The sequence below is a fragment of the Schistocerca cancellata genome, chromosome 1, assembly GCF_023864275.1.
Source record: "Schistocerca cancellata isolate TAMUIC-IGC-003103 chromosome 1, iqSchCanc2.1, whole genome shotgun sequence".
Taxonomy (NCBI): domain Eukaryota; kingdom Metazoa; phylum Arthropoda; class Insecta; order Orthoptera; family Acrididae; genus Schistocerca; species Schistocerca cancellata.
The window spans coordinates 1070128577-1070416934 of record NC_064626.1 but is presented as its reverse complement, the minus strand read 5'-3'; the positions used below and the strand labels follow the sequence as shown (position 1 = coordinate 1070416934).

At 43.1% G+C, this 288358-nt stretch overlaps 1 protein-coding gene across 1 annotated transcript; it reads left to right on the top strand.

The window, feature by feature from the left end:
* Positions 1-55579: 55579 nt before the first annotated feature.
* LOC126162954 (translation initiation factor IF-2-like) lies at positions 55580-279999 on the top strand. Its single transcript, XM_049919792.1, has 6 exons — positions 55580-55677; positions 199319-199466; positions 237654-238060; positions 251250-251472; positions 274464-274633; positions 279595-279999. The coding sequence occupies exons 2-6, from the start codon at positions 199464-199466 to the stop codon at positions 279989-279991; spliced, it is 1200 nt and encodes a 399-aa protein (XP_049775749.1). The 5' UTR covers positions 55580-55677; positions 199319-199463; the 3' UTR covers positions 279992-279999.
* Positions 280000-288358: the final 8359 nt, after the last annotated feature.

The window sequence follows — 288358 nt, the reverse complement described above, 5'->3', positions numbered from 1 at the left end:
GCGCTCAAATTATTCTCGGTACCGAGAGCTGGCTGAAACCGGAAGTGGAAAGCTCGGAGATATTTAACGGATCATGGAATTTATATCGGAAAGATAGATAAGAGGCCACTGTGAGGGAGGGGTGTTCGCTGCAGTTGACAAAATATTGTCTCTATTGAGGTCGAAGTTGAGTGTGACAGCGAAATTGTCTGGTTCCATGTAACAGGTCTAGGTGAAACCAAGCAAATTTTTGGATGTTTTTACTGGCCACCCGATTCTACTGTCACTGTTCTACAGTCATTCAAAGAATGTCTATGGTCAGTAGCGCATGAATACCCAGATTATGCATCAGTAGTTGGTGACGACTTTAACCTGCAGAGTACAGACTGGGATGTCCATGAATCAGTTGCAGGGTGTACAGACAGAAGTGCTTTTGAACACGTTTTCTGAAAACTGGCTAGAGTAGCCAGATCAGCAGCTCACACGCAATGGAATTGTCTTAGACCTTGTTGCTACTAATAGGTTGGACCTTATCGACAGCGTCAGTATAGAAACGGAGATTAGCGATCGTAATGTCATTATAGCAAATCAGTTAAGAAGGCTAGGAGAGTGTTTCTGCTAGAAAGAGCAGATAACCTGTTATTAGCATTTCACTTAGACAGTGAATCGACATCAATTAGTTCCATTACGATGGACATAGAGGAATTACGGGTAAAGTTTAAACAGATTGTATGTCGTGGTCTGGAGAATTATGAGCCTGATATGCTGATTAAGGACGGAAAAGACGCATTGCAGGAAGTACCATTGCAAGCAAATATGTCTAGTAAACATGGGCCCTACAGAGTGTGATACTTTGAGAGCTACGGACATTTCTTCCCAGGGCCATACAGAATAGCGTGTATCGCGTAACATTTTTATTTGGCAACAGTGAGATTGGTTCACATGGCTCGCTTACGTTCAACAATGGAGTTCTCGCTGGTACTTCGGTACTGTATTGTAGGATCCCATCGTCCGACGAGGGGGTCCTGAAGCTAATAAGCTATTTTTTTTAGAAAAAGATTAGTTTAGAGACGCCTATCGAAACACCTTTGAGGACTATTTATACGACATACACCCCTTAATTACGTCTCTGTGCAAATCGAAGTTATTGGAACTTTTTTTCCAAGTACACTGACGGAAAGAAATAGCAACACCAACGAGGAGTTGTGGGACATAAACGAAAGTTGGTAGGCCTCTTTCTACATATGAAACAATATGTCGCATAAGAGGGGCATTAGTGGCGCCACTGGGAGGATGCAAATCGGGTTTGTTTAAATACATGCTCTAACGGTCGTGAGCGCTAGTTAGCTTTGAGACTGGACATGGTGAGTTGATGTTAGTCAAAAATGCCTTTAAAGCGACAGAGACGACATTATCAACACCTCACTAAGTGTAACAGGGCAACGAAAAGCTGGATGTTCCTTCTTCGATATGGTGGAAAGACTAGGTATGACTGCTGGCAGCAGTGGACACGAGAATGTACAGTCGAAAGAAGACTGTGGCTCGAAGAATTCTTAAGTAATAGAACCCAGTACGTTGTCCTCGATGGTGAGTGTTCATCGGAGGTGAGGATATCACCTGGAGTGCCCCAGGGAAGTGTGGTAGGTCCGCTGTTGTTTTCTATCTACATAAATGATCTTTTGGGTGGGGTGGATAGCAGTGTGCGGCTGTTTGTTGATGGTGCGGCGGTGTGCGGGAAGGTGTCGTCGTTGAGTGACTGTGGGAGGATACAAGATGACTTGGACAGTATTTGTGATTGGTGTAAAGAATGGCAGCTAACTCTAAATATAGATAAATGTAAATTAATGCAGGTGAATAGGAAAAAGAGTCCTGTAATGTTTGAATACTCCATTAGTAGCGTAGCGCTTGACACAGTCTCGTCTATTAAATATTTGGGCGTTGCAGAGCGATAGGAAATGGGACAAGCATGTAATGGCAATTGTGGGGAAGGCGGATAGTAGTCTTCGGTTCATTGGTAGAATTTTGGGAAGATGTGGTTCATCTGTAAAGGAGACCGCTTATAAAACACTAATACGACCTATTCTTGAGTACTGCTCGAACGTTTGGGATCCCTATCAAGTCGGATCGAGGGAGGACATAGAAGCAATTCAGAGGCGGGCTGCTAGATTTGTTACTGGTAGGTTTGATCATCACGCGAGTGTTACGGAAATGCTTCAGGAACTCGGGTGGGAGTCTCTAGAGGAAAGGTGGCGTTCTTTTCGTGAATTGCTACTAAGGAAATTTAGAAAACCACCTTTTGAGGCTGACTGCAGTACAATTTTACTGCCGCCAACTTACATTTCGCGGAAAGACCACAAAGATAAGATAAGAGAGATTAGGGCTCGTACAGAGGTATATAGGCAGTCATTTTTTCCCTCGTTCTGTTTGGGAGTGGTACAGGGAGAGAAGATGCTAGTTGTGGTACGAGGTACCCTCCGCCACGCACCGTATGGTGGATTGCGGAGTATGTATGTAGATGTAGATGTAGATGTAGGAGACCGGGGTCCGGACTGTCAGGTGGCACTCCCGTGAGGGAAGATCATCGTGTGCGGCATATGGCTCTGCACATCGTAAAGCGTCTGCAGCAGCAATTTGAGCAGCAGTTGACACGAAAGTGATACAACGAACGGTTACAAAGCGGTTACTTCAAGGAGAGCTCCGAACCAGACGCCTTGTAGCGTGCGTTTGACTGACCGCAAACCACCGCCGTTTGCGGCTTGAGTGGTGCCAAGCGAGAGCTCATTGGAGGGCATGGTGGAGGTCTGTTATGTTTTCTGATGAAAGCTGGTTCTGCGTCTGTGCCAGTGATGGCCGTGTGTTGATTAGATGGAGGCCAGCTGAGGGCCTGAAACCAACCTCTCTGAGTACTAGACGCTATGGACCTACACCTGGAGTTATAGCCCGGTAATTTCCAAGAATGATTGCCTATCGAAGTCGCGGGGTCCAAACGACACATATCGAACGTGCGATTGTAAATCGATCATGTGAGTCTCGTGGCTGGCGTTATGAGTATATTTATGGTGATCACTACATCAACGACAAAACAAGAGCGTTAGAAAAAAATACCTGTACTTACTCGTCGTTCGCCCCGATAGCTGAGTGTTCAGCGTGACGGATTGGCGTCCTACGGGCCCGGGTTCGATTTACGGTTGCGTCGGAGATTTTCTCCGCTCAGGGACTGGGTGTTGTGTTGTCTTCATCATCATTCCATCCCCATCATGCGCGCAGGTCGCCCAATGTGGCGTCGAATGTAATACGACCTGCACCAAGGCGGCCGGACCTGCCCCGAAAGGGGCCTCCCGGCCAATGACGCCAAACGCTCATTTCCATACCTTACTCGTCGTCAGTGTTGTTGTCAAGCGAAAGTCCATGTAATGTGTGCGCTACAGGGACAATTCCCTTTTTGCCATAGCCTGGGTAAACTGTGCCAATATCACGCAAGAATAACTTTTCCCTGCAAACGCAAGTTATGGAAATAGAGGTACTGAAACATGTACAGTTCGTCTCTTTGTCCTGGACGCCCTTCTCTTTTAATGGAAGACTTAACAGATTTCTATAGCCGCTCGGTATTCTGCGTGTGGACACTGGGGTCATCCGAAGATACAAACTCCACAGAGTGTTTCACGAACTCGTGGTCGAATCCTTCAGCTTTCAGAGTCTTGTAGGACTGAGACCTGTCTTTAATGACTTTAGTACCAGGCAATATGAAATGCTTTATCAGACCCACTAAAGTGACATTGTCTCAGGACAATACTCTCACAACGAAACCCTTCCGGGACTCTCTTTCTATTCCACCGAATACCCAAATACGATCGATTTCACTCTTTGAAGGTCGTCCTCTCTGGTTCTTCCGTCTAGCTACATGAGACTCGTCCACTTTCACAACTTTACTCGCTCCACCAATTGGTACACTGTCGTTTGTCACTACCGCATAACAGACTTCTCTGCAAAACCCGAAATAGTCAGTCACACATGGTATTAGCAGACAACTCTGTTTCCGATGCTGTTGCTTGCAACATGTAGTCTCGAATATATCAAGATAGAAGGATTACGCTGTCTGGATTGATAATTTCCAAGAGTCGAACCTCATATTCTTCCTGATAATCGTTCGTTTTTCGCACTGTCCGCAATGAAACTGAAACGGTATTTCAGCATCGAAACTTCTCTTACGAAGTTTTACACACTTCGCAGCACCACAGTCTACACAGTCCCTCCTACCGTCGTCCGGTAGTACTTCATATTTGCGGCAAAAAGTCGAACAACTTTCTACGCTGTATAAACATGAAATTTGATTTTTCCATGTGAGAGAACCTCCGAAGAAACGTCAGGAACACCAGACATCACACTCACTATCGACAGATCGTCTGCGTTTCCCAAGAAATTTACAAATAATTCCCGGAGGAACGTAATTCAGAGCAACTAAAGGAACGACGGAAAACAGCTAAAAATGACGATCACAAATAATTGATCATAACGCCCGCCACGAGACTCGCATGATCGATTTACATTCGCACGTTCGATATGTGTCGTTTGGACCCCGCGACTTCGATAGGCAATCATTCTTGGAAATTACCTATAGCCCAGTCACCGAAGACCAAAAAAGTGCGAATAGGCGAAAAAAATTCATGTAGTCGCTAATTTTTGTAAGTGGTAGGGGGAGTGTCATGAACAACATACTAAAAATCCCCACCTGTGGGGTGTGAACATTGGAGGGGAGGGTGGGGGGGTGCGAGGGGACGTCTAAAGGTCCCCTTTTTCCATGTTTCTTGATTAACTCGAAAACTGCAGCGTCTAGTGAAAATGTTTCCCAGGACAAAATTAAACCACAGTAAATTTCCTACAAAAAAATCCCTATTCATTTTTTCTCTAGAATTAATAGTTCATGTGCTGCAGTGTATATAAAAACCGCAAATTCTTAATAGAAATGTTGTAATGGTATAAAATTAATGTTTATTGTTAAATTAAGTGGTTTAAGACCAACTATTAAATGACTGTATCATCTAAGTACAGTAGAGCCATATTGAGTGATAAATTGTGTTCAGGGGATGTGACTTGTAATGAGAGGGAGCGGAGATGGAGGATAGCAATGTGACGGAAGGCAGGTCGCCAGAATGAGGTCACTTACTTCCGTCACTTGTGCGTCTGCAAAACAAAGAGCGAACAAGTGGATTCCCACTCTCTCTACACCATGGGTTCCCAACAAAATTTTTTCGAGGACCCCTTCATCGAGCATGATTGGTACCTTGTCATATCACAGTATCAAGTATATAAAAAAGCCAAATTAAGAGTCTTTTTATACGTTTTCTATTTTTGGTACTTAGAAAAAAACATTGACATATTCATTATTGAAAAAATATTGAACTTATAACTTTTTCAATTTAGCCATCATTGTTATGGTTAACTTTTTAATTATTGCTCAAAATTTTTGTCTTCAAATCTGGGTGTTTAGTATAACAAACTCCTTAAAAAAATAAAAATTGAGTATGAACTGAAAAAGACAGGAAAAAATAAAAACTGAGTTTATTGGTCTTTCAAGTCTACTACACTTGAGATTGCACTGAGTAGACATGTGTGAAAAATAATAAAACATTTCATAAAAGGTATTATTTATTTGAAAAAATACAATTACAACAGAGTACTCCATCAGTATACAGATAGTTTTAATTTTCAGTTCTTAATGAGATGAGTTCAATCTGACCTTTGAGTCCATTATTTCTGAAACATTAGGTAACAAACTTGAAACTTTCACGGTCTGTGAAAGCACTGGCAATTGTCGTCTGAAATGCGAGTTTCTTTGTAAAGTGACTGTCTGTTGTCAGCTGCAAAGAGGCAGCGCGCGCAATCTAACGGCATACAGCAGAACTATTTGCCTCTCACTAATTCTAGTTTTGTTCTAGAGTGTGCTAGCGTCAGTTGGCTCTAGGAAGACGCTAGACGCAGAAGTTAGCGTTCGCTAAAGCTCTGCTCATGCAGGAAGCGACCAAAACAAAAAATTCTGTTATCGTACGAAATATTTTTAATATATTTTTTATTCTAATAGCATCTTGCGGAACCCTCTGGCATAGCTCACGGACCGCTGGTGGTCCGCGGACCACCTGTTGGGAACCACTGCTCTACACCACTACGTAGCAGGAAACAACTACACGCTGTTTTACAATCGTGCTGATCCTTCCGCAGCATGCCTTGTAAATAACTGTTGACACAGTGCGCAGACACAGCTGGAAAGTATTATTTTCCACGATTTGTGTTGTGCATAGATACGTCTAGGAAATATTTATTTTCCACAAAAATGCGTTAAGACTAAGTGGAATACAGATATTAGTTACTAACAAAACGACATACACTAAAAGAATCTACGCAAATATCCATATACGGTCATGCACTTATTTGATAGAGAAATTGATTGTTAGTCTCTTGTACGACTCTTGCGACTTTCTTCTGGAAAAGGTCAGTTCCCCCACCCTGAGAACTGCTCGCTCTTCAGTTTACGCACAGAATATTCGAGTACACTCCCCACCATTTCCTGGCCAGTTCTCTTATGTGATTAAACAAGGTAACTTCACCGTGCTTAAGTTTAAATAATAGAGTGACTTTGTTTATTAAGTGAGTATTTATTTGTCGTAGTTAAGAGAGTTTTTATGTAAAATATGTTTCGACAAACAATGGCTACGAAGTGTTTAATCTGTGTGAATGATGTCAGTGACCTAGGCTGTGTTGGTGAGAAAGGAACTCATGGATTGGTTAATGCCAGTTATTTGAGAAAAGATGGGAAAACTGATAGTTTTAGGAACAAAAATCATGGTGATGTTCATGCATCTTGCAGAAAACAGTACACCAGAGATAGCCGGCCGGAGTGGACGCGCGGTTAAAGGCGCTACAGTCTGGACCCGCGCGACCGCTACGGTCGCAGGTTCGAATCCTGCCTCGGGCATGGCTGTGTGTGATGTCCTTAGGTTAGTTAGGTTTAAGTAGTTCTAAGTTCTAGGGGACTTATGACCACAGCAGTTGAGTCCCATAGTGCTCAGAGCCATTTGAACCATTTTTTTTACACCAGAGATAAGTCAATTAAAAGAGTTCTACGAGAGGCCGTTTCAGAAGAACAGCCGTCAACGACAGCTGGAGTCAAACGTTTGCGTTCAGCTGAAGCGAAATCTGATTTTAAAAGTAGCTGTCTGATTTATGCGGAAGCTATTGACGATGAAGTTTTTAGTAAACAGAAGAAGAAAAACGGCGGCGAAAGGTTGACATTGCTCGATCCTACAATTACGACACTGTAATTAGAGTTCGTGCAGAAGAGAATGGGGAGACACCACCCGAAGACGTATTTGCTCAGTTGGGGATCTACAAGCTGATGGTGCAAGGTATCACGAGACTGCTGTAGAAAATTCTTTACAGGCTCAGCACCTAAATATTGAAAAAGTGGTTGCGCTGAGGCTGAAGGAATTAATGCGTCAATGGAGGAAATATTGTGTTGCGTAGAGGGAAATGACGACTGCCGGTTCACCTTGGATGAGTTGTTTAAGCAAGATTTGGGAATATTACCTCGCACAAAGACAGCCAAAGACAGATTGAGAGAAAAAGTATGGGTACCACATTGCTATTAGCACAGTCTGTCCCAGAAGAACTGTTGTGTGCTTCCCTTATTTCAGATGAAAACATTCTGAATGATGCATGGTATTCTTCGAAGAGTAAAGACGAACAAGCAGAACGAGAAAGAACTGTAACAGCAGTAGACACTATAATCTTAGAAGATACTGAGTCAGAGGCATTTGATAGTTCTGTTTTTCCAAATTACGACAAATTCTTGAAGGGAGGCCGAGGAAATTGTACCTTGTACATTCCGTGTCTTCATCGACTGTATTTCATCGAAGAAAATTGCGAAAAAGAAAACTGAAAGGAAGCTGAAAATGTTCAAATGTGTGTGAAATCTTCTGGGACTTAACTGCTAAGGTCATCAGTCCTAAGCTTACACACTACTTAACCTAAATCATCCTAAGGACAAACACACACACCCATGCCCGAAGGAGGACTCGAACCCTCGCCGGGATCAAAGGAAGCTGACATCTGTATCGGACGCCCTCATTGCTGCTACTCGCCCTTGATCATTCATATTACCTATACTACAAGCTTTCGAGTTACTGAAGAAAAACGTAAAAGCGTGACTTTTAAACGAACCCCCCACACCAACGCCCACGCTTCACAGGTGGGAAATTTTTGTATGTCGTTCATGATACTTTACCCTACCACAGTACAAAACTTTGCGACTACACAAATTTTTTCCGCTGATTTTCCTTCGTTGACTGGACTATTGTGGTCTGGGGTGCGCTTTCTTATGATAGCAGAAGCACTCTCGTGCTTGTCTCACAGACCCTGACTGACAAAAAAAAAAAAAAAAAAAAAAAAAAAAAAAAAAATATGGTTCAAATGGCTCTGAGCACTATGGGACTTAACTTCTGAGGTCATCAGTCCCCTAGATTTAGAACTACTTAAACCTAACTAACCTCAGGACATCACACACATCCATTCCCGAGGCAGGATTCGAACCTGAGACCGTAGCAGCAGTGCGGTTCCGGACTGAAGCGCCTAGAACCTTCGGCCACAACGGCCGGCTTTCTGCTTCTTCATCTTCGATATTGTTAAACATATATTTTCGCTGCAAGTTCCTAGCTTTCCATATTTTGGCAGGAGATGCATAGCTTAAGAGGTACTGTGAAACGCATCTCTTCTACTGAACAAGAGCTCCTAGCTGTTAAGATGTACATTTTAGAGTCTATGAAACATTTTGTAGTATTTTTTGACCCGTACTACCACCTCTAAAAATATGGAAAGCAAAGATCTTGAAGTAGAAGAGATTACTTTCACAGTATCGAAGATGAAAAAGTTGCTGATAGCTCTTAAGATATGCGTTTTAGAGTCATGTGTACTAGACAATTTTTTTCTCGTTTTGGTCCATTCTACCGCCTCCCAAAATATGGAAAGCTAAGAGCTTACAGTAAAAGAGAAATGGTTCACAGTATAAAGATGAAGCATTTCTCATAGCTCTGAAGGTATGCAGTTATGAGTCTATGTTTACTAGGCATTTTTTGCTTCGAATGATCGTTCCTGTCGTATCCCTCAATATTGACCAGTCCTGGTGCACCCTGTATTCGTACTTATTTATCGCGTTGTGTATTTTCCTTCAGGTAACGTCACGACAACGTTTATCGATCGCAGTTCTGTTATTGGTCCCGCTGTCTTACGTCATCAGTTAACATCGTTAGTTGCCAATTGTTATCCTTCACTGCATTTTTAAAATAAATATTAGGGTACGGTATGGCAAGTTTTGTGAATTGTAGTAGTAAATATACTTCTTGTCTACATTTCAGTGTCACATAAGGCACCGACAATACTTCGAAAATTGTTGAGTGTTGTGATGCAAGAGACATATGGGGTCCGGTTGCTCGTTACAGAGTAATAATGTAATTACGATTTATTCGGCTTATTACCTCAATTATTTTTATTTCTGTAAAAATATCTTAACAATAGTGAAAAAGACTGTAATGTGTAGTTATCAAAACCTACAACGGAAAACTGAAGAGTTATGCAACAACTCTCAGATGAAAGAGTATTTTGGTATGGTTTATCATTGCTGTGGGTTCGAGTCAAATAGTTTGTTTCTTTATTTCGTTGGATACAGTGAATTCATGGACGAGTTGCGCATTAGCCGACTCTTCGTCAGTAAACCTATTCATTCTGCTGTATATCATTGTTAATGTACAGCTAACAGTGCTGGCCAGAAAAAAAACCTGAGACAGAACCGAATTCTACTCTACGTAGTAAACTTGAGGGAAAATATTAGTGTGCGCTGCAGCTGTCACGGACATAAGATGCACACCGAAACCCATCGACATATGCGCTATTGTGCAGATATTTTCACTGGAAACAATATAAAGATAAACGGTTACAAGGAATTAAGCGAAATGCAACTACTCTGTAACGAGTTACTGGAGACTAGGGTCTCTTATGCTAAAATACTTTAAAAAAAATATTTCTGAATCATGTCTGAAATATTGGGTGGTTATAATTAAAAGTGAAGCTACTTACGGGGGCCCATTGCGGGCTGTAATTATCGTATTGCAACGAAACTTGGTAGATATGGTAAAGCGTCAATGCGAAACCGATTTACACTGGAAAAAAATTAGTTCCAGTTTTGGCCATCAGGTGAAAGTCTGGCTCTATACAGCACTGCGTCGACGTCTGCGGTGCTCATATTGAACACATTTTGTAAGTGGAGGTTAATAATAAAATCAACATTTTAAGATTATGCCTTCCTCACTTCTTGACTTTTTCTGCCCACATCCCATTCCTAATCCATTACACACAGAAAAATTTCTATACATCTTTTTGCATTGACAGTGCCAGATTTTTATTATTTATTTTTGCTGTGTAAATCGATTCCGCATTAACGCAGTAACTATCAACTAGCGCTGCAGTACGGTAATTGTAGCCCATACTGGACCTCTGTAAGTAGCTGCACTTCATTCATAACCACCCGGTATTAACGGTGGCATTCGGATTCACCCTGTATACGTATGTAACATACTCTAATGAGCCCAAACTTTGTAACCACCTGCTTAATAGCGTATACACCCACCCCTGAACCGCAGTAAAGCACCGATTCTGCATTGCATGGATTCAACAAGTACTTCCGGAGTACACAGGTCACGCATTTCCCAGAAATTACAGGCCGGTGGTTTCTCTGACGCCCAGATGTGTTCAATTGTGCTCGCATCGGACATATTTTTTTGCCGAGACATCAGCGTCAGTCACTATCATGCTCCTAAAAACCACTACAGCACTATTCTGGCTTTATGAAAGGGCATTTAGCCTACTGGAAGATGCCATTGCCGTTGAGGAAGTCATCAAAAATAAAAGGATGTATGTGATACGCAATAATGTTCATGTAGTTTGCTCGAGTATCATGTCGTTTTTGGAAACCCATAATCTACTCTGTAGGAATCAACATGGATTCCGGAAACAGCGATCGTGTGAGACCCAACTCTCTTTATTTGTTCATGAGACCCAGAAAATATTAGATACAGGCTCCCAGGTAGATGCTATTTTCCTTGACTTCCGGAAGGTGTTTGATACAGTTCCGCACTGTCGCCTGATAAACAAAGTAAGAGCCTACGGAATATCAGACCAGCTGTGTGGCTGGATTGAAGAGTTTTTAGCCAACAGAACACAGCATGTTGTTATCAATGGAAAGACGTCTACAGACGTTAAAGTAACCTCTGGCGTTCCACAGGGGAGTGTTATGGGACCATTGCTTTTCACAATATATATAAATGACCTAGTAGATAGTGTCGGAAGTTCCATGCGGCTTTTCGCGGATGATGCTGTAGTATACAGAGAGGTTGCAGCATTAGAAAATTGTAGCGAAATGCAGGAAGATCTGCAGCGGATAGGCACTTGGTGCAGGGAGTGGCAACTGACCCTTAACATAGACAAATGTAATGTATTGCGAATACATAGAAAGAAGCATCCTTTATTGTATGATTATATGATAGTGGAACAAACACTGGTAGCAGTTACTTCTGTAAAATATCTGGGAGTATGCGTGCGGAACAATTTGAAGTGGAATGATCATATAAAATTAATTGTTGGTAAGGCGGGTACCAGGTTGAGATTCATTGGGAGAGTCCTTAGAAAATGTAGTCCATCAACAAAGGAGGTGGCTTACAAAACACTCGTTCGACCTATACTTGAGTATTGCTCATCAGTGTGGGATCCGTACCAGATCGGGTTGACGGAGGAGATAGAGAAGATCCAAAGAAGAGCGGCGCGTTTCGTCACAGGGTTATTTGGTAACCGTGATAGCGTTACGGAGATGTTTAGCAAACTCAAGTGGCAGACTGTGCAAGAGAGGCGCTCTGCATCGCGGTGTAGCTTGCTGTCGAGGTTTCGAGAGGGTGCGTTTCTGGATGAGGTATCGAATATATTGCTTCCCCCTACTTATACCTCCCGAGGAGATCACGAATGTAAAATTAGAGAGATTCGAGCGCGCACGGAGGCTTTCCGGCAGTCGTTCTTCCCGCGAACCATACGCGACTGGAACAGAAAAGGGAGGTAATGACAGTGGCACGTAAAGTGCCCTCCGCCACACACCGTTGGGTGGCTTGCGGAGTATAAATGAAGATGTAGATGTAGTCTACAGCTGACACGGTACCTTCGATTACTACGGCAGGTAGCATGGAAGCCCAGGTGAAGGCTGCCAGCAGAATACTATCCCCACCGGCCAATGTTCGTGGCGTGGGACATGTTTCGAACAGCTGTCCGCCTGGATGATGATGTACCCGGGCACGATCATCATTGGTCTGATAAGGGACGTGTTTCATCCGAGCAGTCAACACGTTTCCATTGATCCACAGCCCAATCTTGATGATACTGTCCCCATTGCAATCAAAATTGAGGATGTCGGTGGGTCAGCATGAGAACACGGCTTCCTCTGCAGCAGAGCCCATGTTCAGTAGAGAGCACTATCCGCCCCTGGTAGCGGAGTGGTCAGCGCGACAGAATGTCAGTCCTAAGGGCCCGGGTTCGACTCCTGGCTGGGTTAGAGATTTACTCCGCTGAGGGACTGGGTGTTGCGTTGTTCTAGTCATTATCATTTCATCCCCATCGACGCGCAAGTCGCCGAAGTGGCGTCTAATCGAAAGACTTGCACCCGGCGAACCGTCTACCCGACAGGAGGCCCTGGTTCAAATGGCTCTGAGCACTATGGGACTTAACATCTGAGGCCATCAGTCCCCTACACTTAGAACTACTTAAACCTAAGGACATCACACTCATCCATGCCCGAGGCAGGATTCGAACCTGCGACCGTAGCAGTCGCGCAGTTCCGGACTGAAGCGCCTAGAACCGCTCGGCCACATCGGCTGGCGAGGCCCTAGTCACACGACATTTATTTTAGTAGTGTGGACTGAACAGTGCATTCCGAAACACATGTTCGTGCATCAGTATTGTACTCTGTCGTCATCTCTGCCACAGAGCACCACCTACCGTGTTGTACATAGCAGGCAAACCTCCGACCTCCACATTCTGTGTTGAGTCGTAGGCGTCCACTACTTTGCCCCCTACCCATGGTTTCACTGTCCTTCAACCACTTCGTATAGATGATCACGAGAGCAGCACGCGAACAGCCGATCAGCTTCACTGTTTCCGAGGCGCTCGTTCCCACCCACTACTCCATAACAATCTGCTCTTTGTCGAAGTGGCTTTCAAACGAGTTCCCCATTTGTGGCCCGTATCGTCGCTGGATCTACACTCCTGGAAATTGAAATAAGAACACCGTGAATTCATTGTCCCAGGACGGGGAAACTTTATTGACACATTCCTGGGGTCAGATACATCACATGATCACACTGACAGAACCACAGGCACGTAGACACAGGCAACAGAGCATGCACAATGTCGGCACTAGTACAGTGTATATCCACCTTTCGCAGCAATGCAGGCTGCTATTCTCCCATGGAGACGATCGTAGAGATGCTGGATGTAGTCCTGTGGAACGGCTTGCCATGCCATTCCCACCTGGCGCCTCAGTTGGACCAGCGTTCGTGCTGGACGTGCAGACCGCGTTAGACGACGCTTCATCCAGTCCCAAACATGCTCAATGGGGGACAGATCCGGAGATCTTGCTGGCCAGGGTAGTTGACTTACACCTTCTAGAGCACGTTGGGTGGCACGGGATACATGCGGACGTGCATTGTCCTGTTGGAACAGCAAGTTCCCTTGCCGGTCTAGGAATGGTAGAACGATGGGTTCGATGACGGTTTGGATGTACCGTGCACTATTCAGTGTCCCCTCGACGATCACCAGTGGTGTACGGCCAGTGTAGGAGATCGCTCCCCACACCATGATGCCGTGTGTTGGCCCTGTGTGCCTCGGTCGTATGAAGTCCTGATTGTGGCGCTCACCTGCACGGCGCCAAACACGCATACGACCATCATTGGCACCAAGGCAGAAGCGACTCTCATCGCTGAAGACGACACGTCTCCATTCGTCCATCCATTCACGCCTGTCGCGACACCACTGGAGGCGGGCTGCACGATGTTGGGGCGTGAGCGGAAGACGGCCTAACGGTGTGCGGGACCGTAGCCCAGCTTCATGGAGACGGTTGCGAATGGTCCTCGCCGATACCCCAGGAGCAACAGTGTCCCTAATTTGCTGGGATGTGGCGGTGCGGTCCCCTACGGCACTGCGTAGGATCCTACGGTCTTGGCGTGCATCCGTGCGTCGCTGCGGTCCGGTCCCAGGTCGACGGGCACGTGCACCTTCCGCCGACCACTGGCGACAACATCGATGTACTGTGGAGACCTCACGCCCCACGTGTTGAGCAATTCGGCGGTACGTCCACCCGGCCTCCCGCATGCCCACTATACGCCCTCGCTCAAAGTCCGTCAACTGCACATACGGTTCACGTCCACGCTGTCGCGGCATGCTACCAGTGTTAAAGACTGCGATGGAGCTCCGTATGCCACGGCAAACTGGCTGACACTGACGGCGGCGGTGCACAAATGCTGCGCAGCTAGCGCCATTCGACGGCCAACACCGCGGTTCCTGGTGTGTCCGCTGTGCCGTGCGTGTGACCATTGCTTGTACAGCCCTCTCGCAGTGTCCGGAGCAAGTATGGTGGGTCTGACACACCGGTGTCAATGTGTTCTTTTTTCCATTTCCAGGAGTGTATTTCCCATTGTCTTTGCTATATTTATATAGCCTTCTTTCCTTACCGCGTCACTTGCTCGCAGTGCCATCAGGCAGCATTCGATCTCGCACTAGGTAGTGGTCATAATGTTTTAGGTTATCAGTGCATGTCCATGCCTCATAAAAGGTTTCGGACGCCTGCTGGAGTTTTATCTACCGGGTGGTTATAATTAAAGAGCAGCTACTCGCAGAGGTCCAGTGTGGACAGTAGTTACCGTATGGCAGCTAAACTTGGTAGATATTCTAAAGCGTTAATGCGGAACCGATTTACGCTGGAAAAAATTAGTTTCAGTTTTGGTCACCAGGTGCAAATCTGGCGGTGAAAGACGTATAGAAATGTTTCCAAATGTAATGTATTAGGAACGGAACATGAGCAGAAAAGTTAATTAAGAAAGGCATAACGATGAATTTATTGTTAGCGGCCGCTTATACAGTTTGTTCAATATGAGCATCGGAGACGCCAACGGGATGCTTAAGCGCCAGATTTGCGCCTGGTGGCCAAAATTAGAACAAAGTTTTTTCCAGCGTAAATCGGTTCTGCATTAACGCATCAGCATATATAGAAGTTTTCGCTGCCATATGATAATTATTGCCCACACTGGATTTCCATGACTAGCTGCACTTTAATTACAACCACTCACTACAAAGTCGGCTCTGACTCATGTCCTAATTGACGTGGTCGTAGCGCCGTAATATTTTCTGTAGAATTCGACGTTCAGAAATACTGTGTTGCGTGCGTGACGGAGGCTACTTACTATACGTAATCATCCGCCTTGCTCCCTTTTCATTGCATTGGCGAAAGGAGCACACGTTTGGTGGCTGTCTATAATGTAAGTCAAAGACCAAGCAAGAGAGCTTAAAGAATGATGTTTATTATTTATTTTATTTAGCGTATGACTGAACTACAGAAAAATGTGAAACATCATCATCATCATCATCATTTAAGACTGATTATGCCTTTCAGCGTTCAGTCTGGAGCATAGTCCCCCTTATAAAATTCCTCCATGATCCCCTATTCAGTGCTCTTCTGATGTTAAGACTATTACTTCAAAATCATTCTTAACCGAATCCAGGTATCTTCTCCTTGGTCTACCCCGACTGCTCCTACCCTCTACTGCTGAACCCATAAGTCTGTTGGGTAACCTTGCTTCTCCCAAACGTGTAACATGACCCCACCATCTAAGCCTGTTCGCCCTGACTGCTACATCTATAGAGCTCATTCCCAGTTTTTCTTTGATTTCCTCATTGTGGACACCCTCCTGCCACTGTTCCCATCTACTAGTACCTGCAATAATCCTAGCTACTTTCATATCCGTAACCTCAACCTTATTGAAAAGGTAACCTGAATCCATCCAGCTTTCGCTCCCACACAATAAAGTTGGTCGAAAGATTGAACGGTGCACAGATAACTTAGTCTTGGTACTGACTTCCTTCTTGCAGAAGAGAGTAGATCGTAGCTGAGCGCTCACTGCATTAGCTTTGCTACACCTCGCTTCCAGTTCTTTCACTACGTTGCCACCCTGTGAGAATATGCATCCTAAGTACCTGAAACCGTCCACCTGTTCTAACTTTGTTCCTCCTATTTGGCACTCAATACGTTTATATCTCTTTCCCACTGACATTACTTTCGTTTTGGAGATGCTAATCTTCATACCATAGTCCTTACATTTCTGATCTAGCTCTGAAATATTACTTTGCAAACTTTCAATCGAATCTGCCATCACAACTAAGTCATCCGCATATGCGAGACTGCTTATTTTCTGTTCACATATCTTAATCTCACCCAGCCAGTATATTGTTTTCAACATATGATCCACAAATAATATGAACAACAGTGGAGACAGGTTGCAGCCTTGTCTTACCCCTCAAACTACTCTGAACCATGAACTCAATTTACCGTCAACTCTAACTGCTGCCTGACTATCTATGTAGACACAATTCCCTGTTCCACACGTAATACTTCTCCATTATTTGCCGTAAGCTAAAAAGATCTGGCCCTGAAAACCTCTAAGAGGCCTAAACCCACCCTTATTTTCATCCAGTTTGTCCTTAACTAATACTCGCACTTTCCTTTCAATAATACCTGAGAAGATTTTACCCACAACGCTGATTAAAGAGATACCTCCGTAGTTGTTACAATCTTTTCTGTTTCCATGTTTAAAGATTGGCGTGATTACTGCTTTCGTCCAGTCTGATGGACTCTGTCCCGACTCCCACGCCATTTCAATTATCCTGTGTAGCCATTTAAGACCTGACATTCCATTGTATTTGATGAGTTCCGACTAAATTTCATCCACCCCAGCCGCTTTATTGCACTGCAATCTATTGACCATTTTCTCCACTTCCTCAAATGTGATCCTATTTCCATCATCATTCCTATCCCATTGTACATCGCAGTCTGAAACATTACTGATCGTATTTTCACCTACATTGAGCAACTCTTCAAAATATTCCCTCCATTTGCCCAAGGAATCAACAGGATTCACATTTAAGTGACCAATGAGAACTGCGGCAGACGATGGTTTTTGTAGCCCTGAATTTAAACCCGTGTTCTAACCTAATCACAATTCGTGATGTGCAATGTATTTGAGAAATTGGCGATCAACAGCCTGCAGCAGAATTAAAATAATGGTCGCCTTTTGTTCACGGAATTTAAAATCTTTACGAGGAGACTAAAAAAAAGTCATGTGACTAGGGCCTCACGTCGGGTAGAACGTTCGCCGCGTGCAAGTCTCTCGATTTGACGCCATTTAGGCGACTTGCGCGTCGATGGGGATAAAATGTGATGATTATAACAACGCGACACCCAGTCCCTGAGCGGAGAAAATCTCTGACGCAGCCGGGAATCGAACCCGGGCCCTTAGAATTGACATTCTGTCGCGCTGACCACTTTTTTTATGGTTCTTTGCATTTGCTCGTAGCGGACGTCACATGACAATCGTTGAAGTTTTTTGTTGATCCTATTACTCAATTTTTTTTTATTAGAGAGAGCAGCTAGCTCTCTGACCGAACACGCTGAGCTACCGTGCAGGCTGAAATAGCATTCTGCTCCGCATTATTCGTTGAATTTGTTCGGATGACACCGGTTCAGGTTGTTCGTTGATCCGTTCACTCAGTTTTTATTACAGAAGGTGGCTAACCCTCTGACCGAACACGCTGAGCTACCGTGCCACACCGGGGCCGGACAACTAAATGGTTCAAATGGCTCTGAGCACTATGGGACTTATCTTCTGAGTCCCCTAGAACTTAGAACTATTTAAACCTAACTAACCTAAGGACATCGCACACATCCATGCCCGAGGCAGGATTCGAACCTACGACCGTAGCGGACGTGCGATTCCAGACTGTAGCGCCTAGGACAACTAAAAAGCAGAAAAATTTCATAATATATTTGTCTGCTTAGCCATCCTCCGCAGCAGTATTTCGGTTTTAGTGGTAAAAGTGAACTGTAATTTTTCGCTATCTTTGGTTACCAGAAACTACCCTCACATTGGTTGCACGAGATGCCACGTTACCAACCGATGAGCAGTCCTGGGTGGCACTTGAACGCAGATTGTCGGCGACACAAGCAGATACCAAACGAAAAAAGGATGGCAGGAAGAAAAATAACAGCAAACCAAAATTCAATACAATGATGAAAATGAAGGGCGAAGTATTAGAAATAAAAGAATACATTTAATCCAATTAATTAAATAAAACTGACAATCAGCGTCTTGGATTAGATTTAGCAAACTAAAAAAAATCCCCCCCCCCCCGCATTTCTCGAGATTCAACAAATTACGCTAATCAGAACGATACGCTATCACACGGTAAAAAAATGCGGTTGTATTTATAACTCTCATGCACAAGCCGCAGCCTTCAAAAACTAGGCTTCAGGCAATGTGCGAAGCTTATCTGATACAAGCCGATGTCTGTGATTATAATAACTGTATAACTGACGCTGAGTCGCGTCTTGTGCTGAAGTATCCAGTAATATTCGGTTAGTGCTTGTACGAAACATGTGTATATGGTAGCATCGTTTTGTGTGTGTGTGTGTGTGTGTGTGTGTGTGTGTGTGTGTGTGTGTGCGTGCGTGTGTGTGTGCAAGCTCTTAGGCCTTGTTATAATGTAAGATGAAACACGAAATAAAAAGGCCAGACGCACGATTTGGGAGTCAAACACATCAGGAAAGAAAACTGGACAAGAAACTGGAAGTGAACTAATTGTTGCGAAAGTTTGGCAACGACGAACGGTTCGGGTGTGACGTTGAGCGCTCTGATTGGAGGACACCAGCTACAACGCATGAAGTGTCAACTATCAAGTAAATGGAAATGATCGTATGGCGTCAGTGGCCGGGAGTTCCCACATGGAAAGTTCGGCCGCCAAGTGCAAGTCTTATTGAGTGCGACGCCACTTTGGGCGACTTGTGCGTCGACCATGGGGATGAAATGATGATGAGGACAGCACAACACCCTGTCCCTGATGGGAGACAATCTCCCACGCCAGTAGGGAATCGAACACGGGCCCCCGTGCGTGGCATTCCAACGCGCTGACCGTTCAGCTATTGGGGCGGACAACTGTCAAGTACTTTTACTCAGACTATAAGCTGGATTTTTGCAGTGGGGTTATATCAAATAGGCTAGAATTCAGGCTGCAAGCATTTTGTGTTTTTTTACGTCCAAACGAGGCCACGAATATGCTGTATTTATATATGAAATGGCTAAATTGAAGACACTGGCGGTGACATCTGCGCTGTCACCGCGATGACGGCGACGGCGGGTAGCTGCCGTCTCTGTATGTTGATAGGGTGCAGTGCGACGTTCGTAACGGTAGCGGCGTCCTTGCACCTCTGGTGTTTATCAGCAAGCGCGCCCCTTTCTCTTTCACAGAAGCTTGAACCCTGGGCGGCGGCCTTCTTTCACGGAAGCCTGGACCCTGGGTGGTGGCCTAGTTGTCGATCAAGATCTCTGATTGCTGCTTCTCTGACGATTTACTGTCCCGTAACTTCTCTCTCCCTGTGCCTTGCGCTTGCCTGCCTGTCTGTGGATTAAATTCTTCAGATGGAACGTCTTTGTGTGTGACGCTGGGCTGGAGTTTCTTAAGAACGGGACCTATTGTTAAAATAGTTCAGTGTGCAGTAATGTAATTTACACAGCTGCTCATCTGACACCATACATTTTTTATATGTCTCGTCGCTGCTCTATTGTTAATCAAACAACGTGACACTTACTATACTTCTGGTTACGTCCTACTAGCGGTTTCAGGAGATCAGCAAACAGAGGCGGAATCGTCCAGCAGTAGCTACAATGTGTATGGCTAAAGCTAGGATTTTTAATGTGATAGGGACTCGGTTTGAAACTTAGGAGATTGTGAAAGCGCCTCGAGAGAAGAACCTGGTTAGGTCTGACAAGTTTAATATACTAAAAAAATGGTACACTGAGGTTCAATTAGTAGACGCGCCGACTGAGAACTTGGACGGACATTATTCAGTTCAAAATGGCTCTAAGCACTATGGGACTTAACATTTGAGGTCATCAGTCCCCTAGACTTAAACTACTTAAACCTAACTAACCTAAGGACATCACACACATCCATGCCCGAGGCAGGATTCGAACCTGCGACCGTAGCAGCAGCGCGGTTCCGGACTGAAGCGCTTAGAACCGCTCGGCCACAACGGCCGGCGGACATTATTCAGGCTCAGGCAGCTAAGACAGGCCACCCATATGTATCAAGAATGAGTAAATAGGCTTCAATGTATTTACTCAGAGTAAATGTACTGAAGCAGCAAAGAAACTGATATAGTCATGCGTATTCAAATGCAGAGATATGTAAACAGGCCGAAAACGCCGCTGCGGTCGGCAACGCCTATATAAGACAACAAGCTTGAACGTGGTGTTATAGATGGCGCACGAGCGATGGGACACAGCATCTCCGAGGTAGCAATGAAGTGGGGATTTTCCCCTACGACCATTTCACGAGTGTACCGTGAATATCAGGAATCCGGTAAAACATCAAATTTCCGACATCACTGCGGCCGGAAAAAGATCCTGCACGAACGCGACCAATGACGACTGAACAGAATCGTTCAACGTGACAGAAGCGCTACCCTTCCGCAAATTGCTGCCGATTCCAATGCTGGGCCATCAACAAGTGTCAGCGTGCGAACCATTCAACGAAACATCTTCGATATGGGCTTTCGGAACTGAAGGCTCACTCATGTACCCTTAATGACTGCACAGCACAAAGTTTTATGCCTCGCCTTGATCTGTCAACACCGGCACTGGACTGTTGATGACTGGAAACATGCTGCCTGGTCGGACGAGTCTCGTTTCAAACTGCATCGAGCCGATGGACGTGTACGGGTAGGAAGACAACCTCATGAATTTATGGCACTGTTCAAGCTGGTGCAGTCACTGTAATGGTATGGCGAGTGTGCAGTTGGAATGATGTGGACCCCTGATGGGTGTAGATATGACTCTGACAGGTGACACATAAGTACGCATCCTGCCTGATCACATGCATCCATTCATGTCCCTTGCTCATTCCGACGGACTTGGGCAATTCCAGCAGGACAATGCGACACCCCACACGTCCAAAATTGCTACACAGTGGCTCCAGGAACACTCTTCTGAGTTTAAACGCTTCCGCTGGCCACCACACTTCCCAGACATGAACATTATTTGAGCATATCCGGGATGCCTTGCAATGTGCTGTTCGGAAGAGATCTCCACCCCCTCGTACTCTTACGGATTTATGGACAGCCCTGCAGGATTCATGGTGTCATTTCCCTCCAGCACTACTTCAGACATTAGTCGAGTCCATGTCACGTCGTGTTGAGACACTTCTTCGTGCTCGCGGGGACTCTACACGATATTAGGCAGGTGTACCAGTTTGTTTGGCTCTTCGGTGTATATCGATGAGCGGTTTTCGTCAATTCATAGCCTACAATATAGCGAATTTCCTGACGTTCACAAGTACTTTTTTATCTTTTACAGTCGCCGAATTACGACATCGACTACGTTTTTCTCCTAATAGAACTATATATTGTTTTCTGTGGCATTTCAAAGAAGCTCTTAAGATAACTTCAATGACATACCATGTATAGAACTTTGTGGGCCGGCGGGTTGGTTATCATAATAATGTTAATAATCATATTAAGTCATAGGAGGAAACTGGAATTGCCGGCCGGTGTGGCCGAGCGGTTCTAGGCGCTTCAGTCTGGAACCGCGCTACCGCTGCGGTCGCAGGTTCGAATCCTGCCTCGGGCATGGATGTGTGTGATGTCCTTTGGTTAGTTACGTTTATGTAGTTCTAAGTTCTAGGGGACTGATGACCTCAGATGTTAATTCCCATAGTGCTCAGAGCCGCTTGAACCATTTTTTTGAAATTGGAATTGATGTAAATATTGTTCGCCGTCTTTTACGAGAGCCTGGAAACTATTTCTGTGGTCAGCCAGAAAGCGATGGAGAACATACTGACTATAGTTACCAGTCTCCAAGTCTACATTCTTGTCCAGCCCACTAAAAGAAACGTTTCTATTATCTATTTTCTGTGTGGGATAAGGACTATAATCATAAATGAAGATTTTGAGCTCTAATTGATACATATATTTGGTAAAGTTTCACATGCACAACATCGTAATATTCATATGTTCATACTGACTGTAAATCTCTCTGCCCTCTAAACAGCACTATGAGCAGTTCAGAGGCGACCTCTACGATAAGCTCCTACTAAATTGTCTTTCCTCCCTGTCTACTGCTAACCAAAATAAATGCTCGCCACGAAAGAGAAAATAATTGTCACCACTTGCCACGCGGATTTGTTAACATTACGGGCGGCACACTAACAGTTACTTTTGCGAAATCTAAGCGATCCAGGACGGTGAAAAGTCCTCGCGAGTTCACTTTCTATTATTACTGAAAATAAGCGTTTTGTGACAGCCTCCCTCTGACGTCATCCGAGGCATTGCACACTCCGGCGTTTGACTGACTACGGTGGCTGGTTGGGAAGTGAAGCCTAGTCTTGCCTCTCGGGCTGTATTTATCTACGTGGCGCAGCGGACGGCCAAGAAAACACCTGCTGTCATCCGCCCTATGCGCATGCACACGGTAGCAGTCTCTAAACGACCGCTTTCTCGGACACACAATATTTAATAACAATGTCATGAATCAATTTAGAAACCTCGTAATTTGTGCATGCATGTAGGTAAGTTGGTTAAAATCACAGAAAAAGTTTTAGCCCGCCTGCATTAAAACTTTGCCTTCTAGAATTTTCAGAACGGAACTGACCATAGAACATGACCTCTGAACTACAGCTTTCAGAGACCTTGCATCGGTTGTTATTAACATCAAGGTCCTAAAACTTGTTATAGCTGTATTATTTAATAGGTTTCATCACGTGCACTAACCAAAAATTTCTAGCATTAATATAACAGACAATTAATCTACTACAATCAAGGACATTTTTGTTCCAAATTTAGTTTTCATTAAATTACTCGAAAACTATTAGAGGTAGCTTAATGGCGTCACATAGTTATTATTTGTATGTTGAACTGAAGTGTCATACAAATTTTCACGTTTCTAAGTCTAGTATTTAGCGCCTTCAATTTTTCTTAAAACCATGGATTCTGACCAAAATATTTCTTTAATCGCATTGAGACTTGTACCCGTTAATTTTGACACACATCTGCACATTATGACCAATTTCTGGCTTCCTAGCTTTATTATTTAGCGCCACTTTTTTTTCTTAAAACGATGTATTTAGGTGAAAATATTGACCTAATCAATCTGAGACTTGACAGTTTAAACATTGTTACACTAAAGAATATTTTGACAGAGTTTGAAAACACAACTTTAACTTTCAATTTCATTCTTAATTCTGGTGCAATACTTGTGTGCTACGCACAGACGCGTTACAGTGACGTGATGCTTGTTGTTGTTGTTGCGGCCTTCAGTCCCGAGACTGGTTTGATGCAGCTCTCCATGCTACTCTATCCTGTGCAAGCATCTTCATCTCCCAGTACCTACTGCAACCTACATCCTTCTGAATCTGCTTAGTGTATTCATCTCTTGGTCTCCCTCTACGATTTCTACCCTCCACGCTGCCCTCCAATACCAAATTGGTGATCCCTTGATGCCTCAGAATATGTCCTACCAACCGATCCCTTCTTCTGGTAAGTTGTACCACAAACTTCTCCCCAATCCTATTCAATACTTCCTCATTAGTTATGTGATCTACCCATCTAATCTTCAGCATTCTTCTGTAGCACCACATTTCGAAAGCTTCTATTCTCTTCTTGTCCACACTATTTATCGTCCATGTTTCACTTCCATACATGGCTACACTCCATACAAATACTTTCAGAAATGACTTCCTGACACTTAAATCTATACTCGGTGTTAACAAATTTCTCTTCTTCAGAAACGCTTTCCTTCCCATTGCCAGTCTACATTTTATATCCTCTCTACTTCGACCATCATCAGTTATTTTGCTCCTTTACTACTTTAAGAGTCTCATTTCCTAATCTAATACCCTCAGTATCACCCGACTTAATTCGACTACATTCCATTATCCTCGTTTTGCTTTTGTTGATGTTCATCTTATATCCTCCTTTCAAGACACTATCCACTCCGTTCAACTGCTCTTCCAAGTCCTTTGCTGTCTCTGACAGAATTACAATGTCATCGGCAAACCTCAAAGTTTTTATTTCTTCTCCATGGATTTTAATACCTACTCCAAATTTTTCTTTTGTTTCCTTTACTGCTTGCTCAATATACAGATTGAATAACATCGGGGAGAGGCTACAACCCTGTCTTACTCCCTTCCCAACCATTGCTTCCCTTTCGTGTCCCTCGACTCTTATAACTGCCATCTGGTTTCTGTACAAATTGTAAATAGCCTTTCGCTCCCTGTATTTTACCCCTGCCACCTTTAGAATTTGAAAGAGAGTATTCCAGTCAACATTGTGAAAGGCTTTCTCTAAGTCTACAAATGCTAGAAACATAGGTTTGCCTTTCCTTAATCTTTCTTCTAAGATAAGTCGTAAGGTCAGTATTGCCCACGTGTTCCAGTGTTTCTACGGAATCCAAACTGATCTTCCCCGAGGTCGGCTTCTACTAGTTTTTCCATTCGTCTGTAAAGAATTCGTGTTAGTATTTTGCAGCTGTGGCTTATTAAACTGACTGTTCGGTAATTTTCACATCTGTCAACACCTGCTTTCTTTGGGATTGGAATTATTATATTCTTCTTGAAGTCTGAGGGTATTTCGCCTGTTTCATACATCTTGCTCACCAGATGGTAGAGCTTTGACAGGACTGGCTCTCCCAAGGCCGTCAGTAGTTCCAATGGAATGTTGTCTACTCCGGGGGCCTTATTTCGACTAAGGTCTTTCAGTGCTCTGTCAAACTCTTCACGCAGTATCATATCTCCCATTTCATCTTCATCTACATCCTCTTCCATTTCCAAAATATTGTCCTGAAGTACATCGGCCTTGTATAGACCCTCTATATACTCCTTCCACCTGTCTGCTTTCCCTTCTTTGCTTAGAACTGGGTTTCCATCTGAGCTCTTGATGTTCATACAAGTGGTTCTCTTATCTCCAAAGGTCTTTTTAATTTTCATGTAGGCAGTATCTATCTTACCCCTAGTGAGATAAGCCTCTACATCCTTACATTTGTCCTCTAGCCATCCCTGCTTAGCCATTTTGCACTTCCTGTCGATCTCATTTTTGAGACATTTGTATTCCTTTTTGCCTGCTTCATTTACTGCATTTTTATATTTTCTCCTTTCATCAATTAAATTCAATATTTCTTCTGTTACCCAAGGATTTCTACTAGCCCTCGTCTTTTTACCTACTTGATCCTCTGCTGCTTTCACTACTTCATCCCTCAAAGCTACCCATTCTTCTTCTACTGTATTTCTTTCCCCCATTCCTGTCAATTGTTCCTTTATGCTCTCCCTGAAACTCCGTACAACCTCTGGTTCTTTCAGTTTATCCCAGTAACAGTGAACTGGGGTAAGTCCCGGCACACTCGCTAGTCTCTGTATTACTCATACGATGCAGCGCTTGTTTCGCCACAACTTGATCAAATAGTACCATGATAACAGCACTGCAAGCCACTGTCCCGGCGTCAGCAGAAGTGATTCCACAAACGTCTGCGCTGTTATACCAAATGTAAGCAAACACTTGACTCAGTTACGGTTCGTGTGTTTATTATCACGGCTGTGACACCAAGTGCTCAAAAAGTTGTCCTTGACCATTGCTGAATGCTATAAAGTGATTCTGGAGAAACAACACTGCACTTAGAATTTCATCTGGAGATAATGCTAGGTGACTTCTTCTAATTTTCGCCACAGATAAAAGTTTAGAAGTGTCGAGTTTGGTGAGTTTGCAAACTATTTTGCGGTTCCTGAACAGCCGTGCCAATGCTTCTCAAATGTTCTCTTAATGTGGCCGTGCGGTTCTAGGCGCTTCAGCCTGGAACCGCGTGACCGCTACGGTCGCAGGTTCGAATCCTGCATCGGGCATGGATGTGTGTGATGTCCTTAGGTTAGTTAGGTTTAAGTAGTTCTAAGTTCTAGGGGACTGATGACCATAGATGTTAAGTCCCATAGTGCTCAGAGCCATTTGAACCATTTTTTTGTTCTCTTAAGAGGAACTGTCTTCACATGCGTGGAATGGGACGGACAAATGGTTCAAATGGCTCTAACACTATGGGACTTGACTTCAGAGGTCATCAGTCCCCTAGAACTTAGAACCACTTAAACCTAACTAACCTAAGGACATCACACACACCCATGCCCGAGGCAGAGGAGAGGAGGAGGAGATTAGTGTTTAACGTCCCGTCGACAACGAGGTCATTAGAGACGGAGCGCAAGCTCGGGTGAGGAAAGGATGGGGAAGGAAATCGGCCGTGCCTTTTCACAGGAACCATCCCGGCATTTGCCTGAAGCGATTTAGGGAAATCACGGAAAACCTAAATCAGGATGGCCGGAGACGGGATTGAACCGTCGTCCTCCCGAATGCGAGTCCAGTGTGCTAACCACTGCGCCACCTCGCTCGGTTATGCCCGAGGCAGGATTCGAAATTGCGACCGTAGCGTCCGGCTGGGACGGACATCCGCAATGTTGGTACTACACTGATTACCTTACGTCCAGTTGGATGTCTTCCAATAATTACGGCAGTAACATATCTTAGGAACTGTAGATACTTGAGTCTATTTAGATCTCCATCAATTAAACGGAGACCAACGATGCGCGTCTTGAAAAACACCCACCAAACGCTGATAGACCAAGAGCGTTATTTTACCCACTTCTTTGAATCAGCGTGTATTTTCGACTGATGATTAGTGCATAATGTGAAGATTGACTTGACCATGGCTTGTAAATGGTACTTTTTCCTTAAACGAAATCTTGCACTGATGTGACGCATCACTTTTCACTTTTCGTAGATAACATTTGGAGAACTGTAAAACAATTTTGTTAATCAGTGCCATCAAGTTGCAGATGCAGCGAAATTTCAAGAGGATGAAATGCGATGGAACATACTCTTCGCAGAACACTCATTTTGTAGATCGCTTTCGTACTTCCGAGACGCCTCTCAGCGACATTTGCATTGAGCGTTACTGCCTCTGAAATATTAGTATCATTTCTTTCATTATTTGCTATTCGTTTTCCTTCTGGTATCGTATTCTACAAACTTCCAGTTTATAAAACTTTTTTTAGTATATTTGCAAAGACAGGTCGTGAGCGCTTGCCACGATCTGGATACCCTTACGCGTACAACCTCACTGCTGCTCAAGTCTGCCGACATTTACCATAAGCGGTATTCACTTTTTTGGCTATCGTAAGCATTTTTAATGTCTCAGTAGCTTTGCGAGCAAGTTATCTGATTGCCACAACAGCAGAATACAGACTGATGGGCTTCAAGCACGTAAGTAAACATGAGAACCTTATCTGAGTTACGTGTTTGCTTAAATTTGATATAATGGTACAGACATTTGTGGAACCTCTTCTCCTGACGCCAGGACATTGGTTTGCGAAGCTGTTATCTTGATTCTGTTTGATAAGTTCCCATACATGTTATGTCGTCGAAGTTTTATGAGACGCTTCTTTCAAATGCCACAGAAAACTCTATAGGTCGATTAGAAAAAAACAAGGTCGGTGTCGTTCAAATGGTTCAAATGGCTCTGAGCACTATGGGACTTAACTTCTGAGGTCAACAGTCCCATAGAACTTAGAACTACTTAAACCTAACTAACCTAAGGACATCACACACATCCATGCCCGAGGCAGGATTCGAACCTGCGGCCGTAGCGGTCGCGCGGTTGCAAACTGTAGCGCCTAGAACCGCTCGGCTACTAAGACCGGCGTCGGTGTCGTAATTCGGCGATTATAAACGATAAATGTTCCTTGCGAACGTCAGGAATTCATCATATTGTTCGCTATAACTTGGCGAAAAACGCAACTCGATGTATTTTTCATCCTGGATGTACTTGGAGAAGCCTACCTCACCCTGTATACAAATCACCTATGTAATACTTTGTCTGTCAGCGACTGAAGCTAGGTTAAGCTTGGCGCTAAGCTAAGTTAAGCTTGGGTCTAACTGTTACTTATTCTCAGTAAAGTTGTAGAATATATAGGCAAGATTCAGCGAGCAGCGCAGCTTTAGGGTTTACCTCGGCAGATACACGGCCTTGTGCAGACGGCTTCTCCTTCCAAGCCTCCGGTTGAGCTCTTTCTTTCTACCTACCGTCAGAGCCGCTCTTTCTAGAACATTTCCCATTACCATCTCACGGCTTATAGAGCTTTCTCTGAAAGTTCCTGTTAAAAAGTTCCGTGGGCTTGTTGCTACGTCTTCGACCCATTCGTTAGGGGATGTTAGTCTATGACACCCGGCATGGTTGGCGCTTGCCAACCATGCTTAGCCTTGCCATTACAGTAGTCAGCGGTGCGATTATGTTGCGTGTACGTCGTAGAGGATCTCGGCAGTATGATCCACATTATCTGCATGACGCTGCATCCACTCTGGCGTGGATGCATGCCCTGTCTCGATTGGGAAGCCATTCTATCCTCTCCTGAGAAAGCTGGCCCACAACTGTTGTAACTGGTCCTTCATATCCTGGATACTGCTACTGCGACGGAGTTGACGTCCGTTCTAGCTCCACACGTGTTCAGTTGGGTACAGATTTGGCGATCTTGCTATCTGTGGGAGTACTTCAAGATGGCGTACACAGTTCATAGAGATACGTGCCACGTGTGTACCAGTACTATCTTGTTGCAAAATGGCAGCACGATATTGCCCTGTGAGAAGTAACTCATGAGGACGCAGGCTGTCAGTAACGTACAGTTGTGCCGTCACAGTTCTCTGTCACCACTATCCGTGACTTGAAGTCGTATCCGATGCCTGCGTGTTCCATGCACGTCGCAAATACTGGACGAATGGAAGCTCTCCCCAGGTCGGCCGCCCTACTTGCAGACAATGGTCATCCGGGCTAGTGTAGAACAGCGATTTATCGCTGAACAAAGTGCCATACCATTCATTAATAGTCCTTGCTTTCCGGTCACGGCACTAATCCAAAAGCAGATAACTCACTAGTCTGGCTGCAACTAGTCTCCGACCAATGGTGGTGTAAAATGACACAGAATGTTCCATGGGGTACATTACTTGTTGGATGACAGGCGCAGATGGGAAGGGCCTACATTGTGCTTGGTACACAATACGGCTATCTTCCTATGTGGCAGTCAGATGTGTCGACGGAACCTTGACGACGAGTATGCCTACCGTCGCATTCCCACGCTCTTCAACATCGGGCCACAGTCTCATCCTAACGTCTTACAGATATGAATATTGCACGATCTGACCAGCTGGCCAGATACTCACAATGAGGCCAGCTTCAAACTCTGTCAGCTGCTGATAACGCTGTCTCAGACAAGTACGCGGGATTCTGTGCCCTTCACAGTGATCACTCAACATCTGTCACCCCCTCTGTATACCATACCCGGCCTGGTAACAACACTAAACATGAAAACTGTTGGCCGCTCTAGCTGTCACAGAGAAGTGTAACTCTTAATCATTCACATACCCACTGATGGTGTGTATGTGGGAAGCTACATTGATACCCGACCATGCCTTCTGCATGCTTCACTTTCTTCTAAGGCAGCGTACGTGAAACGAAAATTTTCGATAAAATTGGACTCAAATTTCACCCAAGTCCTTCTGTAACAGGGAATACAATACTACTTAAGCACATTACACGTGACGAAAGAGTTTTTCAAAACTCAAGTTGATAAGGATAAACCTTAAGTGAACACTTTCTTAAAGAACGAATGTGTAGACTGTCAACTTTAGCCATTGAAAGCGATACGTTGAAGTATATACATTCCGATTCTGTCTTGACAGATTTGTAAGCTCAGGGCAAGGAAAATTTCAACGTAATGCAATCATCCAAGGGAAAAAATTTCACTACGTACGCTGGATAACTACAGGAATTAACATGACTTTGTTAATAGAATATCGGTATTTATCTTTCGTGTCCCACACAAATTCGTTTTTTCCTTTTCCGTTGCATACGTAAAAATTTTGTCCTTGTTTATAAATTTTCAACAACGTTCAGGGCAAAATTTCAAATGGTTCAAATGGCTCTGAGCGCTATGGGACTTAACATCTGTGGTCATCAGTCCCCTAGAACTTTGAACTACTTAAACCTAACTAACCTAAGGACATCACACACATCCATGCCCGACGCAGGATTCGAACCTGCGACCGCAGTGGTCACGCGTTCCAGACTGAAGCGCCTAGAACCGCACGGCCACACCGGCCGGCGGCAAAATTTCTAAAATTTAGTCACATACTGGTGAGTTTTCTTCACATGTAGGGCTAACTTACACAATATCATATGTTTAACACATCAGTATACATTACATGGTATTTTTTGTATTTCTCTGCCACTTGTTCCTATGGAAAGTGAAGTAATTTGTAAATTACAGAGTTAAAGAGTTCTGTTTTTAAACTAAAAAATAACAAATTTTATATTTTCATCATTTCCACTCAACTTAATAGATCGCACATATTTAGCAAGTTAAAACAATGTAATAGGTCTAGTTCTTTCTGCTTTCACTAAAGCTTTTAAAGATGTCAGTGTTATCTTAAATGGAAATAGAGAAATGTTCTCGAACCAGTCCTGATCACAGATTAGATTTACTATTAAAATTCCTAGAGCGTACGTTCCTAGAAGCGTCAGGCAACGTATTGCTTCCTCCCACGTACATGGAGTGAAATGAGGATGACGGGAAAGATCGGAGAAATTAGATGTCACAAGACAATCGTACTCTCCGCGCACTCTTTGCGAATGAAAGAGGGGAGAGGGTAAATTATAGTGCTGCGAGAGGTACCCTTCGCCATACTTGTACGATATGGATAGCCGCTCACCCCCCTCAACCGAGCGAGGAGGCGCAATGGTTAGCACACTGGATTCGCATTCGGGAGGACGACGGTTCAATCCCGCGTCCAGCCATCCTGATTTAGGTTTTCCGTGATTTCTCTGAATCGCTCGATTTCCTTCCCCATCCTTCCCTAATCCGATGAGACCGATGACCTCGCTGTTTGGTCTCTTCCCCCAAACAACCCAACCCTCCCACTCACAACGAGTCCCACAACACTTCCCTCCCACTCAGCGTCTCCACAAGGTACATCACGATTCAAACCTCATATTTTAAGGAGAAAAAAGCACACTTGCAAGATATCACGCACAGAAATAGATCACGCGTGACATAATTCTGATAGTACTTTCAGAGAGTACAGCTTTTAAACTACCGCGCACAGCGTATGCTTGCTACACGCTCAGCCCCAGTGCAGCTGTTTAATGCCCGAGCGTGGAATACAATATAGCTGAGGGAGTAAAAGTTTTCTAAATAACTGTTTTCACATTATTAATATGCTTTGTTCATTGTGTCAAAGTACGCGGTTTCTTATCTGTTGTTGGTGCCAGAGATTTCTTTACATTGAACATTTTTATGTTGCGGTTCACAAATGCAGTCTAAATGAATTAAATGAATTAGCGTGTCATTAAAGAAGTAGCGTAATACTACTTAATTATTGGCATCGGTGTTGCGCGTTTTTTTCTTTCGATTTTAAACTTAACGCTGTTAAAGTGAAATGCATTTGCAGGAGATACACTTTTCTTCAACGTGAAGGGTATGATTAAATTGTAAACAGAAAATCATTAACTTCATTTCAAAATAATTCTGCAGTCGCTTAGGTTTATTCGTTTTGATTTTGAGATGTATATATAGCTGCAGAATAGTGTTAAAATAATATTGTGCGGATATGTACGTGAAGTTTGTAACCTCTCCCTTCCTAATCAGCCTACTGAACTGCCATATAATTGACCGTGATAGCGTATGCCTAACGAAATTTTACAATGTGTAAGTTATCGTTACTGAAGGACATTTTATAGTGAGTAAGGTTATCGTTACTGAAGGAAAATAATACCGGTTAGTAGGAGGAGAGTGTACAACAGGCCCTTCTGCGGGAAAAATCTATTGTAAACCTGATCTTTATACTGATGATAATTTTGAAATGGGTGGAAATTTAGTGCAGTCGCTCACGAACCACACAGGAGGGAAAACAAAATACAAAGGAAATACTGATTACCAAAATGAAAGGATAATTAAACGGTCGCCAGCCTACTGGGGCAATGAATATCCAAAATCCTAAGAAAGTTATTGATAAAGAAAATCAAGCAAATAATCAGAAGGTTGCCGCGCTTTTCTACAACACGACAGTTAACGAGAAAATGAATCAATCAGAAAGCATTGAGTTTGCAGTTACTTAATCTGAAATACTAATTTTTGAAAGTAAAAGCTAAATGAATTAAATACGGTAATTGACTGACTACTACTGAAACTTTGTTTTGTAAAAAATGGCCTTCAGTAACCTCAGCATGATGTAATTGAAAATTTGGAAAGAAGGCAAGCGACTTACTTTTAATTATTGAAAGACTGAATTGAATTTACTTTAAGCAAATGAGCAACTGATTTACTTTTAACATAACAATAAGGTACGTACCAATCCAGCTGAAGTCACTCGCTAAGCTAAATACAGACTAAATGAAGTTGCGCACTCTTAATTTGTGCTGTATCTTTAGTTATTAGTTTTTCCAGTGACACTTTAATTTACTTTATGTGAGTGAAGCTGACACTTAAATTTGCAAATCTTAAGCCTCTATTATGCAATACAAAAATGAACAGTTACTGAGGCAGCAAAATTTAGACTGAAACTGGTCGTTAGCAAACAAACAAACCTGGCAGTAAATAGTTAATTTTCAGGTTTTTGCAACACTCGATGACTGCATGGAAAGAAAAGGGTCCCTGCTAGATAATAATCTCTCAGGACAGTGACAACACAGGTGCCCTACAAGTTTTAACTCTGCAGGTTATTATTGACGAAAATTATCAAAGTTTGTGAAAGAAACGCCGCCGAGTGATGCCTGTACAATGTTAGTTAACAGTCTTATACGATGTTGTAACTGTGTGGACGACGAAGAACATAGTCCACGACAATGCTAAGCTGCCGCTGTTGCTGCTGCTGCTGGTTGAGAACCACGAGTAGTCTGCAGAGCCACGGATAATTGTGGGACAGGCGACGGTTAGAATTGCAGCTTCCTCCGTCTGTTCACTCCTACCGTGCTCTCACTCGCGGGTTAACGCATTAGGTGCGCCTACACTCGGCGATCATAGCTGCACACCGCATCTGCGGGAGCGCCCAATAAACGTTTCCGCACTTTTTCGTGACTCAAGCGGTTCTGCTTCCCCTCTGCTCGCAGCTCGACAGAGTGTCTCCATATGCAAAGATGAACAAAGCCACAGCTACTCCCATTTCGTCATTGCTATCGATACATTAAAATAAAGTTCCCTCGGCTATTACCCAGCAATTTACATTATAATTACCATCAATTATATATATTCAGAAATAAATACTCTATTATATCCCTTAGGCATTAAATATAGATTTTTTTTATTAAGGCTTACTGTTCAGAAGCAGAAGTACAGTACAAGTTATCATCGGACATTAAAAGGCGAAAAGCTTTGGATGGTGCAGAACATATTTTATCTGCATTTTCGGTGTTTCAGGTTGACACAATTCATATTACTTGTTGTTGTTGTTGTTGTTGTGGTCTTCAGTCCTGAGACTGGTTTGATGCAGCTCTCCATGCTACTCTATCCTGTGCAAGCTTCTTCATCTCCCAGTACCTACTGCAACCTACATCCTTCTGAATCTGCTTAGTGTATTCATTTCTTGGTCTCCCCCTACGATTTTTAACCTCCACGCTGCTCTCCAATACTAAATTGGTGATCCCTTGATGCCTCAGAATATGTCCTACCAACCGATCCCTTCTTCTGGTCAAGTTGTGCCACAAACTCCTCTTCTCCCCAATCCTATTCAGTACCTCCTCATTAGCTATGTGATCTACCCATCTAATCTTCAGCATTCTTCTGTAGCACCACATTTCGAAAGCGTCTATTTTCTTCTTGTCCAAACTATTTACCGTCCATGTTTCACTTCCATACATAGCTACACTCCATACAAATACTTTCAGAAATGACTTCCTGACACTTAAATCTATACTTGATGTTAACAAATTTCTCTTCTTTAGAAACACTTTCCTTGCCATTGCCAGTCTACATTTTATATCCTCTCTACTTCGACCATCATCAGTTATTTTGCTCCCCAAATAGCAAAACTCCTTTACTACTTTAAGTGTCTCATTTCCTAATCTAATACCCTCAACATCACCCGACTTAATTCGACTACATTCCATTATCCTCGTTTTGCTTTTGTTGATGTTCATCTTATATTCTCCCTTCTAGACACCATCCATTCCGTTCAACTGCTCTTCCAAGTCCTTTGCTGTCTCCGACAGAATTACAATGTCATCGGCGAACCTCAAAGTTTTTATTTCTTCTCCATGGATTTTAATACCTACTCCGAATTTATCTTTTGTTTCCTTTACTGCTTGCTCAATATACAGATTGAATAACATCGGGGAGAGGCTACAACCCTGTCTTACACCCTTCCCAACCACTGCTTCCTTTTCATGTCCCTCGACTCTTATAACTGCCATCTGGTTTCTGTACAAATTGTAAATAGCCTTTCGCTCCCTGTATTTTACCCCTGACACCTTTAGAATTTGAAAGAGAATATTCCAGTCAACATTGTCAAAAGCTTTCTCTAAGTCTACAAATGCTAGAAACGTAGGTTTGCCTTTCCTTAATCTTTCTTCTAAGGTAAGTCGTAAGGTCAGTATTGCACTTCCTGTCGATCTCGTTTTTGAGACGTTTGTATTCCTTTTTGCCTGATTCATTTACTGCATTTTTATATTTTCTCCTTTCATCAATTAAATTCAATATTTCTTCTGTTACCCAAGGATTTCTACTAGCCCTCGTCTTTTTACCTACTTGATCCTCTGCTGCCTTCACTACTTCATCCCTTAAAGCTACCCATTCTTCTTCTACTGTATTTCTTTCCCCCATTCCTGTCAATTGTTCTCTTATGCTGTCCCTGAAACTCTGTACAACCACTGGTTTAGTCAGTTTATCCAGGTCCCATCTCCTTAAATTCCCACCTTTTTGCAGTTTCTTCAGTTTTAATCTACAGGTCATAACCAATAGATTGTGATCAGAGTCCACATCTGCCCCTGGAAATGTCTTACAATTTAAAACCTGGTTCCTAAATCTCTGTCTTACCATTATATAATCTATCTGATACCTTTTAGTATCTCCTGGGTTCTTCCATGTATACAACCTTCTATCATATTACTTAGTAGCTGATAATAACCCGTTTCACTGCGGTTTTAGTTTTCTGTCAGCAGTTTTATGAATGTAATAATGGACAAAAATCAGTAGTTAAAGACTTTCTCGTTTCGTTTCTTTTTATTCGGGCAAATGTCTTACATATAAAGTCTTCGCATTAAATTACACTATGTTTCATTTGGGAATGGTTACAGTGACCCAGTTTTATGATACTCTTGTCCTTAGAATCCAAACACCGACTGAACGAGGTGGCGCATTGGTTAGCCCACTGGACTCTCATTCGGGAGGACGACGGTTCAATCCCGTGTCCGGCCATCGTGATTTAGGTTTCCCGCGATTTTCCAAAATTTCTTCAGGCAAATGCCGGGCTGGTTCCTTGGACACGGCACGGCCGACTTCCTTCCCCATGCTTCCCTAATCCGATGAGGCCGATGATCTCGCTGTTTGGTCTCTTCCCCCAAATCAACCCAACCCCATCCCAAACCAAACATCGGATTAAATCCTTCCTCCTGCGGTATTGTTGTTGCTCCAAATGATGTTATTTGGAAGCATGCGCTGTAGATTTTTTTTTCACAGTCCTTCCATATCAGTGTTTCGCTTTTCATATATCCAAATAATTCAGGTGGAGATAATTTTAGTGCTGGCAAAGTAATTTTACCATTTGAGTAGTATACACTTGGTGTTTCTCCTTTAAATGTTTTTGCCTTACCATATTTACATAGTTTATCCATTCTCCCGATTTCTATACTTGGATGTTCATTATATTTTGTAGTTTGATCGTAATAAAATGCTTCCTTTTTAAGACAGAGGCCTTCTTGTCTCCTTGCGCATCCAACATTTGAGGATATCGTCAAAGATTCTGTCGCGACCTGAATTCCTAAACGAAGATTATTTATTACCTCCGTATTCTGTTCATCATTTTTATTGCTATCCGATCTTTTTCCTGTTTTTCTATGTGACTGCTGTTTTCTTCGATCTGCCTCCCTGAAACAGTATTTTCACTTTGTTCTCCTCTTACATTATTTCTTCTTCGTTGAAAATTTTGTCATAATACTGGTAGACGTGCTTCTCCTTCTTGATCAGTTTCGTTGTTCCGTGCTATCTTTTGTCTTTCGACACACTACGGGGTGGCGAAAAGGTGCTTTTACGTTAGGGCATTTTGCTCCAATACATTTTCACATACTTTGTTATTACACCCAGATACTAATTACTCCTTTAAATATTGATTTGGAACTGAACCATAGTTTTCACGAGCAGTTTTTCCTTTGTATTTTTTTCTGCAATTATTATAAATAATACTGAGACGCGCTAGGTAGAGACCACACCTCGCAATTTGTGTTGGCAGTTTCGAGTCTTAATTACGTTAGTATTACAATTTTTACCACACGCTTCCATGCACCGCGACCAAAACACCATAGTGAACAATGCGAGACTAAGGCTACTCCCATGCATAAACGCCATTGGGCTGCAGTGAAGAGCTTTGACTACAAAGTGAAATTACGGGCGCATTGGTTCCGCATATTGGTGTGTACGTGATAGTCGAGGAAACTATGTCGACATTGTTCTCAAGTTATCGCGAGTAGTTGTTCCTTGATTTTTTCGTGTGATTATCATAAATAGTATTGAGACGCACTAGGCAGAGATTACACCACGCAATTTGTCTTGGCAGCGCCGAGTCTTAATTACGTTAGCATCAAATTTTTGCCACCCATAACCACCCACTTCCACCCGCCGCGACCAAAACACCATAGTGCACAATGAGAGACTTAAGGCTACTCCCTTGCATAAACTCTATTTGTCTGCAATGAATAGTTTTGATTGCAAAGCGAAATATACTGACACACGTCCCATTTTTATATATTGACATATTGATTATTTTTCGCGTAGAATAACGTGTTCTCGAACAAGATTTCAAAACACATTGGGCAGCCGTGTCCTCCTCCCCCTCCTCTCAACATTCCGCGGGTAGGAGGGCTCTTGTTTACGACTGTAATAGTTTTAAAAATGTTGTCGATCCGATATATCGATATATACAGGAGGATTCGCTATCGGCTGCCGTTCTACCGAAGAATGTATCGATGAATCGGTTAGGAAAAATATCGACGTACCGGCCTAAAAACTATCGGCAGCACATTGTAAATATACTGTCGGCTTTAAGCTGTTTATTGAAGGATTGATTGCGCCGGCCGGAGTGGCCGTGCGGTTCTGGGCGCTACAGTCTGGAGCCGAGCGACCGCTACGGTCGCAGGTTCTAATCCTGCCTCGGGCATGGATGTGTGTGATGTCCTTAGATTAGTGAGGTTTAATTAGTTCTAAGTTCTAGGCGACTGATGACCTCAGAAGTTCAGTCGCATAGTGCTCAGAGCCATTTGAACCATTTTTTTGAAGGATTGATTTATTATTAGATATTCTGCATATCAACAAGCTAGCTGCCTGCCTGTGCCCCTTAAAGCAAGACTTGAAAGAGAAACGATGCACGTTCATGCACGGCGATACCCACTTTGCTAACAGTGGTAAATGCATGTAAGCAGCACAATGAAAGGTGTGTGATGGGTCCATCGTTCGGTTTCGTCACATATCGGGTTTGTTCGGAAAACTTTGTTGACACCCTGGTTTCTCATTTCTGCTAACTCCAGCGACCTAGCAGTCGTGGTGTCAAAATTCTGTGGTGAAGCTAAACGTTGCAGGTTCTGTTGGTAGCGCCGAGAGCCGATTACGTCAGCATTTCCCCTCACACGTCTCAGCCCGCCGCAACGACTAATCTTGTCATTTAGATTCTTGTTCATTATTTTCAGCAACTGTTTTTTATGAATGTCAATGTGAAGAAATAGCGCACTGGGTGTGCTTCTTTTTATTCCATCACCCCTCCCCCCTTGCAGTCGAAGTTCCTCTTTTGTGCCAATATAACCGGACGCGATGAAAGCTGAAAAAGTAGTAAGACTCCTTCACACAGTGGAAATAAAATTATATCCTACTACAATTTGAAAAGAACAGCTTCAAATAGTTTCCGAAAAATGTGAAAAAATATAGTATAAAATAAAAATATTGGCACCTGCTATTGCCTTTTGACATCAATATATCGATGGGACAATGTCACTCGTTTATATCGATACATTTTGGAAATAATGTCGATATATCGATATTTTATCAACAGCCCTATGTTCTCGTTTTCACACTGCTGTACAGCACTTCACGTTCCGGCGTTCGGCGGCTGCAGTGAGGCGGAGTGAGTGGCAAACAACCGAAGCGCGCGACAGTTTAAAAGCTTTACTTCCAGGTCATAACTGCTTACTATCAGAATGTTATGAATCAAATTGCCTTGCGGAGTCGGTTTCTGTGGCTGACACCTTGCAAGTGTGTTTTTCTCTCCTTTAAATATGAGGTCGAGTTGGTGATATTCCCTTGTCAGTACCCCGCTGCTTGTTGAAAATTGTGTTCTCTGCTGCGTCTGTTATATTCTGGTAGGACTCGGAACATACGAGGGTGGTCCCATAAGTACCCCACCGAATAAAGCAAACACAAAAATTTTGGAAAAAATGTATTTATTGATAGTCGAAGTAGAGAGGATATAAAATGTAGACTGGCAATGGCAAGAAAAGCGTTTCTGAAGAAGAGAAATTTGTTAACATCGAGTATTGATTTAAGTGTCAGGAGGTCATTTCTGAAAGTGTTTGTATGGAGTGTAGCCATGTATGGAAGTGAAACATGGACGATAAATAGTTTGGACAAGAAGAGAATAGAAGCTTTCGAAATGTGGTGTTACAGAAGAATGCTGAAGATAAGATGGGTAGATCACGTAACTAATGAGGAGGTATTGAATAGGATTGGGGAGAAGAGACGTTTGTGGCACAACTTGACTAGAAGAAGGGATCGATTTGTAGGACATGTTCTGAGGCATTAAGGGATCACCAATTTAGCATTGGAGGGCAGCGTGGAGGGTAAAAATCGTAGAGGGAGACCAATAGATGAATACACTATGCAGATTCAGAAGGATGTAGGTTGTAGTAAGCACTTGGAGATGAAGAAGCTTGCACAGGATAGAGTAGCATGGAGAGCTGCATCAAACCAGTCTCAGGACTGAAGACCACAACAACAACAACAACATTATGTAACGGATATTATTGTTACTTTATTTAGAACGTGAAAGTGGTCAAGCTTTGATGATTTAAATATGTTAAAATCTAAAGTAATGTAGAATAAGCTGTAGCCAGTCAGATGGACGGCTTCAGGAAAGGGAACTGCGCTAGTCAGTGGAGCGAAGATGTTCGGCGCGCGGGAAACGCGGTTGGAGACAGGCAGAGGGCAGTTCCTGGTCTAGACACCAAAGAGTACAGTTCGGCTGGACACGCCAAAGGCACAGTTCGGATTGAGACGCGAAAGCGAACAGTCGGTCTTTAGGCAGTTGGGAAGTGAAAAGACAGAAAATTTCGCGTTGTGTGGTATCACGGGACTTAGTCTCTAGGCGGTGAGCAGCCGCGTGCCTGGAGAAAACTCTTAACTTTTCGTGTAAATATCGAGGTGGAGAATTGTGTTTGGCGATGAGATTGTGAATGATCGATCTGCGTCAAATGGATATGCGCTCGAGGGTAATACGACCATTTTCGCTGTTAGTTTGCTTTGGTTGTTCAAATGGCACTGAGCACCATGGGACTTAACATCTGTGGTCATCAGTCCCCTAGAACTTAGAACTACTTAAACCTAACTAACCTAAGGACATCACACACATCCATGCCCGAGTCAGGATTCGAACCTGCGACCGTAGCAGTCGCGCGTTTCCGGACTGAGCGCTTAGAACCGCTAGACCACCTCGGCCGGCTAGTTTGCTTTCTGAATAAACATTATTCCATCCAAATCGCAACTGGATGGCCTACATCGTTTATGGGTCGTTAATTTAGTTCCCGATACTATTATACGGTTATTACATGTTATATTAACTTTGTATTTCACAAACTTACCATCAGCCAGACAATTTAACCAAAAGGTCACTAATGTCTAATTTAGGGCGTGTAATGCGACACGTGCGGTTCAATCCCTAGACGATTTTGAGCCAAGACATTTCGACGAAGAGGAACATCTATGGGATATTAGCTCGCAATCTGTTCTGCATTTGCATGATATAATCCGAAGAAGCCTCTTGGGAGGCGCGGATTTCAGTGTGGTAATGGGAGCGAAGACATTTTTTGTCAGGTTCCAACGCCACTGCTCTGGACTCAAGTCATTTCCCACCCACTGCTGCTTCTGATGGAAAACTCTAAAGGTGTGTTGTTGAACTGCAGTTACAGTGGGAGATGTAGAGGCAGTGTTTAGTGATGCTTTGTAGGGGTGATGTCACGTACTGCTTGTATTCGGCCTTGTTGTATATTTTGATTGTGTAGTTACCAGCGTAAAGGTCAGTCAGTAATTTCTCACCAGTAACTGTTATTTCCTTGGGAGGGTTTGAAGGATCACTGAATTTAGTCGAGTATGGACCGAATAATGCCTTGGTTGAATAATGCGGACGTGGAGTCGGAACCAATCATTGCATGGAGGAAGAGCATCTGGTTGGCAATTCAATTCTTTATTGCACGTCACGGATGGTAGAGGAACTCAGGACCTTTACCTTTCGGTGGCTTGAAGAGTTATACATGGGGGGGAGGGGGGGGGAGTTTTGAGAGCAAAAAATGGCTCTGAGCACTATGGGACTCAACATCTTAGGTCATAAGTCCCCTAGAACTTAGAACTACTTAAACCTAACTAACCTAAGGATATCACACACACCCATGCCAGAGGCAGGATTCGAACCTGCGACCGTAGCAATTTTGAGACCCATTATTGTGATCAGAAGGTCAACATCTTCTGCTACAATCGCAACACACTTGTGAGCCGAGCCGAACCCAGAGATTCTGCCGTCCACACAATCAGTGTGTGTGCATCATCAGCTGCCTGCTTGGAGGCGATTCCACTTTTATCGTATTTCGACTTTATCATTGTTTTCGCATTAGGTAGAAAATTTACTTGTGAAACTGTTGGTGTCATGGTGCTGCTAAATTGTATCTCCATAGACTGCTTTTTGGTCGACCTCTTCAAGCACTCCATGGACTTGTTAGTCTTCTGTCCGTACGAGTACTCGAACACAGTTATTGCACTTTGATTGTATTTACTTTGCACATAATGGATACATGATATGCAAATTTGTTCGAAGATATGACCACTCGATTCTACAAATCAGTGCAACAAAAACTCCTTGGCAATCACATATACGGTACGACTTGTAACCAGAGCAGTGGGCGTGGAAGTTGACAAAAAAGGGTTAGTTCCCATTACCTCATTGAAACCCTCGGCTCCCAAGAGGCTTCTCCAGCTTATGTCTTGCCAATTCCAGAAAGGTCGGAGTGGGTATAGGCGAGCAGAACTGTTCTGCATGAAACTGTGCCAACAATGTGAAGGATCGTGCTCCAACTTCAATGACAGTTTTGATAGAAAGGACGAAGACAATCTGGACGAGCCCACTGCAATACCATATCTCAAGCAGCTGAAGCGATAGGAGGTAATATTTTGTGGTATTAAGCATCTTTACTAATCAGTTTTCCTCTATCATAAAATTAATTATTAAAAAAAATGGCTCTGAGCACTATGGGACTTAACTGCTGAGGTCATCAGTCCCCTAGAACTTAGAACTACTTAAACCTAACTAACCTAAGGACATCACACACATCCATGCCCGAGGCAGGATTCGAACCTGCGACCGTAGCGGTCCCGCGGTTCCAGACTGGAGCGCCTAGAATCGCACGGCCACTCCAGCCGGCATTAATTATTCAATTACAGTTTTATCACATGAAGAACAGCAGCATCTCACTGTTCAGCCTCGATGTTATACAGCCCCTGAAGCTTTGCCTAGACTCTACATTGCCTAAAACCATTCGCGTGAACCATCTAGTGCCCAAGAAACATTGCCTGGGCCACCAACAGCCAAACGGAGACGAGTATACAGGGCGCTTCAAAAAGACTGACCTGATTCCAAAACTCCATCTTTATTGACAAAAACATGCTACAGAGATGGGATGAATTGCAAAATACTCACAAAATCTTAGTTTTAGTTGTGCTATCATAAATGCTCTATGTGTCCACCGCCAGCAGCACGAACATCTACGCGACAGCTTAATCCGTCATAAACTTTACACAATGTATCTGCTTTTACAGAGGTTATGCCGGGTGTTATTTTGCGTTTCACTTCTTCTATGTCACGAGGTAAAGGGGAGATGAACATTCTCCCTTCACATATCCCCGCATCAAAAACCGCGTGAGGACATGTCAGGCGGTCTTGGAGATCAAGGGCCCCGTGCTCTCTACCAGCGTTGGGGCTGAGTCTCACTGAGAAACTGAAGTACGTTGTTGTGCCAATGTGGTGGTACTCCATCCTGTTGGAAAAAGAAGTCATCGAAGTTCTCATGAAGTTGTGAAAAAGTCAGTTCTGCAGCATTTGAGGATAGCTGATCCCAGTCAATGTGATTTCCTAAAAAAAAAAAAAAAAAAAAAAAAAAAAAAGGGACTGTGTGCTTTTCCACGAGAAATGACACAAAAAACGTTCACTTTAGGTGAGTCTCTTTCGTGCTCAATAATATCAAGAGTGTTCTGGAATCCCCATATGCGCACGTTATGTCGGTTTACTGTACCTATAACTTGAAATGTTTCTTCATCACTGATAGTTAAGCGTGGTAAAAATGTAACGTCTTCCATGTCCTCTAGCAGAGCATACCTAAAGTCAACACGTTTCCTTTTACAACCAACCCAAAGAGCTTGCACTAACCGTATTTTATATGGTTTACAGACCAAATGACGCCTTAACACTCGACAGACAGTTGTATGAGGCACTGCCACTTCTCTCCTTGTATGGCGAGTAGACTTTCGTGGACTTCGCTCAAACGTTTGCCGAATTCTTTCCACCATGTCATTAGACGTGCGCGGTCAACTTGGACTCTTATCCATACTCAGGCATCCTGTCTCTTCAAATTGGCGATACCAACGACGAATGTTTTTCTTTCTTCTGGTTGATTGCAAACTGAGAAGACGCGCTGACTGACATCTGACGGCGATTTTCTGAAATTCTAAGCCACACCCATTCAAACAACACATTTTCTTGCTGAGACGTCCCATGTTTCATAATTATTACCGCTCAAAATCATGTAATTTTTTTAAACACCCTGTACCGTGCACGCGACATCAGTACAGGTATTTCGTGACTAATCGATATTTCAGTATACAACTTACCTGTCTTTTTTGTCCATGTTCTATCACTAAATGCCATCTGTTTTCCAGACAAAGAATCTACTCGAAGTGATGATCCAATGATGGGCTCGCATTCACTCAGTTTCATGACATATGTGTATTACTACATACAGATCTCATATACATCTTTCTGTTCAGTGTCATGTACCTATTATGTTCTAAATATAATTTGTTAATGTTTGGTAAAGATACTTTTCCATCAGTTCATTCAAAACAAACTTTTTTTAAGTGCTATACACCGGAAGTATAACGTCGGTGAGAGATAGACAGGTGGGAGGGGCTATATGTTGCAGAAGACAATTTTTGTAATTTTCGTTTTGCTCGCTCCCCCCTTATGAGAACGCAGAATGTTAAAGACGTCTCTTAAAGGGAATATAATGTACTGTGACGTGGTGCAGGGGTCTTGTTGATTACATACGTATTTTTTGAGCTGTAACGGGTTGGAATGGATGTATTTGGCGTTTCCGCGGAAGGACCAAAACATCGCTGCTTTTCAGCGCTTTCTATCGCCAATACCGCTCGTCTGGAAATAAAACTTAGCTCGTGTTTTTTGTAAGAAATGTTTTCTGCTTTAATTTTGTGTAAAGTAGTGATGATCGAAAGACGCATTGTTTTCGAGGTACAATCGAAAAACTGAAAAAAGCAAACATTTTGACGGTTTTTACGTGTTTCTTTGTGAAGCCGACCTCCCTCAAGGCAGCAAAGCTGAAATTAGGAATCAGAGAGAGAGAAAAAATTTCGCAATTTTGTTACGAAAATGGTTGTTTTGAGTGTCAGTTGACTTGACTATGTGTCATTACGTTGGGTGAGTGAGCAGCAACACAACATGGTGCTCACGATAAAACAGCCCGTGTTCATCACCGAGTGTTTACGTGAAGGACAATTCGTGGAAAACGGAGCTGTTTACACAGGAGTTTACGACCAGAAGTGTTTTGGCAAAATCTCCAGCAGAAGCCGTAATGCAAAATGACGCGTAACGGACTCTGTAGCGAATAAAAACCGTAACTGTTCGAAAAGAGTTCGCACATCAGAAAACATTGCTCGAGTGAAGGAAGAACTGAAACAAAGTTTGACATCTCAAAGCCGTTTTTCTGTGCATATCCAAACTATGAGAACTTTCACGCATTGATTGCTGCCGGCGGTTTCTGAGTGAAGTGGAATCACATCTTTTTGATCCACGGTTTTTCATTTCTGCAGATGAGGGCTGTTGCAACTTGTCAGGGCGTGTGTAACTCACTGAACAACTCACCGAACATGCGCCATTAAACATCAGAAAACCCCCATCAGTACACTGACGAGTTGTTGCATCATCTCAATATTGGTGTTTGGTGTGCAATGTCTGGTTTCCGCATCGTAACACGATTCTCTCACCAAAGTGTTACTGCTAACCATTTTATCCAGAAACCGTTTAATCCGTTTGCGGACCAACGCCCAACGACTGCATGGATATTTTCGGCTAGACGGAGCAACTGCACACACTGGCTTGGCAACGTTGTCACCAGTGCATGACGTGTTCGGTTAGGAAAGGACAATCAGCAGACGCAGTATAATCTCGTGGCAATCTCGATCGCCTGATCCCTCTCCCTGTGATTTTTGCCTATGGGAAACGGAAGGGTCAGAAGGAAGAACTACAGCAGAACTGTGAAAGCGCAAGTGCTGCTGTTCCTCAGGCAGAACTACTACGCGTGTCTCATTGATAAATTGAGCACAGCGCTGCATCGACGTCAACGTTGGCCTTTTCCAGCACCTTCAGTGGTGATCATTAACAAGGGTCAATCCCGGGTCAATCTTATTGTAAGTATTTCCGGTCAAGTTGCATGTTGCTCGCACTGTACAATGAAAGCGGGTCCTGACCCGTCTGATCCATTTGGCATAAGCATTTGGATGAATGAGACCCAAATTTGGACTTGCGTCTAGGCCGTTTCCTGATTTTCATTTTTTTCAATTAAATTTAAATGCACCATACACTATCGACATTTTCACAACAATAACTGCATCCGTCTCCTACGCTGTCTTAAATCATTTCACTGTTCCAACAATTCTCGCCTCTCGGCATATCCGGCTGTCAGCACCATAGTGGCGCAAAAAGCTGCCTTTCGAATTTTGCCTGTATTTAGAGTTTCTATGCAAAAGTCTAGTTCTTGTACCAGTTCTTATTCTTTGTGCTTCAGGAAATTACGTCATGAATTTTCGGCCTCCACTGTTTTACCACCGGCTTGTGAGTCAGCTCAAAGTGTGCTCGCTGAAAGAAAAAAATGTTCGTGTGATAGCTGCTGCGCATTAGTTGTGACAACGTTTGTGGGGAGCGCTACGTTAGTTTGGCGGCATGAACGTGTAATCTATACTACTACATGTATAAAATGTAGTAGGTGAACTTACTGCGTCTTATACAACAAATCTGCTATGGAAAACATTCTTGTTACGATACTGTTGGACGGTCGACAAATAAGGTATTTAGATATAGTATCGCAAGTATACAGAAAGATCAACAACTGTAAATTTCATACTTAATTGGGCTCACGCACTCACACACGTACGTTAAATTTGAAACGTAGAAAATAATTCGGGATTCAACAAGCCAGTAAACTGATTGGGATCCAACTAACCTAGCGAGATACAAGCTCGTAAATGGAAACTCTAAATACGTATGCACTCCGACATACGCAACAGGAAGGATGGTACGGAAGCTGTGGTTTGGTCTGATAGTATTTCCTGGATAAGTCTGGTTTAACGTGTAGACGTATGACATTAGCCAGAGGAAGCAAGATGTGTCAGCGCAGTTTCTTTTGATGGTAATTTACTAGAATTCACTGATCCACTAGAATTCGAGGGTGCCATCACAGAAGCCCTAAAACTTCACCTGATATTTCGGCCGTGTACCTTTCGGCCGTCTCTGAGTGAGGGAAATCTTGATGATGTTTCTCGGCACAGTTTTGTTTTATAATGAAACTTTCCGAATCTGTACGTTCTCCGAGTTATTCTTGGTTTCCAATGATGTGTGAAATCTCAACAGTTCCTAAATGAAATCTGATTCTGGTGTACTTTATCCAAGCAGTAGATGATCATTCGGATCTCAACCATAACATGTGTTGCTTATCTCTGCGTTTGATTTTTAATATTGTCGTCCGAATTTTCTGAACTGAAAAACCGTAACAGATAGTTCCTAAATGTGCTGTCTATGAAATGCAATCGCAAACATTTTAGGGTAGACTTGCGCATTGCTGTTATTGACATCAACCGAATCTACAAGTTTACTGTAAGCAGTCACAATTTATTTATTTTCACTACCCGTTTTGGATGTTTAAACCTCCATCATCAAGTGCATATATGATGTGTATGAGAGAAGTAATGAGACTGAATTTTTACCTACCAAAGTTTTTTTTTTTTTTTCAAACAACAGTATTGTCTCCTTCAAAGTAGTTCCCTTCGGCAGATATACACGTGTGGAATTGTTGTTCCCAGTCTTTGTAGCTGCGCTGAAAGGCTTCGCTGATAGGGACTTTAATATATCGGTCACATTCTTCTGAAGGTTCTCCAGACTCCCAAAACGACGTCCCTTTAAGCCCGTTTTCAATTTCGAGAAAAGAAAAAAGTCACAAGAACTCAGATCAGGTGAATAGGTGGACTGTGAAACAACAGGAATGCCTTTTGAGGTAAAAAATTCCATAATGGAAGTGGCCATGTGACATGCGGTAGCTGGCCGCTGTGACCGAACGGTTCTAGGCACTTTAGTCCGGAACCGCGCTGCTGCTACGGTCGCAGGTTCGAATCCTGCCTCGGGCATGTATGTGTGTGATGTCCTTAGATTGGTTAGGTTTAAGTAGTTCTAAGTCTAGGGGACAGATGACCTCAGATGTTAAGTCCCATAGTGCTTAGAGCCATTTGAACCATTTGACATGCGATTTGTCATGATGCACCATCCACTTGTCTGCAATGTCCGGTCTCACTCGATTCACCCTTTTCCTGATCCTTTCATAGATATCTTTGTAAATCACTTGGTTAACAGTTTGTTCTGGAGGAACAGCAGTGTCTTGATCTGTAATTTACTCATTCGAGCTTTTTTCTGGTAGAGGAGTTTTCTTAGTGTGCCACTCCTTACTTTGCCGCTTTGTCTCAGGATTCGTCATCTGTGACCACATGACTGAATCGTTAGTGGTCATTGGCACTCCTGTCAAGATCAACACATAAGTTTCTTCGACAGTCCTCAGTTGTGAGATTTTTCGGCACCATTTTGGCACAAACCTTTATCATCTGCAAAACTTCGGTCAAAATTAGACGTGTGGTGAAAGTATCATCCATCATCCTTATTGCTAAACGCCGGTCTGATCTATCAAAAGCAAGCATACGTTCGACGTTTTCGTCGGTTTTTTTAAGTTGAAGATCTCTCTGAGCGAGGTTCGTCTTCAGTGTGTTCTCTGCCTTCCAAAAGCTCTTGATAAGGAATGTTTCCCATATGCGTGTTTCAACTTCTCAAAGGTCACATTCGCGGGCTCCCTAGGTTTAACACAAAACGTGATTTCATAACGTTGCTCTAAATTCCGCTGTTCCATTTTCTTAACATACAACAAAACGCAATTTCACTGATGGCGCTCTCGAAAATCATGTAATAGCTGTGCGGAGCTGAAACTCGGAATGAGCAACTGAATGGGATGAACACTCAGGTCTACACAAGTAGAACAACAAAGCGTTGCCAAATCGCTTGCACTGTTGTCATCTCATTACATTTCTCACGCACTTTGTATGTGACGAGAGTTGTACGTGTTGTGTGTATGACTTTGGGGTAACCTGTAGCACTGCCTCCAGTGGCATCAGGATCCCTTTTCTGTGGTATTTACACCACATACGACAGCAAATACAATTTGTAAACACTGATATAAGACTCCCATGAACTCTTACAATATTCTACAGAAGCCAGTTCATAGATTATGGCCACTGATGGGAACGTTTATTGTGGGGTCTTTCCCACTCGTCGCTAATAGGGTGCCTAAGGGATGCTGCGTTGTCGGTATGCTATACAACAATTGGTTCAAATGGCTCTGAGCACTATGGGACTTCACAGCTATGGTCATCAGTCCCCTAGAACTTAAAACTACTTAAACCTAACTAACCTAAGGACAGCACACAACACCCAGTCATCACGAGGCAGAGAAAATCCCAGACCCCGCCGTATACAACAATTCAAACAAATAATATTAGTAGTTTTATTCCTATACATCTATTGATAATACTTAACTTTGAATACAGCAAATGTCGCTAGCGAGAGGCGACATGAAAACAGTAAAGTTCTTCCTATACACATAGTCCAAGTAAGCACTTGATATGTATCACGACAATCTGATAGCGTAGCAATGATGTCCATTGCAGACTGGAATGATCTGAGCGGCCGAGGCTAGCAGGAGCGGCGTTTATATTCACTTCTTTCAGATGACGCTCCTGGCGCGGAGCAGTAGAATTCCGACGCGCATCATTGGCCGACGTTTCCTCACCGTCATCTCTGGTCTTTCGTTCCGCATCTTCGTCCCGGTGCTTGTGGTTACGCCAGAACACGTGTACAATCGGAGTTCACCCCCTCAGCATCAGATAAGGTCAGAAGATGGTATACTGAGTTACCGAAACGGGTTGCTATATACACTACTGGCCATTAAAATTGCTACACCATGAAGATGTGCTACAGACGCGACATTTAACCGACAGGAAGAAGATGCTGTGGTATGCAAGTGATTAGCTTTTCAGAGCATTCACAAAAGGTTGGCGCCGGTGGCGACAACTACAACGTGCTGACATAAGGAAAGTTTCCAACCGATTTCTCATACACAAACAGCTGTTGACCGGCATTGCCTGGTGAAACGGTGTTGTGATGCCTCGTGTAAGGAGGAGAAATGCGTACCATCACGTTTCCGACTTTGATAAAGGTCGGATTGTAGCCTATCGCGATTGCGGTTTATCGTATCGCGACATTGCTGCTCGCGTTGGTCGAGATCCAATGACTGTTGGCAGAATATGGAATCGGTGGGTTCAGGAGGGTAATACGGAACGCCGTTGTTGGATCCCAACGGCCTCGTATCACTAGCAGTCGACATGACAGGCATCTTATCCGCATGGCTGTAACGGATCGTGCAGCCACGTCTCGATCCCTGAGTCAACAGGTGGGGACGTTTGCAAGACAACATCCATCTGCACGAACAGTCGACGTCGTTTGCAGTAGCATGGACTATCAGCTCGGAGACCGTGGCTTCGGTTACCCTTGACGCTGCATGACAGACAGGAGCGCCCGCGATGGTGTACTCAACGACGAACCTGGGTGCACGAATGGCAAAATGTCATTTTTTCTGATGAATCCAGGTTCCATTTACAGCATCATGATGATCGCATCCGTGTTTGGCGACATCGCGGTGAACGCACATTGGAAGCGTGTACTCGTCATCGCCATACTGGCGTATCAACCAGCGTGATGGTATGGTGTGCCACTGGTTACACGTCTCGGTCACCTCTTGTTCGCATTGACGGCACTTTGAACAGTGGACGTTACATTTCAGATGTGTTACGACCCGTGGCTCCACCCTTCATTCGATCCCTGCGAAACCCTACATTTCAGCAAGATAATGCACGACCGCATGTTGCAGGTCCTGTACGAGCCTAGCTGGATACAGAAAATGTTTGACTGCTGCCCTGGCCAGCACATTCTCCAGATCTCACACCAATTGAAAACGTGTGGTCAATGGTGGCCGAGCAACTGGCTCGTCACAATACACCAGTCACTACTCCTGATGAACTGTGGTATCGTTTTTAAGCTGCATGGGCAGCTGTACCTGTTCACGCCATCCAATCTCTGTTTGACTCAATGCCCAGGCGTATCAAGGCCGTTATTACGGCCAGAGGTGGTTGTTCTGGGTACTGATTTCTCAGATCTATGCACCCAAATTGCGTGAAAATGTAATCACATGTCAGTTCTAGTATAGTATATTTGTCCAATGAATACCCGTTTATCATCTACATTTCTTCTTGGTGTAGCAATTTTAATGGCCAGTAGTGTAATGAAATACCCTGTAAACGACTGCTGCATTTTATTACGTGACTGAATGAATGGAGTCTGTGATGGGCATGCATTTTCGGCTGCAGAAAAATACGGGGTAAAGGCAGATGTTTTCACTGTCTATAGCTGCTGACTAGCTCCTGATGTTATACCAGTGATGATCTTTTGCGCATAGTTGTTTCCTGGTTGTTGCCTGGATGGCGGCATATCCACACACGACTATTGACCCGGAGTAAGAAGAAACGTGATTCATCCGACCAGTTGACACCTTTCCGTTGATCCAAGGACCTATGTCGACGATCCCTTGCCGATTTTAATCATAATTGACGATGACGTTGGATCAGCATGGGAACACTGTCTAATGCGGACCATAATGGTCAAGAGTGTGCGCTGGATGGTGTGCTCCGAAACACTGATGCCTGCACCACTATTCTACTCTGTCGTCAGATTTGCCGCAGATCTGACGTTTTATTGGCAGGACATTTAGAAAATGTAACAGACCTACAAAAGAGACTGTCTAAACCACGCTTGTCCGTTCTCTGTTAGAATAATGCTGCACCGTGTAGAATTCCTACCGGATAGGATTGACGGAGTACATCGAGAAAGTTCAAAGGAGGGCAGTACCTTTTCTATTATCGCGAAATAGGGGAGAGAGTGTCACTGAAATGATAGAGGGTTTGGGATGGACATCATTGAAGCAAAGGCGTTTTTCGTTGCGGAAGAATCTTTTCACATAATTTCAATCACCAATTTTCTCCTTAGAATGCGAAAATATTTTGCTGACGCCGACCTACATAGCGAGAAACGATCATCGTAATGAAATATGGGAAATCAGAGTTCGCACGGAAAGATATAGGTGTTCGGTTTTTCCGCGCGCTGTACGAGATTGATAGAGAATTATTGAGAAGGTGGTTCGATGAACCCTCTGCCAGGCAATCAAATGTGATTTGCAGAGTATCCACGTAGATGTAGATCGTCCTCTATTCGCTTAACAAACCGAGCATGCCTCTGACCACGCTCTGTGATGTGTCGTTGACGTCCAACATCTTGTCGCACAATCGTGGTTTCACCGTACTTCAGCCACTTTCGATGCATGCAATAATAGCATGCGAACAACCGATCAGCTTCACCGTTTGCGAGATGCTCTCTCCCAGGCACCAGGATATAACCAACAACCATTTGTCAAAAGCGCTTATGTCAGTGAATTTTCCCAGTTGTGGCCCGTGTTGTCGTTAGAGTGATTTCGCCCATTCTTCTCTGCTTCACTCTTTCCATACCGCTTCACGAGTCGGGAACACTGTCATTCGGCATGCAATTTGTCGCCACCTTCCGCTGCCCTTCAACTGTTTCTCTTCGTGAATGGTTCGTGCGAGTAATGTCTGTCGGTAAGCATCTTCACGTCATGAGAGTTGTCTTCTCATCTTCACTCATTAAAATCACAGTCATAAGACTGTTGTTGTTGTTGTTGTTGTTGTTGTGGTCTTCAGTCCAGAGACTGGTTTCATACAGCTCTCCATGCTACTCTATCCCGTGCAAGCTTCTTCATCTCACAGTACCTACTGCAACCTATATCCTTCTGAATCTGCTTAGTGTATTCATCTCTTGGTCGCCCTCTACAATTTTTACCCTCCACGCTGCCCTCCAATGCTAAATTTGTGATCCCATGATGCCTCAGAACATGTCCTACCAACCGGTCCCTTCTTCTTGTCAAGTTGTGCCACAAACTCCTCTTCTCCCCAATTCTATTCAATACCTCCCCATTAGTGATGTGATCTACCCATCTAATCTTCAGCATTCCTCTGTAGCACCACATTTCGAAAGCTTCTATTCTCTTCTTGTCCAAACTATTTATCGTCCATGTTTCGCTTCCATACTTCGTGACACTTAAATCTATACTCGATGTTAATAAATTTCTCTTCTTCAGAAACGCTTTCCTTGCCATTGCCAGTCTACATTTTACTGTATATCCTCTCTACTTCGACCATAATCAGTTATTTTGCTTCCCAAATAGCAAAACTCCTTTACTACTTTAAGTGTTTCATTTCCTAATCTAATTCCCTCAGCATCACCCGACTTAATTCGACTGCATTCCATTATTGTCGTTTTGCTTTTGTTAATGTTCATCTTATATCCTCCTTTCAAGACACTGTCCATTCCGTTCAGCTGCTCTTCCAAGTCCTTTGCTGTTTCTGAAAGAATTACAATGCCATCGACGAACTTCAAAGTTTTTATTTCTTCTCCATGGATTTTAATTCCTACTCCAAATTTTTCTTTTGTTTCCTTCACTGCTTGCTCAGTATACAGATTGAATAACATCGGGGAGAGGCTACATCCCTGTCTCACTCCCTTCCCAACCACTGCTTCCCTTTCATGCCCCTCGACTCTTGTAACTGCCATCTGGTTTCTGTACAAATTGTAAACAGCCTTTCGCTCCCTGTATTCTACCCCTGCCACCTTTAGAATTTGAAAGAGAGTATTCCAGTCAACATTGTCAAAAGCTTTCTCTAAGTCTACAAATGCTAGAAACGTAGGTTTGCCTTTCCTTAATCTTTGTTCTAAGATAAGTCGTAAGGTCAGTATTGCCTCACGTGTTCCAACATTTCTACGGAATCCAAACTGATCTACCCCGAGGTCGGCTTCTACCAGTTTTTCCATTCGTCTGTAAAGAATTCGTGAAAGTCTTTTGCAGCTGTGACTTATTAAACTGATAGTTCGGTAATTCACACATCTGTCATAAGACTAATTCATCGAATGTTTCCCGGTTGTTTGTAACATTCATTTTCGAGCAACTTATTAATTAGTAAAGCCAACGTCGTAACCAGGCGCCCAAGTACCTATCGGCTATTGTGGTATACCTTCCAATTTCCGCTGTTCTTGGTTGATTCGTTCCACACATGCATTTTTATATACTACTTAACGTTTCTTTGGATATTCGAACTCAACATCACGCGAAAACGATTAAGAGTGTCCTGTGAAACTCAGTAATTGTAGGAGGATGCGATATAAAAAACTACACAAGAACACCGTTATATAATCACTTACGCGAGTGGCTCGAAATGTTTGCAGAGCGTCTGAGGGATTCCTTGACTTGCGAGATAAGACTTACCGACCTTGTGCCCGATGAACAGAAAACTGGCTTATACTTTTCTCCGTCCTCATGCTACCGACCTAATAAAGGATGTCTGCGAAGATGCCCGTGCTTCAGGGTTTGGAAACGCACGGCGTATCATAACTGGACAGTATGGCTGGCTCAGTCATCATCTGCACCATGAAAATAATATGATCCACATATCTGTATTCATTTGTGAAAGCTTTCTACAGTCGTAAACTTTACGTCATTTACTACCTTCACAAATATTTGCTGATAATAATAGCTGAGAGTAATAAAGAAAACTATAGATGAGTCAAAGAAGAACCGAGGAAATGAAGATTTATATAAACCTGAAAAATTACAAACGCAGTACAGAAACTAAAGTTAAAATGCTGACATCTCCTGAGAATAAACTGAAACATGTTGACCAAAAAGATTTTTCAGTACTTCTATCGACTGAAAATAAGTATCAAATGGATGAAGGTCAAGAACGACATAAAAGAGATTTGTGTCACACTGGAGAAAATATATAAGCCGCACTGAAACCATCAAGTAATTCGAGGATTTATTTCTAACTGAAGAACGGCGGAGGATATGAAGTGAAAGAAAGAAAAAGTTCTGGAAAGAGAAGAAAGGATTGGCACGAAAGGTTTAAATTCCACTCGATCCATATTTGGCAAAAGTAAACTGAAGAATAAATTATTATTTCTTTCGTCTTTAGCTTACTACAGTTTAAGAGTAATTTTCATCAAAGGTGTTTTTATTTAAAAAGCATCTCCTGCGGTCATTTTGAAAAATAGTGTACGTGATACGTTTTTACGTTTTGCTAGTTATAAACTAAAATCAGTTTTCTTTACAAATTTGGGATACGTTTTAATTACGGTATTGCACCTCTTTTTTTTACATGTACGTAAATTCTATGCCAAACTTAGAAAGACAGAGTGTTTGTATATCATGACGACGGAAGACACTTTGTAAATAAAAGTGAAACACGCCTGGTGAAAACCATCCTTAAACTTCAAGAAACTTCAGAAAAAAATAACAACTGGTATATACAACCGTGACCACGGAAACAAACGTATCAGTAAGGAAGAATACTTAATTGTTCGAATTCATAAAATACGTAACTATATCATGCGCTGTTATAACCCGAAAGCATGTTTCTTATTTACTGGCAATAGCTTTTACAGTGAACCAAACTTAATCGCTACCCGTGCCGGGAGGGTGCCGTGTTTGTACGTGCGCCAGGTGTCAGCATGTATATGTGAGTCGGTGAGTCGGCGTGCGTATGTCAGCGTATACTCGTATTAGCTCGTGTGCACGAGCGTTCTTGCATGTCAGAGAGTGTACGAGTCCGTACGTGTGTACCTGATTGTATATTTGCGTGCGTGTGCGGAAACACTTGCATTTTGTTTCCCTTCAGTGACTCACGTAAGTTCCACCACTTCCGTTGACACTTTCCGGCCTGACACGCACCGAGGTATTACAAAGCCAGTCTGGTTTTGAAGTTTTTGAATGCTGGGCAAGTGCTGACTGCCGGATGAGCCGTCTGGCGTGTTAGTCACACTTTTCTCGGTGGCAGCTGATTCACGCACGGCGGTTCGCGTCCTTGTGACCCGGCGCAACGGAGAAAGTAGTGGCTATTCGCGAGCTCTGACGGAACGGCCTAGCGATTCGTCTAGCACCGCCAGGCCCCGCATAGAGCGTCGACGTTTTCTACAGCGCCGGTAATACTGTAAGTCATTTCTCAGCAGTGAGGAATTCTGTGCTTAAAATAGCGCCACAAACCTTTCCCCAAAAGCACAAAGTCATTTTTCGCGAAAGAGTCTTGTGATGTAACAGGATATCTCCAGTCTCTGCAGTAACTTGTTGGTTGAATTTCCTTTTACTTCCAAATGCTGTTTCAGTTTTAGTACTAAGGTTATTTGCGAGGTGTCAGTTCTGCCTTGTAGCTATCGATGATATTGTTTTTTGTCCATAGCAGTTTTGGCAGACAATGTTTTTTTCGATATATATATCTCTAGTTAACTCACAGTGAATAATCAAGAAAAGAAAGGAAAGCCTCATAAAAATACTGTACATTCTACATCATGGATAGTGCTTTTTCTCTTATGATTCTTATGTTGAAACGTACAACACAAATTTTTTCTGAATGATTCTGTCCCAGCTGTTTTATGGTTTAGGGAAGCTCACTTTTGTATCTCTCTTAAATATAATGAACCACTATCTGCATTTTATATTTCTGTGCACTTTTCTTCTGCCGCATATGTTAACAAACGATACATATTCGAAAATAAAATTTTTAACATAACATTTTGATTGACAAGTTGCAGAGAAGTACTCTGTGATGAAGTAGCGTGCTTGTTTTGTGACAATAGACGATTTTTATTAGTCATTTTATATAACTCAAGACGTGAAATTTTTAGTGGATATTGTTTTCAGTTTCAGTTAAAAATGATCACACTCTGGATTAACAGCAAATAGATTTTAGCACTAGCCATATCCAAATATCGTAAAGGCATTATCTTAAAGAAAACTGGCCTATGTTGTACTGCATTTGCACAACATTTGGGATTATAAAATAAAGTGAAAGCGATTCCGTACACTGTCAGAAATAATTTCCATTTATCCAGAAAGTTATCGTGAGCACTCGTCTGAGACACTACCTAACATAAAAAAACAGAGCAACGGACTAGCGAATAATCTGTACAACTTTTCTTAGTGTTTTTCTCTTCCTATAAGTTTCTATAAGAAACGAATGTAGCATCCAGGAACTACTTTCCAACATTCGTCATGCAAAAATTTTCTCTTCGTCGTTATGCTTAAGTTCCAAGTAGAAACAACAGTTTATAAAAGGTCAGATCCTTAGAACTTTCCGGTACACTATCACAGAGCATTTTTATGTCGATCCGCTGAACATGTATCATGTTCTTTGTAGCTTGGTAGACAGGTGCAACAAACTGCTAAGAAACAATGTTCAACTGCTCTCTACCATACGATGTATGCTCTGTGATATCTTTAATACCAAAACAGTGTTATAGAAAAAAATAGCCTCACATTTAAGTTAACGCAGTAGTCAGTTTGGTCAATAAATGTACTCAAGATCATGTATATAAAACACATAGAAGTAAGCTTCAGAGATTTCAGATGGTGATCTCATGGATATGGTTTGAAGGAAAGTTGCCATACCTCTTGAAGATGCGAAACTGTCTACGCAGAGCATATGAGAGACTCCACGAAGCGTTCCTGTACAGTGCTTTGTGATGGTGTCGGTTTTCATTGTTAGTAGCTTCCTGAAAGATTCAGAATAGCAATGCTCAAACAAGAATGGCTTTCGTACTGGGGTTCAAACATTATTACGGCAGTTTTTGGTATGTCTGTCCCTAGAATTCAACGATATGCTCCGTAAAGCAGACACATACAGGCCCGATTCTGCTTGGACTGGAGTTAGACGATTCGAAATTCCAAAGGCAGAACACATTTTCTTCACCAGTATATAAGAATCAAATGTATGAGAGATCGAAGCGTACAACTCTGGAGCTCCATCAATTCGTTAATACCGCGAACTAAATGCCACATTTCTACCCATGTCTCATGGAGAGAGACCATTGGGCACTATTAACGGTGATCTGTCCTTCAGACTTGTGTATTAAGCCTGATGGTATCTTATCAATGAGGAGCAGGCTATGCACCGACGTCGTGGTTCTCGATATCTTTTTATGGTGTATACACTGCCATTTATAACAACACGAAAGCAACACTGCACTACACGAGCACCAACCACTGTCATCCACGCAATGCAGTTTCACGTCCGACACATCATCTACAGGCCGGAAAATCGAATAATAAGCCATGTACGCTACGACATCGCAGTAGCGATGAGGGATATCCCACCTTGTCACCACGTGCAGTAATAGCACAAGGGGCAGTTTCGGAGACAGCAAACGTCTTCCACCAATTCAATACAAGAGAGGAATGTATTCTCTCCATGATTAAAGTTATTTATTAATTGGTATGAAACTTTCTTTTTTTGTTTTTGCAATGCTTCTGTTATCTGTAGCGTTACCGTACATTAAAAACGTCAGAAGGTGATGAGAACTGGAACAGTTTTTCTTTGTAATGATATCGTCATTGCTACGGTCGCAGGTTCGAATCCTGCCTCGGGCATGGGTGTGTGTGATGTCCTTAGGTTGGTTAGGTTTAAGTAGTTCTAAGTTCTAGGGGACTTATGACCTAAGATGTTGAGTCTCATAGTGCTCAGAGCCATTTGAACCATTTGATATCGTCATTCACTGCGCAGAGGAAGTAGCAGTGTCAACGACATTCATTCCTTGGACTAGAGTAACAAACAAGTAGGAGCACGCTTCCCTCGTGTAAGAAGGGCTGCAGCCGAATAACTGATGGATACATGTGACGTGGGCATTCGTATCATTTCGTCAACGGATCAGGATATTCAAGCAAGTGATAGCACTCAGAGTTTCAAGTGATATACCGTATGGTTAACAATCGTCACGCATTTTCGCCGAGATATTGAATTGAGACTGTTATGGTTTCCCGATTGGAATGAATTATTTACTTAAGATATTCGGTATTTCTTTAAAAAGAAGAGTACAGGCATAGATCGCTTATTAACTTTCACTTGCTTTTTCACAAAAATGGCAGGGAAATATGCTGATAGCGAAAGCTACTGCTGAGGGCATAGCGCAGTTTCAGCACTATCATCAGATGTTTACGTGGGACTGAGGTCAGACTACTTTGTGTCGACAGCTTTTCTTTCCACTTTTTAAAAAATATAACGGGGCACTTTCGCTGTACTTTCCGCTCCACGCCACCCTGTATCACTGTATTCCCCGATCCAAGAGCTATCATACGCTTTTGTTAAAATGCGCCGTTTAATTTACGTCCACTGTTTTTAAAGGAAGATTTTTATTTAAAAGTTCTGTATCACACGGAATTTACACTGACGAAGGCCGAAATAGAGAGGATACAAAATGTAGACTCGCAGTAACAAGAAAAGAGTTTATGAAGTTTAAGCATAATGAAGGATAGGACCAGCAACTTGGGTTTGAAATATTTTTATTTTTTCCGATATACGTTTCTGTTGCGTTAATATTCATCTCTTTGTGGCGATTAGTTTCGGAGCATCACTGCCATTAAACGTAAATTTAATCATACAGACTATATCCACGCCGGCCGCAGTGGCCGAGCGGTTCTAGGCGCTTCAGTCTGGAACCGCGCGACAGCTACGGTCGCAGGTTCGAATCCTGCCTCGGGCATGGATGTGTGAGATGTCCTTAGGTTAATTAAGTTTAAGTAGTTCTAAGTTCTAGGGGACTGATGACCTGAGATGTTAAGTCCCATAGTGCTCAGAGCCATTTGAACTATATCTACAGTACTGTGCATTTTACAATTAAGTGCCTGGCTGAGGGGTCATCGAACCACCTTCAAGATATTTCTCTACCGTTCCACGTTAAGACTGTAAATGAGCATATAATATGAAGTGTTTAACACGTTTAAGGCTATGGTTTGAAAAAAGGACATGATGGCCCGCAACTAGTCGCCACAAAGAAATGACAGTTATCGCAACTGTGACGGTTATTGGGGGGGAAAAAGAAAAAAAGTTTCTGAAAGAGAAATTTATCAGTATCAGATATGAGTTTAAATGTTAGGAAGTATTTTCTGAAGGCACTTCTCTGGAATGAAACGTGGACGATAAACAGTTCAGACAAGAAGAGAATAGAAACTTTCGAAATTTGGCACTATAGAAATTCAGTACAGCAATGCTCAAACAAGAATGGCTTTCGTACTGGGGTTCAAACATTATTCCGACAGTATTTGGTATGTCTATCCCTAGAATTCAACGATATGCTCCGTAAAGCAGACACATACATAGAAAGGATTACATCGAGTAACTAGTGAGAAGGTACTGAACCATATTATGGAGAATAAAAATTAAAGGCAGAAGTTGACTACAAGAATGAATCGGCTGATAGGACACACATCCTGATTTTAACGAGGAAACACGCATGAAAGGGTGCATCAAATCAGTCTTTGGACTGAAGACCGCACGAACAACAACGCAGGTTACGAACACTAACCACGTAGCAAAACACTCGGTCACTAGCGTAACAACACGTGTCGGAAACCTTGCAAGACATCTTCTCGAAGCGGTTATGAACGGTTAACGGTGCACACTTTGCGATGAGCACCCAGCACGCAAAGCCAGCGCGGCGGGCGGCGTATGCTGTAGCCGTCGGGACTCACCTTTCCTGCGTCGGGCGCGCATGTTGGGGCGGTGAGCGCACGCTCTGGCAGACTGCCAGCTCGGGAGGCGCCGCGTAGGAAATGCAGCGCTCAGCGGAACGGAAAACCGCGCTATCGGCGAGATTCGTGCGTCCCGCTGGAGAAGCGGCAGTCGGGTGACGGCTGTGTGCTGGCGGCGGTGCAGTCTGCAGGCCGTGTGGCCCCTCCCAGACGCCGCAGCTGCCGCGAGGCCGCGGACGCAGTCGCAGACGCAGGAACGGCCCTTGCGTAGCCAGCGCGGCACGCGAGCCGTCGCCAACTACATAGCAGCCGCGCTGCGCCGAGCCGCCAGCGAACGCTTCCCGTCTTACGTAAATTACTTTTTTTTCCCTCCGCGGGACAGACGCCTCTCAGCGTTCTAGAAGGAGTCTCTAAACTCTACCATCCGACATTCGTGTCGTTATCAGTGTTGCTTGCTAAGAGTTTTAACATATACACTATCTGATCATAAGTATCCGGACACCTATTAGTGGACGTTAATATGGGCCGCGACCACCTCTCACCTTTATGGTGGCTTCAGCTCTGCTGGGGACACTTTCAGTTTGATGACTGACTGTCTGTGGAGGAATTAGCCTGTGGAGGAATTATTTATTTAAGCGTGTGGCTAGCCCCCCCCCCCCCCCCCCACCTTCGGGAAGACCGTTCGCCGGATGCCGGTCTTTCAATGTGACGCCACTTCGGCGACTTGCAGTCGATGGAGGATGAAAGGATGATGATGAGGACAGCACAACACCCAGTCCCTCAGTGGAGAAAATTCCCCCACCCAGCCGGGAATCGAACCCGGGCCCCGAGGAGTGACAATCCGTCACGCTGACCATTCAGCTACAGGAGGCGGACTGTGGAGGAATGGCAGTCCATTCTCCCTCAAGAGCCGAAACTAATGAAAGTAATGATGTTGGCCGCCGGAGTCTGGATAGACGTCAACTTTCACATTCGTGCCACATGTGTTCCATTGGGTTCACGAAGAGCTACCGGCCGCTCCAGTTCAGTTCAGGAACATTATTGTTCACAAACCATTGTCTGACAGGGTGCATTGTCCTGCTGAAACAATCAATCATCGTCTCCGAATTGTTCCTCTACTGTACACGGTACATAATATTGCAAAACTTACCCATACCATACCTCAGTTTCCTATGAGCTTCACTGTTGGTGTTACAAATGATGGCAGGTAACGTTCTCCATCATTTGTCTAACCCAAACCCTTCCCTAGGAATGCCACGGGTATAGCGTCATTCATTTTTTTATTGGTTACATACACTACTGGCCATTAAAATTGCTACACCATGAAGAAATGCAGATGATAAACGGGTATTCATTGGACAAATATATTATACTAGAACTGACATGTGATTACATTTTCACGCAATTTGGGTGCATAGATACTGAGAAATCAGTACCCAGAACAACCACCTCTGGCCGTAATAACGGTCTTGATACGCCTGGGCATTGAGTCAAACAGAGATTGGATGGCGTGTGTACAGCTGCCCATGCAGCTTCAATACGATACCACAGTTCATCAAGAGTAGTGACTGGCGTATTGTGACGAGCCACTTGCTCGGCCACCATTGACCAGACGTTCTCAATTGGTGAGATATCTGGAGAATGTGCTGGCCAGGGCAACATCGAACATTTTATGTATCCAGAAAGGTCCGTACCTGCAACATGCGGTCGTGCATTATCCTGCTGAAATGTAGGGTTTCGCAGGGTTCGAAGGAAGGGTAGAGCCACGGGTCGTAACACATCTGAAATGTATCCTCCACTGTTCGAAGTGCCGTCCATGCGAACAAGAGGTGACCGAGACGTGTAACCAATGGCACCCCATACCATCACGCCGTGTCATACGCCAGTATGGCGGTGACGAACACACGCTTCCAATGTGCGTTCACCGCGATGTCGCCAAACACGGATGCGACCATCATGATGCTGTAAACAGAACCTGGATTCATCCGAAAAAATGTCGTTTTGCCATTCGTGCACCCAGGTTCGTCTTTGAGTACACCATCGCAGGCACTCCTGTCTGTGATGCAGCGTCAAGAGTAACTGCAGCCATGGTCTCCGAGCTGATAGTCCATGCTACTGGAAACGTCGTCGAACTGTTCGTGCAGATTTTTGTTGTCTTGCAAACTTCCCCACCTGTTGACTCAGGGATCGAGACGCGGCTGCACGATCCGTTACAGCCATACGGATGAAATGCCTGTCATCTCGACTGCTACTGACACGAGGCCGTGGGGATCCAGCACGGCGTTCCGTATTACCGTCCTGAACCCATCGATTCCATATTCTGCTCACAGTCATTGGATCTCGACCAACGCGAGCAGCAATGTCGCGATACGATAAACCGCAATCGCGATAGGCTACAATCCGACCTTTATCAAAGTCGGAAATGTGATGGTACGCATTTCTTCTCCTTACACGAGGCATCACAACAACGTTTCAACAGGCAACGCCGGTCAACTGCTGTTTGTGTATGAGAAATCGGTTGGATTTCTGTCTGCACGTTGTAGGTGTCGCCACCAGTGCCAACCTTGTGTGAATGCTCTGAAAAGCTAATCATTTGCATATCACAGCATCTTCTTCATGTCGATTAAATTTCGCGTCTGTAGCACGTCATCTTCGTGGTGTAGCAATTTTTTTGGCCAGTAGTGTAGATATTGTATTTTACCCGTTGGTCGCTATAGCTTACACTATTTTTCTCACTATTTCTAACTTCCTGCACCATTTTACATTGTCGAATGCTTTTTCCAGGTCGACAAATCCTATGAAGGGTTCTTGATTTATCTTTAGTGTTGCTTCCATTATTAAAAGCAAAGTCAGAACTGCTTCTCCGGTGGCTTTACCTTTCCTATTCCAAATTGATCGTCATCTAATAGATCCTCAATTTGCTCTTCCATTTTTCTGTATATTGTTCTTGTCAACAATTTGCATGCATGGGTTGTTAAGCTGATTGTGTGATAACTCTCGCACTTGTTGGCTCTTGTAATCTTGTGTGGATGCTGTCTTTCCGAAAGTAATGGTATATCGCCGGTCTCATACATTCTACACACCGACGTGAATAATCATTTTGTCCCCACTTCCCCACATGATTTTAGAAATTCCTAAGGAATCACATGTATCCTTTATTGTCAAGATTCATAACAGTTGCAAAGTATTCACTTCTAAACATTTTTGTTGCAGTCTGTTATCACATTTGTCTTTATAATGACTGCCGCTTTCGTTGTTATTTTGAACGTCTTCAGATCTGTTAAAACGAATAAAAAAATTGTTAAATTTGATCTTACGTAACTAATTTGAAACATACGTGTGATTAATAATATAAACTGGCGATCCGCCCTAGTTTTGCACGGTTTGCACTAAGTAACAACGGCCGCACGACTTGTCTCGCGTAGCAGTTATACATTGTATACACAAACCTTCCTCGTGAATCATTCTGTCTGTCTGTGTTAACTGTATCAAAATTCCTACAACAGTTCGTAAGATTAGCCTTCACATAAAGCAGAAAAGCGTGGCTGGGGCTTGAATTTACCTGGTGATCAAAAAATCAGTATAAATTTGAAAACTGAATAAATCACGGAATAATGTAGATAGGTATAAATTGACACACATGCTTGGAATGACATGGGGTTTTATTAGAACCAAAAAATACAAAAGTTCAAAAAATGTCCGACAGATGACGCTTCATCTGATCAGAATAGCAATAATTAGCATAACAAAGTAACATTCCTCAACAATAGCTGCAGTGGAGGAATAATGTTGTGAACAGCACTGTAAAGCATGTCCGGAGTTATGGTGATGCATTAGCGTCGGATGTTGTCATTCAGCATCTCTAGAGCATCGATCGCGATACACTTGCGACTTCAGGTAACCCCAAAGCCAATAATCGCACGGACTGAGGTCTGGGGACCTGGGAGGTCAAGCATGACGAAAGTGGCGGCTGAGCACACGATCATCACCAAACGACGTGCGCAAGAGATCTTTCACGCGTCTAGCAATATGGGGTGGAGCGCCATCCTGCATAAACATCGTACGTTCCAGCAGGTGTTTATCAGCCAGGCTGGGGATGATGCGATTCTGTAACATATCGGCGTACCTCTCACCCGTCACTTTACCAGTTACCGGTACAAAACCAGAATTACGCATTTCCTCGAAGAAAAAAGGCCTGATGTGGTAAATCCAACCCATACCGTGACTTTCTCGTCGTGCAATGGAGTTTCCACGACAGTTCTAGGATTTTCGGTAGCCCAAATTCTGCAGTTGTTGGCATTGATAGACCCTCTGAGCGTGAAATGAGCTTCGTCGGTCCACAACACGTTACTCAACCAATCGTCATCTTCCGCCATCTTTTGAAACGCCCACACCGCAAATGCCCTCAGCTTCACTAAATCGCTAGGTAACAGCTCATTATGCCGATGGATTTTGTACGGATAGCATCGGAGGGTACGCCTCAGTGCCAACCAAACAGTAGTGTATGGAATGCCAGTGCGGCGTGCGACTGCACGAGCGCTGACTTCCCCGTGCGTAGACGAACCCGCTACAGTCTCCATTTCTTCCTGAACTGTCTCAGCAGCGTTACGCCTTGTGCTCGGTTGGCCACTACGGGGTTTTTCGTCTAAACAACCCGTAACTTCGAACTTCGAATCATTCTCGCCACAGCTGCATTTGTCAACGGACCTTTATCCGTTCAAATCCCCTTCCTATGGCGATAGAATCGTAACGCTGAACTATCACATTCCCCATTCTGATAATACAGCTTCACTAAAAGCGCCTCTTCAGGTAACGTCAACATGCTGCGACTGCTGGCGCATCTGATTCTTTCTCTCATTACAGCTTCTTTTATACACGATTGTCATGCGCAGTCACTGACGTTTTGCTGTCCAGCGCCATCTGTCGGACATTTTGTGAACTTTTTTTTTTGTTCTAATAAAACCCCATGTCATTCCAAGCATGTGTGTCAATTTTGACCTCTCTATCTACATTATTCCGTGGTTTATTAAGTTTTCAAATTCATACTGACTTTTTGATCACCCGGTATATAGGAATGCTTACGATACCCATTGTTGTTACAGAGCCACCCCTCAGTTTGCTTTGTGCGGCGTGCGTAAGACACTAATGTACATTTTTTTCTTTGTTATTATTTCAATTTCCCACGACAGGGCGGACTTTCTGCGGATATATGCCTAACCTATCTCAGTTATTAAACCGAGAAAAGGGAACCTACAGCTTAAACTCGAATCTGAACCACGTGTCGTGCCTGGTGACTCCGCACATCTTTCGTAGGGGAAGGCTAGCTTAAAGGCAGACTAATAAATGCTGTGGCCAGATCGGGATTCGATTCCACAACGTCTCTGTTTCTAGATACACGCTTTACCGCTAGAACACCAGCACCGTCAGTATAAATCTTATCACTATAGTGGTAATAATGCTGTTGTGCTGTTTTACTGATGTTGGTGACGCATGAAAATGTCTATGTTCATTATGGAGGTGGAATGATGAGTATGACTATGGGATCTTGTGGAACCGCAATTAGCGACTGAAGGTCTTGAGTGAGAGGGAAAATTAGCGCTTGGATGGTGTGAGCAGCGGCTTTGTGACTAGGGCTGGAGGGAAGTATGCTTCTTCCTTTTGTTGTGTCTTTGTCCCGCATCGGTGCAGGTCGCTGGTTACCATCCGGGAGGGAATTTGTGTACCCCAGCTGTAGATGTTTAGTGTTACTTGGGTGAAAGTGAGTGAAAGTTTTCTAAATATTTGCGAATCGTGTAACTGAGTCGGGACTTTGTCCTACACGGTGGGATGTGGGCAACCGCCTAAAAACAATATCCAGGCTGTCCGGCCACCTTCCCTCGTCGTTCATCCGTCGGGGTATTCGATCCGGAGCCGGAGCTTTAACACGCAAGGCTATCCGGGAGGGTGCGGGAAAGAAGTTAAGTTTCTGTCTTAACACGAAACAGTTGCGAAGATAATATTGTGATCCGTGTATAATACTGCACTGAAGCGCCAAAGAAACTGGTATAGTCATGCGTATTCAAATACGGAGATATGTAAACAGGCAGAATACGGCGCTGCGGTCAGCAACGCCTATGTAAGTGTCTTGTGCAGTTGTTAGATCGGTTACTGCTGCTGCAAGGGCAGGTTATCAAGATTTAAGTGAGTTTGAGCCTACTGCTATAGTCAGCGCGTGAGCTATGGGACACAGCATCTCCGAGAGATAGCCATGAAGGGAGGATTTTCCTGTAGGCCAGTTTCACGAGTGCACCGTGAATATCAGGAATACGGTAAAACATCAAATCTCCGACATCGCTGCGGCCGAAAAAAGATCCTGTAAGAACGGGACGAACGACGACTGAAGCGGCCGGCCGGAGTGGCCGTGCCGTTCTAGGCGCTACAGTCTGGAGCCGAGCGACCGCTACGGTCGCAGGTTCGAATCCTGTCTCGGGCATGGATGTGTATGATGTCCTTAGGTTAGTTAGGTTTAATTAGTTCTATGTTCTAGGCGACTGATGACCTCAGAAGTTAAGTCGCATAGTGCTCAGAGCCATTTGAACCATTTGAACGACTGAAGGGAATCGTTCAGCGTGACAGAAGTGCAACCCTTCCGCAAACTGCTGCAGATTTCAATGCCGGGCCAACAAGTGTCAGCGTGCGAACTATTCAACGTAACATCATCGAAGTGGGCTTTCAGAGCCGAAGGCCCACTCGTGCACCCTTGATGACTGCACGACACAAAGCTATACGCCTCGACTGAGCCCGTCAACACCGACATTGGACTTTTCAAGACTTGAAACCTGTTGCCTTGTTCGACGAGTCTCGTTTCAAATTATATCGAGCGAATGGACGTGTACGTGTATGGAGACAACCTCATGAATCCATGGGCCCTGCATGTCAGCAGGGGACTGTTCAAGCTGGTCGAGGCTCTGAAATGGTGTGAGACGTGTGCAGTTGGAGTGATATGAGACCCCTGATACGTCTAGGTACAACTCTGACAGGTGACATGTACGTAAGCATCCTGTCTGGTTACATGTACCATTCATGTCCATTATGCATTCCGACGGACTTGAGCAATTCCAGTCGGACAATGCGACACCCCACACGACCAGAATTGCTACAGAGTGGCTCCAGGAACACTCTTCTGAATTCAAACACTTCCGCTGGCCACCAGAGTCCCCAGACATAAACACTATTGAGCATATCAGGGATGTCTTACAACATACTATTCAGAAGTGATCTCCACTCCCTCGTACTTTTACGGATTTATGGGCAAACCTGCAGGATTCATGGCGTCGGTTCCCTCCAGCACTACTTCAGATATGAGTCGAGTCCATGCCACGTCGTGTTGCGGCACTTCCGCGTGCTCGCGGGGGCCCTAAGAATATTGGGCAGGCGCACCAGTTTCTTTGGCTCTTCAGCGTATAACTATAGGGTCCGGCAGCGAGATATTACGGTTTAGCGTCCGCCATAACTAAAGTAGTGGGGTAGCTAGCGCATCCGCAATAATTGATATAGTCCGCAGCTCGTGGTCGTGCGGTAGCGTTCTCGCTTCCCACGCCCGGGTTCCCGGGTTCGATTCCCCGCGGGTTCAGCGATTTTCTCTGCCTCTTGATGACTGGGTGTTGTGTGATGTACTTATGTTATTTAGGTTTAAGTAGTTCTAAGTTCTAGGGGACTGATGATCATAGATGTTAAGTCCCATAGTGCTCAGAGCCATTTTTGAATAATTGATATACATCCTTTATTATTAGCCATTTCTGAAGCCGTGAACAAACTTTGTTGCAACCGGTCACCCGGCAGCCCAGAAGGCAGCGAAGATTTCGCAAGAAATTCAATGTTACTTTTGAATGCATTACGGGAATAGCAGTGATCAATGTCTTATAAATAATTACTATTAAAAACAGTCTTGATCACAATTTATTTAACAAGGTGACCGGTTTCGCAGACCATTGAGTAGCAACCTCTTTCTGTTGGAGAATCACTACTAGAGTAGTGATTCTCCAACAGAAAGAGGTTCCTACTTAATGGTCTGAAGATGACCACAGTAGTGATCGAAACCGGTCACCTTGTTAAATAAATTGTGATCAAGACTGTTTTTAATAGTAATTAAATTCAATGTTGGTCGACACGGTGCTGTCCCATCTCGCCCAGCAATGAGGGAGTGGTACAACAGATTAAGAACGATGATACCTGAAACAGCTCCAGAAGGTGTTCGGTCAGTTAGAACAGCATAAAACATTGAGAAAGGTCTGTAAGTTGTAGCGGCCAGCCCTCGGCGTTCAGCGGTACAACATGAGCGCGGTTTGCGCATTTCAGACAGGTCAGATCGCTGCATTTTGCACTTTGACCTCCACTTTCACATTTTTGCAATCATGGTTGTTGAACAACTGAAGCAACATGACTACGTACGGCGGCATATGTTTGGAGAAAGGATGCTGGAGACTTGAAAAATGACAGCATTCTGATAATGACTTTTGATGCTCATTTTCATTATCGAGTGCTGAGAACAAACAAAATTGCCGGTACTGGTTGGAGAAGAATCCACTGTAAGTCTGCGAGAGGCCCATGCATAGAGAGAAAGCAACTGTGTGATGCGCATTAGCCCGATTTGGCATCACGGGACACTACTTTTTCCGAGAAAATGGATGCACAGTGTCAACTCACAGGGTCACCTCGTCATGTAGCGAAAATGTTTTATGCTAGAACTGAGAAGGCCATCAGATTTACCTCGATAATGTTTGGTTTCAACACGATGGGGCTGTTTCCCATACCTCAAGACCACCCTTGGCTTTTCTAAAGGAACGTTCCAGGTGGCCTAATTTCCTACGCGTGGGGATGTGGAGTGGTCCCCTCGACCTCATATCTTTCTCCGTGCGATTATTTCTTATGGGGCTATCTGAAATGTCGGGTATACGTTGAAAACCACACACACTTGAAACTCTTTCAAAAGTCACTACTCTATAAATTCCCATTGCTATGCTTGAAAGGTGTATGGACCATTTTTCCACTTGTCTACAACAGTGCCTGAACAAGTACGGCCGCCATTTGTATGATGTCATTTTTCGCAACTGAATTGCAATTCATTCTTATTTGTGCGTTTTATCTATTAAATGATGCTGTATATTTAATCTTGGAGAAATATAAAAACTGGAGTATATTAAAAAAAAGTAAACGTCCTAGAATGTTTTGCCGGAACCTGCGCAATGGAAGAGATTCGTGTAATTCACATCTCGAACAGATTTCTTCAGTCTTACACATTACTGAGCTTAGTTTACGAGTTTGTACCAGAGGTCGTTATTTTGCGTGACTGCGGAACACGTACAGCGTGCAGTTGACCACTAATTTATGAAGCACTTACTGGAATTCCACAATTTGCGCTTGCGTGTTAAAAAACTTCCTTGCAAGACTGCCAGTTTTCTTGACGGACATAGCTAGTGTCAAGAAAATTGGCAGTCTCGCAAGGAAGCTTTTTATCACGCGAGCGAAAATTGTGGAAGTCGTGTCTTCTGAAGATCCTTCACAGACATCGAGCGCTTGTCAATATCCTTGAATGTGTCTATCAAAGAGAAGGCTGACCAAGAGACAGAGACGAACTGTACATTTTCAGGACCTGTGCTCGTCATCGATTTCTTAAACCTGGAAGATTCAGCATGTTGTGTTTGCAGCCAGATGGAAATATTTTTGGCCGTAGCTCTCGTAACACTCTCTCTCTACTTGCTTCAAGACGCATAACAACAATTGTCGCTTTAATACTTCAGTTGATGAAATACAATAGTTCTTACATTTTGTTGAGCAAATAACACATTAAGCTTTGATATCGTCTGTCATACTACTTGTATTTTTTCCTTTCTGGTGTCTTTGATTTCCCGAAACTGGCTCTACTTAATCGTTCACTAACGCCTATGTCAACGGTTGCCGTACATTCTTGAGAGGATTCAAAAATATAACGTACGCAAAATTCATTTGGCTTTTGAAATACAATGTATTAGTGTTCGCACTGAATGTATATCTAAGGAATAAACTAGGTGAATCGTACCGACTGTAGCAGTACACAGCAGAGGCCAAACACGAGAATGCAAAATTGCAGTGTCTACATTATAACTCGTTAGAATACCAACATACAGTGGATTCTTCTTGTCATAACGATAATATTACAGCATCAAACGGAGAGATCTCTCCGAAAGCGGTGCCGCCTGTGTAGCATCTGCATAGGCTATGTATCATGGTTTATTACATTACGGCAAAGAACGTCTAAACTAATTCTACGGTCTCACTAGCGCTTTTCAACTACTTTTATTTCCTAATAACTTGCCTGTTCTATAAAATTGCCTCCCAAGAGTCGTGACCATGTTGCCAGTGCTTTAGGTGCTGGACTGTCTTCAAGGTGTACCACAGACCTAGACTCAGACGTGATTTACGAAACACAGCAGAAGAAACTATTCAAAGTGTTAACCATTGCGTATAATTAACACTAGAAGACTTCGTTTCCACTAGCGACGCTTTCTGAATCTCATTTGCTACAATTAAGGGCATTTGCGAGCATGCGTCGTGTGCACGGAAAATTGTTCGTGGTGTTGAGTTCATAGATCATGACTTTGGGTATGATCTCTGGTGCATTTCATTGCAATCTAAACATGTGTGTAGGATTGGACGTTGCCGCCCGCGTTTTATACTGATTTAGAACTTCACAGAAGAACACGAGTTCCTAGTCGAAAGTTTCGTTTATAACCTCATCGAACATAAATATTAAACAGGGTGAGTGGAGGTCGCTGTCCTGTTTTAAACTTCCTCTTAATTTTCTCACTTACTTTTCTTCCGTTTTCCTCCCAGATAAACAGGGTGATTCAAAAGATAGAACAACTTTCAGTGGCTTACTTCAGATAAACTGTGGAAGATAGAAACTCATTGCGCACATCACTGGATACAGGAAGGATCAAAGTTTTATATACCGTACACTCAACATGAGCACTATGCGTTACTCGAGTAACATTAAAATGGAAATCCATTTAATTCCACACACGAATCAGCAGGTCCCTTTTTATTGAATCGACAGCTTCAACAATTCGATTTCTCAGATCATGAAGAGTGGGTGCATAGTCGGGACAAAGACTCTGTCTTTTATGTATACCCACAGAAAAAAGTTGCAAAGTGTGAGTCTGATGGTGTGGGATGGTAACAGCAATGAACAAGATCTTGTTGTCCGCCTCTTCCAATCCAACGTTTGTGGGTGGGGTTGTTACGATAATGCCGCACCTCAAGGGGAAAGTGAGGCGGGGCGCCGTCTTGGATAAAAATGAAATCATTGGAATATTCGTGAAGTTGAGGAAACAACCAACTTTGCAGCATGTCCTAGTATAGCATTTCTGTCACATTTCCTCCGCAAAAAAGTAAGGCCCATGTACTGTTTGAAGAGAACACATTCAGATTTGCTGGCTCTCTTTCACGTTCAACGACTACGCCAGGATCTTGTGGCCCCAAAATTTTCACATTATGGTGGTTTATTTTCTCCGATAGACAAAACGTCGATTCGTCACAAAAGATGAGTCGTCCTTTAGAACTGAAATACGTAATTCGCACGTTCTGTTATGGTCGCAGGGCCGCAGTTGTTGCATTAACTGCAACTTGTAAGGTTTCATATGCTAGCGTCGTTTCAGAACACGACGCACCGTTGTTTCAGGACGTTAAAGTTCCCGCCCGGCCTGTCCGTCAAGTGGATTTCTGAGGGCTCCGTCTGAACGCACCTCGGACACGCTCGGTATTTTCGTTATCGATGCGCGTGGCCAACCAGTGGGGTGGGGGGGAGGGGGGGGTTGTTTGGGGCAAGAGACAAACAGCGAGGTCATCGGTCTCATCGGCTTAGGGAAGAATGGGGAAGGAAGTCGGCCGTGCCCTTTCAAACGAACCATCCCGGCATTTGCCTGGAGCGATTTAGGGAAATCACGGAAGACCTAAATCAGTATGGCCGGACGCGGGATTGAATCGTCGTTCTCCCGAATGTGAGTCCAGTGTGTTAACCACTCTGCCACGTCGCTCGGTTGGCCGACCAGTGCTCCTCCCTTTGCATATATAACCAATTTTCTAGAATTTTGTATGCTAGTCATAAATCAGCTTGTGCAGAGGCGACTTCTTGCTGAATCGATGATGGAAGGCGCGTCCCATCCATTGGATGAGAAATATCACGTCCTTAAATATTTATCTAAAAGAAAAGATTTTCGTGACTGAGAGTAGTCGATAAATGGTAAGCATCCCATTGCTGGCAGGTGTTTTAAATAGTAGGTGCTGATATCAGAGCTAACAATCCAGTGACTGTACGGAAGTGGTTAGCAGTCAGATGATTCAAAATGTTCAAATGTGTGTGAAATCTTATGGGACTTAACTGCTAAGGTCATCAGTCCCTAAGCTTACACACTACTTAACCTAAATTATCCTAAAGATAAACACACACACCCATGCCCTTGGGAGAACTCGAACCTCCGCCGGGACCAGCCGCACAGTCCATGACTGCAGCGCCTAAGACCGCTCGGCGCAGTCAGATGACCCTACTTGCTGAGGTGGATATAGGAGTTCCATGGAGCGGGCGGTACGGAAGAAAGAGCTCCATGAAATCTGAGAACATGAAAGTCAAAGATAATAAATGTATTGTAATTGTTAATTATCAATTTGAATATCAGACCTGGTATGTACATAGTACAGAGATGGAGTATACCAGTTGGTAGCGGTCCTTATTTATCGTGTATTGAGTTGTAATTTTGAAGATAATATAAGAAGGTGAATTAAGTCTCACTTCTTATTTATTTGGTGGAGTGAATGAGAACGAGAAGTTAATGTTCAGCAGCTTTATCTGCAGCCTGTAAGGAGACGAAGTCTGAGCCAATTTGGAGGAAGGAGGCACACGGATTCAGGACACAGACCAGCTAGATCCTGATTAATAATACCTAACGGCGACCGAATGTTCAGTAAGCAGCATTCGTTATATATAAGAGGAGTGTTGAGGTGGCAACTTAATAAAGTGTTTGGTGCATGAGGTGAAGTATAGCTAAACCTCCACGCAGTCCAAGCCGACCTGAAACACTTCAGCTGTGTCCAAACGTAAGAACCTTCCTCTATCCAGTGACATGCGCAATGTGTTTCTGTCTTTCATAGTTTGTTTGTCCAAATATTCTGCCACTCACTGAAGCTTACACAGATATATTCAGTAACACCGTAATCGCTTTTGATGATAACTCCCTTCATTACAGCTGTATAACTGGTTTCATTTACTTTACTGAAACGAAACTTATCTTCTTCTAATGATTATATCTAGCACTTTAGGTGTCTCTGAAGTGTCAGCGGTACAATTTTTCTTACATGAAAATTTAGACTGGTACTTTTGTGATATATACTTTATCATCAGTGGCCTTCGTTTGCTTCGTGTCCCTGATGGCTCTATATGCTCGTCTTGTACGTATCTCCGCCCCTTTCTCCTTTTAAACTGGCACGTCTTTTGGTTTCACATCGTTATTTTGTGGTGCACCTTTCCACCGCAATATTTTCCAAACAATTCTTCCACATACCAAGAAACTTCATTAGATGTTTTAAACGCTGTTGCCATCTCATGTTGAGGACAAACTGTTCGGGTATCCTTCGTTTCTAGATTTTTCGTCTTTATAAATTTCATAAAAGTCTTTTTCTTCGCCGATTTCGTCAAGAGTTTGTAAAGTATTTAAAAGTATTAGCTGCTAAAGACTCACCACGTGTATCAGGGGGCGACAGGAAAAGAGTGCCTGGGAGGTGCAGAAATCAACCTTCTATGGGATGTGTGTATTACGTTTCACAAAACTGATGTTGTCGACATTCAACAAATGTTCAAAACAAACCATGAACTTGCACCATGAACACCGCATGAAAAATGGCGCCCCTTAGTGATCACAGAGGTTCGAATAATCAAGATCGAAGGCGAACTCCTAGGGAATCGCAAACCGCACAGAGTGTTCAGCTAGGTACCCACTCTTAAAGAATGCATCTTCTTCTTCTTCGGTTATCAACCCACAGGTTGGTTGGCAGCAGCACGCCATTCCGTTCTTTTGTCAACTTTCTTCTTCATATCTGCATAGGTCTGGCACCCGATGTCATTTATTACTTGTTGAATGTAGCTTAATCTAGGTCGTCCTCGGCGAGTTCTTCCTTCAATGATTCCTTCTAATATTCTCTTAATGAAATTGTTATGCCGTAAAATGTGACCTATGAAGGTTATTCTTCTTTTCTGTATATTTCGCCAAAGAGATCTGTTTTCTTTCACTCTTCTGAGGACATCTTCGTTTGTAGCCTTGTCTCGCCAGCTGATTTTTTCCATTCTCCGGTAGCACCACATTTCGAATGCCTCTAATCTTCTCTTTTCTTCTTTTCCACAAGTCCAAGTTTCACATCCGTAAAGGGCTGTACTCCACACATAGGTTTTCATGACTCTCTTCCTTACGTCTAAACTAACATTTCTACTCGTCAGTAAGTTTCTTTTTCCATTGAATGCTATTTTGGCAAGTTGTATTCTGTTTTTAATGTCACTTTTGCTCCTTCCATCTGCTGTTATTTTGCTACCTAAGTAGTTAAATTCTGTAACCTGCCCTAGTTTCTCTCCCTTTATTGTTATTCGTATGGGTTCATTGTAGTTCAGGGCGCCACTCACCATCACTTTAGTCTTTTTCTTATTTATTTTCATTCCATACTGTTCTTTTAAGGTGTTTTCCATTTCATTGAGTGCGGCTTCTAAATCTTCTTTCCTTTCTGTAATTATGGCGATATCATCTGCATATCGCAACATATCTATTTTCATTCCGTTAAGTTTTATTCCTACTTCAATATTCTCTCTTATTTTGTCTATTGCTTCTTGGATATATGCGTTGAAAATTACTGGAGATAGTGGGCATCCCTGTCTCACTCCTTTCCTTATTCTTGCTGTTTCTTCTTTGTTTTCCTTCTTAACTAAGGCTGTTTCATTTTGGTATATTTTAAAGATTATCCTTCTATCATTATATTTCAGACCAGCCTTCTTCAGAATTCTAAACATTTCTGGCCATACAACATTGTCAAATGCCTTTTCGAGGTCTACGAAGGCTATAAATACTTGTTTGTTTTTGGAAATTTGTTTCTCAATTATTAGTCTTAAAGATAAGATTGCTTCCCTCGTCCCTACACCGCTTCTAAAACCGAATTGGTCTTCACTTAGAGTGCTATTCAATTGGTTTTCAACTCTTTTCAAAATTATTCTTATTAGAATTTTTGATGCGTGTGAAAGAAGACTGAGTGTTCGATGGTTTTCACAGTCCATAGTAGATGCTTTCTTAGGTATGGGGAATATGATGCATTTCTGATAGTCTTCAGGAACTTCACCTGTTTTGTATATTTTCTGTATGAGTTGCAGTAATGTAGCTTTCATTTTGTCTCCTGATTTCTTAATTAGTTCAGAAGGTATATCATCAACACCTGCCGCTTTCTTATCTGGTAGTTCTTTTAGTGCTTTTTCAAATTCATCTTTCAGAATTGTGTCCCCTAGTTCTTCTTTCTCTACTTCTTCGCTTAATTCTATCATATTATCTGTTAGAGGGTCTCCTTGATATAGCTCTTCAATGTATTCTTGCCATCTCTTCAGCGTGTCATATCCAAATAGTACCTTGCCCTCTTTGTTCTTTATAGTTCCTGAAGATTTTACTTTCCGTTTAGCAAAGTTTTGTTTTATTGTTCTGTAGGCCAAGTCAGTTTTTCCTTTAACCATGTTTTCCTCCACCTCTTTACAAATGCTGTTGAGGTAATTTTCTTTTGCTTTCCTAGATTCTCTGTTTATTTGGTTTCTAAGCTTTCTATATTTGTTTTCGCTTTGCTCGTCAAAGGCATTTTTGTATAGTCTTCTTTCTTCCATTAGACAAATTATTTCAGGTGTTATCCACTCTTTCCTGTTTACAGGTTTGGCTTTCCCAATAAATTCTTCTGCTGCTTTATGTATGCCTTCTTTGATTTGTTTCCACTCCTCGTTAGTACTCCCGGGAATAATGTTTGATGCCATCTCATCAGTTTTCCGTGCATAAGGGATCACTAGTTCTTCAGACTTTAGGTTATCTCTGTTCCATACTTTGTTCGTTTTTCTCTCTAATCGCTTGAGTTTGAGTAAGCATTTCATCATTACAAGGTTGTGATCACTATTAATATCCGCAGACGGGTAGCTTCTGCAGTCCTTGATTTGGTTTTTAAAACGCGATTTTACTAATATATAGTCGATTTGGTGTCTTCTAGTATCTCCTGGGGCTTTCCACGTGTACCTTCTTCTTTTATGGTGGTTGAAAAGGGAGTTCGCTATGACCAACTTGTTTTTGGCACAAAATTCAATTAGCCGGCTTCCTCTTTCGTTTCTATCTCCTAGACCATATTTCCCTACAATTCCGTCAACTTTCTCTTCTCCAACACTAGCATTCCAATCTCCCATTATAATTAAGTTCTCTTCACCTTTAACATAATTTATAACTTTGTTGATGTCTTCATACACTGTTTCTATTACATCGTCTTCTTCTGCCGATGTCGGCATATAGACTTGTACTATTACCGTGTTCTTTGGTTTGGTTCCAATTTTGACTAGTATTATCCTAGAGTTAAATTGCACATATCCTGTGACTAGATTCCCGAGTTTTCCTTTTAGAATTATTCCAACTCCACCGATTCCAGTTGTTCCTTGGTTAGTACCTGTATGAATGATACGATAATTTCCTGATCTGAAGTCTCCTGGTTCAGGCCAACGCATCTCAGATATTCCTATTATGTCTGTTCCCATTCTGTCCATCTCTAGTTTGAGGTTCTCTAATTTCCCGCATTGGAGGAGTGTTCTTACATTCCATGTTGCTATTTTTAGTGTATTCTTCAACTTTGCCTGACCTTCCATTGTCCCCACCCGGAGATCCGATTGGGGGACTATTACTCCGGATTTATGTTTAACAGAAGATTCTGGCATGGTGCGCTACTGATTCTTGGGATATCTTGAGTGATCTTTAATGGAGTGGTTTCCCGTTGCCTTCTCCATCCTATGCCGTTGACTGTGAAGTTCTTCCGCCTTTAGGAGCAATTTCTCACTCCAAGGACAAGAGAGTGCCCTGCCTCTATCCGCTCATCCGCTCTCTTTGAGACCGTTGGCACTTGATAGGGGGCGTTTCCTTATCCCGGGAAACACTCGGTCGTCAGAGCCTCGTTAGCAATAACAGGGTGTACCGTGCAGTAATCCTTAGCTGCAACTCGGGTAGGTGAGGTTGACATTTGTACAGGAGAGGCTGTTAGAGTCGCTTCACTGTACCATATTGATATAACGGGGTGATGTGTGTGTGTTGTCGCGTGACTAGGACCTCCGTCGGGTAGACCATTTCGCTGGGTGCAAGTCTTTCGATTTGACACCACTTCGGCGACTTGCGCGTCGATGGGGATGAAATGATGATGATTAGGACAACACAACACCCAGTCCCTGAGCGGAGAAAATCTCCGACCCAGCCGGGAATCGACCCGGGCTCTGAGGATTGACATTCTGTCATGCTGACCACTCAGCTACAGGGGGTGAACAACGAGGTGATGAGAACTGATGGAATGTGATGAAATGCAACCGAATGTGAAACAATCTGTCATGGAGCTTATCGTGAAACTGACCATCCTTTGAGGCGTAGATGCAGACAGTGTGATCATATGTTGTATAGGCACAAAAAAATGTAGAGGCTATATTTGTCCATATTTGTCCATTGGTTTCAAGTGCAATAAAGTGCAGTGTGACACACTGTTCAGGAGGGGTAGTTTGCTCTGAAGGAGTATGATTTGTATATGCACACCAGGAATCAAGATATTTTGACCAGTTATTGGCCAAAAGCAGCGCTCATACCGTAGCTGTAGTTCCCTTTCATCCATTTTCCCACTGTTGCCTGCCATTACGAGATCATGCTCACGAGACCGGATCGTAGGGGGGCAGACCACTTCAATCTCTCGCAGCACAAAAAAAATCAGCATGATTGCATAATAATCCGTTAAGGCATTGATCCTCCCCCGTGAACCATGGACCTTACCGTTGCTGGGGAGGCTTGCGTGCCTCAGCGATGCAGATAGCTGTACCGTAGGTGCAACCACAAAGGAGGGGTATCTTTTTAGAGGTCAGACAAGCGTGTGGTTTCTGAAGAGGCGGAGCAGCCTCCTCAGTAGTTACAGGGGCAACAGTCTGGATGATTGCCTGATCTGGCCTTGTAACGTTAATCACAACAGCATTGCCGTTCTCGTACAGCGAACGGCTGAAACTAAGGGGAAACTACAGCCGTGATTTTTCTCCAGGGCCTGCAGATTTACTGTATTGTAAAATTATGATGGCGTCCTCTCGGGTAAAATGTTTCGGAGGTAAAATAGTTCCCTATTCGGATCTCCTGGCGGGGACTACTCAGGAGGACGTCGTTATCAGGAGAAACAAAACTGGCATTCTACGGATCGGAGCGTGGAATGACATAGCCCTTAATCGGGAAGGTAGGCTAGAAAATTTTAAAAGAAGAATGGATAGGTTATAGTTACATATAGTGGGAATTATTGAAGTCGGTGGCAAGAGGAACAGGACTTCTGGTCAGGTGAATACAAGGTGGTAAATACAAAATCAAATAGAGCTATGCAGTAGCAGGTTTAATAATGAATAAAAAAAGTAGGAACACAGATAAGCCACTACGAACAGCATAGTGAACGCATAATTGTAGCTAAGATGGACACGAAGCCCATGTCTACCACGGCTGGAAAAGTTTATATGCCAACTAGCTTCGCAGATGATGAAGAGATTGAACAAAAATGTGACGAAATAAAGGAAATTATTCAAATAGTTAAGGGGGACGAAAATTAAATAATCACGCGGGACTGAAATTCGATAGCTGTAAAGGAAGAGAAGGACAAGTAGTAGGTGAATACGGACTGGGGGTAAGGAATGAAAGACGAAGCTGCCTGGTAGAATTTTGCACAGAGTATAACTTAATCATACTTGGTTTAAGAATCACGAAAGAAGGTTGTATACGTGGAAGAGGCCTGGAGACACTGGAAGGTTTCAGATAGATTATATAATGGTAAGACAGAGATTTAGGAACTAGGTTTTAAATTGTAAGACATTTCCAGGGGCAGATGTGGACTCCGACCACAATTCATTGGTTATGAACTGTGGATTAAAACTGAAGAAACTGCAGAAAGGTAGACTTTAAGGAGATGGAACCTGGATAAACTGAAAGAACTAGACGTTGTAGAGAGTTTCAGAGGAAGCATTAGGGAACCATTGACAAGAACAGGGGAAAGAAATATAGTAAAAAAAGAATAGGTAGCTGTGAGAAATGAAATAGTGAAGCCATCGGAGAATCAACTAGGTAAAAAGACGAGGGCTAATAGAAATCCTTGGAGAACACAAAAGATAATGAATTTAATGATGAAAAGAGAAAAGATAAAAATGCAGTAAATGAAGCAGGCAAAAAAGAATACAAACGTCTCAAAAAAGAGATCGACAGGAAGTGCAAAATGGTTAAGCGTGAATGGCTAGAGGACAAATGTAAGGATGTAGAAGCATATATCACTAGGTGTAAGACATATGCTACCCGCAGAAATATTAAAGAGATCTTTCGAAAAAAGAGAATCCCCATCTGTACGATTATCAAGAGCTCAGGTGATAAACCAGTCGTAAGCGAAGAAGGGAAAGCCGAAAGGTGGAAGGCATATACAGAGGGTCTGTACAAGGGCGATGTACTTGAGGGCAATATTATGAAAATGGAAGAGGACGTAGATGAAGATGAGATGGGACATATGATACTTCGTGAAAATGACAGGGCACTGAAAAACCTAAGCAGAAACAAGGCCCCGGGAGTAGACAACATTCCATTAGAGCTACTGATGGCCTTGGGAGAGCCAGCCATGACAAAACTCTTCCATCTGGTGAGGAAGATGTATGTACAGGCTTCAAGAAGAACATAATAATCCCAATTCCAAAGAGTGCACGTGCTGACAGGTGTGAAAATTATTGATCTATCAGTTTAATAAGTCACGACTGCAAAATACTAACACGAATTCTTTACAGACGAATGGAAAAAATAGTAGAAGCCGACCTCGGGAAAGATCAGTTTGGATTCCGTAGGAATGTAGGAACACACGAGGCAATGCTGACCCTACGACTTATCTTAGAAGCTAGGCCAAGGAAAGGCAAACCTACGTTTATAGCATTTGTAGACTTAGAGAAAACCTTTGACAATGTTGACTGGACTTACTCTCTTTCAAATACTGAAGATGGCAGGGATAAAATACAGGGCGCGAAAGGCTATTTACAATTTGTACAGAAACCAGAAGGCAGTTATAAGAGTCGAGGGGCACGAAAGGGAAGCAGTGGTTGAGAAGGGACTGAGATAGGGTTGTAGCCTATCCCCGACATCATTCAATCTGTACATTGAGCAAGCAGAAAACTTTGGAGTAGGAATTAAAATCCAGGGAGAAGAAATAAAAACCTTGAGATTTAGCGATGACATTGTAATTCTGTCAGAGATAGCAAAGAACATGGAAGAGCAGTTGAATGGAATGAACAGTGTTTTGATAGGAGGATATAAGATGAACATCAACAAAAGCAAAACGAGTATAATCGAATGAAGTCGCATTAAATCAGGTGATGCTGAGGGAATTAGATTAGGAAATGAGCCACTTAAAGTAGTAGATGAGTTTTGCTCTTTGGGCAGCAAAATAACTAAGGATGGTCGAAGTAAAGAGGATATAGAATGTAGTCTGATGGTGACAAGGAAACCGTTTCTGAAGAAGAAAATTTTAACATCGAATATAGATTTAAGTGTCAGGAAGTACTTTCTGAAAATATTTGTGTGGAGTGTAGCCATGTATGGATGTGAAACATGGACGACAAACAGTTTCGACAAGAAGAGACAATAAGATTTTGAAATGTGGTGCTACAGAAGAATGCAAGAGTTGAACACACTAATCAGATTCAGAAGGATGTAGGTTGCACTAGTTACTCGGGGTTGAAGAGGCTTGCAAAGGATAGAGTAGCATGGAGAGCTGCATCAAACCAGTCTTTGGACTGAAAACCACAACAACACCAAGGCACTGATGTTAGTTGATCTCTATACAGGTCTCTTGGTAGCTCTGATCCCCAGGTTTCCTTTCATATGCATTTCCTTTTCAAATCTCGATTGGTCAGAGTTGAAAACAAATTCCTTATTGAACGACGGGATAAGTTTTTTTTCTTATCTACAAATTTTCGGGCCGATTCTGCAGTTTGTTCTGCATCCTCAAGTTGATGTTTTGTTTGAAATTTGATTAACTTACGTCTTGCAATTCTGTAGCACTATTAGAAGTTATGCAACCACCAATTGCTTTCCTTGAAGTCCTGTAATCAATGTGGTGCACAATTTAATGTTCATAACGCAGTAGGTTACTATTAAGCACATCCTATAAATCGTATCGAACTTCCTTGAATTGCTCAAACACCACTTTTGTAGCAAGTGCGCCGTGTTCTCTCTTGTTTATCCGTAGTTTTCTTATGCACTGCACAGTGTTATTGATGCGGACCAACGTTTTTACCCCTTCTATGAAAGATGGTTGGTGGTGGTTAGTGTTTAACGTCCCGTCGACAACGAGGTCATTAGAGACGGAGCGCAACTCGGGTTAGGGAGGGATTGGGAAGGAAATCGGCCGTGCCCTTTCAAAGGAACCATCCCGGCATTTGCCTGAAACGATTGAGGGAAATCACGGAAAACCTAAATCAGGATGGCCGGAGACGGGATTGAACCGTCGTCCTCCCGAATGCGAGTCCATTCTATGAAAGAGCTACAAGCAGTCAGATCGAACATCGATAAGGAAATCGCAAAAAAAGCTTTCGGCTCACAGTGCAATGGTGAAAAACTTACAATGCTGCACTACAGGTAACGCCCCTTTCCGCTGCTGACAAGCAAATGTTGTATTTCTAGGAACACATAACTTTATTTACTAATTCGTGCCAATAGAGGAACACTTCATACAGATACTCAGTTACATGGAAACAGACTTTCGTCTTAAGGTTATCATCGGTAGTTTTATTTCATTTTTTATAGTATAGTGCACAATTTTCTTAAGGTTTCTTTTAGTGTTGTTAAAACAATAGTAAATATGAGAGATAAATTAGTCATCAAAGATATATGCGAATTCTCTGATATTATCTACAACAGTCTGACAATGCACGTGCATTTTATTGATTACATGCATGTAGAAAACTTGTTCTGAGTTAAAGCTGTCAAATAAGGTTTGAAGAAGAATAAAATGCCGCTACCATGCGACAGCTAATGTAGAAAATTCTTTTCTGACGTATTTTGGCACGATTCGCTCTCCCCACACATATACAAAAGTTTCGAGATGCATCTGCAGCATGGCCGTCTATTAAACCAATAAAAAAAGGCCCCAGAAGTTAGCCTTTTTCCACATGCAACTATTTTGGGTTGAGAAGTGAAGGGAATTATGTTCAAAGTTCCGTAAGATTGATAACTTCAGCAGAGAGCAGAACTGTGTTTTAAAATATGTAGCAGTTAATGTACCCGTATTCGCGACATCTTATTTACGGTGCACGACGCTTACCATTACCCTACTAGCTGTCATGTAGGTAAAGAACCTCCAGAAGTCAATAAAAAGTCCTCCAGAACGTTCGCATTCAACAGTGCTCTGAGATAATGCATGTGACCGGATATAGACTTCTGAGAGACAACAGTTACAGCTGTTCTTCGACTCTGCACGACGTTTTCAACAAACAGATAGCGCAATAGAGTAGCTCAAGTGGAAAGGAACACTTCCTATTTAATTGTCTGCATCTTACACTGTTAGCAGTTCTGTGTAGGTGGCAGTTATGTGATTTTATTTAGGTTGTTACTAGGTAGAGTCAAATGAATGCACTGGGTAGCTGTGGCTGCTTGTTCATGGCGATTCGGTCAACCAAGTGAATGAATGTACTGAACATGCTGCAAACCACTACAGGGAGCCTGTGTGTCAGAATTCTTATCCATTGGCGCAAGGACGATATGAGAAAAGGATTTCGTGGTTTGTGGGATTAATAATAGATTTATACAAGTATGGTCTGGGTTCGATTCCAACTTCTGCCGATGATTTTTGATAGGGAGAGACAGATTCTATTCTCTTCTGGCTACGCCAAGTGAAAAAGGTGTAATGACATTTTGTTCTGAAATTCGTATTAGTCATGATATTCCTTCTCTATCAAGTAGCGTTAGTTTGAACCACAATAAAGTCAGGAGTGGCGACATGTACATCACCAGTAACCTTTATTATACTAGTTATTTATTTCTAATGACGAAACAAACGCTATGTAGGGTACAGGACGCTTATTCCATCTTTTGATTGAGCTTCTGTACGTCGATAAAATTGCTTCTGAACTGGGAATGCACCTCAGATCGCCCTTAACGCGGAATTTGATCCCTTCGTGACAATACAGCTCGACTACAATTCGTCGTTTGTTCAAAACTGCAGATTCTTCAACATCTCCACAGATTGCACGTGAATGGGTTCGAATCCTGCTCCAGCGTTAAAGTTTTCATTATGTATTATCAAGCCCTAGCATGAGAACATCTATCTGCTGGTGGATATTAATTTTGATTTTTAATGTATTTGCATTTGTTGTCAACACTAACGATATCTGACGTTTTTGACTCCCAGTGAGACACAAAACTATTTGCGAGAGCACTGTAAGTTCAAGGATGCTGGTGGAGAAAAATTCTGTATCTGACGTCCCTTTGTGTGCAGTCAACAACGATATGTGTGGGGTTCGATTCCCAGTCAGCACTGAACTCTTCGTCATATTACTTCTAGTTCAAACATGCTCACATGTCGCTGCTGGTGTCACAAACCCATATTTAACGTTCGTTTTCTCTCGATTATAACAGCGACAGGTGTCGGGTTGGAGTCCTGGGAAGGAAAAAATTCAATGTGTCGTCTCGTCATGTCAGTTAAAACATCAAGTTACTGCCGAGAAAATCTGATATGCACAGTTGATTGTGCTTCGATAATAATCCGATTAGGTTCTGGGTTCGAATCCCTGTCCAACACAAAGCTTTAACTCGAGGCATTTCAAGTAAGTTACTTGTGAAAAAGCAGTATTTAACACCTCTCGTAGTTCGTTAACAGGGACAATAGATGCTAGTTAGGAATTCCTGTCCGTTAAAAATGTTTACGTTAAGTAATTTAAAGTTGATATTTGCTAATTGATACTGTCTAAAATCGAGGTATACCACTCTCTGTATGCATAGTCAGGAATGACTGTTAGTTTCCGTCAGTCACGAAAGATTTTCTTCGTCTGTATGACCTGGGTTTGAATCCATATGCAGAACGAGACGGTTCGTCGTGTCATTTGAATTTCATAGATATTCTCAACTAGCTGCTCGCGAAGAACTTAAATTTTTAATGTCATTTTGTGTTAAATAATAAGTACGATATGTTACTTTGAAGAGGAAATCATGATCAGGTATGTTATTTATTGTACTAAGTGTGAGCTTACAAGCCTTAAGGACAGTCTTATCTGTGATGAGGTGTTCCCTGATATTTCTAGTATCGTGGTATAACTTTACATCTTGAGTTATTGCGATACAGGGCAGTGTTTTCTAGTGGTGACTTGTTGGAACCATTTTCAAAAGTCAAACGACTGTACCGAGGAGCGAGGAGCGATTAGAGGACCTGCTAGACAGCTGCGTTATGGGGGTTGTATGCGAATCAGACGAAATGCAATTCAGGTCGTTCGGATACTTTTGAGTATGACTGTACATTGTCTGCACAGTCGAGTGTGTACGACACCACTTTTTCACTTTGCGATAGTCCTTGGGTACCATTCTTTCGAAATGTCGACTTCGGCAACTGTTGCCGTAGATATAATACAATGTTGGCTTTGTTTATCGTTTTCATTGCTCTGCTTTGTATTAACACCACTAGCACTGTAGCTGCGCTGTGTGTTACTCGTCTACTAAGCGGTTCAACTACGCTCCGTAGTCTCATGCTGTGCTCACTATCGGATACCTCCAGCCCTGCTACCTTTTGCCATTAGCAGCCAATATTGTGGTCGCGTCGTAGACAATATGTGGGGCGTCGAATGCCGCAAAAATCATTGAACTTCTGGAACCTCGCACTCAAGGTGTTCCAATCTGTAAAGTAGTTTGTGCCTTGTTCAGGTGCATTATGCTATGAACATGGCACTTAAGTTTGCAAGACACCACTGGTGCAGGAAAAATTATCTGCACAATGATAAAGTAACAGTTTCCTCGGTTATTTCAGTTTCGCTATTTCAAGGTTAAAGGATTTTTTTTAACAACAGTAAGTCGTAACTTTTGATAATACATATGCGATGATGTTTTCCAGGCGTATTTATAGCTCATGGAGTTCTTGGATAGCTGCCTGGGTCAACGTCGTAAGTTCTTTACGATGTTTACGCAAACGGACTCGTTGTCATCTTCAGGTAATCCTCATGACCGCAGCGTTCGGCGACCTATAGAAATTGATCGTCATGCCTTCCAGAGAGCGTCACAGCAAGATGATTTGTAGTATCTTTTGCTTGGATTTTGAGGATTCATCAGTTGATTAAAAGCAGAAGCACTGCGATACAACTAGACTTGCAAATTTTTATTAATGCTTTTTCGTCAAACCGTGTCTGGGAGCAACTGTTTGAGAGCAAAGAACCCTTCCTAAGAATATTTATACCAGATTGCAATAGAGTATAATTTAAACATCAAACCGAGTGTGTGCCAGAGCAAAATAATAGTCGACGAAAGATCTCAAATACAACCGCTGGCGTGCAGCGCTAGTTGCCATGGGTACACTCCAGTATTGATGGCCCAGCAAGTTACTTCCTACATTGTTGGCATAAATGAATATTCTCTGCTGTTCACGCTGGTTTAACCTATGTATGGCTTTCCGTCTCCCAATATCTTTTGTGACATACGAGGGCGGGCTGAAAAATAATGCCGGCGATTTTTTTGTTGTTGTGAAAACTCTTAAAGCTTTTTTAATAAAACAGACTTTATTAATGTTCTAAATCTTTATTCTTCATGTCTACACATTTATTTCTCAACATAGTCATCCTGATGACGAACACATTTCTCACAACGAGAGACCCTTTATTAATATCATCACCGTAGAATGTTTGCCGTTGTTGGCGGAGACACAACCTCACCTCTGCTTGCATTGCTCCATCGCTATCAGAGTGAAGTCCCCGAAGGCGTTCCTTAAGTTCTGGAAAATCGGGTGGAGCCAAGTCGGGACTGTATGAAGGATGATCGATGACAGTGAATCCAAGGCGTCCAATTGTTGCAGCTGTCGTAGCGCTCGTGTGTGGTCTGCCATTGGCATGCTTTAGGAGAGGATGCTCCATGTGTGAACAAACTCTTCGAATTCGTGCTTTCAGTTTTCTGAGTTTTCAGTTTTCGCACCGACGTAGTTTCGTTACATACCGTCATGTTACACGCTATAATTCGGAGCGCACTTGCCGGCAGAAAGCTGCAACTTGCGTCAGTTGTGGGAGGTCGACCGAGTAATATACATCATTTGTCATGCCTCAACCGATATTGAGAACAGAACAAAAAATTCCGTGGCGTTACTTTTCAGCAAGCCCACGCACTTCCTTCCCATGGTCTCCCTCTGCAACTTTCACACCCCCCTACCCCCCCCCCCCTCTTCCACTCTTGTTTGAACTGCTTGTTGTTCACGTTTCACTTCCGTACAAACCTACACTCCAGACAAATACCTTCAGAGAAGAATTATTGACTCTTAAATTAGTACAGGATATTAAAAAATTCTTTTTTTTTTCAGAGATGTTTCCCTTGTTACAGCCACGCTACATTTTATACAATTTATACTTCAGCCATCATTAGTTATTTTGCTGCTCAAATATCGAAACTCATCTACTACTACGAGGGTAATACCAAAAGTAAGGTCTCCTATTTTTTTTTATAAGTACATAGACCTGTTTATTTCTACAATGGTTTACATCAGTATACAGCTTGAACATTTAGCTATTTTTCGACATAATCACCATTTCTGTCTTTGCATTTTTCTAGACGCTGTGGCAGTTTTTGTATGCCCATGTCATACCAGCTCGTCGCCATGCTGTTCAGAAAGTTATGAACTGGCGTGATTACTGCTTGGTCTCAGGTGTAAAGTGTGCCCAGGTTTCGTCAGCCGTGACAATTGAGTACAGAAAGTTGTCCTGTTCGGCTGCAAGGAGGTGAAGAAATGCGCGGGAAGCATCAATTCGTTGCCGCATGTGGTCCTCAGTCAGCATGCGTGGCACCCATCTTGCTCACACCTTCCGGTAGTTCAATGTTTCTGTTAAAATTTTGTGAGCTGTGCTTCGGGGAACCTCAGGAACCAACGTGCAGAGATCATCCAGGATGATCCTCCGATCTTCACGCATGCTTTGCTCAACCTTCAACACTGTCTCCTCAGAAATTGACGGTCTGCCGCTCCTTTGTTCGTCATGAATTTCGGTCCGACTAGCCGCAAACTCCCAACACCACTTACGAACATTTTTGACATCCATGCACGACTCACCATACACTTCCGTCAATTGGCGATGGATTTCAATCGGCGCAGTGCCCTTTGCGTTCAAAAACCGAATAACTGCGGGCAATTCGCACTTGGCGGTAGCATTCAACGGGAGCTCCATTTTCAATGGCTGCCAAGCCAAGACTGAGCGCCTCAGCGCGGCGTGCGCATGTTTACACACAACGCGTGAATCACTCTTCATAACAGTGTGACCAACTGCCACACAAACAGAGTTGTTGTTGTTGTTGTGGTCTTCAGTCCTGAGACTGGTTTGATGCAGCTCTCCTTGCTACCCTATCCTGTGCAAGTTTCTTCATCTCCCAGTACCTACTGCAACCTACATCCTTCTGAATCTGCTTAGTGTATTCATCTCTTGGTCTCCCTCTACGATTTTTACCCTCCACGCTGCCCTCTAATGCTAAATTTGTGATCCCCTGATGCCTCAGAACATGTCCTACCAACCGGTCCCTCCTTCTTGTCAAGTTGTGCCACAAACTCCTCTTCTCCCCAATTCTATTCAATACCTCCTCATTAGTTATGTGATCTACCCATCTAATCTTCAGCATTCTTCTGTAGCGCCACATTTCGAAAGCTTCTATTCTCTTCTTGTCTAAACTATTTACCGTCCACGTTTCACTTCCATTCATGGCTACACTCCATACAAATACTTTCAGAAACAACTTCCTGACACTTAAATCTATACTCGATGTTAACAAATTTCTCTTCTTCAGAAACGCTTTCCTTGCCATTGCCAGTCTACATTTTATATCCTCTCTACTTGGACCGTCATCAGTTATTTTGCTCCCCAAATAGCAAAACTCCTTTACTACTTTAAGTGTCTCATTTCCTAATGTAGTTCCCTCAGCTTCACCCGACTTAGTTCGACTACATTCCATTATCCTCGTTTTGCTTTTGTTGATGTTCATCTTACATCCTCCTTTCAAGAAACTGTCCATTCCGTTCAACTGCTCTTCCAAGTCCTTTGCTGTCTCTGACAGAATTACAATGTCATCGGCGAACCTCAACGTTTTTATTTCTTCTCCATGGATTTTAATACCTACTCCGAATTTTTCTTTTGTTTCCTTTACTGCTTGCTCAATATACAGATTGAATAACATTGGGGAGAGGCTACCCTGTCTCACCCTGTCTCACTCCCTTCCCAACCACTGCTTCCCTTTTATGCTCGTCGACTCTTAGAACTGCCATCTGGTTTCTGTACAAATTGTAAATAGCCTTTCGCTCCCTGTATTTTACCCTTGCCACCTTTAGAATTTGAAAGAGAGTATTCCAGTCAACATTGTCTAAAGCTTTCGCTAAGTCTACAAACGCTAGAAACGTAGGTTTGCCTTTCCTTAATCTCTCTTCTAAGATAAGTCGTAAGGTCAGTATTGCCTCACGTGTTCCAACATTTCTAGCGAATCCAAACTTATCTTCCCCGAGGTCGGCTTCTACCAGTTTTTCCATTCGTTCTGTACATATAAAAAAATAGAAGACCTTACTTTTGGGATTACCCTCGTATTAATGTCTCATGTCGTAATCTAATTTCCTCAGCATCACATAATTCAGTTTGATTACATTCCATTAGCCTTGTTTTACATTTGTTGATGTTCAACTGAGGACCTCTTTTCAAGAAGCTTTCCGTTCCGTTCTACTGCACTTCCTAGTTATCCGCTGTCTCCGACAGAATGACAGAGTCAATGGCAAACGTCGTTTTTTTTTTATTTCTTCTCCCATATCTTTAATTACTTCTCCAATTTACTTTTATTTTCTTTATTTCTTTCTCAATGTATGGACTGAATAACGCCTGGGGTTGGGGACAACCCTGTCTCATTCCATTCTCAACCACTGCTTCCCTTTCAAGCCCCTCGACTCATATAACTACCGTGTGGTTTCCGTAACAAGTTGTAAATAGCCGCCCCCTGTATTTTACCCTTCCAGCTCCAGAATATCAAGGAGAATATTCCAGTCAACTTTGTCGAAAGCTTCTCTAAGTCTGCTCATCTACAAATGTTATAAGCTTAGGTTTGCCTTTCTTTTAAACCATCTTCTATAAGGAGTGGTGGGTCAGTATTGCCTCGAGTGTTCCTATATTTCTCCCGAATCCAAATTGATCTACCAGTTTTTCTATTCTTTTGTATAGAATTCGTGTTAGTACTTTGCAACTATGGATTATATTCACACTTATCAGACCCGCTTTCTTTGGAATTGTAATAATTACGTTCTTCTTGAAGAAGTTTATTCTTCTTCAATAAGAATGTAACAATTCACCCATCTCATATCTCTTGCACACCTTCCGGAATAGTCATGGCTAACTCTCCCAAGAACCTCAGTAATTCAGAGGGTACGTCGTCTACTAAATTTAGTGATTTACTACATGTTGCGTTATTTTGAGTTTCATACTCTTAACTACAATTAGAAATACCCGCAAGTCGCCGAAGTGGCGACAACTCAAAAGACTTGCACCAGGCGAACGGTCTATCCGACGGGACATTTCATTTCATTTCAATACTTTTTACAATGGTATTACAACATAGGCAAATGAGTTGTATTTTTAGACTTCACTACATCTCACTTAAGCGTTTTGTTCGGTTTGATGCAAAACACCTCAGTCTTTTATATAGTTAGGGAATATCCTAGAAATAATGATTACTGGTGAGAAAGGAAATAAGGAAGTTTATTCGTTTACGTCCCGTTGACGAACAGATTATCGTAGAAGGAGCACAAACTCGCTGTGGGAAAGAGAGGGTAAAGTTATGGCCCATATCCTTTTAAACAACCATTCTGTCATTTCCCTTAAGCAATTTAGAAAAATCTAGATCTGGTTCTCCGGGTGGGAAAGTGAATGCTACTCGTCCAGAATGCGAGTCCAGTGTGTTAATTACTGTTGTGATAAAACTATGAATAAGGACATGTTTGTAATCTCACAGATAAGATCTTTTTGCCCAGAAACCTGAGAATAGTTATTGAATTCCCTACAGCAACTAACGAATCAATGTTGCCGGCCGTTGTGGCCGAGCGGTTTCTAGGCGCTTCAGTCCGGAACCGCGCTGCTGCTACGGTCGCAGGTTCGAATCCTGCCTCGGGCATGAATGTGTGTGCCGTCCTTAGGTTAGTAAGGTTTAAGTAGTTCTAAGTCTAGGGGACTGATGACCTCAGATGCGAAGTCCCATAGTGTTCAGAGCCATTTGAACCATTTTTTGAATCATTGTTCCGACGACGTAATAAATTGATTGATTACATATAGAAACTCAGCGGACAAAACATTACTCATTCCCTTGGAACAGGAAACTGTTAGCTTTGGAGCGCTGTGGATGGAGAAGAACAGGTGCGGGTCTGATTCACGTACTTAAATCGAGCGAGGTGGCTTAGTGGTTAGCATACTGAACTCGCACTCGGGAGGACGACGGTTCAAACCCACGTCCGGTCATCCATACTTTGATTTCTGTGATTTCCCTAAATCGCCCAAGACAAATGCCGGGATGATTCCTTTGAAAGGGCACGGTCGATTTCCTTCGTTGCCCCTGACACAATCCGCGCGTGTGCTCTGTCTCTAATGACCTCGATGCCAACGGGACGTTAAATTCAATCTTCCTTCCTTTCAAGTACTTAATTTCGCGGGCCACCTCTTCACGTGACGCGATAGCAAAGCTCTTAGAGTATGAAATCAAAATTATAGCGTCCCTGACGTTAATGTTTGAGTAGGATCAAGACCGTTACGAATGGCACCCATTTTTCAAACCGCCACACCAGCAAGAAAGTCTAAAAACACACGTTTTTGACAGTGCATTCATTTTATGTTCATCCCATCTTCAGATGTTTACATTCATTTATGCGTCGTGAACATTATTTCTTTACTTACGACGATTTACAATAGGTGCCTTAGAAACATCCGTTGCAAGATTCTGTAGCGCCTCGGCCCCTCTCCCACGAATTTCTTTCGCGGGCCGGATTGAAACCAAAGTCGGGCCGAATCCGGCTCTTGGGCCGCCGGTTGCCTAGCCCTGGTGTATAACTTGGTACCAGGCTGTCATGTGGCCTTCCATCGCTGACTTAAGTCACGGCAGTGTAGTGATGTGTATGTGCTGGCCAGTTGTACGGATCAGTGCAATAAGATGGGACGACGTAGAGACATGACCGAGTGGCAAAAAAAAAAGCTATTTGGTTTGGACGTTACACTGTCCACGCCGTGAATGAAGTTTTCTGATACCTCATTGTAGCAGCTCGGACAGTCAAACGTGTATACAAGGAACGGAGTACTCGTACCACATGCAGCCATATAACACGCTGTAGGAACAGTGGTCGTAAAAAGGTCCTAGCCGACAGACACCAGAGATGGATGTCTCGCATTGTCAGTGCCAATCGGTTCAAAAAACTGCAGCAGTTTCTACTGTCAGTGAATATAGGACAATCTTAACCGGTTTGCGAGCAAAAGTTGCGAAAGGTACTACATGTAATGGACATTTGATGTCGGGTACCTCGCGAAAGAAAAAGAAATGGAAATTTGTGGTAAGGTCTTATGGACCAAACTGCTGAGGTCATCGATCCCTAAGCTTACGCACTACTTAATCTACCTTAAACTAACTTACGCTGAAGACAACACACACACCCCTATGCCCGAGGGAGGACTCGAACCTCCGACGAGAGGAGCCGCACGGGCCGTGACAAGGTGGCTAAGAACGCGCGGCCTTGCGAAAAGTCATTGCTCACAGAAGGACATGGAGGTGCAGATCTTCATTTGGCCAAATAACACTAAAACTGGATAGCAGCTTTCTGGAAGCGTGTAGTGTGGCTTGGATTGTAGAGATTTGACCTCTTTTCTAATTAAATGAAATTATCTGGTTCCAGAGACCATTTCAAGTTTCAAATATCTTTTATATGTACATGCAGAGTGAAGTGCCAAATGAAAATTTGTACCAAGACCGAGATTCGAACCCGGGTCTCCCGTTCATTAGGTACATGTGCTAATCACTATACCACGCTGGCATAGTGGCTTTGCAGAGTGACTTTTGTAATTATGCGAGACGTCGAGTGCGCCACGGTTCAGTGAGGCATTTAATGAGCAGTGTGTGTGGGGGGGTGGGGTGGGGAAGGGGGGTTGGTTCAGACCAGAGATCTGATGGTTTTGGGGTAGTCTGATGGTGTTGGGGTAGTTTTGGAACCATGACTTGGGTCGATTCATTCATATTACCGTGACATGAAGCAGGATGTTTATTTCAACTTTCTCTGTGTCCATATATTCTCCTTTCTTTTACATCTTTATGATGAGTATTCTGTGCACACTCCCATCTTCCAGAATGAAAATAGCCATCTTTACGGTGCATGCGTGCGTTCCTGGTTTGACGTTCACTCACAAACAGCCCTTTAGTACCTCGAGATGAGTGCTGTATTGCACAGTGGTGTTTCTTGGAGGTGTCAAATTTTTTGTCCAACGTGCTTAGTTGCAAATATTGTAGGATGTGGCACGTTCAGTAACATGCGGCGTACACTATGACGGGCAGCGACACAAAACTTGAAAGTTACGTTTGTAGTTGGGAGCTGTATGCTGAAATTGCGTTTAACTGAATTTCTCACCATCAATATGAAAACTGGCTGACTTCTAATTGGTATTAGAGATTCAGATCTAGAATCGATATAGCCACCCTACTTTTGAACATGAACTTGTTTATTCAACTGCTTTTTAGGAATACGTTTTTAATTAATCTGAAATGCATCTGACTGTCTGTTAATTAGATTGCGTTAGAGAATGATTCACGAAAACACTCAGAATGATTAACTGTTACGTTATTTAAATATGTCCTATTACAAAAAGCATGTGTTGAATTTACATTATATTTCACTAACTGAAAACTGTTCCTAATGTTCTGTTAATATGTTCCTTTAGGCCCTACAACAAATTATTACTTTGCATTGGATAACGTGACTCTGATCTGGCCGCACTGCAAATGATGATATGATATAAATCACTGCGCGACGTTTTGCCATTTTATTGTTATCTCTTTTAAATTGATGTTTAGCAAACTAGTTTTTGATTCTCTTTTTCAAATCATTACTTATTGTTCAGGCAAAAGTGCAAGGCACGACAATACAAATTTTACCGAACATATTGTTTTGAGCAGAGGGGATGTACTTTGTGAAATAGTTATTAAAGCAAAAGGAACTATTTTGAAATTCTTTGAATTACACAAAACTGAACTCCAGCTCTCTCTCCGCATTATCATAGTCGATAGTGTCTACTTCTACAAAATATTTCTATTACAAAAATGTGTTTTCTTGACTTCTTAATACACTCTTATTATTTGTCTTATCTAAATACTGCACACATTATTGACAATTCTTCATGATTACCAGCAAGTAGATGTTATTGGACACAATGAAATCCTTGCACAGCAATAATTACTGAACTTGCGCTTGCAGCTAACGAAATCATAATAAGTTGTTACATTTGATCCGAAGTGCTGTCTCTTTATACAATCATCTTAAAAATCGTCGTTTATCTTCGGTTAGATATCAATTGTGGCACCTTCGCTAACCGAGCTGCTCATACCGCCATGGTTCAGCATCCTGTCTCCACGACTCCACAAATCCTATTGCGCAAGGCTGTCACTCGGCCTCACTATTGCCTACTAGCGTGCCCGCGCTTAATAATGCAAACTCAGGAAACCAAAGACTGTGCATCGCTCGTGTGTTCAGCATGCAAAGATGCACTCTTAAGACAAAAAACGACGTAACACGAAGGAATTATCCGAATGGGACGGAATTTGGGAGAAGTGATGTACACGTACAGACGAACAAAGATTACAGTTTCAGAAAGATTGCATGATTTATTCAAGAGAAAGAGCTTCACATATTGAGCAAGTCATTAGCGCGTTGGTCCACCTCTGGCCCTTGTGCAACAGTTACTCAGCTTCGCATTGATTGATAGAGTTGTTGGATTTCCGTGTGAGGTATATCGTACGAAATTCTGGCCAATGGGCACGCTAGATCGTCAAAATCCATAGCCGATTGGAGGACCGTGCTCGAAACGTTATCAATTGGGAGAGATCCGACGACGTCGCTGGCCAAGGTAGGGTTTGGCAAGCACGAGGACACGCAGGTGAAATTCTGCCCGTGTGCGGGAGGGCATTAACATGCTGAAATGTAAGCAGAGGATGGCTTGCCATGAGGGGCTGTGCTGTAAGTGTGACAACCTAAGGGTTCTGCTATGAAAAGGAATGACACACCAGACGATCACTTCTCGTTGTCGGACCATATGGCGGCCCACAGTCAGGTTGGTATCCTTCCGCTGTCCGGTGCGTCTCTAGACGGAGCTCAGTTTGAAGCAGGACTCATCACTGAAGACAATTCTACTCTAGTCAATGAGATTCGATGCAGAAGACGTGTCTGTAAACATGCTGGACATCTTTGGGATACCATCAAGACAGTCGCTCGCCATATAGCCCGGCTACCAGCGGTAATGGTCTGGGGTTCTATCTATTTTCTTTGGTTGCCATCCGCGGCACCCTTAAAACACAATGGTACGTCGACAATATTCTACGCCCCGTTTTGCTGCCCTTCATGTCAAGCCATCTTCTACATCTACATTTATACTCCGCAAGCCACCCAACGGTGTGTGGCGGAGGGCAACTTACGCGCCACTGTCATTACCTCCCTTTCCTGTTCCAGTCGCGTATGGTTCGCGGGAAGAACTACTGCCGGAAAGCCTCCGTGCGCGCTCGAATCTCTCTAATTTTACGTTCGTGATCTCCTCGGGAGGTATAAGTAGGGGGAAGCAATATATTCGATACCTCATCCGGAAACGCACCCTCTCGAAACCTGGACAGCAAGCTACACCGCGATGCAGAGCGCCTCTCTTGCAGAGTCTGCCACTTGAGTTTCCTAAACATCTCCGTAACGCTATCACGCTTACCAAATAACCCTGTGTCGAAACGCGCCGCTCTTCTTTGTGTCTTCTCTATCTCCTCTGTCAACCCGACCTGCTACGGATCCCACACTGATGAGCAATACTCAAGTATAGGTCGAACGAGCGTTTTGTAAGCCACCTCCTTTGTTGATGGACTACATTTTCTAAGGACTCTCCCAATGAATCTCAACATAGCACCCGCATTACCAACGATTAATTTTATATGATCATTCGACTTCAAATCTTGTGAAATATAGTGCCCGCCCACACATGGCAAGGGTTGCTACCACTTGTTTTCGCGCTTCCGAACTCCTACCTTGGCCAGCAAGGTCGACGGATCTCTCCCCAGATGAGAACATTTCGAGCATAATGGGTAGGATCCTCCAACCGTCTTGGGGTTTTGACGATCTAACACGCCAATTGGACAGAATTTGGCACGATAATCCTCAGTAGCACATCCAACAACTGTATCAATGAATGCCAAACCGGATAACTGCTTGCATAAAGCCCAGAGGTGCAGCAACGCATCATCAACTTGGTCAATCTGGGAAGCTCTTTCTCTTGAATAAATCATCCAGTTTTTCTGAACTACTAATCATTTGTTTGTCTGCACATGTACATCACATTTACCTATTTCTATCCCATTCGGATAATTCCTTCGTGATGTGTCGTTTCTTCTTCTTTTGTCTTGAATGTATTTAACACTACTGGCCATTAAAATTGCTACACCGCGAAGATGACGTGCTACAGACGCGAAATTTAACCGACAGGAAGAAGATGCTGTGGTATGCAAATGACTAGCTTTTCAGAGCATTCACACAAGGTTGGCGCCGGTGGCGACACCTACAACGTGCTGACGTGAGGAAAGTTTCCAACCTATTTCTCATACACAAACAGCAGTTGACCGGCGTTGCCTGATGAAACGTTGTTGTGATGCCTCGTGTAAGGAGGACAAAAGCGTACCATCACGTTTCCGACTTTGATAATGGTCGGATTGCAGCCTGCCGGGATTGCGGTTTATCGTATCGCGACATTGCTGCTCGCATTGGTCGAGATCTAATGACTGTTAGCAGAATAGGGAATCGGTGGGTTCAGGAGGGTAATGCGGAACGCCATGCTGGATCCCAACGGCCTCGTATCACTAGCAGTCGAGATGACAGGCATCTTACCCGCGTGGCTGTAACGGATCGTGCAGCCACTTCTCGATCCCAGAGTCAACAGATGGGGACGTTTGCAAGACAACAAACATCTGCACGAATAGTTCGACGACGTTTGCAGCAGCACGGACTATCAGCTCGGAGACAATGGCTGCGGTTACACTTGACGCTGCATCACAGACAGGAGAGCCTGCGATGGTGTACTCAACGTCGAACCTGGGTGCACGAATGGCAAAACGTCACTTTTTTGGATGAATCCAGGTTGTGTTTACAGCATCACGATGGTCGCATCCGTGTTTGGCGACATCGCGGTGAACGCACATTGAAAGCGTGTATTCGTCATCGCCATACTGGCGTATTACCCGGCGTGATGGTATTGGGTGCCATTGATTACACGTCTCGGTCACCTCTTGTTCGCATTGACGGCACTTTCAGCAGTGGACGTTACATTTCAGATGTGTTACGATCCGTGGCTCTACCCTTCTTTCGATCCCTGCGAAACCCTACATTTCAGCAGGATAATGCTCGACCGCATGTTGCGGGTCCTGTACGGGCCTTTCTGGATATAGAAAATGTTCGACTGCTGCCCTGGCCAGCACATTCTCCAGATCTCTCACCAACTGAAAACGTCTGGTCAATGGAGGCTGAGCAACTGGCTCGTCACAATACGCCAGTCACTACTCTTGATGCACTGTGGTATAGTGTTGAAGCTGCATGGGTACCTATACCTGTACACGCCATCCAAGCTCTGTTTGACTCAATGCCCAGGCGTATGAAGGCCGTTATTACGGCCAGAAGTGGTTGTTCTGGGTACTGATTTGTCAGGATCTATGCGCCCAAATTGCGTGAAAATGTAATCACATGTCAGCTCTAGTATAAGATGTTGTGTAATCAAAAAGTCAGTATAAATTTGAAAACTTAATAAACCACGGAATAATGTAGATAGAGGGGTAAAAATTGACACACATGCTTGGAATGACATGGGGTTTTATTATAACAAAAAAAAAAGTTCTCAAAATGTCCGACACATGACGGTGGACAGCAAAATGTCAGTGATTGAGCATGACAATCGTATTTAAAAGGAGCTGTAGTGAGATAAGGAAACATAGTGGGTGAATATGGATTGGGGGAGAGAAATGAAAGAGGAAGCCATCTGGTAGAATTTTGCACAGAGCATAACTTAATCATAGCTAACACTTGGTTCAAGAATCATAAAAGAAAGTTGTATACATGGAAGAATCCTGGAGATACTAGAAGGGATCAGATAGATTATACACTCCTGGAAATTGAAATAAGAACACCGTGAATTCATTGTCCCAGGAAGGGGAAACTTTATTGACACATTCCTGGGGTCAGATACATCACATGATCACACTGACAGAACCACAGGCACATAGACACAGGCAACAGAGCATGCACAATGTCGGCACTAGTACAGTGTATATCCACCTTTCGCAGCAATGCAGGCTGCTATTCCCCCATGGAGACGATCGTAGAGATGCTGGATGTAGTCCTGTGGAACGGCTTGCCATGCCATTTCCACCTGGCGCCTCAGTTGGACCAGCGTTCGTGCTGGACGTGCAGACCGCGTGAGACGATGCTTCATCCAGTCCCAAACATGCTCAATGGGGGACAGGTCCGGAGATCTTGCTGGCCAGGGTAGTTGACTTACACCTTCTAGAGCACGTTGGGTGGCACGGGATACATGCGGACGTGCATTGTCCTGTTGGAACAGCAAGTTCCCTTGCCGGTCTAGGAATGGTAGAACGATGGGTTCGATGACGGTTTGGATGTACCGTGCACTATTCAGTGTCCCCTCGACGATCACCAGTGGTGTACGGCCAGTGTAGGAGATCGCTCCCCACACCATGATGCCGGGTGTTGGCCCTGTGTGCCTCGGTCGTATGCAGTCCTGATTGTGGCGCTCACCTGCACGGCGCCAAACACGCATACGACCATCATTGGCACCAAGGCAGAAGCGACTCTCATCGCTGAAGACGACACGTCTCCATTCGTCCCTCCATTCTCGCCTGTCGCGACACCACTGGAGGCGGGCTGCACGATGTTGGGGCGTGAGCGGAAGACTGCCTAACGGTGTGCGGGACCGTAGCCCAGCTTCATGGAGGCGGTTGCGAATGGTCCTCGCCGATACCCCAGGAGCAACAGTGTCCCTAATTTGCTGGGAAGTGGCGGTGCGGTCCCCTACGGCACTGCGCAGGATCCTACGGTCTTGGCGTGCATCCGTGCGTCGCTGCGATCCGGTCCCAGGTCGACGGGCACGTGCACCTTCCGCCGACCACTGGCGACAACATCGATGTACTGTGGAGACCTCCCGCTCCACGTGTTGAGCAATTCGGCGGTACGTCCACCCGGCCTCCCGCATGCCCACTATGCGCCCTCGCTCAAAGTCCGTCAACTGCACATACGGTTCACGTCCACGCTGTCGCGGCATGCTACCAGTGTTAAAGACTGCGATGGAGCTCCGTATGCCACGGCAAACTGGCTGACACTGACGGCGGCGGTGCAGAAATGCTGCGCAGCTAGCGCCATTCGACGGCCAACACCGCGGTTCCTGGTGTGTCCGCTGTGCCGTGCGTGTGATCATTGCTTGTACAGCCCTCTCGCAGTGTCCGGAGCAAGTATGGTTGGTCTGACACACCGGTGTCAATGTGTTCTTTTTTCCATTTCCAGGAATGTATAATGGTAAGACAGAGATTTAGGAACCAGATTTTAAATTGTAAAACATTTCCAGGGGCAGATGTGGACTCTGACCACAATCTATTGGTTATGAACTGTAGATTAAAACTGAAGAAACTGCAAAAAGGTGGGAATTTAAGGAGATGGGACCTGGATAAACTGACTAAACTAGAGGTTGTACAGAGTTTCAGGGAGAGCATAAGGCAACAATTGACAGGAATGGGGGAAAGAAATACAGTAGAAGAGGAATGGGTAGCTCTGAGGGATGAAGTAGTGAAGGCAGCAGAGGATCAAGTAGGTAAAACGACGAGGGCTAATAGAAATCCTTGGGTAAGAGAAGAAATACTGAATTTAATTGATGAAAGGAGAAAATATAAAAACGCAGTAAATGAAGCAGTCCAAAAGAAAAACAAACGTCTCAAAAATGAGATCGACAGGAAGTGCAAAATGGCTCAGCAGGGATGGCTAGAGGACAAATGTAAGGATGTAGAGGCTTATAAGATAGATACTGCCTACAGGAAAATTAAAGAGACCTTTGGAGAAAAGAGAGCCACTTGTATGAATATCAAGAGCGTTGATGGAAACCCAGTTCTAAGCAAAGAAGGGAAAGCAGAAAGGTGGAAGGAGTATATAGAGGGTCTATACAAGGGCGATGTACATGAGGACAATATTGTGGAAATGGAAGAGGATGTAGATGAAGATGAAATGGGAGATACGATACTGCGTGAAGAGTTTGACAGAGCACTGAAAGACCTGAGTCGAAGCAAGGCCCCGGGAGTAGAAAACATTCCATTGGAACTACTGACGGCCTTGGGAGAGCCAGTCCTGACAAAACTCTACCATCTGGTGAGCAAGATGTATGAGACAGGCGAAATACCCTCGGACTTCAAGAAGAATATAATAATTCCAATCCCAAAGAAAGCAGGTGTTGACAGATGTGAAAATTACCGAACTATCAGTTTAATAAGTCACAGCTGCAAAATACTAACGAGAATTCTTTACAGACGAATGGAAAAACTGGTAGAAGCCAACCTCGGTGAAGATCAGTTTGGATTCCGCAGAAATATTGGAACACGTGAGGCAGTACTGACCCTACGACTAATCTTAGAAAATAGATTAAGGAAAGGCAAATCTACATTTCTAGCATTTGTAGACTTAGAGAAAGCTTTTGACAATGTTGACTGGAATACTCTCTTTCAAATTCTGAAGGTTGCAGGGGTAAAATACAGGGAGCGAAAGGCTATTTACAATTTGTACAGAAACCAGATTGCAGTTATAAGAGTGGAGGGGCATGAAAGGGAAGCAGCGGTTGAGAAGGGAGTGAGACAGGGTTGTAGCCTCTCCGCGATGTTATTCAATCTGTATATTGAGCAAAGAGTGAAGGAAACAAAAGAAAATTCGGAGTAGGTACTTAAGTCCATGGAGAAGAAATAAAAACGTTGAGGTTCGCCGATGACATTGTAATTCTACCAGAGACAGCAAAGGACTTGGAAGAGCAGTTGAACGGAAAGGAGGATGTAAGATGAACATCAACAAAAGCAAAACGAGGCTAATGGAATGTAGTCGAATTAAGTCGGGCGATGCTGAGGGTATTAGATTAGGAAATGAGACACTTAAAGTAGTAAAGGAGTTTTGTTATTTGGGGAGCAAAATAACTGATGATGGTCGAAGTAGAGAGGATATAAAATGTAGACTGGCAATGGCAAGGAAAGCGTTTCTGAAGAAGAGAAATTTGTTAACATCGAGTATAGATTTAAGTGTCAGGAAGTCGTTTCTGAAAGTATTTGTATGGAGTGTAGCCATGTATGGAAGTGAAACATGGACTATAAATAGTTTGGACAAAAAGAGAATAGAAGCTTTCGATATGTGGTGCTACAGAAGAATGCTGAAGATTAGATGGGTAGATCACATATCTAATGAGGAGGTATTGAGCAGAATTGGGGAGGAGTTTGTGGCACAACTTACCAGAAGAAGGGATCGGTTGGTAGGACATGTTCTGAGGCATCAAGGGATCACAAATTTAGCATTGGAGGGCAGCTTGGAGGGTAAAAATCGTAGAGGGAGACCAAGAGATGAATACACTAAACAGATTCAGAAGTATGTAGGGTGTAGTAAGCACTGGGAGATGATGAAGCTTGCACAGGATAGAGTAGCATGGAGAGCTGCATCAAACCAGTCTCAGGACTGAAGACAGGACTGAAGACAACATCAACAAGTGAGTGAGAGTATCAGATGCGCCAGCAGTCGCAGCATGTTGACGTTACCTGGAAAGGCAATTTTAGTGAAGCTGTATTATCGGAATGGGGAATGTGCTAGTTCAGCGTTACGATCCTATCGAACGGGTAAAGGTCCGTTGACAAATGCAGCTGTGGCGAGAATGATTTCGAAGTTCGAAGCCACTTGTTGTTTATACGATAGACCCCGTAGTAGCTGACCGAGCGCAAGGCGTAATGCTTCTGGGACAGTTCAGGAAGAAATGGAGACTGTGACGGGTTCGTCTATGCACACGGGGAAGTCAGCGCTCGTGCAGTCGCACGTCGCACCGCATTCCATACACTACTGTTTGGTTGGCACTTAGGCGTACCCTCCGGTGCTATACGTACAAAATCCATCGGCATCTTGAACTATGACCTGGCGATTTAGTGAAGCGGAGGGCATTTGCGGTGTGGGCGTTTCAAAAGATGGCGGAAGATGACGATTGGTTGACTAACGTGTTGTGGACCGACGAAGCTCATTTCACGCTCCGAGGGTCTGTCAACGCCCACAACTGCAGAATTTGGGCTACCGAAAATCCTAGAACTGTCGTGGAAACACCACTGCACGACGAGAAAGTCACGGTATGGGTTGGATTTACCACATCTACCGTTATCGGGCCTTTTTTGTTAGAGGAAATGCGTGATTCTGGTTTTGTACCGGTAACTGGTACCGTGACGGGTGAGAGGTACGCCGATATGTTACAGAATCTCCAGCCTGGCTGATAGACACCTGCTGGAACGTACGATGTTTATGCAGGATGGCGCTCCACCCCATATTGCTAGACGCGTGAAAGATCTCTTGCGCACGTCGTTTGGTGATGATCGTGTGCTCAGCCGCCACTTTCGTCATGCTTGACCTCCCAGGTCCCCAGACCTCAGTCCGTGCGATTATTGGCTTTGGGGTTACCTGAAGTCGCAAGTGTATCGTGATCGACCGACATCTCTAGGGATGCTGAAAGACAACATCCGACGCCAATGCCTCACCATAACTCCGGACATGCTTTACGGTTCTGTTAGAACATTATTGCTCGACTACAGCTATTGTTGAGGAATGATGGGCGACATATTGAGCATTTCCTGTAAAGAACATCATCTTTGCTTTGTCTTACTTTGTTGTGCTAATTATTGCTATTCTGATCACATGAAGCGCCATCTGTCGAACATTTTTGAACTTTGTTATTTTTTTGGTTCGAATAAAACCACATGTAATTCCAAGTGATGTGTTGGCAGAAGAGCCAACACCGTGTTGCTAGAGGAGGCCGAAATGCACGCGTTAAGCTCACGCAGACTGGCGTGAGGTCTGGAACAGTTAAGGGAATTTATAGTAGCAAATAATAGTACATAGCTTCTGGAATACTTAACTTTAATCCATAATTGGAGGACATCGCTCTTGTTGATACATTAATAACAATCTCAATATTAACTGTTAAAGGCGCCTTGCTAGATCGTAGCAAATGACGTAGCTGAAGGCTATGCTAACTATCGTCTCGGCAAATGAGAGCGTATTTGTCAGTGTAGCATCGCTAGCAAAGTCGGCTGTACAACTGGGGCGAGTGCTAGGAAGTGTCTCTCTAGACCTGTTGTGTGGCAGCGCTCGGTCTGCAATCACTGACAGTGGCGACACGCGGGTCCGACGTATACTAGCGGACCGCGGCCGATTTAAATGCTACCACCTAGCAAGTGTGGTGTCTGGCGGTGACACCACACCAAGCATGTGTGTCAATTTGTACCTCTCTATCTACATTATTCCGTGATTTATTCAGTTTTCAAATGTATACTGACTTTTTGATCACCCGGTATTCGTCCAATGAATACCCGTTTACCATCTGCATTTCTTCTTGGTGTAGCAATTTTAATGGCCAGTAGTGTACAGCTGTCCGAGTACCGACCCCTGTCCCAATCGGACGCCATAGGCGTTCTCATTACTGTGGGGATGACTGTTACAAAATTATGACAGGAGCCACTTGTGAGCTAGTGCTCTTTGACGGGCCTTTGTTCTGGACCGCGGTCGTGATGCAGAGCGCGTCGTGACGTGCGTGGGGGGCGGCGGCAGCGGCAGCGGGTCGCGGGCGTCCTCGCGGTCTCCGTCGCCGCCGCTGGCGCTGCCTCAGCCGCAGGCCGCCCAGCCCCGCGCGTGCTCGCGCTCCTCCTCCGGGTCTCGCTCCAGCGGCGCCAGCAGCCTCACCTCCATCCCGCCGCCCTCCCCCGTGAGGGTCTGCCGGCCCGCGTCTGCGCGACTGCCCACGGCGAGGTACAGCCACCTTTCCGCTGCTCCCTCCACACCCTATTCGCTGCCAGACAACAAAGCTGACGCTGAAAGTAAAAGAAAGATCATACAAAGAAGGCTTTCACGACCGGATGGTGCTGTTGTTGATAATTCTTCCGGGTTATATGGCCGTGGTCCATGGATTTCTTCTATTCCTAACGTTTCGTCCAATAGTACGTTGGACATCTTCAGAGGTATGGCTGGTCCTGCTGAGTCCTGCCGACTGACGAGTCGGGCGTCGGAGAGGTCTAAATACCGAGGAAAGTGGGCGTGGTCTTAGCTTGCACATAGTAGCAGAGAGGAAACTAGACAAAGATAAAATGTAACTATCGATAATAGTCGGTCATAGATAAAAATCACTTATCGATTCTGTAACGCCACTTTCCATATCTCGCTTAATTTCAAGGCCTCTTCTATTAAAATTATCTTGATGTTTAGAAATTTCGATAGCTTAATTTCAAGGCCTCTTCTTTGCTATTAAAATTATCTTGATGTTTATAAATTTCAATGGCCTCCCTATACGTCCACGACTGTATAGGGAGGCTATTGAAATTTATAAACATCAAGATAATTTTAATAGAAAAGAAGAGGCCTTGAAATTAAGCGAGATATGGACAGTGGCGATACAGAATCGATAAGTGATTTTTATCTATGACGGACTATTATCGATAGTTACATTTTATCTTTGACTAGTTTTCTCTCTGCTACTATGTGCAAGCTAGACCACGCCCACTTTCTTCGGTATTTAGACCTCTCCGACGCCCGACTCGTCAGTCGGCAGGACTCAGCAGGACCAGCCATATCTCTGAGGCTGTCCAACGTAGTATTGTACGAAACGTTAGGAATAGAAGAATTCCATGGACCACAGCCATATAACCCGGAAGAATTATCAACAACAGTAAAAGATAGTTGCCGTGAACCCGAAAGTTGATGTGAACATCAAAGTGTTTTAACAGTCGTGGCCCTGCGAGAGGTGCTATATCGTTACTTTCTTCTCAGCTTCCAATTCACTTAGCTAGCATGGACTTACAGTTGAGTGTGGATTCCGAACCACAGTGCAGTTGGCATTTTTCACATTAACGAACATATTTGAACCATCTTCTGTTTTTATTTTGAACCCAAATACCTACCAGTTTCGCTCTTGGACCATCTCCACGGATGAGGGTTAAAATGGTTTTAGCCACCATATTGGAATTTGAGGAGATGGGACCTGGATAAACTGAAAGAACCAGAGGTTGTAGAGAGCTTCAGGGAGAGCATTAGAAACGATTGACAACAATGGGGGAAAGAAAGACAGTAGAAGAAGAATGGGTAGACTTCAGAGATGAAATAATGCAGGTAGCAGAGGATCAAGTAGGTAAAAAGACGAGGGCTAATAGAAATCCCTGGGTAACAGAAGATATTTTGAATTTAATTGATGAAAGGAGAAAATATAAAAACGCAGTAAATGAAGCAGGCAAAAAGAAATACAAATGTCTCAAAAACGAGATCGACAGGAAGTGCAAAATGGCTAAGCAGGGATGGCTAGAGGACAAATGTAATGATGTAGAGGCTTATCTCACTAGGGGTACGATAGATACTGCCTACAGGAAAATTAAAGAGACCTTTGGAGAAAAAAGAGCCACTTGTATGAATATCAAGAGCGTTGAGGAAACCCAGTTCTAAGCAAAGAAGGGAAAGCAGAAAGGTGGAAGGAGTATATAGAGGGTCTATACAAGGGCGATGTACTTGAGGACAATATTGTGGAAATGGAGGAGGATGTAGATGAAGATGAAATGGGAGATACGATACAGCGTGAAGAGTTTGACAGAGCTTTGAAAGACCTGAGTCGAAGCAAGGCCCCGGGAGTAGAAAACATTCCATTGGAACTACTGACGGCCTTGGGAGAGCCAATCCTGACAAAACTCTACCATCTAGTGAGCAAGATGTATGAGACAGGCGAAATACCCTCAGACTTCAGGAAGAATATAATAATTCCAATCCCAAAGAAAGCAGGTGTTGACAGATGTGAAAATTACCGAACTATCAGTTTAATAAGTCACAGCTGCAAAATACTAACGAGAATTCTTTACAGACGAATGGAAAAACTGGTAGAAGCCAACCTCGGTGAAGATCAGTTTGGATTCCGTAGAAATATTGGAACACGTGAGGCAGTACTGACCCTACGACTAATCTTAGAAAATAGATTAAGGAAAGGAAAATCTACATTTCTAGCATTTGTAGACTTAGAGAAAGCTTTTGAAAATGTTGACTGGAATACTCTCTTTCAAATTCTAAAGGTGGCCGGGGTAAAAAACAGGGAGCGAAAGGCTATTTACAATTTGTACAGAAACTAGTTATAAACAGTTATAAGAGTGGAGGGGCATGAAAGGGAAGCAGTGGTTGGGAAGGGAGTGAGGCAGGATTGTAGCTTATTCCCGATGTTATTCAATCTGTATATTGTGCAAGCAGTAAGGGAAACAAAAGAAAAATTCGGAGTAGGAATTAAAATACACGGAGAAAAATAAAAATTTTGAGGTTCGCCGATGACGTTGTAATTCTGTCAGAGACAGCAAAGGATCTGGAAGAGCAGTTGAACGGAATGGACAGTGTCTTGAAAGGAGGATATAAGATGAACATCAACAAGAGCAAAACGAGTATAATGGAATGTAGTCGAATTAAATCAGGTGATGCTGCGGGAATTAGATTAGGAAATGAGACGCTTAAAGTAGCTATTTGTGGGGCAAAATAACTGATGATGGTCGAAGTAGAGAGGATATAAAATGTAGACTGGCAATGGCAAGGAAAGCGTTTCTGAAGAAGAGAAATTTGTTAACATCGAGTATAGATTTAAGTGTCAGGAAGTTGGTTCTGAAAGTATTTGTATGGAGTGTAGCCATGAATGGAAGCGAAACGTGGACGATAAATAGTTTAGACAAGAAGAGAATAGAAGCTTTCGAAATGGTCTACAGAAGAATGCTGAAGATTAGATGGATAGATCACATAACTAATGAGGAGGTATTGAGCAGAATTGGTGAGAAGAGAAATTTGTGGCACAACTTGACTAGAAGAAGGGATCGGTTGGTAGGGCATCACCAATTTAGTGTTGGAGGGCGGCGTGGAGGGTAAAAATTGTAGAGGGAGACCAAGAGATGAATACACTAAACAGATTCGGAAGGATGTAGGTTGCAGTAGGTACTGAGAGATGAAGAACCTTGCACAGGATAGAGTAGCATGGAGAGCTTCATCAAACCAGTCTCAGGACTGAAGACCACAACAACAACAAATGTATAGAGAGCAGTACCTAATTCTAGAAATGACAAAAGTTTCTTCTCATCATATCTGTCCTGTAACTACGTTCCTTCCTTTCGTATGGTCGTCGGTTTCCATTCTTGACGTAATACTATAATTTAAAATTGTGTGTACACATATAATATGAGCTGAATGAGCTTATGAAAAAATCTTATACATGTGACTGGTCCATCTGCCTCTACCGATGTCGTTTTCTGAGACCGGCACTACACCTGTATCGGGAATGGTATCCAGACAGACACATAATCGATGTAAGTTCCACTTAGTCTGTGGGCGACTCTTAGCAAACGGAATCACACTGTAAAACATACAAGTGATGATTGGCCATGAGACACAGTATTTTTGGGCCAGGGTATACATTACTTCTACCGTCTTTATCCAGGTGTCTCCAAACTTTCTTTGTGAAATTGTCTGTGTAGTCGTACAACTTTTGGATGTCTCTGTAAGTTTATTCCATTATAGTAATTAGTCTGTATCGTGCAGGTAGGTTAGAAAATTTGAAAAGGAAAATGGATAGGCTGAAGTTACTTATAGTGGGAATTAATGAAGCTCGGTGACAGGAGGAACAGACTTCTAGTCAGGTGTATACAAGGCTATAAATAGAAAATCGGGTAGAGGTAATTCAGGGGTAGGTTTAATAAGAATAGAAAATAGGAACGCGGGTAAGCTACTACGAACCGCACAGTGAACGCATTATTGTAGCCAAAATAGATACAAAGTCGACACCAACCGCAATATTACAAGTTTATGTGCCAACTAGCGCCGTAGACGATGAAGAGATTGAAGAAATGTATGATGAGATAAAAGAAATTATTCATATAGTTAAGGGAGACGAAAATTTAATAGTTGTTGGGGACTGAAAGGCGACAGTAGGAAAAGGAAGAGAAGGAAAAATAGTGGGTGAATATGGACTTGGAGGCAAGGGATGAAAGAGGAAGGCGCCAGATAGAATTTTGCATAGAAGAAAAGTTAATCACCACTTACACTTGTTTAGGTATCATGAAAGAAGGTTATATACGTGGAAGAGACCTGGAGACACTAGAATGTTTCAGATTGATTAAATAATTTGAAGAGAGAGATTTCGGAACCATATTTCAAATTGTAAGTCATTCCTAGGGGCAGATGTGGACTCTGACCACAATTTATTGGTTGTGAACTGTAAATTAAAACTGAAGAAATTGGAAAAGGTAGGAAATTAAGGAGATATGACCTGGATAATATGAAAGAATCACAGGTTGTTGAGAGTTTCAGAGTGAACATTAGGCAGCAGTTGAGTAGAACTGGGGAAAGGAATACAGTACAAGGCGAATGGGTAGCTTTGAGAGATGAAATAGTGAAGGCAGTAGAGGATCAAATAGGTAAAAAGAAAACACCTAATAGAAATTCTTGGATAACACAGGAGATACTGAATTTAATTGATGAAAGAAGGAAATATAGAAATGCAGCAAATGAAGCAGGTGGAAAGAAATACAATGTCTAAAAATGAGATTGACAGGAAGTGCAAAATAGTTAAGCAGGAATGGCTAGAGGACGAATGTAAGGATTTAGAAGCACATTTCGCTAGGGAAAATCTAGATGCCGCCTACAGAAAAATTAAGGAGGTCTTTGGAGGAAACCGAGTGAGGTGGGGCAATGGCTAGCACACTGGACTCGCATTCGGGAGGACGACGTTTCAATCCCGCGTCCGGCCATCCTGATTTAAGTTTTCCGTGATTTCCCTAAATCGCTCCAGGCAAATGCCGGGATGGTTCCTTTGAAAGGGCACGGCCAACTTCCTTCCCCGTCCTTCGGTAATCCAATGAGACCGATGACCTCGCTGTCTGCTCTCTTCCCCCAACCAACCCAAATCTTTGGAGAAAAGAGAAGTGGCTGTATGGATCTCGAGAGCTCAGATGGAAAACTAGTATTAAGCAGAGAAGGGAAATCTGAAACGTGGAAGGAGTATATAGAGGGTCTCCACAAGGAAGATGAAGTTGAAGGCAATACTACAGAAAAGGAAGACGACGTAGATGCAGATGAGATGGGAAACACGATAGAGCGAGAAGAATTTGATACAGCACTCAAAGACCTAAGTCGAAACAAGGCTCCGGGAGTAGACTACATTCCGCAAGAATTAGAGATAGCGATGGGAGAGCTATGACAACATTCTTCTATCTGGTGTGCAAGATGTATGAGACAGACGAAATACCCTCAGACTCCAAGAAGAGTGTAATAATTCCAATTCCAAAGAAAGCTGTTGCTCGACGACAGGTGTGAAAATTACCGAACTATTAGTTTAATAAGTCATGGTTGCAAAATACTAACGCGAATTATTTACAGACGAATAGAAAAACTGGTAGAAGCCGACCTCGGGGAAGACCAGTCTGGATTCCGGAAAAATGTAGGAACACTGACTCTGTGACTTATTTTAGAAGATAGGTTAAGGAAAGACAAAGCTACGTTTATAGCATTTGTAGATTAGAGAAAGCTTTTGATAATGTTGACTGGAACACTCTGAAATTCTGAATGTAGCAGGCGTAAAATACAAGAAGCAGATGGCTATTTACAACTTCTGCAGAAACCAAATAGCAGTTATAAGAGTCGAAGGGCACGAAAGAGAAGCAGTGGTTGAGAACAGGTAGCCATGTACGGAAGTGAAACATGGGCGATATAAACAGTTTAGACAAGAAGAAAATAGAAGTTTTTGAAAAGAGTGCTACATAAGAATGCTTGAAGATCAGATGGGTAGATCACATTACGAGGAGGATGTACTGAACAGAACTGGGGAGACAAAAAATCTGTGGCACAACTTCACTAAAATAAGACAACGGGTGGCAGAACACATTCTGAGACACCACGGGGCCACCAGTTTAATATTGGAGGGGAGTATGGGAAGTAAAAATCGTTGAAGGAGACCAGGAGATGAATACAGTAAACAGCTTCAGAGGGATGTGGGTTGCAATAATCATTCGGAAATGAAGAGGCTTACACAGGATAGAGTATTGTGGAGAGCTGCATCAAGACCACAACAGTAATAGTATTTAATCTTTCGTAAATGATTCAGAAACATTATCTTTTAAAGTGCATTCACCATTGGAAACAACGAAATTAACAGGAGACATCAAAATGGGAAGCATTGATGTAACTGAATGAAAAGATTAATATACTCAGCGCGTTACTCTCATAAAGTAGTTTCATAAACAAAATTCATGCAATCCATCAAAGATGTCTTCGTATACTTTAACAGTTATTCTGTCATATTTCGAAAATGTGTTTCACATTTCCCGTGCGAATTGGCCAACAGCATAGTTCCATCATTTGAAGTTGCATAAAACGACGTCAGTAGGGGCACCGGAATGACTCTGCATAAAAGGAAGCGAAATGATTCTTCTCGGTTAAAAATGTTTTTGACAGAGTGTCTCTTTTCTATGCGGTTTTACTCATTAAATCAAGTTTAATATCTATCCATATGCGTATTATCTCGTATTCGATGCAGATAAATTTGTGCTCCAGATTACCTGCTAAACTGCCGAATGAACAGTTAATAGTTTTGCATAGTTTGAGTTGCACTTCGCGTTTTCTGCTGTTGTTATAATTGCCGATTCCAAGTTGACGAATTAAGGTTTTCTTCAATATGTTTCCCCACATGCTGTACAGTTTCTGCCGGCATATTTCCGTGTTTTATGGAAGTTTTGTGTTTTACCCGGTCAATTATGCGAGGCATGTCCGGAAAGTAAGCACTGTTGTGTTAAAAACACTCACAAAAACATTTCTTTTTCCAAATCAAATTTTATTTTTACAAGGAAAATCATTTCTTAAAATTTTTTTCTACGTAACTGCCAATATAGTTGAAATTTGAGGAAACTCATCACAAGCCATTCTTATTGTAAGCCGTCTGTTTTCACGAACTTCCTAATTCATTTTCTCAACGAAACCATCATTGATAACTGGAGACCGCCCACTCCGTTCTTCTTTAAGAGCATTGGTTTGTCCATCATTGAACGGTCTCGTCCGTTTTCTACCCATTCCATCACTCATTGCATTTTCACCATAGATCAGTACAAGTTGACAATGAGTTTCAGACTGGTTTAACATTCTTTGCGTTCAGCAACTGTATTACAGAATGCACTTCTTAGTAGGCGGGCTCAGACGTTGTCTTAAACATTTTGAACGGTCAATATCAAACTTAAACACAATCCATCTGTAATGGTATCAGTGAAAGACAGAAATGGAACTTACTTTCAGTACACGCCTCGTATAACTGTATTCGACGTGAAATAGCCTAGTTCAGTCCAGGACATGACTGATATAAGATATATTCGCTGGTGGCTCAAGCATTGTGGTCCCATCTTTTCCAAAATCGCAGTTGTTAGACGATTCGGTAGCCCCTTTTTTCCTTCCGCGATTCATTCTAAAATATTGCATCTTATCGCTCTTTAACGACTCACAGTCCTCATCGCCCTTCACACTGCGGTAAAGATAAAGTTGACATTTTAACCTTGAAGATATTATACCTCCAAATAAACCACGGTGCGAGAGAATCGGGATAGTTAATACGTAGAGAAAATGTACGGAAGAGGTACAAAGGCCGGCTACACCAATGAAGTTGGGTTAATCACCAGGGTATGGAAATGCACAAGTAAAATTATTGAGGTATGTATGGATATCTAAGAAAGTTATTTAATAAATATATTGGTACGGTGAGGAAATTCCAGCAGATTGGAACTTAGTGTATCTAAGCCCCATACATGAAAAAGGAAGCAAGAAAGTGTGTAGTAATTATCATGGCATAAGTGTCACGAGTGTAATTAGCAGGGTTGTACGGGAAGATTTTAAACTCAAGAATGGACAAGATTATAACTGAAATGGAAGTACAAAATGGTTTTTGAAGAGGCAGGTCATGTGTCGATGACATCTATACCATGAGGCAGGCGCATTCGGAAGGACGACGGTTCGATCCCGCGTCCGGCCATCATGATTTAGGTTTCCCGTGATTTCCCTAAATCGCTCCAGGCAAATGCCGGGATGGTTCCTTTCAAAGGGACGGCCGACTTCCTTCCCCGTCCTTCCCTAATCCGGTGAGACCGACTACCTCGCTGTCTGGTCTCCTTCCCCAAACAACCCAACCCAACCCATGAGGCAGGTCATGAAAAAATTATTTGAAAAGAATCTAAGCAGCCATTTGTTCTTCATCGATCTTGAGAAAGCATATGACAGCCCCACGAAGTCTTAGTTCGGAGTGCTGTGGTAAGGGCAATTGCCAAAAAATTATCTAAGACATAAATCTCTACAAGTCGGCTGATTGTGTCATTAAAGTAGGGAAAGAGAGTTCTAGAGAGGCCTTCAGAATAACTAAAGGACTGAAACATGGATAATGTCTCTCATCTACTCAGAATGTGTATGTGCAGAGGACACTGGATCTGAGTTGTAGAAAGTGCATGGGCTGGCGATTGAAGTAGAGAAGCAAAGTATGTACACAGTTTTCCATGGCGATGTGCAGAGCACATGTCTTATATGCTTAGGAAGTTGAATAAAAAATGGAGTTTGAGCATTAGCTATGCGAAGACAGAATATCCATGTTGTGGAAAGGAGGGAAGTAACTTGCACGTAGACTGGAGTGTGTGAAGAGTTTAAGCATCTGAGTAGTATCCTATCACGTGACGGAAGGTGTGACAGAGATGTCTAGCGACAGATCAGGCAGGGAAGGATGGCTATCCAAAAATTAGACCCTGTGCTTTGGTCCTCGAAAATGACTTTAAAGGTTAAAATACGATTATACAAATTCATTGTAGAACGAGTAACATGTTACGGGGTTGAATGTTCGGAATTCACAGAAAGAAATAAGGAGAGACGTGGAGCTGTAGATGTGGACCACTTGACGAGAACGAGTAGAATTTCTAGTCGTGCCTGCGTGGGAAATGAGGAAATAAGAGAAAGGATGGAGGCCCATTATACAGTGCCTGGAAAAAAAGGACACCCTTTTAGAGGTTTCCAATTCACTCGAGATTCATTGTTGCAACCGTGTGTACGAGAACATGAAAAGATTATGTTTACAGATCAATAGTACAAGCGGTTCTGAGTACCATGTGTCGACCCATGCTGAAAAGCCCTTATTATTACGTGGTGTAGCCTGCACAGGCGACAGTGACCTCCACTGCACGTAGACTGAAGTGTGTGAAGAGTTTAAGCATCTGAGTAGTATCCTATCACGTGCTGACTCGAACATACAGTCCATCGTACAGATGGCGAATACTGTCCTGGGATATGTCATTCCACGCCTGCTCGATCGGTTCACGTAGTTCTGTAAGAGTTGTTGGCTGACGAATCGCAAGAGTCACTCCTCGTCCCATCGTATCCCATATGTGCTCGATTAGAGACAAGTTCGGAGATCGTGCTGGCCAGGGAAATTATTGCTCGTATTGCAGAGCACGTTGAGTTTCACGGGTGTATGGGCTAGCATTACCCTGTTGGAACAAAACATCACCTTCCTGTTGCAAGAACGGCAAAAGAACGGGCCTAACAACATTTGGCACGTACTGAGCGCTGGTTAGCGTACACTCCAGAAACACCACATGTGAATGACAGTTGTAGCTTATCGCGCCCCAGAACATAAGACCTGGAGAGGGGACAATTTGTCTTGGACGAATGCACTCTAGGAGACAGCGCTCACCAGGCCTACGTCGTATGCGAAAACGACTATCACTTGGGTGCAAGCCGGATCCGCTTTCATCGCTGAAGACTACGACGCGCCATTCGACCTCCCAAGTGATCCTCTGATGGTCTGATGGCACCAGTCGAGCAGTGCCCGTCGATGCTGTGGGGTGAGTGGAAGACTTGCTAGAGGTGTACATGTCTGTAGTCCCACTGCTGACAACCCATTCGCAACAGTTCGTGTTGACACGTTTGGGCTCACAACCCCTTTTATCTGCACTGTGGTAGCTGTACGATATGCCACTGTTGCCCATACAATATGACGATCCTTGTTCGAATGGCTCTGAGCACAATGGGACTTAACTTCTGAGGTATCAGTCCCCTAGAACTTAGAACTACTTAAAACTAACTAACCTAAGGACGTCACACATATCCATGCCCGAGGCAGGATTCGAACCTGTGACCGTAGCGGTCACAGCGCCTAGAACCTCTCGGCCACCCCGGCCGGCTATGACGATCCTGACGGGCTCTGCGCTGCGTGGACGTCCAGAAACTCTTCTACTGGTGTGAAAATGTCCACGTGACCAAAAGACGGGCATCATTGCACAAGTGACGCAGCACGTCCAACTTGTGTGGCAGTCCTCTGAAAGGACCATCCAGCCGCTAGGGATGGCCACAATTTGACACATTTCAAACTCGCTCAGTTGGCTGTATGAAGCACGGTGGCATCTCCGCGGCATGGTTGGCCGCTTGCTTCAAACGTTTGCACCACATGGAGCCTTCTGGCTGTGAACATTCCCTATTAAACGGTAGACAAACATGGTGTTTGGTAGTTGTGCCACTACCCTATTTGTTGGCGGATGACGTTGAAACAGTTATCAGTACATCTACTATCCCCCAGGTGGCAAATACCGTCATCGGATCAAAATCGACGTCGCCTTTCCAGATGTAATAATTTTTTTTTCGACAGTGTAGTCTTACATATAGAATAGAAGAAAGGCAACTAGGATGGCTAGAGCATGTCAAAAGAATAGAAGAAGGCGAATATTCAAAGAGAGCACTTTCATGGCAGCCCCCTGAAAGAAGAAGAATAGAAACACCACCTCAAAATTGCTTAAGGGGTAGTCAAGAAACGATGGAGAGAAGAGGAACAGAAGGGAATAAGAAGCAATAGTGAGATTGAGGCGTTTGGCGACGGAAGTGCGACATGCGACCACAGCTGTAGGACTTCCGCAACTGTAAGAGAAACAATCCTATTCCAAATTTCATCCTATTTACAATTTATTTAAATACAGGCACTATCTGTGCCAAATATCTTGGTTGAGTCAATATATGATTGTCAACAACCTTTACTTCTTGGAGTAATTAAAGGCCTCTATCAGCATTGGCCTTCAGTTTCCTCGTAACCACTCCTAAAATCTTTCTCTAAATGCTCTGAGCCATTTTTGAGGGACGTTGTACACGTCGATACCCTGTATTTTATGTGCCTCAGTCTCCTGATTCCGCTATAGTTGGTTAAATGGCTCTGAGCACTATGGGGCTTAACTTCTGAGGTCATCAGTCCCCTAGAACTTAGAACTACTTAAACCTAACTAACCTAATGACAGCACACACATCCATGCCCGAGGCAGGATTCGAACCTGCGATCGTAGCGGTCGCGCGGTTCCAGACTGTAGCGCCTAGAACCGCCCGGCCACCCCGGCCGGCTATAGTTGGTTAATCTTATGCCCTTTCCTAACATAAGATTACTGGTCCCGTGAATATTAAATTTAACACCTGATACATCGGTGACATTTTCCACTATTTTTAAAACTTTCGTCAGATTTTCTTCGTCCGTTGCTGCTACTCTGACATCATCTGCATAAGCTTCATCATCATCATCATCATCATTTAAGACTGATTATGCCTTTCAGCGTTCAGTCTGGAGCATAGCCCCCCTTATACAGTTCCTCCATGATCCCCTATTCAGTGCTAACATTGGTGCCTCTTCTGATGTTAAACCTATTACTTCAAAATTATTCTTAACCGAATCCAGGTACCTTCTCCTCGGTCTGACCCGACTGCTCCTACCGTCTACTGCTGAACCCATAAGTCTGTTGGGTAACCTTGCTTCTCCCATGCGTGTAACATGACCCCACCATCTAAGCCTGTTCGCCCTGACTGCTACATCTATAGAGTTCATTTCCAGTTTTTCTTTGATTTCCTCATTGTGGACACCCTCCTGCCATTGTTCCCATCTACTAGTACCTGCAATCATCCTAGCTACCTTCATATCCGTAACCTCAACCTTGTTGATAAGGTAACCTGAATCCACCCAGCTTTCGCTCCCATACAACAAAGTTGGTCGAAAGATTGAACGGTGCACAGATAACTTAGTCTTGGTACTGACTTCCTTCTTGCAGAAGAGAGTAGATCGTAGCTGAGCGCTCACTGCATTAGCTTTGCTACACCTCGCTTCCAGTTCTTTCACTATGTTGCCATCCTGTGAGAATATGCAACCTAAGTACTTGAAACCGTCCACCTGTTCTAACTTTGTTCCTCCTATTTGGCACTCAATCCGTTTATATTTCTTTCCCACTGACATTACTTTCGTTTTGGAGATGCTACTCTTCATACCATAGTCCTTACATTTCTGATCCAGCTCTGAAATATTACTTTGCAAACTTTCAATCGAATCTGCCATCACAACTAGGTCATCCGCATATGCAAGACTGCTTATTTTGTGTTCATATATCTTAATCTCACCCAGCCAGTCTATTGTTTTCAACATATGATCCATAAATAATATGAAGAACAGTGGAGACAGGTTGCAGCCTTGTCTTACCCCTGAAACTACTCTGAACCATGAACTCAATTTACCTTCAACTCTAACTGCTGCCTGGCTATCCATGTAAAGACCTTTAATTGCTTGCAAAAGTTTGCCTCCTATTCCATAATCTTGTAGAACAGACAATAACTTCCTCCTAGGAACCCGGTCATATGCCTTTTCTAGATCTATAAAGCATATATACAATTCCCTGTTCCACTCATAACACTTCTCCATTATTTGCCGTAAGCTAAAGATCTGGTCCTGACAACCTCTAAGAGGCCTAAACCCACACTGATTTTCATCCAATTGGTCCTCAACTAATACTCGCACTTTCCTTTCAACAATACCTGAGAAGATTTTACCCACAACGCTGATTAAAGAGATACCTCTGTAGTTGTTACAATCTTTTCTGTTTCCATGTTTAGAGACTGGTGTGATTACTGCTTTTGTCCAGTCTGATGGAACCTGTCCCGACTCCCAGGCCATTTCAATTATCCTGTGTAGCCATTTAAGACCTGACATTCCACTGTATTTGATGAGTTCCGACTTAATTTCATCCACCCCAGCCGCTTTATTGCACTGCAATCTATTGACCATTTTTTCCACTTCCTCAAAAGTGATCCTATTTCCATCATCAATCCTATCCCATTCTACCTCGAAATCTGAAACATTACTGATCGCATTTTCACCTACATTGAGCAACTCTTCAAAATATTCCCTCCATCTGCCCAGGGCATCCACAGGATTCACCAGCAATTTTCCTGACCTGTCCAAAATACTTGTCATTTCCTTCTTACCTCCCTTTCGAAGACTGCTAATTACACTCCAGAATGGTTTTCCAGCAGCTTTACCCATAGTCTCCAACCTGTTTCCAAAGTCTTCCCACGATTTCTTCTTGGATGCTGCAATTATCTGTTTACCTGTAAAATACACTCCTGGAAATTGAAATAAGAACACCGTGAATTCATTGTCCCAGGAAGGGGAAACTTTATTGACACATTCCTGGGGTCAGATACATCACGTGATCACACTGACAGAACCACAGGCACATAGACACAGGCAACAGAGCATGCACAATGTCGGCACTAGTACAGTGTATATCCACCTTTCGCAGCAATGCAGGCTGCTATTCTCCCATGGAGACGATCGTAGAGATGCTGGATGTAGTCCTGTGGAACGGCTTGCCATGCCAATTCCACCTGGCGCCTCAGTTGGACCAGCGTTCGTGCTGGACGTGCAGACCGCGTGAGACGACGCTTCATCCAGTCCCAAACATGCTCAATGGGGGACAGATCCGGAGATCTTGCTGGCCAGGTTAGTTGACTTACACCTTCTAGAGCACGTTGGGTGGCACGGGATACATGCGGACGTGCATTGTCCTGTTGGAACAGCAAGTTCCCTTGCCGGTCTAGGAATGGTAGAACGATGGGTTCGATGACGGTTTGGATGTACCGTGCACTATTCAGTGTCCCCTCGACGATCACCAGTGGTGTACGGCCAGTGTAGGAGATCGCTCCCCACACCATGATGCCGGGTGTTGGCCCTGTGTGCCTCGGTCGTATGCAGTCCTGATTGTGGCGCTCACCTGCACGGCGCCAAACACGCATACGACCATCATTGGCACCAAGGCAGAAGCGACTCTCATCGCTGAAGACGACACGTCTCCATTCGTCCCTCCATTCACGCCTGTCGCGACACCACTGGAGGCGGGCTGCACGATGTTGGGGCGTGAGCGGAAGACGGCCTAACGGTGTGCGGGACCGTAGCCCAGCTTCATGGAGACGGTTGCGAATGGTCCTCGCCGATTCCCCAGGAGCAACAGTGTCCGTAATTTGCTGGGAAGTGGCGGTGCGGTCCCCTACGGCACTGCGTAGGATCCTACGTTCTTGGCGTGCATCCGTGCGTCGCTGCGGTCCGGTCCCAGGTCGACGGGCACGTGCACCTTCCGCCGACCACTGGCGACAACATCGATGTACTGTGGAGACCTCACGCCCCACATGTTGAGCAATTCGGCGGTACGTCCACCCGGCCTCCCGCATGCCCACTATACGCCCTCGCTCAAAGTCCGTCAACTGCACATACGGTTCACGTCCACGCTGTCGCGGCATGCTACCAGTGTTAAAGACTGCGATGGAGCTCCGTATGCCACGGCAAACTGGCTGACACTGACGGCGGCGGTGCACAAATGCTGCGCAGCTTGCGCCATTCGACGGCCAACACCGCGGTTCCTGGTGTGTCCGCTGTGCCGTGCGTGTGATCATTGCTTGTACAGCCCTCTCGCAGTGTCCGGAGCAAGTATGGTGGGTCTGACACACCGGTGTCAATGTGTTCTTTTTTCCATTTCCAGGAGTGTATATAACAAAGTCATTTAATGGTGAAACCTTGTGTTTACTGCTAACACGAACATCATCAAGTATAAATACACTACTGGCCATTAATATTGCTACACCACGAAGATGACGTGCTACATACGCGAAATTTAACCGACAGGATGAAGATGCTGTGATATGCAAATGATTAGCTTTTCAGAGCATTCACACAAGGTTGGCGTCGGTGGCGACACCTACAACGTGCTGACATGAGGAAAGTTTCCAACCTATTTCTCATACACAAACAGCAGTTGACCGGCGTTGCCTGGTGAAACGTTGTTGTGATGCCTCGTGTAAGGAGGAGAAATGCGTACCATCACGTTTCCGACTTTGATAAAGGTCGGATTGTAGCCCATCGCGATTGCAGTTTATCGTATCGTGACATTGCTGCTCGCGTTGGTAGAGATCCAATGGCTGTTTGCAGAATATGGAATCGGTGGGTTCACGAGGGTAATACGGAACGCCGTGCTGGATCCCAACGGCCTCGTATCACTAGCAGTCGAGATGACAGGCATCTTATATGCATGGCTGTAACGGATCGTGCGGCCACGTCTTGATCCCTGAGTCAACAGATGGGGACGTTTGCAAGACAACAACCATCTGCAGGAACAGTTCAACGACGTTTGCATCAGCAAAGACTATCAGCTCGGAGACCAAGGCTGCGGTTACCCTTGACGCTGCATCACAGGCAGGAGCGCCTGCGATGGTGTACTCAACGACGAACCTGGGTGCACGAATGGCAAAACGTCATTTTTTCGGATGAATCCAGGTTCTGTTTACAGCATCACGATGGTCGCATCCGTGTTTGGCGACATCGCGGTGAACGCACATTGGAAGCGTGTATTCGTCATCGCCATAATGGCGTATCACCCGGCGTGATGGTATGGGGTGCCATTGGTTACACGTCTCGGTTACCTCTTGTTCGCATTGACGGCATTTTGAACAGTGGACGTTACATTTCAGATGTGTTACGACCCGTGGCTCTACGATTTATGCGAACCCTGCGAAACCCTACATTTCAGCAGGATAATGCACGACTGCATGTTGCAGGTCCTGTACGGGCCTTTCTGGATACAGAAAATGTTCGACTGCTGCCCTGGCCAGCACATTCTCCAGATCTCTCACCAATTGAAAAAGTCTGGTCAATGGTGGCCGAGCAAGTGGCTCGTCACAATACGCCAGTCACTACTCTTGATGAACTGTGGTATCGTGTTGAAGCTGCATGGGCAGCTGTACCTGTACAGGCCATCCATGCTCTGTTTGACTCAATGGCCAGGCGGATCAAGGCCGTTATTACGGCCAGAGGTGGTTGTTCTGAGTACTGATTTCGCAGAATCTATGCACCCAAATTGCGTGAAAATGTAATCACATGTCAGTTCTAGTATGATATATTTGTCCATTGAATACATTTTTATCATCTGCATTTCTTCTTGGTGTAGCAATTTTACTGGCCAGTAGTGTACATACTTGTTTTATGAATGGATTTATTTTTATTAAATCCGTCATTTGATGATTTATCGTAATTCTCGAGCTTGACTGGCCGTACATACTTTTAACAACGCTTATGGATTCGCGACTATACCCCTTGCTGACATTAAGCTGTGAAGGTAGTTTTTACTTATTCTGTCAAAGGGTTTCAGGAAGTTAACTGATAATATGTCTGCACTCGCTTAAATTGTTTACGCTGCCCGTATCAAGTTTTTATAATGAGTTACTGCGTCTAGTACAGGTTTGCTGGGAACAGTGCTTGTCCAGTTGTCTGATATGATGTTCTTCGTCACGTGATTCAATTTAATCATCAGTGCTCTACATAACATCTCATTATAAGAGTTCAAAGGGGAGATGGGCTTGAACTGAGATAAATGTTTGTTGTCGTCGTATTGGGATTAGCACAACTTTAGTCCTTCTTTAAAATATCACAGATTGTCGTGGTTTGTCCAGATAAGTTCATGACATGAATGATATGCCGTGTTATCGTCTCCCAAAATTTCGTATAAAATTCGACGGGTATTTCATCTCAGCACTGTGACTTCCCTCCTTATGCTTATTGATTGAAGAATCTTTTCCTCCGTGGAAGGGCTGCTTAGTGACCGATGATGATTAACTGCGTCGAGCTTGCTTGTTGAACGTCTCAAAAGATCAAAAGCGTCCTTATTATCGGTAATATCATCTGCATGTACTTCTTTTAACATACTTTTGCTCTCTGTTACTACCTTTCCTTCCTCTGTCTGTATTTATTTTACTGTCTGTAGATACCTCCTTTTTGTGTCCTAATAGACGGTGCAAGGATATTTGTTCTCGCTCACCTTCGTTTATTACTTTGGCTGTTAGTTAAGACCATCCAGCTGTTGCAATTTCTTACTTGAAAGTTTAGCCTTAACTTTATTAAAACTCTGCCTCTCACATTCTTAGTCTATACACACTATTGGCCATTAAAATTGTTACACCACGAAGATGACGTGCTACAGACGCGAAATTTAACCGACAGGAAGAAGATGCTGTGATATGCAAATGATTAGCTTTTCAGAGCATTCACACAAGGTTGGCGCCGGTGACGACACCTACAACGTGCTGACATGAGGAAAGTTTCCAACCGATTTCTCATACACAAGCAGCAGTTGACCGGCATTGCCTGGTGAAACGGTGTTGTGATGCCTCGTGTAAGGAGGAGAAATGCGTACCATCACGTTTCCGACTTTGATAAAGGTCGGATTGTAGCCTATCGCGATTGCAGTTTATCGTATCGCGACATTGCTGCTCCCGTTGGTCGAGATCCAATGACTGTTAGCAGAATATGGAATCAGTGGGTTCAGGAGGGTAATACGGAACACCGTGCTGGATCCCAACGGCCTCGTATCACTAACAGTCTCGGTCACCTCTTGTTCGCATTGACGGAACTTTGAACAGTGGACGTTACATTTCAGATGTGTTACGACCCATGGCTCTACCCTTCATTCGATCCCTGCGAAACCCTACATTTCAGCAGGATAATGCACGTCCGCATGTTGCAGGTCCTGTACGGGCCTTTCTGGATACAGAAAATGTTCGACTGCTGCCCTGGCCAGCACATTCTCCAGATCTCTCACCAATTGAAAAAGTCTGGTCAATGGCGGCCGAGCAACTGGCCCATCACAATACTTTTGATGAACTATGGTATCGTGTTGAAGCTGCATGGGCAGCTGTACCTGTACACATCATCCAAGCTCTGTTTGACTCAATGTCCAGGCGTATCAAGGCAGTTATTACGGCCAGAGGTGGTTGTTCTGGGTACTGATTTCTCAGGATCTATGCACCCAAATTGCGTGAAAATGTAATCACACGTCAGTTCTAGTATAATACATTTGTCCAATGAATACCCTTTTATCATCTGCATTTCTTCTTGGTGTAGCAATTTTAATGGACAGTAGTGTATCTGCTATATAATTCATCGAGACGAGAATAGTAGAAATTAAGCTGTCTTCTTGTTCCCTTTTTTGTAGCTTGAAAAGCGTATTAAAAACTTCCTAATCCTCGGGTTTGCCAGTTTCGCCCACCATATCAGTGGATTTCGTCACTTTTTTTGTATAGGTCCCCCTTATGTAGTTAAATTCTGTTCAAATTCTCTGATCAATAGTATACTGACATTTAGCTTCCGTGTTCATCTTGCGCATTTGATCTGCTGTAATAGCATCTAGATATGCGAGTCTGCCGTTTGACAGCAGTGCTCAGAGAAGACGAGAGTAGCTACGTTTTGAAGGGCCCTGTTAATAAATTTTAACCAGCCTGCTTGCTGATACATTTGTTACTTAGACGTAAGTCGGTAATTTTGCATTTCTTGGTTTTCACGTGTCATGGCACCCAGTGAGCGTCTTTATGACGGCTCAAGCTTTGAAGTGTGGAAGTGTTAAGTTTGGATATTGATCAGTAATATTTAAAACGCAGCTGAAATTGTGTGCCATGTAGTCCCTCAGGAGTTATCTGAAATCAAAGAGGGGTAACGTCAGTCGACACTACGTTAAATTTATGGGAGCTTATATCTAACCACAATGGAATAAATTGTGTGCCGTGTAGTTCCTCAGGAGTTATCTGAAATCAAAAAGGGGTAACGTCAGTCGACACTACATTAAATTTATGGGAGCTTATTTCTAACCACAATAGAATAACCTTAAATTTAATGATATGTGCTAACTCGAACTTTGAGTTCGATTTTTGGAGGTTTGTTTCACTTTTTATGGTTTTATAAAAAGTTGTTAATATTAACCAATTTTATATATTTTAGATATATTCTCCCAAAAGAGTGTTTACTTTTCGGGGTCAAAGGTAGAAGTTAATACGTTGAATCGTTTTTATTTTATGCTTGCACGCAGATTGCAAAAATCCTTTCTCGGGGAAAACCTGTTTAAAGTTTAGGGAAAACTTTAATTTGTATTATTGGTTCAATTTACATGAACTAGATCTTGTTATATAGTTTTGATGTTGCCGAACACGGATCTGAAGTTACATTTTCAAAATTAAAACTAACTAGTCCCATATAATCTTGGATCCAGTACCCACAATGCCGAACTGTATGCCAGACTCCCACAATCGAGGTGGTATTATATCAGGGCTTTGCAAAGCATCAGAAGAGTGTTGCAATCTACATCCCAGCTGGTGTTACATAGGCAGCGAAGTGTATTAAGGTGCAACCAGCACTTTCGCTTAAGCTGGCGAAGATGAGAAATCCATGTCAACCGAGAATCAAAGAACAGTCCTAAAAAGCGATAAGGCTTCACCACATTGAGTAGTTGGTCGTTGAGGTAAAGTTCTGGTTGTCGGTGAACGGTACGACTTCAACAGAAGTGCATGACGCGAGTCTTGGCGGCGGAAAATAGACAGACATGGGCGAGGGACCATGCCTGTGCCTTTTGTATGGCGTCTTGCAATCGACATTCAGTGACAACCACACTGGAGGAGTAATAATAGATGCAAAAGACGTCACGTGCAAGTAGGGTGATACTGAGGACCTCACAACAGCTGCTAGATCATTGATGACTACTAGAAAGAGAGAGAGACACTCAGGATAGAGCTCTGTGGGATTCGATTCTCTTGGATATGTGGGGTACTATGGGAAGCGCCAACTTGAACCCAGAACATATGGTGCGACATGAAGTTCTGGATGAATATCTGGAGTGGACCCTGGAGATCCCACACAAGTAAGGTGGCAAGGATATGTTGTCGCCATGTGTTGTCATAAGCCTTAGGCAGGTTGAACAAGGCAGCTATGAGGTGTTGACATTGAGCGAAAGCTGTTCACATGGCAGACTCCAGGTAAACCAGATTATCAGTAGTGGAATAGCCTTGGCGAAAATCAACCTGGGCTGGAGACAGAAGACCTCGACATTTGATTGTGGACGCAGTCTGGCCATGGGGCTGTATCAGGGCTGTGGGAGAAAACATTGACGGATTCGCACTCACTGAATGGAGCATTATATGGTTCCAGATGGCGTGTAGCAAAAGATCATTGCTTTTGCTCCAACCACTGTTTTAGGACATGAAAGGCAGTTTGATAATTCTCAGATGCTGACAGTTGAGCGTAGTGTTGGCATCTGGGTCAGTGCAGACAGTGTCATTCAAGGTAATACCAGGTACACCTGCAGGTGTCTGTTATCCATAGAGATATCTTATCCCAAACCTGCGAAGGTGAGGTACATGTCTGGATGGTTGAATCATACTGTTCTGAGCATTCTCGCTTCCACCTTTTTATTAGGTGGCGGACCTGTATACAGAGTGGCTTAAAGGCAGTGAAGTGCTCTGTCGATGGGTGCCACATATCGTGTTAGAGATCCACCTATGATACCGAATGGCTTCTGTAATTTCGAGTACAACCAAGGTACTGTCCTTCATTGGCGGTGACCCCAGGAACAGAGGATTGCTAAATCAGATGCCAAAAACATGGCTGTAGTGGTGTTCTGGACTGCCACATCGATATCTCCATGCAGCAGGAAGCCAAGGGCGACAGCAGAGGCGAAAACATTCAGTCAGCACTTTTTGAGAGCCCATCTGGACAGGCATCCAGGGGAGTGACGTTGAGGTAGGGACTGGAAGATTGGGGAATGGTCACTACCATACAAGTCATCGTGGACCCTCCAGTGGATGGATGGGAGAGATAAGGGCTGCAAATGGAATGCAAGTTGATTCCGTATTTCTAGATTTCCGGAAGCTTTTGACACCGTTCCTCACAAGTGACTTCTAATCAAGCTGCGGGCCTATGGGGTATCGTCTCAATTGTGCGACTGGATTCGTGATTTCCTGTCAGGAAGGTCGCAGTTCGTAGTAATAGACGGAAAATCATCGCGTAAAACTGAAGTGATATCAGGTGTTCTCCAGGGAAGCGTCCTGGGACTTCTGCTGTTCTTGATCTACATAAATGACCTGGGTGTCAATCTGAGCAGCTCTCTTAGGTTGCTCGCAGACGATGCTGTAATTTACCTTCTAGTAAAGTCATCCGAAGACCAGTATCAGTTGCAAAGCTATTTAGAAAAGATTGCTGTATGGTGTGGCAGGTAGCAGTTGACGCTAAATAACGAAAAGTGTGAGGTGATCCACATCAGTTCCAAAATAAATCCGTTAGAATTCGATTACTCGATAAATAGTACAATTCTCAAGGCTGTCAATTCAACTAAGTACCTGGGTGTTAAAATTACGAACAACTTCAGTTGGAAAGACCACTCGTTCGTCCTCTGTTAGAATATTGCTGCGCGGTGTGGGATCCTTACCAGGTGGGATTGACGGAGGACATCTAAAGGGTGCAAAAAAGGGCAGCTCGTTTTGTATTATCACGTAATAGGGGAGAGAGTGTGGCAGATATGATACGCGAGTTGGGATGGAAGTCATTCAAGCAAAGACGTTTTCCGTCGCGGCGAGATCTATTTACGAAATTTCAGTCACCAACTTCCTCTTCCGAATGCGAAAATATTTTGTTGAGCCCAACCTACATAGGTAGAAATGATTATCAAAATAAAATAAGAGAAATCAGAGCTCGAACAGAAAGGTTTAGGTGTTCGTTTTTCCCGCGCGCTGTTCGGGAGTGGAATATTAGAGAGATAGTATCATTGTGGTTCGATGAACCCTCTGCCAAGCACTTAAATGTGAATTGCAGAGTAATCATGTAGATGTAGATGTTGGTCTGTAGCTGAGAAGGTTCTGTGCACCACACTGAAGAGTGTGAGGGTACAAGTATTCAAGAGACAAAGGTCAAGTTGTACCAGTATATTTTCGAGGTCCTTATTGTGGGTCATGTGCGTTAAAATCACCCAAGATTAGGGAAGATGAGGGAAGTTGAGCAACGAATGCAGACAGTATGTTCTGAGACACTTTACTGTCAGGAGGGATGTAAACATTCCAAATGGTAAAATCCTAAATGCCCTTACCCGAACAGCCACAGCCCCCAAGGGTGTATTATTAAGAGGCACAAGTTCACTATATAGCATGTCCAGAACATTTGTGCAAACTCTGCCTGACACCCCGTCATGGGTAGCACAATTCTTATAATATCTCCAGTATCCACCAAGGGCTGAGGTTTGCATTGCTGGAAACATAGTTTCCTGAAGAGCAATGATGAAGGCAGGTGATGTGCTTCAAAGATGTCGGAGCTCAGCCAGATGGTGAAACAAACCGTGTGAGCGTGTGGGGTGCTATTCTGTCATTCTGCGCAACGGATTAATCTGAGATGTACCCTTTACCCTGTGGCTCCTGCAAGATGCAATTTCCAGCCCCACACTACTACAGAAGTCAGACAGACGCTCCTAACGTTCTAAAGAGAAATGCCTGAAAAACTTTCAGCAATAAACATCTTCTGGAGTCGTCCGCTGTAAGGAAATGACACAAAAATTCACAAAATTTCTTACGTAACTAGTGAGATACTTGGGTACTGGAGTAGTGCTAGTTAGTGTAAGAAAAACATGAAACTAACGAAAATTATTATTTATTTTCCTAAAATTCTGAGAAATCACAATGCACTTTTTGTTATGAACTGAATACGTTATTTCCGGGTTCTTTTCGGAATGTGAAGTTACCTCTTAAGGATAGGATTCGCTAATGAAATTTCTACACAAAGTTGAAGATTGTTATTGACTTGGCAGAATGGCTGAGAGCCGCGCCTACACAACTTGAATAATTATCTTTTAGAATGTTGCTAGGTACGGTCGAGGCTGTCGTGTGTGAAATGCAGTGAAGTGTACTGTTGTGGAGGAAATATGGGGTTCGCAAGAGCTGTAGCACACAATACCGTGAGCTGCAATGACTGCTGTCTGCACCGCTCGCTGCTGACAAATAAGATAACTCTCGTTCTATCTGGCTTGACCTTCGCCAATCAAACTCTTCCTACGCCTTGATGAATTCAAGGACTCCTATTCGCCCCTAGTCTAATTATTGGCGTGGTACACTGGTCAGATAGCCAGTCCACTGCGATGCCACTCAAAAATTCGCTCGCAGGCGTTTAAATATAACCCTGTCCATTCACACTGCACAATAAGTGTGGCGGCCAACACAGTGAACAACGCTTAATCGCAAGGACTCAATATTGAGTCGCACTTCGATACGCTCTCGACAGAGGTGCTCTCCCAGTGAAGTACTGAGGAGAGATTTGTTCCTCGCTCTTTGAGTACACGTAGGAGAGCGCACGCTCTCGTTACGTGTTCTTGCTCCAAGAGCGACAACGGAACGGCCCCTCTCCACGCCAGACGTGAAAGGGTATATCTTTCGGTCTCTTCCATTACTCCTTCAGCTCAAGGCGCCAGAAATATCGTCTGCCAATTAGCATTGCTCTTCTAAAACAGGAGAATGACGTTTTGTTTAAGGCGAGCAATCCGGAAATCTCTGCATTGGCGTTTGGCGTTTGATGTCTCCCTGTGAAAATCTCTGAAACTGCGTGCTATATGTAAAGAATGCATAGGCTGGCCACTCCCATACAATGTAGCGGAATTTGCTTTTAAGCCGAACATGGGGTCGTTCCTCCTTTCCCTCAGGCAAACGCTGTCCTCTCCATGGGCTACTGCCGACCGACGTAGATAGCTCCCTGTGAAAACCTCTGAAGGGACTGGCGTCCTGGTGTGCGGTGTTTGCCTCTCCCGAACTAAAAGCTTTTGTGACTGTCGTGTCTTGAATGTGTGTGTGTACTCCAGCCTCGAGTATTTCAACCACGGTGCACTTACTTGTTATTTGCATATCGTTTACATGAATTCATACAACATTGACTTTATCTTATCGAGTTTGGGTTCGAATGAAGCGTCTTGATGTGCGGAATATGATTGTGAGGGCGGAATATGTAAGCAATGAAGGTCAGGAGACCACGACGTCTTACAACCGCTACATTTCCACTTGTGAATAATGTTGTCAATGTACAGTGAGGCCATGAAGGAACCAAGAGGGCAGGTTGTGCCTTAGGGTCACCTGCTGTCACTGTTCAAGGGGTTATGGCGTCAATATACATAGGTCCCAAGTTCTATTGTGTGGTGTGAACAGGTGGCCTTAGGGGCCACCATAATCTCCACCTCGGCCACAGGAGTGGAACAGGCGGGATCTGGTGGCGTGGAGGTGACCAGAATATCCTTCATTTTTTAGGACTTTTCTTGCCATTCCTCTCCTTAAAGAGTATTTCGATGATTGTGAGGACCTCTCTGAATCAGTTTTAGGTAAAGAAGATGATCGTGAAGCCTGCAACTAGCAGCCTATGACTCCTCCAGCCATTGGTTGGTATCCAGTTGTAGACCAGTGGAAACCTTGCAAATTGAGTGTCTCAAGGGGCCACTTGCTAGTGAGACAAGCCGGTGGGAGGTGGGGACCAATGTCCTGGTGAGTGGAAAGCCAGTAATCCCAAAGTAGATGTGGCAGAAGCAGCAAGAGGGGAGCCTCCAACCATCACAGGGGCAATCATGGTTGAGTGGCCCAGAGGGCCGATTGTAGGAAGTGTAATGGGTGGAAGTACCGTCGCCATAGGAGGCAACGTCATTGAAGCTGTAGCATATGACATTATCTGATAAGCTGGGTGGAACCACTCATACTTCTTCTTAGCCTCTTGACCTCTTGGTAACTGAGTTTGTCCAGAGTCTTGTATTCCTGTATTTTCTTTTCTCTCTCGTAAACAGTGCACTCCGGTGAACAGGGAGGATGATGTTTTCCACAGTTGACACAGTTGGGGGAGGTGCACAGGAAGCATTCACATGCAGCGATCATCCACAGTCTCTACAGATAGGGCTAGTGTTGCAGTGCAAAGACATGTGCCCAAATTTCAAGCACCTGAATCAACACATAGAAGGGGGGGGGGGGGGGCAACATACAGTTACACATCACATCTGTATACCATCACCTTGACCTTTTCAGGGTATGAATCGCCCTCAGAGGCTAAGATGAAGGCACCATTAGCAGCCCTATTGCCCTTTAGACCTATATGTACACCACGGAGAAATTGTACACCCTGTCGCTCTTAGTTGGCGCTTAACTCATCATAAGATTGTAAGAACAGTTCTCTATGAAAAATGATGCCCTGAACTAAATTTAGAGTGTTATAGGGAGCGACAGCCACCGGTATGTCACCCACCATGTTACAAGCAAGCAATGCCCCTCCCTGGGCAGGGTGTGCCGTTTTGACGAAAATTGACCCACTTTTCATTTTAGAGATGGCTGCCACTGCCCCAAACTTAAGTCTTTGTAGAAACCAAGTATTGTGGAGAGTATTTCTCTGCTTGCTGCTTAGCCAGGGAAGGGAATATTTTAGGGTCGTATCTTTCTGCATTGAAAGAGGACTGTCTTTTCATAGAGACTGCTGGAGTCTTATGCCCACCAGCGGGAGATAACTTCATTCACTTCATTTGCGGCCAATCCATCATGGTGCCATTAACTCTCAATTGGGGCTCTCCCTGTGGGCGCCACTCAGCCTCAGCAACGGCCACCTAACCAGTAATCCGTTACTCGGATTCCCTGTGTCCTCAGTCACGATGAGCACATACTCCTTGGCGTGTATGGGAAGTTTTCAGATCAGGCACCAACATTGTGATCCCTGTGTGGTCAGGGGCTTCCACCGTGTAGGTACTCGACGACCCTTCACAACAGGATGGCTTCCGTGCTGTGTTTCGGGTGTATTGCTGTATTAAAGGGAAGGGTGTACAGATGGAAAGGCGCGAAGGTGGAGCACACACCACATCGGGCAACCTTCCCTGCACGATCCACACTTCTGGAGAATTCTGAAAAATGGTGGCAGGTGAAATGTAACAATGGGGACTGTGCGTATATTTGATGAAAAGTTGTAGAATACGCCAGAACTGGAAACATGGGCCCAATCATAAACTAGGTCCAACTGGGTTGCCACCAAGAAAACTATCCAAAGGAGACTCAGAGGGAGAGTGGAAGTATAAGCATTCAGCATGGGAAGGAAGTAATGCTGCAAAGGCTGGGGCCCTGTGGTAGCCAAACATATACTCACAAGAGTTAGGACCTCCGTAAAGGGAAACATATTTTCAAACCTTGGTCTCCATCTACAGTTTTTACCCCCCTCCACACTTCTTTCCACTACCAAATTGATAATTCCACGATGCCTCAGATGTGTACTATCAACCAATCCCTTCTTGTAGTCAAGTTGTGACATAAATTTCTTTTTTCCTCAATTTGATTCAGTACCTCCTCATTTGTTATTCGATTTACCTGTCTATCCTTCAGCATTCTTCTATATCACCACATTTCAAAAGCTTTTATTTTCTTCTTGTCTGAACTGCTAGGGAGGGCATTTATTCAGCATTTGATTTCGAATACTGTTGATGATGAAGGTGATTTAGGAGGAAATGTATTATTTGACATTATTTTGTCGCTTGATCCATTTTTCGCTGAAGGGAAGCAGTCAATGAAATCTCTGTCATCGACAAACATAAAGTTTTAGTATCCTACCAACGAGCCGACTCCTGGTAACTGCTTCATACTTCTAACTGTATCCATCTGCTGCACGTACATACTTACTGCTGCTCCCGCATATTTGTATAATGTGGCAGATTGTAGATATGGCTCATTAACCATGTTTTCCAAGGCTTCTATATTTTAAAGTTTCTTGAAGTACATAACTTAATAGCCATCACATTAATACCTAATTGCCTATCTTTGCACCAGGTTGATGCATTATTAATATACAGGGTAATTCCGTGATAATATTACTAACTTCGAGGGATAATGGAGAAGTAAATGTACCATTTTGAAGTAAGTGACACTGGTCCAGAAACGACCGAATCTAAAGTTTTAAGTGAAAATCATCCCGATACCTCTGACAGTGGACCTCCTCTACTGCAAGGTCTTTGCTTTCCATATTTTGGGAGGAGATAGTGTTGACCAAAACACGAAAAAAAATTCTAGTAAACAAGGGCTCTAAAATGCATACCAGTGAGTAATTGTTCAGTAGAAGAGACGTCTTGCACAGTGGCAAAGATGAACACGTGCTCATAGCTCTTTAAGTTAGGCACAACAGAGCCCATGTTTACTGGAAATCTTCATCTTGTTTTCGTCCATAGTACCTACTTACAAAATATCGAATGCAAAGAACTCGTCGTGGAAGAGGTCCACTATCAGAGGTATCAGAACGCTTGCAACTTTCGATCGGTCGTTTCTAGATCAGGGTCACTTACGTTAAATCGATACTTTTACCCCTGTCCATCATCTCTGAAAGTTTGTAATATAGTAACATCATCACGGAATCACCCTATACACTGGACAGTGCTAAAATGTTTACTGAATGCTTCCTCGTAAAGAACAGCTTTGTCTGTGGGAAGTTTGGGTCTGCAACTTACACTATCAGTTGAGTCATTAATGTGTGACTTTGACAGCGACCTCCCACCACAATTTTCAGGGTCATACCCGGAATATTTACGTTTGGTGATGGTTCTCCATGCAAGATAACGTTTATGTGATCGTACAGTGCAGGCTTTAACGACCAGTGTTTGAATTCCTTCATACATTACTGTCTGGAAGTTTTGTCATAGTCTAAGTAGGGGACCTTACGAACTGGCGCTTTTCGATTTTCTTCATTCTTATAGGATTTGAAGGGACGGAGCAATTGTTAAAAAACCTCGAAGAAAAGACGGCCTTGGAGATTAAAATATTTCCGATCACTGTTAAATAAAAAACATAAAGACCTTGTTAACATAATTGCCGGTAGTGGCTCGATGCATAGCGCACGAATCTGGTGATCGTGAAATCGCGTTTTCGAATCTCATCAGTATCAACTTGTTTGCTTTCATTTATATTATATATGGTTCAAATGGCTCTGAGCACTATGGAACTTAACATCTTAGGTCATCAGTCCCCGAGAACTTAGAACTACTTAAACCTAACTAACCTAAGGACATCACACACATCCATGCCCGAGGCAGGATTCGAACCTGCGACCGTAGCAATCCCGCGGTTCCGGACTGCAGCGCCTAGAACCGCACGACCACCGCGGCCGGCTATATTATATATTTATTATCAAAATAGAAAGATTAGTTAATAAATATTGAATCATAATTTTTACTAAAAATATAATCATTTTATTTTTAACTACACGTCATATGAAAATAAAATATGAAACACACTTGACATGCTTTATTGTTAAACGAAAGAAATATATGCATTAATAATACGGTTCCATTTCTAGAAACAGAAAACTGTTCTGTCTTCCATCTGATTTTTCGCTTTTTTGTACCAAATTTTAATTCATCCTTTTTAGTAAATTCATCCTTTTTTTAGTAAATAAAAAGATGTTAGTTTCATCAAAAAATTAGATTAAATATTTGTCAAGTAAGATGTTGATTTGTTGGTAAACTTGGAATTAAAATGAAAGCAAGAATAGTTACTGCTAACGATATTCTAACGGCTGAATGTAGGATTACAAGTATTTTACACTATACTCTCAACTACCACCAGAATCTGTACTTGAAGTCGCTAATGCACGCCTGTACACCGACACTCACCTCGAAACCTCTGTACAGTGTCTCATGAAGTGAGTCACGTAACGTTGTTGTTGTGAATTGTGATCCGTCCGTCGGGTGGTGACGTTAACAACGGTGGCCCCCTTGGTGCTATCCTCTCCTGTCCCTTCAACCTTTACAATACAAACGCAACACTACAGTGAACAAGCGCTCATCACAGTAATCCACACGTCACAGATACACACCTGGCAATTCGTAACAGGTCACGGGAGGCAATGGCAAACTACCTTCGTTAGAAGTCTGCCTAGAACGGCTTTGCAAGTTTATTGCATCATCTTTGCTACGCTCATTTGATGAGTATGGGATTTCTTTGACTTGACTCGTCCACCGATGACTGAGTTAATTATTTGTACGTGATCGGAAATCTTCAAGTATTCACAGGTGATTTTTTCAAGTCGTAATGCATTAGCAAATAAATGTCCGAGCACTGAGTTAAAGCCATTAAATGTGAAGAGAGGCCTGTTGGGTCTTGCCCACTCGCCTCAGTACAGGGTGCCAAGGGATGCTGCGTTCTCAGATTGCGATACAACAGTTTTTTTCCTTTATTGCATTTCTCCCCACCCCCTCCTGAGGGGAGGCGGGCTGGCAGCAGCGTAATAGCCCGCTCTGCAGCCTACAGACAAGTTGAAAAACATGATGAGAATCTAAACAAACAAGAAAAACAGGTGATAAAACGGTGACAGTGTGAAAAACTAAAATGGCGGAAAGTTGTGGAAAATATAAAAACACGGCGTTGACGATGCGGATGAAGACACACAGTAAGTAGACAGGCACAATTAAAAAAAACACGGCGACAGTCTGGTTTCTGTTCGCACAAGATGAAAAACACAACTAGCGACAGTATAGTGGCTGTTCGCAACACTGACAGGGGACACACAACACTGAACATTCACTTCAAACAGCACTATAGAGGCGACACGGCGGCAGATGGGGGTGGGGAGAGGACCCGGACCGATGAGGGGGAAAAAGGGGGGAGGCGAGGAAAAGGGGGGGGAGCCGATGGAGGGAGAGGAGTGGACGTAGAAAAAGGGGGGGGGGCAGGGCGGACGCGAGAAGGAGTGGGGAAGGCAGTGGAGGGGAAAGCAAAACGACTCGGAGGGAGAGAAGGGAGTCAGAGAGAGGTTAGGTGGGGAAAAAACAGGTTGGGAGGGGGGTAGGGAGCCTAGGAAAAGGACAGACGGAGGGAGGGGAATGTGAAGATCACAGTTGATAGGAGGGATATAGGGAGGGAGAAAGGGCATCATCTGGGAGGGGGAGTTGATGGAAGCCACCTTGGGAAAGAAGCTGAAGGATTACAACAGTTCAGGTAAATAACATTAGTAGTTTTATTTCTCTAAAGCAGATTGACAATGCCTAACTTTAATGTACAAAGGTTTCGCAATTGATGGGCGACATGCAACAGTGTTCAAACAAGCAAGTCTGTCACACAGTTTGTGGATCACTACTAACTGTTCTTCTAGCTCTCTCTGCTAGGCCGTGCTATGCTCTGTGAATACGTTCCAGTTATGTCCGGCCCAGGCCGGCAGGAGCGGCGCTTGTGTTCTGTTGTAAGACACATTTACTCGCTAACAATTCCTTTTCTGCGGCGAAGCCGTTGTCAGAGGCTGTAGAGATACTTGATTTGCTTCTACGATCTTACTGTTTCCAAAATCGAGAAGATTTCACTGTGTGAAGCTGCGTTGGAGAATTTATCGAGTTGTCCCCTAAACAAACGTTATACAAGCTAAGTCCACATTCCAGACAAAAACCCATTTGGGTTACCCTTTCGAACATATTTTCTGTGTCAACCATCGTTGCGGTACAGAATCCTAAGCTTTTAGGAAAACAAGAAACATTTAATTCATCTGGTTCTACAATTGAAGGTGGAGAGGGAGAAAGGAAAGCAACTAATGACATAAGCCGTATAGGGACTTTGTGCAGAATCTGCGGCGACGAGTGAAAATGTGTGCTGGACTGGGACTCGAAAATGGGATCTCCTGCTTAGTAGGCAGTTGCGTTAACCACTGAGCCACCCACACAAGATGTTTATCGCAAATGTATTGTGTACGCTTCCCGGCTGTCTCACACTCTCACCATGCGCCACCTATCTGCAGTCCTCGTTCACATCCTCCATGCCCATGAGGGTCGAACGTAAATGTGCATGGGCACTGAATTGTGGATTAATTGCCCAACCAAGCGAATCAACTATATTTGGTTCTGCTGATGGACTAGTGACGAAGCCCTTGCCTGTAATCCGAAAGGTCGCAAGTCGAATCCTGGTCAGATCACTGTCTGTTTCACTCCGCCTTTAACCTAGCCACCATCTCTCAAAGATGCGAAAATTCGCCAGAAACGGCACACGATTCGGGTTCCTGTTAAACTGTAGGCTCCCTTTCGCTGGAAAGATTACTGGTGTCGTATAGGGGTACACAGGTCACCGAAGTGACGTCCAATTGAAAAACTTGCACCTGGTTATTGAGCCACACGAAATTACAGGGTGATGATCCGATTTTAAATGGAATTATTTTTAGAAAGAAGGGCTTAACACCAACAAATTGCATACTAAATTACTCAGAAAAGACAGAAGTTTATAAAAACCCATCATAAATGTTCAATATGTTCTCCATTGGCTGCACGGCCATCTAGCCGATAGTCGAATTCATTCCGAACTGAGCGTAAGGTGTCTTCTGTCACTCAAGCTACTGCAGCTGATATTCTGGTTTTTAGTTCATCAGTGTCACGAGGTAAGGGAGGAACGTAAACACATTGTTTAACATATCCCCACAGGGAGGAATCACATGATGTTAAGCCAAGGGACCTAGGAGGCCAAGAGTGTTAAGCCTGGTCTCGCGGTCCTATACGCCCTATCCAACGTTGCGGCTCGTTGGCATTGAGGAAATTGCTCACGTCCAGGTCAGCGCTCACAGCGACATCTATCGGATTTTTTCTGAAACTCTAGACCATGCCGATTACATCTAGCGATGTTTCAGTTACCTATTGACATTTATCTCAATATTATTACAAGTTAAAATCGGGTCATTCTTTTCGGGACACCCTGTATTATTAGCTGGCCCTATTATCTCCGAATGGTAGACGTAAGTCGAGATTGTAACTTGATGACAGGGATACTACTAATTCGCTGGAAATCTGTTTCTTTTTAGAAAATAGACTGTGTTCCTCGAACGTAACGTAACTATTGTGAAAACGTCCCTGCAATCCTACTCTCACATAAAAAGGTGTCTTCAAAGCGGAGCGCACAGTCGGTTGTAAGCCATATAGCGTAATGGACAATCAGAAACTCGCGCCGCTGTCTCGTACAATTGCGTAATGTTGTATTCCAGTGCCTTCTGCCTCAGAGAGCCACTACTGTCAGTCATACGGGCGCGAGCTGCTGGAAGCAAAACCTGCACAGTCTGCGGCTCTCCGACCTGCCGGAAACGGTACGTTTCCTCTCTCATGAATTGTACATCTCATACACCCTCCAAAACAACCGTAATGTAATACATCAAAGGAGCAACTTGGGCTTTGACTTTCCACTGTCTTAACTTCTGCTGTCATACTTTCCTTTCGTGACGTTTTACAGTGATGCGTATGGTACAATTTATTTTGTCTATGAAGTATCGATATTTGAAGCATTAGGAATCTCAGTTTACCAATCGTTAGCGTGGTAACATCGAATAACGCCAGAAGCTGTGACTGCCCCTTATAATAAACATGATTAACGACAGAAGCGAAAAGTCACTCTTTTTTCTTGAGTTGTTTATTTAGTACATCACAATTTTTACTGCACTAGCTATTACTTTTTGCTCTTCATCAAGAGAAGCTAGTGTAATGCTTTTGTTTTTGCAAAATGCTAAATCGTAATAAGAAATTTGAGAAAATGGAATTTTTGAAAGAGGAAGCTAGAAGAGTAAATACTTTTTGTCGCAATCGAGGTCGTTAGAGACGGGGCGCTAGCTCGCATGGGGTAAGAACGAACGAAGGGTTCATAAAGAACTTGGTGTGACAAAGTGGTAGAAGAGTGTTCGACTAGATTCTATCCAGAACTGTATATTTTTCAAACTACCAGTGGTTGAAGGGTGCGGTGGGAATGGACGGAAAAAAGGAACCTAGTTAACAAATTACATTACGCCATCCAGAAATCGATCAAATCTTAAACAAAAAACCTAAAATTCTGTTTGCTGAAGCAGGAACTAAAATTCAGATAAGAACATAATTGCAGTTTTATACATTATTTACTTTCAATCCCATCACAAATCATTGTTTTCCCAAATTTTCCTCTATTAATCAGTTCTTAGCTGACGAACAGAATCCAGATCCATGAGATTAAGGTCCCTTCGAATCTTTTAGAGACTTTTGTTTATTGTCTTGAGAAGGGTTGTTTGGTGGTCTTGCAGCAAGCATACCGCAAATAAAACAGCTCATTTAACTCATGCGCTTTGCCTTTATTGACAAAGTAGTCTCAGTGTTCATGCTTCAGATATTCCGAGTAGATAATACATTTTTCGTTTGGATTGTTTTTGGTGTCATACCAGCGTTAACAGCCACTAAGTTCTCATATCTTTCCACACCAAGTAGCTTAAAAATGGGCATTTGTTGATAAAATCATACTAAATACCTATTTTACCATTTCCAATCAGCTTTTAAGTTCCACATGAATTCATTTGTGGAAGTCAAAACCGGAAGACCTGCCTACATTTCCATGGGTCGTCCGCTGCGCCATATGGACTTCGTTTGTCGTACATGTTTTAGGTGGGAATTTACACAACAATAATAAATAACCGTTTACTTGTCAAAGTGCGATCAATAGAGGCACTACGGGTGCAAATCAAAAACTCTTTGCCCCTTCTTTTTTTAAGCCAAATTGCGGCTATACATTCAAAATCAACATATCCATTCCCAGTGTTGGACCTTTCTTGGTTCCTTCCAGCCTTATCTGCCGGTAGCTCCGCCGCACGGCGCTGCTGTCAGTTGCTAAAGATGGCGGTTGTGCTTCACACGTCTATAGCGTTAGAGCAACAAAGTGTGATTGGTTTTCTTTGTAGCAAGGGACGAACGCCCATTGAGATCTACAGGGAAATGTAGTCCACATATGGGGAAAACTGTGTCACTTTGAGAAGTGTGAGGTGGTGGTGTTATAAATTCGATGAAGACAGTCGGGGATGCTGTGTTCGTCGTTGACTGACGACAACATTTCTTGCGTGGATGCAGTGGTGAAAGCATATCGGCGTGTGCACAGCATGGCCATTCCTGGGAGCTTGTCATATCATGTAGGAGCGCTTACGACATCGCTCATGGGTCCTTAGGGTACCAGAAGGTTTTATATCGGTGGTTGCCTAAGCAGTTGGATAACGTGATGAAAGGCAAGCGAATGATGTCTTCACTGAATCATCTGGAACGGTACTCCAAGGGGGACGGGGGGTGAAGGTTTCCTGGGCCGCTTGTTCCTGGCGATGAAATGTGGATACTGCATTTCACACTGGAACCCTAGCTGCAGAGTATGGTGTGATAAAAAAGACCCGTTTACTGCCATCTGTTGGGAAAGTGATGTTAATGGCCTTCTGGGATATCCATGGACTGCTCCTGCTGGATTTCATACCACAAGGTGCAACCATCAATGCCGACAGTTATTACTCCACACTGTCACGTCTGATGGTTGCCATCAGGCGAAAGTACTGAGGGATTCTCAATGTGGACAAAGTAATTCTTCTCCACGACAATGGGAGATCACATGTTGCAATCAGAAATGTCAAAAAGCTCTGGGCATTTCACGGGGAGATTCTGAACCACTCATCAGACAGTCCAGACCTCACTCCTAGTGATTTCCACGTTTTCGGGCTGCCGAAGAAGCTCTTGGCAGGACGGCGATTCACATGTAACCAAGACAGCAGTCCGACAGTGGTTCCGTATTCAGCTGGACGAATTCTATCACAGGAACATCTCAAATTTAGTGTTGCGATGGGACAAATGTGGAAAAATAGTGTAAGGTACGTAGAGAGGATGTGTGTCATTACCTGTATGTCCCTTATTTTGACTAATAAAAAATAAGTTCAAAGACTGTCTGACTTGCTCTCGTACAACGGGGAGAGAAGATTAGGCCAACCACCGGACTGCAATTTTTAGATTGGTAGAAAGGTTCTTTGATTAGACAATAACTTTTAGTGTAAAACTGAAATGCAGTATTAAAAAGTTATTAAACGAATGGTCTTGAATGGAAGGCATGCACAGACACTGCATGTCGTTCAGGACACAGGCACATATAGCGGAAGGGTAAGCACCGTCGCTCTGTCCATAGACTGGCCAAACGAGTCCAACTCAACCGCCGTGTCGTCCATCGGCAAATGACATCTTGTGAATGCAGTGTGGAGGGGTGCGAGTGCACCCATCCCAGTCCTTCCACCAAGGAAAAGTCCTTGGCAGTACTTGGGATCGAACCAAGGTCTTTCGCATGGCAGTCAGCCACGCTGACAGAAGCGGATGCAGCAAAGGAAAGCTAGAATGAAAAAAAGGAAAAAAGAAAAAGAAACACTTGCTCTGTAAATTGCCGCGGCCTGCAATGTTTCTTGGACTTAGTCACTGCAGAGGTAGCCAGGTTTATTGGCAAAGATTGTACATGGCAGCTTGCAGTTCGTGGACCGCAGTGATTGCAAGCAGGCTAAAGTAAATGAGAGCCTTGTGAGTGGGGGAGAGCCTTGTGAGTGGAGTCATTTGCTTTCCTTGGTAGAAAAATTTCGTACTTGTCAATGGAAACTAAAACTGTTGATATTCAACAATAATGAAACATTCTGAAAAACTATGAAGTTCACATGGCTGCTGTAAATTATTAATTCATTTTGAAATTCTATATTCTCCAAAGTGTTACAGGGTAGGTGAATGAACAGAACCGTAAGCTCTCAGAGTTTGCATGTGCCCAGTAGTTGCCGTCACGAGTGTGGTGCCTTGACAAAATGGCGACAAAGCAAAAAAATGTTTTTGGGTAGAAGACTTTAACGGGTACCTCTTAATTTGATATGACTCATGATTCAGAGAATTTCATCTTCCAGCAAGTTAGGACACCTTCTCATTGGAGCTTCGATGCTCGTCGCTACTTAAACGATGAACTTCCGCATCGCTGGATTAAGTGTAGTGGTGAAGATGTGGCTCTGTTCCCTTGGCCCTCCAAGTTGCCTGGCATAAAGCCTTGCGAGTTTTTTCTTTGTGGGTACATTAAGGACCGTGTGTACGTACCATCACTACCAAGTACAGTGGAACGGCTCAGAAGACGAACCTATGCTGTGGGATGACCGTTAACAGGATGTCGCTACATGAGGTTGTAGCGTCCCCTTAGAAATATTTATGAATTACTGTGCTGGTAAACCCCTTACGTTATTTGATTTTCAAGCAGCTGAGCAAAACTGAACGTGCTCAGACATTTCTGTCTTTACTTATTCTGATCAACACTAAACTGACACACAATATTTTTTAGCGCAACGCAATCTGACTTTCAGTGATCCCAACAAAAGAAAGGCCCTGACTGACAATAACCTATACCTTTCATGAATCACTTACCTCACAAAAATCTTCGTTACTCGAACTACTGCAATACAGCGAACGCAAATACTGCCAGCTAAATAAAAGATTCTAACTACTGAAGGCACTGAAAAGATTCTAACTACTGAAGGCACTAACTAATATATATATATATATATATATATATATATATATATATATATTTAAAAAGAAAGATGATGAGACTTACCCAACAAAAGCGCTGGCAGGTCGATAGACACACAAATAAACACAAACATACACACAGAACTCTAGCTTTCGCAACCAACGGTTGCCTCGTCAGGAAAGAGGGAAGGAGAAGGAAAGACAAAAGGATATGGGTTTTAAGGGAGAGGGTAAGGAGTCATTCCAATCCCGGGAGCGGAAAGACTTACCTTAGGGGGAAAAAAGGACAGGTATACACTCGCGCACACACACACATATCCATCCATACATACAAGGTGTCTTGTATGTATGGATGGATATGTGTGTGTGTGCGCGAGTGTATACCTGTCCTTTTTTCCCCCTAAGGTAAGTCTTTCCGCTCCCGGGATTGGAATGACTCCTTACCCTCTCCCTTAAAACCCATATCCTTTTGTCTTTCCTTCTCCTTCCCTCTTTCCTGACGAGGCAACCGTTGGTTGCGAAAGCTAGAGTTCTGTGCGTATGTTTGTGTTTATTTGTGTGTCTATCGACCTGCCAGCGCTTTTGTTGGGTAAGTCTCATCATCTTTCTTTTTAAATATATTTTTCCCACGTGGAATGTTTCCCTCTATTATATTCATATATATATATATATATATATATATATATATCAGTTCATGATGTACAGTATTACAAATTTACTCTTTCTGGTGGACACACGCCCAGATCGTCCTCTCTCAAAATTCTGCTATCTCTCTCCTCACATCCACCACTGCTGGTGGCTCACCTCCAACTGCGCAACGCTACGCGCTGTTCACATCCAACTGCCCAACACTACAGTTGTAAATATTCCAACAATGCCGAACAGCCACAGACTGCACACAGCACAGCCAGTGATTTTCATACAGAGCGCTACGTGACGTTACCAACATAAAAACCTAAACAGCGTACTTACAAGGTATGGAACGAACTTCACTACGTCCTGGGCGTGTTGTCATGTGACAAACATTTGTAGAGCGCAAAATGCAAACTTTGTGAGTTTACGGTTCTATTCATATATCAGTCACAGTTTTACATATAATACTTTGGAAAATATAGCGATTTGAAAACGAATGAATCATTTGTAGTAGACCTGTACATCGGGTTATGCACAGGCTGAACCTGAATTCCTCTGACATAATTTAGGTGGCTGCTCAGGAATATTGCCTGAGTAAGTTGCTATAAGAGACCCATTGGGTCCGTGTGCTGCGGCTCGCATTTCTTTCGATTCCTTATGCCTGTTTATTTTTATATCTGTATTGCAGTGAAAATATCTGCACAGCAGTTAAATGTCGACGGTATACGCTCTGTATTCTGTTTGGAAACAAACTTGTTTTATTCAGCCACAGTACCTGCTGTTGAGAACTGTTACACCCACTTTAGTCGTCGTCCTCAAACTTTCCTAAAAGCTTTTATATTTTTACACACATCAGTTTCCAAGTTTCTCAGATAAAGTTTGAAAAATAAAGCATCATGAAAACTAATAGTCTCGAAAGTGACAAGCTGTGGTTAACACAGGACACTTCTCCGTTTCGTGCATGAGGAGCAGCTACGTCCATGGGCTTGTGGCTGCAGGGAACATTCCGGCCAGGAAAAGGCGCTTGTTCTCAAGCTAAACATACCTGCTGTCAACAGCAAATCCCACACTGTTTGTGAGTCCACGGGTAGAACCCGAAAACAGAGGAAGATAAGTAAGCAAAACAGAAAAGGGAAGAACTGTCCAGTAAGGGAAAAGGAAAGGAAAGAAAAAAAAAACCTTTCTCAAACAGAAGTGGGAAAGACTGACTGAAATAAACTGTGTAGTCACATTAATGCAACCACCTGTGAAAAGCTTGAATAACCACATTTCTCAGTGTGGACCGCTGGAAATGAGCGTTTGGCGTCACTAGCCGGGAGGCCCCTTACGGGGCAGGTCCGGCCGCCTTGGTGCAGGTCTTATTATATTCGACGCTACATTGGGCTACCTGCGGGCCGGATGGGGATGAAATGATGATGGAGAAAACACAACACCCGGTCCCTGAGCGGAGAAAATCCCCTACCCAGCCGGGAATCGAACCCGGTCCTGAAGGACGGCAATCCGTCACGCTGACCACTCAGCTATCGGGGCGGACACAGACCGCTCTGAGATGCGCAGAAAGAGGTCAGTGAGGTTCTGGAACGTACCGAAAGGAATGTAGAGCCAGGCTGACTCCAGTACCGTAGCGAGCTACGCTATGTTTCTCGGTTGAGAATCTATGGGGCGAACAACCAGATCGAGTTGATCCTACACATTCTCGATCGGGCTTCCGGGAGTATGGGTGCGAATGGAGTACGGTAAACTGATTCTGGTGCTCTTCGGTCTACGCACGTACATTGGAAGCCATGTGGCACATTGCATTGAGCTGCTGGAAGATGCCATCGTGACGAAGAAACACAAACTGCCTGTAAGGGTGAACATTGTCCCCAGGGATAGATACCTATTTGTGTTGATCCATTGTGCCTTCCAGATTGACGAGATCACCCAAGAAATGCCAACAAAACATCGCCCAAACCACTATGCTCCCTCCTCCGTCCTGGACCCTTTCGAAGATTGTCGCAGGGTGTTTGCTGTCAGAAGTTTCCCGCTGTACGCGCCAACGGTACCTGATTCACCTGAAAAGCCCACTCAATGACTGTCCTGTTGCGGTACTGGCGTCCAATTCCATCCTTCGTCGCTGTTGAAAACAGCATGTGTGCATGAAACAGGCGCCTGCTGCCGAGGCCTATACGAGGTGCGACAATAAAGTAATGACGCTGATGTGAAAAAAATGTTGCTTACCGTTTTAATCAAGTATAGTGTTGTCTCCTTCAAAGTAGTTCCCTTCTGATTGCACACACTTTTTCCAGCGCTTCTGCCATTGATGGTAACATTTCTGGAACTCATCTTCTGTAAAATCTACCGAGACCCTCGTGACCGCTTTTTGGACATCTTATGTTATTTGAAAATGGTGTCCCTTGACCGCCGTTTTGACCCTTGGAAACAGAAAAAAGTCGCACGGAGCGATATCTGGTGAATAAGGTGGCTGTGGTAGTACCGAAATTTGTTTTGAGGTTAAAAATGGCTGTATTGACAGAGCAGTATGGGATGCAGAATCCAATTATCAGCAATGTTGGTACGGACACGAAGAACTCTTTTACGAAGTCTTTCTAAAATTTCTTTGTAGTAATATTGGTTAACTGTTTGTCCAGGAGGCACTCGCTCTTTGTGAACAATTCCCTTGGAATCAAAGAAGCACACAAGGATGCATTTCACTTTTGACTTTGATATGCGAGGTTTTTTTGGTCTAGATGATCCCTTGGAGCACCATTGCGAACTTTGGCGTTTGGTCTCTGGATCGTACTGAAAAAAGCAACTTTCATCACCGGTGATAACACAGCTCCACAATTCTGGATTGATTTCCGTTTGCTCTAACAGATCGGCTGCCAAATTTTTTCGTGTTTCTCGCTGTTGTGGTGTGAGATTTTTGGGGACGATTTTTGCACAAATCTTTCTCATAGCAAGATCTTCAGTTTTTATTAGACGAACCGTTTCTCGATTGATGTTCAGTTCTTCTGCAATACTTTTCACGGATAATCTTCGATCAAATCGTACGAGTTCACGCACCCTGGTCAAGTTGACATCCGTCTATGAGGTTGATGGTCGTCCACTGCGGTCTTCATCTTCAACATTCGTTCTGCCTCCACTAAACATTTTATGTCAACGAAAAACTTGACCTCTTGACATAACCTCCTTTCCAAAAGCCTTCTGAACATTGCCGTAAGTTGTCGTCGCGTTTTCACCCAATTTAACGCAAAAAGAAATGGCATACCTTTGCGCAATATTATGCGGTTCCATTTCCGTGACGAGAGACACAAGCACGTGTTAACTTATACAGCACAACTAATGACTGAGCAGTTGCATCGATGTGGCGCTTGGACTAGAAGCAGCTTAAGACCAAGGTAAAAGATATTGTGCCTACGCAAGCCTGCAGGGTAGCCACATCTGGAAAAGAAATCACTCTCATTACTTTATTGTCACATCTCGTATGTTGCAACGTATACTGAACAGTCATTGAGGAGGTACTGTTGGTTGCCCCTTGGTTTATCTGGGCGGTCAGTTTGCATGTCTATTCGCCCGTACACATCTCCGCAGCCGTCGTTCACTCTTGTTACCTATTGCTCGTGGTACACCAGTTTCCTCGGCGCCGATTTTGGATGGCACCATTTTGCAATGCGCGGTATACCGCAGGGCACGTGAACATTTACAAACTTAGCCTTTCCGGAAATGCTTCCGCTCTTTGCCCGAAAACCAATGATCATGCCCTTTCAAACGTCAAGATAAATCACTCCATATCCGCATTACAACGACTGCACCCTGTATATTGCTAGTGCTGCCACCTGCCGTTTGTGCGTGGTCATATTGAAGTGACTATACCACGTAACATGCCACCTACACTGACGGAAAAGAAGATCGCAACACGAATAAGGAGTTGTGCTACATAAACGGAAGTTGGTAGGCGTGTTTCTAATGTCTAATGAAATGTCACACCAGTCGCATAAGAGTGGCGCTAGTAGCACAATTATGCAGATGCAAATCAGGTTCGCTTAAGAGACACGCTGTAGCGGTAGTGATCGTTAGTTACCTTTGAGACTGCCACGTGCTGCGTTGATGTTAGTGAAGGATGTGGTGTGACCGCCAGACATCACACTTGCTAGCTGGTAGCCTTTAAATCGACCGCGGTCCGGTATTATACGTCGGACCCGCGTGTCGCCACTATCAGTGATTGCAGACCAAGCACCGCCACACGGCTGGTCTAGAGAGACTTCCTAGTACTCGCCCCAGTTCTACAGCCGACTTTGCTAGCGATGGTTCACTGCCTACTTACGTTTTCATTTGCCGAGACGATAGTTTAGCATAGTCTTCAGCTACGTCATTTGCTACGATCTAGCAAGGCGCCATTATCAGTTACTATTGATATTGTGAATCATGTACCGTCAAGACTGACGTTCATCATTAATGGATTAAAGTATTCCACCAGCTACGTCCGTTTTTCTAAATTCTAATTTCTTTGTCCTGTTCCAGACCTCACGCCAGCCTGCGTGAGCTAAAACGCGTGCCCTTCGGCCTCCTCTAGTAACACGGTGTTTGCTCTCCTGCCAATCACAACAAAGGATGCCTTCAAGGTGACAAAGAGGGCATTATCAACACCTCAGTGAATTTGAAAGAGGTCGTGTGATAGAGCTATGAGAAGCTGGATGTTGCTTCTACGATATTGCAGACAGTACTTGATTGCTGGCAGCGGTGGCCAAGAGAATGTACGGTCGCAAGAAGATCGGGCTCTGGACGACCACGTGGGAGAGGGAAAACCATCGTATTCGGCGTATGGTTCTGGTGCATCGTACTGCATTTACTGCAGCAGTTGGCCCTGCAGTGACACAACGAACTGTTACAAATCGGCTACTTCCAGGTCAGCGCCGAACCAGACGCACTGCAGCGTGCACTGCTTTGACGCCAAACCACTGCCATTTGCGACTGTAATGGCGTCAAGCCAGAGCTCATTGGAGGGCAGGGTGGAGGTCTGTTGTGATTTCTGATGAAATTCTGCCTCACTGCCTGCCTATGGTGGGCATGTGTTCGTTAGGAGGCGGCCAGTTGAGGGACTGCAACCAACGCGTCAGCGTGCTAGACGCACTGGACCTGAAATTAGAGTTATGGTCCGGAGTGCGATTTCGTACGACCGCAGGAGCAGTATTGTGATTACCCCACGCATCCTGACTGCAAAATTGTACGGTAATCGGGCCATTCTATCGTTGTGCTGCCATTCACGAATAGCATTCCAGGGGGTGTTGTCTAACAGCATAACGCTCGCCCACATACCACTGTTCTAACCCAACGTGCTCTACAGAGTGTCGACATGTTGCCTTGGTCTGCTCCATCACCATATCTGTCTCCAAAAGAGCACATATTTGACATCTTCCACAACCAGCATTGACCGTCCCTGTATTGACTGGCCAAGTGCAGCAGACATGGAACTCTATCCCGCAAACTGACTTCCGGCACCTGTACAACACAATGCATGCGTATTTGTATGTTTGCATTCAACATTATGGCGGCTATACCAGTAATTACTGGGCTAGCACTTTACATACGCATTGGCTTATCTCGTGGTCACGTTAACCTGTAATCTTACAATTTTAATCACTTAAATATGTTACCTAGACAAATGTATTCTCGAAAATTCATTAGTCTACATTAATTATTTATTGCTGTTGTTTTTTCCGTTAGTGTATTTACGCACTATCATCCACATCTACATCTACGTGATTACTCTGCTTTTCACAATGAAGTGCCTGGCAGAGGGTTCAGTGAACCACCTTCAAGGTGTCTCTCTACCGTTCCCCTCTCGAACGGCAAGTCCGCCGCTCGTGGTCTCGCGGTAGCGTTCTCGCTTCCCGAGCACGGGGTCCCGGGTTCGATTCCCGGCGGGGTCAGGGATTTTCACCTGCCTCGAGATGACTGGGTGTTTGTGTTGTCCTCATCATTTCATCATCATCCAGGAAAGTGGCGAAATTGGACTGAGCAAAGATTGGATAATTGTATGGGCGCTGATAACCACGCAGTTGAGCGCCCCACAAATCAAACATCATCATCATCATCGAACGGCAAACGGGAAAAACGAGCACTTAAATTTTTCTGTGAGAGCCCTATTTTCTCTTATTTTATCGTGATGATCATTTCTCCCTATGTAGCTGGGTGCCAACAGAATCTTTTCGCAATCGGAGGTGAAAACTGGCGATTGAAATTTCATGAGAAGATCCCGTCGCAACGAAAAACGCCTTTGTTTTAATGATTGCCACTCCAATTCACGTATCATGTCTGTGACACAATCTCCCCTATTTCGCGATAATACAAAACGAGCTGCCCTTCTTTGTACTTTTTCGATGTCATCCGTCAGTCCCACCTGATGCGGATCCCACATCGCACAGCAATACTCCAGAATATGGCGGACTAGCGTGGTGTAAGCGGTCTCTTTAGTAGACCTGTACCTTCTAAGTGTTCTGCCAATGAATCGCAGTCTTTGGTTTGCTCTACCCACAACATTATCTATGTGATCATTCCAATTTAGGTTATTTGTAATTGTAATCCCTAAGTATTTAGTTGAATTTACAGCCTTCAGATTTGTGTGACTTATCGCGTAATCGAAATTTAGCTGATTTCTTTTAGTACTCACGTGAATAACCTCACACTTTTCCTTATTCAGGGTCAATTGCCAGTTTTCGCACCATACAGATATCTTATCTAAATCATTTTGCAAGTCGTTTTGATTATCTGATGACTTTACAAGACGCTAAATGACAGCATCACTGCAAACAATCTAAGAGGGCTACTGAGATTGTCTCCTATGTCGTTAATATAGATCAGGAACAATAGAGGGCCTCTAACACTTCCCTGGGGAAAACCGGATATTACTTCTGTTTTACTCGATGACTTTCCGTCTGTTACTACGAACTGTGACCTTTCTGACAGTAAATCAGGAATCCAATCGCACAACTGAGGCTCACAATCACAGTTCTAGGTGAAATACTGATAGTAGTAATTGCTCACTGCAATTTTATATCGTATAAATTGGGAAGGTACCAGACTTATGATAGTTTGTTGCTATTATACAAGGGATAAGCAAAATAATGTGAACAGTGGTAGTAATAAGATGGTTGTGTTTGACTGTCAACAACGCAGGTAAAGCACGTGTAGCGCTGTACTATGCGTGTTCAGTACGAACTAGGCGTCAGTGCAGGTTGTTTACGAGTAGCGCACACTTCGTATTTGCATTCAGAGGCCGAGGTTTGACGTGCAATGAAGACCTAACAAAGTTCCAAAGAGGGCAGATTGTGGGGGCCCGATTAGCTGGAGCATCAGTAACCAAGACAGTCAACTTACTGAATGTTTCAAGATCAACTGTTTCAACAGTCATAACATTCCACACAAAACATGGAAAGACATCGTCGTGTAAACGTAATAGTGGGTGCAAATCAAAACTTAATGACAGAGATCGTCGTACGCTAACACGAACTGTGTCAAAACAACACAAAACTACGGTGGCTAAAGTGACTGCAGAACTCAATAGCCATCTTCGAGACCCCGAATCTATCGACACTGTCTGCCGAGAACTGCATAAAGCAAATGTTCATGGACGAGCTGCTATACCGAAACCATTAGTGACGATAATCAACGCAAAGAAGCGTAAAACACGGTGACAGGAGTATAAGTCTTGGACGGCTGTTCGGTGGAGACACCTCATACGGTCCGACGAGTCAACGTTTTCGTTATTTCCAACATCGGTCCGGATTAACGTCTGGAGAATGCCAAAAGAAGCCTACAACCCTGATTGCTTGATTCCAACGATTAAAAATGGAGGTGGAGTGTGATGGTGTGGGCAGCCATATCATGGTATTCTGCTGGTCCCATCATTACTCTCAAAAGGCGGTATTACAACCAACGATTATGTGAATCAGGTGCACCCCATGATTCAAATGTTCTTCCCCAACAATAATGCCATATTTCAGGACGGTAATGCACCTATTCACACAGCCAGAAAAGTACAATCGAGATATGAGAAGCATGCAACTGAACTGCAACGTCTTCCCTGGCCACCACAGTCCCCCGGACGTGAACACTGTCGAACCCTTTATGGGCGGTATTGGAGCGCAGACTCCGGAGCAGATTTCCGCCTCCCTCGTCACTGCAGGATTTAGAAGAGATTCTGATCGAAGAGTGGCATAACATTCCACTGGAGACTATACAATCATTATACGCCAGCATTCCAAGATGAATCGCAGCTGTATTACGGGCAAATGGGGGTCCTACCCCTTTTTAGTAAACAATTCCCAAGTTAGTACAGATGTTCACATTATTTTGCCTCTTCCCTGTACATCTTAAGGCAACTGCATGACACACGAATTTCTCAAATTTACAGACAAATGCTTTTAAAAGATTTATTTTTCTGGACTGCAGTTTCTTGCAAGTTAAGCCAAAACAATGTATTGAGCACGAAAGTAAACAAATTATTCTAATATAAGACATTTTATATATTTATTATAATTATTCTTATTATTATTAAAATACTAGGCATTTGTGGTACATTGAAAGTAGTGATGATAGAAATTATATTTGGGGAGGGAGGGGGGGGGCAGGAGGAAGAAAGAAAGTATGAGCCCCCCGCAGAACCAAACACTGAATATGCACCTATGATGTGCTGGTCAGATAATGAAGCAGGCAAAGGGTGGTGGCTGCAAAAAATTCCGTCTCAGGAGTTAGATACTCGTAAAGTTAACCAGAGTGGTGCCGATATCATACCGGTAGATTGTGCTGAATGGGAACAAACTTCAGGAAACGATCTGTTGAGAGGATAAGGAGGAAAAAATGTCAGTGGACATATGGCCAGAAATGCGTTCCATGGGAGGTACACTCACCTGAAGGTGGAGATAAAATATGTTTAACAGGGTAGGTTTCAATTATTGAAAGCACACATGAGAACACATTTATTTTATTTATTGCCTCCTTCAGACGTTTTCTCTCTATATGTAGATCATGTTTTATGTTTGCAAATGTATTTCGTATCGGTGACAGTATGGTTCAAGAGACTGTATGTATATGCGTTGACGAAAAGTGGAGTTTAAGCTGTACTAGTGTCTTAGCTCCACTCTCAAGAGGGCAGTAAGCTGAAGCACCATCATGTAGTAGCCACATTACACTTCCTACCACGAAATGCTCATCTTCCAGAAAGGGGAGCCGCCTGCGTGAGCACAGATATTCCTCGCCTATGAGGCGTTGTGGAAGATTGACTGGTCGACTAGGCAGCCGCCAATAATCTCCACCCATACACTGAGGCTGGACCAATTGATGGTTCCCTGCCACCACTTCATGAGGATTCTCCATAGCTCACAGGTGGGTGTTGTGGAGGTTGACAATACCGCTCTCGTTAAGGTAGCCTCATCTGCGAACAGGATGAAGTCCCAAGAAGTCCCAACACCGTAGTGGTCCTGGCTACAAATCAGCGAGAAAGTTGTCGCCGCGGAGAGGAGTCCGTAGGTAGTAAGACCTACACGCGTTGTATGTGATGTGGATGGTGGCAGTCAGCGTGGAGAATGTTCCACACGACTGTCTGGTGTACCTAGTGGTGCTTGGCCATTCGCATGGCGCTGATACCAGTCACTGCAAATATCTTTTATCTCAGCCTTAAGTGTGTGTACCTCCGTTGGAAAGCATTTCCGGCCATATTTTTTTATTTATTTATTGCTTATTTAGCCTGTTCAGATTAGGACCTTAAGTTAAGACCCTCTCTTAATTCTGAACAGGAAAAACAGATATTACAAAAACATTCACGAGAATAATAATAATAAGAAGAAGAATTTTACGAGGGTGCCAATACAAGATACGCTGGATCTTTTGGCCCAACAGATTCCATATGGAATCATTAAGTTGTTCCGTCACGTCCTAACGACAACTTACTTTTTATACTGCGATGAATATTATGAGATGACGGATGGCACAGCCATGGGATCACCACTGTCTCCAGCAGTCGCAAATTTCTTCATGGAGCACTTTGAGGAGCAAGCTCTGCAAACTGCGACATTACGGCCGTCTTGCTTTCTACGATACATTGATGACATCTTCCTGATATGGCCTCATGATGAAGATACACTACAGCAGTTCGTCGATCACATGAATGGTGTCCATCCCAACATGAAATTTACTGTCGAGATGGAGAAGCACGGCAAGCTACCATTCTTGGATGTCTTGGCTGAGCGGAAGGCAGGAGCCCAGCTTGGTCATTCAATGTACCGTAAACCAACACACGCTGATCGGTGCTTGAACGCCAGTAGTTTCCACCACTCTGTACATGAGAAAGCGGTCCTGAACACGTTGGTTTATAGAGCCAAGATTATCTCTGACGACGACCACCTAGAGTCTGAATTGCAGAACTTAAAACGTGTTTTCGGGGAAAATGGATACAGCAGAAGAGACATCGCAAACGCTTTCAAGGTCCGCCGACGAAAGACACCTGGTGAATCAGTAGAAGAGGCCAAACGGACTGCATTCCTCCCATGCTGTGGAGCAACTAACAGCAAGTTAGGACGTCTGCTGCAGAAACATGGGCTAAGACCAGTGTTCCGGCCCGCCCCCAAGATACGAAATATGTTGCGCCCTGTTAAAGATGACATTGCTCTTCGAGTGTCCGGCGTGTGTGGTGTACCCTGTGAATGTGGCAGCATGTATATCGGACAAGCAGTTCACGCGGTGGCGGAGCGTTGCACTGAGCACAAGCGCCATATAAAACAAAGGGAGCTTGACAAGTCTGCCATAGCGGAACATTGCCTAAAAAACGGACATAAAATACAGTTCGAAAATACAAAAGTGTTGGCTCATGCTTCTACATATTGGAACTCCGTTATAAAGGCAGCGGCCGAGATTCGTTTAAACAACAATTTCAACAGAGACCAGGGGTACACACTCAGTAAGGCATGGGGGCGGGCGTTGGACATCGAAAGAAAGCAAAGACAGATGCGCGACGCGGGAACGGCAGTTTCAAACGTGGCGTCTGCCCCTGGCGCCACCTGACATCACCGGTGCTCCGCTAACTGCCCGGGTCGACTTAACGCGCGCGCCACAGTGGGTCTATCTGATTGGCTGCTGATGATGTCATCATGCCTATTTAAGCGAGAAACCGTAGCAGCCCCGGCAGTCACTGATGGATTGCCCAGAAGCCAACCATCCCTTGACGTCCCTATATCTCACCCACTAAGACTCGGGAGGAGAAGCCGCAAGGCTGGACACTCCATACGCACACGGGTTGAAGTACACCCCCAGTGAAGATCCGTGGCGAGGGCGAGCCCCGGCAGTCAGTGAACTCCTGACGACGATGGCGGAGATGGCCATCGAAAGCTCGAGGATTTTATTCGAATTGACGCGGCTTGAAAACCGAGAACGTTTTATCCATGTATGCCGTCGCGAAAGACTCCGAGGAGAATAATAATAATTATTATTATTATTGACGCTAATAATAATAGTAAAATTTAATAACAATGATCTAGATTAGTTTTGGCACATTTGAAGCCACTTTTATCATAATCAGAAGCAGAGGCGATAAAGAAAAGAGGGTGAGATTGAAATGACAGTGACGTGACTGTTAAGAAAGAACAGAATATAAATAAAGAAGTTGGCCGACAATGGGGAGGGAAAGTTGCGGGGGGGGGGGGGGGGGATAAATGCCTAGAGCGAGCTGCAGACTATCGTGTGAAAGACATGGCTACTGTGATAGGTGCGCCATTACCTGTCTTTTGAAGTTAGGAAGGGATTTAATTTCTCTGATATTTTTCTGATCCAGAAAGTGATTTAGAAAGTATGGCAGTGTTGTGTGATGCTAGAGAGAGGATTTTACTTTGTTGAGACCGAGTTTTTCTGCTGCAGTTCGGATAGTAATGTAAGAGCTGAAGGTAAGAGTGCAGTGATTGAGAAGACGATAGAACAAACATAGAGTATGATAGTCTGTCCTCTTATCGACACGTATTCATGATAACTGTTCGTACATCATAGTCAAGTATGCGGAGGTCACAAGGAAATATTTTTTGATATTTCTGAAGTGTATGAAGCGACGTTGAATTTTGTTACAGACTGCTTTTGTGTTCAGTCCAGTCTAAGTAATAGTCCAGAATTGTCCCCAAGTTATCAGCAGAAGAAGAAAAGATTATTTCTTTGTCGTTTAGGGTTAATGGCGGGGGGGGGGGGGGGGAGATTATCTGAACTGCGTGGCAACAAGTCTTTTGTGAGACACTAAGATTGCTTGAGTGTTAAATGGGCTAAGTTCAAACATGTGCTCTGCGCCCATTCAGACAAGACACGTGAATCAGCATTTACATGCTGAATGGCTGTGCGCAGGTTTGTTGGAGATCCACTTAGATACAACTAAAGGTCGTCAGCGAAAAGGTGATATTTGCAGTAGGATAAAGTAATTAGCACATCGTTAGCATGTAATGAAAGATGAACCTTGTGAGTCCTCTTACTGCATCCCTCCATTGTGACCTTTTTATTTCAGTCATTGCACACTGTTGGAGCGATGTAAGATATGGGTGGAACCATTGTACGGCACTTGAAAAATTTTGGCTTGTGAGTGTAGCCAGTAGAATATCAACGTCGACAATGTGGAAAGACTCGCTGAAATCCAAATAGCACGTTATAGTCGCCTGTTGTTTTTCCGTAGCTTCTTCCTGTTCGTCGATCGCTTTTATACAAGGAACGTTCAATATGTAACGCAACATATTTTTCTCTGAAATCAGGTTGCTTTAATTCAGGTTAAAAGTACATCGTATTATTCACCACTCTTTTGGCTATAACATCCTATTTTGCAACACTGTCTCCGTTCAGTGCGACTGCCTTACTGCACTTTACTCGGAGGGTCTGTATGCCTGCACGTTACCGTCCGCAGCTCGTGGTCGTGCGCTAGCATTCTCGCTTCCCACGCCCGGGTTCCCGGGTTCCCGGGTTCGATTCCCGGCGGGGTCAGTGATTTTCTCTGCCTCGTGATGACTGGGTGTTGTGTGCTGTCCTTAGGTTAGTTAGGTTTAAGTAGTTCTAAGTTCTATGGGACTGATGACCATAGCTGTTAAGTCCCATGGTGCTCAGAGCCATTTGAACCATTTTTGCACGTTACCATTCTACTGGTCGACGTCGGAACCAATGTCTTGCTGCATCAATAATCTCTATCATCCACGTACTCCTTTCCGCGGAGTGCATCCCTCATTGGCCCAGACCGATGGAAGTCGGAAGGTGCGAAATACGGGGCTGTAGGGCGGATGAGGAAGAACATTCCATTGAAGTTTTTGTGAGATCCTTTCGGGTGCTCACACTTGTGCGAGGGCTTATATTGTCATGGAAAATGAGAAGTTCGTTTGCATTTTTGTTGACACGGGCGTGCTGGAGTAGTTTGCTCAATTTCCTGAAGGTAGCACAATACACTTCGGAGTTGATCGTTGCACCATGAGAGAGGAGGTGGAACAGAATATCCCCTTCAGAGTCCCAGAAGATCGTCGCCATGACTTTAAAAGCTGAAGATGCGGCTTTGAACTCGATAGGTGGTGCGGTGCCGTTCAGTTACCGATTAGAAGCGATGAACACATGCTCCATCGTCTGTGACGATGTCTGACAAAAAACTGTCACGATCAGCCTCATAACGCGCTATCAATTGCGCGCAGGTGATCCTTCGTTGGTGTTAATGGTCTTCTGCTAGGCGGCGAGGAACTCAGCGCACACATACCATCCAGTACCACAACTTGTGGACGAGTGTATCATCACTACCAACAGGGACGCTCAGTTGTGCAGCGAGGTGTTTGGTTGTGATCCGGCGATCACCTGGAATGAGAGTGTCCGCACGTTCCAACATTGCTGGGGTCAGAGCTGTGTCCGGCCGAATCGCGGGAGAGCAGGGTATTTGACTGACTTCTGGAAATTGTCTTAAATGATTAATTGTGTCATTTTATGCTCCTAACATGCTTTTTTCCATGCTTGGATTTCAGTATTCTTCTAAAAAAATGGAAATGAAATTCAAATAATTTGAAAGGCCGCTAAAATGCTCCGTTCGAGTCATGTGGTACCTGTGACGCCACTGTCTAGTTCGCTGCTCCTACTGTCATAAATGCCAATTCACAGCCGGCCGCTGTGGCCGAGTGGTTCTAGGCGCCTCAGTCCGGAACCGCGCTGCTGCTACGGTCACAGGTTCGAATCCTACCTCGGGCATGGCTGTGTGTGATGTCCTTAGGTTGGTTAGGTTTAAGTAGTTCTAAGTCTAGGAGCCACATAGTGCTCAGACCCATTTGAACCATTTTTGAGCTAATTCACATTGATGTCTTATTTTGGAATTTACGTTTCGGAAAATGGGCTTCAAATGACGTGTAGTACCCAAAGTTATTTTTGAGTGTGCCAGAGAATGAGAAGATGTGTAAAATGTGGTTGCAATGTACCGACAAATTGCCACCACGCCAACGCAAAAGGTCACTAACTTAATTTAAAATATGTTGCACTGTGAAGTTAACATTAATCTAAAACTAAACTAAACTCTACCCGAACAGGCCATGAAGGCCCAACGGTACCGAACGGCCGCCGTGTCATCCTTAGCCCGCAGACGTCACTTGAAGTGTGTATGGAGGATCATGTTGTCAACACACAGGCCGTATGTCAGTTTACGATACCGGAGCCGCTACTACTCAATCAAATAGAACCACAGTTTGCCTCATAAAGGCTGATTGCATCCCGCTTGCTAACAGCGCTCGGCAGACAGGATGGTCACCCAGCCCAGCCCGACAGCGCTTAACTTCGGTGATCTGACGGGAACCGGTTTACCACTGCAGCAAGGCCGTTGGCTGACATTAATTTACCTCCAAGGTATGCTCTCCCACTGTTACAACGAAGGATAGAGTCATTCAGCGAAATTAAACTTCCAGTGAAAATTGTTGTTTTATCCAAGTACACGTGATTTATTCGGTAGCTCAGTTCTTACAGCGGAAGACCGTCGAATTGTACAAAATGATATCCGTAGATTGCTGGTTCGAAAGTACCCCGAAAGCACATTTTAACTTATTTGTAAAACGACTCTACAGTCCTCTCATATGAAAACCAAATCACAGTCACAAAATTTCACCACACAGATCAGAAACAGAATATTATTGTGTTTTCCTTGCTGTTTATATGCGTTTGCACTTGCAATCACTGTTCACACACGTCACGTTCAAAAATATATTTTCTAGTTAATGTAGACACACACTTTTTACTTTATTATAAACAGTGTTTTTATATACGTACTGTCCAGCTAGGACCCTTATCGTTTAAACTTTTGCAGTTTCATCATCTTACCTAAAGATGAAGTAAGTCTGCTTCAGATCCTGATGTTAGTTTACACTTAGAAACATCACAGCCCTTACGTTTGTGTCATCTGCATATTGTACATGCTGTATGTCTCTCCGCATAACCTCATCGTCGTACTTAGAAGGTGCAACAGGTCTACTAAAGGGACTGCTTACACCACGCTTGTCCGCCCTTTTCTGGAATATTGCCGTGCGGTGTGGGATCCGCATCAGGTGGGACTGACGGATGACATCGAAAAAGTACAAAGAAGGGCAGCTCGTTTTGTATTATGGCGAAATAGGGGAGATAGTGTCACAGACATGACACGTGAATTGGAGTGGCAATCATTTAAACAAAGGCGTTTTTCGTTGCGACGGGACCTTCTCATGAAATTTCAATCACCAGTTTTCTCCTCCGATTGCGAAAACATTCTGTTGGCACCCACGTACTTAGGAAGAAATGATCATCACGATAAAATAAGAGAAATCAGGGCTCGCACAGAAAAATTTAAGTGCTAGTTTTTCCCGCTTGCCGTTCGAGAGTGGAACGATAGAGAGAGACAGCTTGAAGGTGGTTCATTGAACCCTCTGCCAGGCACTTTGTTGTGAATAGCAGAGTAATCACCTAGATGTAGATGTAGATGTACTGTGGGCGTGTGGTGTATCTTCACTGCTAGCAATGCTTTCCAAAAACGTGAATTGCTTGAAGTTTCTCAGGCTAAGACTAATGTGAAGCAATAAATAATACATCCCACAATCGAAACAACTTTTACTATCAGTTCTTGCTAACACTATTTCCGTATTTCTTGTAAAAGTTTTAAAAAGTATTAGTGTTCCAGGCTTATAACATGTGACATTTTTCTCCGCATTCGGATGCGCTATCCGTTGCGCCACGGAATGCCTCTTGACTGACGCCTTTCTGCTGAGTATCTTCTACAGACGAAATCAGCACTAGGTTTTGCCAAGAATAATTTTATTTTGCTGTGGGTCCTCGATCATGACTGATAGTCGACAATCTAGTTGTAATATGCGGACTCATTTGCAAAAGGTCTACAATTCCTTAGTTTTGAGCGAGTTTAATGATGTTGCAGGGAGTAGGCAAAAGAAAGTTCCATCATTGCACATATGGTCGCTATAAATGGAGGAGCATAACCCCTTCAACTTTCACGAGGCTTCCATTGTCAGCGTTCACGAAATTCTTTTCCGGTGTTACTTAAAAGTTGTAATTGCGTTTTCCATCACTAAATAGGTAAACTGTTTGCAGAAAAAGTACGTAAAAACCTCGCAGCGTCGGCAAATGCTAAGATAACACACGTATAGCTTCGTCTTACTCATAGTCTGTGACGTCATCAGAGCATCAGCCACTAACAGCGTTTCCGATCACGTGACCAGATCTTGATACTTAATTATTTCGAGGCTTCAATTACATAAAAATAACAGCCATTTTATGAAAACATTGAACGTAAATGCTGTTTAAATGTTATAATCAATCAGAATAACAACAATTTTTATTTATTTATTTACACGTCAAATTCCGTAGGACCAAATTCAGGAGCCTCCAAGGTCATGGAACGTGTCAGTACATGAAATCACAACGTAAAAGTAATAACAGATGAAAGTAAATGTTTATGAACCCGAAAAAAAGTTTGTCAATAAGTTTAAGTAAACTTAATCAACAATACAATAAGAATCAGCTTAATTTTTCAAGGAACTCCTTGACAGAATAGAAGGAGTGACCCATGAGGAACCACATTTTTAACATAGGAAACTAGGCTATTGACAGGCTTGCGCGACCTTGCTGCGATGATGACAGACGCCTCGCCCAACTATTCACTGCGCTTTAGTTCACTGATAGGTCTCTGCAGACATTCTGCAAACATCTATGAATATCTGCGATACTCCGGTTTCCCGCCGAAAGAAATTCAATGCTTGGAACGCACCTTCGTAACAGATGCCGTTTTGAATGCTACTTACGTTTAGCACCGACACCTATCGGAAGTTCATGAAACTATAGGGGCTTAAACGGGAATATTCCACTATGTCTCACAACAAATGCCGAATGTTTTCAACCGAAAAAAAACTGTGTTGCGTTCCTTATTGAACGCCCCTCGTAGGAGCAGCCGCCGTGCTGCGATTTTTTCGGAAACTAGACTGATATTGATCTTAAATCTTATTTGATATTAAATAGACTGAGCTGACGACCGTCATAGGATACTTCCTAATATCGAGTCGGACCTCGGTTTGTCCAGTGCAGTGCAGCAGCTCGACGTGGCATGGACTCAACAAGTCGTTGGAAGTTTCCTGCAGAAGTATTGAGCCCTGCTGCCTCTATAGCTGTTCACAAATGTTGCCGACGCAGGATTACGTGCAGGAACTGAACCGTGCGTTCTGTTCGATGGGATTCATGTCGGGTGATCTGGGTAGCCAAATCGTTAGCTCGAACTGTCCAGAATGTTCTACAAACCAATCGTGAACAGTTGTGATCTGGTAACATGGCACATTGTCATCCATGACTATTCCATTGTTGTTTGGGAACATGAAGTCCGTGAATGGCTGTAAATTGTTTTAAAGTAGCAGATCTAACCATTTACGATCAATGAACGGTTCAGCTGGACCGGAGGACCCATTCCACTCCACATAAACACAGCCTACATGATCGTGGAGCCGCCACCAGCTTACACAGTGTGCCTTTTCGACAATTGGGGTCCATGGCTTCGTGGGGGCTGTGCTACTCTCGAACCGTACCAACAACCCTTACCATCTGCAATCGGTTCTCATCTGACCAGGTCAAAATTTTCCAGTCGTCTGGGGTGTAACCGATATGATCATGAGCTCAGGTGAGGCTCTGTAGCGATGTCGTGTTGGCAAAGGCACTTGCATCGTTCATGTGCTGCCATTGCCCATTAACGCCAAATTTCATCCCATTGTACTAATGGATATGTTCGTTGTACATCCCACATTGCCTTCTGCAGTTATTTCACGCAGTCTAGCTTGTCTGTTAGCAATGGTAATGTTACGCAAACGACGCTGCTGTCGGTCGTTAAGTGAAGACCGTCGGCCACTGCGCTGTCCGTTGTGAGAGGTAATGCATGATATGTGGTATTCTCGGCACACTCTTAACGCTGTGGACCTCAGAGTATTGAATTCCCTGACGATTTCAGAAATGGGTTACTCCCATGTGTCTAGCTCCAAGTAGCATTCCGCGTTGAAAGTCTGTTAATTCCCGTCGTGCGGCTATAATCACGTCGGAAACCTCTTCTCAGGGATCACATGACAACTCTGCTTTTTTTTTCATTATTGTTATTTTCATACCTGTACAGGTAAGCCGGCAGCGGTAAAACTACGCCGCTCTTCGGCCACAGATATTACAATTATTACATAAAGAAGACATAGGAAAACAAAACAAAATGGCGGATAAAAATCAGTAGACGAAGTTAAAAAACATGGAGCCATTCATAGGCGCAGTGAAATAAAAAACGTTCAGTACTAGCACACGAACATAGACGACAGAAATGAAACATGTGAAAGATGGAGCGCAAACGACGAAACACTGAATCACTGTCACGAAGGCACGCATAAACACTAGCGACGATCTCCAGCGCGTAACTGTTTACTGTTCATGTACGAGTCTGGGGATCTGCCAGAGGGGAAAAGGTGGGGGAGTTGGGAGACTGTAGATGCCAGTGGCAGAGGAAAGGGGAGGGGGGGAAGAAAGTAGGGGGGTAGGGGAAGCCTGGGGTGAGAGGAGGGAGGGAGAGAAAGAGAGAGGATGCCCTTGGGAAAAACACAGGGGGTGGAAGGGGAGGAGCAAAGTTGGTAGGAGGGGTAGATGGAGGGGATGAGGGCATCATTAGGGAGGGGGAGTTGGCGGAAGCCAGCTCGGGTGACGGTATGGAGAGTGGTGAGATGAAGAGCAGGTGGGACGTGGGAATACAGGTGCGGCAGCAGACGGGGGTGGTAAAGGATGGGAGAGACAAGCGGGTGAAGGGGATCAAGTTGCGGGAGGCGTAGAAGACCCGTATCCGTTCGAGGAAAAGGAGGAGGTGCAGGAACAGAATGAGTTCACACAGGATCCGCGTGGGGGAGAGGAAGCAGATGCGATAGGCGAGGCAGAGTGCATGGCGTTCCAGGATTTGAAGGGATTTGTAAAAGGTAGGAGGGGCGGATATCCAGGCGGGATGGGCGTAGCAGAGGATAGGGTGGATGAGGGATTTATAGGTGTGGAAGATGGTGGAGGGGTCCAGACCCCATGTGCGGCCAGAAAGGAGCTCGAGGAGATGGAGTCGGGAGTGTGCCTTGGCTTGGACAGTCCAGAGATGGGGGGTCCAGGAGAGGCGATGGTCAAGGGTGACGCTAAGGTACTTGAGGGTGGGGGTGAAGGTGGTAAGATGGCCTTAAATGGTGATATAGAAGTGGAGGAGACGGAGGGAAAGCTGGCCGGAGTGGCCGTGTGGTTCTAGGCGCTACAGTCTGGAGCCGCGTGACCTACGGTCGCAGGTTCGAATCGTGCCTCGGGCATGGATGTGTGTGATGTCCTTGGGTTAGTTAGGTTCAAGTAGTTCTAAGTTCTAGGGGACTGATGACCACAGCAGTTAAGTCCGATAGTGCTCAGAGCCATTTGAAACATTTTTCAACGGAGGGAAGGGGTGATTTTGCCTACAATGATCGCCTGACAACTCTGCCAGTGCACTGCCCTTTTATATCTTGCGTACGCGATAGTGCCGCCATCTGTATATGTGCGTATCTCTATGCCATGAATTTTGTCACCTCAGTGTGTAGTGCAACAAGAACTTAAACGAAAATTTTGACTTGTGAGTTCAGCAAGTAAAATATCAAAGTGGACAGTGTAGAAAGCTTTGCTGAAGTCCAAGAAGTACATAATAATCGCCTGTTGCTTGTGCTTAGCTTGTTTCTCTTCGTCATTCACTTTTGTACGAGCAGGCGTCGTGCTGCGATTGTGCCAGAAACTATATTGGTCTTCGTGTAAATTGTTTGGTGTTAAATAATTGTCAGTAATGGCCTTTCTTGCTCCCTATGCTCTCACGGATGATTTCCCGCATTTTGTATGCATTTAGCGAACTCACCCTGTACTGTGTACGTTTGAGATGCCAACTGACACGAGCTGTAGAGAGTGCGGTAACTGAGGAGCGCGCGTCCACAGAAAGCGGGTGTGTTTCACGCCGCCGCCGGCCTGCGGCTCGGCGAGGAAGGCGGCGCCGAGGCCGGCGTACTCGGCGGCCGACGCGAGCGCGTGGCGGCCGCGCATCACGCGGCCTGCGCTGGCGACCCTGGGCGGGCCCGGCGGCCGGCCCTGGGACACCGTCGCTGCCAGGCCTGACGTCACCTACAGGGCCAGCAGCGGCAGCTACGTGCGGCCCACGTGGTCGCGCCGCTACTACTCGCTGCCCCCGCCGCCCCCTCCTCCTTTCTGTAACTGTCCGCAGTGCCTGATGGAGCGGTCCTACAATTATTGCCCGTATTAAATGTTTTCTGCAACACTTTACTCGCAGTTATTTATTGTAGCTGCTACCGCCATCATATACAGGGTGGTCCATTGATAGTGACCGGGCCAAATATTTCACGAAATAAGCGTCAAACGAAAAAACTACAAAGAACAAAACTCGTCTAGCTTGAAGGGGGAAACCAGCTGGCGCTATGGTTGGCCCACTAAATGACGCTGCCATACGTCAAAAGGATATCAACTGCGTTTTTTTTTTTTTAAATAGGAGCCCCCATTTTTATTTCATATTCGTGTAGTACGTAATGAAATATGGATGTTTTAGTTGGACCACTTTTTCGCTTTGTGATAGATGGCGCTATGATACTCACAAACGTATAAGTACATGCTATCACGTAACATTCTGCCAGTGCGGACGATATTTCCTTCGTGATACATTACCCGTGTTAAAATGGACCGTTTGCCAATTGCGGAAAAGGTCGATATCGTGTTGATGTATGGCTATTGCGATCAAAATGCCCAACGGGCTTGTGCTACGTATGGTGCTCGGTATCCTGGACGACATCATCCAAGTGTCCGGACCGTTCGCCGGATAGTTACATTATTTAAGGAAACAGGAAGTGTTCAGCCACATGTGAAACGTCAACCACGACCTGCAATAAATGATGATGCCCGAGTAAGTGTTTTAGCTGCTGTCTCGGCTAATCCGCACATCAGTAGCAGACAAACTGCGCGAGAATGGGGAATCTCAAAAACGTCGGTGTTGAGAATGCTACATCAACATCGATTGCACCCGTACCATATTTCTAACAACCAGCAATTGTATGGCGACGACTTTGAACGTCGTGTACAGTTCTGCCACTGGGCACAATAGAAATTACGGGACGATGACATACTTTTTGCATGCGTTCTACACTCCTGGAAATTGAAATAAGAACACCGTGAATTCATTGTCCCAGGAAGGGGAAACTTTATTGACACATTCCTGGGGTCAGATACATCACATGATCACACTGACAGAACCACAGGCACATAGACACAGGCAACAGAGCATGCACAATGTCGGCACTAGTACAGTGTATATCCACCTTTCGCAGCAATGCAGGCTGCTATTCTCCCATGGAGACGATCGTAGAGATGCTGGATGTAGTCCTGTGGAACGGTTTGCCATGCCATTTCCACCTGGCGCCTCAGTTGGACCAGCGTTCGTGCTGGACGTGCAGACCGCGTGAGACGACGCTTCATCCAGTCCCAAACATGCTCAATGGGGGACAGATCCGGAGATCTTGCTGGCCAGGGTAGTTGACTTACACCTTCTAGAGCACGTTGGGTGGCACGGGATACGTGCGGACGTGCATTGTCCTGTTGGAACAGCAAGTTCCCTTGCCGGTCTAGGAATGGTAGAACGATGGGTTCGATGACGGTTTGGATGTACCGCGCACTATTCAGTGTCCCCTCGACGATCACCAGTGGTGTACGGCCAGTGTAGGAGATCGCTCCCCACACCATGATGCCGGGTGTTGGCCCTGTGTGCCTCGGTCGTATGCAGTGCTGATTGTGGCGCTCACCTGCACGGCGCCAAACACGCATACGACCATCATTGGCACCAAGGCAGAAGCGACTCTCATCGCTGAAGACGACACGTCTCCATTCGTCCCTCCATTCACGCCTGTCGCGACACCACTGGAGGCGGGCTGCACGATGTTGGGGCGTGAGCGGAAGACGGCCTAACGGTGTGCGGGACCGTAGCCCAGCTTCATGGAGACGGTTGCGAATGGTCCTCGCCGATACCCCAGGAGCAACAGTGTCCCTAATTTGCTGGGAAGTGGCGGTGCGGTCCCCTACGGCACTGCGTAGGATCCTACGGTTTTGGCGTGCATCCGTGCGTCGCTGCGGTCCGGTCCCAGGTCGACCGGCACGTGCACCTTCCGCCGACCACTGGCGACAACATCGATGTACTGTGGAGACCTCACGCCCCACGTGTTGAGCAATTCGGCGGTACGTCCACCCGGCCTCCCGCATGCCCACTATACGCCCTCGCTCAAAGTCCGTCAACTGCACATACGGTTCACGTCCACGCTGTCGCGGCATGCTACCAGTGTTAAAGACTGCGATGGAGCTCCATATGCCACGGCAAACTGGCTGACACTGACGGCGGCGGTGCACAAATGCTGCGCAGCTAGCGCCATTCGACGGCCAACACCGCGGTTCCTGGTGTGTCCGCTGTGCCGTGCGTGTGATCATTGCTTGTACAGCCCTCTCGCAGTGTCCGGAGCAAGTATGGTGGGTCTGACACACCGGTGTCAATGTGTTCTTTTTTCCATTTCCTGGAGTGTATTTAGCGACGAAGCGTCATTCACCAACAGGGGTAACGTAAACCGGCGTAATATGCACTATTGGGCAACGGAAAATTCACGATGTCTGCGACAAGTGGAACATCAGCGACCTTGGCGGGTTAATGTATGGTGCGGCATTATGGGAGGAAGGATAATTGGCTCCCATTTTATCGATGGCAATCTAAATGGTGCAATGTATGCTGATTTTCTACGTAATGTTCTACAGATGTTACTACAAGATGTTTCACTGCATGACAGAATGGCGATGGGCGATGTGCTTCCAACATGATGGATGTTCGGCACATAGCTCGCGTGCGGTTCAAGCAGTATTGAATGGCATATTTCATGACCGCACGTTCACCGGATCTGACGTCCATGGATTTCTTTCTGTGGGGAAAGTTGAAGGATATTTGCTATCGTGATCCACCGACAACGCCTGACAACATGCGTTAGCACATTGTCAATGCATGTGCGAACATTACGGAAGGAGAACTTCTCGCTGTTGAGAGGTATGTCGTTACACGTATTGCCAAATGCATTGAGGTTGACGGACATCATTTTGAGCATTTATTGCATTAACGTGGTATTTACAAATAATCACGCTGTGACAGCATGCGTTCTCAGAAATGATAAGTTCACAAAGGTACATGTATCACATTGGAACAACCGAAATAAAATGTCCGAACGTACCTGTCTTCTGTATTTTAATTTAAAAAACCTACCTGTTACCAACTGTTCGTCTAAAATTGTGAGCCATATGCTTGTGTCTATTACAGCGCCATCTATCACAAAACGAAAAAAGTGGTCCAACTATAACAATCATATTTCCTTACGTACTACACGAATATGTAATAAAAAAAGGGGGTTTCCTATTTTAAACAACGCAGTTGATATCCGTTTGATCTATGTCAGCGTCATCCAGCGTGCCGAACATAGCGCCGTGTGGTTTCCCCCTTCAAATGGTTCAAATGGCTCTGAGCACTATGGGACTCAACTTCTGAGGTCATTAGTCCCCTAGAACTTAGAACTAATTAAACCTAACTAACCTAAGGACATCACACACATCCATGCCCGAGGCAGGATTCGAACCTGCGACCGAAGCGGTCTCGCGTTCTCCCTTCAAGCTAGACAAGTTTCGTTCTTCGTAGTTTTTTCGTTTCACGCCTATTTCGTGAGATATTTGCCCCGGTCACGATCAATGGACCACCATGTATACATAGCTTCTTATCCTTCAAAAGGTGTCTCACACCTTCGACGTCAAAATACACTGAAGAGCCAGAGGAACTGGTACATCTGTCTAATATCGTGTAGGGCGCCCGCGAGCACGCTGAACTGCCGCAACACGACGTGGCGTGGACTCGACTAAAGTCTGAAGTAGTGCTGGAAGGAATTGACATAATGAATCCCGCAGGGCTGTCCATAATACCGTAAGCGTACCAGATGGTGGAGATCTCTTCTGAACAGCACGTTGCAAGGCATCCCAGATAAGCTCAATAATGTTCTTGTCTGGGGAGTTTGGTGGCCAGGGGAAGTATTTATACTCGAAAGAATGTTCCTGGTGGCACGCTGTTGCAATTCTGGACGTTTGCGGTGGCGCATTGCCCTGGTGGAATTGCCCGAGTCCGTCGGAATGCACAATGAACATGAATGGATGCAGATGATCAGACAGGATGCTTACGTACACGCGGTGGCCTAGCGGTTCTAGGCGCGCAGTCCGGAACCGCGCGACTGCTACGGTCGCAGGTTCGAATCCTGCCTCGGGCATGGATGTGTGTGATGTCCTTAGGTTAGTTAGGTTTAAGTAGTTCTAAGTTCTAGGGGACTGATGACCACAGATGTTAAGTCCCATAGTGCTCAGAGCCATTTGAGCTTACGTACATGTCACCTGTCAGAGTTGTACCTAGACGTATCGGGGGTCCCATATCACTCCAACTGCACGCGTCCCACATCACTACAGAGCCTCCACCAGCTTGAACTGTCCCCTGCTGACATGGAGGGTCCATGGATTCATGAGGTTGTCTCCACACCCGTACACGTCCATCCGCTCGATACAATTTGAAACGAGACTCGCCCGACCACGCAACACGTTTCCAATCACCAACACTCCAACGTCGGTGTTGACGGACCCAGGCGCCGGCCGCCGTGGTCTAGCGGTTCAGGCGCTCAGTCCGGAACCGCGCGACTGCTACGGTCGCAGGTTCGAATCCTGCCTCGGGCATGGATGTGTGTGATGTCCTTAGGTTAGTTAGGTTTAAGTAGTCCTAAGTTCTAGGGGACTGATGACCACAGATGTTAAGTCCCATAGTGCTCAGAACCATTTGAACCATTTTTATTTGACGGGCCCAGGCAAGGAGTAAAGCTTTGTGTCGTGCTGTCGTCAAGGGTACGCGAATTGGCCTTAGGCTCCGAAACCCATATCGATGATGTTTCGTTGAATTGTTCGCACGCTGACACTTGTTGACGGTCCAGCATTGAAATCTGCAGCAGTTTTCGGAAGGGTTGCACTTCTGTCACGTTGAACGATTCTCTTCGGTCGTCGTTGGTCCCGTTCTTGCAGGATCTTCTTCCGGCTGCAGCGATGTCGGAGATACGCACGCCTACACCAGTTTCTTTGGCGCTGCATTGTTATACATCCAGTACGAAGAGAGTACTCAAGGACTGTGCTGTGGCGGTGAGAGGACAGACGGGTTCGTAGCTAGGGTATGACAGCCGGGACGCGCTGGGTATAGATTCTGTGGGCCGTAGTTCTGTGACAGGCGTGAAAATCAAGATAAGTGCGTGTAGGACAAATAGTTTGGGAATTCCGCAGGCCAGGGTCCTGTCCGGGACAGTCAGCCTTTAATATATTTTGTATGGGATCTAAAATTTAAAAACCTCTCTCACACCGGCCTGATATAGCTTCACTGATCAGGATAGTAAAAACATGCGTATATTAAGGGAATTTTCATTGACAAAGCAGGCTTATCACATTCACACAGTTCAATACTGTTCTACCCTGATTAAATTAAGCTTAACTTAAATTCCATAAGGCAGTGAAGCAATTTCGAAGTCTCGGTGCGACGAAAATTGTCAGTCGACCTCCTGGAAACATTTGTAATAATTATTAACTTTCGGTGATCACATGGGGAAGACCGGAGATCTGCTGGTAAGACCGTGTTGGCCTATTTATTTCAAGTAACTGGATATCTTGAGCATACAAAACGGCAGGTTCGTCCAGTGTAAATCAGACGTTCCCCACTGATCCCGTGCAACACAGCGTAGTAAGCAGACTGTCAATAATAATAATCCGTTAAATAATACGCGAACACACTTACTTTAGTTTAGTTCATGTATTAAATTCCTTCTCATACAGAATCTCATCAAGATGGCGACTAGCTCAACAATACATACATATACATCCTTCTTTCACGACTAATCGGCAAGAAGTCTCCATTCTTTTTCCTAAGAGAAAACATAGATAGCAGAGAAGCTATTCCATGGAGTAAATGGACGCTCCAAGGAATAATTGGGCTTGAAACTACTTTGCATTGATAATCGGGAAGATAAGAAGAGATATATCGAGATATGTACTGAGTTATATAATTTATAAAATTTCTGAAAATATCACGGAGAGACCGCTGGAAGAGACATTACAAGCCCCCGTCTGCAGAAGCTAAGTCGCAGAGTTTGGTGTTGCGCGACGAGGTTTCCGTACAAACTTTATTCTGCATGTAGACAGTTCGTCAATACCGGGAATCGAGAATCTCGACGACTTTTGCCTGTTGGCCATATCGATACTGGCAAAATATCGGTCCCGGGAATTTCAAGCATTTCCACAATTACAAAAATGAAATTTTCAAATCAGTTAGACAACTGGAAGCACAAAAATGGCTCTGAGCACTATGGGACTTAACATCTGTGGTGATCAGTCCCCTAGAACTTAGAACTACTTAAACCTAACTAACCTAAGGACATCACACACATCCATGCCCGAGGCAGGATTCGAACCTGCGACCGTAGCGGTCACGTGGTTCCAGACTGAAGCGCCTAGAACCGCACGGCCACACCGCCGGCAAAAAGCTATGTTTTCATATGATATACAAGGTGTATCAAAAAGAATCATCGTATTTCGCACGTCTATATTTCTGAAACTAATAAACATATACAACGATTTTTTTTGTTGATGAACGAGAAACTCAGTTTTTTTTCCATACATTGTCATAGGTGTTCAATATGCTCCCTTGAGATGCACGGCGTATGTCAATGCGATATTCAAATTGTTCCCACACTGCAGCGAGCATGTCTTGAGTTACAGCTTTCACAGCTGATGTTATGTGATGTCTCAGTTCATTCATTGTTGTTGGTAACGGAGCGCATAAACTGTCTTTTACAAACCCCCATAAGAAATAATCACAGAATCAGGTCCGGTGACCGTGGAGGCCAGTAATGTAAGGCTGACCATTTGCTCCAGTGCGACCATCTATCGTTCAGTAATCCTTTGATTAAGATGCCAATGAAGCGGTGCCTCAAACTGTTGGTAAATGAATTCTTTCGAATCACTCTCCAACTGTGTTAAAACAAAATTCTGAAGCATATCGAGATATGCGTTTCCTTAACAGTGTACTCGGAAAAGAAAAATGGACCATACATCTTTTCCCGTGAAACTGCACAAAACACATTAAATTTTGGTGAGTCCCTCTCATGATGTACAACTTCATGTAGTTGTTCCGTACCCTATATTCTCACATTATGACGGTTCACCTCTCCATTTAAATGGAATATTGCCTCGTCACTAAACACTAAACGTGGAAGAAAACTGTCATTCTCCATCTTATCAAGAACGAGATTACAGTACTACACACCTTGTTGCTTGTCACCTTCACCAAGGGCTTGCAGTGGCTGAATTTTGTACGGTTTCGTACGTAAAGATCGACGCAACACACGCCAGACGGACATCGGGGTGATGTTGAGCTCTCGAGCTGCACGGCGAACGGATTTCTGCGGACTCTGTGTGAAACTATGGCGGGTGCGTTCGACGTCAGTGTCAGACACTCGGGGATGGCCGGCGATTTGCCTTTACACAAACAATCTGTTTCTCGGAATTGTTCATGCCGTCGTCTAATGCTCCGTGCTGTAGGAGGATCCACACCATACCCGGTACAAAAGTCTACGCTGAACAGTTATTACTGACTCGCACTGCGCAAAACGTAGAACACAAAACGCTCTTTCTGTTGTCCTGACACCAATTTTACCAGAACTGAAGTGGGCGCAAACTGCTGCTACCTAGCGTGAACCATGTAAAGCTCGAGAGTTTGCTCTTTCCGACAGTACGTTGTCCACGGACTTACCCCAAACAACATTATAGTTTTCCTTTGCTTGTGCTGTGAAACCTTCCTTCTTGCAAAATTTTATGATTCAAGTTCAACGGAACTACTCTACAGATTTTGATGATTGAATTTTCGAGTATCAGATAATGTGACGTAAATGGCCGTGTCTTTTGATCGCACTGACTTAGAAGCTTATGTTTTTTACACCACCAAGGAATCATAGACCTTTGTATGTGACATAAATTTCAGATCGATACGCCTACCTGTTCCTCAGAAAAAGGGATATTAACGGACGGACGGACACAGTCCGGTTACAAATGTTAAATTTTTTTTCGTCCAATGAAATTACAGTTCTTGAATATTTTCCTTTGATTGAACTGTGAAATCATGCTTCCTCCAAAATATTACGATTCTAGGCCAACGGAAAGTACCCTATACGTTTTGATGAGAGGTTGCCTGCGTCAAGATACGAGGGTTGGAACTTTAATAGTGGCAACTATTCATTTACAGCTCGTACAAAGTAAATACGTGTTTAAAAGTTCTACTGACCTTCAAAGTAGTCACCAGCATTGACTGTTCGAGGGGCGCGGTCTATTTGCCGTGCTGAAGTGAATGCCGTGAAGTGTTTCCTCCAATTTAGAAATCGAGTTGAACTTAACGAGGGCTTAAGTCAGGGGAGTGCAGTAGGTGGTATAGCACTTGGCAGCCCCATCAGTCAAACAAATCAATAACAGCTGATGATGATGATGATGAGCGTTTGGCGTCATTGGCCGGGAGGCCCCTCGCGGGGCAGGTCCGGCCGCCTTGGCGCAGGTCTTATTACATTCGGCGCCACATTGGGCGACCTGCACGCCGGATGGGGATGAAATGATGATGAACACAACACAACACCCAGTCCCTGAGCGGAGAAAATCTCCGACCCAGCCGGGAATCGAACCCGGGCCCGGAGGACGGCAATCCGTCACGCTGACCACTCAGCTACTGGGGCGGACAATAACAGCTAACACTGTACGTGTTTGAGCACTGTCCTGCAAAATGATGGTCAGTTCCAGCAGAAAATGTTATCACTTCTGTTTCTCTGCTGTTCATTTTTGGAACACAACCACGACATGCTTAACTTTGGAAAACGTATCTATTTTGTACGAACTGCTAATAAATAGTTCCCAACCCTCGTGGCATTAAACGGCCGTATCGTTTGATTACGTTGACTTAGAAGCTTCATTTTTTTGACACCTCCAAGGGACCGTAGACCTTAGTATGGGTTATAAATTTCAACTCGGTACTTGATACGTCCAACCCGTCTTGAGAAAACGGATTGTTAAAAGTTGTACAGAGATAGACAGAGAGACAACAAAGTAGTTCTACAAGGGTTCCGTTTTTACCAGTTGACGTGCGGAACTCTAAAAATGAGGAAAGGTGTAAGAAAATGAGAAGACGGAGGAGGATGTATCAGGGACATGAAGAAGAAGGTAATCGATTGGAAGGCAGCAGAGTGGGAAGGTGGTGCACACGCATGAAGGGAAAACATGAGGAGCTGAGTTGAATTTACAAAACAGGAATACGTCAGCAAGTTGGGTGACGTGTTCGAGACGGAATACTATATGCTATTCTAAAAACATTTTCATGAATGTAAATATGACAATGTTGTAACTGTGACTTATTTGGAGAGATTCGAGCGATTTAAATACAATAAGTCCTCTCAGCAGATGAGTGAAATAACACAACATACGTTTAATTCTCCATTTGTGGGTACACATCAATAGCTGCTATATTAATAATTTGTTAATACTGGAATGGAACTAATGCAAAATTGCTTAAAAATATTTGCTATCTTTTGTGAGACTTTTCCGTAGTATGGCATCGTGATAATTTTCACTTTCTCTCCATCAGGTTTATTCTTTTTGCGCTTATTACTTTTCCGTAACAGTTTTTTAACCATATCTATTCTGTAACCGTTATTCATCGCTCTTCTCTTAACGGTATTAATTTCAGTCTCCCTATCTCTTTCACTCATAAGTATATTGACTGCCCTATGCACGAGACTACGGAAAGCAGCTTCTTTATAAGCCTGCGGATGGCATGAATCATTCGGGATCACGGCATCAGTCGTAGTTTGTTTTCTATAAACGGAGAACGCATGTTTGTTGCCCTGCTTTTTTATATTCAGGTCCAGGAACTGTAAACAATTGTCAGTTTCATACTCCACGGTAAATTCTATTTTATTATGTGCGTCGTTGAACTTTTTTACTATTTCCTCAATGTCCTCACGGGAACCATCGACAAGTAACAGAGTGTCGTCTACATAACGTTTGTAATAAACAATTTTATCCATAATATTATCGTCAGAATTTAGAACTTTATATCTTCAAGGTCATTAGCCATGGGGTCCAGTATTTCAGGAACTAAGGCGGACATTTCTCTCAATGACGATGTCAAAATAGCATTTCAGACTAATAACCTAGTGAGGTATAGCCTTAGCACGATATTGGCGAGAAGAGAAATAAGTTTGAAAGATCGGGAGTTTATAAGATTCAGTGCAGAACTTGTGATGCAAAATATAGGGCAGACAGGAAGATCATTCGCGATTCGGTATAAAGAACATAAAGATGCGTTCAGGTTAGGAAATTATGACAAATCAGCTGTTGCGAACCATATATATGAAACAGGCCATCCCCTTAAGAGCATAGTAGACAACGTAGAAATATTGCATGTAGAAAAGAAAGGGAGGAATCTTGATTTACTAGAGGAATTCGAGATAGCTATCCATGAAAAGAAACAAAGCAATATTCTAAATGCACAAGATAATTTTAAAGAAATGAGATTTTTTAGCGGGTTTTTAGAATTATTTTAGGGCAGGTATGCGACTTTAAACTTGTAGCAAGTCACTGACGGAGTTGCGAGAGGCTAAAATGGCAGACCAATACAATAAGGAAATCAGGCGCCCAATAGCATAGCGTTACCGTCAAGCACACGGCTGTAACCACGCCACAACACCTAGGCACGTCAGTCCACAACAGCTCCCGAGCCGGCGCAGTGCGACAGCATATCTGGTAGCTATGGGACGGCCATTGACTTGTGTACAACTTCAATGTAAGACGAGGACCCACAGTCCAATATACTTTTAATTCTGTTTTACTCTATGGACTTCCCAACTATTTGTGATGGTATTTTGTCTTTTTAGTCCGTTTAATATCATGACATAGACTTTACAACCTGATGATGAGAGCATTGTCTCTTGAAACGCGTTGTTAAAATATGTATAAGAGTCGCGGTTGAATGCTAACAGTGATAACCAGTATAACGACAACTGCTACCTCGACTCCATAATGGATTATATTAAACAGCAAGTATGTAATTAGAAGGAAGTTCCACCACCTTGTCAAACAAATCAAATGATTTAAATGGTAAGATGATAATTAGTGGGTATTATCGCGTAATTTTAAATGATAATAAATGATTGATTGAATAATTCATACAACGATAACCGTGCCGTTATTCTTATTGTATGAAATAGTTTTGGAAAATAGAAATAATGAATCTTTTCTCTTTTATGTATGTTAAAAGCCACGGCTGATTTTTCTCAGGGTGCTGTCACCAACAATAGCATACATATCCCAACGTGAAGACCTCCGTCCTACTCATGATGGATTAATATCCTTTTTAACTATTACACGATAATACATTTAAACAATTCTTAATTATTTTTTCTGAGGGGCTGGATGTTCCAGGATACCTGCCTATGTGCAAAGGCAGCGTAAGCATTTATTGATATTGTTATTAATAAAAATTGTACCTCTGGCCTAATATGAATTGAAAAATATTGTAGGACGCCGTTTACAGTTTATTAAAATTATTCTTTTTATACTTTAAGTATTATATGACTGTTGGAAGAACTTATATAATTTTTGTCATTAATGGCCTCGCTACAACAATGAGCCTACACAGAAAGGGGCAGGGCAACAATTAATTATTACGTACTGAATCATATACAGGGTAGGTACTAGCTACTCACAAAAATATGCACTACAATTATTAATCTCACATGTATTCAACAAAATTTTATTCCTACTACTTTAATGCGATTCTGTCTGTTTTAATTATTCGGGAGTTGACCGTCAGGTTTTAAACTTCCTTTGCCTTTTGCGTTTAATTTGATTGGGAAACCGTTGAAATTGAACTTAACATATACGTGGATGGACATGAGAAATGAAAGGTTGCAGATTAATAAAAATGAATTTCTTTGAATATTCCCAAAATAATGATTCAAGTTTTCCTTTATACAAGTACTAAAGCTGTTTGTGCAAGAATGAAAATATTATTGTTCATCGAACTTAGCAAACATTTTCACGTTACAGTGGATTTTTGTCAACTGGATATACCCCGACTAGCTTTGAAGCATAAGACTATCTTTACCACATGAAAATGTTTTCTTTTTTATATTGCTAAGCTCTCATGAAAATTATCCAGTTTTAAATACACTTTACGATATGTTCAGAATTTATCACTTTTTTGAATGAAAATTTACAAAAGCAGCAGCTTGTATCCACTTGTGAATGCACAAGATAAAATCTACCATCTCCTTTTATCCTGCGTCTGGAATGCTGTGCTTTTTAGGATGTGGTCGTTATTGCGATCGTATATTTAAATCTGCTGCTGCTGCAGACTGCTCGCTCGCGGCGCAGCTCCGCACCGCCAGCGATATCCAATAAAATGCTGAAATTTCTTGAATAAAATGGGTAATGTCCGGTGCGAACTTTGCACTAATTGTGACAAACAGATTTTACTAGATAAATATATTTTAACAGAAACAATTAAAATCTTTACACACCTTTTACAATCCCAGCTACAAATGGCGTCGATCATCGACTTATGACAAATGAAGACTACGTAAGAGCCCGGGGGGGGGGGGGGGCCGCAGAAAGCAACGTGTTTTCTCAGTTGTGCGCATGACGTCACGGTGGAAGCAGCTGTGCCAAACAGTACACAGTTCGAATTGTGTGTGATTGTTTTTCTTGTGTTGCTTTGTGTTTGAAGGAGTATTTTGATTGAGTTCTTTCTTCTGAGGTACTCAGTCAACAGCGGAAACATTCGGAATTAGGGAGTGTTAACGGTTTTTGCTGTAACTGATATTTGATTCGGAACTGAAATAGTTAGCGATAGTGGACAGCGGGATCAACATTGTGTTCGCCAGCTCTATAGTTTATGGTTCGTCCTGTGAAATTCTTATTGGAGAATCTACAAGTGAGTGAGAAAATTAATTTTTACAATGCCAGGCTGTGCTGTAACGGGCTGTTTTTCCTACAATTGGAGCACAAAGGGAACTGACGTAATGTATCACAGTTTCCCGCGTAATGAAACATTACAAAAACTGTGGTTGTCGAAATGTTGTAGGAAAGAGAGTGTAAATGTTGCGCATGCAAGAATATGTTCTCGCCATTTCGCAGAAACAGATTACTTAAGGGATTTTCAGTCTGAATTGCTTTTATTTGCCCCGAAAAAGAATGCTCAAGCCAGATGCAGTTCCTTCGTGCAATTTGCCGTGCAGTAGTGCGACTGTCAATGTGTCACCCGCAACAGAAGACAGAACCAAACGGTATAAGAAACGAGAACTACATAAGAAATCTCTGGAAACTCTGGAAAAGCTGTCACCAAATAAGAAACATCATAATAAGAGCACATGTACAGATGACAGTTTTTTTTTCAGACACAGATAAAGTTACTTTGATGAATACTATAGCGGCTTTAGAAAGAAGGAATGCTGTTCTTACAAACAAGTGTGTGCAACTTCGAGCTCTTAAGTAAATTCATTTGAGCCGAGGTTTCGAATTTCAAGTGTGTGTCAGTGTGGTTGTTATCTGACATTTTACCGATGTGTGAGGCATAAGTTGCGAAAGAATATAACTCATCTGTTTTAACTGTAATATTTTAGCAGCAGAAAAGCAGTTTAGACATCTCATTTCTGGTATAAACAAAATCTTCTGCCAAAAACTTGACGTAAGTGCGCACGCCGTGTCGTCTGCTTGTGAGCGCTTGCTTCCACGCTGACGTCACTAGGCCAGCCAATGGCAGAGCAGAGCGCTTACTGCCCAACCTTATTATTTAGTAACCTTGGTAAGAGCCTAATGCTACGTCACGGGTTCCTCTCCCATTCAGTCCGTGCAGAAGGCAAGCGATTCTATTCCAATACATTGCCTATTTATATCTTAACTAATTCTTGTACAGTCTTTGTCATTTTGATTACATATCGTTTCTTCTGTGGCGGTTTTCACATCCTCCGCCACAGATAGTATTTCACACTCTTTGAATAATCATTTATAATAGCAAAATTTATAATTATATTTTTCCTCACAAAATTAAGCGTCCTTTTGAAATTCAATTAACCGAAATACACATAAATTATTTGTTACAGTGAGCATTATACATCAAAATGTTCCTTTAACTTTCACTTTGGATGCGTGCTGCCAGAGAACGTTACACTACAAATAATTGTATCAGTTACAGACCGTGAAAATTTAATATCCGTCAGTGAAGACCGCAGAACCGACAAGACCAATGAAACAAAAAGCACTCATCCTTCTACCACCGAAAAAAAACTGTAATTCTGATAGCACAGATAACTCTTCTCCATTGTTAGGTCTCTGCAATTTATTTCTACTATTTTTTACCGGTGGTAGTGCTAACTTCGACTTCTCTCAGAGATCTGCCCAGTTAACGAGTAATACCCATATTAGCGCACCTTGCAAAACACTCGACTGGTATAACAAGCCGTAAAAGCAGTTAAAATAATTCTACTGCACTACTAAATGTAAGCATGCACTGCAAAGCTCATCACCGGGTATTAATGGAGAGACACATAACATGCAGCTTGCGGTCCCGTGGCGGAGCGTGGAGTAAGTAGAACTCTGGCACAGATGGCAGTTTGCAGCACTAGTCCTAGTCCGCGGTGGAAAAGGCTCCGCAGAGGTAAGCGCACATGAAAGCATGGTCGGTTCGTGACGCGGTTCACTGGGGCTGAACAGAAACAAGGCAACATCGCGAGAAACGCGTACTTGAACATAAATGCAGGTGCTAGCCAAGCAGGCAGTCTGCGCTGTTGTATTTGAGCACGAATGGCAGCTGTGTATTGTCATCATTACGTTTCAAAGTGTCAGTCATGGTCAGAACAATGTTCTATGTGGTTGTGAGTGCATTATGTTGGAGCTAAGTGAATTAGAATACGGGCAATTTGTTGGTGCTCGTAAGGTCGGTGCGTCCGTAACCAAGTGAGCCTTAGTGTTTGATTTTCCTGGAGGCACCGTATCGAAGATTTATACCGTATACAGGGAACGCGGAAAAACATCATCCGCTCACTCACAACGCGGACGGAAACTTGTGTTAAGTGCTATTTATAGTGCTACAACGATGAAAAATAATATTACGATGTCAAACCTTATTTTCATGATGTTGTTGTTGTGGTCTTCAGTCCTGAGACTGGTTTGATGCAGCTCTCCATGCTACTCTATCCTGTGCAAGCTTCTTCATCTCCCAGTACCTACTGCAACCTACATCCTTCTTAATCTGCTTAGTGTATTGATCTCTTGGTCTCCCTCTACGATTTTTACCCTCCACGCTGCCCTCCAATGCTAAATTTGTGATCCCTCGATGCCTCAGAACATGTCCTACCAACCGATCCCTTCTTCTAGTCAAGTTGTGCCACAAACTTCTCTTCTCCCCAATCCTATTCAATACCTCCTCATTAGTTACGTGATCTACCCACCTTATCTTCAGCATTCTTCTGTAGCACCACATTTCGAAAGCTTCTATTCTCTTCTTGTCCAAACTAGTTATCGTCCATGTTTCACTTCCATACATGGCTACACTCCATACAAATACTTTCAGAAACGACTTCCTGACACCTAAATCTATATTCGATGTTAACAAATTTCTCTTCTTGAGAAACGCTTTCCTTGCCATTGCCAGTCTACATTTTATATCCTCTCTACTTCGACCATCATCGGTTATTTTACTCCCTAAATAGCAAAACTCCTTTACTACTTTAAGTGTCTTATTTCCTAATCTAATTCCCTCAGCATCACCCGACTTAATTTGACTACATTCCATTATCCTCGTTTTGCTTTTGTTGATGTTCATCTTATATCCTCCTTTCAAGACACTGTCCATTCCGTTCAACTGCTCTTCCAAGTCCTTTGCTGTCTCTGACAGAATTACAATGTCATCGGCGAACCTCAAAGTTTTTACTTCTTCTCCATGAATTTTAATACCTACTCCGAATTTCTCTTTTGTTTCCTTTACTGCTTGCTCAATATACAGATTGAATAACATCGGGGAGAGGCTACAACCCTGTCTCACTCCTTTCCCAACCACTGCTTCCCTTTCATGCCCCTCGACTCTTATAACTGCCATCTGGTTTCTGTACAAATTGTAAATAGCCTTTCGCTCCCTGTATTTTACCCCTGCCACCTTCAGAATTTGAAAGAGAGTATTCCAGTCAACATTGTCAAAAGCTTTCTCTAAGTCTACAAATGCTAGAAACGTAGGTTTGCCTTTTCTTAATCTTTCTTCCAAGATAAGTCGTAAGGTCAGTATTGCCTCACGTGTTCCAACATTTCTACGGAATCCAAACTGATCTTCCCCGAGGTCGGCTTCTACCAGTTTTTCCATTCGTCTGTAAAGAATTCGCGTTAGTATTTTCCAGCTGTGACTTATTAAACTGATAGTTCGGTAACTTTCACATCTGTCAACACCTGCTTTCTTTGGGATTGGAATTATTATATTCTCCTTTTCATGATATAAAGAAGAATTGACGATATTAAAAATGTAATTATAATTTTATTATTTTAATTTTTGTGCTCAGTGAATCAAAGATTTTCTAGTGCACGGAATAAACTAGCATTGTTTGTACTACGAAACTATATATGATTGTTAAGTGAGAACTGATTCTGTGTAAGACATTTTGTCTGGGCGGATTTTGTTCTCGTACTGGTCGGTAGAGAAAGAAAAGTTTCTTAATCGATGTATGTAATGTGAATGTATAAAAGCTATTAAAAAATGGAGGGAGAGAGATATTCCTTGCGGACAATCACCATATTGTATAAGAAAAGGTAAATACAAGTTGTTCAAAACAAATATCTCTAAAGTGTATCGTCTTGTGATTTCTAAAGACTGAAAACTGCGGTTTTTAATCTAAACCTGTCCTGAATAACAGCGAAGAACATTCCTGTCATCATATATTTTCTTCGTTTGACCACGGTTGTGATTCGCATGTTACTTTTTGTTACGCGACGTGTTAGGAGTATTTTCATTATACGCGCAAAAGTGCACACAGCTTTAATCGAACCTGCATCTTTCGGAAACGATAACTCTTAATCAGTACAATTACGCGAATACCGTCTAAATCGCAACCGTGATCACAAAAGTGTTTCCTGGACCCGATTTTTATAAATGTGTAGAATTGAAAGCGAACAGCATTGCACCATCGGTGGCTCGCAGCAATTGAAAGAAAACAAAACAGGGACTGAACAACTTTAAATTTTAACGCCGTCAGCGTTACGAAAACTGAACGACGTAAGTTAATTAATTAAATATTAACAGGAAGGGAATGATTAAATTTTAAAGATTAAATCATAGCAAGAATTTAAAGCATTTTAGCATCATCAAATTTCTTTGCATTAGTACTTGAGTATCAGATACCATCATATCTATTTAAAAGACAGTGCGTAAATAAAATTACCACCTTTTATAATTATTATTAAAGCAATTCATAGTGACATGCGGTCATTGAAGAAGATTGTGACGAAAAATAAGAGGATGGCCGCTGCAAAAGTCACTGCAGAACTGAATGTTGCATTCACGAGCCCCTGGAATCACCAAGCAGCAGTGAATTGCAGGGCGAGCTCGAATTGCAAAACTGCGCATCGATGATGCAAATGCCCGTAACAGTAAAACGCGATGCTGAAGCCATAAAACCTGGACTATGGAACACGGAAGAAAGTCACTTGGTCGGATGAGTCTTGTTTCACATTGTTTCCAGCTTTTGGCCGAGTCTACGTCCAAGAGTGAAGCTTGGCAGGCATTCGGTTACGATTTGGACAGCCATAACGTGTTATTTCATGGGCCTCACGATTACTCGACAAGGTGGCATTACTGCCAAGCATTACGTCACAATTTTGGCTGATCAGGTCCATTCGATGATGCAGCTTTTGTTCCCGAATGGTGATAATGTGTGTGAAGACCACAGGGCCCTTCCTCACACAGCGCGCATAGTCCAGAACTGTGTCTGTGAGCACGAGGATGAACTGTCGCAGCTCCCCTGGCCACCTCCAGATCTCGATATTATTGAGTCTTTGTGGTCTGCTTTGTAAAAACGTAAACGATTTGTACTTACTTATCCATGCAGAGCTGACTGAAAGCTATTTTGAATGTCAACGATATTGTTACACCGTATTAGGGATGGTAATGTATTGTGTTTTTGGTGTTTCCGTGTATTTGCCAACCTCGTAGACAGCCGCGGGCCAGAAGGAAGCGAAGAGAAAAACAGCTTCCCCGCTTCCAGCCTCACTTCGCACATTGATTTTTCTCAAATATTTGCTGTACTTGTCCCTGCTACGAAGGCGCTTGTTTCTTGTTTTAGATTACTTGATGGTACCAGTATTGTTGTGGCCTTAATCGAACATAACTAATGTGGAATGAGTGTACTTTGCGTTTGTTAGTTTGTTACGTTTTGCACTGATCATCAAAGAAACAAAAAGGGATTGTTACTAACAATGCGACTTTGGGCTGTGTGTTGTTCCAAGTTTGAACTGTATCAAACAAAAATGGTTTGTTGAAATGTTGTGACACAATGTGCTGAAGAGAGAGCAGAGATGACTGGTTTTGGCCGTCACCTCGTTTACGCGCGCAGTAGCGCGGAGGCTGTCTGGCACAGCACAGACTGCACGCAGGAGGGGCGTGGTGGATCCGTGTGGCGAGGCTGGAAACACGTGAAATTGTCAGACTCTGCACGCTGTATGCACAAGGCGTCATGTCCGCCCAGCAGTGCTCATAAAGAACTACGTAAACTGTAAATGTTCGCGCACGTGCAGCGTAAACTGTAGTACTTATGGTAAAGTGCGGTGCAATATTTTAAAAGAGGAGAAAGAGACGTTTCAGCGGATATATATACTATAAAAGTGGTGTAAAAAGGTTTCTGTAGCGGATTTTCTGTAAGTAGTTATTAACGATTGTAATTTTATAGCAATAAAAGGAATAAGTCCAATAGGTGATAGCGTTCATCAATACACATCGATTGAGCTGTATAGAGATCTGATTGCATACGCAATTAACCATTGAGAGACAGTTTAATTGGACGTTAATTAAAATCAGCTTACATAATAAACCAGAACAGGTACCATATCAGCATGGCAGTATGTTTTGGCGAACATACAAACGCTTTTCGTGCAATATTTAGATTTTAACAATTGTGTGTTTAACTGCCAGTTTTAATTAGTTATAATATTTTGCGTAGTTTCGCCCGTAATTTAAATTGATTGAAGATGCTTGAATTCTGAGTGAGTGCAGTAGCGAAAAGAACAGGTTATTTCCTGTACGGAAGAGGTGCCATACTTCTCTGAGCAATGTTTGTTCAGGCACAAAAAGCAAAGACTGAAATTAACCTCTGTAATTAAAATATTCAACTTTGATTTTCAACAAACTACTTAATGTAAAATCAAGTGTAATATGTCGATTTATTCAGATTTTTTAGAATGCTTCTGTTGACACGTCTTGTGTTGAGACTGAATGAAGTATTGGTTTAAATGGCTCTGAGCACTATGGGACTTAACTTCTGAGGTCATCAGTCCCCTAGAACTTAGAACTATTTAAACCTAACTAACCTAAGGACATCACACACATCCATGCCCGAGGCAGGATTCGAACCTGCGACCGTAGCGGTCGCGCGGCTCCAGACTGTAGCGCCTAGAACAGCTCGGCCACTCTGGCCGGCTAAGTATTGAAATTTAAACAAATGAGCCCTCGGTCACAATTATTTTTAGTCTTATTGACCAGATTTCAACACTTGTAAGAGTGCCTTCATCAGAATTAAAACAATTAAAATGCCCTATAACATAGTTACAAAATTATAGGAAAAGACATTTTTATATAAAAAGTGTAAGTACTGAAAACAATAAAAGACAGAGGCAGTACTTACATGTCACATATAAAATAATTAACAGGCCAGAAGGGCTTTAGTCACAAAATATATAAAAAGAAATGCGTGAAAGCGAGCCACTATGGGCTTCTCGTACCTGTACAGCCACAGGTTGCAGCGGATCGAGGCGCCCGCGATAAACCAGTGCGGGCAGATGAACATGACATTGCAGCGAGAGTGCCATCTAGTAACCGCAGGTACAACTTGGCTACTTAACATTAAGTGTAGGCAGATGAAAATTATAATGAATATTGTTCAGTACATAATGCAAAAAGTGATATTTTGTTTAACAGCGACAGATAAAGTAACATTCTGTCTGTATCAGAGCTTAGCAGTACAGTTTGAAGCATAAAAATGTCATTATAGAAAATGCAGGAAGGGCTGAATGACACAGCTTGTAGAAAGCGATATAACATGAAATACAGCCAATAAACAATGTAATAAATGAAAAAATATTAATTAACTTAGACGGAAAAAAACATTTTGGTAAACTGCGCAAGGAGACCGGAAATTAAATGTCAAGTAACGGCTTTATACCGTTGAAGAAATTTTTATTACGCAACTGCAGCTGTTCATTGAGATTGACACCATCACTTGGAGAAAGATGTTTAAAAATCTCTAATTCTTCCAGAATGTCTAAATTACGTCCTTTCTTCTCGGCGTGCAAAACGTTGGTATCGCAAATAACTTTAGGCGCGTGACCTGTAATTAGATGATGGTCGGCAAAAGAATTTTGGGGGCTAGTGCCATTTTTTCTTAAAAGGTGTTCTTTATATCTGGTTGTAAACGCACGTCTTATTTGTCGCACGTAGTAAGAAGAACAGGCATCACAGACAATCTTATAGACGCCAGAACTTCCTAAAGAGGAATGAATCGATTTTAAATTATGAATGAAGATTTTTTTCAAATTATTATTGGTAGAAAATGCAAGGTTGCAGTTGTAATTATTACGAAGAAGGCGTTGGATCTGATAGGAGATGGGCCCCACGAATGGGACAAAGAAATATAACTATGCCAGCTTTATACTCGTTACTAACTGCTATCGTTTTGAGTAAATTGATTTCGTCGTTGAACTTTTCTTTCGAAAGTGAAATGGAAGTAGCTCGGTGAATAGCAGAATGAAAGAAGGCGTTTTTATGCGACTGTGGCTGAATGGAGGACGCAGATACGATCAGATCAGTATATGTTTCTTTACGAAAAATATTGAATGAGATTTTATTATCTTCTATTGTAAGTTTAATTGGCGAGCCACGTTTTCAAGTTCGATGGTGAAAGATATTTTCTCATGAAGATCGTTGAAGAGAGTAAAAAATACGGTCAATGCCATCAGCAGGTTCCTTGTAGATGATTAAAATATCATCAACGAATCTGAAATTGGAGAGAACGCCTAGTGATGTAGCTGAAAAACAGTTAAAGAACTTTTCTTTTAGAGAGTTGATAAAAATATCGGCAAGGATACCAGCTAAGGGATTTCCCATAGCGAGACCGTCGGATTTCTGGTACAATTGTTCATTTAATTCAAAATAGTTGTACTTGACTATGACTGTGATGAGATTCATGAAGTCAGTGATTTTTTCATCTGAAAGATCTTTTTTGAAATGACGTAATTTTTTTCTACAATTCTAGGCGTTCCCTGTCAGGGACATTAGTATAAAGATTTTTGATGTCTAATGAAAACAACTTGGTGTCTGAACTGCATTCTAAATCTTTTATTTTTTGGACTAAGGCGTGGCTATTAGGGACGGAATAATTGTTCTCGAAAACGAATGATTTTTTTTCAGAATTTCATGTAGAAATTGGGCAAAATCATGGTACGCGCTATTCATACTATTAGATATCGGGCGTATCGGATGGTTGGGTTCGTGGATTTTAAATTGAGACCGAAATATTGTATAAAAAGCTGTAACTAAGGCTGTTGATTGCCCAGAGTCGTTAAGTGACGTAGATGCTTGGGATCTCCCGTGGTAGGTAGGACTAAACTTATAGAACGATGATGGTTATCTTACTCGTTGGCGCGTGCTTGGACTGAGTGGAAGAGATATGACCCTTGCTGGTCTGGGCGGTGATAGTCACACATTCTTACGACACAGAAGTTCTTTTCGTGTCGACGTCGCTACATTTAGAAATAGTCCGCGCAGTAGCTCAGCGAAGACTTAAAAATTCCACAGTGGTCAGCACTCTGATTTATTACTCCAGTTGTTTGATGGAGCTTGCATTTTTGGCGTGTTAAGCCGGTTTGGATTTAAGAGTGATCCTATACTGAGTCGAACTCTTAATTCAGTCTGTTTAGTGGTAACTTTATTTCAACGCCGATCGACGCTTAGAATCATTCCATAGTGTGACTATCGGACTAGTATTTATTGAGTTTAGTGTCGATCCGGACTTTGTACAGTTTTGAGCTTGAACACGTGCTGTGTTACCGGTTATTTTAATTATATAATGAGTTTGCTATCAACTATATTGGGGCTCGCCTAATTAAATCTGTTTAATTTTCCTGATGAGATTAATTACCGGTCTGAATTCAATGTTTGACAAAGCAGAATGAACTACTATCGCTGAACTTTACATATTGTAGTTGGATAACATTATGTTGGTTATTGCACCTATATTCAGCCGAACATTGTTTGGTCTGATTCATGCATCAGGAAGAATTTATTATTTGTATTTCAGGAAAGCGCGCTGGTGCTGGTGCTGCTGACAGCATCTACTAAGACAACACACGGGAGCCAAACAACTTTTAATTTAAAAGATTCATTGGGCCATTACATCCTTATCCTTTACCATGTTCTCCCCTTGCAGGTTTACGACTCCTTGTGTAAAGCACACATCTTTCAGTTTGTTCTTTATTGCCACTATGTCAGTGATATTTATGGCATTGTTCATTATATCAGTTGTGGATGATGCACTCCAGCTGTGCTTTAACAGACGGTGTAAGTAAGTTGTTTGTTTACTGTGAAACAAAATGTGCCGAAATATTGTGTGTGTGTGCTCGCATAGGAATAAATCTGTCATGAACAGCAGGAGGCAGTACAGTCAGGAAGTCCAAGTAGGCGCTAGAATTCCCTGTAGTGGGCCAAGTGACTTACTGCGATTGCCTTGCTACTGCCGGCCTTGTCTCAACTACGAGTCATGCAGATATTTTCATCGTCCAATTGCCAACGTGTCACAGTATCGCTGGACGGAGGAGATTTGAAAATTTAAATGCTGTTTACTATGCTTCACAATCTTACTGTGGCGCACGAGGTGTGATTGGAAAGTTTTAAGAATGGGCTTGTAATTGTACAATGATGGTACTTACATGCTACTGTGATGCATCTCCTTCAAAATAGTCCCCTTCTGACTGAGCACACCCACTCCAACGGTGTTTCCACTTTTGGGAACATTCCTGGAAATTTTTTTTCCTGAAGTGTGTTAAGGATGCTCTCCGTATTTGCCGGGATGTCTTCAATCGAGTCAAATCGCTTCACTTTCAGTGAAAAGGTAGAAGTCCGCAGGGGCTAAATCTGGGGAATATGGCGGTTGTGGAAGCACAGGAATTTTGAATTTGGTCAAAAATTCAACGATGGGGAAGACACGATGAGCCAGAGCATTGTCATGGTGCAGCACCCAACTCCTGTCTTTCGACAATGCAGACCTTTTCTTCCACACCTTTTCGCGCAAACACTCAAGGACACATTTGTAGTATTCCTGGTTAATTGTCTGTCCTCCAGGGGTAAATTTATGATGCACAATACCGGTAGAATCGAAAAAATCAACATTGTCTTCATCTTCGACGGACTTTGCCGTTCTTTTTTCGGTCTTGGTGAACCTGGGGTCTTCCACTGCGAAGACTGCACTTTGGTTTCAGAATCATATCCATATACCCCCGATTCGTCACCTATAATTACCCTGTTTAACAAATCTGGGACATTTTTAGTCCATTAATCAATTCTTGGCACGCTCCAAGTTGGTATTGTCTCTGGTCACTTGACAACACTTTTGGAGTGAATTTTGCGGACACTCGACGCATGTTCATATCTTCAGTTAAAATTGACTGAACTGCATAGAAACTTAAATTAAGTTCATCAGCCATCTCCCTAATTGTAAGTCTACGATCAGAGCGCGCTAAGTCGCGAACTTAACAACATTTTCATTCCTTTATGAGGTGGAAGGACAGCTGGACCGTGGTTCATCTTCAAATGAATAGTGGCCATTTTTAAATCTGTTGAACCAGACAGAAACATTTGACTGGCTAATACAATGCTGTTTTTAATAGTTCGTAAGCCTCAGAAGCTGATTTCCTGGTTTTAAAACAAAATTTCACACAATCTCGTTGCTCCGTTTTTACGTCCATTTTCACACAGACAGAATCCGGCAACAAGCCCTAACAGACCCACACTCAACCAGCTGCCACAACGAACTGAATAAAGGAAACGCAGTTTCCTGTCAGAGGGCGTTCAAGGACAAGGCAATGACCCCATCCTCCGTGTGCCTGCCCGCCAAACCAGTAAGCAGTAGCGGATCCATTCTTAAAACTTTCCAATCACACGCCCTGGTTTTTTTCTCTGGGGTCTTTTCGGGCCATTACTGACCATATACCACTATTCAGCCTGTCTTTATTTATTTACAATAGCGATAATATAATAATTTAAAACGAATTATACAAATGTAAGAAATACTACGATTATGGTTGTGTCTACACGGTGTACATGTTAAAAGCATCTTCACAACTGCTCAAAAAGGCAACTTTGTGAACAGTTGAGATGTGCAGAAAAATGAAGTTTTCAAATCAGTTAGACAACTGCAAGCACACTTTTTATCAATTATGATAGGAGACCTCATAAATCACAAGTACCTAACTGCTGATGGTCTCTTATATTATTGTAATTTCGAGTGGAGATTGAATAGCGTCTAAAACTACTGTCCTACAAATTTCCGTCTTTCACAATGCAACATTTCATATGTTTACATTTTTATTCACTCCATACGTGGTTGAGCACTTTCTATAGAAATATTTGTGAATTTGATTTGAGGAAACTGGAATAATTATTTTCTAGTAGGGTGTGTTTATCCAGACCATAACTACCTTCTCGAGTGTAGTGTGACTACTCTTCGGAGGGTATTTCGTTGGTTTTTTAATGCTGAATTCCGTCAGCTGCTGCAAATGACTGCTCCTCTGTTGCGAAAATAAAGTGTTGTTTATAAGATGTACATCACCCATACTCTCGAAAAACAAATTCAAAACATCTACATGTTCAGGGTTATGGAATTAATACAAATACTCCCGACATCATTTTACTTGAATTCTTGTGGATGTGTGACAGTATTGTGGTGTAAAGTATTCTGTTGTTATGGCCATTTGAATCATTTACTTATACTTCTGAGTATGCTTCATTACCTAGCGAAAGACCACAAGTGATAGTGATTGAGAAAGCAGAGTAGTTTACACATTTGACGTTGTTAGCAACCCAGATGCATTTTATTCATATTTACCCAGGCCACAGAAATCAGCTTAAAGAGCCAACTCTGTTCATTGATTTGATTCGATATTTTCTACAAAAAAAGAGTAAGTTTTGCGATTACCTGAAACGAACCTGATATTGATTTTAAGTATTGTGTACTGGCTTTTTAGTTTCTGCGGAGTACCTGGGCAAATATGAACTTCAGTCTGCTTCAGTTTTTCGTGAAGTATAAATAATGTTGAATACTCACTACAGGTTAGAACTGAGTGCCAAACTACCGCCTTCGTTTCGCGGGTTAGCGCTCCTACGATTGAAACATTCAATCAGATCTCAAGAAGCGACTTCTAAGTTCACTACACCTATATCCTTCCATTTTAAATCCTGGAGAGATTGCGTTGCTGGACCGGATGGAGATGCACTTCACAGAAATTAATGCTGCGAAGAAACTAGCTTTACCAGACCCGCAGGGTTATTAATGCACTGAGGTCAGTAGTTCTGCTAAATTCTTCCCTCTACTAATGAACATACTGTCTAACGTCTAACTGAAACGTCAGTCACAGTGGTTCAGCAGGAAGATCTCTGAGCACAGAAGCCAAATTTGTGGATTCGAACACATTGCCCTCCAGAGCAAAACACATGAAAATATCGAACATACTGTTCCGCTGAATCTGTATTACTCTTCACAATTAATATTTAGAGTGGCCGACATCTTGAGCTAAATGACGAGTCCTAATACAGTGTTTTCTTTACCTGTAAAAGAAAAGACTAATAAACCAATTGCTCCCACGTGTTTTTGAACTAAGCGCAATTCTCCGTAAAAGCAGACCACTTCAGTTAAAAAAAGACAAGACACTGTCCTTGGCTAACTTTATACACTGAAGCGCATCACTTCTCTTTGTGTTACTCAAATAATAACATGGCTAACTTTATACACTGAAGCGCCAAACAGACCGGTATAGGCATGCGTATTCAAATACACAGATATGTAAACAAGCAGAATACGGCGCTATGGTGGAAAACGCCTGTATAACACAAGTGTCTGGCGCAGTTGTTAAGATAGGTTACTGCTGCTGCAATGGCAGGTTATCAAGATTTAGGTGAATTTGAACGTGGTATTATAGTCGGCGCACGAGCGATGGGACACAGCATTCCCGAGGTAGCGACGTAGTGGTGATTTTCCCGTACGACCATTTCACGAGTGTACCGTGAATATCAGAAATCCGGTAAAATATCAAATCTCCGACATAGCTGCCACCGGAAAAAGATGCTGCATGAACGGGACCAACGACGACTGAAGTGAATCTTTCAACGTGACAGAAGCGCAAACCTTCCGCAAATTGCTGCCGATTTCAGTGCTGGACCATCAACAGGTGTCAGTGTGCGAATCATTCAATGATACATCATCGATACGAGCTTTCAGAGCCGAGGGCCTTCTCGTGTACCTTTGATGACTACACAAAACAAAGCTTTACGCCTCGACTGGGCCCGTCAATACAGACATTGGACTGTTGATGGCTGTAAATATGTTGCCTAGTCGGATGAGTCTCGTTTCAAATTGTATGGAATTTCCAGTAGTTGTTAGGCCATACTTTTTGTCAATTTTCGTTGCTTGTATAGTAGTACCGTTAGATTTAACAACCAGTATTAAAAGTTAACGGTATTTCACTGTATTATGACTTGATCAGGCGCTATACTTTACTGGGTTTAAACGTTCTCTGTGCTTTTCTTATTCGCATAATGTACGCTAATAATTTATTTAGACTTCTCAAGTTCTTATTTCTTTTTGTTACCTTTAATTCTTGTCGGTATAATTTGTGGCTAAGTAATTAATCACGTGAACTGTGTTTGTAATTTTATCGTATGCTACATCCATTTGTTTACGAATATGATAAGTTGATCTCAAAGATTGCCTCTATGTAGCGTCTCTGCCTCAGGTATGACGTCATTGCTCAGAGCCGCTGAGTGGAATCGGACACTAGAATTGACCCAATGTTTGCGGCAGTAGTAGCAGTAGTACAAGTACTGCCAGTACTAACTTTATTTGTTTGTAGTCAGTATCATTTTAATACTATTTGTCATACTAAAATTATTTCTTACGTAACTGTGATGTAAAAAAGCCACTGTATATTTGAAATTTTGGTTTGATGTAAGAGAGGGCTTGATGGCCCTAATCAGATCAGGTTAAATAAATAGATTCAGTAAAATCAGTTCAAACTATAGATCAACATAATGCAGAGAAATTATCATCAGGAAGACATTTATATCAATTATGTTGTTTAAAATGTACAGTCTTGTGGGTATTAAATGTACACCAACATTGTCTTCTTTTTGGTTTGTTTTTTTAATTAATTAATTCCTTGTTTAGTATAAATAACTTGAAATGGGAGTTGATGGTGGTTACGCTTTGCAGCAACAACCAGGTGTGTACTACATACTAGTTCATCATAATAAATGATTTTAAGATATGAAAAGTATTAAATACTGAAATACTAATCTGAAGACCTGGTAATTTTGTATTAGTATTGTTATTTTTTCCATTTATAACTTCTTTCATCTCTAGCGAGTTTGTTAATGTGAAAAATATTAAGTTGCACCATAGTATGGAACCCACATTAAACTGGGTAATCCTGTTACGTCAGTAACCCCAGTTAGTCTTATTCGGTACCAGTCCCATATTCTTGATAAATATTCAAAGATGGGATGCACGAGTGTTTTGTAAATTCTTCCACAGGCATTATCTGTCCTATGTACCAAACAATATTGGCGCCTAAATCAAAATGCTTCATGGAAATTTGTATGACAAAAAGTGGACTGGTGGCAATGAGAAGTTTCGTGGATCCATTTAACATGTGAAACATATGTTTGAAGACTCATGAATCTCTTTCAACATCTTTGCTACGAAATCCATTTGGAATATTAATGGTACAAAGGGCCACACCGCGAGCAGACGGCAAAGACTGCAGAGAAATCTATCAGTTCGTTCTGAAAGACTAACCTGCCTTTCTTAACACATCATAAATGTTAGCCAATCAGCAACACTATAGCAACCCCTACCAGTCTGTCCTGAAGGCAGGTCTTCCACTAACAGTTTATGCATTATCTTCTGCCACTACTTAAATCATTTAGCTCAGAAACTTAACTTTGAGGTAGATTTCTGTAAAACAAAGTCTTGGACAATATAGTTGTTGAAATAGACAAATGATTGTCTTGTTAAATAACTTGCGTTCACCTCTATCAGAGATCTCTCCAAGTACAAAATGAACAATTTCATTTTTATTGTGTCTGTAGTTTTGAATGCAATTATTCCTTTTTTAGTTCTATATTTATTCTTTACCCAAACATGTTTTTGACACCTGTGTGTCATCTTAAATGGGCCTCGCTTAATTTATGTAAAGTATTTTATAAAACTTCCAGATAATGCACTGTGCCATTTGCAATTTATTTTGTTGTGATTGTTCACGTGCCACTGCATTAATTTTAAAGACAATACTGTGCTTTTGGTTGGCGTGCTTTTACGCATTTTATGGCTTGGTAGCGTGTCATCCATCAAGCTATACAAATAATACCAGCGTATTATCTGTAAATCCATAAATACAGTTTCGTGTGAGCAATCAAAAGGAAATAAAATGCCCATCTTCTTGCCTTCAGCCAAAAGTGGAGACCAAATCAAAAGTTTTGTTTTGTATAATGTTTTGCAAAAAAAAAAAAAAAAAAAAAAGCACTGAAGATGACACATAGGTCTCAAAACATTTTTGGAGACAAAATAAATAAAATATAAAAAACGCTGTGCTGTGCATAATACAGAGTTTTAAGAACTACATTCTATCCAAGCAGTCACAGGAAAATTGAAACTGTATATTTCATGCTTGAAGAGATCTCTGTTAGAGGTGAACAGCAAATTAGGTAGCCAGTCAAATTATTTAAACAACTATGTTGTCAGTATTTAATTCACAATCCAGAAAAGTGGCAACAGCATCTTCAGACCTCGGGAATATAATTACTTTGATAGAAATTCACATAGATACTGTTGATTTACAAATTAAGAAGAATAAAAATAGTTACAACTCCACCTGAAATTTATTAAGAGGCACTGTTAACTGTGTCTGTACCAGGTGTGACAGAATCCTGTAGAAATGTAAATTCCTTCTTTACAGCAGTAAAGAAAGCTTCAAAGACCTAGTGATAGCCAGGAGTGTATTTCAGACTTGACAGTTCGTCCCAAATCAGAAATTGTTTTTCTTCATTTAAAGAGTACTGCAACATTCTATGAAGATGTTATCAGGTGTTGCTCCCAACAGGAAAGGCGAATGTAATTCAGATACAAGTAAGTTCTCAAACTATACTGTAAGGAGCGAATGGTGCATTATGTCATGAAACACAACTAAATTGCTGAATGATATAAATTGTGGAGTACTTAGGTTTTGTTCAAAGGAAGGACATACTTTAGTTTTGATGTGAATTGTTCGACGTTAATTGTGTGGTAACTCTTATTATTTGAAACTTACTACATTAAAACAGCACCAAATTATTTACAAGGATGAACTGCGACTATACCTGTCACGTATTTCTTTTAAAACGTAATGCACAGAATATACAATGTAACACTAGCGCACATCCCTGTTGCTACATTATGTTTTCTAAAACATGTTCCAAATGGTAGTGACCACGATTCTCTATGGTAAAGCTAGTTAGCCAAGAAGGGAAGGAGCTATTACTCATAACAGTTCACAACCAACTTTTAAATGATGTTTTCTGAAATATGGTGTGGTGCAGTGACCTGTCATAATTCCTTTTAAGAAGCAAGAATATGTACTGTCTCCAGTAGATGTATTATAGGATTATGTTTATCTACGAAATTTAATTATCACTTTGCCTAAATATGATGACTGTCTGACAATCATTAGTGGAACAGCGTGGAGAGGTGCAATGATTTGTGACATATATACAACACCTGTCACTTTGTAGGCTGTTCCCCTCCTCTGCTATCTCCACCCCCACCCCCCCACCCCGTCCCACTCACTTTCTAGGAGCATTATCCTACTGTATATTTAACAAAAAGCGATCAGTTTGGATCGCAAATGATTATTATATTTTTGGTAACTGGTTTCAGTCAGAGGTAGGCGATTGGTGACGTTACTGGTCTGAAGATGGCCTTTCTATGACCAAAACTGGTCACCCAAAAATTAAGAACCACTTGCGATCTGCACTCCAGAAAAAGAAGCACCACTTGCGACCTAGACTACCTATTTTTTGTTAAATTACAATACAAGATCGCTATTGTTCGAGTTATGACTTTAAAAATATTAGTTTTCTCACTGGTTGAGGGTTTTTAGTACAGCCTCTTCCTTGTCGAATGCATGGTGTTCTAGTTGCAGCATCGTGAAATATTTGGGATAATTTGCTATGGGAATATTTTAGGATGATTGGTGTTTTCAACAAATCTATTAAGCTTCATGTCCTACAGTCATCATTCTCTTTTAGCAGCGACTTAATAGATGAGTTCAAAGTACTGAAAGACGCTTCTGTGCTGTGAACTTGCAGTATACACTTGTTACCATCTCACATTTAGCGTCAAGTATCATTAAATGTACTCATGTTTTCAACAGTATCTATGATGATAGCACGAAGTCCCAAACAATGTGTGATATTTGTTTTATGGATATGTACTCATGTTTTCAACAGTATCTATGATGATAGCACGAAGTCCCAAACAATGTGTGATATTTGTTTTATGGATATGTAAAGACGCGGACAGTAAAACATGAAGAATAACACTACTCCAACAGCATCAGCACCATGCCTGCAGCGCTGAGTACTACTGACATGCAGTGCTCAGTTGCGGCAGGAGTACTGGTTATTTTTTGTTTTTTCTACTGTCCCTTTTAATACATGACTCTAAAACGTATATCACACTAGACTGATTTTGGACCACTGTGTCGAATAGGCACATAAAATTCTGCTTCAAAATAATTTTTGTTTGTAATGGGAAACAAACCGATGTTTTCTGTTGACACTAAGTGTTGTATGAAACGTGACGAGCAGTATATGCTTTGGCTGACTCCAGCTACACGTTGCAAAAACGAGATCGCAAATACCTGCCGAAACACACAGAAAATCCCCCTGACAGCTCTTAGGAGGGCACAACAACATCTACTCTGTCACCTGAGTGAACAGTGTGAGTAAATCAGGGTTTCGATTCCATCCTCAAAAATTACCCATTTGTTATCAAAGCACGACAGGCCGATTTTCAGTTGTAGTGCAGTATGTACCACATGGTCCTGTGATTGAATATTAACTAGGCGCATCATATGCAGAGGGGGAGGTTGAGCACTACCAATACCCCTAAGCTGGCATCCGAAGTATTCGTCAATCATGCTAGTCACTGAGGCCACACTTCGACATCCTTCACCCTCCTTTGGGTGGCACATGTTGTGGTACGGTATGGATACAATCTTGATATGATGTGTACAAACTCCACAATCTGAGATCTATTCTCCTCGTCATTCATTAGTCTGATAACCTTGATATTTGCAAGCATTATGCAGTGAATATTATTGGCCACGTATGTGTTGAATGCATCGGGGTGGCATCTGATACTTAATATGGATCATGATCCTTCACCCAGTAGATGAAGCCATTGGTATCCATATAAAATAACTCTGGATCTGAAAAATGATTTTTTGTAGCTCGTAATGAAACTGGTACATGTGGAGTTTGAATAGGTCCGATAGACAAATACCAACATCAACAAATATCTTGATCTTTATCAAACCCTTAGCCATCGTCAGAGTGATGAAGCCCTTTTTGAAGATTGTGACCCATTTAAAGTTTGGCGTGACGATATAATTATTTGTTCCATACCACCTATTCCACTTCGTTGTTAAGTGAATGCCCTGGTGTTTTCTATCATTCCTCAGTGTTTTGCCGAAAATTGCATTGTTCATAAGTTTGTAAAAATATTTTTCAAAGCCATTGCAGAAGCCCACTTCGTGTTGTTAATATCATCATATTTCCTCAACCAGCATGCTGGTTGAATTTAATAGCACAGGTGACTAATCAGTTTCAACCCCAGATAAAGACTTTGCTGGAGAGTTCTACAGTTAAATATATGTCTCTTTTTATTCCCCAGCATCTTCATTAGCTTGGGAGCAACCACTGAATGAAACTACATGCTCCGGAAATAAAGGCAAATCGCTATGTAGGTCATGCAAAATATTGGGATATGCCACGTCTGCCTCCACTGCATATACTACACAACAATCCACTGCCACAGCTTTGAAATCATCTAATTCAATGATTTCTTCATCAGACAGCCATCGAAACCCTTCAATCAGCAGAGATTGTTTCATAGTATGCCCATATAGATTGTTTACAAACATGTATGTCAGATACGTTGAACTCTTCGTCTATTCACGGGTTATTTACCGTGGCCTGCGTATGGACACATTACTACAGCCACCCCCCCCCCCCCTCCCCCTTGAACCCCATGCTTGAAAACCAACAGCACATCACCATCAATCAAAAGTTGGATGTTGACTTTTGTGCTTTGAGCATGGCATTCCACAAAAGCCATTGTGCAGCGTAACAGAAAGCAGGATCTGGCGTGTGTGTTTATTGCATTCAGTCTGTAATTTAACAAAAATGTATGCAAGTAAGCTTATATGCATGTCCATAAAAAGTCTTGCATAACCCACTAAATCAGAGATGCTGAACTCCCCCACACTCTGTATCAGTTAAGACATTGCCTGAAAGATTACGGGAAAATGCGGTTTTGTTAGTCAATGCGATATTGTTGAGTTTCTTCACAGGATGCAGTTGCTCATATAGGAACACCGCTTTCTTCATCACGAGCTGAAACTTTTCATTGGGATGTGCAGCCCGAGTGAGGTTACAAGAAGTTTCTGAAGCGGGCCTTGCATGAAATATAGTGAGTCCAGAAATACAGTGTAATATTCTAGGTTATTCGTCTGGAAAATTGAATGTAGTTTTCCGTGCTCTCAGGCAGGACGAATCAGCCAAGTGCTCAAATTATAAAACGGTTATGTAGTATGGCAGTTGGTAATCCAGATACATGCATTGTATGCTGCACCATGTACCTTGCCGGTTAGATGGCAGTGATCCCCACATGGACTTTCTGCTTTTGTATCTAATGGCAGCCCACAAATGTAGCAGTTAACTACCTTCTTCTATAATGTATCTTTTCCTGCGATGTGGTCATGAGAATGATGTTGTACCAAATCACATCAACTTTCCCTGAAAGTTGTTCAAGAGCAAATATCTCGCAGAATTTTCCTGATTTATGATTCCAAATGATTAAAATTTGAGTTGTATGAACACACAGCAGGATATGCTAATGCATATGGTATATGCTGTTCTGTGAATTTTGTGAGGCAATGGTGTCATTCTCACAGCTTGTCATAGGAGCGATGAGGTACTCAGTCAATATATACCTTAAAGAGACACCCTCCTGAGGATGAATATTGTTAAATTTTAACACCTTGTCCGTCTCAGTAGACATGTATCATTTCCTGAGAAGACCAGTCAAACAGATGCTTCACAGATCGGCCACTCGTTGTAAACGAGTCGACACATCAAAGACAAACATGCTCAACTGGGAGGCTATTAGGGAAGATGTAATGACGCCATCATCGGTGTGTAATGACACCATCACCTGACGTGCATACCTTCAGGCCATAAATATGAGATGATATACAGGGGTTCTGCCTCTCAAATTTATGTTCATCCTGGGGTCTAACTGGGAAATTAGTTCCATCAAGACCCTGAGAAATCAGTTCCATCACCAATTATAGTGCCCACAAACATTAAACACATGATAATGAGTCACATGCTGTATATCCTTTCTTGCAGTTTGTCTCTCAAGCCAGGACAATCAACATTAATAACGTCCTGATATTTAGCTATACTCTCTGGAAGAGGAAAAACATGAGAACCACCCTTTTAATGGATCAAAAACATGTAAGTAGATGTCGAGAGGTGGAGTACACTGCTTTGTGTCTTACCAACCTCTCGTGCATTTCAGAAAATTGGATCTGAATAATACTCAAAGTGAAATCTTGGAACCACCGATCAATTAAGGTGTCCCAAGATACCACGCCATTCTCCACCCAAATATGAACAATGGAAATATGGAAGCTGTCAGAACGATGTCAGAAGTGCAAGGACATTGGCGGGGAATACCCGTAGTATAATCTGTCTTCGTGTGTTCAGTAAATGGTTCATGTGAGCACACAAAACTTGTAGCGCCAATCGTTTTTCAACGCCCCGTGTAGTTAGATTTTTATGTAGCTTTGCCCATAATTTACATTCTACCGAAGCTATATAAATTTTAATGGCATCAGTAGAAAGAGCAGTTCATTTTTATACGACTTGTATGCTACTTTTAGGTATGCATTAAATGTTTAAATGTTCAAGGCACAGTTCACAAGGACTGGATATACTCCTAATTATGTGAAAATTGCTTTCACGTAAATTGTGATTTCGGGCAAACTACTAATCATAAAATTTATTATTACTATCATTTTAATCAGCGTCTCTGCTCGCAAGTTTTGGTGTCTTTAGTTTTAAGATAACACTTGCCGATAAAAAGCTGTACTCTGGACTGATGAACGACAGACAATTCGAGTTGCTTGTTGCAATACCGTGGATACCTGGATGTCATTATAAAGGGAGCGGCCATATTGATCTCTGGCAGTCCGTTGGAAACGTCTGTGTTTTCCCTTTTTTTTTTTTTTTTTTTTTTTTGCGTCTATGGACACGCGATTTTTCGTGAACGCTGTGAGTCGGGGAGGATAGTGCATACCAGGCAGTTAAATGGATTTGTATTTTTCGTGTGTAGAACCGGTCTTCAGTTCTAATTATACTTTTCAAGCTTTTTAATTCTGTGAATTTATGAATAAGTCAGCAGAACTTTGAATTTTAAAACTTGATACAAACAGTTTTATTTAAATTTATAGTAATGTTGAAACACTGTATGAGGACTCAAGGCATTTACGTCTGAATGATGACGGCAATTAGGTCAGTCTTCACCAGCCCACTCTTGATGTATAAAATTGTTTTAATAAATAGTGCGATTTTTAATTTCTAACTACCATGTCGGCTGACATTATTTATACCCCATATAGCCAAACTAACGAACATACTTTTCTGATTATGCTTATCGCAGACAGTTAATTTTTATTGAAAACGACAAACAGCGACCAGTGTGGCCGCGACGCTGTGACATAGCGTAAATGAGTCAAAGACTTTATTCAGTGGTCGCGCTGAAAGTTTCCACGTGGTAGGACTATCACACAAACCTATTCCATTACGTTGCAAATCAAAACTTGCATAGACACAACGCAACAAAAACTGCCATATCGTTCGTTGCAAAGGAGTAGCTGAAACTAAACGAACCATCTTGCGAAAGTTGAAAAATGTTCCATTCAGCTATAACAACTTCAAAAGTGAAAGGCCTGGGTATAAACTGAAAGAGATTGTCACCAGTAACGGATCGAAGGCCATGTGGTTGCCAACAAAAGGAAGCTCCCGTTATAGTTAATAACCTTTTCAAATTGCGATTACTGTGCAGTTTAAGATGAATCCTGCCTTTTGTAAAACTGAAGTGTGTAAAATATAGCAAAGAAAGTGGGAAAAGACTATGTGAAGAACCCAGAATAGTTGATTACTTTCAGGCCAATTACTTCTGAGATCTTTGAACTATCAGACCTGTAAACCTATTTATTAATTCATTTGATTGTGTGAAAGTTATATTTAATGATTGTTCAAGTTTGTACTTAATTTGAGTAGTTTATGGACAAGTTTAACGTTGAATGGTACAATATGAAATGGGTTTATATTCATGATAACCCAGTGTAAATATACTTTCAAAACTTTCGGTTTGTTCATGTCCTGTGTATGTAGTGCCTTCAGTTTTATCCCATTTCATGTCTTTATATCTGGTTCTTGTTTGTGTGGCTCAACGCGAGAATCCATATGAAATATAATTAATAATTAACAACAACACAAATCAACAGTTTGAAAACACTGGGAGAGAGCCATGCATAAACTTGAAAATCTCAGAGAAATGGGTGTGCTGACGTTTCACTGAACAACAGATGACACACCATTAAGAATTATAGATGTTTTGTTTCTTTCGATCGGTAGGTTACGCAAAGGTTATTTTGATACCATCGTCACCACTCCACACAGCAAATAAATACGAATAAAAGCCCAAAACACACTACGAAGCCCCTTGCCGTTGGGACCATGATGATTGTTTCATGATATTCTGTGTGTGTTATTTTCACATTTTTCCATAGTAAACTGGATATTTTGTGCTAGCTCACGGTTCACAGGTGAAGCAGCTGTTTAGAAAGCCTGAAGAATTTCTACACTCCAGATATTGACAGAACCATGTTGCTTAGTATAAGGCCAATTTTTATTAACAAGTAGTATAGTATAAGGTTAGTTGTGCTTAAGGAGACTTCGTTTCTACTAGGTTCTTTCATTTAAGAGGTTTTTGGTAAAATCGACATTTCATTAGTGTAAATTTTAAAATTCCCATCGACGAGTACACCTCTTCAGCACTCAAAAACTTTGAGAAAGTCACATAAAGTGACTGGAAAAAAATCCTATGATTGACGTTTGTTATATGTGATAATGAGAAAAAATATCAATTTCCCGTGTCTCACGATGCTTATATTGGTGAATTTTGCCCTTATAACAGTTTAGTGCAACATAGTTATTTTACTTAGCACATAAATCATTATTTGCAGTCCCATTTTCGTTTTCAACGTCTTGAATTAGCTATTAGGCAACGATCTCTTTAAATTCCTTAAAAATTAAATATCACGTACATATTTGTACCTTAACTAAAAATTCTTTCTTTCTTTCAGGAAATAAAATGCGGTGAACCATTTGGAAACGCTTCAGCCCTATGAAGCAAAATTTTCTAGTATTACGCTCCAAACAAAACGCCCTTCATCGTTCGGTTCGCTGAAGCCCTAGAAGTGACTATACCATCCAGTAACGGAAGAAAACATGGTAAGTCTAAATCTGTATGAAATTTGTTCGAGTATTTTCTTCATTTGAGATGGTGCACTTGGTATAGTTTTTTGAGTAGTATCTTCAAACTTATTGATAGTTATGATACCTGAGTGTATGATTTCGTAATAACTGTGAGTGTCAGCATAGAAAAATGAAAAGTGTAATGTAGGTTAATAATGATTATGAAAAACACGAAGTGGAAGCGCCATTTATCTGTAGCTAACGCGCTAGCAAGTACTTACATGCACCGCACGTAGGTACGCTTAGAAAGACACTTCCATATACAGAAAAATCTGGGAAGTTAGCATATGATTCCTGTTTCGGCACGCAATCTGCAAAATTTATTGCACAATGTATGAATGATCAACTGTCCTCAGTAAACAGTTTGCAATCAGTCCACGCCGCGTCGCAGCATAGGTTCTGCCACAAGTCTCATGACATCTCGAACACTACGGAAGTGTTTTAGGAAGGTTATTTTCAGTTTAAAGAGGCACATATTCTTTAAGTAAGGTATCAAGGAATGTGATGTCAGTTACCTGTCGTTTGTCTTGCTTTAACCGCGGGTTTGGGAGCGTGTCCGAGGGTGTCACAAAAACTTGGTTGTAGTATCATAGCGGCTACTACTAGGATTTGTGGAATTACGCGAGAAGTGTCTTGACATTTTGAAAAATCGCAGTTACATCATGTCACTCTGTCTTTGAGGTGTGTGGCTTTAGACAAATCGTGCATATGCTTTGGACAGTATGCCAACACATAAAAACCGTCTGCTAGAGAGAAACGAGCCATCGTACACGGACACACACACTCAGTTGTAGGCTTACGTTTTCACCTAAAGGTATATATTTTATACTGAATGCATTTTATCCCAATAAACGAATGTATTGTAATTACTCCAAGTGACTAAGAACCATAGGCACAACATCAGTTTTTATTACTCATCTGGTGATTCATTAGAATCCACGAAAGTTCATTGTAGGCAGATTGTTTGCAGTTTCCGTTACGGCCTTGAGTTCTCTGAAGTTTTGTATGCTGCAGATGGATTTAATGATTTTAGGTTTTTATCAATTGATTCATTTAGTGCTTTAAGTTTCCAAAAAAAATGTGTTAGTTCCTTTCAGACAAAATATTGACCATAGAATTTGTCTTTTCACTCCTACTCAGGCTAAAAGCAGATCTGAATTAACTCAAGAAATACAAGACCTCGCGGAAGATGATGTAATTTACTGAGATATATGAATTAGGACAGCCTGTTACTCATCACGTAAAGGAGGCGTTGGGCGGAAAAATTGTCGGACTAATTATTCGTCAAATGTAGACAAACACACTCACACATTCACAAAAGCACAACTCATTCACACATCGTGTCTCATTGCCCGAAGACAACAGTGGCCGTGTCTGTTTGTGTGTGTGTGTTCGTCTACATTTTAGGACGGATGTAGTCCGAAAGCTTAATAATATGCAAAAATATACGTACATGCCGCCTTTCTGTCGCTCAAAGCGTCCATTATGTGGTAAGTAGTAGTCTCTCCTAATTCATATTGTTATTATTCGATCCCGGACTTTCCGTTTCGACAAAGATATGTATAATTCTAAGACTCCCATCAAGTGCTGTGAAACACTGATTTATATTTTAAATTTTGGCATAATTATTCCAATAGTTCAGATTTGTGAGTTACGAAATTACGTTTTGAAAATTACATTTTTAAAATATGATGAAAAAAATAAAAACGTAAATTGTCTGATTTTGATGTGATAGAACCACACACGCAATCGATATTTAATGAAAATACCGTGACACCACATCAGAAAGAGAGCGATACCCAACGGCACTAAATCTCATACCTCTAAAAAACATTATACAGTCTGCATCTGTTCATGACTCTTTCCTTCTTTCCTTATACGCTGCTGCGAACGAATCAAGGCTTTATGTGACGACGCACGTGTAACGCTTGTATTTAAGTGGGCCAATAATTCTTATGCTCATTGGCACACGGTACGCCCGACCTAGAACACGTCCAGATTTCCTTTTCGAATGTGAATTCTCACCAGAGTCGTTGCCACCGCAATAGCAAGGGCAACAGAGATGTTACGAGAACTATTCATCAAGTTTAAATGATTAATGGAAAATCTCATATAAAGATGTGAAACAAATACTAACAAAGAGATAGAGGGGCTGGCCAGTGCTTACCTCAGCTCAGTACAGCCGATAGATACACATAAAACAGAACCGAAAATTTACATTCCTAGCTTTCGGAACAAATGTTCCTTCATCGGGGAGGGAGGTGATGAAGCAACAGGGAAAGGAAAATAGGGAGGGTAGCAAGGATGGAGGCATGGTTGTCAGAGGAAAGCCAAAGATATATCTTTGGTTGTGAGTAACTGAATCTCCTTTCCCTTCTTCCCTTTCTTTCCCCTCTCTCCTCCCCGATGAAGGAACATTTGTTCCGAAAGCTAGGAACGTAAATTTTCGGTTCTGTTTTATGTGTATCTATCGGCTGTACTGAGCTGAGGTAAGTACTGGCCAGCACCTCTATCTCTTTGTTAGTATTTGTATTCATCAAGTTTATACCACAACAGGACTAATAGGTCTGTTTTTCTTTAAAAACTGCTCCTCCGACTACACGTAAGACTCTCTTTCCGGTAATAAACTGGAATTTCACTGGATTGCTCAGGTAACACAATAGAAACCCTGCACGCTTAACGCTGAGACAAATCAGATCTTCAGGCTGCTCTCAGAATCCCCACACTTTTCAGCAAAACTCCGTCCAAAATCTCGCATGCAGCACTCAAAATCTCACCCTACTTAAAATATGTCAAAGAATCATTCAACATTTTTCATTTGTCAGATACGTTTTATCGCGCAATCTTGCGTGGAGCTAAATCTCGTAACAGGGACCATTAACATGTGAACAATTTCTTCATAATGGCATTTATGGCTTATATATTGTCGGCTTTCCGAACTCGAATGCAACGTTTCAGAAGAAGCTTGTAACCTGTTCAAGTTTGTACTCATGCGCTATTTCAGCTGTCGTTCAATGACGCTACAAAGAATCGAAAATATGAGACCCATTTCCCACCAGTACAGCACGAGCATGCCGTATCGTTATTTTCTCGACTCCATAAGCAAAAGGAAAGGTTTGAGAAATACGGTACTTTTATTACATGTATAAGAAAGAAAACGGCATTACAAAAGGAGGTATAAATTACCTTCTCCGTAGGCGAAACACATGAAACAAGTCCAAAGAAGTAAGCACTGTTTTACAAGCAACTACTGAAAGGTAATAGAGGAAACTACAGGATTCTGCAAGTGATAAGCTTTCCGGTTTCAGTACACTATATACACAAAGAAAACAAAGTTTTGTATCACCCCGGATCCCAGAGCTCCTGAAAACAGACGTTGACTGTGGATATTGTATCACAGACATAGTCCCTTCGACTGTTCAGAGATGTCGAGATGTCACTAAGCCCGACCAAAGATATAAACAACCATGCATGAGCAGCGCCTATTAGACGGAGCGGATCCGACAGCCGATCAGTTCCAATCATTCCACGAAGAAGGAGGTACACGGCTCGTCTTGTCTGTAGTTCAACCATGCCTAGACGGTCAATACCGCGGTTCGATCGCGTCCGCATTGTTACTTTGTGCCAGAAAGGGTTCTCAACAAAGAAAGTGTGTCTGGGAGTGAACCAAAGCGATGTTGTTCGGGCATGGAGGAGATACAGAGAGACAGGAACTGTCGACGACATGCCTCGCACAGGCCGCCCAAGGGCTACTACTGCACTGGATGACCGCTAACTACGGATTATGGCTCGGAGGAACCCTGACAGCAACGCCACCAAGTTGAATAATGCTTTTCGTGCTGATACAGGACGTCGTGTTACCACTCAAACTGTGCGCAGTAGGCTGCATGTTGCGCAACTTCACTCCCGACGTCCATGGCGAGGTCCATCTTTGCAACCACAACAACCATGCAGTGCAGTATAGATTGGCCCAACAACATGCCGAATGGACCGCTCAGGATTGGCATCACGTTCTCTTCACCGATCAGTGTCGCATATGCCTTCAACCAGACAATCGTCGGAGACGTGTTTGGAGGCAACCCGGTCAGGGTGAACGCCTTAGACACACTGTCCAGCGAGTGAAGGTGGAGGTTCCCTGCTGTTTTGGGGTGGCATTATGTGGGGCCGACGTACGCCGCTGGTGGCCATGTAAGGCGCCGTAACGGTTGTACGATACGTGGATGCCATCCTCCGACCGATAGTGCAATCATATCGGCAGAATATTGGCGAAGCATTCGTTTTCATGGACGACAATTCGCGCCCCCATCGTGCACATCTTGTAAATGACTTCCTTCAGGGTAATGACATCACTCGACTATTCGACTAGAGTGGCCAGCATGTTCTCCAGACATGAACCCCATCGAACATGGCTGGGATAGTTTGAAAAGGGCTGTTTATGGACGACGTGACCCACCAACCACTCTGAGGGATCTACGCCGAATCGCCATTCAGGAGTCGGTCAATCTGGACCAACAATGCCTTGATGATCCTGTGGATAGTATGCCACGACGAACACAGACATGCATCAATGCAAGAGGACGTGCTACTGGATATTAGAGGTACAGGTGTGCACAGCAATCTGGACCACCAGCTCTGAAGGTATCGCTGTATGGTGGTACAACATGTAATGCATGGTTTTCATGAGCAGTAAAAAGGGCGGAAATGATGTTTATGTTGATCTCTATTCCAGTTTTCTGTACAGGTTCCGGAACTCTCGGAACTGAGATAATGCAAAACTTTTTTTGATGTGTGTGTATAGCTGTGCAGGACAGCACGGCGAGTCGGCACGCAGACTAATGGCTTTCTTCTATTCTTATACTAAGACAAGGCGTAAATGAAGTCATCGACTAGTTTAGTTATTTCAGAATGTCTGCAACCTCGTTTGAGGAAGAAAAGATCTATTAGCAGGAAACATTAAGATACCTAACAAGCAAGAGCCAGATATGCTGAATAGTACATCACCGCTAGAAAGGCTGTTGTTAACTCACGTCAACTGGTATCCTGCAAAAGCAACTGTCAATTAAAAATATCATGGGGAATCAACAGAATTCTAAATAAAACAGTCTTGTGAAGACTGCTGACCATTTATCACACATTTAATTTTATGCGTTATTGTGTCTGTTCATCTCACACTGTAGTTAATTCGTAATATAATGTTATCTTTAAATATAAATTGTGACTTGGTAGAATACATGTAAATGTAGCAAAAGCTTTACAGGCAATAGCTCGAAGATGCCTCCTTAGAGCGAACATCTCAGTGCGCTATACATATGCAGCCAACTAAATACTTATGTGACGCCATTGGGATTTATCGTCGAGTCGGCGTAAGAAGCTCTCTTGACAGTTGCAGTGGGCTGGGCGCTGCTGCTTCGCGTACTTCCTTCAACCAATCACCTAACACGATTCTGCAAACGTTTCTATGGCAACGCCCCATTATTGTCGCAGCGACGTAGGCGACTGTTGCTTTCGCCTACGGTCGGTAGTGCTACACGGTCGCAAGCTTACAACAGTGCTACTAAATCTCAGTGAGCTTTTTACACCTACTCGACTATAGGGCAACCACTCTTTAAAAACAGATATAGAGAAGGCAATGTAGGCGATTGTCCCCGTAAGTTTATGCACAGCAGCGTCGCTGATTGAGGTTTCCGGACGTCTATATTTCTAAACAGTTAAACTCGGATACTTTCAGTTGCAGGTTGCCTATCTGATGGGTCCCAGGAGCAACAAAATTTTGATTTTCAGTATTTCATGCAGCTATTGACCGAATTTAAAAATTTAAGGTGGTGTTATAAGCTACTCATGAAGAGGTAAAATCTTATGTTAAAAGTTAAAAGTAAGCCAAGCATTACAGTTCGAAACTGCGTACAGATCTTGAGACAGCAGAACTCATGGCACGCAGATTAGCTACACTATATTCATCCAGTATTTGAGACTGAGAGCACTTAGCGACTTCAACAAACTTCACACGTCATTTCAAACCTTTACGGAATTTTTACTCTCTTGAGAGGCACCCACATGCCTTCCTCATACTGTGGCATCAAGCAGTCAGGCCTGCAAGATGAGTGGTCTGCCAAGCGAGTGGATTCATTCTTAGTTATCGAGTAATATTAGCTCTAGTACTCTCACTTAAGTTACAAGTTATCCTCCTATATGATTACTACGCAACGGAAACGCATATCTGACTATCAGTGATTTACAGAACTCTGACTGTACACTACGCACTGGCAGTACCACATTTTCTTTTTGTCTTTTATTTGACGGCTTTTATTAACACGTGGCCATTCCACTGAATATGAATGGCGCACACATTATAAATTCGGGACATTATGACAACATACAATTTGAAGGAATAGTCTACCAATCTCTTTCTTTTCACTAACTGATTTATTCTGATAAATTCCCTAACCTAAACACACAAATTCTATAACCTACAACAATAACATATGAGAAATTCCGCCCAGTGGGCATGGCTTTACATTAGTGAATCTCTATATTATGGTCTCGTAATTTATTTAACGCTACAGTGCACTTTCTGGATAGGTTGATGGATCTTTTATTATACCTCACACTTCGACTCTCACAATCATCATCACGAAACTTTCCTCCAGACCGAGCGGTACAGAAGGAACAAGCATATCCCACTAATCTTTTGAAACTACTTCGCTACACACCCATGGAAACCACACATACCCAAATTACATGACATACACCACACAACAATATGAAATACTACACAGAGAATGGTTACAACATTATCACTTTCAGCTTTCCCACTTCAATTAATATTGATCCCAGTTTCACACGACACTGCCCCACTTTGTAATTCTACTTTCCTACTGTGAACTCTGGAGATAAATGCACGTCTTCCTGTGCAATGCAAGCCATGTGGCGTTGCTGGATAGACGCCCAGTGGGCATGGCTTTACATTAGTGAATCTCTATATTATGGTCTCGTAATTTATTTAACGCTACAGTGCACTTTCTGGATAGGTTGATGGATCTTTTATTATACCTCACACTTCGACTCTCACAATCATCATCACGAAACTTTCCTCCAGACCGAGCGGTACAGAAGGAACAAGCATATCCCACTAATCTTTTGAAACTACTTCGCTACACACCCATGGAAACCACACATACCCAAATTACATGACATACACCACACAACAATATGAAATACTACACAGAGAATGGTTACAACATTATCACTTTCAGCTTTCCCACTTCAATTAATATTGATCCCAGTTTCACACGACACTGCCCCACTTTGTAATTCTACTTTCCTACTGTGAACTCTGGAGATAAATGCACGTCTTCCTGTGCAATGCAAGCCATGTGGCGTTGCTGGATAGACGGCCGACTCACCTTGCTCCTCTCTCATAGTTTGAATCTAGCGTCACACGCAAAGTAATATTAATGTATTCATCACACACGCGAGTCCTCAACTGATACCATGGACGAGTACTTCTCTTTATCCTTTGTCTCATACACAGATTGAGACTCACACAGTACTCACCACGTGGAAGTACTCGTCTCTAATTTCAAGTCCTGCACACGCCATTTCTTAAATATTTCAACTTATGGTACACACGCTATTTCTTAAATATTTCAACTTATTGTACACACGCTAGTAATTCAGCTTAGCTTAAGCACACGGAAGTATTTCAACTTATTGCTACACGTGGTTTCTTTGTGACCGTTGGTCACTTCCGAAGATTACTACAATCCCATTAATATTACCTGCCTGACATTTAATTCTCCCCACAAAAGTTCCTGAAATAGATAAATTATTATTTCAAACTACTCTTAAATATTCCACATGCATACCATGACTCCACTCTTTCGTCATTACGGAGCGCAACTAAAACAGATGTTAACAGCACAGGATCCAGCGGCAGAGTGCCTAAAACATGGCCGTTTTCGAGGTCCTCTCCACCTCTGCTGAAGTGGGGGAGCACCTTACTACCCTATTGGCCAGCTACATTTCAGGCGCTCAAAGCTCTGGTAAATTTCATCTCTTTGGTTCCACCAAAGGTGGCCAAAGGATCGACTCAAAGATGATCATTTATTCACATTCACTATCTGCGGTTAGCAGACGACCATACATTCATTCATTTCAAAAGATCTCACCAAACTGGATGTAGGGATTTATTTTGTGGGAGTGCACATATGATAAATTAAATAAATAAATTGTCATTCTTTCCCACACTGGTATCCGGCTTCGCTGTATTAATTGAAATTGAGTTATTTTACAAAAAAAAGTGTTGTTCTGACAAAAATACTGAAGTATGTTGTACCTATATTCAATGTCGGGCGGTATTGTACCCTTTCACTCTGATACCGCACACAAAATAATGAAAGGATAAAAGTTTGCTTATCATTACAACATTTTTGTTGTTCACTTCCTTACTACTCACTCTATTCGCAACACATTTTGCAAATAGTATCCACATATACTATGTATATACCTGAAAAATTATGTCATTGTACGACATACGAGGTCTGTTCAATAATCTTCGTGCCAGTGTTGTGTTGGAGCGAAACGCGGTTGACATCCCTGCATTCGCCTGTGTTTAATGTATGGCTGCCGGAAGTTTCATTGTTTTATGCCTGTTAGTTACTGTTCAGTGCTGTAATGAGTAAACACTGTGGCGCACAATTTGCGAATTTCGAGATAGCAGAGATAGAAGAGCAACGCGTCTGCATCAAATTTTGCGTGAAACTCAAGAAAACCTTTACAGAGACTCACCAAAGGGTGCAGGAAGCCTATGGTGACTAGTGGTTCAAATGGTTCAAATGGCTCTGAGCACTATGGGACTCAACTTCTGAGGTCATCAGTCCCCTAGAACTTAGAACTACTTAAACCTAACTAACCTAAGGACATCACACACATCCCTGCCCGAGGCAGGATTCGAACCTGCGACCGTAGCGGTCTCGCGCTTCCAGACTGTAGCGCCTAGAACCGCATGGCCACTCCGGCCGGCGGTGACTAGTGTTTAAGCCGTATTCGGTGTTACGAATGGTTCACACGCTTTAAAATTGTAGGACGGAAGTTAAAGATGACCCTCGTTCACGACGCCCTTCCACGTCTATCGACGACACTCATGTCAGGAATGACAACTAAACTGTTCGTGCCAATAGAAGACTGACTATCCGAGAGATTCCAGAAAAGTGTAACATTTCAGTTGGATCATGCTATGAAATCCTGACACAGCATCTTGGAATGCATCGTTTTGCCGCCAAATTTGTCCCACAGCTCGAGATTTACGACCAGAAAGACCTTCGCCTCGCATGTTACGATGTTGAGACCAAGTTTCAATCTTCACAATAGGTCGGGAAAGGTTCTCGAAGACCAAAAAAAACCTCATCAGCTCATGTCAAAGGTCAAAGTCGTGCTGATAGTTTTCTTTGACTTTGAAGGATTAGTTCATCATTGATTGGTGTTAAAGGGACAAAGTGTTAATCGATGGTACTATCGCGACATTTTGAGACGCCTGCAAGAAAATGTGAGAAGGAAACGGTCTGAAAGATGACGAGACAATTCATACCTTTTGCATCACGAGAACGCATTCCATATTCTACTCTGTTGATGCGTCACTATTGCACAAAATCGAAATCACTATGCTGCCTCATCCTCCGTATTCTCCAGGCCTGGCCCCTGTGGACTTTTTGTATTTCCAAACTTGAAAACCCCGTTGAAAGGACGAAGATTTGTAACGATAGACGAGCTAAAAGAAAATTCGCATGCGGCGCTTCGCCCAGTCCAGTAAACAGTGTACCAAGACCGCTTCCGGAAGTAGAAATGACGTTGGGAGCGGTATATCAATCGTGGAGGAGAGTATTTCAAAGGAGACCATGCACAATAAGTAAAAGGTAACCATAGAAAAAATTCATGGACAAAGTTCCAGAATTTTTTGAACAGACCTCGTAGTACAGCTCGGAAGATGACTTTTTATGCATGAGACTTCGATTCTTTAAAGATTCGGGGTTGTGAGTTTACATTCCTCCAGGGACACCACTCAATAGCACCAATACTTTATCTCTATTTAATTTTAAATACAGTTTTTATATTAGCTTTGTTGTTCCTGACTGAGGTAGGTGTTTTGTTGTTACTGACTGAGGTAGGTGCATCTTAGTGGTTGTGGTAGGACATGGCATTATAGAAGAATAGGTTAACGTATCAGTTAATGAAATTTACTGAATTATAAAACTATGATCATATGGATTTTCTAGGTAAACTTAATGGTTGATCCACGTCTGTGGATGACACCTTCAGCGGGACTCGTGGTTTCGCTCCACTGCAGACAGAGGCACGGTGCTAACTAGAGTGACACTTATTAGAGAGGGCGCGAAGTCACATGGTTTTGAAATTCGATTGCATTTGTACGTAGTACATTGTTGTCGTACACTCCCGCTACCTTCTCACAATGGTAGATTGGCACACTTCCTCTACAGTAGCGGAAGCCAGATGACATTGGGCTTAACACCTTCCTCTTCCTGGGTGCAATTGAACTGGATCTTACAAAACAGAAACATGTAGTTTGCTGATTACAGCACGTGCTTCGCTACAGTTGATGTGTCCGTTTCTTCTCTTCCAAAGTTGCTTATTATGGTTCTCTGTTTCATCCTCCAGTTTCTGTTTGTAGTAACCACGTACATCTACATGGGATTCTATACTCTTGAGCCTTATCAAACAGGCGGCGAGCATTCTTGGCCCATAGGAAACATTCCTGTATATTTCGCTCGTAATTTTGTATAATACATTAATACGCCGTTTCTCCATTGTCTTTCCTACATGGCAAGTGACTCTTTTAATTAAGAGTAGAAAGAATTCGGACTTCGCAGACGTCTGTATGCTACTGTGACCTCTCTGTGGCAACCGTAACGCCATTTATGCCCAGGACGAGTACCCTTTCTTAACAGCACGCTGTTTCTCCTCCAAAAAACTCACCATTGCCATTTATATCGATTTGTCGGCTAAAGTTTTTACAATCCACCGCTTCTGCTGCCGTGTGTAGAGATTTAAATCCCCAAGTAAGTAACAACCTCACTGTATGGGTTTTCGGTAAGCCGTGGGGACCAAGCTACCGTCTGTCCTATCATTATGAGACGATAGCCGTAAAACTGGTGCAAGCGGTCGCGTGCTTTATCATAAATATATGTCCAAGCGATGCTAAATGTTATTATCTTTACGTATAGAAAAGTTTTATCTTCTGAACAATCTTCAAATCGTGAACTGCACACTTAATTTTCATACATGAAATTAGTGAATTTAATCGTGGCATTTTCGTTGCCTCAATCTGCCGTCATTTTCAGAACTCAAATTAACCATCAAATTAACTAATTTAGTAGATCGCATTCTGAATTGCTGGTGTATCCCTGTCTCACTACAATAAAATAAAAACAGTGAGTGGCTGGGGAAGTATGAATGAGATCAGTGGCATATTTAATTTTACAAAAATAATGACAAGTTTTTATTCATCCTTTTATAACTATAATCGAGCTGATAAATCTCACAAAAAAAGTGAGAAACATAAATCAGGAAAGGAATGATGCTTGTTTGGCAAAGCATTCATTGGGTGGAAACCATACAAGTTCTCCCCTGAATTATTCCTTTTTACAATGCAATCAGACTTCGCTTATGTGAATCCACTGTGAGGCCAAATTCTATTCAAATGGAGTCAACTGCGACCTGATCACCACGAACTATGGAGAACAGGGAGTTGTGAATATAATTTAACAATCCTACGGCGGTGCAGCAGTGCTTTACCCTTTCGCCTTGATTCAGGCGGCAGCAGGAAACGGTATGCTGTGATCGAGGGCGGAGCCCGGCGGCAGCTGTAATGATCTGACACGTCCACGAAAACTTGCAAACTACGTGGATTGGCGTTCTGATTAGATGAACGTGGGAAACTTCCCTGTCAGGACCCTGAAATCGCAGCAGATTTCAGTATGAGATGCACCTGTTCGCTGGTCTGGCCAACTAATTTGACTCACAGGCACGATGGTGCGTGTTCGAATTGTAAAACAACAGACAGCCGACTCAAGGACGAATAACTTCACCCTCGTGATACACAATATGTCCGTTATTATATGCAGTTCCACTGTCGCCACAGTTGGAAACTGCCACTGGATCTTAGTCCACCACAAGTTGCATATCACAAGTGTCGCCCACCAGGGAAAGACCTTAATTTCTCCACCAGGGGAGGACCAAAAGACGAAGAAACAAAGAATTACAATCACTTTCACCAAGCCTCGTACAGGAGCCGAATTAGCAGCAAAAACCCGCCTCCAGGTTGTACAAACAAATCGAATTATCCTACACTCAATGAATCTCTCCTCTTGACTGTTTTGCTGGCCTGGTAGCCAATCCAGGCACAACACTGTGGTTCCCACGCTGGGGGAGCAAGCCTCTGCTTTGCATATCCTGAGGGGAGCCAATCAGCGACTCAAAAATCTCTCTTGTCTGAAAAAAGATTTTACACTAGGAACGTGTCGTTCTCAAGGTAAGAGTGGCCATGTTTTGGCAAAAAAGTCTACCTAGACGGGTCCACAGTCCCTCATTCACGAAGATTCCAGGCCGGCCATTTACAGTTTCTTTATCGAGTACTGGAAGATGAATCGGAGAGGTTCAGTTCTTACCACATGTCTGCAACATCGTTTGAAGAAATGTAAGAATTAGTGGACAGGGAACAAAGATATTGCGAAGCATTAAACAGATACGTTGAATAGCAAATCGTCAATAGAAAGACTGTCCTTAACCCTCGTAAAATGAGTTAATTGGTACTGTACAGAGGTAACTGTCACTTAATTTTAAGTTTCGCGGGGAATCAACAGAATTCTAAATGAAACATTAATCTTCCAGTCGCATAAAATGGCCCTATTAGCGCCACTAGGAGGATGCAAGTCAGGTTTGCTTTAAATACACGCTGTAACAGTCACGAGCGTTAGTTACCTTTGAGATTGGACATGGCGAGCTGATGTGATGTTAGTCAAGAATGCCTTTAAGGCGACGAAGACGTCATTATCAACACTTCACTGAGTTTGAACCTGGTCGTGTAATAGGGCTACGAGAAGCTGATGTTCCTTCTGCGATATTCACAAGAATATAGCAACTGTACATAACTGCTGGCAGCGGTGGTCCTGGGAATACACGGTCGCAAGATCGGGGTCTGGACGACAACGTGGGAGAGAGAAGACCATCGTGTTCTGCGTATGAGTCTGGCGCATCGTACTGCATCTGCAGCAGCAATTTGAGCACCAGTTGGGCCCACAGCCCACAACGAACTGTTACAAATCGGTTACAGTTCCGAGTCAGACGCCATGTAGCGTGCGTTCCATTGACCCCAAACCACCGCCATTCGCGACATCAGTGGAGTCAAGCGAGAGCTCATAGAAGGAAATGGCAGAGGTCTTTTGTGTTTCCTGATGAAAGCTGCTTCTGCCTTGGTGCCAGTGAATGCCATGTTAGAAAGAGGCCAGTTGAGGGCCTGCAACAAACCTGTCTGCGTGCTGGACACACAGGACCTACACCTGGAGTTATGATGTTGCGCGTGATTTCGTATGACATTAGGAGCACCATCATGGTTACCCCACGCACCCTGACAGCAAATTTGTGCATAAGTCTGGTAATTCGACCTGTTGTGCTGCAATTCGTGAAGAGAATACCTGGGGGTGTTTTCCAACAAGACAACAGTCGCCCACATACCGATGTTGTAATCCAACATGCTCTACAGAGCGTCAAGAGTCGACATGTTGCCTTGGCGTGCACGATCACTAGATCTGCTTCCAATCGAGGAACTATGGGACATCATCGGACAACAACTCTAGCTATTCCACAACCAGCATTATCGATCCCTGTACTGACCGCCCTAATGCAACAGGTGTGGAACTCCATCCCACAAACTGCCATCCGGCACCTGTACAACACAATGCATGAACGTTTGCCTGCTTGCATTCAACATTCTGTTGGTTACACTGGTTATTATTATTAATGTACCAGCAATTCACATTTTGCAATGGCTTATCTCGCGCTTACATTAACCTGCAACGTTAATCACTTGAATGAGTTGCCGAGACAGATGTATTCCAGAAATTTCATTTCTTTACATTAATTATTTTTTGGTGTACCGATTTTTTTGGTCTTGTATGTAATAACGTTAAATATGTAGAAGGTATTTTCTGGTTTTATTCATACAAGCCGGCTTCAGTACACCATCTTCAGGCTCCGGGGCTGCTGTGGCCGAGCGGTTCTAGGCGCTTCAGTCCGGAACCACGCGCTGCTACGGTAGCAGGTTCGAATCCTGCGTCGGGCATGGATTGTGTGATGTCCTTAGGTTAGTTAGGTTTAAGTAGTTCTAAGTTCTAGGGGACTGATGACCTCAGATGTTAAGCCCCATAGTGCTTAGAGCCATTTGAACCATTTTTTTCAGGCTCCGGGACACAGCAAACATGTCATTCGTTATACTGTAAAAATACATAATAATAATACCTGTTGTTACTTTTTCAAAATGATGGTATGTTAGCTACATTAGACGGAACACATGTAGGTTACATACTCGTACGAGATTGGCGAAGTATTTAACATCTTAATTAAAGGCGCAAGCTCTAGGTAGTGTCTACAGTCTACACTGTATCACATTTGTCACTATTGTGATGAAATCGAACCGCCTACACAACAGATCCATCACGAGGTGGGAGCAGTACATACGTAAGAATGAAAGGGTATGTATACGGTTACTCAGTGAGGCATAGGAGCCATTAGGCTTAATCGATCTTAGGAGGAGGACTGTATTCCTCCTGAGTCAGACAGATAAAGTAGTTCGAATGCTGTAGCGCGCGCTGTCTTAGTTGCATGGGCGGGACATAAACGTATCATAAAACAAATTGTAGCATATAATTAAGAAAGTTAAAAATATTTAATCATATGGTCAATACAACTTATGGTGTTCTTACTTCATATAAGAAATAACAGCTGTTGTTCCGTTATTCACCAGTATATGGATGTACGGAGCCCAAAAATAAAGGTATATTTAACTATTACGTAAATTTTCATTATCACTTGATGGGTATATACAGATGAATTTCATTATACGCAGACAGCAAATTCAGTGTGGCACACAATGATGCTGACAACTGCTTCCGCGTGATACTTACCTCGTGTGAACGAGGGGTTCACTGCAGGCTGCAGAATTTTTTCTTCAACAGTGTTTCGGATAGTTACACATGTTGTCATCGTTATACTGTCATCGCGTATGAACGGGTGCGTGTATCTGATTGTATGTTCAGATGCTATCAAACCTGTCGGCCATACAATTTACTATTGTGTGAAAGCGACCTAATTCCTGCCCATACTACTGCTTCAAATAAGTTTTATTTAATAGCCTAGTGTTGTCGCGCCTTCTCGTTGAAGAACATAATCATTTTCAGAGATTATCTTGGCTTCACTAATAACGGCGTCAACAAACCTTCAGTTGCCAGGTGTTTGCTTATCTGCGAGCACTAATTCGTAAAAATTGGCGAAGCGTGACGACTTATTAGCGTGCTCCTGGTAGAAGAACAGCACTACGTATGGTTCAGGCAGCATAACAGATCTAGACTGGCTGAAAACTAAGGCGACTGTGTCAGATCCATACACAATACACGAAATTCGTTGGCCCCATCACCATCAGAAGAAGAGAGAGAGAGAGTCCGTCGACATCGAAACTTGTAAGGACAATAATTAATCTCTAACTTCCTTGATTTCCGACAGTTAGATGTCGTCGGGTGAACGGAGCATCGGAAATTACTCCCCAGTGCCAATACAAAAACTTCAACAGAAACAACAGAAAACACTTATGTGTTCGAGGCAACACCCATAAAGGAGAAATCAAGTCACCCATCTGTTAACAGTCAGTGCAATCGAAAATTTCAACAGAAGGAACAGAATACTCTCGTACGTCCCAAGCGTCACCCATAAAGAAGTAATCAAGGCATTCACCTGTTAATAGTCTATATAGTGATAGTCATCAAGAAGAATATAATAATTCCAATCCCAAAGAAAGCAGGTGTTGACAGATGTGAAAATTACCGAACTATCAGTTTAATAAGTCACGGCTGAAAAATACTAACGCGAATTCTTTACAGACGAATGGAAAAACTGGTAGAAGCTGACCTCTGGGAAGATCAGTTTGGATTCCGTAGAAACATTGGAACACGTGAGACAATACTGACCCTACGACTTATCTTAGAAGAAAGATTAAAGAAAGGCAAACCTACGTTTCTAGCATTTGTAGACTTAGAGAAAGCTTTTGACAATGTTAACTGGAATACTCTCTTTCAAATTCTGAAGGTGGCAGGGGTAAAATACAGGGAGCGAAAGGCTATTTACAGTTTGTACAGATACCAGATGGCAGTTATAAGAGTCGAGGGGCATGAAAGGGAAGCAGTTGTTGGGAAAGGAGTAAGACAGGGTTGTAGCCTCTCCCCGATGTTATTCAATCTGTATATTGAGCAAGTGGTAAAGGAAACAAAAGAAAAATTCGGAGTAGGTATTAAAATCCACGGAGAAGAAATAAAAACTTTCAGGTTCGCTGATAACATTGTAATTCTGTCAGAGACAGCAAAGGACACGGAAGAGCAGTTGAACGGAATGGACATTGTCTTGAAAGGAGAATATAAGATCAACATAAACAAAAGCAAAACTAGAATAATGGAATGTAGTCTAATTAAATCGGGTGACGCTGAGGGAATTAGAATAGGAAAGGAGATACTTAAAGTAGTAAAGGAGTTTTGCTATTTGGGGAACAAAATAACTGATGATGGTCAAAGTAGAGAGGATATAAAATGTAGACTGGCAATGGCAAGGAAAGCGTTTCTGAAGAAGAGAAATTTGTTAACATCGAGTATAGATTTAAGTGTCAGGAAGTCGTTTTTGAAAGTATTTGCATGGAGTGTAGCCATGTATGAAAGTGAGACATGGACGGTAAATAATTTGGACAAGAAGAGAATAGAAGTTTCGAAATGTGCTACAGAAGAATGCTGAAGGTTAGATGGGTAGATCACATAACTAATGAGGAGGTATTGAATAAAATTGAGGTGAAGAGGAGTTTGTGGCACAACTTGACAAGAAGAAGGGACCGGTTGGTAGGACATGTTCTGAGGCATCAAGGGATCACAAATTTAGCATTGGAGAGCAGCGTGGAGGGTAAAAATTGTAGAGGGAGACCAAGAGATGAATACACTAAGCACATTCAGAAGGATGTAGGTTTCAGTAAGTACTGGGAGATGAAGAAGCTTGCACAGGGTAGAGTAGCATGGAGAGCTGCATCAAACCAGTCTCAGGACTGAAGACCACAACAACAACAACCGATACGAGTCCCGGTAGAGGCACGCATTTTCATCTGTCCCCGTTGACGTATCTCAACGCCTATATGCAACTAGGGGTATTCATTTGATTGTAATTGCATTCTAACGAGCTGCATGGTCACCGATGGTATCTGTTCTTTCGGACGTATCCGAAAGTACAGATACCATCTTCATATATACACTACTGGCCATTAAAATTGCTACACTAAGAAGAAATGCAGATGATAAACGGGTATTCATTGGACAAATATATTATACTAGAACTGACATGTGATTACATTTTCACGCAATTTGGGTGCATAGATACTGAGAAATTTGTACCCAGAACAACCACCTCTGGCCGTAATAACGCCTTGATACGTCTGGGCATTGAGTCAAAAAGAGCTTGGATGGCGTGTACATGTACAGCTGCGCATGCAGCTTCAACACGATACCACAGTTCATCGAGAGTAATGACTGGCGTATTGTGACGAGCCAGTTGCTCGGCCACCATTGACCAGACGTTTTCAATTGGTGAGAGATCTGGAGAATGTGCTGGCCAGGGCAGCAGTCGAACGTTTTCTGTATCCAGAAAGGCTCGTACAGGACCTGCAACATGCGGTCGATCATTATCCTGCTGAAGTATAGGGTTTCGCAGGGATCAAATGAAGGGTAGAGCCACGGGTCGTAAAACATCTGAAATGTAACGTCCACTGTTCAAAGTGCCGTCAATGCGAACAAGATGTGACCGAGACGTGTAACCAATGGCACCCCATACCATCACGCCGGGTGATACGCCAGCATGGCGATGACGAAGACACACTTCCAATGTGCGTTCACCGCGATGTCGTCAAGCACGGACGCGACCATCATGATGCTGTAGACAGAACCTGGATTCATCCGAAAAATTGACGTTTTGCCATTCGTGCACCCAGGTTCGTCGTTGAGTACACCATCGCAGGCGCTCCTGTCTGTGATGCAGCGTCAAGGGTAACCGCAGCCATGGTCTCCGAGCTGATAGTCCATGCTGCTGCAAACGTCGTCGAACTGTTCGTGCAGATGGTTGTTGTCTTGCAAATGTCCCCATCTGTTGACTCAGGGATCGAGACGTGACTGCACGATCCGTTACAGTCATGTGGATAAGATGCCTGTCGTCTCGACTGCTAGTGATACGAGGCCGTTGGGATCCAGCACGGCGTTCCGTATTACCCTCGTGAACACACCGATTCCATATTCTGCTAACAGTCATTTGATCTCGACCAACGCGAGCAGCAATGTCGCGATACGATAAACCGCAATCGCGATAGGCTACAATCCGACCTTTATCAAAGTCGGAAACGTGATGGTATGCATTTCTCCTCCTTACACGAGGCATCACAACAACGGGTAAGAGGCAACGCCAGCCAACTGCTGTTTCTGTATGAGAAATAGGTTGGAAACGTTCCTCATGTCAGCACGTTGTAGGTGTCGCCACCGGCGCCAACCTTGTGGAATGCTCTGAAAAGCTTATCATTTGCATATGGCAGCATCTTCTTCCTGTCGGTTAAATTTCGCGTCTGTAGCAAGTCATCTTCGTGGTGTAGCAATTTTAATGGCCAGTAGTGTATAATATGGTTCCGTTTGAAGGACGCATGTACACTGCGAGCTGTGTGACACGTTGCATTGTCCTGCGGGTAGATGCCATCGTGCCGAGGAAAAATAAAGTGCATGTTGGAGTGTACATGGTCCCTAGCAATAGGTGCATATGCGTGTTGATGTATTGTGCCTTCCAAAATGACCAGCCCACTTAGGGAGTGCCACGAGAATATTACCCAGACCGTAACGCTTGCTCCTGGTTGCACGGTGTTTGCCACCAGACGTTTCATGCCGTACATGCCAGCAGCCATCTGTCCGATGGAGCATAAAACATATTTGATCTGAAAAGGCCACCTGTCGTCAGTCAGTGGACGTCTAGGTGCGGTATTGGCCTGAAAATTCCACAGCTCCTCACCTTTGAAGAGCAATCGACATGGGTGCATGAACCAGGCACCTACTGCGGATGCCCTTACGCAGCAGCGTTCGTTGAACGGTCTCTGTGGAGACACTGTTGGTAGCCACTTGGTTCATCTGGGCTGTCAGTTGCTCAGTAGTTGCACGCGTATTCGCCCATACACTAGAGGTGGGTCGAACTCGTTCATTCCCGTGAACTACTTCATTCATTTCACTCTTTGCCGTGAAGCGTTCAAATGAAGTAGTTCATTCGTGAAGTACGGAAGCCTAGCGAAGTTGGCCAGTTCGCCGCTCAGCCGCTGCTACGCTCGCTTCGCCTCGCTCGTATAATAAAGCTTCGTAATACTTCACAATTTTACCAACAGATGGCGGAACTATGGAGTAACGTGCACGCAACGTTTTACGCTCTTACAGCGTCTGAGTTATCTTAAATAGAGCATGGTCGAAGGGCACAAAGGAAAGATAAACAGAGAAGGCTGTCACGTATAAAGAAGGTACTACATTTAATCTTGCTCGACATTTTCTCGTGAAGCGCCCAAAAAAGTCTTTATCTGCCAAATGAAACATTATTTGTTGTATTCATGGACTGAAAAATAGGGCTACCAACGAAATGCAGTCCAGTTTTATGTTCCTTTTAAAATTTAATCCAAAATAGAATGAGTATGTTTAACACTGTCACGAAGTCTATATACCTACGTTAAGTAATTATTCAGAAGTTTTCCTGTAGATTTTATTTTTGTTGACAATAATAACCCACTAGATTCAAAACGTAAACTGTCACCTGTAGTCATTGGTACGATTTCAGGTAAAATCCCTCTTTCAGTGTTATCAACAAACCTTTTATTTTCATGTTGGCTGTGCGTGCTCACACAGATAGCCTCTTCGTTTCCATCTTTAATATTCATTTGTCTTCAAGCGCTGCCAACGGTAGGCTACCCGTACACGCGAAGTTTAACTGCACAAATAGTCACGGGTAATGATGTCAGCACTGCAGGTAGCAGCTGACGCTGTCTTCTCTCGCCCCTCACATCCCCCGCCCCTCCTAAACCTATCGTTCCCCACAAACACCGCGCGATTCGTCGACAGGCAGCACAGGGAGGACTGAAGTGAAGGGAGGATGAGTGACGTGGGAGAGGGAGAGGGGAAGAGAGTGAGTGAACTAGAAAAAAGTGTGGAGTGTGCCATCTGTGAAGAGTTTGAAGTACCAGTTCATTGAAATTGAGTGGTTAGTTCACACTTCACAGGAGTGAAGCGTTCATTTGAACGACTCATTCACGAGCTCCCCATCACTACCATACACATCTCCGCAGCCGTCGTTCGTCCCTGTCATCTGTGGCACACGGTGTACCGCAGTTGACTCGGCACCGGTGTTGGATAGCGCCATTTTGCCTTGCGCTCTGTACATTAAAGCCTAGTTTACACGACGACATTGGGTTGCGCCACTCGTTGCGTGGAATGAGTTGCACGCAAATGGTTTCATATTCGACTGTCGACATGGCGAAACCAGTATACACATCAGTTTCGTCGTTTTGTGGTTTCCTGAGTCTTGTCTGAAATAAAGTTTTGGAAGCTGCACGTCGCACGAGTTGTGATGGAGTTAAAGCTTGTTGCGTGTGTTGTGTCTAGACAAGACAGCCTAGACACAAGGAGAGGAAGCCGAAAGGCACGCGCTTAAACTCACGCAGGCTGGCGTGAGGTCTGAAACAGGATACGTAATGAATGCTATAAAGAAAATTACGTAGCTTCTGGAATACTTAACTTTAATCCACATTTGTAGAACATCGCTCTTGATGATACATTAATAGAATCGCAATATCAATTGAATACGGCGCCTTGCTAGATCGTAGCAAATGTAGCTGAAGGCTACGCTAACTATCGTCTCGGCAAATGAGAGCGTAATTCTCAGTGAACCATGGCTAGCAACGTCGGCTGTACAACTGGGGCGAGTGCTAGTACGTCTCACTAGACCTGCCGTGTGGCGGCGCTCGGTCTGCCATCACTGACAGTGGCGACACGCGGGTCCGTCGTATACTAGCGGACCGCGGCCGATTTAAAAGCTGCCACCTAGCAAGTGTGGTGCCTGGCGGTGACACCACAGCGTGGAATCGCTGCATAAGAAAAAAAATAAGAAACGTGTTTCGATTCGTGACTGGATGAAGAAAAGACGTCATCTCGGTTGCTCAGCATTCTTGCTGAAACAATTTGTAAAGGAAGACCTAATAAGTTTCGTTTAATTATCTTAGAATGTCATCAGAACTGTTCATATTTCTTCAAAATAGAGTTAATTTTGCGATAAGGAATAAAGATACTGTAATGCATGACGCTCTTCGTAAGAACTGAAATTACATTTCACATTGCCTGCATTACAAACGAGAACACTCAGCATGCTACAAGATGCATATTTAGTTGGTGATGAAACTTTTTCATTAACACCAATAATTATTAACATTAACAGTAATAATTATTAACATTGACAGCAATAATTATTCGAACAGAGCACATTAAGAAGAGAGTGGTTTGCAAACTACTCTCTTGAAGATAGATCTGCACAGTGGCAATGTTTCAAAGATCAAACATGTGAATGGGGAGCACTGCTGCGACGTTTCAGATAGATGAATATTAAATAAAGAATGCAGCTTCTTGATTTGTGTAGCCTTCCCTCCTGTCAACAATATCCTTAAAAAAAAAGAGTCGGCCAAATCGAACGATGGGATTTTAGTTTTGTAAGACCAGAGCATTTCCCCAGCAAGAACTACATTTTCACAATTCAGTTGTATATGTGCTTCTAATTCAATAAATTTTGCCCTGCAGCTCACATATTGTCAAACTATCTGTGTTCTGATTCCACATGAAGGTCTCAGGAGCAGCAATATGTTGCTTATTTTTGTAATCAGCATCACTGAGATCCCACAAACACCTATGCAAAGCATAGATATTCAAAAAGCGAACATTATTCTTCGTTGTTCACTGCATATTCCAGTTTGCCTACACACTACGAACACACATAACCTCCAAACTCATGCAACTAATGTCGCCAAAGTTGGAACATGCCGAAAGCGTTTAGTTTCACCGACGAGTTGCGCAAGTCAGTGGTCAGTGGCCGGTAGCGCAGTTGCCTTCAACCTAGGGTCGTCGTGTAAACTTGGCGTAAGTCCGCCCCGATAGCTGAGTGTTGCCGGCACGGTAGCTCAGTGTGTTCGGTCAGAGGGTTAGCTACCCTCTGTAATAAAAATAAAATAAAATAAAAACTGAGTGAACAGATCAACGAACAACATGAGCGGGGGTCATGAGACGTCCTCCCCGAACATATACAACGAACAAAATAGAACAAAATGAGATCAACAAAGAATTTTAAAAAATGTGGTCACCCCAAGGGGCTCGACTGGGTCGGAGATTTTCTCCGCTCAGGGACTGGGTATTCTGTTGTCCTCATTATCATTTCATCATCATCAGTGGAAGGCAACGGGAAACCAACACTGGAATCATTTTCCTAGACGCTCATGCGGTGGACCTCTCCGACGACGCTTCCCCCATGACAAGACCCGCCGTAAGGCAGAACACAAAGTTTCTATACTTTAACCATGGCGGCACGCCAAGAGTTTGCAATTTCAACCGTTTCGGAAATGCTTTCATCCTTGGTCGGAAAGCCATGGCCTTTAGGATGTAAGATAAATCGCTTCCTTTCCCCATTCGGACGACGACTTCAGTGTTTTCTGCTTCCCCCCAACACGCTTTATATACCGTCCACTGCTAGTGCTGCCATCTCTGAGTGGTTGACGTCGAACATAGGCGGTGGCCACATTAATGTGACTGTACCGTATATTACTCCACCGATTAGATAAGGAAACGTATATCGGTAGACCCTGGTATTCTCAGTACTGCTAGATTCGTAAACTCATCTTGATAAGAGTCGCCGGGCTCGCTTTTCCCTGCCAGACAGCATTAAAAGGAACAGTCACCACTCCTACACCACTCAGAAGCGCGCCGGACGAAACTTTGGTCACCTCCTCCAAAGAGCACACTGACCGCTTTGGAGCAGTGTAGATCGTGTAGGACTGCTATCAGGTGGTTACGTCACTCTCCACAGCTGACGTGAGGTATGGCAGTGAAGTGGTGTGTATGTGCCAGTCGGTTGTTGGTGATCAGTGCAATAAGATGAGTTGATCCGGAGACGTGACTGAGTGGCAAATGAACCATTGTGTCTGGAAGTATCCGTAACCACAGCACCAATGAAGTTGCACAATTTGCTAATGTATCAATGTTGTCTGTCCAACGTGTCTACAAGGAGTGGTGTACTACTCGCTGACATGCAACGCTGTTTAAAGATATCCTAACCGGCAGCGACTGGAGACAGAGATCCACGCCCTGTCAGTGACAATCGATTTCAATCCCGAGAGGACGTGCAACTGTCAGTGAACACAGGCCCATCTCGGCTAGTTTCCGATCGAACATTGTGAAGAAACCTGAACGTTTGGCGTTGGGTACCTTCCGAAAGGTCATTGCTTGCAGCGGCACAAACCCTGAGATGACAAGTCATGAGATACCACCTAATATAGTATCGTATCTCCTTTTTCCCGGCTTAGTGCAGATAACAAGTCATGAGATACCACCTAATACAGTATCGGATCTCCTTTTTCCCGGCTTAGTGCAGATGACAAGTCATGAGATACCACCTAATATAGTATCGGATCTCCTTTTTCCCGGCTTAGTGCAGATGACAAGTCATGAGATACCACGTAATATAGTATCGGATCTCCTTTTTCCCGGCTTAGTGCAGATGACAAGTCATGAGATACCACCTAATATAGTATCGGATCTCCTTTTTCCCGGCTTAGTGCAGATGACAAGTCATGAGATACCACCTAATATAGTATCGGATCTCCTTTTTCCCGGCTTAGTGCAGATGACAAGTCATGAGATACCACCTAATATAGTATCGGATCTCCTTTTTCCCGGCTTAGTGCAGATGACAAGTCATGAGATACCACCTAATACAGTATCGGATCTCCTTTTTCCCGGCTTAGTGCAGATGACAAGTCATGAGATACCACCTAATATAGTATCGGATCTCCTTTTTCCCGGCTTAGTGCAGATGACAAGTCATGAGATACCACCTAATATAGTATCGGATCTCCTTTTTCCCGGCTTAGTGCAGATGACAAGTCATGAGATACCACCTAATATAGTATCGGATCTCCTTTTTCCCGGCTTAGTGCAGATGACAAGTCATGAGATACCACCTAATATAGTATCGGATCTCCTTTTCCCCGGCTTAGTGCAGATGACAAGTCATGAGATACCACGTAATATAGTATCGGATCTCCTTTTTCCCGGCTTAGTGCAGATGACAAGTCATGAGATACCACCTAATATAGTATCGGATCTCCTTTTTCCCGGCGTAGTGCAGCAACTCGACATGGCATAGACTCAACAAGCGGCTAGAAGCCCCCTGCAGAAATATTAAGCCATGCTGACTCTATAACCGTCTATAATTTCGAAAATGTTGCCGGTGCAGGATTTTTGGCACAAACTGACCTCTCAGTTATGTGTCCTCGGAGTCTTTCGCAACGGCATACATGAATAAAACGTTCTGTGCTTTCAAGCCGCGTCAATTCTAATAAAAGAGACATCGCAAACACTCTCAAGGGCCGCCGACGAAAGACACCTGGTGAATCAGTAGAAGAGGCCAAACGGACTGCATTCCTGCCATACTTTGGAACAACTAGCAACAAGTTCGGACGTCTGCTGCAGAAACATGGGCTAAGACCAGTGTTCCGGCCCTGGTAAAGACGACATTGCTCTTCGAGTGTCCGGCGTGTATGGTGTATCCTGTGAATGTGGCACCATGTATATCGGACAAACAATTCGCACGGTTGCGGAGCGTTGTAGTGAGCACAAGCGCCATATAAAATAAAGGGAGTTTGATAAGTCGTCCATAGCGGAGCATTGCCTAGAAAACGGACATAAAATACAGTTCGAAAATACAGAAGTGTAGGCTCATGCATCTACATATTAGGTCTCCATTATAAAGGAAGCGGCTGAGATTCGTTTAAACAACAACAATTTCAACGGAGACCAGAGGAACACACTCAGCAGGGCATGGGGACGGGCGTTGGACATCGAAAGAAAGCAAAGACAGTTGCGCGACGGGGGAGCGGCAGTTTCAAACGTGGCGCCTGCCCCTGGCGCCACCTGACGTCACCGGTGCTGCCACGGGCAATAGCTTTGCCAGCTGCCCGGGTCGACTTATGCGCGCGCGTCACATTGGGTCTATATGATTGGCTGCTGATGATGCCATCATCCTTATATAAGCGAGAAACCGTAGGCGCCCCCAGTAGTCAGTGAACTCCTGACGACGATGGCGGAGATGGTCATCGAAAGCTCGAGGATTTTTATTCGAATGACGCGGCTTGAAAACCGAGAACGTTTTACTCTCAATTATGTCCCAATCATTTGTTCGAATTCTCCAGAATGTTTGTTTATTTATTTATTTGCATGTCAAGTTCTGTAGGACCAAATTGAGGAGCAAAGCTCCAAGATCACAGAACATGTCAATACATGAAATTACAACATAAAAGTAATAACAGATAAAAATAAAATGTTTAGGAACCCAAAAAAGTCAAGCCATAAGTTTAAGTAAACGCAATCAACAAATCAGCTTAATCTTTCAAGGAACTCCCCAACAAAATAGAAGTACTGACCCATGACGAGAAACTTCAGTTTCGATTTAAAAGCGCTTGGATTACTGCTCAGATTTTTGAATTCCTGTGATATTATTGAAAACGATTGTAGCAGTATACTGCACGCCTTTGTGCACAAGAGTTGAGGGAGCCCGTTTCAAATGCAGGTTGGCTTCAAACCGGTGATTGGGTGCATTGTAATCTATAAAAATTACACCTTTATTTGGGAACATGAAGTACACGAATGACTGCAAAGGGCTCCAAGTAGCTGAACATAACCATTTACAGTCAATGATCGGTTCAGTTGGACCAGAGGACCCAGTCCTTTCCATGCAGACACAGTCTACACCATTATGGAACCACCACCAGCTTGCACTGTGCCTTGTTGACGCCTTCAGTCCATGGCTTCATGAAGTCTCCGCCACACTCTAACAGAGGGGTTTGTTGAGTGCTGCACTGCGCCGGGCGAGAAGTAGTCCGACACGTTATTAGGAGGTATCCCGTGACTTGTCACCTCAGTATACATTACCTGTTTGACTAACACTCAGACAGCCTGTCGCTCCTCGAGTGTTCTGCTAAATCAGCAGATCTTACTCCCACAGAAAATGCCTGTGACAAGTAACATCCCCGCAGTTTGGTTGCTTTGCGAGAACTAAGCATCAGCAAGTGGCTTCAACTTGATATGACATACCTGAAGAAACTTTTAGACTCTTTCCTTCGCCCAACTGAGACATTTCTCAAGTGTAGGGCGATGTTATACATTATTAGCATGATGTCTTCTGGGCTGGCAACTTTTTTGTTCAGCGTGCTTTTGTGAGATATTGCACGCTGTGTTTAACTGTTCTTGCATTAGTATCATCGATTTGTATCTGTAACATAGTGCAACGTGTTCTCCAGAACACTAAACAATACAATTTACCATTTAACAGTCGTTCAACAGTCAAACAGTAAACCTATACTGTTTCAGAATTACACCGACAGACTTCGAGGGAATGTAGAAGGTGTCTTGAGGAACAAAATGAGGATAGTATTCCGTGTCCGGAAACATCATCCAAACGACACTACGGAGTGATGATGCTATAGGCGCTGGCGCCTGGCAATAGGCCTCTCCTCCGGCAACAGGCGTGACGTACGCGAACAGACTGTGGCCAGATCGAGACTGTCGTTTTTATTATTTGGTGATCGCGACCGGATGCCTCGATCGTCAGTGGAGTAGATGGAGGTAGCTGCTGCATAGACAGCCCACGTCTCCTGTGAATGCCAGACTGACGATGATGGACACTAGCTTCTATTCGCAGTTTATTGTCTCCCGGAAACTCCTATACAAACTCCGATTTTTTGAGGTGTAGAATACAGAATGTAACAGAGAGAGAACGACAGCTTCGAAATTATCGGGGCGAACGTCGATCTACGCAGCTGCCATAGCCGTCAACTCCGATGCAGTGTGCGGCAGTCGGCCACATTAAACACACATCTAAACAAAGATTTGCATCACCTCGGTTCCGAGAGTTCCGGAACCTGTACTGAAAACTGGAATAGAGATCAACATAAACATCATTTACGCCCTTTTTTTTGCTCATGAAAACCACACACTGCATGTCGTACCATCATACAGCGAGACCTTCAGAGCTGGTGGTCCAGATTGCTGTACACACCGGTACCTCTAATACCCAGTGGCACGTCCTCTTGCATTGATGCATGCCTGTATTCGTCAGGGCATACAATCCACTAGTTCATCAAGGCACTGTTGGTCCAGATTTCCCTCTCCTCAATGGCGATTCGGCGTAGATCCCTCAGACTGGTTGGTAGGTCACGTCATCAGCCCTTTTCAATCAATCCCTGGCATGTTCGAAAGGGTTCATCTCTGGAGGACATGCTGGCCACTCTAGTCGAGCGATGCCGTTACCCTGAAGGAAGTCATTCACAAGATGTGCACGATAGGGGCTCGAATTGTATTCCATGAAGACGAATGCCTCGCCAGTACGCTGCCGATATGGTTGCACTATCGGTCGGAGGATGGCATCTACGTATCGTACAGCCGTTATGGCGCGTTCCATGAGCACCAGTGGCGTACGTCGGCTCCACATAATGCCACCCCAAAACAGAACCTCCACATTCACTCGCTGGACTGTGTGTCTAAGGCGTTCACCCTGACCGGGTTGCCTCCAAACACGTCTCCGACGATTGTCTAGGTGAAGGCATACGCGACACTCATCGGTGAAGAGAACGTCATGCCAATCATGAGCGGTCCATTCGGCATGTTGTTGGGCCAATCTATACTGCACTGCATGGTGTCGTGGTTGCAAAGATGGACCTCGCCATGGACGTCGGGAGTGAAGTTGCGCAACATGCGGCCTATTGCGCACAGTTTGAGTAGTAACACGACGTCCTGTATCTAAAAAATGGTTCAAATGGCTCTGAGCACTATGGGACTAAACATCTGTGGTCATCAGTCCCCTAGAACTTAGAACTACTTAAACCTAACTAACCTAAGGACATCACACACATCCATGCCCGAGGCAGGATTCGAACCTGCGACCGTAGCAGTCGCGCGGTTCCGGACTGAGCGCTTAGAACCGCTAGACCACCGCGGCCGGCGTCCTGTATCTGCACGAAAAGCATTATTCAAGATGGTGGCGTTGCTGTCAGGGTTCCTCCGAGCCATAATCCGTAGTTAGCGGTCATCCAGTGCAGTAGTAGCCCCTGGGCGGCCTGTGCGAGGCATGTCGTCGACAGTTCCTGTCTCTCTGCATCTCTCCTCCATGCCCGAACAACATCGCTTTGGTTCACTCCGAGACACACTTTCTTTGTTGAGAACCCTTTCTGGCACAAAGTAACAATGCGGACGCGATCGAACCGCGGTATTGACCGTCTAGGCATGGTTGAACTACAGACAAGACGAGCCGTGTACCTCCTTCTTGGTGGAACGACTGGAACTGATCCGCCGTCGGACCCCCTCCGTCTAATAGGCGCTGCTCATGCATGGTTGTTTACATCTTTGGGCGGGTTTAGTGACATCTCTGAACAGTCAAAGGGACTGTGTTTGTGATACAATATCCACAGTCAACGTCTATCTTCAGGAGTTCTGGGAGACAGGGTGATGAAAAACTTATTTTTATGTGTGTATGAATAACGGCAGACGTTCCGGGACGCCGTTGCTGAGTTGATTTTAAAGTACAATAATCACGAATGCAAGGAAACGAGGAGGAACCACGCATGTAGACAGTGTAAAAGGCATCAGACTATGGTATTTAAGGAATGTACATTACCATCTCTTCCATTAGTAAAGGAAATTAAATACAGTGTACAAAGTGATCAGGACGTGAAAGAAACGATGACAACTAAATGTCCCACTTGTTTAAATTAGTTTATCGGATCGCTGATACTCCATGCAACAATGCTTTCCCCACTTACGAATTAAGTACAGTTGCGTCGCAGCATGTCTGACATCTGCCTATCATTGACTGCCACACTCGCTCAGATATGTCGGGCATGGTGTGAACAGCTTCACACGCTGCGTGTAGGCTCGCACTAGGTTTCCCGCTGATTCTGCAGAGGTTTCGTACACCACGTTTTTCAGGCGGCTCCACAGGAAGAAGTCCAGCATGTTGAGGTCAGGCGACCGAGTCGTCGTCCTTACAGGGCCACCTCGACCAATCCAGCGAGTAAGTCCAGGGGGGCAGCATGTAGGGGTCAATCAGGTATCATGTACGATACCAGACCATACGCTGATGGTGAACTTTTCCTGATGACCTCGTTCGTGGGTCGCGTGGCCTCTGGCCTCAACACATACATGCCAACTGTGGGTGCTCCTCAAGGGTGGAGGTCGCCTCGTCCGCGAACAACACATATGTCGCATAATACAGCTGCCGGCACAACGCTGCAGAAGCCATTGCCAGAAGTGCACACATGGAGCGCTCGTGTCTTCTGAAGATGCAATGGATACCTTGCCTCCTCACACCGCACCCTCCAAATCGCTGAGAGGAATTTTGCAGTGGATGTTCCACAGCGAACGTGCAGTACTTGTGTATAGATCTGCATCGAACCTCTCTAGCAAGTCATCCGCATTCGTTATGTGTGTACGCTTCGTGTATGGCCTCTGTCGTTTCGACGCCCTTTGAATTCGTCCATTTCACCTAGACGACGATTGATGGCTGCCACCATGGAGTGGGGCGGCTGACGCCTATTGGAATATCGTTGGCCATAGACGCTCAAGACTACGCGCCCATTGTCTCTTACCCAACACACGCGAAATGCATTTCGCGCTGCTCGGCCTAGGTGAATGTCTCCATGATGCGGCATCTCAGCACGCGACATACTACGACTGAGAGAGCCTGTGTTTCTACTGCATATGTTGGTAGTTCCAGTGTGCCGCTATTGCTATTACCGGTCTCTAGAGTGTTTATGTAACAGGTGTGGCCGCATTGAGCGTTCCAGACTGCTGTCAGGTATATTGCGAGATGTTCTGCCCGAAGTCTGTTCGCATACAACGTTAGGACTGTTGCTGGACTGAAGTTCTAGCGGGAGGCGCCGGCACCTATAAATTCGACGCCCTGCTGCACTGTTGGATGACGTTCCTAGACACCTGTTACTGTCCTCATTTTGTTCCTCAAGACACCTTCTACATGCCCTCGCAGTTTGTTGCCATAACTTTGAAACACCCTGTATAGGGAAGACAACGCCTAATACAGGAAACTGAAATTTTTGTGTGTTTCCTGGCAACTTTGTGAAGAACGTCAGTCATTTCTTCCATTAATATTTACGTGAGCATAACGACTAAGTTCTTACAGTCAAGTGTGCCCACTCGAAGAAAGTACGCTTGAAGAACAGCGTTCTGTGAGCAGATTTTTACTGTCAAAAAGTGTACAACGTTCAGCAACATTCTCTCATATGTATAGACTATACGGCAGTAGTTGCATGAACTGTTTATACGCTTCTCTGGGAATGTTTATAGTTGACCGCGTAAGTGTAACTGACGAGCGCCTCAGTGTTGCAAGCTCATGTTGATTTCTTAGCAACACTTAACAATTGAAAAAATTGCTGAGAAATGTCGAGTAAGTGTTCGCACAACCTATTCCATACTGAATTACTGTAGGACTTGTACAAGGTGGTTTCCGAGACAGCATGCCGTTCATCACAAAAAATAGAGATTTTGCATTTGCACCGAGCTCAAAAATCGTTTCAGTAGCGAAGGTGATACATTTTTGGATTAACTTGTACCTCTGATGAAACTTGGATAATTCAGTCAGAGTTCAGGAGTCGAAGTATACAGTGGATGTATCCTGACTGACCTACCCGTAAAAATAACTCAAAACGCAAACATCGGCTCCGAAGTTCAAATTAACCACCTTTTGTAGCACCCATAGTTATTCTGTGATTTTTTGGAGGAGCAACCCACCACCATCAATAGCCTCTACTACTCAGACACGATTGATAACAAAGTCAAGCCCACCATGAAGAGGAAATGTCCGGGATGGCAAAGGAAATGCATGCTTCAGGACTTCTTTCGTCATCAAGCACAAGCGACGCTGTGGCAAAGTGGGTGGTAGTTGACCTCGTCGTCCGTATAGCCCTGAGCTTCGAATTTTTATCTTTTGGCCCGATGAAAGAAGCTTGCGCGACATCAAGTTCATCGGCAACTGCGACAGGTCCCCCAGCTTCCTATTGTAACGATCGGACTTTCTTATTTCGTTGTTTAAGCTACCTGTCCCTATCTCATGTCTCAATCAAAGTTCCACGAGAACATACTTTCAGAGCGAGGAACGTTTAAGTCTTTAATGGAACAGTGGTTAGCAGGTCACTGAACCAATTCTCAGCTCTATTTTCCCCAGTAACCAACAAAATAATTCTGAAACAAAGTGTTGCACTGTTACTGTTCGCTATTAGTTGACGCCCCGCAAGTCTCTGAAGTTAACAGTCCTTTCCCCCATTACTGGAAAGTATGTTACAATAAATTGCTGACAGCAATGTGGATGGAATTTTTCCCTTACAGCCTGTATGCCACTATCTGCTTTTTCTCGTGTTTCTGGACTGTCTCCCAACATAACAGTTGGCGTTACGCCGATGGAGCTCACTGATAATGGCGTGCTGGACCAAGCTGTCTGATGCTGACCAGCATCTGAAGTGTCCGCCGCCGTACCAAGCGGCTTGCCTCGCAAGGGGCAACTATCACTGTCAACCGTCCACATGTGTCTTGTAACCTCCCCCTCACTTATCGACCTTAATGACAGAGAAAAATTAAACCGCGTGTACCTAATGGAAATTTGGGAAAAGCAATCGTCACCGAAGTTAATTTGTCGGTAAAGAGGGAGGAAAGGGTTACATCTAAATGAAAGGAAAAATGCAAATGTAACTGGTGGAAATTAATTTTGAAAAGGGGTAAAGTTAATAAAGGAAGTAAATGTGCGGCCGTTACGTTAACAATCAACTAGCGGTAATTAGATATTTGAGATTTGGGGGAAATTACGGTCGCCAGTCCTAAGGACAATTACTATAGTAACTGAAAAAGAAAGGTTATTACACATATAATTAGCACTAGAAGCGTGGCAACTGAAGGTTGACACGTGTAGTGTGAAAACTGAAAGTTTGTCAGAAGTAATAAATTTCGCTACACTCTGACTTAATTTAGCAAAAGAATTAATAAAACCGGAAAATCGAAAGTTAATTTAGTGACTGAAGTTAATAGTGAGCTTTCTTTCTCAAGCACATCGAAATTCAGTAAAATATGGTTAGTCTTGGACTACCTCAACAATCATTTCAAAAGCTACTTGCATCTACGCAATTTAGAAATAACAGATTTAACTTTGAACTTTAATTAAATGATTCTGAACAATTAACAATAGTAAAATTTAGTACGTACCAAGCAGAGCTGCAGTCACAGGTAAGCTAAAATACGGTAACAAAGCTCGCACTCTTAATTCGTGCTTGTGTAATCTAAATATTGTAGCTAGCTATGAATGCCTTAATTGAACTTTGAAATTAACGCAGTGAAATAGAATATTACTTTAATGCTGGCGTTTGAATTTCAATGACACTCGGGTTCATTCCGGAAAAGGAAGGGACCCTGCTTGGTAATGCAATTGGGACAATGAGCAACAAAGGTTCATGCTACGTTGCTGTAATTTTGTGATTTGAACAGATTGAAAAGCTGAGGTCTGCCATACAGTTCTAAAACTTTACGTGCTTCCAGTCTTCCTTGTTGGTTGATTGAAGGTTTGAAGCCGTCGATCGAGGAGGTGGCGACAGTCACTCATTGTCGGCCGTCGCTGTTGCAGAAGCTGGATGTTGGCGCGCCTTCTTCTCGACACGGTCACCAGACGAATTGGGTTCTTGATGTGCGCCAGCTAATGCTTCCCGTCCGCGACACCATGTCAGAAACTATCATCGCAAGTCGAGCGCAATTACATGCTGCCAAACCCCGAAAGCGCGGCAACTTGCGGGAGCTTCACACAACACACCTGCTCCACTCGCTACTCCAGCCAGACTCCCTCTGCCCGCGCTCCACGCGCCAGAGTTAACACTACCAAAGATCCTACACACTTTGATTCTTCACACGACCTATCGATGTAATCGTTCGATAGCAGTTTTCCCTAGGCAAGACCCAGCGCAAAAATACAAATAATATTTACGAAACAAACCAATTATACATCGACATAAATGCATAAATATATATATACAAATAGTAAAACAATTACAATATACGAAGACACAGAAATGTTATATATTCAGGTAACAAAAATAAAGAAAACAAACTTATAGTACAATAGATGGAAATAGGAGGATATGCATTTCCGGCGTTACAGTCTCTGAAGTGAGCCTGACATTAAGAGCGACGAGTATCGCTTCTTCCAATCCTTCCCCTACTAAGGGGCGCTCCCAGTGATTAGTTTTTTCGGCCTCCTGTTTCTTTAGTATACTTGGTGTTTAAAAATGAATATCGGATTTTAAAGGTGTTGTTGCATATATTACATCCAACTTCAATTATAAATATCACATCAAATGAAAGAGTGACTCAGTTTTTCGTACAAGAGTTCAATGGGAGCACTATTCGTTATACGGCTCTCACACCGGGTCGATAGGCGAATCACAGTATAAACACTAGCGACACCACACAAACCAAAGACGACCGACACTAGAAGTTGTCGACAGTGAAAATTACGAAACAGTGGGTGAGGTAGAATTAACGCCGTCCCTCTGTTTTCTGACAAGGGAGGGAACAGGATTCCACACAGAATTTAAGCAAAAGCCTCCATCTCTATTTACAAGGTTACTTGCTAATTTAATATCAACTGCTTCTTTAATAGCTCTACTCCAGTAGCTGAAAGTGCACGTCTGAACCTCCGTGTTGGTATCCATAGGATGACCGGTGCCAGGCTGGTCCCGGCGGAGGTTCGAGTCCTCCTTCGGGCATGGGTGTGTGTGTGTTTGTCCTTAGGATAATTTAGGTTAAGTAGTGTGTAAGCTTAGGGACTGATGATCTTAGCAGTTAAGTCCCATAAGATTTCACACACATTTGAACATTTTTGAACCGGTGCCAGACTATCAGAACTGGTTTATAGAGGACACGCGTCACGCAAGCTTAAAACAACCGAGCAAATCCTCCGTTGCATAACATTGTCTTGGCACCTGTCATCCTGTCGAATACAACTACACGGAGATTCTGTCATGCACTTCCAGCTATTGAGGTATTGTTTTTAAGGAAGTGGTTGAAATTATATTAGAAAGTAACCTTATAAATAGAGATGATGGTTTTTGTATAAATTCTGCGTGGAATACAGCACTCTCATTTGTCAAAAAACAAGAGGGACAGAGTTTACGCAATCTCACCTTTTGATTATTAATTTATATGTCAACAACTTCTGACGTCGGTCATCTTTGGTTTGTTTGATAGAGTTAGTGCTTACAGTGTGTGTGTGTGTGTGTGTGTGTGTGTGTGTGTGTGTGTGTGTGTGTGTGTGTGTATGTGTGTGTGTGTGTGTGTGTGTGTGTGTGTTTTATTTTTTCGGAATTGCTTTGCAACTTCAAGGCTGGAAATTCGTTGCACAGCACTAAATCGCTGCAGTTTTGCTTTGAAAATGACAGGCTGTGCAGTTGTCGAAACATCGGTGATTGTCGACGTCACGCGATTGCATTTCCATAACTTATTTGAAGAAGTGCGTAGAAGTTGTGTAAGTAGGCTGTTTAGGTTCTTATGTTGGTAACGCCTCGTAGTGCTTTATATGAAAATCACTGACTGTGCTGCGTGAAGTCTGTGGCTGGTTTTGCATTGTTGGTATACTTGCTATTCTAGTGTTGGGCAGTTGGGAACCTTGGGCAGTTGGATGTGAACAGCGCGTAGCGTTGCGCAATTGGGAGGTGAGCCGCCAGCAGTGGTGGATGTGGGGAGAGAGATGGCGGAGTTTTGAGAGCGGATGATCTGGACGTGTGTCCATCAGGGACAGTAAATTTGTAAGACTGGATGTCATGAACTGATATGTATATATTATGACTTTTGAACACTATTAAGGTAAATACATTGTTTGTTCTGTATCAAAATCTTTCACTTGCTAACTATGCCTATCAGAAGTTAGTGCCTTCAGTAGTTAGAATCCTTTATTTAGCTGGCAGTATTCACGTTCGCTGTATTGCATTACTTCGAGTAACGAAGATTTTTGTGAAGTAAGTGATTCATGAAAGGTATATGTTACTATTAGTCACGGCCATTATTCTTTTGTACGGATTATTGAAAGTCAGATTGCGTTGCGCTAAAAATATTGTGTGTCAGTTTAGTGATGATCAGAATAAGTAAAGAGAGAAATGTCTGAGTATGTTCAGTTTTGCTCAGCTGTTTGTAAATCAAATAACGTAAGGGTTTACCAGCACAGTAATTCACAAACTTTTCTAAGGGGGTGTTTCACGTGTAATGAATTACTGTGCTGGTAAACCCCTTACGTTATTTGATTTTCAAACAGCTGAGCAAAACTGAACGTACTCAGACATTTCTCTCTTTACTTATTCTGATCATCACTAAACTGACACACAGTATTTTTAGCGCAACGCAGTCTGACTTTCAATAAGCCCTACAAAAGAATGTCCGTGACTAACAACAACCTATACCTTTCATGAATCACTTACCGCACAAAAATCTTCGTTACTCGAACTACTGCAATACAGCGAGCGCTAATACTGTCAGCTAAATAAAGGATCCTAACTACTGAAGGCACTAACTACTGATAGGCATAGTTAGCAAATGAAAGATTTTGATAGAGAACAAACAATGTATTTACCTTAACCCACTAGCGCCGGAATTAATTTTTTTGTGATTAAAAAAAAATTCCTTATTATGTCTGTAAAAGGCGTAAATTATGCAACATAGTTGTTTTGACGAAAGTCATTACCGTCATTAGCGAGATATTTGATGTTGCCATATGGCAACTCTAGGCGCTTTCACTACCTAAGTTTATATGGATTACAACTTCAACTAAAATATGTAGGTTATTGAAATTTCTTATTACATATACAAGTTTTGTGCAAATTTATTATTCAGTTTTCATCATACAATTGATACTTTGTAACACAGTGCAATTAATAATAAAAATCAAACCTTGAACTTAGTATTGTTTTACACGAAATGTAATAAAACAGTCAATACACAATCCCACATTACACTTTGAACACATTGTTCTCACAATAGATTTACAGTCGTTATGTGCACACCTTTTCTTCTTCTTTCCTTCTGTGTGCTGGACGAGGTGGTCAGTCTTATCAAACGTAATTGAATCTGATATGCGGCTGTCGGAACATGCACTTGATGCAGATGGTCTCCCAGCTCCTTTTGGTAAAGCTTGGTGTCTTTGCAAGTGCACTGTTGCTACTTCTCTCTTGAAATCAAGCTGAGAAATAGTTTGGTTTCTTGCTTTATTATACAAAATCCAACTGTTTTGTATGGAGACATCTAACACCCGTGTAAAGAGATACTGCTTCTTACTGCAATGCGTTAGCATGATAGATTCTGATCCATCTGATCAGTACCTCCCATATATGTGTTATATTTGGCTACCAGTTTTGGTCTGGGAATCATTATATTTCGCTTTTTTAATTGCGAGAATCTCTTGACTTGGCCAACTTCTTGTGCACCACATGAAGAAGTGACCATTGTGACAACTGAGTTGTCCAGTCACCGCACATACAATAATCTATCATTCTTCTCTATTCGGATCTGGGGGCTTAACAAACACATCACCTTCAATATCATCATTATAAAGAATCTCCAGTGCCTCAGCAAGTGAGAAACCTTTTCTAAAACAAAAAAGAGAAAATTCGTCCTTTTACTGAGTACAAGCGCCTAGCGTTGCCATAAGGCAACACCGACGTTCAAATGGCCTAAATGAAAGTAATTTATTTCACTGCAAGCAGTAACCTCCAAAGAATATATGTTTGAGTATTTAAAGCACAGCCATACTAAAAAAACCGAATTGTATATCGTAAGTTACCGTGTAAAACATACTTACTCGAACTTATACTCCATTTTTCTTCGTCATTCAGCACACAACGACTTCCAACACTACTTAAGCCGCAGAATTTAAATGTATTGTTAAAACTGTTGCATTGTAGTGATCTTTACAGTCTTGCGGAACGGAATCCAGTGCTGCCAACACTCTCGCTTCATTGATGTTGTGGAATCAACAATTTTAAAAAAGTGTTACAAACGTTGCCATATGGCAACGCACGGCGCTAATGGGTTAATAGTGTTCAAAAGTCATATAATATATATCAGTTCATGGCATCCAGTCTCGTCCGCTCTCAAAATTCTGCCATCCCTCTCCCCACATCCACCACTGCTGGCGGCTCACCTCCAACTGCACAACGCTGCGCGCTGTTCACATCCAACTGCCCAACACTACAATAGCAAATATTCCAACAATGCAAACCAGCCACAGACTTCACACAGCACAGTCAGTGATTTTCATATAGAGTGGTACGTGGCGTTATCAACATAAAAACCTAAACAGTCTACTTACAGTTGGTGGGGATTATGACGAAAAATAGATGAAAATTGTATTGCTTTAACAAAAAATTTTTGCTGTACTGCTATTTGTCTGTTTAATTACTGAATGAGTCTCGTATGTGACCGAGGATTATGCGTATGACAGGAAGAGGGTGAAGCCGAAGCAGCCCCGGAGGTCGAGGAGGAGCCCGGCGATGCCGGAGGACAAGAAGAAGGCGAGGTGGCGGCATCTCCGTCAGAGGAGACAGAAGCGGGGTCAGCGGAGGCGGCTGAGAAAGCCGAGCAGACAACGGTGCCGGTGAAGGCGCGCATCATCTGCGCCTCGGGCGAGGAGCCGCTGACGATAGGCAAGGCGCTGGTACCCGGGGGTTCCCCGCTGCACATGGAGGTCCCTGGTGCGGGCACCCTGGTACTCACCGCCAGTCTGAAGGCGCCCCCAGAGCCCTCTTCGCCAGCGTCCGCGCCTGGCCCTGGAGGCGAAGTGAAATGCCTCTGCCCAACGTCGAAGAAGCGTGGTGGCGGCGCAGAGGAGCAGATCAAGGCTCTCGCCACGTACGTTCTCTGCCTTCTTTATTCATTTGTTCCATTATTTCGCCGCGCGGTCTACGGCGTTTTGTCACGGTTCGTGCGGCTCTCCCAGCCGGAGGTTCGTGTCCTCCCTCGGGTATGGGTGTGTGTGTTGTACTTAGCTTAAGTTATGTTGTTATTGTTGTTTTGGTCTTCAGTCCTGAGACTGGTTTGATGCAGCTCTCCATGCTACTCTATTCTGTGCAAGCGTCTTCATCTCCCAGTACCTACTGCAACCTACATCCTTCTGAATCTACATAGTGTATTCATCTCTTGGTCTCCCTCTACGATTTTTACCCTCCCCGCTGCCCTCCAGTACTAAATTGGTGATCCCTTGATGCCTCAGAACATGTCCTACCAACCGATCCCTTCTTCTAGTCAAGTTGTGCCACAAACTTCTCTTCTCCCCAATCCTATTCAATACCTCCTCATTAGTTACGTGACCTACCCACCTTATCTTCAGCATTCTTCTGTAGCACCACATTTCGAAAGCTTCTATTCTCTTCTTGTCCAAACTAGTTATCGTCCATGTTTCACTTCCATACATGGCTACACTCCATACAAATACTTTCAGAAACGACTTCCTGACACTTAAATCTATACTCGATGTTAACAAATTCCTCTTCTTCAGAAACGCTTTCCTTGCCATTGCCAGTCTACATTTTATATCCTCTCTACTTCAACCATCATCGGTTATTTTACTCCCTAAATAGCAAAACTCCTTTACTACTTTAAGTGTCTCATTCCCTAATTTAATTCCCTCAGCATCACCCGACTTAATTCGACTACATTCCATTATCCTCGTTTTGCTTTTGTTGATGTTCATCTTATATCCTCCTTTCAAGACACTGTCCATTCCATTCAGCTGCTCTTCCAGGTCATTTTGCTGTCTCTGACAGAATTATATCATCATCGGCGAACCTCAAAGTTTTTATTTCTTCTCCATGGATTTTAATTCCTACTCCGAATTTTTCTTTTGTTTCCTTCACTCCTTGTTCAATATACAGATTCAATAACATCGGGGATAGGCTACAACCCTGTCTCACTCCCCTCCCAACCACTGCTTCCCTTTCATTCCCCTCGACTCTTGGTTTCTGTACAAATTGTAAATAGCCTTTCGCTCCCTGTATTTTACCCATGCCACCTTCAGAATTTGAAGAGAGTATTTCAGTCAACATTGTCAAAAGCTTTCTCTAAGTCTACAAATGCTAGAAACGTAAGTTTGCCTTTCCTTAATCTTTCTTCTAAGATAAGTTGTAGGGTCAGTATTGCCTCACGTGTTCCATTATTTCTACGGAATCCAAACTGATCTTCCCCGAGGTCGGCTTCTACCAGTTTTTCCATTCGTCTGTAAAGAATTCGCGTTAGTATTTTTCAGCCGTGACTTATTAAACTGATAGTTCGGTAATTTTCACATCTGTCGACACCTGGTTTCTTTGGGATTGGAATTATGATATTCTAGGTTAAGTTAGTGTGTAAACCTAGCGACAGGTGACCTCAGCAGTTTTCTCCCATTGTCCTTACCACAAATTTCCAAATTTGTTCCACTACTTCTTTGCTGACTAGGATGTTACCCCCCCCCCCTCTCTCTCTCTCTCTCTCTCCCTCTCCCTCTCCCTCTCCGCCTCCCTCTCTCTCTCTCTCTCTCTTTCTTTGTCTCTCCTTTGTCAGGAAAGTTCCAGGACAGGTCTGTTTATTTCTTAGTTTGCAATACTAAAAAGAAACAAAAGTTGTTTTTATGTTACCTGGTATGTGTGCGTCCTTGAAATGACCTTGGCCATGTTTCCGCGCAAACTCACTAGATGGCAGGGCTGTGCTTGGCAACACACTGTCTGGGCTGTTGGCGCATTAGTTACAGTGACACAATGGATGTTGATTGTGAGCAAAGGCTGAACATTAAGTTCTGCGTTAAGCTCGGGAAAACCCCTAGTGAAACGTGGACAAAGATTAAGCAAGCATATGTAGGTAAGTCACTTTCAGGAAGCCTTATTTTCGAGCGGCACAAAAGGTTTCGTGAAGGCAGAGTTTCTATGCGAGGCGATCCCAGAGCTGGTCGCCCGTCTACAGCACATACCGATGCAAACGTGGAACGTGTAAGGCAGTTATTGCAAGAAGGACCGACATGTAACTGGGCTTGCGATATCAGAAGAACTTAATTTAAATCGTGATATGTGCCATAAGATTTCACGCTAAGATGTAGGGAAACGGAAGCTTAATAGAAAACTCGTCCCTCACACACTAATAGACGAACGGAAAGAGGAAAGACAAATGAATTTCTGCTCAACTACTGGATTGAGCCAGACCGCAATTCTGTCAAAGATTGTCGCTGGGGATGAAAGTTGGTGCTACCAGTATGAGCCTCACACGGAATGTCAAAGTGCTTGATGGCAGAGTCCTGGACACCAGCCTCCAAAATAGTCAAACGTCAACCTTCGAGAACAAAGACAGAGAACAAAGACAGTGTTGATCGCATTCTTTGATGGTAAAGGATTAGTTCACCGTATGTTCCTCCAGCTCAAACAGTGAACCAAACTCTTTACATCGAAGTTTAAATGGTTCAGATGGCTCTGAGTACTATGGGACATAACATGTGAGGTCATCAGTCCCGTAGAACTTAGAACTACTTAAACCTAACTAACCGAAGGACATCACACACATCCATGCCAGAAGCAGGATTCGAACCGTCGCCGTAGCAGTCAAGCGGTTCCAGCCTGTAGCGCCTAGAACCGCTCGGCCACCGCGGCCGACTTACATCGAATTCTTGAAACGTTTACGATAGGCAGTACGACATCACCTGATTTGTGACATTCTCAGCACTGGTTCTTACTGCCTGACAATGCAAATCCCCATACTGCTTAATCCATTACCGAGTATCTGGCGATACATTCTATTCTTACCATTCCACATCCGTTACATTCGCCCGTCTTCTTGCGATTTTTTCTTCTTTCCTCGAGTGGAAAGGCGACAGAAAGGAAAGCTTCATTAAGATATCACAGACATCCAACGAGCTGTGACAAATGATCTTATATGCATCGCAGTTGAAAATTTCCCTGCTTGCTTCCAAGGCCTCCATAAATGTTGGCAGCTGTGTATAGATAGCCAAAGGGACTACTTCGATAGGAGCTAGGATCATTACTTGGTAAGTGCAATTTTCTATTAAAAAAAGAACTTATCCTGGAACTTTACTGATAAAAGGAGTATAAATTCCATCAAACAGTGGCTAACGTCCTGTCATAGTAGACTTCGTAATGCACAAAAAATAGAAACAACAGGTGTACTCTCTTCTTTGTCGCGTCCTTGACCCATCACTTCAAGAACGCAATAAATGGTACACAATTCAATACTTAGAAAAAGTCACACTCGATACAGCCAGAAAGTTTAAATTCACGAATGTAAAAACATCATTTTATGTGGACAACAATGTCAGACACTTTTTTCCTAGTGATAAGACAGCACTCCACCTTTGGAAAAGAATGGAATATATAAAATTACTTGTAATTGTGGCAAATTCTATATAAGTCCGTCTGGCAGGGCAATATGTACCCGCTTGAAGGAGCACCACAAAAGTTGGAAACTTAGAAACCGAGACACTACCTTCGCACACTACCTGCTTAAAGAAGGTCATAATTTCGAGGTGAAACATGAAGTACTACATCACATCCAGAAAGGAAGGAATATGAACTATATTGAAATAATGGAAATTAATAAACATGTCCATCAATCTAAGCTTAGTACTGGAGGGCCAGACACAGTTCCCTTACACAATCCCGTCCACGCCATGTTGTAAATTACTCCTCTTACTCACATGCCCCATTTTTCTATAATTTCTCTTTTTGTGTTAAAAAATTTTACCTTGTACAGGTATAATCACAGCTGCTTCACTGATCTGCTTAGTAACACTATTACACCTTATCTGTTAGTAATTTGGGACCTATTAAATAAAAGATTATTTTGTTGAGCCACATCTTTGGAATATGTTACCAAAGTTTATTGTTCAATTATTTTTTCTATGTACAACTGTTGGAATCTTTCTATAGTTCATTAGTTATTGTGTCACATATTTTATCTTAGTTCAATAATCTTACATTGCATTTACACTGAAATAATGTCTTTTGTTTCATTCCTAATTCTAACATTAACTTTTTCATCTCTGGAAATGGAGATGCTCTGTAGATGCACTAGTTTAAAACCTTTGATGCAACAAAATTTCGCTGCACAACATATTTTTCTTTGTACCTAATGATGGCGTAACGGCCGAAAACTGGTTCGTGGAACAGTTAATAAATATTGTAGGATATAACACCAGTGTTGCTTATGTTTCAGTCATAATGTATAAAATATTCTACTAAGAGCCGGCGGAACAATCAATACATAAAAGGCTTGTGTGTGATCGTACTGACAGACATATCCATCCACTGCCACTAGTCGTTGTGGTGGTAGATAGCCCTTGGTCTCATGCTGTTAGTAAGGGAGTTTGGTCACGGTCCTTGGCAGTGGGTGAGTGTAGCGGTCAAAACTCCGCGAAATGTGAAGCAATAAATACCCTTAGGAAAACTATATACTCTGACTTACGAGTTCTGCCGTATATGTGAAAATGTTTTCACTGTTTCATTCGTCCGACATAATACGATGCTTGTGCAGTTTGATGATTCAGACGTAAATAACGTCGTTTAAGATCAAACACGTCAGTTTTTAATCTCTTCTCCGTCAATCAAACTTCACCGACGATCAACAGAGTCACTAAGAAAAAGATCCGGATAAACTCAACAACAAAAACTACTCTTAACAAATGAATAACCGAGCGGTACACTACATTGATTTCAGATAAACATTTCGCTTGTTCTTCGTGAGTAAAATCCTTTTTATAAATTCGCGCGTTTCCTTTCCGGTGACCGAGCGGTTCTAGGCGCTACAGTCTGGACCCGCGCGACCGCTACGGTCTCAGGTTCGAATTCTGCCTCGGGCATGGATGTGTGTGATGTCCTTAGGTTAGTTAGGTTTAAGTAGTTCTAAGTTCTAGGGGACTGATGACCTTAGAAGTTAAGTCCCATAGTGCTCAGAGCCATTTGAACCATTTTTTTTCCTTTCCGGCTTCATTTAAATATTAAATTTTTAATACTAAAAATTTAAATGGTAAGAGAATATTACTGAACTAGCACTGGCCCCGTGGCGTTACCCGCATTTAAATATGTCTGCGTGAGGTAAAGTTAATGCCAGTATGGATGGAACAGGGCGAGGGTTGTCTAAGCGAGTATATTCACTAACAGGGTAAAGTTCAGAAGTCATAGAGAATATAGATTTTTTCTAAAAGAACTAAGTGTTCCACATCGCGCATTATATTGAGATATCTGCCAACCAAAATCACCCTCTTCCACCCACCACATTATGGATTAAATACGTTGAGGACTCTGCCGCCATTACAATGCATCGTGAACGCAACAATAAAAACAATTTCATATATACGGAAAAGTTAATGGTCATTTATTATTTAGCTTTATCTAAGAGTATTTATTGCTCGATATTTCGCGGATTTTTGCCAATCGCAATCGCCCACTGCCACGCACCACCCCCAAACTATCCTACAAACAGTTGTAACAGTTGCTTGTCCGATTTTGCGTGTGACAAACAACTTACAGAGAAATTGGGAGTGGAACTGTACGCAAAAATGGATAACGCTAGATTTAAATGTGGCCCTGTCACCCCTAATTAATCTGCGGTGGAAGTGTTGACGATAAATCACACCTAATTTTCCTTCCGAACATGAACGATCACGAACACTTAGGGTGTTCAATGACATCAAACACATACACAATTATAAAAAAATAAGCATAAGGGTAAGTTCAGGATCAACTGCTGAAAGTAAAGGCTCTACTGAATCACAATAATTTTATTATAACCTTCAGATCAATGCTGAATAAAACACAATCAACAATTTACAAATTACCCTCCTAACTGGCACTGGCAGTGAACTGTGACAAAATCGGTACAAGACGGGGTCTCTTATAAACTGGCTGACCAACTGACATCGACACAAACGTAAAATACGAAGAACTACTAAACCCCAAAGTATCGTGAAACCTCTGTGGAAACAGCAATTGCAGTTGATCCAACGATTTAAGGTTACTCCTAACACAGGCCGAAGCGGGAACGGCTCACCGTAATATTCCTGTTGTAGCGGCAGTCTTCGACGGCGACGGCGCAGCCGTGCGGTCGGCGTGTGGCGTCTCGGAAAGTACTATCCTACAGCATTTGAACACCAGACTGTTGTCCGTAAACTTCTCTAACTGCGACAATGTTTCTGTCAACAATGAACTGGCGCGGCTAGCGTCCGCTCAAAACGAAAGACCAAGAGGGGAGACGACTTGCCTAACGTTCTCTCAGTACGAGAGCACAGAACGGAAGACCTCTACCGAGAATCGAGCAAGATCGCTCTTCGCCTCTTGTTTTCCCACCTCAACTTTTACTGAGCGAATCACATCACTAGAAGCTCTCAAAATTCCCAGTTTGCCAGTGCCGACCAATGTATGGCCTGGGAATAGAACTCTTTTCCACAATCCTTCCCTTTCTACAAAATTTCACAAGTAAACTCCGCCCACGCCGGCTGGGAAGAACCACAGCTGTGGGTAATAACACGTTTACTGGAAGTTTTCTCCCGAGGGTCCACTCGAGATTTTCCCGGAAAGATTCCCCGTCGTAGCGAACACAGATTCTTGCATTGAAAGTTTCGTTATTCAGAACTCCTTGCCTGCCCCACTTGAGTTACTCGAGGCGTAAAATTAGTGGAACATAGGCGAGAACAAGCACAGCTATCCACTGCTCTGTTTTGGTAAACACTTGAACACCTGCAGCCGTGCGTCTCTCAGAGGCTGGCGGCCGCTGTGGCCTCTCTAAACGGATTACAGAACTTCCCCAGTTCACCATTCATGCCGTTAGGCTGTGGCCTTCGGCGGCTAGCCGGGGAGGTGGCCGAGCTCTGTCTCGCTTGCAAAATCTTATAATTACAAAATCGCGGAATTCTCGCTGTATTACCTAGCCAGCGTGGCAATGCGTTGTCACATATATTTCCTACGCCGTAATTTATAGAGTATTACTGCAACAAAACCTAAAGTGTCACGTTAAATGGACGCATGTAAGGTGCAAGGCCGTTGCCACCTTACACAGTATATGTAGATTCATAATATCCTTAATCAGATATATGTCTCTATGTGTCTTATACCAGGAATGGTCTCATGCCGTCACCCATGGCGGTATTCTGACCTGGGGAACGCGGAGTTTCTCAGCTATTAGGTATACAAACAGGTTTCTCCGAGATCACTACCTGTCATAATCGTTTGTTAACGTGCTTACATTATATTAATATATTTAATGATTGTTTTGTAAAATGTGCATTTCTCGAGAACAGCACACCATACCATAGTAGGTATTGCACAATTACGTAAGAAGCAGATAGTACTATTTCGACATTACAGCAGTCTATGAGCATTCGTATGTTATTTCAATTATACACTGAGCTATCAGTAGCAAGGAAAAATTTGAATTGCAGTTCATGGAAAAGAAATAAAACTTCTATGTTTTGCTGACGATATTGTAATTCTGTCAGAGACGACAAACAACTTGGAAGATGAGTTGAATGAAATGGATACTGCCAAACAAAAGTGATAAGATGAACATCATCAAAAGTAAAGCGAGGGTAATTAAATGCAGTCGACTTAAATCAGGTAAGGCTAATAAAATCAGGCTAAGAAATGAGGCACTGTAAGTAATTGATGAGTTTTTCTTTTGGGACAACAAAACAAGTGATGATTGATGAAATAGCAGGGATATAAGACACAGATTGGCAATAGCTAGAAAAACTTTTCTGAAAACGAGAAGTCTTTCCTGAAGGTATCTGTGTGACGTGCAGCCTTTTATGGAAGTGAAACGGTGACGATGAACGATATAGACGAGAATACGGGTTTTTGACATATGGTGCTACAAAAGAATGCTGAACATTAAATGCGTACAAAGGGTGTTCAAAAAGTTTTGCACAGTCGTCTCTAATTTTTTTATTTTTTCCTGGAGGAGAATGAAGTTTTTTGTGAACATACTTAGAACATTTAGCTATACATTGAGCCTCCTCAATGTAGCCTCCATCAGCTGTGACGCATCTGGCCCAACGTTCTTCCCGAGATGAAAATGCACTTTGGTAAAATTCTGGGGATTAACTTTAACGCCATCTCTTGACACAGGAAATAAGGTCTTTCTCACTACCAAATGTTTTACCGCACAGGTGGGCCTTCAGACGACCAAAGAGGTAAAAATCAGAGAGCTAAGTCCGGACTGTAGGGAGAATGAGGAACAATTTTCCAACCCATTTCCCTGATTTTCTCCTGCGTCATAAGGGCTGTATGGGGTTTGGCATTGACATGGTGTAGTCTGATGAGCTGACCCTGGAAGCTGTGGTCTGTGAGTCTTGATGGCACGTCACAACTTGTCCAGTGATAAACAGTAACGGTCTCGGTTAATTGCGGAGCCAGGTTCCAAAAAGTCAATGAAAATGACACCACACTGATCCCAGAAGCAGGAGGTCATCACCTTTCGTCCTGCTGTTCGTGAAAGTCCTGGTTTGTTCTTCCGAGGGGAACCCGGGTGACGCCACTCCATGGATTGGGTTTCGCACTCAGGTTCGGACAAAAAGAACCATGTTTCATCCTGGGGAATGATGCCGTCAGAACACTGTTTACACTCTTCAGTAAAGGTCTTCATGAGATCCTCGCACACATTCTTCCTCATCCTTTTCATTTCTCTTGTCAATAATTTAGGCACCCAACATGCACAGATTTTTCTGTACCCTAATGACTGTACCAGTGATACCACACTACCCAATGACAAATGAGTCGTTTCAGCAAGCTGTCGTGTCGTCACACATCTGTCATTTTGGATTATTTGATCAATGGTCTCCCTATTCACATCACTCACTGCCGTCGATAGTCTACTGCATCGTGGATTGTCCAGTAGAGAGAAATCACCTTCTTTAAAACTCTGCAACCCCACCGCTGGATACTGCTGCAATCCACTGTGTCCTCCCCATAAACAGGGAGCAACTTCCTGTGAATTGATGTGGCAGTCATTGCAGGTCTTGAAGAGGAACTGCATCACCGACCGTTGTCGCAACCTGACATCTACTTCACGGTCCATTATGGCTCACCTGTAAATAAAAGAAAATAACTTTTATATACCAACTTTTATCTAAATGTTCCAAGTATGTTCACAAAAAATTACATTCTCTTCCCGCAAAAAATAAAAAAAATTAGAGACGACTGTGCAAAACTTTTTGAACACCTTTTGTAGATCAAATAAATGACGAAGAGGAACTGTGTCAATTTGGGGGAAATATCAGTTTATTTCACAGCATGACTAATAGATGCGTCCTATCTATTGATAGGACGCATCCTGAGGAATCATGTTGAGATGTATGTAATTCCAGTAGTTATGCAGAAATAAAAAGGCTTGCACAGAATGAATTAGCATGAAGAGAAGCATCAAACCAGTCTTTGGACTGAAGACCACAGCATAGGAACGTTTATGCAACATTTCGTCGAGTAGTTGATTACGTTTTTCCCATCCTGAACAAACATCTACCTTCGCTTCTAGAAACTTTGTGTAAAATATGTTTGTTTGCGGAAAGCAAAAAATACTGGTTTGTGTAAACTGTCTGTTCAGTGCTACAGCCTCCTAATTCTAGCTTTATATTGCTTCTGGAATTTATTCTTATATCTCTAAAGCTTATCCCGTAAAGTTTTCTTCTCACTTATCACCTTAAAACTTTCTCGAAAACATCTACTATAACTCATTTTATGACAGACCTTCTCGAATAAGTCACCTTCATTGTATCTTTTAATGAAATTCTGTCTGTGAACAACACTTGCAATGCTTCCGGAAATGTGTTGTGGCAAACCATTAATAATAATTAAGAGTAAAAAAGGCTCTAGCAGAATTCTGAGAAACTCCATAACTAGATTTCTTAAATCCTGAGAAGTATTTTGAACCTTCATGAGATAATACAGTCATATCGTCTACCAGAAAGTTACGATTTAAACTAGTTACAAGGAATCTCTTGTGTCCCGTATTTGTATAATTTTCAGACCATGAGAAAATGATTGATCAGATCAAAGGCTATAGAAATCGAGAAACAGTTCAGAGTTTAATTTATTTTATTCTACAGCTTCAGAATTTTGAAGACCGCCAAGTTTTTCCGGAAATCATTATAAACACTAACCAGTATTTTAGTTTTATTCAAAAAATTGCATGACCATTTGTTGCTTTAGTTTGCTGTCCATACTGACAAGTGAAGGAAGTGGTTATATCGTATTAACAATAAGCGGGAATCTGATTGTTTTCCCAGGAAAACTTTAAGTGACTCCATTTCTGCTGCTACAGAACTTACTTGATTATGTGTGTGTGGGGGGGGGGGCGGGGAGGGGGGGGGAGATGGGTAACAGGGGGAAGGGGAAAGACAGTGAGACAAAGACACAGAGAATAATACAAGAAAAGAAAGTTGTGGATTAATACACAACACTATGCAACACATAATGAACTATACCAAGACAAAGAATATACAGTGTAATAAACATCCTCGATTATCCAAAAACACTTGCTTCTCGGCCCCTTCCCCTCTCCTCTCTCTCCCCCTCTCTCTCTCTGTCTGGCCCGCGAGCACACTCACACACAAATCAAAGAAATTTTCCTACTGCAGATGCACTACAGAAGACATTCAGAATTAGCACCACACAGCAAAAAAGACGATGAACAAGTGAGTAGCAACAATAACTAGCAACAATAACTACAACATCTTTCTATGTGTACTGCAACATAAAGTCTTCTCCCAAATTTCATTTACTTGTGTGATGGCAGGTGAGAGTGAAGTGTAGGTGTGAGAAACAGTGTATGTAATTGCTATCAAAAAATGAACCATACGGGACGAAAAAGGGAAGCACAAGACTTACGCCACTACTACTCCCCGAAAATTATTCATAAATACTAATTTTCTAAGCAAATTCTTCCGACTTCTTTGCAGGTGACGTTTTGTCTAACCATAGAAAGATATAAAAGCAAGTCGATCTGTTCAGCTGGGCTTTCACGCTTAATTTTGTATCAGTTTGAGCAGTCAGAACAAAATAAAAAATGCACATGAAATAGTTTTTACGTCTACAATTGAAAAACAACCATGAACTTTGTATATTTATACACAAACAAAATCTACACTAAAAGAACATGAAACATACATGTCGAAACATTTTTAAGTAAACAGAAAAAAAATTCATTGCGTTTTGGAGAAGGTGGAGTTAAAAAACCCAAGTTTAATTATCAAACGGAGAGAAATCTCTACTGGAGCTTCGAGCTGCATTAAGATGATTAGAAGATGATAAGTACAATACTTCTTAAAATGTTGCCCCAGTTTATCCATATACTCGGCTGACTTCTCGATAACAATTCACCTGCTATATTTCCCGTTTAACACTATCAGAGGTCTCAACTGTTCAAAACAAGTACTGAAGTTTTTTGGAGAATAAAGCATTAATTAAATCGTTATACATTACTGGCCATTAAAATTGCTACACCACGAAGATGACGTGCTACAGACGTGATGTTTAACCGACAGGAAGAAGATGCTGTGATATGCAAATGATTAGCTTTTCAGAGCATTCACACAAGGTTGGCGCCGGTGACGACACCTACAACGTGCTGACATGAGGAAAGTTGCCAACAGATTTCTCATACACAAACAGCAGTTGACCGGCGTTGCCTGGTGAAACGTTATTGTGATGCCTCGTGTAAGGAGAAGAAATGTCTACCATCACGTTTCCGACTTTGATAAAGGTCGGATAGTATCCTGTCGCGATTGCGATTTATCGTATCGCGACCTTGCTGCTCGCGTTGGTCGAGATCCATTGACTGTTAGCAGAATATGGAACCGGTGGGTTCAGGAGGGTAATACGGAACGACGTGCTGGATCCCAACGGCCTCGTATCACTAGCAGTCGAGATGACAGGCATCTTATCCGCATTGCTGTAACGGATCGTGCAGCCACGTCTCGATCCCTGAGTCAAGAGATGGGAACGTTTGCAAGACAACATCCATCTGCACGAACAGGTCGACGACGTTTGCAACAGCATGGACTATCAGGTCGGAGACCATGGCTGCTGTTACCCTTGACGCTGCATCACAGACAGGAGCGCCTGCGATGGTGTACTCAACGACGAATCTGGGTGCACGAATGGCAAAACGTCATTTTTTCGGATGAATCCAGGTTCTGTTTACAGCATCATGATGGTCGCATCCGTGTTTGGCGACATCGCGGTGAACGCACATTGGAAGTGTGTATTCGTCATCGCCATACGGGAGTGTCACCTGGCGTGATGGTATGGGATGCCATTGGTTACAGGTCTCGGTCACCTCTTGTTCGCATTGACGGCACTTTGAACAGTGGACGTTACATTTCAGATGTGTTACGACCCGTGGATCTACCCTTCTTTCGATCCCTGCGAAACCCTACATTTCAGCAGGATAATGCTCGACCGCAAGTTGCAGGTCCTGTACGGGCCTTTCTGGATACAGAAAATGTTCGACTGCTGCCCTGGCCAGCACATTCTCCAGATCTCTCACCAATTGAAAACGTCTGGTCAATGGTGGCCGAGCAACTGGCTCGTCACAATACGCCAGTCAGTACTCTCGATGAACTGTGGTATCGTGTTGAAGCTGCATGGCCAGCTGTACATGTACACGCCATCCAAGCTCTTTTTGACTCAAGCCCAGGCGTATCAAAAAATTATGGCCAGAGGTGGTTGTTCTGGGTACTGATTTCTCAGGATCTATGCACCCAAACTGCGTGAAAATGTAATCACATGTCAGTTCTAGTATAATGCATTTGTCCAATGAATACCCGTTTAGCATCTGCATTTCTTCTTGGTGTAGCAATTTTAATGGTCAGTAGTGTATAATCACTCCTGAATTTCGCTCTGACAACGATATCCCGAATACGTCGCTCAGTAAGCAAATGAGTGTACATTAGACGTTCAAAAGTGCGTAGAACTAAGCTAAACTCATTCTTCTCTTCCACTGAATTCCACTAAGTTAATTACTGTCAACTGATAGGTTTTTCGAAGGTCTCTTTTCGACTGACGTGTCGCTGCAGGACCATGGAGCAGATTTCGTCGATGCAGCAGTTGCTGTCGGACATGCAGAACACGGCGCAGGCCCTCAGCCGGCAGCTGACAGGCGGCGGCCGCGGTCCGCCACCCACGCAGCCAGTCGGCGTACCCCGGCCGCTGCCCTACGACTTTCCGGGCGGCATGCAGATGCAGCAGCGGGCGATGCCGCCCGCCGACTTCGGGCGTGTTCCGCCCGGCGGCAAAGAGGTGAGTCAACTGCACCGTGGCAGAGGTTTACACCTACAGTCGCTTAAGTGTCTGACACTTGTTAGCAGATTTAATTGAAATTCTCATAACTGAATCATGATTTTTTCGAAGGACTTAAGTCCATCGACTCTGATTTTGAAAAAACTAAAACAAACACTTTGCCATGTGGTTCAATTGTGCGACTTCAATTCAAACTACTTCAACTGCTGCTACAGTTATTCATGTCTATATTTATTACAACACTTTTCATTTCAGAAGCAATTTTGACGTAATTAAAAGTCTTTATAGTGCATGGATTTAAGTCCATTTAACAATTCATTTGTTAAAAATTCCAAAAATACACACATCAAAAAAAGTTTCGCATCATCCCGGTTCCCAGAACTCCTGAAGATAGACGTTGACTGTGGATGTTGTATCACAGACACAGTCACTTTGACTGTTCAGCGATGTCACTAAACCCGCCCAAAGATGTAAACAACCATGCGTGAGCAGCGCCTAAAGACGAAGGGGTTCCGTCAGCCGACCAGTTCCAGTCATTCTACAAGGAAGGAGATACACAGCTCGTGTTGTCTGTATTTCAACGATGCCTAGGCGGTCAATAACGCGGTTTGATCAAGTCCGCATTGTTACGTTGTGCCAGGAAGGGCTCTCAACAAGGGGAGTCTCCAGGCGTCTCGCAGTGAACCAAAACGATGTTTTTCGGGCATGGAGGAGATACAGAGAGACAGGAACTGTCGATGGCATGCCTCGCTCAGGCCGCCCAAGGGCTACTACTGCATTGGATGACCGCTACCTACGGAATATGGCTCGGAGGAACCCTGACAGCAACGCCACCATGTTGGATAATCCTTTTCGTGCAGAGACAGGATGTCGTGTTACGACTCAAACTGTGCGCAATAGGCTGCATGATACGCAACTTCACTCCCGACGTCCATCGCTAGGTCCATCTTTGCAACCAAGACACCACGCAGCGCGGTACAGATTGGCCCAACAACATGCCGAATGGACCGCTCAGGATTGACATCAGGTTCAGGATTGGCATCAGGTTCAGTATTGACATCACGTTCTCTTCACCGTTGAGTGTCGCATATGCCTTCAACCAGACAATCGTCGGAAAAGACAATCGTCGGAAAAGACAATCGTCGGAGACGTGTTTAGAGGCAACCCGGTCAGGCTGAACGTCTTAGACACATTGTGCAGCGAGTGCAGCAAGGTGAAGGTTCCCTGCTATTTTGTGGTGGCATTATGTGCGAGCGATGCACGCCGATGGTGATCACGGAAGGCGCCTTAACGCTGTACGATACGTGAATGCCATCCTCCGACCGATAGTGCAACCACATCGGGAGCATATTGGGGAGACATTCGACTTCGTGGGCGACACATCCCCCCTCCCTCCCCCCCCATCTTGTGAATGACTTCCTTCAGGATAACGACATCGCTCGACTATAGTGGCCAGCATGTTCTCCAGACATGAACCCCATCGAATAAGCAGGGGATAGATTTAAAAGGGCTGTTTATGGACGAAGTGACCCACCAGCCACTCTGAGGGACCTACGCCGAATTGCCTTTGAGGAGAGGGACGATTTGGACCAACAGTGCCTTGATGAACTTATGGATAGTATGCCAAGACGAATACAGGCATGCATCAATGCAAGAGGACGTATTACTTGGTATTGGAGGTACTGGTGTGTTCGGCAATCTGGTCCACCAGCCTGAAGGTCTCACTGTATGGTGGTACAACATGCAATGTGTGGTTTTCATGAGCAATAAAAAGGGCGTAAATGATGTTTATGTTGATCTCGATCCTAATTTTCTGCACAGGTTCCGGAACTCTCGGAACTGAGGTCATGCAAAATTTTTTTGATGTGTGTAGTATTTTGTATGGTTTTCGAGGTTGTTATTCTCGAATAAAATCATACACCTGAAAACATTATTGCTTAAACTGAATAGTGGCTTAATACATTTTCCACAGTGACTGCTAAATTCATGTAAAACAGTTTCTCTCCTTCATTTTTGCAGGTGACTAAATTATTCCAGATGTTTTGGTTTGTGGGGCGCTCAACTGCGTGGTTATCAGCGCCCGAAATTATTCCAGAAGTAATATTTAATACTTTAAGAGCATTAGACACATAACAAAAATAAATAAATAAACCGTGGTCCTTAAGCCTGGCACTGAGTCAGTGATTTTACAAACACTGATTTAACAAAGTTCTTCAGTCTTCTTCACTAACGTCACCTGCTCCGGCCGTGTTGCTCCAGTTAACATGAGAAATATATGACATTATTTGCTGAATGTCCGCTACTTTCTTGGTTCAGTGGGGACACTGCCTTCGGGATATGCTAAGGTGTTAGGAAAAGCTACACCATTCATTTTATTAGGCCGTGGAAGTTTAAATGTTTGACATACAGAGCTGCGTTTGTAAGGTAAAGTCACTGCACGTCCTTTCACATCCGTAGAGTACTTAAATTTCATATTGTCACAAGGCTTAAATGTAACTGATTAGCCGACCGGGGTGGCCGAGCGGTTCTAGGCGCTACAGTCTGGAACCGCGGGACCGCTACGGAATCAGGTTCGAATCCTGGCACGGACATGGATGTGTGTGATGTCCTTAGGTTAGTTACGTTTAAGTAGTTCTAAGTTCTAGGGGACTGATGACCTCAGAAGTTAAGTCCCATAGTGCTCAGAGCCATTTGAACCATTTTTGTAACTGATTCAGACAAGTCCAGTATTAAGTCCTGTACCTAAGTCTCACTGACACTACATGAAAAGATTGAGACCTTGGTGTTTGGTCAAGGATTGATTGGATTAAAGTCCTGTTAACAGTACCGTACGTATTTGGGTTCAAGATCCCGACAACATACTTTACTAAAGAAAAAAAGGCAAAACTGGACTTAAGCCACTTTAACAAGTCATGATTCAATTAGAGATTGGAAAGAGCGAACTGTACTTTCTGTGAAGAAATTTTTAATAGTCACGATCGCGTCAATGCTATTTATTCCTGATGACTAATTTCAACAGCTAACACTGTCGTCTTCTGTCTTCAAGAAACTTGTTATATGTCTTATTCCCTTATGATAGTATCATACATGCTATGTTGACTTTATAGTGGAAAGTATGTAGCATATTCCACACAGGTTTGTTAAACATAAAAACGGATTTGTCACAAATAAGAACAGCATAATTAAAAAGTATCTTTTGTCACTACGGATATCTACACACAACATTCCACTCCAATTTATTGCATTCCTCATCACGCGGTCCATCATATAGGGATAATTAATTATAACATTTTGCATTTCAAAGCTTTCATATGTTCAGTTCAAACAATTATTTCCTTTTATCTCTGCGTGAGCTGAACCAAACAACTACCCACCACAACTACCCACCATGAGGTCTCACTGAATACTCTCTCAGAGAACTAACTCGTACAGAGGCGCATAGCACCAAAATTAGGAGTGATTGAATATAGTATTTTATTTATGCATTTAACCTGATCTTATTAGACCATCAGGCCTTCCCGCACATGGAACAGGGTTTCACACATACCATACCATTTTTGCATCATAGTTTCCTAAGAAATAACAATTTTAATATGACAAAGTGTATTAAAAGGATCTTAGTGTCTGAAGTGACTATGAGAGTAAAAAATATCGACTGTGGACTTTTAAAGTTAATGCTGGCAGTACTTGTGCTACAGTAGCTGCTGCCGCTAATAGTGATAATAGTAATTGTAATGACAATAATAATAGCGCCATATACAAAAAGAATTTATAGGTGTAGAAGATGGATGTTTTCTGGTACTGCGAGTTCTGGGGATTGGAAATTTAAGGATACTGTAACAGCTAAGAATACTGGGAAAAGAGGAAGATCTACAAGGCTAATACTGAAATTTAAAAACTATTAACATAATCGTAATATTAATTTAACTGCTAATTTTCGGTTTATCGTTTCACAACAAAGGTTTATAGTTGAGATTTCACGTAAGTAATTTGACAATCCCTGTCATTGCAGTGTCTTACCTATTATTCTCTAATTTCAGTATAACTACTGTAAAGATTGAAATTAAATGCCTGATATAGGAAAACAAATTAGTTCATTTATATTAGTTAATAAACGAAAGTAATTTACTCCTCCACTGATATAAATGTGCATTAAAAGTCGTCAAAACAGTGATATCCTCTAATAACTGATACGATGCCTCAAGTAACATCATCAGATAATGAACTGTTCGATACCTTGATTATATTACAGAACGTTCATGTCACATCTTTTCCCTGAGGGTATAGTAGTGATCGGTACATATGATTTACGTCTTTGAATGTTGAAAACAAGCACAAGTTAACACGAAAATGGGCTCTTTTGGATTTGGCCGTGGCAAACATATGTTGCTGGGAGTACAGCAGAAAATTAACCATTAACTACGATGGATATCGCCATTTACACAGTCCAAAAAGGAAAGTGTGCTGCCTGAACCGTTGGTTCCATATACATTAACAACTTGTTCTAGAAAAAAATTTCCTCATCTGATTTAGCTACCTGTAGCTACAAATCAGCCCTCCGATCAATCGCAGAGATGATCATAGAGGTTTTTTTGTCATATTTTCAGATTGGTGATAGACATCGGCAAGTCTGACTTTACAGCAAACGTTCGGCATATCTGAATGATTCGTACTATTTGACATACACTGAAGTATACCTGACTTGCCCTGCCTTTATGTAGCCATGCTACTGGTCGTGACCATAGTGCATTGTCCACTATCATATAAAGCAACAATGCCAACCAGCCACAGACTTCACACAGCACAGTCAGTGATTTTCATATAGAGCGCTACGTTGCGTTACCAACATAAAAACCTAAAAAGCCTACTTACATAGTTTATCTATAATCTCCGTAACGCTTTCGCGATTACTAAACGATCCTGTAACGAAGCGCGCTGCTCTCCGTTGGGATCTTCTCTATCACCTCCATCAATCCTATCTGGCTCGGATCCCGCACCGGTGAGCAGTATTCAAGCAGTGGGCGAACAAATGTAGTGTAACCTACTTCTTTTGTCTTCGGACTGCATTTCCTTAGGATTCTTCCAATGAATCTCAGTCTGGCATCTGCTTTACCGACGATTAATTTTATATAGTCATTCCATTTTAAATCACTCCTAAAGCCTACTCCCAGATAATTTATGGAATTAACTGCTTCCAGTTGCTGACCTGCTATATTGTAGTTAAATGATAAAGGATCTCTCTTTCCGTATATTCGCAGCACATTACACTTGTCTACATTGAGATTCAATTGCCATTCCCTGCACCATGCGTCAATTCGTTGCAGAGCCTCCTGCATTTCAGTACAATTTTCCATTGTTACAAACTCACGATATACTACAGCATCATGCGCAAAAAGCCTCAGTGAACTTCCGATGTTATCCATAAGGTCATTTATATATATTGTGAATAGCAATGGTCCTACGACACTCCCCTGCGGCACACCTGAAATCACTTTTACTTCGGAAGACTTATTTCCATTGAGAATGACATGCTGCGTTCTGTTATCTAGGAACTCTTCAATCCAATCACATAATAGGTCTGATAGTCCATATGCTCTTACTTTGTTCATTAAACGACTGTGGGGAACTGTACCAAACGCCTTGCGGAAGTCAAGAAACACGGCATCTACCTGGGAACCCGTGTCTATGGCCCTCTGAGTCTCGTGGACGAATAACGCGAGCTGGGTTTCACACGATCGTCTTTTTCGAAACCCATGCTGATTCCTACAGAACAGATTTCTAGTCTCCATAAAAGTCATTATACTTGAACATAAAACATGTTCCAAAATTCTACAACTGATCGACGTTAGAGATGTTGGTCTATAGTTCTGCACATCTGTTCGACATCCCTTCTTCAAAACGGGGATGACCTGTGCCCTTTTCCAATCTTTTGGAACGCTACGCTCTTCTAGAGACCTACGGTAAACCGCTGCAAGGAGGAGGGCAAGTTCCTTCGCGTACTCTGTGTAATACCGAACTGGTATCACACCAGGGCCAGCGGCCTTTCCTCTTTTGAGCGGTTTTAATTGTTTTTCTATTCCTCTGTCATCTATTTCGATATCTATCATTTTGTAATCTGTGCGACAATCTGGAGAAGGAACTACAGTGCAGTCCTCCTCTATGAAACAGCTTTGGAAAAAGACATTTAGTATTTCGGTCTTTAGTCTGCCATCCTCTGTTTCAGTACCATTTTGGTCACAGAGTGTCTGGACGTTTTGTTTTGATCCACCTATCGCTTTGACATAAGACCAGAATTTCTTAGGATTTTCTGCCAAGTCAGTACATAGAACTTTACTTTCGAATTAGTTGGAACTTTACTTTCGAATTCGTTGAACGCTTCTCGCATAGCCCTCCTCACACTACATTTCGCTTCGTGTAAGTTTTGTTTGTCTGCAAGGCTTTGGCTATGTTTATGTTTGCTGTGAAGTTCCCTTTGCTTCCGTAGCAGTTTTCTAACTCGGTTGTTGTACCACGGTGGCTCTTTTCCATCTCTTACGATCTTGCTTGGCACACACTCATCTAATACATATTGTAGGATGGTTTTGAACTTTGTCCACTGATCTTCAACACTATCTGTACGTGAGATAAAACTTTTGTGTTGGGCTGTCAAGTACTCTGAAATCTGCTTTTTGTCACTTCTGCTAAACAGAAAAATCTTCCTACCTTTTTTAATATTTCTATTTACGGCTGAAATTATCGATGCTGTAACCGCTTTATGATCGCTGATTCCCTGTTCTGCGTTAACTGTTTCAAATACTTCGGGTCTGTTTGTCACCAGAAGGTCTAATATATTATCGCCACGAGTCGGTTCTCTGTTTAACTGCTCAAGGTTGTTTTCAGATAATGCACTTAAAAAAATTTCACTGGGTTCTTTGTCGCTGCCACCCGTTATAAACGTTTGAGTCTCCCAGTCTATATCTGGTAAATTAAAATCTCCACCCATAACTATAACATGGTCGGGAAATCTACTCGATATATTTTCCAAATTTTCCTTCAGGTGTTCTGCCATTTTCAAGGGCGGGGTGTTCTCCCGCCGAAATATCGGCGGTCGCTGAAAGTGTTACCTGGCTGAATTCCCGGAAGTTATTTGAAATCCAGTTACCATGTTTGAGCCTGCTTTAACTGTGACCTTCACCCAAATTATTTCACATTTCGAATCTCCGTCAATTTCCTTCGATACTATTGCACTTTTTATCACTTTAAACATGCCTCCCCATTCACTGTCCTGCCTGTCTCTGCGGTATACATTCCAATCCGAGCTTAGATTTTCATTACTGTTTACATCTGGTTTCAGCCAACTTTCCGTCCCTAGTACTATGTGGGTATTGTGACCGTTTATTAATGAGAGCAGTTCTGGGACCTTTCTATAGACGCTCCTGCAGTTTACTATTACCACATTAATATTGTCACTCCGTGTTGCGTTTTGTCTACTGCTACCTTGTCGCGTCTCAGGAGGCGACTTGTCGGGCCTAGTGAGGGAATTCGCTAACCTAAAAAACCCACATGTGTACTCCACACGTACTCTGCTACCCTTGTAGCTGCTTCCTGCGTGTAGCGCACACCTGACCTATTCAGGGAGACCCTACATTTCTCCACCCGATAGCGGAGGCCGAGAAATTTGCAGCCCTCATCTCCACAGAATCGTCTGAGCATTTGGTTTAAGCATTCCACTCAGTTCCAAACCAGAGGACCGCGATCGGTTCTGGGAACGATACTACAAATAGTTAGCTCAGACTCCACGCCGCGAACCAGGCTTTCCGCCTTCACTAAATCCGCCAACCGCCTGTATGAACTGAGGATGACCTCTGAACCCAGACGGCAGGAGTCATTGGTGTCGACATGAGCAACAATTTGCAGTCGGGTGCACCCAGTGCTCTCTATTGCTGCCGGCAGGGCCTCCTTCACATCTCGGAACACTGGCCTTCTTCCCCGACCTTTCCGCTATTTCCCAAGGGGCTCCATCACCCGCCTGACATTGGAGCTCCCAATCACTAATAAACCCCTCCCCCATTGTGCCTGCTCGGACCTTGCTGAAGGAGCGGCCACATGTCCACTCAGGCAGAGCGGGCGATGCCACACGGCCAGCCTTCACATTGACCCTCCGCCTCGTGTGACGCGAACGCCGTTGAACCCGCTACTCCCCTTCGGGAGAGGGTGGCCCAACCGCGCCCGGTACCCGCGAAGATGTCTCGACAGAAGGGGCAGTGGGTGAAGCATGTAACACCTGGGGTGTACCTTGCGACGCACCAGACTCCCCACTGCCGCTACACTCCGAGGCAGCGGCCTAAAGACGGCTGACCGCGGCCATCAGCACGTTCAGCTGTTTGCGTCCGTACACAGCAGTCACACATCCTATCCATCCTAAGAAATCAACAGTTCACTGTAGAAAGTTAAGTAACCAACATTTAACTAGACTGCTAATTCACTAAAGGCGACTGGCTGACTAAACTGTGGTTACTAGACATTTCTTGTTGGAAACAATGAAAATAAGCACTAATTGTCTCTGGACTGTATTCAAAACAAACACGAAATCTATGGAACACTATTACTAGCACTCTAAAATTAAAGCAGATAACATGTCCAAATAATTTTGCAATTCGTTTTGGTTTTCTGATTATGAGGACCCCACACTCCGATTAGTTAAGCCACTTGACTATGTGATCGCGATCCTAAGTATTTCGGAAACGAGGCCATCAGTTTCGAATACTGTGAATCGCTGCTGAAAGTGGCAATGATAACTCAGAAACTACAATATTTTTGGTATGGAATAATTAATGAGTAAATAGATTATAATAGGTTCTGATCTAATATGGAAGTTAATATTTAGTTGCTTGAATCGACGTTGGATAGATCTGCACTAGTTGATTACAGCAGTGGCGTACATAATCTCTGATTCCGTGTGCATCTGGATATGTATTTCGTATCGTGCCTGCCGACGCAAATATTTCCTGTAATTACTAAAATTAGAAGGCCTGAAACACTTTGCTGAATAATTATGACAGAACACACATAATGTAATAAAACATACTGTGATTGCTGTAAGTCTGAAAGGACCTTGAACAGAACAATACGTATGTGTCGCAGCACAATAACACTTACTTTCGCAAATTTATGTTTACAAGAATCACTCAGAGCGGAAAAATAAAACTTTTAAACTACTGAAACCCATTATAAAACAACTGTTGAAACAACGTTGAAGTACTGCACACCAAGCGATAAACACACAATTATACTAAAATATAAACAGGTTAAATAAAATGAAACAATTACTTTCAAATAAAAGTTGAAGGCTTGTTACTTTGGAAACTGGTTGTTAGTTAATTTGGATTTAGTCATAAATTTTTCAAAAGAATTAAGTTTGATAACTATATTAGCTTCTGTTTCATTTTCACGACTTTCGTTCATGCCAATATCAGTCTTGGAATCAGGAACCTATTCCAGGTAATTATAAGTTAAGTCAATAATCCAGTCTACCACACACAATCTATACTAATACAAAACACTGTACAAGTGGAGCCCAACCTGGATGTGATTACCTCCTCAGGAGTAAAATGTAATTTTCTGAGTGGAAAAACAAAAGAGTGATTGTGTTTGTGTCACGAAACTAAATTATTTTCAGAAAGTACTTATTATTATCACTATTTTGTAAGATTTTAATACTTCTTAAAAATGCGTATGAGCATCTTCCTCACACAGTGCATCCCCTATACACACACACACACACACACATACTTTATACTTCGTACTATGCATATATCATATATGTTTAAATGTCTCGTGAAAATGCCTTCTTCGAGCTGAAGAAAGTTCCCGCAGTAGACCATAAATTCCATCATTATTCAGTTCGCGGCAATAAACGAACCAATTGACAACATAACACAACAGTAACCGCGAGGTCTATTCAGAAAGTAATAGACATTTGAAATAAAAAATTAACAGTATGGAAGAAAAGAAATTTTATTATATACACTCCTGGAAATGGAAAAAAGAACACATTGACACCGGTGTGTCAGACCCACCATACTTGCTCCGGACACTGCGAGAGGGCTGTACAAGCAATGATCACACGCACGGCACAGCGGACACACCAGGAACCGCGGTGTTGGCCGTCGAATGGCGCTAGCTGCGCAGCATTTGTGCACCGCCGCCGTCAGTGTCAGCCAGTTTGCCGTGGCATACGGAGCTCCATCGCAGTCTTTAACACTGGTAGCATGCCGCGACAGCGTGGACGTGAACCGTATGTGCAGTTGACGGACTTTGAGCGAGGGCGTATAGTGGGCATGCGGGAGGCCGGGTGGACGTACCGCCGAATTGCTCAACACGTGGGGCGTGAGGTCTCCACAGTACATCGATGTTGTCGCCAGTGGTCGGCGGAAGGTGCACGTGCCCGTCGACCTGGGACCGGACCGCAGCGACGCACGGATGCACGCCAAGACCGTAGGATCCTACACAGTGCCGTAGGGGACCGCACCGCCACTTCCCAGCAAATTAGGGACACTGTTGCTCCTGGGGTAACGGCGAGGACCATTCGCAACCGTCTCCATGAAGCTGGGCTACGGTCCCGCACACCGTTAGGCCGTCTTCCGCTCACGCCCCAACATCGTGCAGCCCGCCTCCAGTGGTGTCGCGACAGGCGTGAATGGAGGGACGAATGGAGACGTGTCGTCTTCAGCGATGAGAGTCGCTTCTGCCTTGCTGCCAATGATGGTCGTATGCATGTTTGGCGCCGTGCAGGTGAGCGCCACAGTCAGGACTGCATACGACCGAGGCACACAGGGCCAACACCCGGCATCATGGTGTGGGGAGCGATCTCCTACACTGGCCGTACACCACTGGTGATCGTCGAGGGGACACTGAATAGTGCACGGTACATCCAAACCGTCATCGAACCCATCGTTCTACCATTCCTAGACCGGCAAGGGAACTTGCTGTTCCAACAGGACAATGCACGTCCGCATGTATCCCGTGCCACCCAACGTGCTCTAGAAGGTGTAAGTCAACTACCCTGGCCAGCAAGATCTCCGGATCTGTCCCCCATTGAGCATGTTTGGGACTGGATGAAGCGTCGTCTCACGCGGTCTGCACGTCCAGCACGAACGCTGGTCCAACTGAGGCGCCAGGTGGAAATGGCATGGCAAGCCGTTCCACAGGACTACATCCAGCATCTCTACAATCGTCTCCATGGGAGAATAGCAGCCTGCATTGCTGCGAAAGGTGGATATACACTGTACTAGTGCCGACATTGTGCATGCTCTGTTGCCTGTGTCTATGTGCCTGTGGTTCTGTCAGTGTGATCATGTGATGTATCTGACCCCAGGAATGTGTCAATAAAGTTTCCCCTTCCTGGGACAATGAATTCACGGTGTTCTTATTTCAATTTCCAGGAGTGTACATTTTAAAGGTACTCTCTTAAGCTATTTTTCTACATAATCTCCATTCAAACTGAGGTACTTACCGTACCGTGGGACAAGTTTTTCAGTATCATCTCTGTAGAATTCTGCCACCTGCGATTGTTGCAAACATTGGTGTAGATCAGTATGCAGTTCTGCGTCAGTGTCAAAGCGTTGTGTAGCGAGCCATGTCTTCATTGCTGGGAAGAGGTGGCAGCCGGTTGATACCAAATCCGGGCTGTATGGTGGCTGATCAGCTACCTCCCATCCAAAACTTCGTAAGACCTCTCGCTTACGATTGGCCGTGTGTAGACGTGCGTTGTGAAAAATGAAACTTTTGCGCTACGTTTTCCACGACGCTTGCTTTATATCGCCGACCTTAACTTTTCAGTGTTTGGTAATACCTCTCTGAGTTAATTGTCGTGTCACGTTCAAGGCAATCAATGAGAATCACTCTCTAGAGTCCCAAATGACAGTAGCTGTCTTACTGACAGTTTGCAAACACTTCCTTGGTTTCTTGGGAGAACTTGTGTGTCCCCGTTCCATCTGTTGCCTTTTTAGGGTGTAGAAAGAATTCCGCTACCAGTGACTGGTAGCGAAATTTTTTGTACACCCTATAAAGGAATAGTCACATAGTTCAACAGCGTCCACTATGGATAAAATTCACTTAATTTTGCCTTTTTGTTTCACAATTGACATGCTTCACCCAAGTCTCGCCTCCATTTAAGACACGATCGATAACTTTGTTACAGTCTCTCTTGTAATCATCAAGGATGGTCTGTGCTGCAGCCAGTCCCTTTTTTTATTTTTTTTATTTTTTTTGTCTGCCGTTAGGATTTGGGAACCCATTGGGCATAAAATTTGTAGTAACCAGAATTTCATGCACCAAACTCCGTGAAATTTGGGGAAAATGTTGCGAAAGTTCCGTGATCGTGAAATGACGATTTTTACGAATTTTTTTCGTCGATTTTCATCATCGGTTAGTCAGTAACAGGCTAGCCCTACCATTGCGATTCTCATCGCGATCATTGATAGGGCCGTTGCCTCTCAAACTTCCACTCATTATTCCTTTTCCATACACATCATAAAGGTCGCTATAAATTACAGTTGGTCTGTGGTTTTTTTGCCAGCAATAATTGAATCACACAATGCACCTCGCAAGTGGCGGGATTTTCTATTGCAGAGCTTATTTTAATACGTCACAATACGCAAAGTAGCAGAGACACGAACCACACGCTACCACCGCTGTATGCGTACTAAGTGTAGGAACGTTGTGGCACCAAGGTGGTGGCTGTAGCCCAGCCAGTCGCCGCGATAGACCATAACGACTATTATTTTCTGGGTGGCCCTCGTAGATAATGGCTACTAAACTACTGTAGAGCGTGCACAATGTTATTGTTATTATTATTATTGGCATTGGTAGCCTAAAGTCTTCTAATTACTGTCATTTGAAGAAAGGAAGCCAGCAATCGAGTGATTGACAAATAGCAAGACATTTGAACTTGGTTGAATTTACAGATGTAAAACGACGGCATCTTCTTCCAACAGCATAAGAAAGCTGCTCAGATTGTCTCCTAAATCGTTTCAATAGGTTAAAAACAGCGGTGTGGCTATAACGCTTTCATGAAGAATCCCAGACATAGCTTCGTTTTCGCTAGATGCCTTCCCATCAGTTACTACGAATTGCGACCATTCTGACCGCTGGACTGGGAATCCTTCCCAAATACTCCCAATTTGGAACTCCTCTGCCCAACTCCCAGTACACTGGTATTTGGCTGAGAAGAGCCGAGAGTGGTGTGTAATGGAAAGAGAGGGAGAGAGAAAGAAAGAAAATAAAGGAAACCACGCTATCAGGCCCTGAAAACTACGAGATAGTCGACCGACTGCAGCGACATCCTCAGTCGTCCATCATCAGATGCGGTAAGGACAGGCATGGATTCAGCACACTGTATTTCTGACCATTGTCGACGTTTCGACTTTGGAGCCGCTACCTCTCAAAAAGGTAGCTGATCAATTCATCACGAGGCGGAGTGCACCCCTGTCCAGTCCTCTCACAAAGGAGAACTCCCTAGCAGTTGCATGGGGGCTTATTTAAATAAAAAAAAATGCAAATATTTTTAGTTGCTGTTAGTCCGATTACGCAAGTCTCGTAAACGGCTGGCCCTGACTAGTTTTAGTACGCAATCTGACTGCTTTGAATAACAACAAGAATGTAAGAAAATTTCAGTTAATACAATTAATTAAGTCCCCAGCAACTATAAATTCTACGAAGCCAACAAGGCACAAGTGTAGCTGTTCTGTGTGTGGTAGTGTGACTCAACGCACATCTGGCACGGTTCTTCTTCAACAAGACAAGAAATTTTAAATACCATTTATACTGACGTGATAAAAGAAAATTAGAAATACTATAATTGTGCAAGAAAACCAAAATTACACTCTAATACAAGAACACACGCCAGATCCTTTGTTGACTGAACCTGTAATGACACATTATTCAGGTCACTGAAAGAATAAAAGAATAAAAGAAAATACCTCCATATATATTGACGAAATGCACTCTGACCATTACAATATCTCCATTAGAACAACATCTGCTATCTCTCCCATCAAACCACTGCATAAAACATGGAACAACACTCTCCACTACCACATCTCACTCTGACTTCCATCTCACTCTGACTTCACGACCAGCAGCCTCCACCACAACTTCTCGGTAAGAACTGCTTGTCGCTGCGTCTCAATAAGCACTGCCAGTGGAGGCGGCGGAACAATACTCTCTGACGCGATTTCTGGCGCTGTGGCTCAGTGTAGCCACCTTTCATATGCCCTTCCTCCACGGGCTAGAATTTGATGGTATTTTTGCCAGCATTGGTGGTGAAAATACCACCAAATTCGTCAAAAAAAATACAGACGAAAATAAATGATAATATTAATACGTAAATATCATATAACTAGATAAAATTTTGGCTTTGCACTGACCTTTCAATAGCCTAATATATAAAATACACTAAGCAATACAAATTCTTTCATACATGTGACTTTACATAATAGTTTACACAACTATTATGTGGTTAAACAGTTCAATCAATAGCGTCGGCAATGACGAATATGTACAGGTAAGAGTCTCATAACTTTTCACAAACAGTAATACACAAAAAATCAGTTTATACAATATTCACATAAAATGTTTACACAACAAGTGGTTGACAGTTCCAGCAGTAGCACCCAGCAATGTTGAGTAGGTGCAGACTCCAACAGGTGACATCATTTCAGTAGAAGCAGTCCATCAGTGGCACCCAGCATTGTGGAACAGGTGCAGACTCCAACAGGTGACATCATTTCAGTAGAAGCAGTCCATCAGTGGCACCCAGCATTGTGGAACAGGTGCAGACTCCAACAGGTGACATCATTTCAGTAGAAGCAGTTCATCAGTGGCACCCAGCATTGTGGAGTAGGTTCAGACTCCAACAGGTGACATCATTTCAGTAGAAGCAGTCCATCAGTGGCACCCAGCATTGTGGAACAGGTGCAGACTCCAACAGGTGACATCATTTCAGTAGAAGCAGTTCATCAGTGGCACCCAGCATTGTGGAGTAGGTTCAGACTCCAACAGGTGACATCATTTCAGTAGAAGCAGTCCATCAATGGCACCCAGCAATGTTGAGTAGGTGCAGACACCATCAAGTGACATTATGTCAGTAGAAGCAGTTCCATCAGTGGCACCCAGTAATGTTGAACAGGTGCAGACAGCAACAAGTGACATCATTTCAGTAGAAGCAGTTCCATCAGTGGCACCCAGCAATGTTGAGCAGGTGCAGACACCAAGAAGTAACATCATTTCAGTAGAAGCAGTTCCATCTGTGGTACCCAGCAATGTTGAAGAGGTACAGACAGCAAGAAGTAACATCATTTCAGTAGAAGCAGTTCCATCTGTGGTACCCAGCAATGTTGAAGAGGTACATACAGCAACAAGTCACATTTCTCAGTAGAAGCAGTTCATCAATGGCACCCAGCAATGTTGAGTAGGTGCAGACACCGACAAATGACATCATTTCCATAGAAGTAGCTCCATCTGTGCACCTGATATTGTTGAGTAGGTGCAGAGAGCAACAAGTGACATCATTTCAATAAAAGCAGTCCATCAGTTGCACCCAGCAATGATGAGCAGGTGCAGAGAGCAGTCCATCATATTCACTATCACTGATGACACTGTTCCTCAGCAGAAATTAAACATGTCCTAGTGGCACCAATCATGTAGAAAAAGTACAAGTAACAGTCCATAATATTTACTATCACTGATCAGACAGTTCAAGCATGAACAATAATTTGAATACACATACAAATGCTTTTACACTAAACATACAAATCATAACAAACACACAAATGATGTCAGATAATTGTCATATTAACTATTACAAATACACAAACATCAGTAAACCTATAATATTTATGGGTGTCAGTGCAAGCCACTACAAACAAATAAAATAATATTTAGGAGATAGGTGGGTAGGATTAGGAAAGGAAAACACACAAAACACACTCACTCATCTTTCATCCACATTAAGTACTACTGTGTAATTGAATAGTGTTAACTGTGTGAATCCACTTCTGTCAAAAGTTCATGTTCATCATGTGTATCAAGTAGTCGTGACAGCAATGTATAACAGTCAATAATAGTTAAGTCAACGTCATAGTCATCATGTCAAGACCAATGTTTGCCGAGCCAGATCAAAATGTACGGTTGCTGAACAACTGTCAGTGTGCCAAGATATGCAACTTCCTCTCTCCAAAAAAAAAAAAAATACATACTGCTTAGTGATTTAACAAAGTGTGTGTAGACCATCTTCCTTCCATTTTAGTGTTCTAGTCTGCTATCTTCATCCTCCTTGTTCCATATAGACCAACAACAACAAAAATATGCACCTCACTTACTTTACCTCTTATACACCATAACTCCAATCAACTTCATATAATCTCAATACCTCCATAATACCTCTTCAATACGTCAATACATATAAACCTTATTGCCAGTATCATTTCACTTCCATAACAACTCTTTCCTCTAGTCAGTCTCCTCGATCGAGTACAGATAAAATCCTAATGCAAACCTACTCATCCCATACAATCCGAAGACACACTGTCAACACACAACCTCTGTGTAATCCATCTGACCAAAATCTTCTACTCATTATGAATTATAAACAAAGAATGCATACATGACCTCTAACAGACTTAGTTCGAATAACTCTCAGTAATTAAGTACGATTACGGAGTGTGAATGATCCTAATATTTCACAGTGTGTACACCACTTCAAGAATTATGGCAAACAGAAGCAAACATGTGGAGTATTTCTTGTGTCAAGTGTCACTTCCTATTTCAATTGCTCACGAAAAATGCAGTGTAATAACTGTGTTGGTATGTCATGTCGTTAGATTCCTTCCTATTGGCATACATTTATACAGCTTTCATAAAACCTCCAGCTCATGTGACTTCTATGAAGTTTCTTGTACTAATGTCATTCGTCGAATTATAGCAGTTCATTTTCTTATCTTAAAAATATAAAGCACTGAGCGTAAGCAAAACAAGCAATAGCGAGTAAATATACCAGTAGTGAACAGAATGTCAACAAGTGGATGCAGCACAATTTCTATAACGAGGCTTCGCCAAGCGAACAATCCATAACCCATACCACATCGTAACCCACACACCATGTCCGTACACTGTACATCAGCATTGCTATATACCAAATTAAAGTATAGTTATGACAACAAGCAGAAATGTGTAAATGTGCAATCCATACGCATAGCAGTAAACATATATCTTACATACTAAACAGGTCATTAGCATCGTATCTTAATAAGTAAACATGAAGGCGCAAGCAGATAAATCACCAAGTATAACTTACATACCTAACCACATCAGCACAATTAATCAGGTGACAATTATAATTTAAATAAATAAGCACAGCAGGCACATAATTAAAAATATGACATCAGTGAAAAAGCAGTGCAGCCAAGCGATGCATAATATACACAAGTAACAATCCAGTTCATTAATAATCATTGTCAAAATCAGTTAACGTACGCAAGCACGTCGCTTCACAAGTAATTTCATTGAACATGTAATTAGCACAAAGTATGAATCACGTAATCGCGAGCAGCAAATTACGTCTAAAGTACGTACCTAAGTGGAAATATGTTACCTGAAAAATAAACTCAATTAATAGTTACCTTTTTTTTTAGTTTATTAGTTTCTTCTTGGAAATTACATTCTTCCTGAAAATTTCTCGATAGCAAGTCGTCTTAACGTCGGACACGCACAGAATTTACCTGAAGTTCCTAAATATCTTACAGAACCGTATCCTGAAAAATACTGAATGTTAATAACATAATTCATCAAGTCATTATAGCTTTATACTGAATTTATTTGGAGAAAGACTGTATTTGTTTACGGCTGTCAGTGCATTCGCACTGAGCGCTCGATCAGCTGTAGGCGCGTGACGTAGAAAGCAATTGTTTGCGGTCAACGACTGCCTTGTGCGGCGCGCAGACTTCACTGTTGCTTTGAGTATGTGCCGCCGCGCCGCCAAAACACAGCGCGGTATCCTTGTATTCTCTGCATGTTTACGTAAACTATTGGTTTCTCGAAAGTATGTCATTCCACAAAAATTTTAACGTTAGATATATGATGTATTCCCTTAGAGCGTCGTGATTTAAGAGTTTCTACTTCTATAGTGTTATCATGAATAATTTTGCGAATTCTATATGGGCCATTATAAAGCAGAAAAAATTTGCGACACAAGCCTTTTCCTTTGTGAGACAATCGATGAGACTTAATTAACACTTTCTGACCAACTGACAAGATTTTTAAACGACCAGGACGCTTAGCTGATTTCTCTCTTCTAGCAGCCGCAGATGCAATATTTTGTAGAGCCAGGTTGACAACTTCAGAATGCCGCAGTTTCCGTGTAGGCGGAAAAGGAACGATTTCAGAAATGCGATTTGTCGGTGCTTTGTTTTCTAATATCAGTATAGGTGGTAAAGAAGTTGAGTCGTTAGGAAGTTCATTCAGAATGTTTTGAAAAATATGAAGATACTGATCCCAAGTTCTGTGATTCTGATGACAATAAAGACGACACAATTTATTGATTTCCTTCATCCATCTCTCTGAAGCGTTAGATTGAGGGTGAAAAAGTGAAATGAAAATTGGTTTAATTTTACGACGCCGTAGAGTACGAAGCCAAATTTTAGAACGAAACTGTGATCCATTATCTGATATAACCTTATCAACATGACCCACTTCTTTAAGAAAATGGTTAATGAAAGCATTAGATACTGAACGAGCTGTTGCTTTGCGTAACGGTGTAAAACACACATATTTTGATGTCAACTCCACTGCTACGAAAATGTACGCAAAACCATTAGTAGATCGAACCACTGGACCGAACAAATCAACTGCAGCCATGTCGTTTAATTTTGCTGGAATGATAGGAAACAACGGTGCTCTGTGAGAAACTGTCGGCGGCTTAGCCTTTTGACATAATTTGCATTTGGCAAGAACAAATCGAATACGTTTTTCCATATTATTGAAGTAGCAATTTTCTCGTAATTTATGAAAGCATTTTCTGGGACCAAAGTGTGCATAACTGAAATGCGTATACCAAATCAGCTTATTAACCCACTCATCAGGAATACAAACTAACCAAACAGAGTTGTCGACCGATTTTCGTTTAAAAAGAATGTCATTGCGAACTAAATAATGCTGTCTAATCGCTACGCTTTCCTTTCTCTTCCACTTCTCCTTAATGTCCTTCCAGATTGGATCCTTATTTTGCTCCTTAGCGATGTCCTGGAGCGAAGACGAAATAAAGTTCTCAAACGCAACACCTTGAATATACATCAGACAATAATTGTTTTCCTTGCAGTCCTCTTCAGCACTTTGTTTCAAACCCATAGGTGCACGTGATAAAGCATCAGCAACAATATTTGAAGAGCCCTGTATGTAAACAATACTAAAATCAAATTCCTGTAGGTACAACGCAGATAGTTCACATAAACGAGGTGTGGCCAAATCGTCCAATCTAACAAAGCGTCTAAGAAAATTACAGACACCAAGGAAACTACGAACATCACGTTTTGTGGTAGGAACAGCATACTTACGAATAGCGTCTAGTTTCTCTGGATCAGGAAGAATACCTTCTGTAGAAATAATGTGACCGAGAAATTTCACCTGAGAACGACCAAATTCAGATTTTTCTAAGTTCACCGTAATGCCAACTCTTGCAAAAATACGTAATAATGAATCCAAAATTTTGTTGTGCTCACTCCAAGAATTTTTAGCAATAAGAATGTCGTCAACATATGAAGTAATATTGTCACGAAGATAAACAGGTAAAATTTCGTTTAAACTACGAATGAATGCTGCTGAAGATACAGTAAGTCTAAATGGTAATTTCCGAAATCACTTTTGGGTAAATTAGTCAAATCCGGTTATTTTTTACACGCTCTCTAGATAGATTGATAGTCGAAGAGTTGTTTTGACAGATGCAAAGAATAGTAAGAGAGTAGGCAGCGGTACAGAAAACTAAAAGGGAAATAGCACCACTACAGCTCGGGGCCCTATGCTCGCTACGGCACATATTCACTTAGAGTAGTGAATCCCCTGAGGACTTTAATAGATGCACATAATTTCTAGTTTGTGACTTAGTGGCAAATTTGGCGGAAGTGCGTACGTAAATTGATCTAACCATGCACATGGATGTATGTCATTCTTAGAATTGCGGAAGATCTTAAATTTCCGAACAGTCAAAAAGTGTTTATAGTCGAAGTTTTCTCCTCGTGGCGACAAAGACCTACCGCGTCTGTCCCAGTTCGAATGTCGATTATTGTCAAGTTCGCGCACCTGGCGCTCTCTTGTTGCTTCTCGTAAATGAAATAAATTACTTTCTTCAAAACCCGCTGCTATCGGTGATTCTAAATTTCTTCTACCGTCCTTTCCTACGATTTTGCTCTCAAATTGTTTGACTTGCTTTTCTAATGCCTCAGATTCCTTTTTAACGCGTTCATTAAATTTTCCGTAATTTTCAACATGCTTATTTATGTTCTGGTACTCTTCGGTTTCTGCAAATGGTAATGGAGCTGTATCATCCGAATCTCTGTCCCCATTTAAACTAAGACTTGTATTTACGTCTTCCGTAAGTGTCGCGACTCGGGTTTCGGTATTGTCCCATTTAGTAGTTAACTGTTCACACTGTTCCGTTAAGTTATTTATTCTGTCATTTGGTACGGATTCCTCGATTCTTTCAATTATTTTTTCTTTATCGTGTGCACGTTGTAAATCTAATTCTGAAAATTTTTGTACTATCACGTGATCTTTTTCTTCCTGTTCCCTGTCCTGTTCCTCTTGTCTAATTCCTGTTGAAATTAAACTATTATTGTGAGCATTCAAAATCGATTGTACTTCTTCTCTAATTTCTTTCTTTGATTCATCATTCATGTCTTTGAAACATGTCCCTATTCGTGAATCTAACCGTGTTTCCATTGTTCCCATTTGTGATCCCAGTGAGTCTAACCATTTTTCCATTGTTTCCCTATTTGTTTTTAATTCAGATCGTAACTGTGATGCCAAATTTAATATTGCACTCATCAACCGATGCATATCTTCTGTCGTTAATCTCGTATTCCGAGAATTTTTCGATTGTGAAAAATTTTGAACTGTTTCCGGACTATTTTCCCGACTGATTAAATTGTTTTCCACTTCATTATTCATGATACTGTTTTCCTCTGTTGGCGCATTCGCCATGTTAACAATTTCGTTATTCTCACTATTCATCATTTTTGCCTTTTTCATAGATCGCGTAATCATTTACAAAACATACAAAGCTCGTCACTATATGAAAATTGCACACAATGACACTTTATCTCCAACAATATCAATCACACGAAATGCTTCCTTCAAACACGATTAACGAACAATAGAAGAATGACAATCACCAAATCTACACATGCAAAATGGACTACAATTACTAAACTACAAATTACTACTACAATACTACCGTCTACTATTTTTACAATCAGAAGATTCCAAGGGACGATCCGCGGCAGCGGTCGCCACGTGCATGGGGGCTTTATTTAATATAAATAGGAATGCAATGCAAATACTTTTTAATTTTCTGTCGCTTACGCTGTTTCGTAAACGGCTGGCCCTGACTAGTTTTAGTACGCAATCTGACTGCTTTGAATAACAACAAGAATGTAAGAAAATTTCAGTTAATACAATTAATTAAGTCCCCAGCAACTATAAATTCTACGAAGCCAACAAGGCACAAGTGTAGCTGTTCTGTGTGTGGTAGTGTGACTCAACGCACATCTGGCACGGTTCTTCTTCAACAAGACAAGAAATTTTAAATACCATTTATACTGACGTGATAAAAGAAAATTAGAAATACTATAATTGTGCAAGAAAACCAAAATTACACTCTAATACAAGAACACACGCCAGATGCTTTGTTGACTGAACCTGTAATGACACATTATTCAGGTCACTGAAAGAATAAAAGAATAAAAGAAAATACCTCCATATATATTGACGAAATGCACTCTGACCATTACAATATCTCCATTAGAACAACATCTGCTATCTCTCCCATCAAACCACTGCATAAAACATGGAACAACACTCTCCACTACCACATCTCACTCTGACTTCCATCTCACTCTGACTTCACGACCAGCAGCCTCCACCACAACTTCTCGGTAAGAACTGCTTGTCGCTGCGTCTCAATAAGCACTGCCAGTGGAGGCGGCGGAACAATACTCTCTGGCGCGATTTCTGGCGCTGTGGCTCAGTGTAGCCACCTTTCACAGTACCGGGAATCGCACTCGAATCTATCTGCATGAGGGTCTGTCGTGTTGCCCACTCTGCTATGGAGGTGGACCTAGTGAATTCTAGATCCGAAATTTGTACTGTTTCACTTAGTCGCGGCAGCTGGTGGTCCGAGAGTATTAAATTCTGTTATCGAAATACTGCAACTGGACGTTTACAGACTGGTGTATGTGTTTGTGATGTGCTTCCTGTTCAGTGTCTTCTTCTTTTGCTTGTGCCTTTTTCCTGCAGTGACGCAGGGTCAGCATGATTAATCGGATTTGGCAAGGTTAATTTAAGGGGTGGCCCGATGCCCTTCCTGCCGCCACACCGCATCCCAACTGTCTGCGTCTAGTGTAATCCATGGAATAGTGTGAATGTGTTCAGATGCCTGCGAGCCATGTAACTGAGGCGGGACGTGGGAACCAGCCTGGTATTTACCTCGTGGGATATGGAAAACCGCCTAAAAACCACATTCAGGCTGGCCAGCACACCGGCCTCGGTTGTTAATCCACTGGGCGGATTCTATGCGGGGCCAGCGCGCCTACCTGAATCCAGGAAGCAGCGCATTTGCGCTCTCGGCTAACCTGGCGGGTGTGCTTCCTGTTCACAGTAATGCATATAAATACGGTTTATAGATAACTGTGTAGGTATGACATCATTTGGTGTGAGTCAGACACGTTATGTTGATTTGGCAGGTGTTCTCGGCTCCGGGAGTGGGCATCTACGTGGTGCAGAAGGACGCGTCGGCCATGGGAGGCGGCATGCCCTACGACTATATGTCGCCAATGGCCGACCCGCGCTCCATGCAGCCGGCCGCCAGCTGCCCGGCGTGTGACACCATGCTGCCGCTCCCGCCACCAGATATGTAAGTACCCGGCGCTACAAACATCATTTCAAGAAAAGTTCATTTCGTCGAGTACAAATTGTAGTACAACAGAATATGAAGCTTTAGATACAGGAAGTCTTCATGACTCCACGAGCACCAGTAATTATGGAATCTCCATATTCCAAATTTATTCGAGACTGATGCCCAGTATATGATTAAGTTTTTTCCTTTATGACGAGGTGCACGTTTGTTCATAATTGTAGATTACCTCAGGATATCACAGCGAGTGATCGTGATATGCAGTAATTTAAATGAGGATTTAACATGTTGCCTTACGATCTATCAGTGTATGTGGTCTAGCGTTTTTCGTCAATGGCTAATAGCCCAGAGATGTCGGATTGAATGCCGGTCGTCATACTGTTTTTTATGAGGTGGAAAGGTATCGAATCGTATCAACTTAAGGTCTTGAGACCAACCGAGGAGCTGTTTGAAATTGTAAAAAAGTGATCTGGTGGAAAAAAGTGATATGGAGGATAACCTCAGAAAGTCTTTTGAACTGTTATCGAATAATGTTGATGTACGAGGGTGAGTCAAATGAAAACCTTAAATTTGTAATGACAAATCGAAATTTCGCGCCGTTATCCTGTGAGTTGGTAAGCGTGCTACAAATAGCGTGCAGAATGGCCTGTAGGTGGCAGCTTAGTGCAGAAGCACACATACCGCCGCAGTATCAGTATAGAGATGGCCGCCCCACCTGCGACCTGCACCAGGGAAGAATTGCGTTCTGTTATTCGGTTTTCGCGTAGTGAATGTGTGAAACCTATTGAAATTCAACGACGAATGAAGGTTCAATACGAGGATGCATGTCTGCCACTGAATGACATTGCAACATGTTTACAGATTAGTCATGGGTCAGCACACCACATTATGTATGATGTGCTCCAGTTTCACAAAATGTCTGCAAGCTGGGTGCCACGGCAGCTGACTCGTGAAATGAGAGAACGACGTTTTGATGGTTGTGAAGAATTTCTTCGGCGCTTTGAACGAGAAGCTGATGGCTTCCTTAAAAGAATCGTTACTGGGAACGAAACCTGAGTTCACTTCCACCAACGGGAAACGAAAAGAGCGAGCAAGGAATGGCACCATTCCTCATCACCAAAACCAAAGAAGTTTCGAACAGAACCATCAGCAGGGAAGGTTATGCCGACTCTCTATCGGGACGAAAAAGGCGTCATTTTGGAGCATTACATGCCTAGAGGGACCACTGTCACCAGTGCATCATACACAGATCTAAAAAATCATATGTGGCCTGCAATCACATCAAGGCGACGTGGATTGCTGTCAGCAGTTGTCCTTTTGCAACATGACAATGCAAGGCCGCACACTGCCCGTACAACAGTTGCAACAATTACAGACCTGCATTTTGAGTGTCTTCCTCACCCACCATGCTCACCAGACCTTGTCCCCAAGTGATTTCCATATGTTTGAACCACTCAAAGACGCAATGGGAGGAAAGAAGTTTCGTTCAGATGAAGAGGTACGCCACGCGGTGCATGAGTCGTTGCGCGGACTACCAAAAGAATTTTTTTCTAAAGGACTTTATACACTTTGTAAGCGCTGGAGGACTTGCATTTAGCGTGGAGAAGATTATGTTGAAAAGTGATACAGCTTTGTACCGCTTCTGCACAATAAATAATATTAAAAAAAATATTTAAGGTTTTCATTTGACTCACCCTCGTTCATAGGAGGTCTCAACGTAATGAAATTGTAGCGAATCTCGGGAGTCTTGTGTTCTTAAAAATCATGTAACTCTTCTGCAAGCACCATATGCGTCAGGAGCGACCTAAAGTGAATCGACAACATAAAATCAATTGCAAGGAAAGCGAAAGCAGCAAAAGGATTCAGTGGAAAATCTTAAGGAAATATAACTCGTCCCCTACTCATGCGTGAGTATTTTTCGACAATCTTGGACCTTTAGCATTAGGATAAATAGAGGAGTTGTAGATGTTCCAGAGATGAGCAATGCACTTCTTCACGGATTCATTTAGTAAGCACCAAACGCTACAGAGAGGTGTTATGCACCACGGAGAGCGCTGCTGTTAGAATTGCGAGAACATACGGAATTGTTCATGAAGTAAAATCAAAGAAATTCGACCTTATACAAAGGTGTACTGAGTCACCGACAGTCGATCTTGAAAAAGCATCATTTGAAAATGGAACAGAAAATAATAAAAATGGTAGTGTTATCCCAAGTACGTTCCCACACACTGCGGAAAATGGCTTGCGTAGTATCAGCAGAGTGAATAATAATTTCATCTCATTTTCCAAGGAAGAAGAATTTTTGGTTGTCACGATTTCTGAAATTTTAGTTTTTATGAATGTGTGAAATATGTGTTCAGAGAGAGATGATATTTATTTGAGCTGGGCTGTTCATCACTGGATGCAGACATGCTTTGTGGACAGTGAGCACGAGAGGTTTTAATACCTGTACCACGTGTTTGGCTACGCCATAGATTGGCGAATTTATAGTGGTCAGTAGCCCAGAGTAGTGGTCACAATGCTGTATCCTAGTGCACCGTTACAACCACGACTTTATGGGCTCCCAAAAATACGCATAGAGGGAGGTCCACTATGCCCAGTAGTAAACACTATAAATTTTTCGACGCATGACATAGCCAAATGCATGGCATAGCTACTAAAACCTCTCATAGGCTCTGCTCACACTACTTCAAGAACTCGACAGAGTTTGTGAAAGTGATTCAAGAGATACATCTGGACAAGGGTGATCTGGTCAATTTTGATGTCACGTCTCTCTCCCACGACTACTGCTACAAGATCCGTTATCGCGTCCCATACCGTTTAGTGGATTTATACTTAAGAACAGTTAGTGTTTTTAATCAGTTAATCATACGTACAAATAATTAAGTCAGGAAACAAGCACTGTGACGGCTGTATCTTCCTTCGAGACATGGCCGTCGATTGTGTGCCAACAAAGTCCAGCTTTCAGCATGCAGCAGCACCTACATCTAAATCTACATGATTACTCTGCAATTCACATTTAATTGCTTGGCAGAGGGTTCATCGAACCACGATCACACTATCTCTCTACCATTCCACTCCCGAACAGCGCGCGGGAAAAACGAACACCTAAACCTTTCTGTTCGAGCTCTGATTTCTCTATTTTATTTTGATGATCATTCCTACCTATGTAGGTTGGGCTCAACAAAATATTTTCGCATTCGGAAGAGAAAGTTGGTGACTGAAATTTCGTAAATAGATCTCGCCGCGACGAAAAACGTCTTTGCTTTAATGACTTCCATTCCAACTCGCGTATCATATCTGCCACACTCTCTTCCCTATTACGTGATAATACAAAACGAGCTGCCCTTTTTTGCACCCTTTCGATGTCCTCCGTCAATCCCACCTGGTAAGGATCCCGCACCGCGCAGCAATATTCTAACAGAGGACGAACGAGTGTAGTGTAAGCTGTCTCTTTAGTGGACTTGTTGCATCTTCTAAGTGTCCTGCCAATGAAACGCAACCTTTGGCTCGCCTTCCCCACAGTATTATCTATGTGGTCTTTCCAACTGAAGTTGTTCGTAATTTTAACACCCAGGTACTTAGTTGAATTGACAGCCTTGAGAATTGTACTATTTATCGAGTAATCGAATTCCAACGGATTTCTTTTGGAACTGATGTGGATCACCTCACACTATTCGTTATTTAGCGTCAACTGCCACCTGCCACACCATACAGCAATCTTTTCTAAATCACTTTGCAACTGATACTGGTCTTCGGATGACCTTACTAGACGGTAAATTACAGCATCATCTGCGAACAACCTAAGAGAACTGCTCAGATTGTCACCCAGGTCATTTATATAGATCAGGAACAGCAGAGGTCCCAGGACGCTTCCCTGGGGAACACCTGATATCACTTCAGTTTTACTCGATGATTTGCCGTCTATTACTACGAACTGCGACCTTCCTGACAGGAAATCACGAATCCAGTCGCACAACTGAGATGATACCCCATAGGTCCGCAGCTTTATTAGAAGTCGCTTGTGAGGAACGGTGTCAAAAGCTTTCCGGAAATCTAGAAATACGGAATCAACTTGAGATCCCCTGTCGATAGCGGCCATTACTTCGTGCGAATAAAGAGCTAGCTGCGTTGTACAAGAACGATGTTTTCTGAAACCGTGCTGATTGCATATCAATAGATCGTTCCCTTCGAGGTGATTCATAATGTTTGAATACAGTATATGCTCCAAAACCCTACTGCAAACCGATGTCAATGATATAGGTCTGTAGTTCGATGGATTACTCCTACTACCCTTCTTAAACACTGGTGCGACCTGCGCAATTTTCCAATCTGTAGGTACAAATCTGTCGGCGAGCGAGCGGTTGTATATGATTGCTAAGTAGGGAGCTATGGTATCAGCATAGTCTGAAAGCAACCTAATCGGTATACAATCTGGACCTGAAGACTTGCCCGTATCAAGCGATTCAAGGTATCTACTTCTAAGAAACTCATGCTAGCAGCTGTTCGTGTTTCAAATTCTGGAATATTCCATTCGTCTTCCCTGATGAAGGAGTTTCGGAAAACTGCGTTCAATAACTCCGCTTTAGCGGCACAGTCGTCGGTAACAGTACCACCGGCACTGCGCAGCGAAGGTATTGACTGCGTGTTGTCGCTTGTGTACTTTACATACGACCAACGTTGGAAAACTAGTCGCTGTTGTGATAGCTTCCACTCACACATGCAACTAACAGAAGCAAATGAACCATACAGTAGTATTCAGCAAGATATACCATAGTTTACACGAATAACATTACGTACCATATACCGTAACGCACTTTCGAGACAGGCTGAAACACCAAAGACATGGAAATACTTGAGTACCATTGTGGTAGCGTTTAGTCAAGATATTGACGGTTAACACTTTCCTTTTCGTCAGTGTTGTGGTGCACCGTAGACGGGTGGCGTGTGTTATGTTTCAGGGGGCAGCGAGATTGGGCCTCCCCGCAGCCTATGGCGGCCAGCCAGTCTCGCGGCGCAGAGGCCTGCCAACCCGGGGGCGGAGGACACGTCTGTTGTGGCGGAGGCGGCCAAATGGTTTGTTGTGGGGGTGGCGGAATGAGCTGTTGTGGTGGCGGCAGAGTCCTCTGTTGCGGCGGGGGCGTCAAGATCTCCTGCTGCGGTGGAGGCGTACCAGTCAGCTGTTGTGGAGCTCGATTAAACACCTGTTGCGGAGGCGGCGGGGGCGGGGGTGGAGGTCCCCACCAGCAGCAACAGGCGGGCGGTTACCCACGAATGCCTGACGAGCAAGAGGTGTGCCAGGGCGACTGCACCATCCCCTGTGACAGCACCGCCACTTGCATGGGCCGAACCAGATGAAGGGCTACCTGACGTAGAGCCATTACAATTGTAATTTTTTCAAAAAATTTTTGTGGAGTTTTGTCCAATGGACCAGTAAAGCGGAAGTTCTCTCAAGGTTTTTCAGTGTCCGTTAAAACTAACCTTAAACATCGTAATTGCATCTTTCTCAAAGGTGCTAGTATAAATATGATAATCGCGCAAACAAGCGAACAGATATTTGATTTACAAGGGCAATTTTTTTTTCAAGCTCCGATCGGTCGCAAAATTCAAACCACAGTGAAAATCCGATGAAGTTCTACGCGTATGTGTTGCACAGTGTCTCTAGTATGCCCGTCAATCGCGTCATTTCGCAGTTTTCAGTTCTGAGAGCACAGCGAGCACTTATAGTGCCTAGAATAGCAGTGTTACCCGCCAAGTGTAAAGCTCAAGGAGTTCACCTTCATTTCATGTAGCCTACATAACGCAACGGTAATGCATGTCCGTCTTCATGACAGTTGATTTTGATTTGATTTTAACAGGAGAGCTAAAACAGCTTAGGTCTAACCCGCCACTGACCGCACCGAAACTAGGTTTATTGTGCGGTATCGCTCCGTGTATATCTAGTAAAGCCAACCAGTGCCCTTAAATAGTGCAAAGAGTCCCTCTACCAGTTTTTTGTTAGACACAGTTTCTTCAGGTCTAGTTGTCCCGAAGATTCTGTATCTTTTACTCTCCAATGCCATGCATTCAAAGATCAGGTGTGATGCAGTTTCTTCACTCTCATCACAGATCCTACATTTAGGGTCCTCTTCCATTATACCCATTGTGTGTAGGTGTTTTCTGAAGTTCCCATGGCCGATCTTCAGTCCAGTCATGAGTTTGATCTCTTTCCTGTTCAATCCCATGATTACAGAGCTTCTTTTAAAACATGGCTTGGGCATCAATACCTTACCATGTTTTTGTTAATCGACCTTGGTCCAATATCCTACGTGCTGTTTCCTAAGCCAGTTCCGTAGTTCTAATTTGATCATAGCCTTGGTGATTGTCAAGACAGGTTCCGGTCCAATAAATGGAGTTGTTGCCCCCATCCTAGCCAATCTATCAGCTTCTTCATTGCCACAGATCCCTGAATGGACAGGGACCCACACTAGGTACACCCTATTGCTTCCCCCTAGCTCCACCAGAGCCCTGTGGCAATCTGCAACAATCTTAGATCTTGTTGCAGGAGCTGCCAATGATTTCAGGGCTGCCTGGCTGTCTCAGTAGATGTAGATGCTACGGTCATTGTAGCACCTACACATATTCTCCTCCACACATGCCCTAATTGCAGTAATTTCTGCTTGGAATACAGAGGCCAGTTTCCGTAGAGAGATGCTGCTCTCCAGTCTTGGATGAACCCCATACAACCCTGCCCCAACACCTTGATCTATTTTCGACACATCGGTGAACCAAACGATGTCCCCCGTACGGTGTCGAACTGTTTTCTCCCACTGCTCCCTACTTCCAATTATATGTGTAAGGCTTGTCGAAGCAGTTCGGAGTTATTATATAGTCAGCGGGCATTTCCCCAGCCATACCTATATTTACCTCACTCACTATGTTAGTGTGTGATTCTGGATATCCAAATGAGACCCAGTTTCGGCCAGTTTTAAGTCTGTATGCCCCAGCTGCTGCCTCCATCTTAACCCGAAGGTGAAGTGGAGGTATATCCAGCATGGCTTCCATTCCAGCGGTTGGTGTGCTGCTAATTCCGCCCGTTATGGCTAAGCAGGCCAATCTCTGCACCTTAGCAAGCTCTTTAGCAGCAACCCGCTGTTCTACCTTCTTCCACCACACTGACAGTACTCAACCGCACATTACAGTAGCAACAAAGATGTTCCTGCAGCGTTTTCAATGGGAAGTGTTTGATCACCTATCATACAGCCCGGACATGGCTCCCTCTGATTTGCTTCTCTTTGCTCGCATGACCGCTGACAATAAGGACAGTATTTTGACACAGACAAAGAGCTGCAATCTACCGTATGGAATTGGCGGAGGGTACTGGAAGGTGGGTACCACGCTACGAAAAATGTCTAAGTCGGAAAGGTGACTATGTAGAGACGTATCCGAAAGCTATAGCTACATGTTACAAATACAATTCTGATTTTCATTGTGATTCGCATTTCTCGACCGATCGGAGCTTGGAGAAAAAGAGAGAGAGGGAGAAATAGTCCTCACAGTACTCAATGAGTTCCATCAGAACCATTGCAGCAACGATTTTATTAACTTCGGCCAGAGAGCACGACGTTACCTTCAGAATGTAGTACTGTTTCTATTACCAACGGAATGTATTCAAGATTCAAGTCTACGTCTAAATTATATCTATTCATCCAGCTGCGTCTAATCCTCCCCTTTCGAATTCCACAATTTAGCTCTCCTGTACGTGCCTTAGCACGACGGGGAAATCAAAATATCGGGAACCTGACCGGCCTCGCCGTCACAAAACCATCCCTTTGCCTCACACATCTATCGACATCAGCATTAATTGAAGTGCATTTCACAAACCAGAAGCCTACGTCAGCGAACACTATTGTTACTATCGTTATTTTAGGAATAAGTGAAGAACTGTATACTAGGAGGACTCAAACGTCACATTTGAATTACACGAGGTACACATAAACAACAGTATGTATTACCATTTATGTAATTTGTGTATTGTGTTTATGCACATATACAAAAATCAAAAGTCATAAAAGTATGGATGGTGTTTTCAAAGTAACATAAAAATCGTGTAAAAACTTACTAGCCGTTGCAATTGATGAAACAGATGATCACTAGAGCTTTTAAACTGATTAGCACAATAGTTTCAATCTATATTACTAAAACGCTATCCCAGAACCAGGAACCCGGAACCTGGTACCAGTTGCAGCGCAGGGGGCAACGAAAATACAATATTCAATATTTCACATAATTATTGACTGAATTTAAAAATTTACAATGCTGTTATAATCTCCTCATTAAGAGCTATAATCTTATGCTACAGGTTTAATGCATTGACGAGTATTACAGTTAGAAACTGTAATTTTACCTTGAGGTAGCGTAACTGACGTTGCGCAAACACATGGACATATTGATCAAGCATTTTACACTGAGAGGACTTAGCGACTTGCAACAAACTTACACATTCTTTCAAATGTTAACGAACTACTCTCGCCAATGTTCCCCGCAAAATGGTGAAAGGAGAAAAGTTTATTGCTTAGTACATTTTCGCTGTTCATGCGGTAAAACGTCAGCATCAGGCATGATATTTTAATTTATTACTTTTTTACTACTAATTTTATTCGCAACGAATTTGCATTAAGTATCTACATACATCATTGAGTGTGCCAGAAAAATTATATCGTTGTAGGACACACAGTTCAGTAGATATGACGCGACAAACATTTAGATGCGTGAAAAAGTAGTTTTTGCTTAAAATGACGTGCAATAAATCTTTAACATTAGGCATGACGTTATAACTTACTACTTCTTTACTTCTAACTCTATTTGCAACGCACTTTGCAGGCGGCATCTACATATATCACTGCGAAAATTATAGGGTTGTAGGACGCATACTTCAGGATGGGGCCAACGAGATATACAAGCACTGCAATGAACTTGGCGAGTCACGCTAGTCGACTTGTAAGCCACATTTCGTGAACACTCAACATTTAATTGAAAAGGTACCCACTGAAGATCTTAATTTTGGTGTGTGCTTTCCAGAACTTGCATGCATTTAAACACGCAGTCAAGAATTATTAAATTCGTCTGAAATAGTTACTCGTTCCCCGCCGGAGACATCTGCTGGCACTCTTAAGACCTGCAGTGAGCCGCGCTAGGTAGCCGCGTGGTTTGAGGCGCCTTGTCACGGTTCGTGCGGTTCCCCTGTCGGAGGTTCGAGTCCTCCCTTGGTCATGGATGTGTGTGTTGTCCTTAGCGTTAAGTTAGTTTAAGTTACCTTAAGTAGTGTGTAGGCTTATGGACCGATGACTTCAGCAGTTTGGTCCCATAAGACCTTACCACAAATTTCTAGTTTACTTGCAGTGTCACGTGCCCTGACCTACGAGGTCTGTTCAAAAATTCTGGAACTTTGTCCACAAAACTTTTCTACGCTTACCCTTTCCCACCACGCATCGTCTACTTCAAAATACTCCTCTCTACAATTGATACACCGCACCCAATGCCATTTCCATTTCCGGAAGCAGTCTTGGTACACCTATTGCTGGATCACGCTCGCGCCGTCTATGAATTTTTTTATCTCGTCTATCGTTGCAAATCTTTGTCCTTTTCAACTTTGAAAATAAAAAAGGTCTGCAGGGGCCAGATCTGGAGAGTATGGTAGATGAGGCAGCACAGTGATTTCGTTTTTTGTACAACAGGCACGCACCAAAAGGGTGAATGTGCCGGTGCGTTATCGTGGTGCAAGACCCATGAATTGTCTCGCCACATTTCAGGCCGTTTACTTCTCACGTTTCCTCGCGAGCGTCGCAACAAGTTCCGATATTACCATCGATTAACAGTTTGTCCCTGTGGCGCGAATTATGAAACTATCAGCATGATTTTGACATTTGACCTGACTTGACGAGCTTTTTTGGTGTTGGCGAACCTTTCTCGACCTTTTGTGGATATTGAACCTTGGTCTCAACATCATAAGCATAGACCCTCGCCTCATCACCAATTATGATTCTCATAAGGAACATCTCGTTCTCATTTGCGCGATGCAAAAGCTCTTCACAGACTACGAGGTTAAGGTCTTTCTGGTCTTGACTCATGAGCAGTTTGACGAACTTGGCGGCAACACGATGCATACTAAAATGCTGCCGAGCGAGGTGGCGCAGTGGTTAGCACACTGGACTCGCATTCGGGAGGACGACGGTTCAATCCTGCGTCCGACCATCCTGATTTAGGTTTTCCGTGATTTCCCTAAATCGCTCCAGGCAAATGCCGGGATGGTTCCTCTGAAAGGGCACAGCCGACTTCCTTCCCCGCCCTTCCCTAATCCGATGAGAACGATGACCTCGCTGATTGGTCTCTTCCCCCAAACAACCCAACCCTCCAAAATGCTGTGTCAGGATTTCATGACATGTTCCAACTGAAATGTTACATTCTTCTGCAGCCTCTCAGACAGTCTCCGATTGGCACGCACAGTTTTGTTGATGTTCCTGACATGAGCGTCATTGGTAGAATTCGTCACGCCATTTCTAAACCACGTGAACCATTCGTAACACCAAGTACGGATTAAGCACTCGTCACCGCAGGCTTCCTGCATCCTTTGAAACATCCCCTTAGAACAATTATATACGACTGTGCTTAAACTGACATACAATATTTTTAGCGCAACGCAATCTGACTTTCAAAAAATCCCCACAAAAGAATGGCCCTGACTAACATTAACCTATACCTTTCACAAATCACTTACCTCACAAAAATCTTCGTTACTCAAGCTACAGCAATACAGCGAGCGCCACTACTGCCAGCTATATAACAGATTCAAACTACGGAAGGCACTAACTACTAGTAGGCCTAGTTAGCAAATGAAAGATTTTAATAGAGAACAAACAATGTATTTACCTTAATAGTCATCAAAAGTCATAATATATACAGCAGTTCATGACATCCATTTTTACAAATTTCAAAACTCCGCCATTTCTCTCCCCACATCCACCACTGCTGGCGGCTCACCTCCAACTGCGCAATGCTACGCGCTGTTCACATCCAGCTGCCGCTGCCCAACACTACAATGGCAGACAACAATGCAAACTAGCCACAGACTGCACACAGCACAGCCAGTGATTTTAATACAGAGCGCTATGTAACGTTGCCAATAAGAAAACATAAACAGCCTACTTACATAGCCCACATGCTCCCCACAAAAAATTTTACAAATTGTTTTGGGCAGTGGCCAATAATGATTTTATAAAATTTTTCATAATTACGATAACAAAGATATCAAATGCACACACTTATTGATATAATGTTGGTCAAAAGCTAGAATTTTCTCACAGTCCATAAAGATAGTCCTGATAATTCATCACAGTAAAACTGCCGTTTCTTTTCTCAAAGTCTGAGCAGTAAAAGACAATTCACACGGAAGTAGTGGATGTCCATACAGTCTTGAAGAAGTAGTGATGTCCTTCCAACGGAAAGACAGTGCTGACTCTTGACATGCTGACAGGTAATGGGCCACAACATAGCAAACCCACAGCAGAGTCATTCGACGTTTTAAAGAATATTGGTAGGTAGGTCATCACAGAGCAGACCCACTGTAGTCCTGGTAGAGAATATGGTATTGGTGGGCCATCAGAGGTGTAGACCCACTGTAGCCCTTGTAGAGATAATGGTATTGGTGGGTCATCAAAGGTGCAGACCCACTGCAGTCCTTGTAGAAATAATGGTATTGGTGGGTCATCAAAGATGCAGACCCACTGTAGTCCTTGTAGAGATGGCCAGCAGCCATCTGTTGTGACTGTGCAGGTGCACAATCACCATTGAAGAGTCTTGCGGATAATATAGCAAGTTCATAACCACCACTTGTGCACTCACAAACTTTTTTGAATTCGCCTTAGAACCAGCAATACTGTTATCCAGTCCCTTGCTGAATTATTAACACACGTGCAAACACTAACAGTCCCAACTTCTCACATATTGTCCATATACTATGACCAACAGAAACGTGTGCAGTGAAATGGAACTTACAAGTTAATAATATGATGAACTGGTGTCAATTACAATTTTATAACATAAGAATACCATTACAAAGGTACAAAATACATCATTAAAGAACATAACAATACAGAAAACATTTGTAGTACAGGCTTTACAAAAGAATCGAAATAGCATATACATCAGTGTTACAGGAATTATGACATGAGTACATACATAAAAGATCAGAATAACTTTCGAAACATCAACTTCACAGATGAGCATTAAAACAGAACAGAATAAATAATGTCTAAGCATATTTACAAGGTAAATAACATAGTATTAGAAAAATTCTACAACATAACAACATCAGCTAAACACATAAAGACAGGAAAAACACAAATACACAATAGTAAACAAACACGTATAGGGACAAGACAAAAGGAAAGGACAGGGTTTGTTTTACTGCAGTATTTTGCAAACAAAACTTTCTTTGCTTCTTGGAGATCTCCCTTCATTCATCTTATTCCCAAAAAGTCCTATCTATACCTCCTTCCTGTATTCTATTCATATTTCTTTCAAAATAATTATTTCTGATTGTACAATACTCATTTTGGCCCAAATCTTTTTCATATAACTTCGCAATGCATTCTTTACCTATTCTCCATAGTCAGTTTCTTATATAGTCTACCCCTCTTAAGCTAACTTAAATCTACTGAGCTCAGATGCTAAACTAAGGGACGAGGCAATGCAGCAGCACACAACAATTAACGCAAACAGCAATGAAAAAATGCAGATTTGCGAAGCAAGCAGGATTATAGAAATTAGCAAAGCAATTGCAATATTACAACTAATATATGGCAATGTGCAGCAAACAAGAAAAATAAATCAGTAGTAAAACTGGCTTAACAGCGTAATACAAAGTCAAATTCAGTAACACTATGCCCGGCAAACAGCAGCAGTAAATGCTATAACTTATACCTAAGCATGACAAAGCACAAGCAGAAAAAATAGTACACTAAAGACAACAATGCAGATAAAGTAAATGTATAATCACATCTTAATGTCTATGTAATTAAAGTGGTGCACCACAAAAACTAATTCTAAAAAAAATTACCAAGTACTTGAAAAGAAAATTATATATGCAGTTATTGTTATCAGTCCCTTCTTATTGTTCTTTCCATTCCAAGAGCTCCTTTCTCGAAGAATGTGGATCATAAAATAATTATTTAAGAGATCTGTTGACAGAAAGTGTTCATATTAGCAAATGCATCTAAGTATATTTTTTAAAACTAATGCTACAACACAGCTGGAAACCAGATATTAATTGAAATAAGCAACTATGAAAAGCAAAGCATAAAAATATCATTCAATAGTCATGTGACATTTCATAAATTAGTAGAAATTCTCTCAACTCTCGTAGAAAGACGCTTGTCATAATCAGGTGTGCAAATGTAAGTATCTTTCAAAGCAATGAGCGTGTCGTATTTGCGATGCTTTCTCTAAAGGAATGTCAATGGCGAGGATAATGGCCTCCTTTTTTTCTCCACCTAATGGCTTTCTTTTGTCAGACTACTACCTCTCAGCTGGGCGCCCAAAACGCATTACGTCAAGGTCACTTACCTTTCTTACTGAAATATTTATGACAGCAGTTTCTGCTACAGTGGCAGTCTCATATAAAAATTTCACAGGTCAAGAATTTGCGTTACAAATCTGTAGAAACAAAATCCTATTGATATAACAGTG

Bases quoted from the DNA above. Each gene is read 5' to 3' on its own strand.
- LOC126162954 (XM_049919792.1), top strand. The intron at 238,061-251,249 runs GTACGTTCTCTG...GTGTCGCTGCAG, and splicing joins CAGATCAAGGCTCTCGCCAC to GACCATGGAGCAGATTTCGT. The intron at 274,634-279,594 runs GTAAGTACCCGG...GTTATGTTTCAG, and splicing joins CCGCTCCCGCCACCAGATAT to GGGGCAGCGAGATTGGGCCT.